Source organism: Cyrtonyx montezumae, unplaced genomic scaffold (genome assembly GCF_038088225.1).
Source record: "Cyrtonyx montezumae isolate F1298 unplaced genomic scaffold, pur_monq_1.0 scaffold_20, whole genome shotgun sequence".
NCBI lineage: Eukaryota > Metazoa > Chordata > Aves > Galliformes > Odontophoridae > Cyrtonyx > Cyrtonyx montezumae.
In genome coordinates, this window is record NW_027071937.1 from 5,297,406 (window position 1) to 5,564,759 (window position 267,354).

The 267,354-nt window shown below is 49.7% G+C and overlaps 10 protein-coding genes across 18 annotated transcripts; 1 reads left to right on the forward strand and 9 right to left on the reverse strand.

Annotated features, from left to right (window-relative positions):
* Positions 1 to 1,509: 1,509 nt before the first annotated feature.
* On the reverse strand, positions 1,510 to 5,492 carry AK1 (adenylate kinase 1). Of its 3 annotated transcripts, none has more exons than XM_065737578.1 (7): positions 5,445 to 5,492; positions 4,291 to 4,333; positions 2,966 to 3,001; positions 2,427 to 2,590; positions 2,203 to 2,319; positions 1,857 to 2,048; positions 1,510 to 1,736 (listed from the first exon to the last, which is right to left on the reverse strand). In XM_065737578.1, the coding sequence occupies exons 2-7, from the start codon at positions 4,298 to 4,300 to the stop codon at positions 1,671 to 1,673; spliced, it is 585 nt and encodes a 194-aa protein (XP_065593650.1). In that variant the 5' UTR covers positions 4,301 to 4,333; positions 5,445 to 5,492; the 3' UTR covers positions 1,510 to 1,670. The 3 variants fall into 3 exon arrangements, with proteins under 3 accessions (XP_065593650.1, XP_065593652.1, XP_065593651.1); XM_065737580.1 differs by lacking the exon at positions 5,445 to 5,492 and adding an exon at positions 4,612 to 4,644; XM_065737579.1 differs by lacking the exon at positions 5,445 to 5,492 and adding an exon at positions 4,617 to 4,634.
* Positions 5,493 to 7,173: 1,681 nt separating this feature from the next.
* On the reverse strand, positions 7,174 to 9,562 carry ST6GALNAC6 (ST6 N-acetylgalactosaminide alpha-2,6-sialyltransferase 6). The gene is made up of 6 exons (XM_065737592.1): positions 9,337 to 9,562; positions 8,717 to 8,781; positions 8,174 to 8,353; positions 7,635 to 8,032; positions 7,436 to 7,543; positions 7,174 to 7,363 (listed from the first exon to the last, which is right to left on the reverse strand). The coding sequence occupies exons 2-6, from the start codon at positions 8,729 to 8,731 to the stop codon at positions 7,174 to 7,176; spliced, it is 891 nt and encodes a 296-aa protein (XP_065593664.1). The 5' UTR covers positions 8,732 to 8,781; positions 9,337 to 9,562.
* A 1,037-nt stretch (positions 9,563 to 10,599) lies between these two features.
* Positions 10,600 to 12,672, reverse strand: ST6GALNAC4 (ST6 N-acetylgalactosaminide alpha-2,6-sialyltransferase 4). Of its 2 annotated transcripts, XM_065737594.1 has the most exons (6): positions 12,606 to 12,671; positions 11,990 to 12,061; positions 11,589 to 11,741; positions 11,103 to 11,515; positions 10,903 to 11,010; positions 10,600 to 10,833 (listed from the first exon to the last, which is right to left on the reverse strand). In XM_065737594.1, exons 2-6 carry the CDS (start codon positions 11,993 to 11,995, stop codon positions 10,644 to 10,646), a joined length of 870 nt encoding a protein of 289 aa, XP_065593666.1. In that variant the 5' UTR covers positions 11,996 to 12,061; positions 12,606 to 12,671; the 3' UTR covers positions 10,600 to 10,643. The 2 variants fall into 2 exon arrangements, with proteins under 2 accessions (XP_065593666.1, XP_065593667.1); XM_065737595.1 differs by lacking the exon at positions 10,903 to 11,010 and having other exon boundaries at positions 12,606 to 12,672.
* A 248-nt stretch (positions 12,673 to 12,920) lies between these two features.
* Positions 12,921 to 15,380, reverse strand: DPM2 (dolichyl-phosphate mannosyltransferase subunit 2, regulatory). The gene is made up of 4 exons (XM_065737596.1): positions 15,360 to 15,380; positions 15,129 to 15,218; positions 14,006 to 14,108; positions 12,921 to 13,733 (listed from the first exon to the last, which is right to left on the reverse strand). Exons 1-4 carry the CDS (start codon positions 15,360 to 15,362, stop codon positions 13,675 to 13,677), a joined length of 255 nt encoding a protein of 84 aa, XP_065593668.1. The 5' UTR covers positions 15,363 to 15,380; the 3' UTR covers positions 12,921 to 13,674.
* Positions 15,381 to 19,007: 3,627 nt separating this feature from the next.
* Positions 19,008 to 51,099, reverse strand: EEIG1 (estrogen-induced osteoclastogenesis regulator 1). 4 transcript variants are annotated; one of them, XM_065737599.1, is made up of 12 exons: positions 51,047 to 51,099; positions 49,328 to 49,962; positions 31,647 to 31,767; positions 31,301 to 31,330; positions 28,140 to 28,256; positions 27,608 to 27,654; positions 24,444 to 24,598; positions 23,241 to 23,348; positions 22,287 to 22,476; positions 21,985 to 22,106; positions 21,419 to 21,488; positions 19,008 to 20,591 (listed from the first exon to the last, which is right to left on the reverse strand). In XM_065737599.1, exons 2-12 carry the CDS (start codon positions 49,471 to 49,473, stop codon positions 20,546 to 20,548), a joined length of 1,152 nt encoding a protein of 383 aa, XP_065593671.1. In that variant the 5' UTR covers positions 49,474 to 49,962; positions 51,047 to 51,099; the 3' UTR covers positions 19,008 to 20,545. The 4 variants fall into 4 exon arrangements, with proteins under 4 accessions (XP_065593671.1, XP_065593672.1, XP_065593673.1 ...); XM_065737600.1 differs by lacking the exon at positions 51,047 to 51,099 and adding an exon at positions 50,904 to 50,916; XM_065737601.1 differs by lacking the exon at positions 51,047 to 51,099 and having other exon boundaries at positions 23,241 to 23,345; positions 49,328 to 50,437.
* Positions 51,100 to 56,845: 5,746 nt separating this feature from the next.
* On the reverse strand, positions 56,846 to 60,012 carry NAIF1 (nuclear apoptosis inducing factor 1). The gene is made up of 2 exons (XM_065737602.1): positions 59,217 to 60,012; positions 56,846 to 58,609 (listed from the first exon to the last, which is right to left on the reverse strand). The coding sequence occupies exons 1-2, from the start codon at positions 59,719 to 59,721 to the stop codon at positions 58,146 to 58,148; spliced, it is 969 nt and encodes a 322-aa protein (XP_065593674.1). The 5' UTR covers positions 59,722 to 60,012; the 3' UTR covers positions 56,846 to 58,145.
* A 676-nt stretch (positions 60,013 to 60,688) lies between these two features.
* On the forward strand, positions 60,689 to 82,034 carry SLC25A25 (solute carrier family 25 member 25). Of its 3 annotated transcripts, none has more exons than XM_065737603.1 (10): positions 60,689 to 60,970; positions 76,836 to 76,962; positions 77,047 to 77,134; positions 77,940 to 78,051; positions 78,811 to 78,969; positions 79,392 to 79,544; positions 79,663 to 79,770; positions 79,999 to 80,166; positions 80,580 to 80,730; positions 81,163 to 82,034. In XM_065737603.1, the coding sequence occupies exons 1-10, from the start codon at positions 60,689 to 60,691 to the stop codon at positions 81,345 to 81,347; spliced, it is 1,533 nt and encodes a 510-aa protein (XP_065593675.1). In that variant the 3' UTR covers positions 81,348 to 82,034. The 3 variants fall into 3 exon arrangements, with proteins under 3 accessions (XP_065593675.1, XP_065593677.1, XP_065593676.1); XM_065737605.1 differs by lacking the exon at positions 60,689 to 60,970 and adding an exon at positions 69,575 to 69,856; XM_065737604.1 differs by lacking the exon at positions 60,689 to 60,970 and adding an exon at positions 74,307 to 74,500.
* A 2,565-nt stretch (positions 82,035 to 84,599) lies between these two features.
* LOC136049117 (alpha-1-acid glycoprotein 1-like) lies at positions 84,600 to 86,632 on the reverse strand. Its single transcript, XM_065737160.1, has 6 exons — positions 86,440 to 86,632; positions 86,233 to 86,372; positions 86,076 to 86,149; positions 85,766 to 85,876; positions 85,202 to 85,305; positions 84,600 to 84,717 (listed from the first exon to the last, which is right to left on the reverse strand). Exons 1-6 carry the CDS (start codon positions 86,551 to 86,553, stop codon positions 84,601 to 84,603), a joined length of 660 nt encoding a protein of 219 aa, XP_065593232.1. The 5' UTR covers positions 86,554 to 86,632; the 3' UTR covers position 84,600.
* A 717-nt stretch (positions 86,633 to 87,349) lies between these two features.
* On the reverse strand, positions 87,350 to 88,769 carry LOC136049118 (alpha-1-acid glycoprotein 2-like). Its single transcript, XM_065737161.1, has 6 exons — positions 88,601 to 88,769; positions 88,361 to 88,503; positions 88,014 to 88,084; positions 87,830 to 87,931; positions 87,632 to 87,732; positions 87,350 to 87,555 (listed from the first exon to the last, which is right to left on the reverse strand). Exons 1-6 carry the CDS (start codon positions 88,721 to 88,723, stop codon positions 87,484 to 87,486), a joined length of 612 nt encoding a protein of 203 aa, XP_065593233.1. The 5' UTR covers positions 88,724 to 88,769; the 3' UTR covers positions 87,350 to 87,483.
* A 1,965-nt stretch (positions 88,770 to 90,734) lies between these two features.
* On the reverse strand, positions 90,735 to 214,434 carry COL27A1 (collagen type XXVII alpha 1 chain). The gene is made up of 62 exons (XM_065737606.1): positions 213,976 to 214,434; positions 207,407 to 207,477; positions 200,770 to 202,211; positions 193,653 to 193,706; positions 187,275 to 187,328; positions 183,589 to 183,642; positions 182,054 to 182,107; positions 177,740 to 177,784; positions 176,839 to 176,892; positions 174,945 to 174,989; positions 173,198 to 173,251; positions 171,956 to 172,000; positions 162,892 to 162,945; positions 159,073 to 159,117; positions 157,238 to 157,291; positions 156,785 to 156,829; positions 152,799 to 152,852; positions 152,423 to 152,476; positions 152,230 to 152,283; positions 150,520 to 150,573; positions 150,171 to 150,224; positions 148,274 to 148,318; positions 147,132 to 147,185; positions 145,698 to 145,742; positions 140,039 to 140,092; positions 137,381 to 137,434; positions 136,355 to 136,408; positions 134,290 to 134,343; positions 128,305 to 128,358; positions 127,905 to 127,949; positions 127,695 to 127,739; positions 127,426 to 127,479; positions 126,708 to 126,761; positions 124,966 to 125,019; positions 124,182 to 124,235; positions 123,783 to 123,836; positions 122,214 to 122,321; positions 110,371 to 110,424; positions 109,932 to 110,039; positions 108,636 to 108,689; positions 108,432 to 108,485; positions 104,001 to 104,057; positions 103,788 to 103,841; positions 103,059 to 103,112; positions 101,973 to 102,026; positions 100,391 to 100,444; positions 100,199 to 100,306; positions 99,724 to 99,831; positions 98,597 to 98,704; positions 96,985 to 97,038; positions 96,313 to 96,375; positions 95,839 to 95,892; positions 95,186 to 95,221; positions 95,004 to 95,021; positions 94,614 to 94,649; positions 94,252 to 94,278; positions 93,956 to 94,021; positions 93,508 to 93,676; positions 93,232 to 93,341; positions 92,347 to 92,565; positions 91,681 to 91,803; positions 90,735 to 91,593 (listed from the first exon to the last, which is right to left on the reverse strand). Exons 1-62 carry the CDS (start codon positions 214,029 to 214,031, stop codon positions 91,483 to 91,485), a joined length of 5,331 nt encoding a protein of 1,776 aa, XP_065593678.1. The 5' UTR covers positions 214,032 to 214,434; the 3' UTR covers positions 90,735 to 91,482.
* Positions 214,435 to 267,354: the final 52,920 nt, after the last annotated feature.

Here is a 267,354-nt window from a genome sequence, read left to right on the forward strand (position 1 = left end):
CTGGGGTGGCTCCATCCCATTCCGCAGCCGTGGGGAGGAAGCGGCGTGGGGACCTGCAGGGAAAGCGACAGGCCCGTCCCCCAGCAGCAGCACGTCCCCGAGGTGACCGTTGTCCCCCCAGCACGTCCCTGGGGCGAGCAGCAGCCATCTCCCACGACAGAGCACTGCCATCTCCTGGGGACCGCGGGGACGGGTGCAGGCAGCGGACCTGAGCCTGAGCATCCCCTGCCCCCCCGTCCCCACGGGAGCCAGCAGCGTGCCTTATCCCTGCTCACCACGCGTGGAAACCGAGGCAGGCTCACCCTACACCGCGACAGAGATGAGAGCACGAGGGATACGGGCTCACTCCATCCCCCACCGGCTTTAACCCGCGGCCCCCCACTCCTCCTGGCCCCCGCCCCCAGCGACACGCGCCCGGCGGTGCTGGCAGCTCCGCAGCCCCGGCCGGATGGCCGCATCCTTCCTGCCCGCCGCCTCCCCGCGGCTCCACCACTGCTCCGGGCTGCTTCACCCCCGGGCACCAGGCTGACGTCCGAGCCTGGTGTGCTTGGAATTGTTTTTATTTTTTTTTCCTTCAGGAATTTTTCTAGGGGAATTTGTCGTCGCCCCCCCCCCCAGCTCATTTCCTTCCTCTGCACCATCCTGGTGACCTGGCTTGCCCCCGAGCTGCTGCCCACCCCGTGTCTGATTTATGGCAGCCCCAAAGCCTGCAGCACCAGGAGGTCACGGCTCCGTCGCCTGCTGCCCTCACCCTGTCTAGGAACACCAAGGGGCTGTGACGTACACCACAGGCAGCTCTGGGGTTTGGGGCACCCCATTTCCATGTCCCTGATGCCAGCGCCCCGTGTGTCCAGCTCTGCAGCACATCCCTGAGATATCCAACCCCCCATGAGGACCCAGCTGCTCTCCCCACGAGGACACCAACCTGCTGGCTGTGCTAAGATGCACGTCCACATCGCACCCCTCCGCCACAGTGGGGACACTGAGATCCTCTGTGCTTGGAAGGAGGGTACCCAGCAGCACAGCCACGCACCCCCACGGGCAAAAGCAGTGAGGAGATGATGGAAATCCCCATCCCATGAGATGAGGAAGAAAGGCACAGGATGGGGGCACCCCAGAGCACCCCAATGGACAACAGCAGCAAGGAAACAGTGGAAGTGGTGGAAGTTGCCATCTGAAGGGATGGGGAGGAGGGATGGGGTGGGATGCTGCCCCAGGGACGCAGAAGCACGGCTCAGGAGTGGGATGGGGCTGGGGGGAGCGGGACGGGGCCAGGACACAGCCCCAGGGGCGAGCAGTCGGGATGCTCCCTCCCTTCCTCCAAGCATCCCCCGGCCCGCAGCATCGCAGCCGGGATAAACACCCGCTTCCTGCCCTTAATCAGCTTCAGAGAGGGGCTGGCTGAAGGGGGGGGGGGGGGGGGGGGGGGAGCAGGGGGGGCTAGGAACAAAAAATCTCTGGAAAGAAAAACTCATTTCCTGCGACAGAAGAAAAAGATAAAGTCCGGGCTCATTAAAGTGAACTTTACTGGGGAGAGACGGGAAAGAGCCAAACACAATGTCCTTGAAATTTCCTTCGCGCGGCTCTGTCCACGAAAACAGGATAAGGCCACTTCCGCTGTCTCTGCCCCACGCGTGCGGGGGGAGCGCAGGGTGGGGGGCACGGGGCCGTCACAGCTTGTCGAGGTAGGAGCAGACCTGCTGGAAAACCTCATCCACGGAGCCCTCGGCATTCAGCTGCGGGGATGGTGAGGGGGTGTTGGTGCCCTCAGCAATGCTGGGGGAGGCGGGGGGGTGGTTTGGCGGCTCGGCCAGCCCCACCCCCCATCATTCCCCCCCTCCCTGGACCCCGCTCACCTGGCGGACGATGCCCCTGCCCTTGTAGAAGGTGATGACGGGCTCGGTGGCCTTGTAGTATGTCTCCAGGCGCTTCTTGATGGTCTCCTCGTTGTCGTCCACCCGCCCGCTGGTCTCTCCCCGCTTCAGCAGCCGCTTCACCATCGTCTCCTTCCCCGCATCCACGTAGAGCAGCAGCGTGGGGGGGCCGATCTGCGGGGTCACAGCAGTCACTGCATGGGCCTGGGCGTCCCCACATCTCCTCCAGGTGGGGCTGGAGGTGTGACACCCAGCAGCAGGGACAGTCGCCCTCACCCCCGTCACCCTCTGCCAGCCCAGACAGCACTCACCAGGGGAGCTGCCTCACCTTCTTCTCGAACTCCTCCCCCTGCTTCACCTCGCGGGGATAACCATCAATGAGGAAACCCTTGGAGGTGTCTGCCTTGGCCAACATGGCGTCCCGCAGCATGTCCAGCACGGTGTCCTGGGGAGGGGGCAGACGGCAGTCAGGGTGACGTGGGACGGTGCCCCATTGCTGCTGCATCACCACGGTGTCCCCGCACTGCCCTGTGTTCACGGCCACAAACTCACCAGGGGCACCAGCTCGCCCTTCTCCATGATGGCCTGCAGCTTCTTGCCCCGCTCCGAGCCCGAGCTGACCTCTGCCCGGAGCAGGTCCCCAGTGGAGAGGTGAGTGTACCCATACTTGTGCACAATCTTCTCGCACTGTGTTCCCTTCCCCGAGCCAGGGCCACCTGCAAGTCACACCAGGGCCACCGTCATGCCCCATCTAGTGGGGGGTATGGGGAGAGGCAGCCCAGACACACCAGCTGGGTGAGGGAGGGGACAGGATCCCGAAGCACCAGATGGATGCAAAGAGCTGTCGGGGGACGCTGGTGCTGGGGGTGGCAGAGGCTGCTGGTGTGGCTGATTGGCAGCTGGGCATCACCACCCTGCTGGCACTGTGATCCCAGACATCCCCTTCCTACAGCACCATGGACATCACCACCCCACCAAGAGCCCACGAGGAGTCTGCCATCACATCACGTTGGATCCTGGCACGCCAAGCTCTGCTAGACCCTGCTGGTCCCAGCACACCCCACACCTCTGTCCCACCCACCCCCACTTACCCACCACGAAGATGATCTTGTGGTGCTTCAGTTTTTCTGGTGGAGAGAGGCAAAAAAAAAAAAAAAAAAAAAACCAATAAATCTAAAAGCCAGAAATTACACCAGGGAGCAAACTGTCCCCAGTGACAGGGCTGTGGTGGGGACCAACCCCAGCCCCAGGGCGGGCAGAGTAGGAAGCTCTCATCCCTGTCACCTGGACAGTCCAGGACAGCAAAGCTGGACGTGCTCGTGCACTGAGACCCCATGGTGCCTTGGCAGCTGGGGGGGCTGAGCTGTGGGGTCAGAACTGCACTGCATCCCAGAGGTGGTCATTGTCCTCAGCCCCACGGAGGGTGGGAACCACAGGGACGGCCGCATCCATCCCCGTGTCCAGCTCCTAGTCCTGCTTAGTGCAGCATGGGGGGGTCTGTCCCCAGAAATGGCATAGCCCCATCTACCTGGAGCATCCCAGCCCATGGGACAGGGGGCTTTCCCTGCAGGACCGCCCCCCCCCCGCAGGATCTGTCCCTGCTATGTGCTGGGGTGTGATAGCACAGAGGGAGGGAGCTAAAAATAATGTGAGCCACCCCGGGGCCACGCTGCCCATCTCCAGATCTCAGGCTTCTGAAATTTCAGCTCCTCCAGCAGCCGGGCTGGGAGGAGGCCAAGAGGTGGGGGAGGGGCAAGGAGACACGGGGGGGTACGTGGGGGCTGGAGGGATGAGAGTGTGAAATGGGACAGGGGCAGTGGTGGGACAGGGGGAGGATGTAAGAGGACACGGAATGGACACGAGGGGGAGACAGAGGGAATGAACACAACTGGAGAACATAAAGGATGGACACAAGGGGGCACATTGGGGGGGGATGAGAGATTCAGGACTTGGATACAAGGAAAACGGGATAGATGGAAAGAGAACGTGAGACAGACACAAAGAGGGACATTAGGATCAGCTACAAGAGGGACAGAGGTGACAGATGCAAAGAGAACACGGGAGACATAGGCACAAAGGGCTGAGAGGTCAGGTTTAACGGGGAGAAAAGGGATGGACGAGGAAAGGGACAAGTGACAGACACAACGGGACAACACAGGGACAGCCACAAGAGGAGAATGGGGACAGATGGAAGGGAACTAAGGGATTAGATGCAAGAGGAACAGAGAGAACAAAATGCTTTTGGAGGCAGGAGATGGGCACAGGGAGGAAAACATGAATATATACAATGAGACAGAAGGGATGGAGGCAACAGGGGGTTGGAGAGGATGGATGCCAAGGGGATCGGGTGCAAGGGGGGTGGATGTAAAGGGGACAGAGGGAAAGGATGCAAGAAGCACGGATGCAGAGCACTCACCTGTCGACATTCTGCCACTGTGTGGGTGGAGGAGCGCTTCAGGCTGCAAGGGAAGCAGAGCAGAGTGAGCAGCACGGCGGAGCCACAGGGGTCCCCAGGGCCGGAGCCTGGGGAGGATGTTGCCAGGACAACAGCTCTCCCTTTGCTTCCACGGTGGGATGGAGCAGATCTCAATCCGAGCTCTAGGGCCATGCTGGGGGACAGGGTTTCCACCCCGCTAGCAGTACTGTTCCTCCTTTTGGCCCTAAAATATATACAATTCCTAAAATACCCGAGGAAGGCACAGTGCTGCCTGAATTTCATGGCTCCAGGAGCTGGGACCTCACCTCCTGCGGCCATCCCCTGCCCAGCTGCCTTCAGCCCCGTGCCAGCACTGCTGGGTGACGCGGTGACACTGCCAACACCCTCCCCCGCCCTGCCCACATCCCCACAGCCGGAAACTGGTTTTGGGGTGACACACCTCACCGGGACACTGAGACATGGAGGCAGTGTCCTACATCCCTCCGAGCTCCCCGTGTGCTGGAGGGGATGCTGCTTCTGGGGTCAGCTCATCCTCGCTGCCCGAGGGGGGGGGGGGGGTTGCTGCACTGCCCCTCCAGTTCCTCGCCGTGGGTTTGGCCACGCTGCCTGCCCGCACCCAGCCCCACAGCACCCCACCTGCCCGGCCACACTGCGTCACCCCGCTGTCCCCAGACCGGCCGGACCGGGGCCGTGGTGGCCGTCAGGTCGTGTTACAGCCGGGAAAGGGCACAGGCTACGTATGGACGGGCTGAAATCTGCACCGGGTCACGTCCCACCTGCGCTGCGAGGCTGAGCCCCATGGGGAGGGTACAACATGGGGGATCCCCGGTGTGTGGGGGCTCCGAGCACACCCCGCAGCGGCCCCACTGCCCGTGGTGGGCTCACGGCCCCATCCAGCGCGTGCCCACTGTGACGCACCCCAGGGTGCTCCCGAGAACTCCATCCCAACGGGAGCTCGAACCCATCTCCCACGTGGGGGCTCCGACCCCAGGGCTGCTCCAGCACTGCTGCACGGCCCCCAGCACCCCGCGATACCCCGGCAATGCCCCCAGCACCCCCGTATCCCCCAACACCCCCCCCACCCAGTGCTCCCCACAGCCCCTCTCCCTTCAGTCCCCCCACGTCCCGCTCACCCGCAGCGATGCTCACCCCCCCACTCCCCCATCCCCAACGCTTACCGTACGGGGGGGGGGAGGGGATGGGGCGGACCGAGCGCTTCCCCGCCCCCGCTCGGAGGGGCCGGGTGGGGGGCAGCGGTTGGGGGGGGTCCCCGAGCGGCGGATGCCGGAACGCCCTCCCCAAGGTCACCCCGCGCGGCTGGGGACCCACGGGTGGGGATGGGGGGACGAACCGCGGTGCAAAGCAGCAGCAGCAGTTGGGGGGGAGGGGAGGAGTGGGAGCGCGGCACTGACCTGGGGGGGGCCGTGCGGGATTGGGAAGGGGGGGGCAGCTGCTGGCCGGCAGCTTCTGCCGTACCGCTAGATATATATAATGCTGGCGGCGCGGGGCATGCCGGGAGCGGGCAGCGGGGAGGGGGGGGCCGATGTGGGGTGGGGGGGGCAATGCTGCCCGCCCGCAGCCCCCCCCGATACCGCGCCCCCGCAACGGGAGGAGCCTGCGGGTGGGGGGAGGGGCTGGGAGGGTCCTGGACCCCCTCTCCCCCCAACAACCGCCGACCCCAGCCCCGTTGCGGTCTGAAGGGGGGGGTGGATCTGAAGGGGTCTCTTTCCCACCCCCCCGCACCCCAAAGATGCATCCCGCGGGCACGGTCCAAGGCAACAGACTGCAGCGAGGTTTATTCCTGTACAAATCGATACAAAACGCGGTGCTGAGCCCCCCCCCCCCCCCCCAACCGGGACGGCCCCCCCTCCTTCCCCCCTCAGTGCCACGGCCAAGGGGGAAACTGAGTCACGGGGCTGCCACCCCACCGGGGCTCAGCGTCCAAACACCAAATTGAGCGATTTTTCCCCAAACACACTTCTCTGCTGGGAAATAAATAACGACCCCCCCCCCCCCTCCCCCTCTGCCTGCTTCTGTACAGTTCACGAGGGGCAATGAGCATCACGCAACTCCGAGGAGGAAAACCCAAAACACAGGGACCAGGAGGGGGAAAATCCCCCACATCCCATGGCCATGTTACAAAAGGTTCTGGCAGTGCTGTGGTATTGCCCCCCCACGTCCCCCTCCTGGCACCACAGTGGCAGTGTCACCCCCTTGGTCCTCTCTGGGGTGGATCTGAGGGTCCCTGCTCTGGGGATGGTGATACTGAAAGTGTGGGGGGGAATAGCAAGGGGGGACAGGGCCCTAGAAAGCAATGTGACCCCCATGCCAGCCAAAGGGGACCATGCACCTGCAACCCCCTGTGTGCTCTCAGGGGGCAGGGGATGCAACACCCCAAAACCCACAACGTCACGGCTGTGCGGACCCCTGGGCACAGCGGTGGCACGTGGCCCTGATGGCTGCAGCAGCCCTGGGGTGCACAGTGCAGCCCAGACCCCAAACCAAGGGGAATCTGAAGCAGTGGGATCGCAAATCGAGGGGACCCCATCCCAAGGAGATCTTGAACCAAGGGGACCTCATCCCAAGGAGACCCCAGGCCGTGGAGTCCCCGAACTAAAAACTAAGGGGACTCCAAGCCAAGGGGACCCCAAACTGAGGGAACTTTGAACCATGGGGATCCCAAGCCAAGGGGACCCAAAGCCAAGTGGTCCTCCTCCCACAAAGATCCCACCCCCAGGGGACCCCATCCCAATGGGACCCTGTACCAAAGGGACCCCAAACCAAGGGGACCTCAAGCCAAGGGGATCTCATCCCAAGGTGACCCTGAATCAAAGGGACCCCAAATCAAAGGGGCTCCATCCCCTAGGGCCAGGCGGGGTGTGAGAAGGTGATGTTGTATGGGGCGGCCCAGCTGGCGAAGACGCGTTTCTCAGTGATGAAGCGGTGGTGGTTTCCGCGGTGGCTGCGCTCGTTGTGGATGTACGTGGTGCACTCGTCGGGGCCCTTGGGCTCGTAGTAGTGGTATGCCATGCGCCGGGGCTGCGGCCGCTGACTACAGGCAGAGCGTGGGCTCAGCCCAGCGCCGTGTCCTGGGGTCGGGATTCGGGGCTGGGGAGGCCCTTACCTGCAGTAGTTGGGGGGCACCATGCCGTAGACGTGGACAGTGTCGCACAGCTCCACCGCAATCCCCATGGTGAACCAACCCGTGCTCAACCACGAGCGCGACTTCTCTCTAGGGCACAGCGATGGGGTGACCCCCGTGGTCCACGACCCACCAGTGGGGACCCACGGGCCACAGGGAAGGGAGGAGGAGCTCCCTGTACCTGTCCTTCCCCGTTTCCCCCCGGAAGAGCTCATCGAACTGCTTCATGCGGTGCGGGGAGACGACGTAGGCCGTCATGTTGGGGAAGGACGCGCCGACGCGTTGGATGATCTTCAACAGCCCCTTCTGCATCTTGGCCGGAGGTCCCCAGAAGATGAGGACGGTCTCCGGGGTCTTGTTGACGAACTCTTGGGGCCGCTTGAGGACGCGGTAGACGCTGGAGTGGGCCACCACGCGGAAGGTGGTCTTGTTGCCCACGTCGGCCTCGTAGCCGGTGGTGGGAGCGTCGTTCATGCGGATGGTGCACTCGGTTTGGTCGATCTCGGCGCCCAGCCGGGTGCCCAGCAGGTGGCTGGAGCTGGTGACGATGGCACACTGGTGGCAGTGGGCAGTCAGGCTCTGAGGCGATGGACACAATGAGTCCAAACCGAGGGGATCCCGAGTCACGGGGACCCCAAACCAAGGGGAGCCCAAACCGATGGGCTGTCGGTGTCCCACCCATGGGGACGTCCCATCTCCATCCCCACATCCTGTGCCCACCTTGTTCCCGGAGACGGGCAGGTACCCGCTGCTCACCCCCCAGTGCCGCAGGTCAGGGGGCCGCCGGGCTCTGCCCCGCAGTGCACTGTAGGGGAACACCTCGGTCCCACTGCTGGAGCTGTAGATGATCAGCAGCATAAGCAGGGCGAAGAGCAGCACGAAGACGGCAGCACGCTGGCTCTGCGGGTGGGGGGACAGAGTCAGGGCCCCTCTCCAAAGGGATCGGGGCGGAGATCACCGGGATGCGGCAGCCCAACTCACTCTCCCCTTGCTGGTCACTGGGATCTGGGATAGGGATGGGGATGGGAAGGAACGGAGACGGGAACGGGGAGGGAGATGGGGACAATCCTGTCCTTCCCCACCCAGCTATGCACGCAGCTCCAGCTCTCCCAGTAGCAGCACTGCTTGCATGGCTGCAGGGCTTTAAGGAGAGAGGAGGAGGAAAATGTACTGCGTGAGCACTGCTCTGAGCTGCTGCCAGAGGATCCCTGGCGCTGGCACGGCCCTCCCCAGTGGCTTTAAGGGCACACAGGGTCTGCTCACCGTGCTGCCACTCATGTCTCCACACTGCCCTCAGTGCTGAGTGGTCACCAACGTCCTGCGAGCACCTGCAAGGCACACAGACACCCCAAAGCTGCAGGATCCCATCCCCAAAACCTCACCACATCCCGATCCCCACGCCGGTTGATCCCAGCACCCTAAGGAGATTGGGACCTTGCCGCAGCGGTGGTCGTGGTGCTCCCATGGGTGCTCACCCATCAAGGGGACCCACTTATCCTCACTTCTCCCCACCCCCACGAACATTCTGAAGTACTTCTCCATGAGTCATTGCCACTCTCGCTGGGTTGCAGTCAGAGCAATTAGAAATTAAAAACAAAATGAAATCTGATTGTCTTGGGAGGAGCCGAGATGGAAAATTACACAGCAGCCAGCCCTCCAAGGGGCCCCGAAAGGCTTTGGGGCTGGGAAGGTGCCAGCGTGCCTGGGGCATGGCCGGGATTTTCAGCGCCAGGAGAGCCAACAGAGAGAGGACAGCAGTGGGAGCAATGTCCCTGCACGGGGCTGAAGGGACAGAACTGTGCAGTAGGGACGCAGGAAGAGGGGGGGGGTGGCAGCTGCGGGACCCCCGCCGGTCACCCCGCTCCTGCCGTGCAGGTCCTTACCTGGGTGCAGGCACTCATCTGCAGCGGGTGCCGAGCGGTGCCGGGGGGGTCTCCTCCACCTCCTCCTCGCCGCGCTCCCCCCGGGCCGTGCGGCGCTGCCCGTCCAGCTGGCAGCGGGGCCATGGCGGCTCCCCGGGGTCACATCGCGCTGTGCTGGGGAAGCGCTGAGCGCTGCCTGCACCCCCGGCACAGCAAACCCAGCTGCACCTCCGCGGTACAGCCCCCACGTGCCGATCTACCTTCGCCGAGCACGCAGACCTCCCCCCTCAGCCTCCCCCCGTACTCCCACAGCGCAAATCCTCCCCCAACCCGGGATGCATCTGCTGTGCAGCTGGGGACGCAAACCCCCCAACTGCTCGGGACGCACCCCGCGATTCGACCCCACTACTCCTCAGGACGCAGCCCTCGGGATACCACCCCCTCCCCCATACCCTGCACGCAAGCCCCACGAACCCCACCTCCCCCCCCCCCGCTCCGCAAGGCCGTGTGAGGTCGGGCGCAGCCGCATCCCGCCGGGGCGGTGCCGCTCCGTTCCCCGCACAGTGCGCGCATCCCCACCCGCACCGACGGCCCGAGCACGGCCCGAGCTCCGCTCCTCTCCGCTCCGCTCCGCACTGCGCCGCCGCCGCCGCCGCTGCGCGCTCCCGGGGCCCGCGGGGCCGCGCTCTGCCGGGGACGCGCGCGGGAGGGGGGGATTCCTAACACCGCCCGCCCCGACGGGACGGGCCCGGATTGGGCTGCGCGGCGCGCGTGGGTGGGCGCGCGCGTGACACTGCCGGGATACGGCGCACGCCGTGGGCTGCGCTCATGGCACGGGGGGGGGGGGGGAGGGGGGGGAACGGGGCTCTCTACCCCGGAAACCAACGCGGGTCCTCCTCTGCCCCATAGGCATCGCCACACCCCGCCCCCTGGCACACCCGCAGCTCTCCCCATAACCCCATCCGCCGGATCTCAGCGCTCTGCCCCCGTCCATCAATCCCCGCCCTATTTATAACCCCACAAACCCGACTGCGGCCCCGGCCCCACACACCTCTGTGTCCTGGCACCGCAGCGGGCACGGCATGGAGTTAAAAATGCTTTTAATGGGCAAGTCGGCTTTGGTTTGAATCCAAGGGCACTTGTGGCAAGGCAGCTGGGGGCTGCGGGCAGGGGGCACACGGGGGCTGTAGGCCCCATAGTGAGTCCCAGAGTATTGGGCTCCATCCCGTGATGAATGCCATGTTGAACGTCCATCCAGCACGAGTCCAAGGCTGCAGACCCCCAAGCGTGGGTGCACTGAGGGGCTCCCAAATGTGCCACCACAACCTCTACAACCCTGCCCATGACGGGTGGGTGAAGACGATGTCCCTCCTCTTGGCCCAGCGGGAGAAGATGGCCTTCTCGGTGATGAAGCGGTGCCCGGCGCGGGGAGCCCGCTCGTGCACCAGGTACATCCTGCACTCGTCCAGCCGCCCCTTCTCGAAGTAGTGGTAAGGCACACTCGAGTGGTTCTTCTCCCTGTGGGCACCGTGGGGGCTGAGCAGAGCGCGGCCCCCGCAGCCCCCGCCGCCGCCCCCAGCCCCACACCTGCAGTAGCTGTCGCTGACCATGCCGAAGACGCAGATGCGCTCGCACAGCTCCATGGCCAGGATCATGGTGAACCACCCCGTGCTCAGGAAGGAGCCGGATTTCACCCTGCGGGGCACAGCGGTGCAGTGGGGACGTGCAGAGGGACACAAGCTGTGCTTCGTGTGTGGGGGGGGGGGCACCCAGTGGGGCCACGGCACCTGTTCTTCCCCGTCTCGTTCTGGAAGACGTCATCGCAGTATGCCATCTTCTCCTCGGTCAGCGTGTAGAGCTGCAGGCCGGGGTACGTCTCCAGCAGCCGGAGCAGCGCCCGGTAGGTCGGGCCGCCCTTCTCGCGGCTCATCTTCCTGCTGGGACCCCAGACGACGTAGGTGGTGTCGCGGGACTGCTGGAAGAAGTAGCGCTGGTTCCGGAGCAGCAGCGGGACGCTGGTGTGCGACACGACGCGCACGGTGCTCCGCGTGCCCACGTCCTCCTCGAAGCCGGCGGTGGGGGCATGGTTCATGCGCAGCACGCACTCCTGCCCGTCGATCTCCCGGCCCAGCTGTGATCCCAGCATCTGCCCCGAGCTGGACACGACGGCGCAGCGGCGGCACGGAGCTCTGCGCAGCGGCTGCGGGGACACGCACCGTCGGCCCCGGGGATGGGAAACAGGCGCGGGGGACGGGGCCGCCCCGTGTACCGACCTTCCCGTCGGGGACGCGGCTGTAGCCCCGCAGGATGAGCGCTGCGGCCGCGGTGTACGCGGGGCCGTCCCTCTGCCCCGCGGCCTCACGGTACAGCAGCACGTAGAGCACGGACAGCGCGGCCGCGCACACCAGGACGAGGAAGACGCGGATCTGGAAGCAGAGAGCCGGGGTTGCGGCGGGCTCGGCCCCGCGCCCACGTCGGGTGTTGGAGGCGGAGGAGCCGGGCAGCACAACTCCGCGAGGAGGGTGCATCAGCCCGAGCGAGATTCACTCCCCGCGCGCGGCCGGAGCCCACGCGCGCGGCCGTGATCCCCGTGGGTTCCGCTCTGTCCCCGCAGCGGGGCCCGGGGGTGCGCGCAGCCCCGCAGGCTCACCCCGCACATCCCCGCGGTACTCACCAGCATCTTTATCCCGCGGGGCCGGGGCGGCCGCAGGGCACCGGGGTCACGGGGAGGCTCGGGACGTGCACCCTGCACACAGAGCGGGGTCGGCGGGAGGGGGGAGGGGTCGGAGTCGAGGCCGTCATGGCTGGGGACCCCCACTACCGCCCCACTCCCACACGCAGGATGCGCGCCCCGCGCTCAGCGTCCCCCCGAATCATCCCACCGCACTCCTCCTCCCCCCCCCCCCCACCCCGCTCAATACTCCCCCGTGCACGGACACCCCACGCCCGGTTCCCGACGCCGTCCCGCCCCCAATCCCGCGCCCGGCCCGGCCCCACTCACGGCGCCGGGATCCCCCGCGGGGGCGGCGGTAACGGGACCCCTGCCCACCCCGCAGGGCCACCGCCGGGTCCCGCATCGCGGCCGGGCCGGGAGCGCCGCGCCGCGCTCCGCTGGAGGGGCCGCGCCGGGGGGGGCGGAGCGGAGCGGCACTGCCGGGACCGCCCCCGAGCAGCGCTCCGAGAGCGGCAGTACCGCCGGACCCAGCGCAGACCCCATCTCTCACACCACAGCCCTATTCCCCCCCCCCCCCCCCTGCACTCCGTGCCTCCCCCCGCTCCGCGATCCCCACCTCCACGCCCCGCCGACGCTGCTGAGCTCAGCGCTGAAGGCCCAGGGATCATTTGGGGAGCGGGATCGGGGCCCCCTGCCCTGCAGCGCTGCCCAACAGCCCCGTGTCACCTGCGGGACACGTCACGCAGTGTGGCCACACTCCCTCCCTCCCGCTGCCTTCAGGCGTTCCTGGGATTTTCCCAAGCCTGCAACAAGGAAATATTGAGAAAGATATGAGACAGTGCCTGCCACAGCACCCAGGGGTGCAGCACAGCAGGGGCCAGGGCTGATTAGGGAAGAAGGGTGGAGCCACACCTCTGCACTTGACATGGAGTAGAACAAAGACCTCAGAGTCCTTTATTGAAGGTAAATCCAGCTTGCTACAGCCTGTGGGAGCTGCTGGCAGCCCAGCTCGGGGCTGGCCCGGGGCAGGCAGGAGCCCAGCGTGCAGCTGACAGCTGTGGTGAGAACTGCATTCATTGGTGGCGGAGCCGAATGCTTCCTCTGCCACCCGGGGCACTCCCTGCCCTCAGCAGAGTGACTGTAGGAGGGGACGTGGGTGCAGCATGTGCTCTGTAAGCACAGCTCACAGGTCTCTCTATTCAGAAACATGAAAGCTCACAGCACCATCATGAGTTCTTCCAGTTTAAAAAAAAATCTCAGAAGGAATAAAATTACTGTATGAAAGAAGAGCAGAGGGGAAAGATTACCCAGAGGCCAAACACATGATGGGAGCCAGAACTGAACTCACACTTTGCAATTACAGCTGCTGCACCCTGACAGCTTCCAGCCCAGCATGGCTGCTGCACATGACCTCAGCTGGGGAGCAGATCCCTCCTAGCTGGAGCTCTGGTCCGTCTCCTGGTGAGTCCCATAGGTCGGTTTTGCTTCTCTTTGGTCAGTAAGTTGTAAACTATGCAAGCCTGCATCTTTCCAGGAAGGAATGTGGGAGAGAGAGCAGCCAGCTTGGTGCTGCTGCTGCTTCGAGAGTGCTCTGGAGGAGGCTGCTGCCTGGTGCTGCAGGGCTGGCTCCTCCTGGCCTGGGTGCTGCAGGGTGGGGGCCTTCTCTCCATCTCTCAGCTGGGCCTTCAGTCGGATTTCCGGGCAGGTTTTCTGTTCTTCCACATCACAACCATTATAAAAACACCTACCACGAGAAAGAAAGAACAGGCTCCATCAAAAAAAATTGAAATTAAGGGCACCTTTCAAAAACACAGTGAGTAATGGAACCTCAGCAGAGCACAAGAAGCAATTTCAATGCCCAGAGGAACAGCTGAAGTTACACGTGTGCACACACAAATATACACCACAGGGGCTCGAGCCAAATTAAGCCACTGCAGGAACCACAAGCAGCACATCACATGTGTCTCTTCTCCTAATTTAGAACCCTCTAATTAGAATAACCAAAATAATGCTTACCTATAAATAGCAGCAGAAGCAGCCCAGCCACCACGGGGATGATAACTGCATACTCCCTGGGCAAGAAGTACTGGTGGATGCTGTGGTCACTGTCAATGAAGGGCTGCAGAAACAGAGCAGGGCATCAGCAGGCAGCCACAGCACGAGAGCAAGTCACCAACACCTGCAGCCCTGGGGTTTCAAAAGCAGACTGGGAAACGTGGGGCTCAAGGGGACTGCTAATAAAAGAGTGTCTGAAACTGCACGTGGTGAAGGCTTGCACAGCAGCATCACAGCTGCAGAGAATAGCTAGAAATTGGAGGACTCCAGTGCTCAGCTGGGTGATGAGAGCACAGGAGCACAATCACAGCCCTGCAGCACTGCAGTGTAGGGTGGGCTCAGCTGTGTGGTGCTGGGCACACCAACCCCCGACCATTTGCCTTCCTGAAGGGAAAGGCTGATGCTTGGTCCGTCCCACACTGATCCTGCAATAGCTCCTTTGCTCAGAACAGTGGAACACTGCACACTAGAGTGCAGTGCAATGATTCCTGCACCGTATGAGCACCTATCCCACAGCTGTGTGCACACCGAAGAGGGGAATCCAAAGCCCTCAGAAAGGAAACTGCCAGGAGTTCAGATGCGAGTCCAAGGCTGAGCTAGTGCCTGGAAAGCTGACAAGGAGACATTTATACCCATGAAAACACCACTAATGACCCCAGCTGCTGTGCCCCGAGGAGCAGTCACACTGCCAGACTCACGCTTTCCCAGAGCTCAGTGTTACCCAAACCCTTCTATCCCTGCTGGGCTCCAACCTCAGTGAGTAACATTTCTCTCTGTGATCCCATCTGTCACCTCCACCAGCACCATAACTCTGGAGCTGTGCACCAGGCCCTGCCAGCACCCAAGGACCAGGTTCTGCTCCCACTGACAGCCCCCGCAGGTCTCGGGTGGTGCTGAAGAGCCGGGAGCGAAGCCGAGCTCGCTGATCCCGAGCCGGGCCGGCGCAGCCAGAGAGTGAACGCTGTGCCACCAATGCCTGGAGGCTCTGCACCTGCGTTTCCCAGCACAGCGTGCTCCTTCGGCACCTAAACAAGGCCGAGAGCGCGAAGCCTCCGGGACCTAAGAACGAGCGCGAGCCCCGTACCAGCACGATGATCCACAGCGTGTAGTACACGAAGAGAACGAGGCTGAAGGCCACCAGGCCGAACCCCACAGCCCGGTCCGTCGCCGTGGCCTGCAGAGGGAGAGAGCGTCAAGACTGCGCGGGAGCAGCGAGAGCGGCGCCGGATGAACCGGCCCGGCCTGGAAGGGAACCCGGGGAGGGGAGGGGAGGCCGTCCCGGTGCGGCCCGCGCCGCAGGCCCCGCCGCACTCACCATGGCGACGAGCACACCCGGTCCCTCCGCTCGCCCCGCCCTTCCGGGAGAGACCCGCCAATCAGCGCGCAGAGCGTCGGCCACGTGCTCTCCTAGACCGGAAGAGCTCCCCGCCGGAAGGGGCGGGCCGAGCAGCGCAAGGTATGGAGGGAGCTGTAGTGCGGCGGCGGGCCGAGCCCGGCAAGCATTCCTGAACTCGAAGTACATTCACAACAACAGCCCACAACACCGCCAGAAGAATCAGTGTGCAGTACCAAAAAAAAAACCTTTATTTTCCCCAAACCGTAACAACATTTGACATTATATCGATTTTTCCTCATATATTTGTTATTTCTCTACGTTAGGAACCAGATACAGAAAATACAAACACGATCTGTTGAATCAAAGACGCCACAGCATTCCGTTAGAAAATGAAACGAAAAAGAACGAGAGGAGCGAGATAAAAATGGTGAAAAATAGTCATTCCCGCCAGCCCGAACTGTCCAAGAATCAGCATCAAAATAGAGCAGTGGAAGTAGCTTCTCTTTCTAAACACACTTCTGCTTTAAGAAAAAAAGTTAGAGATTTATCTTTAGATTTCAAAGTAAAAAAATGTTAAACTATCTTTCAAGCAATTGTGGAAGTTTGCATAGAGCCGTTCCCTTTCCAAAAATATCAGCGATCTCTCTATAGAATCTGATATAAATCAAGTGCGCCTCATCCGAACATCACCGAGCTCGACTAACTCTCACGAAAATAAAACAGGATCTCCCCTTCCCCTCCCTCCCCCCACAAAAATACGGGCTCTACCACGAATCCTTGCGCTCGAGGCAAGTTGAAGAGGCTCAGCCACACCTCGAGCTCAGCGCTCACCCGCGTTATCTCCCAGGCTCTCAGCACGGTGGTGCGGTGGGCGGATGGATGACGCAGTGACTGGGGGGGACAGGGGGAATCTGCATGCACCCCCTTCACACACACACACACACACACACACACACACACACACACACACACACACACACCGTGAGGAAGTGGTTTTTTCAGTACAAACACTTGCTACCAGGCAGCGTTTGCTGTAACTTGCCCCTGGGGACCAGCCTTGTCCACAGGGCTAAGTCACCAGGGCATTAACTCGGCTAGGGCTCAGGAGGGGTGCAAGCAGGGCTGGGGGCGAGTCTGCACCCCCGGGTAAGGCAGCGAGGAGGGGAGCGAGGGGAGGGCCCCTCTCCAGGAGGGGGTTTCTTTCACCGAGGTGCTCTAGCGTACCTGGAGTGAGGTTTTCCCAGAGGTTCACAACAGCGTGTGCAGAGTCCAGCTGCACAGCCACCAGTTTTAAAAAGAAAACAACAACAACAAAATAAATTACATGGAAAAAAAAAAAGTCAACCTCTCCTTATCAAGATTCAAACGAAAGACGTTTCTTCGGGTCTCAGCCCAGTTCAGAACCCTCTAAAAATGGAAGCAAGCATTAAAAAAGGGCTTAAACTTTCTGCAGGGGGCAAAGCAATGTGGCAGTAAGGGGGGGGGGGGGAAGCAGATCACAAACTTGCTGCCCAGCACTTCAAGGACAGCACAAAGCCCTCCCCCGCCCCGTTTAAAGTGCCAACCATTCCACAAATGAACAAAAGAAACCCCAAAAACAGAGAGGAGCAACCCTTCTGCCCCTTTTTTCAATCACCATTTCCAAATGATGCTCATTTCCTTCACCAATTCACGACCAAGCCCATCCCTTTGGACATGTACTCAGTTCAAACCGGTTTGTAATAGTTTGTTTTAAAAAAAACAAAAACTGACACTGAATTTCCCAAGCCACTGCGAGAGGCTTCCACCAGAGCTCCGGGAGCCAAGAGCACAGCACACACGTTTTGCCTGGCCATCAGCCTGGAGCAGAGAGCCAGCTCTGCTCACCAGGGCCAGGGATACGGGGTGTTGCCAATAAGGTCCTTTTACTTGTCTCAAAGTCACCTCTGAATCCCCTGAGATGGGAAACAACGTGGGGAAGAAAGTCCTCTCTTGGCACCCCCAGGGATAAAATATCACTGAAACAATAATGCAATAAAAACCAAAACATAACCACACCAGCCTGCTGGGTTTATAAAAAAAAATAATGAACTTCAAGACAAAAGAAAAAAAAAATAACCTAAAGGAAACTAGCCAGCGTTTTGGGCCTGGAAACTGATTCACTTCTTCAATGCTCAAAGTCCAACAAGGAACAGACGGCAGCGATGCCAACGAGGAGAAAGTGCATGCAAGATGCAGCTCCCTAAGAGACAGCAGGACACCGCTTCCACAGCAGCACCTGCAGTGTCTGCTGCTGGCCAGGGCAGGGCGGCGGCCTCAGGTGGGCTCTGGAGACAGAAGCAGGCTGCTCCTTCCTCCTTTGCACGGCTCCACCCTGGGCACCCCAGCCCCGGCCATGCTGAGTTATGCTCAATGACAAGGGCTGCCTTCTTGCTCAGAATGAGGGGTGGGAGAGCTAAAAAGCCACGTACAGACCAGGACCTGTTCAGTCAATAACAACGTAGAACAAGAAAGAGATACCCCATGAGATACACTTATCCAAAATGCAAGCAGTGATGTGCCAAGCTGCTGGAAAAGAAGCCAGAGACACTCCCAAGTTGGCCACAATGACATGATGGAGCAGGTTACCACTCTGCCAGCCTGGGAAGCTTTCTGTATGGCTCAGCTGATGCTCTTCTTGCTTTGCTGGAAAGAGATCCCTCCTCTGCCCACAGCGGATTTCACAGCATGCCTAGCTGCTGCTGTCCCAGTGCAGCAGACTTTTGCCAATTGGAGCCCAGAAGTAAACCCTTGGTTCCCAACTGCTCTGACAGTAACTACCGTTGTTTTTCATGTGAATAGAAGCAAAGCAGGAGAACTGAGCTGGGTTTGGTCTCTTTCCTGACTGATTTTTGCCTTTTCAAGTCCTGGTTTTTGCTGTTGCAACACTGACAGTGCCCTGGACCTGATTTCCAGCAGGTGCTGTATTGTGAGCAGCTGGACAGCCAGCTCACACTGCTACCTGCAGGCTGGGCAACAACACACGGTGCTGCTTGCATACTTCTCCCCTTGCACTGACCTGAACAGAGAGTCAGGCGAGGCCCAGCTTTCTGGCAGAGCCCCAGGAAAGAAGAAAAGCAGTCAGCTCTCCCTTTCCTGCACACACGCAGAAGCCCTGGAACAGGGCACCTCTCACCCAGAGCAAGCAGGAAGCTCAGCAGCCTGCAAGCAAGTGCCAAACCAACCAGACTGAGCTAACAGTTTAACACCAGCAAGTGTGAAAGAGCTTTTGTTTCAGACAGAATCAAAAGACCCAATATCTTTTAAACCAAACCTAAGTGTTCTCTGTACGCCTCATAACCATAATCCAAATTTAATTGCCTTTGAAGGAAAAGGGGTGAAAAATACCTATATCTTATGCACAGTCTTCCTAAAATACAGAAAGAAACCTCTTGACTTGAGGAGAGAAACTATCGAAACACAGTAAGCAGCTGTACAGCTCTGCCACACAGCCTAGCACCGTCCCCATACAGCCATCCTTAGCTAGCAGGGCGAAAAATATCAAGGCCCTTTCATTCCTCATCTCCCACACTGCCAAATTCCCTTTTCCAATATCTCATCTGCATGCATTCTGGCCACAGATAATCCTTTTTTTTTTTTGTCCTTAACAATACCTAAGAATTTGAACAACAGTGTGATCAGTTACAAGTCTTCCCTTGCTGATTGAGACAAGCCTGTGCCTGTGAGTGAGTGCACACACACGTGTATCAGAGGAGGGCATGTCCTGATCGTGCCAGGAGCGTGCCCGTGCCATTACTCAAAATGCATGGCTGCTGAGTGCTACTACAGTACACTGGCAAAAGAGGAAAGGATACTACACAGAAATAGCTTACAGGCTGTGAGTCGCCATACAGGAAAGGCTGTAGGCACAGCCTGCTGACAGCCCACGGCTGGAGGCTGCATAGATCCTCATCTGCAATTCACCTGCCAGGAGAATCTATGAGGGAGAGCTGAAAGGGACTGACATCACTGCTGTTCACTGCAAGGAACACAGGCAGCTGAAGTGTCAAACAACTGCAGAAAAACCCAAAGAGCAATTGAAAGATCAACCAGAAAGGTCTGAACCTTGTTGGAAAAGTTCACCCGCCATGGAGCAGGTAAGAACAGCTGCTGCAGAGAGAACAGTGGAAAACATCCATTCCACCTTTGAAGGCAAAGGCAGCAGGTTTATCTTTCCCCACAAGCAGAATTTCTCTCCAGCCCCAGAAAGAACCAGCTCAGGCATAGATCCCTATGAGAATCTTTTCACAGTCCAAGAAGGGCAATTCCCTTCCTAAGCCAAAAAGGAGGCATTGTATTCCAAGATCCAACAGTGACTATTTGCTGAATCAGTCCAGCAAACACGGATTACCCTCCTGGAACAGCAGAAACAAGCCTCCTCCAGGTAAAATCTGGAACCTCTAAAGTGCTCCCGCTAATGCTAATAGATGAACACTGCCCTTCCATGCCCAGCAGTGGAAGGGTGTAATACAGTTAGTGGTATAACAAGCACTAGCATTTAACCATTCAATCAACTCCCATCTGGATTGTGGTAATTTTCTGAAATGCACTTTTGGGAGATATTTCCTATGAGAAAAAGATTTTTGGGGTTTAGGAAGGTGAAGTGTACACTGCTGCATACCTTGTTCAAGAAAATTGTTGCCTTGGAAAGTGATGCTCCCTTGCAGTCAGTGGAATAAAGCATCCTGCAAGTACCTATTTCACCGTATCATCAACAAGCAGCTCTTGGTTTGGTTAGAATGGTTCCCCCCCCCAAAGTGGTCTAAAGAGTTCACAGTGGCATAACCCAATGTTTTGGGGAGATAAGTTGAGAAATCCCTCGTTGGAAATGGATGGGTATAGTGAGGGATGGAGAACAACAACATCCTCTAGGACTAAGGATAAGTCCAGCAGACACTTCACGTCTGTTTGGAAACAGAGGGAGGGCAGGCACTGGAAGAATTGAGAAGTGAAGGAGAGTACTGCCAACACAGGGAAAGTGCATGATCTGGAGTGGTCTCAGAGTAGTTCTGCAGTGCAAACATATGGGAGGGGTATGGAGAAATCCCTTCTGGAATGCTGCATGAAGAGAGGTAAAGGTTGGCATCCATGTGGCAGCGGACTGGGTAGGGGGCCCATTTCCAGCAGCTCTACCCTGTTCTTCACATTTAGTGGGTTTCAATCACCACTGGCTCGTAAACTCCAGATGAGACCCTGAGGAAAAAGAGAAGACAAGAAAGCCAGGTTATTTTCCTGTTACTTAATGCAAACAAGTTTGTGTTCCAAGCTTTCCACTCGCGAATGCTACCTTTTAACCTCATTCAAAATACTGACAGGAACTAGTAGATCTGGAAAGAAGTCAACCCACGTGACAAAAACCAGACAGCTACACAGCAAGCTAACACTACAGCACTTGAAAGAGCTGGGATGAGCACAAATCCTTTTAGAGAGAAAGGGCTTGGGGGAGTATGCTGTGCAAAGAGCAAGCATTCCTGCCTCTGCTCCCAATTTTGCCACAACTTTGCGTTTGCTATTATTGTTTTTCTTACTACAAAAGGTGCTATAAAACTTAAGAAACACATCTAGTCAATATACTGTAGTGTTATTGTGGCAAGATAAGTTTTACCCTCCAGAAGTCTTTATCGAGAGCACAAGCCCACTATACAGATGGGCAGGGAAAAGGGACAGTTGCATTTCTGCTGCAGTCCAGCAGGAGGCAAAGCTCCCTGTGGGTGCAGAAGCAAACAGGAACCAACCTTTACCACTGTGTCCTTTTACTTCTCACTCACTTCTGTTCTTGGATCTAAAAACTAGGATCAAATTATCCCGCTGAGTTTCCGCTGAGAGCTGCATTCACACTCCAGTGCAGCTGTAGACTGTCACCAGAGAGATCCCAGGGGTGCGAATGTGGGAATAAAGCCACCATGTAGCACATGATGTTTAGAAATCTCTTCTGTTGCAAAGGTGAAAGCTTTCTGCACACCCAGAGCTAACTAATCTCTCTGGAGCCTGAGTGTCTGCAAGCACTTCAGGAAACCTACCTGTTTCCCAGCTGAATACCACTCAGTGTAGTTGTTCCATCTCTGCTCACAAACAACCGCAGGTTACTGTCTGCAGGGAGAAAAGGAAGGAGGACATCAAAGTTCAGAACTACTGGTGGTTGCCAGGCACTCCTCTCTCAGCTGCATTACAGAACGTTCAGCATAGGAACAAACACATTTCTACGAGTCCATATGCACACACTAAGATGTACCCATAGCAATAGGACCCCTAAGAGCTCTTCTTGATTTAAAAGGGAGCCTTGCATACAAATCAACCATAACAACAAGCTAAGAAAAAACAGTACATTTTCCCCTCTCACCCTTACATTTAAGCTACTGTTTTATCTCTGCTGTGGTCTGTAGAAGAACAGTAGCATGCACTGTTTGCAAACGGATACACAGCTCTCAAATCCTCAGTTTACAACCACAGAAACACCTAGCAAGCACTGGAAGAAAATTCCTGTCAAAAGAGGGGAGTATACACAGACCAAATTTGGCTCTGTACAATGTTGGCAGCTTTGCTAAGGAAACAGCCAAGACTTCCTCTCTGAGACACATCCTCTCACCTTCAGTATTGCTGACATCTGTGAAGTCCTGACTCTGCATTATCTTCTCTACTATATCATCTGCATCAATCCTGGTGTCATCCACTCGGGTTGGGTGACTCTCCACTGAATCCTTTTTCCTTCTGGGGAAAGAAAATCAAGGGGGAAAAAAATCAGCCTTTAATAATGGACTCTTCAATACTCTTGTTTCTATGAGGAACAGTCCTGCTCCCAGCAGCTAATTCCAACCTACTGCTGCCCAAAGCCCAAAAAGATTCCATCTCAGCTTCACAGAGAAGGGGCTCTGCACCACAGTAACCTACCGGGAGGGTCTGTCCAGCAGAAGAGCTGGTCTGGGGGGGCGAGGTGGCTTCTCTAGTTTGTGGTCCCGCTCGCCCTCAGGGCATTCCACCGTCATGCTCAGCCCTCCGGATGCGCTGCTGCTGGTGGAGGTATTCCGGCGATGGGTCAAGTCAGACATACTAGAGGAACGAGAGTGCTCCGTGCTGTAACCTGCAAATAAATACAGCATCATTACAAACCACATCTTCCCTGTTTCCTGGGAGCAGAGTTAACATGCAGGGTAGATTCTGCTCTCATATACTGAGGTCTATACATACATCTATGAACTCATAAGTTCATAGTTCATAAGTTCATAAGTTCATAAGGTTGGAAAGGACCTATAAGATCATCTAGTCCAACCATCCTCCTATCACTATCTCTACCCAACTACTAAATTAAATCCTTTAGCACCTCATCTAAACGCTTCTTGAACAGCGCTAGGGATGGTGCCTCAACCACCTCCCTAGGCAGGCCATTCCAGTGCCTGACCACTCTTTCAGAAAAGAAATGCTTCCTGAGGTCTAATCTAAATCTTCCCCGGCGCAACTTGTGGCCATTCCCTCTCGTCCTGTCGTTATTTATCAGGGAGAAGAGGCCCACCCCCTCCTCACCACAACCCCCCTTCAGGAAGTGGTAGAATGCAATAAGGTCTCCTCTGAGCCTCCTCTTCTCCAGACTAAACAATCCCAGCTCCCTCAGCCGCTCCTCATAAGACTTGTGCTCCAGACCCCTCACCAGTTTTGTTGCCCTTCTCTGAACACGCTCCAGGGCCTCAATGTTCTTCTTGTAGTACTCATCTGTAGAAACTAAACAGGAAGCTCTGATATTACAGAACTAGATAAGAGATAAGGCTGTAAGTGACTCTCACAAGAGCTTGCTGCAGCAAATAAAAGGATGGGGCCAGCGATGGCACAACCATGTGGATCAATAGTTACCAGAGATCTTGGACTGCTGGCTGGCATAGCTGGAGTTCCGTGAGTGCCCTGAGTGGAAGACTTCCTCTGGGCTGGACAGATTCTGATCCGGTTCCTCTGGAACACCTGCTGAGAAACGAGGCTCTCCAGTTACACCACATCAGTACTCTGCCTGCTGCCTTAGCCTAGATGCTGATCCTGGGACACTAGATTAAGGAAAGTGAAAGTCCACTGGTAGAAGCTTGTACAGACTAGCAAAGAGTTTACAAGCACCTTGGAACCTGGGATGACAACAACGATCTCCTCTGTCAAGTTAATAATTAATTCTAGCACCCAGTGCCTGAATTAACCTTGGCCTTGAAGAATCTGGAAGGACAGTGTTTGGAGGTTAATACTTATAACTACAGACAGCTAACAGGATGAAAGCATAAAATGGCCACCATCAATAAAGTATTACAATTTCTGCTTGGGTGCTGCTCCTGTTAAGGCTCTTTTATTGCTCCTGCTATTATTTGGGAGCCCACACATTTTAAATAATATCTGAGCTTGATACAGTAACTTCAGGATAGCTCTACTTCTCGGCCCTTGCCCCAGCTTGCCTCTCTTGCAACAAGTTTATCTGAAAGCCTGCAGATGTAACATGTTGGCAAGCTTTTTAAGAAGAGCCCTTGAACACTGTGCTGTCCCTGAGGTTATGTGACTGGAGCGCTATTTTGGTGCAGTGTCTGCCTGCACATTTAGAGTGCACCGGGAAGAAAAAGGGCAATGGGAAAACACAGTGTCCTTGAAAATGGGCTCATACAGAAGAACTCTGCATCAGCAGCTGGATCAAGGCCATCAGATCTCAAACCAACCTCTAAAACCTTCAAAGCCTTTCTAGAAGAATAGCTGAGTGGAGAACAATGGTTAAGTGTCATTGAACACAATGGAAGGCAGAGATGAACGCAATACATTAATTATTAAATCCTCAGGAAAAAGAACAAATTGCTTTATCTCCACTAACAGAGGGACGCATGTGGCAAAGATTCATGCTGCTTCTCTTCAGCCCCACTTACCCAGAATTCTGGTTTTTCTCAATTTTCTTAAATGAGTTGAGAGCATTGAAAATGGGTTTCAGAAATGATGAAACATTAAAGAGTTTCTCTGCTTGCAATTGCTGGGAAAAAGGAGAGAGAGCATCCATGCAGAAATAAGCACTGCATTCCTTCAGGATGGCATTCCTACCTGAGCTGAGAATGGTTGCTCTTGGCTTGGTCTGACGCAGAGAACCAATTGTGGCTGAACTGCTGTTGCTGCTTGTGGTTCCCTCACCCTTGCAGGTAAGCTGCAGGGTAGAGTCCTGCCCTGGTATGGTGATGGATTTGGCGGTGGAAGGTGGCCTGTAATCAGAAGAGAAGTGTTACAAACCATGAGGCAGGGACTGGGGATTGCCCCACCACTGGGAACTCTCAATTAGCCAAGAGGATCCCCCCCAGCCTGCCCCCACTCTCACAAGGAAGGAGGGAAGCTGGCAGCCTCTCTGACCAGCAGCACAGTAAAATGTTCGCCACTCCCTCCCCTCTCCTACACACCACCCCCTTGCTATATACAATATTTAGGTCTTCCCCACCTCAAAATGCATCTGGACTGCAGATGCAGCATTTTACAAACTGCTGATTACAAGGAAAAGCAAGTTTCTGATGTAAATTAAGGCAAAAAGGGAGCACTCAATCATTTATACAGGACAACCTCACTATCCTCCAGGAAACTATCCAGAGCTGCCCTTTTCCCCCAGCATGTGTTCCAGCAGCCAGTCAGCCTCACAAACAGGAACCAGTTTGCTTTTGTCCAGCCCTAAAATTCCAGCACCCTTCTGTTATATTTTTCTGGCTCAGGTCAGAAAGAAGTTCTCAATCCTCCCATCCCCCTACGAGAGCACTTTTACAATGCTTAAATAACCTTTCCATTTTTTATTTGATGATTAAATTTATTTTCAGTGAGACTAAAGTATTTTTACAGCTGTCAAAATTATTTTTCTGGTTATTCTGTGTGCTCCCAACATCCCTTTGTAAATGCTGGCTCCAGGATAGAACTGCAAGTGCCTGCAGCCCCCTCCCTTCCTCCAGAAGTGTTTCTGGGTAGAAGCCATGGCATGTGCAGCACGGCAAGGTTAATACTCCTGTTGGAGCCCTAACTTTCTTACAGCCTGAAGTCTGAACTGCAACTGATGGATTATATTATACTTTTGAAGTGAGGAGTGAGAAAGAAAAACTTTTTATTTGTCTCACTCGGAACTCTGAGGCCAGTGAGGGTAGATGCTACATGAAGGTATCTTTCCAATGTTTTGGGAGAAAATACCAAAGACATTATAGCCAGAGAGCTATAGAGGTTTCAGGAAAGCCACAGCATGCCTTCCCCATGGGAAAACAAACTAACAAAAAATACTAAAACAGAAAACAAACAATAACCACCAAAAAGCCTCCTCCCTAATTGCACTATCAGTGATTTACAAGCAGACAGGTACTTCAGGGACTCTGTTTCACAGGTTAACAAGGCCCTTACTGCCTTAATCAAGCAAGCTGTTCCTGCAGCAGCTGCCATGTCAGGCAGGCAGCCTGCCCGTGCTCCCCTCTGAACGACACCCAGGAGAAGCTGTCTTTGCTGCAGAAAGCAAGTGCTCAGTGAGCACATTCGGGAGTGATTTCCCAGCACAGTTTAATTCTTGCCTAATCCTCTAATGAGTGTCATTTCTCAAAAGCACTCCTGATCAAGTTCTATTCTACATGCAAAGCTTCCATTTTTAGGCATTTGCTCATCATCACCATATAAAGAAAAGAAATGGGATGACTGCAAAAATCCTTTAAGAAAATAAGGAGGTTTGACTTTGACTGACCCTGCTTCCATTAAATAGATATTTATATTCCATTCTGTATAATTTTCAGGCAAAGCAGCAGAGGTTTGCTTCCATGCTAAAAAAGCAGCAGGTATTTTGGTCAAATGTTATTGTCAGACATTATTTCAATTTATCACTGAAACTAATCCTGGTAACCTGGACTTAAAACATCTGTCACTATTAAAAAGGGTTTAAGATGCTCAAATTTTCCTCCCCAAACAATGTTTTTTGGTTTTTTTTTTCCCCAGAATCAGATGGTACTGCATTTATGGTTCAAAAGTGTCTCTGCTACACTGTGAAAAGGTATTCACAAAATAAAAATGACACCAAGAGGTACATGGCACCTCATAACAAAGCAAGCTAACGTACGCGCTTCAAGCTAGCTCCTAAAATTAGACCACACAGCCTATAATATTACTGCTACAAGAGATGACCTTAAGGTAAAGCCTTCATCTCTCACACTGCTGGAGTCAAAACAAAACAATCAAATCAGCACACAGCAGTCCTGTGTGTATGGCAACACACCTCACTACTGCAGGCTGGCCTGGACTGCAGAGCCTCGTAACCTTACAGTGCAATATGAAGGCACACATTACTGGTATATATTTGATAACTGATGCCCCAACAATTGTTAGAACAACTGAACTGCATCACAGCTCCGCTGTATTTATTCTTTCTCATGGCAATGGATTTAAAAACAAACAAACAAACAAGACATGGTGACAGCTTCTCTACTAATCAGTACAAATTACAAACTACTTCTTCCCCCCTGAAGAAGAACAGGGGATTAAGATGTTTCAGCTTTGCAGTATTTTTGTTGCTGTTTCTACCCAACATCTTTATCTTGCATGGAATGTGCTAAAATACATTCATTTCCAAGACTGTTTTCTTCACTGACCTTTCCCTTCTCATAGGTCACTGAAGCCACCCCCAGAGCTATGAGAAACTCTGTCCCTCATGCACGACACAAAGTTTGTTAAAACTCACTGGTTTCCAAAACTTAACCAGCATTAAGAAAATACTACATGCAACCAAGCCTGTATCTTTCCCTGGGAAAAAAATAACAACACAAAACAAGGTGATGTCCAGTGCAAGGAATCCAGAAATTCAGTTTGAGTTTAAAAGGGAAATTTAAAAAACTCTTTACCCTCACATCACCTCACAGAGCAGCAGTGAACCCCCCCCCCCCCAAGAAGCTTTTGCAGGTCACCCCATCTCCCACCACTCATAGATGTTATCACTGGCTTTGAAATCCAGGATTCCCCTATCCAATAGCAGATTCTTGCTTTTTATAGCTGGGAAAGCAGAGCAGAGAACCAATCAACCAAGAATACAGTCAGGTTGTGCTATTCTTGCTGATTCAGCAATCTAGATCACTGCCTTCAAGCTCTCCCCTGTATTTCCTAACTTCAAGGACACCTCGTTCCTCTCCCTAGCAATTTCAGTTTCCAACAGAAAACTAGAAAAGCATGTGGTGTTCTGGTCTCCCCAGAACCAGAGTAGTACTCAAACTCACGTTTTGAAGCAGGGGTCCCCTGAGAGCAGGGACATTCCAATCGTGACCTGGAGAGAGGGAACAAAGCACATCATCAGCCATACTGCTGACAGCTTCCTGCTTCAGGTGGAGCCCATGGGTTAGGTATAAATATTAGCAAGACCTACGTCCTCTCAAAAGGAGATCAGCTTCAGCATAATTTAGCAAGGTATTTCCTCCCTCCCCGAGGGCTGGCATCAATATCTCCAGGTTGCAGTGGCTCAGCAGGACAGCAGGCTGGCAACCTGGCAATGCATTTTCTCTTTTCCCCTCATTCATGCTTTCTTTGATGACAAAGAATGATATTGAGGCTTATCATTTGGCCAAACAGATGCCAGTGTATCAAAGAGTGACTCTGATAACGACAAGCTTCCTGAGTCAGACCACCAGCATAAAAGCAAAACCCAGTCCTCATACATAGCAGGATCTTCTTCCAGGCCCAGCACATTACCCTGGTGTGGTCTTTTGGAAATGAATAGCAGGATTTCCACTGTGGCAGCACCAGTTACCATACCTTTAGGATGGAGTTGTCCTGTCGTGTGTTCTTAGTATCGTATCCTTCCAGCAAGCAGCAACGAACAGTGGATCCAGAGCCTGCAAACTCCGCCAGATTTAGATCAGCAAAGCCCAGCTGCCATCAAGAAAACAATGGAGGGGAAGGAGAGAGAACAAAAAAATAAAAATAGTCAAATAACTCAATAGAAGAGATACATAAACTAAAGAACAACAGCACTTCTGTGCATTAGGGCAGAAACACAAGCCAGTGCACAAAGAGATGCAGCTGTAAAGACCCTCTACATCTGAGAATGGGAAGGGACACATTCTCCACACCCAGCCAGGTGACTCAGAGGGACATCAGCTCTGTGCAAGTAAGGAAACAGAGCAACCGTGGTGCTGGCCAGGACAGTGTTAACCAGCCTGTAGCTGTTGCATAACCAAGGACATGGATGGCATTAGGTCAACGATGTGGAAAAAACAGAATCACACATACACAAACACGATAAGGTACTCTTTGTATTGGGCCATCCCAGAATGCAGTGAAGCATGAGAACCAGGAGATGAAAGGATATTGTTACAGAAGAAAGCTGACACTGTCCTGAAATATGAAACAGAGCCTTGCAGCACAGCAAGCTGGAAGTCAAGAGCCATGCAGCGATGCATGAGTGTTACTGCTACAGATGTGGCTGAGGAATTCCTGCATCAAAGCTTCCTCAACACCTCTAAGATTTAACTAGCAAGTAGAACACTTGATAGGCAGAAAAGAGATTTAGCTGTGAGCTCTCTAAACTTTCTTTAACAAAAAGAAAACAAATAAGAAAGGTGACAGGAAGTTAAAGATTATAGGCAAATTCAAAGAGGGTACTGATGTCTCTAGAGTAAAAACACAACGATAAGCTTTACTTATCTGCTCTAACTTCTAGTGTAGCAATACAGTGCTTTCCCAAAAGAAGTTAGAGCCTTCTTCAAACTCAACAGAAGTCAGTTGAGCCCCATCTAACCTAACCAGAAGAGATGCTGTAACCCACATTTGGCCAAACAGTCTCAGCACAGAAAGTCCATGTCACTTCAGCATACAGATCAGCTGCCACAAGAACAAGGAGAGAAGGTGGAAAAGTAAAAGCTCAGATCTAGTTATTATTCTGTACATTAAGTACACTTCTCCTGTCCTGGTGTTGACAACCTGAATGACACAGCTGAACCATGAGCCTCAAACTGTAGCTCCATGCTAAGGAAATGTGGCACTCCCACCTGTGGACACTGATGGGAGTTTCAGCACAAACCACAGACACTATTGTGTGAACTCTGGCTCCCATTGTTCCCAATCAAAAGTTTAAGCCGCAGCCTACACATGCCTGCACAAGAAGTACGATTCGAGGGATGATAGCAACAAGATTAAGATACCCGCTTTGCTTCCTCCATCTCCCTCTGAAAAGGGAACAAGTGCTGACAGCAAAGGAAAAAAAGAAAAAGGGTGGGATAGAATAGGAACCTTTCTTCCCCAGAAGAAAGAAAAAACCCACTAACTCCACTCCCTTCTTAAGAATTCCCTTAACTCATGTGTTTCTCCAGTCCATGCTGTACATCTCTTCCTCCTTCTCTTCTTCTCAAGGGTTATGTTTCATGCTGAATATTCAGCAATAAACAAAAACAAAAAATGAAAAAAAAACCAAACCAGTGACTTTCTAATCTTTCAGAGATGGAGAGGAGAAAGCCACACACTGAGCTGCAGTGCATCACAACTGGAGGACGGAGGAGGTTCTTCTGGCGTGGCTGCATCATACAGCATGGCACAGAAGAGAAGTGGCCATGACCCTGATCCCTGTTCCTCCATCAAAGCATTACAGAGTGCCAAGATCCTCTCAGGGACAGACACCTAAGCAGCGTGGGAGAACTCTCCACCAACCCACACTGTGTGCCAAGGTCAGGCACTCCTCTCAGGAAGCAGACTCCCAGTATATAGAGGAAGGATCCCTTAGCAAGAGGATGTTTTCAGAAGTAACCTTTCCTAATAGCTTCCTCAGTTTCCCAGCCAGCTGATGGTGTTTCTTCCAGCTTGGGAAAGAGTTTCCACTTTTATCAGTCCTTCCTGTTCGCTTCCGCTCTATAACCCCTGACACTGAAGTGAGAACAACGTCAAAGCAAAAGGTGCACGAGTCTATGGAAACTCTGCCTCGAGCACAAATAGCTCCAGCACCCATAGCCCCTGCTGAAGTGGGAGCAGGTAAGGGTGGGCATATCTACTCTTTCAGCTCATCTGCACTCCCTGGACAGGCAGCTCCTCAGGACGGAGGAATAACCTCCCCTGTGTGAATGTAGTGGAAGAGAAGCTGACGGCCCCAGAGACATTGTCCTCATCAGCCACAAAAAAGGAACAGTATGGATAGCAACACTGTCCTCTGTGACACAGCACTATTAAGGTGCGAGTGCAGCCCTCCTCTCAAAGCCTGTTGCATCCATGGCCCCAGGAAGGACATAGATTGGAAGAAACTCTTACACAGTTGTGTGACCCAAACATCTGTTTATTAGAAACTAGCACCAGTGACTCATTTTCAAACAGACATGGATTCAGGCTCTGTGTGAACTCTGCTTTTAAGCCAACATTGTCTCTTGTTCCAGAACAAAGAGAAGGGGGTGGCATCCAGCCCATTGTTTCTCCCATAGCCTGAGCAAGAACATGAGGAGGATGGGAGTGTAACAGAACATAAAAATAATGCTTATTTCTTGTCTCAGTGTCTCCTGTGCCCTGGGAAGGCAGTGACTTCTGCTGCAGGTTTCTGCCTGGGCTCACAACGCAATGGAGTGCCCATTCCTGCTGTAGCTGGGGAGAACAGAACTTAATCTGTATTTCTTCATTAGCAAGACATTGCCAGAAGCCAGAGAGTTCAGATCTGACTCAGAACTTCCTTAAAGCTTGAGGACACACAGAACATCTCCCCAACCCCCCTCCCAAATCCACATCCAGTGCAATCTGGATCCTGTCCCTGCCAGTAAGTTTTTTTGGAAAATCACTTAACTCAGGCCTAAACTAAGAACCAACAATTGCTTCTCCAGACTGCTTCACACAGCAGCCATGCTACTTTGACTGTTCAGCCACTGCTTGACAATGGCTTTGCAGCTCTAAGAGCACACAAGACAGCCACCACTCTATTACATTTGCCCTTTCTTTGCTCTTACCTTGGAGTAGGTTTTTCCGCCCTTCAGCTCCTATAACGGGAGACAAAACAAACAGGAAGAGCAGCTATTACATGTGCTGGGGAAACAGGGGGAAAGTCATTACTCAACCCTGGAATTTGCTGTAAGGATCTCACAAACTTCTGTCTCTCAAGGGTATTAACACCCTGCTCTCTGTTAAGTACCCTGGCTGGGAAAGAGGCTCCATTCGGTTTGTCCTAACCCAAACAATCCTTCCTCCCCACCACAGTCCACCATCACTGTGCTTCTTGCTGCCAAAAAAAAAAAAAAAAAAAGCAGCTGGGAAGCACCACCAAAACACAAGCTGGAAACAGAAACTGGTGCTTACCTTACGGACTGATACTCTGCAGATGCAGGGGTCCAGGAGTCCTGTGGCTGGGTTGGCACTCATTTTACACACAAAGGTAAATTTCTTTTTCCAGCGGACACAGTTTTCCTGGACTTCTTCTCTATGAGAATGCAAAGAAAAATAAAACGTTTTTCAAATAAAAGTACAGAGCCAAATCAATCCCAGTTATTAAGAATCGTTGCTACTGAGTGGCAACACTGTCTGCAAAGATCCTCTACCAGGTAACTCAAACCATTCCATACAAAAGCGTTACCTCAGCACCAACCAATTTCACCAGCCAATGCAGATCAAATCCATCTAGGTTACAGGGCAGTCTAATCATCTCACCAACATTTGCCTTAAGCTCTCTTCCAAGCTCTTGCACGTTTCCTGCTTTGCTGGCTTAGCTCATTTATTGTCCAGCCCAGACAGAGTCAACCTCTGTAACTGAACTGGGCCGAAGGTTTGTAAGCTTCTCTTCCTGCATGTCTGCTTCGTGCAGCCTTCTGTGCAGTAAAAACCACACACTCTCCCGGATAGCTTTTCTTTCCCATCCTGCTTCATAAACCAGGACTAAGCCCATGAAAACATCTGGCCTGATGGAGAACAAAAACGCAGGTGGAAACAGTCTTGGGTGCACGCCAAGCAAATGCAGCATGCTTCACACAAAGGTTGTAGATGTCACTGAAATGAGAGCAGTTCCAGCCAGACAGAGCAATCCTCCCCACGCAGCTCTTGCTTTCCTGCTCCAGTCACCAGGTCGATTGGGAGGCTCTGAATCACGCACGCACCAGAGCTCCAGGAGGAAGAGGAAGATGAGGAGGAAGAAGAGGCTCTCTGAGCTAATGAAATGCTTCATGTACAGCTTGGGCTTCTGCAAAGCTCTCCAAGGAAGCTGAGAAGGAGGTGTGGGAAGCCTTCTGTGAGGCCCTGTCCAGTCCCCAGATACCCTGAAGGACTTCAACATGCTGGCTGGAGCCAAGAGCAGAGCCCAGAGAAGGGGCAGCTGATAAACTAAAATCTGTAATCCTCTGTAATGCAGAGAAGGGCTGATCACCTTTCATTAAAAGGTGGGAAAACAGAAGACAGCAGCTCCTTCAAGGCAGTGAACTTAAAACTCCTTTCTGGAGATGGAAATGTTAGATGTCTAAGTGCTGAAAATACCTTTGAGTTTGGGATTAATTCAAGATGAGATCTGGTTCTCATTGCTCCACTCAACTCATTCCAACTCAGGCAGGAGAAGCAGCACTTCCAGAAGGACAAAAAAGGCTTTGCCTATTCACCAAGCCAGCCACATTAGCTGAGTTAAATTTCGTATCTGAGGTGCCTTAAAGCTGACATAGCAGCAGGTATCTCAAATGATAAAAAGGAAAGAAAATTCAGGTACTGATAAAGAAAAAATAATTCAACAGAACAGAAAAATGTTTGCAAACACATGCTCTTCAGGGAAGCTGTATGGGATGCAGGAGATACCAATCATTCCAGCAGAACCAGCCTTCTCCCATCCTTAGAAAAGGAGCTGCTATTCTCTTGAGAGCAAGGCCAATGCTCTCTTTGCTAATGACACCGGCACTCTGAAGCTCAGAAGGCAGTTTCACACTCGATGGGTTCAGCAGTGCTGCTGCACGCCCAGCTCACCAGCGTGGGCAGGAGCTTCAGCTGCATGCACGAGCCTCACTCGTGATTCCCTCCTGTACTACAGTGCAGCTATGATGAACCATCTGCAGGACGCTGCTAAATCCAACTAACACTAATTATCACAAAACGTGGCAAAATGTACTGATCAGTAATAAAAGAGCGCCTTCATAGCCAGCTTGCAGTTAGCATAAAAAACATTTTGTTTCTTGTTAAGAATTGCTGGCCTTCCAAACCTGCTGTAGACAGTGCACAGCTCAAGCCATTGGCAGAGACACAGGGCAAGGAGCTGGGGGCACAGCACATGCAGCACTGCAGACAGCCCCCAGCCTGCAAACACTCAGCAATGACTTGCAACGCTTTTTCTTTTAAGACTGGCTTTTATGGGTGGGGGCCGCAGCTGTATCATTAGACAAGGGAGCAGCATTGTTTCAAGTCACACTGTAAGAAATTAGTTCCACATTTCCGAAAGACAGCGCACAGTGAAGCAATGGGCTTTGCCTATCCACCGCCCATCAAGTTAGTGTTAGGATGGTAATTAGGGAGCACCAAAATAGGAAGAAAGTGGACTCAGATGTGGAGCATTTTGAATTCAGCTCCAGAATATTCTCTGATGTACAATTAGGAACATCAAACAGAAACCAAAACAACGCCCAAAGCACCCGCAGAGGTGTTTCCTCTCAGCATAATCACATGGCACCTACAAGCAAGCCCTGAAACTAACAGCCCAAAACCAAAAGGGCTCAATTCAAAACGTTACTCTGTATTTGAAGCATCAGAAATAGATGAGAGCAGCTGGGTACCAGGCGTCAGTTCAATGGGCTTTCAGAGATCTTATTTAAAAACAGAAAACAAAAACCAACGACAACTGCCTGTCCCATTTTGCAGAAGAGCTCTCAGGAGGCTGACAACACCCTCCAGGCTCAGCTTTGCCCTCTTCTGCCTCAAGACTTATTCAAAGCTACGCAATTACTTTTCCAGACCTAAATATACCAGCAGAGAACAAACCAACGTGAGCCAGCAGCAGCTTCTGGGACAAGCATTGTTGCAAAGGTAACTCCATGGGGCCTTCATGCTCCTGTGCCCATAGCAGCCCATTGCCAAGCAGAGGGACAGCCCTCACGAGGCAGGGAGCAGGCCGTGGTGTTTCACCAAGGCTCAGATGTGCTAAATTCATGGCGGTGATGCACAGCTGTAACCCACTGCATTGCATGCTGTTCCATTCCAGTGTAGAATATACAGCTGGACCTGGTGAAAGCTACAACATCTCCCCCGGCCCAGACCTCGTGCAGTCGTACTGCAGCTCTGAGGCAGGCAGAAGAAAGCACTAGGAACAGATTTTATGGACGAGATGTTTACCAACTGTGATTTTAGTGCCACAGAGAGAGCAGCACTGCTACAGAAAGCCACAGCGAGTTAGCTAAAACAAGCACGCGAGGAAACGCTTCTGCAAAAGGCCACGTGTAAGACTCACACTACTTCAGGCTAGCATTGAGTCCTGTCCCACCAGACACCACAACAGAAATCAGAACTTCTATTTACAGACTCAAAGCTGAGCTGTGCCCCACTGGGAAGTGTCTCAAACACAGGGGAATTAATTTGCCTTGCTGAACTGTTAGAAAAGCAGATGCATCACTCTTACTGTACAGCAGAAGTAGTACATGAGACAGTCAGAAGTACAAAACACAATGAAAGGACTATAGGCTTTCTGGGAAGGTAAAGAGAACACAAAATAGTTTTTTAACATCAAACATTTCAGCAGAGCCATGTGTGTCTGATGTTTTATACATGGGAGCAGATGTGGGAAAACCTCAAGCTAAATAAGACAGTATGTAGATAAGCACATACAAAGAGCTTCTTATTCAGATCCCCTCCTCCTCATTTACACAAGGGCTAGGACAAGCTCTCCTCTTGCTGATGCCCAGCCCACACACCCCCAAGTCCTTGAGACGGTGGACCTGTGCCAGATCCTTCAGGCAAAACTAATCCCCCACACTGCTCCCAGCAGGAGGTGCCCTGCTCCCCTGGCTGGTTCACCACCTCGTGAAGCAGTGTGGCATCACTGATCTCACATCTCCATCTGATAAGGCACAGAAAGACAATGCCATTGTGAAGAGGCCACCAAGGCAAACCTCAGATTCATTTCAAGTGCAGCCAACTGAAAAGAAAACTTTGAAGGGGCCCCAATGCCCCAGCAGTGGTCTTTGGGGAAGAGGGTGGCGTGGGTAAAGACATTCCCACAGTCACCGAGGAAAGGAAAAAATAACTTATTCCAGCAGATTGCATCTCCTCCAGAACTTCTTTCCACACGTACCTTGGCTCTCCTCTCAGCTGCAGGGACATACGTTAGGGCTGCCTAATCATTCCCCAGCATTTTTGAACTGAATTAGAGCAGCATTGCTGACACTCCCTTAGTTCAGAAAGCCCAGAACAATCCTGCACTACACTCTGGGAAAGGCAGATATTATTTTAACCAGGTTATCTAGTGCAAAGCTGTAACGGAACAGACTCTTTTGGTAAGGGCTAGCAAAAACACTTGAAAAACCTGTTCTGTACCAGCATTCATAGTGCTGCACTCCCTGCACACCAGAATTTACACCATCCTACAAACATGGCATGCCCTGCTGCAAACAGTAGGCCTTATCAGTGCCCATAAAGCACAGATAACATAAAGGTAGGTGAAAATACATGTAATAGGAAGTGAGCCTTTATCTAGCCATTAGCTGGTTTGGACTTACAATCCAAAAGCTGCATGTCCCCAGATAACAAGTTTAGGACAAAGCACTTAACTGCAGCACAGATGCTATTAAAAAATCCTGCATCTCCAAGGCTTTGCCATCTAGATGCCTTGCAAGGAAAAGGAAAGAACCAAGAGCCAACAAGAAGCACCAGCAGCAGACAGAACACTGCTGCTGTGGGAACCTCCCGTACTCACAAGGACTGAGGGCTGCTGCCCTCCCCACCCACTGCACACTAATGTAGGCTGGAAGCAGAAGCAGCCTGCTGAGTGCGGGGGATTTCAGTTACAGTATCTCATGCAGGAGAGGCAATAGGCCGTATTCCTTGGGGGACACCACGCAGGCTTGTAGGAACAACAACAAAACAGTGGGAGATGCAATACAGCAAAGTCCAACAGTTTAACCTGGAAGTGTACAAGTGCTTTATGGAAATGTATTTACATGGAAGGATTTGGGGAGTTTTTGACCAAAACGAACAGAAAGAACAGCAAGCAGATCTCAACAATAAAGTGTCTCTGTTACGACTGGGCTTACATCACTGACCAGAACAACTGCCAACCCAAATAGCTGGATGCATCCCCCACTGCAAACAACCCCGTATTCTCCAGCTGACAAGTGCTGGTTGTTGCACAGCAGACATGAGCAGTTATGATGGAAAAATGGCTCAGAGACAGATGATGCAGACCATGTTACTAAGAGAACTAAGCAAGTCTTTGTCATGTGAAACAAGTCTCATTTGGATATTTCACTGCAAGTGTTCTAGACAAGGGTTCAGTAGTAAGGTCATCATATCCACCAAGTGCTCATAAAATTAACTTCTGAATCCCCAGCAAAGACAATTCAGTAGGGAAGGACCCTACCCACAGTCCCACAATCAATTTAGGTCTTCATTATACCAGAGGGAAGGTATGTACAGGCTCTCTAAATGCCAAACTTGAGTGCCAACACCTTTAGAATGAAGTATTCACATGTCCCAGGGACAAATGCAGGATAAAACAGAAAAAAAACCAAACAGCAATTGTACAGGAGAGAAAATATAATGGAAGAGACTTCAACCACAACTGAGAAACGAATAAGAGACTCCAAAGCTGTTTCACTGCAGGGAAGGACAGCTCCTTGTGAGGTGGGCAAGGGAAGAGGCAGAGCAAAACCAAGGTGAGGAGGTAAACGTGACAAGATTAACAAGAAATGACAACAGGATACAAAGTCCTCCATAAAAAAAAGCTGGCATCTAGTAGGCAAGTGATTGCCTTTTTATGGCTTTAACCCTATTCCCAGAAGAAGCCTATTTCTGAAGACACACTGCTTCTGAACTGCACATTACAGCTCTCTCGAAAGCAGTGATCAATCTCAATAAAGGTCCACCAGTATAAGGCAAGGAATGGTAACACCTCCTGGAGATAAGGGGAAGCAGTCAATCACAGGAGAAAATCCCCTAGGCATCAGCATTCCGGGATGCCTATTAACAGCTCTTTGGAAGGCAGCAGTTCAGTTATGCCCAGACTCCATGCACCCAGACCTCTCCTTCTAACACAGAGGATGGAAAAAAGACGCTAGCAGAAAAATAGAAGTTATTAAAGAATAGCACAACAAAATGCATTAACAAAATAAAAACTGAGCCAAATGGAGAAAAAAGTCACAGAACAACAAACCTATGAGACTTAAGCTCTAGAACAAGTCTGATGACTTTTGGAAGCGTTAAGTGAGGGTAGAGCACGGAGAAGGCAAGAAGGAATATTCTAACGGGCTCAGCTATAGAGCAGCAAAAGATGGTTTGAGGTCTTTGTATTTTTTCTGTCATCTTGATGCAGAGAAGCTGGGCATAAGGAAGCAAGGACAGGAAGGGCCTGTAACAGTAAATACCATGCAACACAGCCCTTCTGTTACAACCCGTGCTACTGACAGACCAACCTGGAGCAGGACATCCAAGGTCTTCTTGCCACATCTACACAACACAGGTTCTTTGGGCAGAGGTTGTGCACGAGGAGCAAACACATCACAAGTGAAGGACCAAGTATGAAGAAAGGAACAAATGGATGGATGACTCAGTTACTGAAATACGAGTCTGTAACAGTGTGCGTATCGAACACTGAAAGATGCTTTTGCTTTTTCTGAGCTCTGATCATGTACTGAGTCACCACCCCAACTCCTACTCCTATTGTTCTGACAGACTACGCTGGAGCTGGATTAGCCAAGGAAGCGTCACACGCCGGACTGCCAAGCTTTCTTCTGTAGGCAAATTCACAAGTATTTCAGTGACAGAACAAGCCAGAATGGGTCAGCACTGCAGGTTCCCCTGGGCCTGCCCAGCTTAGCCATGAGCTACCACTCACTGACAAAGCTCAGGTGATGCATGCTCTGGTCTGAAACGAGTGATCATTGCTGCTCCCAGAGCTGCTCTGTGCTGCAGCAGTCTGAGCTGCTTCATAGCTCACACCCAGCAAGCTCTGAAGACTGCCCAATTCTGAGCCCAAACATCTTTCAGATCTGATTCTTCCCAACTATGGCCACTGCACAACACAGTGTACTTTACGTAAGGCTGGCATGGGAACAGCCCAGTAAGGAACAGCTTCTGAGCTCTCATCTGCTCCTAACCAAGTCATGAGGTTACAGAGGCTGAGCAACCTCAGCTGGAAGCTCTATGGCACCAGGGGAACGTGGACAGAGGGAGCGTGCTCAGGATCACTAAGTGCACTGTGCAGTAAAAGCACCAAACTGAGATTAAAAGAAAAAGGAAAGCTTCCTGACTCTCCCAGCACCCATTTGCCCTTTGGACAAATTATAACCGTCACTTCCCTTGCAGTTCTAACAGAGAAAGGAACCAAAGCTTCAGAAAAACTCCTGGGTTTGCTCTGCACAGATGCTTATAAAGCTAAGGTTGATTAATTCACTGTGTCTCAGAGACAACACAAGATTAAGTAACACTGCAGCCCGGAAAGTCATTTTGCTTGTGGCAGACTGTAGATATGAAATGAAGATTCACTGATTATCTACTGCTGATATATTTATAAACTTTCTTCATCCCTTAAGTGTTAGTTGTCATTCTGAGGGACTCCAGACATGCCTTCTGCTGCCTAAATACCATCTCCTAGTGAAAAACGACAGCAATGTAGGACTCAGCAAGGAAAACTCTGATAATATCCTTTCTGCACAAGGTATAAGAGACAGCTACAACTCCATGCTCTACTTGCAAACATGATGCTCTTTTAAGAAAAGAAAGCTATCTTACAAAACAAACAAACAAGAAAATAACCCATACGCACACCAAGATGAAAATCAAGACGTGGCTCAACCCAATACTCCAGGGATCTGCTGGGACAGTAAGTCTGGCAAACGAAGATGCTGAACAGAATCAACACAAGACTAGGAGCAAGATTCCTGATGCAATGACATGTACTGAGATGAATCTTTTTGTCTCTAAGGCAGATTTGTGGCACACGAGGAAGCCTGAATAGTTAAGTGACATTTTTGGCTAATATCAGCCCTTTTTCAACCAAGAGAGTTTGCCAGGATAGTTGGACTAGGGAAGTCTTTATAGTGTAAATTAAAACCTGCATATGGGGCCAAGTTCATTTCTAGATTAATTTCATTAATACCGTGTGATGTAACATCACTGCAATTTGGCTCAAGTACGCTGGAGAGCTCTTCAGTAAATAAGCTGCCTGAAGTCAACCCCAGTGCTAAAAGTACCTTCACTTACCCAAGAGGTAACACCCTACTGTGCCCAGACATGTCCTTCCATGAGTCACTCCTATATGGTAGGCATTTAGTCAAAACCAATAGGAGAAATCCCTTTATGTGTTAACAGCAGCTTTTTCATCCCATCATGAATACAAATGTTTTATGATGGTTCGTTTATAAAGGCATTATTCAGCAGTACAAACCAGGTCACTGGTTTTAAGGACAAGGTGCAAACGCATTCTCACTGAACTCACACGCCCTCCCATCAGTATGAGCATTGCTGTTAATCTGCAAAAAGGCCACTCAGTAGAAGAGCTCTGCAAATTACAGAAGGCTGCAGCCCTGGCATCACCATCCCAGCAGCGACAGGCTGGGATTCTTGATATTAGCTTCTTCCTTCCCTCCTTTTCCTCTCGCCGGTCAGATCCAGCATTGCATTGTTCCAATACACAAAGCTGGCAGAGAATAACCACCTGCTTTTCAGTTAGATTTTCTGTAAGCTTAACACTGAAGTGATAAGATCAGAGGAGTAACAGATCCAGCATGAGGAGGGAGAAGCAGGGACACACGCAGCAGGCAGGTCAGCTATTGTTCCTCTTCAGTAACACAGCTCCAAATAAAGCAGTTCTCTCAGAGAGACCGACACCTCGTGATGTAAGGAGCACCTCACTGGCTGTGCCTTAATCAAAGAGAGGTAATTACGTAAATTACATCTTGGATGAGAGCGGAAGGTGGTAAAACGCTTTACTTTGTGACAGCAGTTTGTGCTGGATGGGCCACTGGGAAACTCAGAATAGGCTCCTGCTGCCCGGCTGCCAGGAGTGGGGCTCTGAGGATCAGAGCACATTTACCTCCCCTGTGGCTGTCACCACCAGCTGCGTTCAGATGCTATCTATGATCCTCCTCTAGTGAGAGCTGCCACTGGAGATGAGTATGAATCACTTCTGGAGGAAAGACAACATGCAGGTTTTGTTTTGAAAGAAGAGTCACGCTTGCACAGAACGCAGGAAAAGCCGTTGCTGTAAACCTACATCAAAAAACAACCTTAAAGAGAACAGTGGCCAAACAGTGTGATCAGCTACTCCTAGTACAGAGGCAGTAAGGTATTCAACAAAGCAGGAAGGCAGCAAACATAAAAAATAGGAAATACGCTGCTCCACAGCACAGCATTTCCCTCGTGGCAACGAGCTCTGAAGGCTACTTGAAGACATAAGATGAGGAACACTGTACTTCAAAGGAATTTAACATTTATGCAGATGCAATTGCCTGGTGTTACTGAAGTATGAAATAAAACATAAAAGGCCCCCGACAGACATCGGGAAAAGAGCTTTCCTGCAGATGGGTTACTGCATAATCACCCCTAACAGGGGCAGGCAGCCTGTCTCTGAAGCTGCACATGAACTAGGCTGTCCTGGTACAGCAAATCTATGACTAATGCTTTGTTCCAGTGCAAAGGAGCATTAAGAGACCCAAAAAGATTGCTCAATAATAAATATCCTAGATTACCCCCTTGCAGTCAGCAACGTGCCTGCACAGTAACACGAAGAATGGGAACTAGCAAGGGAAACAAAAAGTACAGTGAAAAAAACAGCCAAGTTGGAATCCTCTCCTCAGCCCACATGGGTGCAAACAAAAATCCACTGCAACCCCTGATAACACATCTGGTCTCACCTTTTCTGTCTTAAGTGTGGATAAAGCCTGAAAGAGTCTGATTTGAAGGGGGGGGGGGGGAAGTGAAGCAAACTCTGTTTTCCAGGAAAGCCTTTATTTTCTCCTCTCCTGGCTGTCAACCTTTTTATTTTGATGAGCAGTATCATCCCCCAGGGACTGGAAACACAAGTGACAGGCCAGAGAACAGCACAGTTAGACCCTTGGGCAGGGGTCATTCTGGCCTCCCTGGTTTCACTGCACTCACACACCACATTGCATTTCCTGAGGATGATGGCTCCAGCTGCAGTGCTGATGATGGTGGGCTTGTGCTGATCCGTCCTGCAAGCAGCAGCAGGCAGAGGCAGCGAGCCTCTGTTGATCATTAACCCAACAGCCATGAGTGAAACACCTGGCTGCAGTCATTTCATAAGAACTTTTATTCTGAAAGCAAAATGGAGGTAAGTATCCCAAACCGAAACCCTGAGGCCACATCCCATTTACAGACTTTCTCCTCTGGGTTCCTTGTTCTACTTTGCCATTGCAAAGCCAGACAGGGGCACAATGCTTGACTTCATCTCCTACATTTTGTACACTGCACGGCAAGAGAAGGGCTGTGCCTCGCTTTGGCAAACGTGCAGCTCCAGGAAGCAGTAATCTCCAAGAAGTCCAGTTTTAGCTTTGTGGTTTTAGGTCTTTTTTGCTTTATGTTATTTTAGAGAGCACATTTCAGAGTCGGTTACCAACCACATGCAGGGCGATGGTTTCCGTAGGTCTCTGAAGATGCATTGCTAATTAACACCGTGGCTTTCTAGTCCTTCCAGCACAGCAAATCCACATGCTGTCTTCCTTCCTCCCACGTAAGCAACCCCAACACTTTCAAGCTCAACAAACAGCATTCATTTCTTATTTAGAATACAGCACAGGGCACTAAAAGTATTTTTAACTCCAGCCCCATCTCTGACAACAGCATGAGACCTTCTACAACAAGGCCTCCCCTCATCACTGACATGATAAATTCAGCTCAAGGAAAGGCACAATCCTGCTCTCTTGCCAGCTGAGTTTCTTTTCATCTGTGTGGAAAGCATCCGTTGTACAGACCGTACACACTCTGGCTGATCTAGAATATCCTGTCTCTTCAACATTTGCCTCCTCCCAGTGCTCCAGTCTCCATGCACATCCTCTTCACATTTCTCCTTGCCCCCAAAACCCCATCCCATTTCCTTTATCTTTTCCTCATCTCAATTTTATCATTTGAATAGTGTGGGAGACTCCTACGAAGCACATGAAAATGACATCCATGAAAAGTAGCAAATTAAAATCCCACAGAACAATTCCCTTTCTTGCTCTTCACACTGAAAACACAGCAAACAAGGCTGCTTGGCCAGCAAACACAGGCCCAACTGTTTGGCCAGAGGGAAGTGCCTTTCAAATCCAGGCACTAAACTGAGATGCTGAGTCCCACTGTGTGGTACCAGAGATCATGACACAGAGTCAGGAGTGGTAGTGATGTGTACCATGTCGCCAGCAAGTGCACAAAGGCATCATGTGAACAACCTGCAAGAACAAAAGGCTTCCCATCCTGCAGGTTGAGCAGCCAGTACAGGGTGGGGTACCCCACTGCCACCTGAAAAAAACACAGATCACACAGCAGGGATTACTGATAGGAGGTCACAGGTTGTTACAAAGGAAAAGTAGATCAAAATACTCATCTGGGACACTCCTCAAGGCTGTTGCTTCATTATGTGAAGAGGAACAGCTAGAACAGAATTCCTGACCCATTTTGGAGACATCTGCACCCCCAGCTCTGAGCAGGCAGAGCTCTGAGCCTCGCAGAGGATGCAGAACACATCCTGTGTGAGAAAGGAGGCTCCACACAGAGCCTCATCCATCCGTGTTTGCAGAGTGAGACCTTACAGAGTCAGGTGTTGTAAGAGCTCACTGCACGGTTCCATTGTGCTGGCAAGTGAAAGAGGGAGAAGCTGGAAACCTCTCCTGAAACACCAGCAGATGCATCTTCCTGCAGTGACACTAAGAATAAATCCATACCTATCTCATTCATCTAGAAACTGGTACCAAAGCAACTTGCCATTGGCAACTTATGGCCTATTAAAGTATTACCAACTGTGCAGAGACCACAGGCTCCCAGAGGCATGCATGAATTCCTCAGAAATACAACTTCAAAGCTTGAGTTGGCACTGGTGGCAGATAAAGAGCACAAACAGCCTGGAAGCCATTTAGGCTTTCCCCTGTATTTCAAAAATGAATACATATCTTTAAAGGGAGTGGGGACATCCTCTCCTCCCTCTTTGTCCTCACCCAGGGCTAATAGCAGTGCTGTTCTGTAACCCAGGCAGGACACAGGGCCCCAGTCTCAAAGCAGAACACACTTTCCAATGAGTAATTTTTTAAGCTAAGCACTGTTTAGGTCACGCTAAAGGCTATAAGGCTGTTGCTAAGATTTAGCTGTCAAGGCACTGCCAGCTCAGAGTCAGCTCTGGGGGGGAAGTTCAAAAGCAGACTATGTGAGCGCTTAACAATGCTGTACACACAGCATAACACTTACAGAGCTTTATGTTTCAGTTGTTGGTCAATAAGCAGCCCCTGCCTAAGCAACAGCAGGTGAAATAGGAGTGCCAGCTCATCTAGAGCGACTGCTCTGACCCAGCAGGACACAGCCTCCAGGGCAGGCAAGGTTTAACAGAATTCTGGCCATCTCACACCAGACTCCAGCTGGTGATCTGCAGTGGGAAGGGGTAAGGTTGGAATGAGAGCCCTGTGCTGCAAGGCTCTGCTGCCTGGTCCTGCACGTGCAGCAGCCTACAAGAGGTCGTATCGGTGACCAGCCTTGCACTGCTTAATCATCCTGCACTTTTTCTAATACCCCTAAGCAGAGGTTAAACCTCAGCAGCTGTTGCTGCGCTCACAGCTCTCACCAACATTTTGCCATACTGCTATAAAGAAACCCCCTTTTCTCACCTCTGTGCAGTTTCTCTAGTTTTGTTTCAGAATGCAAGCAGGACAGGTACTGTGCCTTATTACAGTCTTGAATCAGGTTGTGTTCTGTTGCAGTGTTTTTAGAGGCTGTATCCAAACGCCTCTTCCATTAACACTCCCAGCTCATTCCCAACGCTGCAGCCAAAACAGCAAGAGCTTAGCAGGTGTAACACAAAAAAGCTGCTCTGCAGCATTAAAACTTGCTCTTTCAATCCATATATTTGGAATTTATTTATACATAGGGAAGGCTGGCATATATAGACATATGTAACAAGAATGCTGTTGAAGTGTTTTCGCACCACACGCCCTAGCAGAGGACAAAGCCAAACACATCGTACTAAATATGGAAGTGGGAGAGCCATTCAGAGCCACACAAGTTCCTCACTACACCATAGCAATCCAACTCGAGGGAAGAGGCAGAATGCAGACAAGAACCCTCTCTCACTGCAGCTAGATGTCTTCTTCCCCTCTTGGAGGCAATAGCTCTGGAATAGACAATTTCAGTATCTGTCCTTTGCTTTAAAGCAGACAGGAGTGAAGATTTAAGTCTCAGCTGGTCTGAATCCATCCTTTAGTCTCCAGTGAGCCAAAGTTAATGCTTTTCTGGTCAGGAGTCAGAGATAATGGCCACTTAAGCAAAGGCAGTGAAATAGCTGATTCCTGACTTGTACCACAGAGATGGTTGCATTTCTGAGGTGGTGAAACTTGCATCTCCCCTTAACAAAAGTGTAAGAATCACATGTCAGCTGTTAGCAGGGCAGTGCTTCTCCCCCCTCTTTTTACATCCTCCAGAAATGAACTAAGTTGCACCTCAGACTATGACATAATGATGCTTTGCATCCCCACCACGTGAGGGAAGCAAGCAGCCTTAGATCCGTGCCCACACCAGGGTGGCAGAGACACAGTCACACAGACCTTAAACCATGTTGAACTATGGGTGTGAGGAGCCTCCCCCAGTATCAGTATTTCCTTTGGCATTCTGCATGCAGCTTTCCACATGCACACAGCACAGGAAGTGCATTTCACTCTTAATTACAAACTGCGAGAGTAAGAACATTCCTGGTTCAGGCTACAGCACCAAAATACTTGGAGGCCAGACCACCCCAGCAAGGTCAGCTCTTCCCACACCACTGCTGCTCCACTTCAGCCTGCATACAAACAGCTGCTGGGCTGCAGAAAACAAACTCTAGTTGGTGCAGGAGTGCCAGGATCAGAAAACCAAGCTGAAACACTACATATGCTCAAGAAAGCATGCTCTCTGTGGAAATACAATTGGAGGGGAATGGAACCATGGGCTGGCTTGGTAGGTAGCACTTTCGGCCTTCAGAAGAAAATGAGGAAGGTGAGAAACGCCTGTAATGTTGTTAAGCTCTTGCAAAACAGTCTTCCCGTTAAGAGTAAGCCAGGGGTTTTCAGAGAACAATTCCTTCCTTCAAATCCAGAAATACCAGAGCAAAACTGCTGGCAAACTAACAAAACAATGTAGGATGAGGTGTTAGGAGTGCGTGGATAACACCTGGCTTTCCACTTCCCTTACATCACACACCAGCTTTACTCTCTGCCAACGTGCAGGAGTCATCAGCACTGAGGTAAAGAGCATCTGGCTGCCACTCAGCATTAACTGACATTGTAGGCGGGGGGTGGTGGAATGTGGGGGGGATTTAATCAAGTCTTCCCCAAGTAAAACCCAAAGATGCAAGTGCACAAGCTGCAGCTTTCTGCCCTGTTTGGGAGTCCCTGCTGCCAGCCGCACAGAAGCACTCCCCTGCCCAGCAGTGCTGGCGCCTGCACAGATCTGCAGACTCCAGATGAGGCTGTTATGTCATTTATCCAGGAATAAAGATGCACACACCCTCCTAAAGCTTCAAATTGGTGCAAAACGCAGCAGCCCATCTGCTCTACGAAAATGGTTGCCATGAATACATCCCTACCGCTCTCTGCCTGCTATTTTTAAAGCTATCTGGGAGGCAACTGAATTCACTGGTGGTTGTGCTATTTTAGAATCTGGATTAATAATATTCAAGGCATATACTGGTACTGCTCAGTGGGGAAATACAGGATCTGTCTGGCCCACATCTGGTTCAGATGTGCTTTCAGAAAACCAGCTTCTAAAGGAGAGCCATAAACACACAGATGACAGACGTTTGTTAAGCAGAGCCCTGTTACTGAAACTGCTCTTATCCTCAGAAGCCCTGCTATAGCATAAGGAGAAGATTTTCCAACCAGAGGAGAAAGGAAGGGTGAAAGGAAATTCTGGCTGCAGCTTCAGTCCCTAACGTACAGCTTAAAGTGAGGCATGTTAACAGCATGTATGGAAAAGGGACACCTGTCTGCAAGAAAACAAAACAAGACATAGATCCTCAAGTTGATGCGCTGACAGGACTTGGACCTTTTCCAGAGTGCCCTGAATTGCTCAGTGTGTTAATTCTTAGTGCACTTCAGGCAGGTTTCCCTCTCAACCAGGCTGCTTGGCCCCTGCCCCGTGACAGGAGGTGAAAGAGCTGCTCTCGTCTCAGGGCTCCTCCAGACTCATACTGTAAGGTGCAGTGTGAGTCTGTAATACATACCTACAACCCTGGCCTCAGTGGACTTGGGAAAGGCTCAGGCCAACACAGCCAACCACTTCTGCTCACAGGTCAGTTTAATCCAGTGCACTCAGCAACTCACTGGGAATACCACATCCCCACCCTTACTGGAGAACTTTTACCTTCTCAGTCAACACTGTTCCACATCATGTCACATAATTGAGGAAAAAAAGAAAATCCAATTTAGCATGACCTATACCTACTTCTCCCTGCTCCACTTACATGGTTACATGGGACACCTTGTCTAGATCAATTCTCTGAAAATACATGGACAGCAAGAGCTGCTTTGATCACAGCTGCATACTTTTTTTTATTGCCACAGACCAAAGAAAAGGTCCAAACCGACTGCAGAGCAAACACTGAAACTTCCCACGTAAGCTGATCATGCTAAGATGACCCAACAGACCTTTCAACTCCAAATCAATCATTTTTGGAAGCAGCTGATTTAAAAGCAATGATAACAGCCCTAAGTGCATAGGCTTTTCATACAACATAGACATAGCAGCTACTTCCCTGTCTTCCCCCAGGTCCCAGAATTTCAAAGAGATAATGGAAAATGACTAGAGGAGCATATAGAGCAGAGCCATGGCATGATCCTATGCAGTACCTCTTTTCCTCACTACTCCTGGAAACTCATGAAGTTTCTGTAACTGCAACAGGGGAAAATATTTGGAAAAGGTCAAATGACTCAATACCATTGAGACCCATAACTTTCCCAGCAGGAACAGGTTTCCATGTGCTTTCAGTTAAGACTACAGCCAGGTCAGGGGAAAGGCGGCAAGCCGAGCAGCCCGCTTCCCCTCCGCTCGTTTATAAGCCATCGAGCCAGCTGAGCACCATGGATGTGTTTGGTTTGAATTACAGATGAGTTCGTTGCTGGAACACATCCGCAATCTGCAACACACTGTGCACTGAGAGAACTGCTGAACCACGGCCAGCTCTGAAAACAACCAGACACGGCCTGGGCGGCTGGCAGTGTCAGCTGCCACCAGCAGCGCGCGCTCCTCGGAGCTGCTTTCAAGGACAAGGAGATGGACATTCCTGGTGCAGGCTTTTCCTAAGCCACCCTCCATTTAACTCAACTTATTAGGGTTCCAGGAAGCAGAGGGGTTAATTTCTTTCTAAGTTCACATACTGCTTGAATTCCTTAGATAAGCTGCTTCCACCAAACACAAGGATCTGGCCTCAAGGGAGTACACTGTAAGGAAAAGCTCTTTTGATAGATATTCTTCAAAAGAGAAATTAATTCACAGTCCATTTTTGGGTGTGCTCCATGCCTACAGTTTCTATACGCTTCAGATGATGTTGCATCACGGCTCTGGAAAAAGAAACAAGCTTTGAACACTGCCCTATCATTTATATTTCCAAGACTGAAATGTTTCACACTTGCCCAACAAAATTCTCTCCTGATACAAGAGAGCACAGTGCACTGCACCACAAAGAAGAAAATCAGACCAAACCAGGCTTTGGTTCTGGCATAAAACAGTCACCAGCCAGCATAAACACACTCTGCACCTTTAAAATTGAGTAGTTGCTCAGGAAAGTTAAAAACAAGTTTGAATGCCATGGAAGGCTTCCTTCACATACTGGGGCAGAAAGAAAGCAAGTCCGGGCTGCTGTGGAATTTGCATTTGCATACTGCTGGTGATAATCTATGTGCATAGCTGGAAACAATGCAAGTTTTTATTAGCAATTAGTAGCAGGAGTGGGGACAGGTCTGCCCGAAGGAGCCTGAGAAATGCCCACACATGACGACAGAACAACCTTATAAAATATGTAGCAGAATGATCCCAATACAATAAATCGTTAAAAAGAAAATACTGCAGCTATCAACTTGGGAGACGCAACGGTATTGGTTCAAGGAGATAAACTGTATCTTTAGCACTGACAACTTTGACTCCAGGCAGCAGTTTTCCCTTGCACAGCAATTTGCAATGCAAAGCAAGCTACTTCCACTCTTATCAAGAGCAGTAACTAGGAAACAAACAGAGCACAAAGCTGGGGAGAGCAGATTTGCTTTTACAGACACAGCTTTCTACAGAGTTAATTTTCAAGTGCTGCACAAAAGCAGTACAGCACAACATCTAGAACAGCACACAAAAACTAGTGCAAGGAGGGAAAAAAGAAATATACGTGGGCTTCATCTACAAAACCCAATCTCTTTCAGGCATGCGACCTCCTGCTCCCTCCCTCCCCATGTCTCTGAAAATCACAGTGCAGCTCTATCAGCCAACAACCTCCAGGCTTACAGTTCTCTGCCTATGTTCTTCCCTGTCTCTGGAAAACCGATATGGCACGTGGATAGGCAAGTGGTATCCATATGCCAGAGCACCTGAGTGAAGAATAACCAGGAAAAAAAAAGAATGGCCAGGAAGCAAATCTGCAAGCAGCTTCTTACCTGGTAGATAAGCTAGCAAAATCTCCTCCATCCAACAGCCTGATTTTGCAGAACAGAACCCCGTTCACAAAGGGGACAGCAGTCAGCTCTTCTAGAGTAAAACTCGTCTGAAATTTGAATTTCTTCTTCTTCATCAGGAAAGCCATGGGCAAATTCAGTGTGGAAAGCCCAGGAACTCCAAACAAGATGAGGGAGGAGTGGCTCAAAACACACACACGCAAGCAGAGGAACAGTGCTCGTTCCTGGAGCGTGAGCAGGGAGTGAATTCCAGTTCAGTTACAACGATGGCCCAGCCTCAAATGCACAATCCTCTTCTCTTTGGTGGTCGGATCTGGCTGCGGGATCATTGCCACAGCAGGCTTCAGGTGAGGAGGAAGAGGTCAGATTAAATCTCTGCAACATCTCCAAGGGAAAAGGAAGGGAGATAAGTAAGTCTCAGCTCCAGACCAGCAGGAGCTGTCCCACTTAGAGGCGGCAGTGCTCTTACTTCAGCAGAACCACTCCAGAAAGCTTCTCTTATGGGAAGTCATCATGAGTCTCTGAAGAAGCCTTAAGTGTGTGCACAGCACATACAGAATGCTTCGTTTCTCTCTCCTCCTCCTGTGCTACTCCTTGGTACAGGTCTTCAGGTCAGCCTTTGGGAGGGAAATGAGTAAATTAGTCCCAGGCAGACTTGGACTCCTCCTCCTTCTCAAAAACCTGTTTGGAAGGGTAATATTCAGCAGACTCATACCAGTCTTAAGAGGTATGGCCCCAATTAGCCTGGTCCCAACATCCTCTTCCCCCTGTTTGCCTAGGGCAAGCTTCGCTGCTGTCATGCCCCTCATCATTTCTGTTTTGCAAAGCAGCTAATAAAAATCTGTTCTATTTTCATCTGTCACCTTCTGAAGCAGTTTACAGCCCACATTGGTCTAAGCAGCATATGTAACACTCAGGAAATGCAAAGTCTGTTTCTTTTTTGGCTTTTTTTTTTTTTCTTTTTTTCCGATCAGCCCTAAGTGCTAGCACCTGTATCTCGTAAACAGGGAAACCGGCAGAGGAAAATAAAAATAAATAATAAAAAGCAGCCTGCTCCAGATTACACAGCCTAACAACCAAATCAGGTCACCCGATGTCAGCTCCGCACCACTAAGCGCCCCGCATGGCTCCGCTCGGGGGTGGTTTCCCACGCATTTATGCGACGGCCAAACCATCAAAGCTAAGGGCCCATGAGCATCAAAAAGAAACGAGGCTGCGAACACCGAGCAGCCAACAGTCCTCACCGATACCGAGAGCTGCAAATCGCGGCTCCCGTCGCCTGCAGGGACGTGCGGTTAAAGCCGCCTCGCGCTGCCGTGGGAGCGCAGCGCTGTGCCCCAGGTGCCGTCCTGCACCGAGCCGTGCCCGGCTCTCGGCCCGCTCCCACCTCCTCCCTGAGCTCCCCAGGCCTCCGGACCCGCACACTTGGCTGTCCCAAGCTCGCAGCCCGTTTCTAGCACCCCCGGGCCGGCTCTCAGCCCCGCTCCCGGCCCCTGCCCCCGCTCTCAGCCCTCCTCCCGGCTCCGTCCCCGACCCGCGGCCCGCTCCCTGCTCGCACCTCCTGCCCTCTCCTCGCACGGCCGCCGCTGCTCCCCGCCACAGCCGTCTCTGCTAACACTACGCCAACTGCGGCCGTTACGCCAACGCCGCAGGCAGCCCTACGGCGGAGCAAAACCACTACCGCGCTTCGAGAATACCGACCCGACACTACGTAACCCTCTTCCACCGCCTTCCTCCCGGGGGACGGGGGGAGGGGAGGACGAGAGCCGCGCCACCTGATTGGCCAAAGCAAAGAGGCGGGACGGGAAGAACAAGGCTTTGATTGGTCTTTCTGGTACGGGGCGGGGAAGAGAGGGCGGGGATTGGAGGAGGTGTCTATCGGTTTAGGCAAGACCCGCCCCCATGGCTGAGGGAGTGGGCGGGAAGCGGGGGCGCCGTGGTGGCCTCGGGGTCGCTTCACGGCAGGGCTGTGTCTGCGCCTGTCCCCGTCGGTTTGCCCCATGGTCGTTCCTCGGGCTAAACAGCTCTGAGGCGGCTCTTGGGGTACGTGAGGGTCGCTGATGGAACCTCTGCCTGTGGAGCTGGGTGCGAGTCTGTGCCACTCTGTGCTCCAGGTGAGGTGGTGGCAGCTGTGACAGGCCTCATCTCTGTCCTGTGAGCCAGCAGCCTGTCCTCCTCGCCCCGCTGTCCCTGCCCAAGCTGCTGTCCAAGGGAAGCGGGTGGCAGCCAGCTGAGTGTGTCCCTGGCAGCACGGTTCCCTCCTGTTATTACGCACTGCTGCCCCGTGCTCGGGGCAGGGAGCCCTGGTTGGGCAGGATTCCATTGTTTAAGGGCAAGCGGAACAAAATGTCTCTCCTTGTCCTGAAGGAGTCTGCTCTCATCGACGTGATTTGCCTATTTGTAAAGTCAGGGATGTGTCGCTCACACGGTAGGGACTTTTCCCAGTGCTGCTTTGCATGTCTGCAGAGCTTGGATGAGAGCCTGGGAGCCCTCACTTTGCCAGGCTTTGATGCCCGGATTCCTTCCCTTTAATCTTTGCCATCTATACAGACAATACCAGAGCTATCAAATAATTCTACCACAGTGTGAGTCTTTAAAAGGAAAATCAGCAAGCAAAAGCACACAGCAACATGTGTGGATAGAAGATAAAGGCTGGATTAGAGCAAACACTGTTAAGAGTTCTTGCTCACCAGGTTAAACAGACACAAACTTATGCCTGGGAAAGGATTTCTTGTATTGGCACAGTGAAACCATTGCGGGAGATGTCAGTGTTTCCATATTTGTTTGTTGAGGCTGCTTTTAAAGCTTGAATCCATCCCATCAGTTGACAGATAGTGTTTTCAGGGCCTCAAGGCACTGGTAGAAATGGGCTGGCTTTTTACTTTCTGTGTCTCAGCTTCTATATACCTAATGTTCTCCAAGATGGGATGCCTGAATGCTGGAAGCATCCGAAGAATCCAGGCCAGCCCCTCACACTTCTCATTCCCTAAGCATACCAGTGACAGACATGTCGATCTCGCTCTTCCATCACTAGGTAAAGGACAAATGATCTGTCTGTTTGCTGTGTGGGAGGAGGCCTTGTGTTATCTGATATGATTCACTCTGATAAATAACCTCCTCGGAGGACTGCTCTTGTTTATAGCAACAGCCTCAGATGCTAAAGTTTGCAGAGATTGTAATCCTTGCCATTCTCACGCATATTTACTCTGCAGTTTTATCAGAAATCTCTCTTGAAAACCTCAGTGTTTTTATAATTAATTGAATAATTTATCTGATGTTAAAAATAAACTGACTTGGAAAAATGCCCAGTGAGCTGCTGAGCGGTGTGTAACAGAGCAACCGTAGTTCAGCTCTCAGGGGTATGTATATTTTCCTAACAAAGGCAGTCTCATGACTTAGAGATTAAATCTTTATTAGTTCAAAATTCACCCTGTTGATTTTTCTGTGTTTATACAACATAATTGTTTCTGGACAGATCCACATTTTTTTAAAGGGACAGTACTTCTCTGAACATCTCTGAGGTTCCCTGCTGGAAGGGATGTTGGGGTCCCCAGAGCATCCTGAGCCCCACACACAGGAGCTGCCAGAGGGAACAGGGCACGCTGTGTCTCTGTCCATCCACCATCCCCCCCCACTGGCTTTATATTCTTTCCCAATCCAGGTCCAAACAATTTATTAAGGGTGTCCCTTGACAATAGATGTTAAATCTGCTTACCCCAGACTGAAATGCTCAGCTCTTCCTTTGCTGGTGCTTGCTGTGTCATGAATCTGGCCCCATGGTGCCTTCACCTCTGCTCTATGAACCTCAGCCACGTCCTTACCCTGTGCTCTGCCTGACCTAAGCCTTTCCTGGTTCCTCTCCCCAGTGCTGCCACCACTTCCTCAACTTTTGCTGTCTCAGGGCATTATCTTATCAACCTCGGATAATTTATCAGTTTGGGCTGTGCTTTGTTCTGGGCTTCACCTCTGCTGCCACTGGAGAGGGGCTGATTTCCGTGCTCTGCTTGCCTTGGGAGCAAGGTGCAAGCAGGAACAGAGATGGCTTTCCATGCTTCCTCCCTCCCAGCTTAGAGCACTGAGATAAATAAGCAGGCAGAAAATGAAGCAAAATGAATTCAGAAGGGACAGAACTGAGAGGGGCGAAGTGAGACAGACCCTGAAGAACATATGTGGTGAGCCATCAGATTCTCCTTCTTATCCCAGAGGAATTCCAGATACACAAGCAAATCATCAGAACCTGTAATCTACATCGTTAGCATCTTCTGCTGGAAAACATCATCACACTAATTCATTTGTCCTGCCAGCCAAATGATTAAAGTTTGAAAAACAAATTATACACCACTGCTGCAACAGTGTAAATACATAATTGGCTTTCCCCTATTAGATCTGTAACCTCTGTTTTAATAGCCGTAATGAGCTTTTAGTCTTGTCATCCCATCCTCCCCCCCAAAAAACAACAAAAAAAGCCTATCACGTAATGCTCCGTGCTACCTTCTTCACACAGAGATGGCCAAGTGCCTGCAAAGCTCTGCAGCCAGGAGCTGTGGGCTGTGCCTTGCCCAGCGCAGGGCAGGCTGTGCTGGCCCCTGGCAGGGCTGGGTGCTGGTATGAGCCCTGTGTGCTGCTGGAAACCCCAGCTCCCTGTCCTGTAGGATTTTCCTGTGGAATGGAGTTATTCTAAGCTTGCATCTTCCCAGTTTAATTTAATCCCAGGCTGCCAGTTTGACTTTCATCAGCTTGTGCTTTTCACTAGTTTCATATTTAACTGAACTTATCACCATAAACCCAGGAACGGTTTCACTTTCTGTGCCAGGCTTGGTTTCCTGTTCGCCTGCAAAGGACACACCTGTCTGGTGTGTTTCTGACCTGCCAGGACTGGGGATCCTGTTATCTGGAGACAAAGGGAGCATAGGAATCTGGAGTTGGTGGATTCCTTTCCCGGAGCATGTGGCCAGACCTGAAAGCCCAGCTGCTTGGCTCTTCTGTGTTTACTGGTTTCCATATCTGCTCCATGTTTTGTGGGAACGTGTGGCACAGCTCTCCGTTTCTTCCTGGGAGTCCTGGCAGTGGCACGGGAACAGCTTTGCCCTTCTGAAATCCTCAGCCAGGAGCCCGTGTTGCCTTGAGGCTCATGCTTGCGAGGCCTCATCCTGTGCCTGGATATCTGTGCAGAGACTCAAGGGCTCGTGAGCCCCGTGTGCAGGTGGCTGGGCTTCGGGCTGAATCCCAGGGCACAGCCTGGAAGCTGTGCTGGTGTCTGTGTGAAGCTTCTTGTCAGATGCTTTCAAGAAAGACAAAGAATATTGAATGCTTCCATTTTCATAAGTAAACAGACCACACTTCTGTTGACAGTACCTGTTGGCAACAACCTCAGATGTCAAAAAAACCAATATACCAACAAGAGAACGCCTGGCCAAAACAGGCTTGACAAACTAAAAACGTGTCGGGGGAGGCGAGGTAATTTAGGCACATATGCAGATGATATCATTCTGCCTCTGCTTCCAGAACCGTGATCACCTATTTCAGCACGCTGTACTTCTGGGATACTGTCACATTTATGGATGGCCTTGGAAAAAATCCTAAAACCTGCCCCAGTGCTTAGAGTGAAGGAGTTCATACGTAATGCCTGCCCAGGTGTCACAGTGAGCTGTGAGCCCAGCAGCACAGACCTGCTCTGGGAGCACTGCGTGAGCTCAGCTATCTGTGCTCCACATCCCTCCGCTCTCCCATTGGATTTCTTCCTCTCCAGGCTCCCAGTCCTGAGATGACCCAGCAGTGAGGAGCAAGCACAAAAGATCTGCAGGCCGCAGGTGACTTCTGGAACCATCCACCAGCACGCTATGCTCTGCTGCAGACCGTGGCTCAGGATCCCAGGGCCTTGCCCCGTTGCACAGTGCCATCTCCTGGATAGCTGTGCCTGGGTTGCACGCACAGCTTGCTGCCTGAGCTTCACAACCAGTTTTCTGCTCCTGAAGCACCCAGTGGTGCCACAAGCAGAAAGCCACAGCCTCGAGGTATCTTCTGACCCACCAGAAGTGCTCCATCAAACTCCTCTTCGTCCAGCAGCAAGAAGGATGAAGTACGCTCGCCCTGCCTGCTGAGAGGCCCTGTGACAGGACAGCCCCTTTGCTCTGGATGGCGAGTATAAATCTGGAGGTACAAAAAGCTTGGTAAAAGGAGCACAGACATCTGTGAGATGCCGTTCCTCAGTTTTTGTTTTGCTTTGGGCACAAGTTCCCTGCTCAATGAACCACCAGGCACATAAGTGCCCTGTTTACCTGATCTTCCTGGTTTTAAGTGACGTATTTCTCTCTTCCTCCCCATCCTCCCCAAGTTTGATGACCTCGTCATGAGCAACAACCAAGCCCCTAATCACGGGGCTCACCCTGCATTTAAAAGGTTGCTACATCTTTTTAATGAGACAAAAATGTGTGCGTGGAACTTGCTCCTGAGTGCTACTGGCTTGACTAAGCTGTGTATTTATCCTGAAAATACATGAAAAAATGGGCGGTTCTGAGGGCAGCTCCTTTACTCCTAAGAAACAGGAGCAGAGCTCAAGTGCTTAGTCACTGCAAAAATGAACACTGCAATTCAGATCCCAAGGCTGGTGTTTCACCCCTCATTTTGGGCTACCGAGGCGTGTTGTGAGCAGCTGGGAGATGAGTATGCTGTGCTAACCTGTCAGGTGCAATGAACCAACTAGTGGTCCGAGGCAAAGCTGCGGAAGATGTTAGAAAAAAAAGAGAAAAAATGACAGTGATGCAAATGTAAGGCCACAGATTTCATGACCAAGAAAAAAAATAAGATGTGGCTGCACCATTCTCTTGGCCTTTTCTGACTGAGTCCTCTGCGCTGCAAACTTGTTTTCACAAGCTCACTCTTTCCCCGGAACATGCTGATGAACTGAAACAGTCTGTTTACCAAAAACAGTACTTTTTTATTAAAAATCATATTTGTAAAGGAGAGAACATTACACAAATGAGGTAAAACAACATATACGACATTTTCTGCTTTAAAAATAATTTTCAATTGAGCAATTGATTTGACCCCACAAAGTCTGAGAGAAAGAGGCAGGAGAGTGTTACTCACGTGGCCGGATGCCCAACGAGGTGGGAAGGAGCAGCAGGTGCTGCCCTGCCTCAGCACCGAGATGTTTGTGTCAAAGGGTCAGAACCTTCCAGGGCCAAAGTTCTCAAGTTTTTCTTTTCTCCCCCATCAGCCCTGCAGAGGAGAGATTACTAAAGGCCGGAGGTAGGCAGCAGAATGTTCACCCACTGCTCTAACTGGGTGTCCTCCATCAGCATCCTGCCATAAAATATGTACAGGTTTCACGTGATTGTGCAAATTCAGACTCTGCCTACCACTTCTCAGCCCAGAAGGAAACTTTGACAGTGAGCAAATACCAACTCTGAAAAAGTTCGGTTTCAAAAGCAGCATCTGGCAAACAACAAGCCCAATAAATGTGAAAAATGTTGCAAGGTATGGGGAAAAGAGTTGCACTTTTCTTTTTAAGTTAGCTTCCATGTAGCTACAAATGGAGCTTGTCCTCTAAAAGTTTATGAAGCTACTGCAGGTTCACCATCCTGTGAAATGGAGCTCTCAGCAAGGACAGCCCAAACAAACTGAACATCTCAAGATCAGGGGCTGCAAACGCTCCTTAACCCTGTTTAACTGAGAAAATAGGAGAGGTGAAACTTCAGAGCTGTTGCTCAGAATCCCAGTCAAAGCCAGCTAGCAGACTAACAAAAGAACTGCTGTACTTGCTTCTGGCTCCTAAAAAATACATAAATGCCACCACGACCACCAGAACCAATCAGCGCTCCAAAACTCACTCACTCCAATCAGTAGCTGACAGATGTCTGCTGGGAGCTGCTGTGTAGCTGAAGCCCTCCAGACCAGGTCCACTAGGAGAGACTGAGCTATTACAGAGGTACCAAACTGTGCGTTATGAGACAATGTTTTGCCTGTAAACCCATCTGAATGAAATTTTTACGTGTCCTTGGGTATTAAACATACTGGGACAGATAATTGCTTCCAATACGTATCTCAGGATGAGATCTGGTGACCAAGGCATGAAATTTTCATCACATCTGCAAAGTTTAAAGTTGAATTTCATGACCGCACACAGATAGAACACGAGGTGAATACACTATTTATATCCCATTTATATCCTTGAGAGATAAGGGTGGGATGTGAACTGCATATATCAGGCTTAGTGCTAGTCTGTGCGGGTGAACTTCATGCTCTGAGAGCAGTACCCGCGAACTCTCAGTGCAGGGAAAGGCTGTACCACCTCTGATACCACGTTTCCAGTAAGCGCTTTCAGCAAGAGACAGAAATGCATTCACTACCAGACACTACAGCCTATGGTAACTGTACCTTGGCAGCTTCACTACGGTGACTTAATAGCAAGACTGTCCGTGTCTGAAGTCAGTTAAAGGCTACAGATCAAGGCAGAGGGAGAAATAAGTGTCATAACCAGAATTGCTTCTCAAACAGATTAAAAAAAAATAATTGTCTTTTTTCTCTCCCTCTTTTCTTTTAAAAACAAATCTGTTGTTTTGAGGAACTAAAGCAACCAATGTTAGGTTCCTTGTTTATTACACCTCCTGCTCCTGCTCTGTGCCATGGGTCTGAAAAGGCAGATTAGCATAAGATTAGCAGAGAAGAAAGCTGTTCAGGCTCAGGGAGACTCCAAGGCGAGCCGTTTCACTTTGACAAGGGCCAGCACCCCCTTCCTCTGTGTCCAGTGGCAGCAGGGGCAGTTTTCTCTAAGAAATAAGTCCCACTGCTGCTTCTTTCACTGGATAATGCCATCTTGCTGCCCAGTCTGGCTGGGGTCAGCAGTCACCGAAGGACTGGGTGTATTGCTCTGCAAAAATCGCCGGAAGTCCTTAATCATGGGGCGGAGGACCTGGATGAGGGCACTCAGTGCAGCCTGTGTTCCTTCCATGGCTTGAGCCTGGCGCTCCTGCGCACACGCCTGCACCTCCTGAGAGCGACGGATCATCTGAAGCAAGTCATTCTGCTGCTCCAGGTGCTGGGCAATCTCCTTCACATGTAAGTTGGTCACTCGCTGCTCCTGCAGGAGCTTGGCTGAGTTCAGAGCGATGCGGCTTTTCAACTCCTGGGGTTTTGCAGACACTTCGTGTTGATGTGCCATCATCTCCAAGGGTGCTTCAGCAGTAACTGTGGTGGGGGCTTCTGTTGTGCAGTACTCCACGACCCCGTCCTCCAGACTGTGGTAAGTTGTCTCTGCAGGAACTGGGAACAAAGGACAGAAAGGGGGTAAGGAGTAGCTGCAAAATGAGTGCTTTTATCTACAGGACTATTCAAGGAATGTAACAGGAATACTGCCTGTTCTGTGAGATAACATACAATAAACAGTGAACTCACAAAATAACTCAAGTCTACTCCACCCTCATCCAAGTTTCCTTCTCGGATGTACAGACTAAGGTCCAAAGGGTGCACCATATCTGTCTCGACAAAATCACTTCTCAGCCCCTAGTTTAGAGCACTGTTAACCAACTGACATAAGGGCAAAGAGAAGGCCTAGAATGGCACTTAGCAACAGGACGGCCCACGTGGGGCAGATCAGGAAATCAGTCTTGGAGATATTCCTCCCTTTTACTTTAGTGCCCAAGAGAAAGGGACCAGAAGCTCTTTGCTTCCTTTGTTTTAAGGCTGACCCCAGCCATCAAAGCTGACTTTCATCTCATAGATGCACCCCTACAGCACCAACGTGTTTTCATGACAGATGGGGGCTTTGCTTTGAACGGAGCTCCCTGCAGAGGGACGACAGGCGGGCACCAGGCCCCCCCAGAGGGCCATCACTGCAGAACACAGCATCCTCACTGTGCGCAGCACTCACTCTGGGTCAGCGTGACGGTGGTGGCGGAGGCGGTGATGGGGATCTCAGTCCCGTCAGCCGCCCCACAGTCCCCGCTGGGCAGGCTGATGATGGTGGCCTCTCCCAGCAGGTTGCAGATGCGCTGTTGCATGGGGGTGAGGATGACGGGGGCGGTGGTGGCACCGGTGGGGTCCTCGCCCTCCGTCCCGGCGCCGCCGCCGTTCTGGCTCTCGCTTCCCCCTTCCATGGCGGCGCGCACTTGGGCCACTTTGCGCCGCACCTCGGTCTTGAGGTCGGACCACTTCTTCTTCACTTCGGGCAGCTCGCGGTGGCAGGTGGCGACGGCGTTGACGCGCCGCAGGATGTCGTGCCAGGCGGCGGCCTTGGCGGCCAGCGGTACGCCCGCGTTGAAGTGGTTGATGAGGAGGTGCTTGCCGCGCTCCAGCTCCTCCACGATGATCTCCACCTCCCGCTCCGAGAAGTTCATCTTCCGCTTCTTGGCCGGGGGAGCCGGGGGCGACGCCATGGCCCTAAGGGGAAGCCGGGGAGCTGGTACTCGGAGTGCTCCTGACGGCCTGGGGGGCCCCGCTGCCCCTCGGCCCTGCCCAGCCTCCCGCAGGGCCCCCCGGGCCCGCTCACCCCGGGCCGGGGAGGAGCGGGGGGAGCCCGAGGCCCCTCGGGGCCCGGAGGTGTCGCTCCCTCCCCGCTCCCCCCCTTGGCACCGCCAACGGTACGCAAATTGCGTACCACAGCCACCCAGCAAGCCCCGCTCAACGGCCTCCACCCTGCGACACTGGCGTAATGGCTTCCAGAATCAGCTCCCTTTCTTTCCTCGCCTGATTGGGTCGTCCGCCTGCCTGTCAGGTGGAAGTTTCGCCCCCCGCGAGGAGCGCTGCGCCGTCATTGGTCAGTCGGGCTGTCTATCGAGAGAGGGGCTGGGGACGGTCCCGCCTCGCCGCTTGCCTTGAGCCACTGGGCCTGCGTGAGTCCGGCGAGAGGCTGGGCCCGCCCTCTATTTCCCCACTTTAATTTCATCGGATATTTTTGCCGTCCATCAACTAGAATGCCCCCGCCTCTGGACTCTATCGGATAAAAGCCGTGTCCATCAAGATCCGAATGAGGCTCTGTCTCCCGACCTGATTGGCGCAGTTGTCCCTTTGCCCCCGCTTTCCCCCCGGCGTTTAACCAATAGAATCCCGCTCTAGGATCTTGTACCGCCCTCTTCCGGCCCGGCGGTGCTGCGTTTCGATTGGTGGAAGGGTTTGCGTCCGTCTGACGTCACACCGCCCACTCTCGTGGTGCGTGCGTTGGCCGGGCTGTGGGCGGCGGCGCGTTGGCCGGGCGGGGGCCGCTCCCATTGGCCGGCGGGGCGCGTCACGTGGCGGCGGCGCCGTGTGGCGCGAAGGCGGAAGCGCTCTGCGTCTGTTCCTCGCGGCGCCGGTTGCGGAAGCGTCGCCATTTGCCGGCGGCGGGTGTGAGCAGCGGGCTGGACGATGCCGGGGGCGCGGCGCTCGTTGGCCTCCCCGGTGGTGAGCGGCGTGCTGTGCCCCTGCGGCTCCCCGCGGGCCGCCGCCGCCGCGCCCGGTCCCGGAGCTGAAGGGAGTGGCGGCGGCGGTCCCTGCGGAAGGGCCGTGTGCGAGGCCTCGGAACAGGACCGGCGGCTCCGCGCCCTCTTCCAGAAGTTGGACGTGAACCGCGACGGCGCGCTCTGCATCCACGACCTGGCCGTGGGGCTGGGCCGCCTCGGGCTGCACCGCACCGAGCTGGACCTGCTGGTGAGCACCGGGGCCGGACGCGGCGGGGACGTTTCCGTTGCTCCGGGTCTCGCGTGGGGGCTCCTGAGGGCGGACGGGCACCGGTGGTTCCGCGCTGCGTTTGTGCCACGCGGCGCTGAGCGCGGACGGCTCTGGGCGTTGGGGTGCGAGCTGAGCGAAGCCGTTGGAGCCGCGTGCGGCAGCGCTGAGCCTGCCGTCGCGCTCCGACCGCTGCTGGGTGGTTCTCGGGTGCGGGGCCGTGAAAAAGCCGAGCGATGAGGGACGGCACCGGGTCAGTACGCGAGGCTGCAGCCTGCGCACACTGCGGGAAGGAGGAGAGCACTTCTGAGTCCCTGATTCTTGGCCCGAGTGACAGTTATCGCTGCTCCCAGAGCCGGGCAGGGCATCCCGTTTCACTCCCTTTGTGTGTGTCCATCCGTCCCGGAGTCGCTGCTGCCTTTCTAACTTTCACTCCCAGGCATTGCTTTGTAGTAGTACTTTTCAGTTAGCATCTTCCTCGCTGCTACAAAATACAGGAACGCTTTGGCAATGCGAGCAATGTGTGTGGTTTAGTTGTGCTGCTTCTAAAAATAATGTCGGTGCCATGGTGATTTTCTCCAGTGTGCCCTTTGGTAACGAAACCTGACTGCGCCCCATCACTCACCTGTGCGTGCCCTATGAAATGCTGACCTGCTGCCACCCATGGGTGCCTGATCCCTCAGCTCTGGCAGCAGGCTCTCACCTGCTAGAACATTCTGTGCCGATGCCTGGCTATCTCAGCTGGCATCCCCTCTTCTTTCTGAGCCTGTTATCCAACACAGCCTGATGTTTTCCAGGCTGAGAGGATGCTCTGTGAAACAAAATGCTTTCTTACTTTCCAGCAGAGCTTCTCTGCTTGCCATGCTGCAGGAGCAGCAGAGAGGAAGCATTCTGCAGGGTCTGGAGCTGTTCTGTGTGGGGGGAGCACTGTGGATGATGTGGATGAAGTGCTGCTGCTGAGCCTTCAGCCATCGGGATTGTTCCTCAGCTCTTTGCTTTCTCTGCTCACTGTTCAGCTGTGCAGGAAGCAGCTGGTTGGATAAAGGGAGCAGGCAGGGTGCCGATGGTATTGCAGGGTCTCCTTCAGCAGTGTGACAATTAGCATCTGCTAAGAATGAGGATGCAGAGTTTGGAGCTCCAGTTCAATTTGTGAGAGCAGCCCTTGGAGAGCTGGCTGGAAAACCTCTGCCTTGTGTCATCTTTTAAGGAAGACTGAACAAACTTCCTGTTTCTCAGAGAGTTCTATTAATAAAAGCATTCTTTTTTCCCTCCACATCCTTTAGCCAATAATGACACTGAGACAAGTGGGCTAAGCAATGTGAAGTCACGTTCTAGAAAAGTGTTTAAGAGTCAGGGTAAAAAAAGCAGTGTTTGGAGGCCAAGTTAAGCATAAATCACTTGGATTGTGAATAGTAAATTACTCCGTGGCTCAGGTACTTTATATCTTTGTGTACAACAGTGCAGTGCACTGGATGTGGGTGCAGCCCTCCTGGCTTGTAATGCCGGCTTGTCCCCTGGCTTTGCAGTGAGCTGCTGATCTCTTGGTGCCAGTTGGCCTGAAGTCCTTATGGCAGCAGTGATTGTTCTGGCCTTCAGCTTGAAGGGAAAATGAGCAGTGTTTTGGCTCCTTCAGATCCTGAGAGTTCTTACTGAGATGAAGCCCTGTGCAGCACTCATAATGTCACAGCCTGCTGCTCTAGGGGCGGCCTTCACCTTGGGAGAACAGGCAGATGTGTTGCCCTGCTTTCTCAGGTGGAATTTGCTAATGTCATCGATGCATTTTTCTTTAAATTCCTGCTGTTATCTCAAAGCCATTTGACAAATACCGGATGCCAGAGCAGTGAGCCTTCCAGAGAAATGCTTGTCTGTGCTGGTCACACGGAGCAGTTCGCATACCTCACTTTGCTTGAACGGTAAAGTGGTAACCATGTGAAAAATGTTTTACAGGCTTCCTTGTCCTACTGCATCAAGGGGTGTTCTGCTGTGAAATTACGTCTGCCTCTGGAGAGCTGAGCTCCTTTTGCTACTTCTGAAGTTCTCGTGAAAATATTTGTGTAGATTTATATGACTGAAATATGTGCTCGATGGAAATAAGGGTCACTGAACCAGAACTGTTCTCTACTTTTTATCTGGAGATATGTATGTGGTGTAGCTGAAGGCTGTGTAATCATAGTATTTCTGCATGTGCTTATGTGATTGTTTCCCTGCTGACCCTGACCTGGAGCGCTGTCTGGAGCTTCTCTGCTGCTGGGGGCTGGGCAGCTCTGCCCTGGTGCAATTCATCCGTGCTGCATAGAGACAGAGTGCAATCCCTTTGTGGAGCTGAACCTCTTCCAGGGGACTAACTCCATGTTAAGAAACGGAGCAAACATAACCCTTGTTTCCTTGCAGCCATAACAGTCTGTGTACCTTTGCTGTAATTGGGATCAGCTCCTTGACCTTGAGGTGCTGTTCTCTCCTGGATCTGTGCAGGTCACTGCCCACTGCTGCCTGGCTGTCAGCTCCCAAATCTCGCTGCTGAAATCTTTGTGTTGGCTTTTATCACCGTGGTCTTTGCCCGCTGGCTCTGCTGCGTTCTCAAAGTTCTGTCCACTCAAAGTTTGCTTTCACCTGCAGGAGCATAACGGTGCTGCTGCAGGGCTCGCTTGGCTCTGGGCTCCTCTGAGCAGCTTTGTTTTTAGGGATGGCCTTGGGCTGTTCCAGCTGCTGGGAAGTGCGTCCTGATCTCTGCTCAGCCAGCTCTGTTGCAGGCAACTCTGACAGACAGGCTGAGAAGTACTCTTCAGGATTGAATTGCTACAATACCAAGATTCAATCTTATTTCTTCACTTAATTTTTCATTTACACTCCTTATTTCTGTGACTGTTTTACTCTCTGAACTTCTGACTGCCCTTTTATGTGCCATAATTCTGAGCAGCTGTAAGGGACTGGGAAAGCAGGGAGCCCTGTCTGTGTAGTGCTTTCACCTTGTCCCTATTGTCAGCCATCTGGAAATGGGTGACCTGAGTTCTTATTGTGTTACAACACCGTGCTTGTGATTAAAAATGAGCAAAAACTCTGTTCTGTAATCTAGATCAAACAATCTGTCTGAATACATTTAAATAAGCCACAAACCATAGAGATGTGCTGGATCCTGCTGGGGCAGCTGGAGGCTTGTAGCCAGGCCCTTGTAATTCTTAAGGGTTGAGCAATGTGAGTTCATAATCAAACAAATGGAGCAGTGTTACAGTCTGAACTTCCAGCTGATCGCCTTCCTGCTGCTGGCAGATATTTGCCAACAGCTCCCTGACCACCCGACTTGTCCTGGCTGATCCTGGGGGACTGAGCTGGACGTGCTGAGCAGTCTGAAGGCGTTCCTCCGTGCGTTAGACCACGTTAAATTTCTTCAGATGTCTGTGGGTAACATCCTTTCGAACAGGGAGCGAGGAAGATGTGACGTTGGTTCGCTGCTCCGCAGGGACCTGTTGTTCCTTGCATGTTATGAAATGTGTGGTTTGAGAGCCTTGCTGCTGGGAGATGTGCTGCGAGCACACAACTGCGGGTCAGTGATTTCACTGTAGATAAAGCCTTCAAATCCATGGCAGGCACAGGAGTTGGTGTGCATTGGCTGATTGAGATGTGCTCAAGGTGTGGATGCATGTGCTGTAGTCCCTGGCAGGTGCTGCAGGGCCTTGGGAGCAGTGTGGGGCTGCTGACCCATGCTGGAGGATGAGCTGTGTGTGATGGGTGTCCACTCACCGGGCACTGTGGTGCCTGGGGTACGAAACTGGCAGTGCACATCCACTGAGGGAGGCTGGAAGTGAGCTCTGGGTGTACACACATGCAAGGGGAAGTTGCTCGTGCTGTGCCATTGCCCATTTCTGTGCATGGAAACCTCAGCTATTGCTCTCTTGTTGTGTACCCATGGGTCAGAGGTGCAGCCCAGCAGTGTCCTTCCAGCACGGTGCTTTGCTTACCTGGCAGCTTGTGGATTTCTGTAGCTGGGACCTTTACCCCAGTTATGGCTGATAAGGGCTGCAGGATTGTGGCCAGGCTGCTGAGGTGTGGACCCAGCCTGGGCTCCAGCGCGCTGATGGTCAGCACTGGTGTGGTGAGCTGCATCCTGTGGGTGCTGTGTGCTCTCAGACCTGCAGGATCCCCTGACCCTCCCTGTGCAGCAGCTTTGGTCTTTCTGCATGTGTTCTGAGATTTAATTGCCAGGGCTGGATTCCTCGGGAAGTATAATATGAAATGTCTCCTTTGGATCTGGGCACTGACTGCGGGTGGGCTCAGGGAGGGGAAAAAATGAAATTGGTACTGGGAGATAAGAGCAGGTGGAAAAACCCTGAGCTGCAGAATGGTTGGTGGGAGTTGGTTAAGAAACAAAGACTGGTGATAATTCTGGCCCAGTGCTCAGCCAGATACTTGAGTGGTTGACATGTGTCGATGAAATCACATCAAACTGCTGTAGGGGCTGGGTGTCCTGCTCCTGAGCCCTGCAGCACAGGGAGCACTGCGCTGTGGAGTGGTGCTGGAGGAGGTGGGGGAGGGAGTGTTGCCACAAGTAGGTCTGAAGGAAAAATGGTAAATGAGTCTTTGTTCTCGTTCATGTCCTATGGCTATATTTGTCCCTCTGAATGTGGGACGTGAGCACACTTTAATGACGCCCCAGACTTCGTCTGGAGTGAAGAAGGCGGATGTGTCACCGCTGTAGGACGGCGATGCTGCCTTCGTTTGGTGCACTCTGGGCAGTGCGCTGAGGCTCCGTCAGCAGAACTCTGCTTTATGAGAAATTGCTCAAATTGTTGGATCGTGAGATGCTGGGAAGGCAAAGCTGTTTGGTATGTGAGGCCACATCGTGCGCAGAGCCCACGCTGGGGGGGTCATTTCCCAGCAGCCACTTTCCTATTACTTCGGTGCATGGCATGTGCTCGTTCCTTTCTGATTTTGGGGTATTACAGATGTCCTTTCTCTTGGTCAGCGCTTGGCCTTCACATGATGGAGCCCAGCAGTTGGTGTCTGTTTGGTGCTGGCCCCATCGCCCAGCACACGGGCTGGGGCAGCTGGTGGCTGTGCTGGGGTCCTGCAGAGAGGTGGCCAGGTTTTGCTGCAGCTCCGTTGTGTCACCTTGATAAATTAATGTGGCTGAATGTCACCAGACAGCTTAATTATTTAAGCAGCAGCGGCCAAGATGTTTGGCAGCGTGCTGTAAAAACCCTGCACGGCATTTCTGGATTTTATTTCAGCTCTCTTCAAAAGTGGAAAATCCTTACATTAAGTCTTGTCTTTCAGGAGTGACGTTTGGAAAGATGAGAAGTGGGTGTAGGTGGCCAACCTCAGGTGCCCCACGCGCCACAGGCCCTGCTCGGGTGTCCTGGCAGCTCCTCCTGCCTGAGTCACCACCGGGGTCACACCAGGATCCCAGGAGGTGACTGCTGTGGCAGCTTTCCTACACCAGGGGATGGGGATCACTGTTCTCTTCCCTCTGCCCCTTCCTCTTCACCCTCCCTCCTGCATTTTTTGAGTGTGAGCTCGTTGTCTGCTCGTTGTCTGCTCGGATTCTTGCTGGAAAACGTATGTCTGCTCAGAATTCTTCTAAGGGCCCTCTGAAAACAAGTATCCCGAGGCTGGGTTCTGCCTGGTGCCACCAGCCCCAGGGGCACGGTGCCTGCCCCAGTGCTGAGGTGTGGCTGCAGGATGGGGTTGAAAAGCACACAGAATACCTTGGTTTTGTTACCTGAAGAGACCTCCCTTAGCTAGCTTGCAGTACGAGGAAAATACTGTTTCAGTTAAGCACACACATTGTTCTCTTGCTCTTTCCTTTCTCCTTTGTCTCCATCTGGATGGATTGCATGGTTTCATTGCCAGCTTCTCCACTGGTTGCCCAAGGATGACCCACCTCAGTGGTGCTGGGCATGGAGCTGCTGCCCTGGGCACCTGCTGCCTGCAGCCACCCCCAGGTCGCTGCTGCTGCTTTTTCCTCTTAGTGATCTTGAGTTTGGATCATGGGAACAGCTGAAGAACCGAGGTGGGTAGGTTGGGCAAGGTGTTTAGGTATGACCTAGGCTCGTGATTTCTAGATTAAATGACTGTCTGTTCCTCTGAACTGGTTTGGGCTGGACCTGCACCCGCTGCGTTTGTTGCATCTTTTGTGTGTGAGTGGTTGGCTTCGTGGTGGCGTCAGTGGGGCAGCACTCATGTCCCAGCTCCCTGCAGGGGAGCAGCTGCCTTGCCTCCAGCTATCATCATCTCTCCATTACTTGCTTTATTGTTCTGACCTAATAGAATTCCTCACTTGGTGAAATAAATGCTTTTATTTTTTTCCTCCTCTTTTCTAAATATGATTAGGAAGGGCTGTGTTCTCAAGGAGCTGCGTGGATTAGCACAGTGGAAGAATTCCTCTGAGGTTTCCTTCAGCAAGGACAAAGGCTGAGGAAGTGTTGCTGTGTTTCTGTAATTGCACCCTGGGCATGTATTTTCTTGCACAAATCACTGTTCTACTGTGCAATCTCTGCACGAGAAAAGGAAGATGGGGTCTGTGCCATGTGCAAACCCCAAATATCTGCATATACAACGCAGAGAAACTCAGCAGTCGTGTCCCTTAGCGTTAGCTGCTCTCACAGGTCAGCAGCCCGAGTCCCACTCATCTGCTTTGCCTTCATGTCTTCAGATCAGCGCCTGCCATGGGTCCATGGGATGAGCTCCTGAGTGTCAGAGCAGCTTGCTGCTTCATGGCAGCCTGTAGCCCTAGGCTACTGAAAGCTGATTTTGATGAACTGTACCAGTTCAGGAAATCTGCTTTGTTCCTCCTTTTGGCTCAACGGCATTAGAAACTTAAAAATATCACCTTACAGGATCTGAACAGTGGTGTGTTAGAAAGCAGTGTGACTCTGGTGGGGGTGGGGGCATAGCACAGAGTGGGGCTGGAGACTTTTAGATTTAAACAGCATTTTTTTCCCATTAAGTAACACTGAAGCGTATTTGCGGAAGAATTCTTTTTTTTTTTATGTGAAGTCTTCTGTGTGCTTGTCTCTTTTTCCATTACTCAGGTTGGTGAAAGGAATTCAGCAGTAGTAAGCTCCTGTCAGCGTGATGCTGAGTGTTCTCCCTTTAAAAGCAGGCTGAAGCAGCCTTCCAGTTCCTGCATGTATTTCCATATCCAATAGCTGTAACACATAGGTTCCCTATGGCCTGCTGCTGCCAAAGGTTACAAACTGGCAGCAGTGGCCTGGTGGAGGCTGAGCAGCTCGCTGTGGGCAGGGAGATGGAGGTCTGCTCTGCACTGCTTTGTTGTGCTGGAGCCCAACTGGAGAGTGGCAGTGCTGTGTGAAGTGGGCTGTGCAGTGCCCTCCTCCTGCGGGCGTTGGGGTGGGTAAAGGCCTCGTGCTGCAAAGGAAACTTGCGTTGTAGAATGGCTTGGGTTGGAAGGGAGCTTAAACAATCATTCAGATCCAAGCCCTGCAGCACAGAGGGGCTGCCAGCTGCTAAATCAGGGACCTGCTCAGGTTGCACGGGGCCTCATCCAGCCTGGCCTGGGCACCTCGAGGGATGGGGCACCCATACGACCATAACTCCCTGCCCTCTGGCTGAAGAATTTCTCCCTAATATCTAATCTAAATTTCCACTCTTTTAGTTTAAAACCATCCCCCCTTGTCCTGTTACTTCCTGTCTGTATAAGAAGCTGATTTCTCTCCTATTTATCAGCTCCCTTCAAGTACTGGAAGGCTGCAGTGAGGTCTCCCCGGAGCCCTCTCTTTTCCAGGCCGAGCATCCCCAGCTCCCTCAGCCTGTTCTCGTAGGAGAGGAGCTGCAGCCGGGAGCTGCCGTGCTGTGTACCGATATATGTGCGTGCTGCTCCTGCTGTGTGCGGCTCTGCTCGTCCTGTGCCGCGTGCCTGGATGGAGGTGGTGCAGCACAGCTCTGGGCCGATGGGCGATAATTACCCACAGCCGATCGGCCCTTGTGCGGTTGAACGGCCGTAAACGCTGTGCAAGCGCGTCCCCGCGTCGCGCTGAAAGCCGAACGGCAGAAGCTTAACGCAACACCTATTGTAGTGCTTTATGAACTAGAACAGACCGCAGAGAGAGAGGGTGCAGCCCGAGCTTAATTCAGCCGCGGCCGGGAAAAGCGCTCATCCCCGCAGCGGACCATCTGCTGCCCGAACAAAGCGGAGCGCCCAGCCGTGCCCCGAGCATCCCCGTGGCCGCAGCCCTCCACCCTCGGGCGCGCTCCCCGCGGGTGCCGGCGCGCTCCCGGCTGCGCGCTGCTCTTCCCGGAGCCCCGCGGCGCCGGGAGCGGCGATTGGCTGCGCGCTGCTGCAGTGGGGCACAGCCCGGCGCCCGGCCCCGCGTGCTGCCGGGACCCGGAGCGCCCGCTTTGAGCTCCCGTGTTCGGCTGGCGTCCTCCGAAGCTCGGCTCCTTTGGAGTCGCGGAGGGCTGGCTGACGCTTTGTCTGTTGCCTTCGGAATTGTGACGTGCTTGCACAATGAGCTGCTTGTCAGGCCGGGCACGACTGCGGTAGCAGCGATTTCTAAAGGCAGGAAGCGTCCGCAGGAACCGCGGGGCCGGAGCTGCTGTGTGTGCGTGCTGTGCCTTCCCGTCCTGGTAGCGCAGCCCGGGCAGCGGGCGGCTCCCAACACGCCGGCTTTGCTCGCCGGAGCAGCGATGCTGCAGAGCCTTTGGCTTTTTTTATCTAGCTTCCTTCCCAGGGCCGCGTGCCAAGGTCTTGCTGATGGAAAAGACGATGAGGTCGGAAACACCACCCCACTGCCAGGCCCCGGGGAGAAAGGGCCAAAGATGATGGGGAAGCCACAGGACAGAGGGACTGACCCCACTGAGAGGAGACCAACTATCCTCCTGGTGGTTGGACCCGCAGAGCATTTTCCAAAGGTAATGGGGTATCCTGACGCCGGAGCGCATGGGTGTGTGTGCATGCTGGAAGTGGAGAGACTGAGGGAATGACTGCAAAGATGATGTGACCTTGCAGATACGGCGTTCTAAGGGGAAAAACTGTTTCTTGTGGTTAGGGGAGTCTGTGGATCTAGAAGGTGACTTGCAAGCAGCATAACTCAGGGCTGGGAGTGACAGTGAAGGTCCAATGGATCCTAAAAGTCTCGTGGTCGATCCATGGTCGTTCAGCACTCCCCATGACTTCATAAGGAATTAGTGTTTGAGGAGCGAGGCAGTTCCTGGTGCATTGCTGGAATGGCACAGCCCACAGATGGGAATGGTTTTCCCACAGGAGTGAGTGACATAAGGAAGAGACCTAATTCCGTGTGAGGATGGGAACTTCCCAGGGTGGGGACGTGGTAGGTGTGTGCAGTTGGCAGAGGATAAGCAGTGAGGCTTTGTCTAGGGGGGAGGCAAACAAAAGCTGCTCAGTTCTCTGCTGGCCGTGTAGTACCGTGCGGGCTGACGGCAGCTCCAGGTTGTTCTCGAGAGGGAGGAAACACCGTCTGTGTCTCCTGAGGATGATGCAGTCAGCTCTGACTTCATGTGGGTTGTGACCAAGGGTGTGAGCTGAGATGACTGGGGAGGGGCTGGGCAGTGCCCCCTGTGCTGCTGGGAGGGAGCGGGGTGGCTGCAGGATGCGGCTGCACGGGCACAGAGTCAGCACCGCTGCTGTGGGATCGCTCTCTGAAATAGGGAATGAATGGGTTCAGGTTGCAGAAGGGCTTAGTGTCCTTTGCTGATGTTTCGGAGGAAAGCAGCAGGGTGGCATCTCTGTTCTGCAGAGCAGAAGCCACTCCCTGCCTGCATCAGGCTGAAACATCTGCAGGGACCTCTGCCCTCAGTCCGTCGCTAGCAGTGGGCACTGTGTGTCTCCTCCAGAACCTGGAGCGTGTGCACCTGGAGAAGGAGGGGACTTCTGTGTGCAGAGGTTGAAGAAGGACAGAGGCTGAGGACTGAGGGAGGCTGTGACGAAGGAGCAGGGCTGCAGATCTCTGTTCCCTTCGGAGGGAACAATGCTCCTTCAGTCCGGGAGAGCCCATCTGTTCACACCTGCAAATGGAGATCTGTCTGACATGGGGAGGGAGTTGATAGCGATCTCTTGCCTGTATGACCCTGAGAAGTTTTGCTGTATAGGAACCCTAAAATTGGCTAATGCAGAAATAGCTGCGGGATAAGGATGTGATAAAATGGAGTTACTGCAGCTTAGGAAGTAACTGCCCATCTGCTGGGAGGTTGTGGCTGTGTAATTTTAGCCTGCCCTGATTGTGAAGTGAAACACTGAGTAAAGCTCTTCTGCTGAGGATTATGCAGATCTGGTTTACCTTGCACTGCAGACCAGCTAATGCTGATCCTGTCACTGTGGCTCAGCTGACAGCCGGTAACTTGTGAGCTTGATGATATATGTGTGCTCCCATTGCCTGTCTTAAGGAGAAGCACTGCAAAAAGTCCAGCACGGCAGGTGATAACTCACCCTGTGATGTGTAAAGAACCTGGGGGACACATGGCTTCTGTTGTGCCACGGCTTGATGGTGACCTTGGGATAAATCTCTTAGCTAGTGCCACGTTGTGTCGTCCAAGCTCCTGTAGGCACTGTCTGCTGAATCATCCTGAGCACTGCCTGACTCTGCAAGGGACGTATGTGTGACAGACCTGGCTGGGGAGGCTTCATCCCAGTCCCTCTGTCCCCATAGTGCTCAGAGTGACTCAGCCCCGCTCCTCCTGGAGGTAACGGGTCTGATATGCGATAGCTCCTGCAAATACAGAAGAAAATGCTGATAGTGAATGGTACGTCTTGGCTCTGGGTGTGTGTGTGCAGGAGGGGCACGGCCTGCCCCTGATGTCACCGCCTGGACTTGTAACTTTGGATCAGCGTGTTGTCACTGCACAGCTCACCTCTCCTGCTCACCTTTACAGCACGTACTGACGCTGTGGGTCTGTCCTTCCTGTCTGTACCCTTCCCCTTGCATGGGCTCAGCTGACCGCTGCTCTGTGCTCTGCTGGGGTCTCTTCAATGATTAACTCCCCTCCTTCCAACACAAAAGGTGTCTCTGTCATTTGTGAGGACCTTCTGTACTGGACAATTAATTATAAGCTAACCTCCAGAAATGACAAACACCACGTCAGCAGGACCTGCTGAAACTTCCAGCATAGGTGCACCTACCCAGAGAGCTGCTCTGCCTCCAGAGGATGTGAGCTATGTGACTGTGATGCGTGCTGGCGCAGGGTATTTTTAGAGACTTTTTTTTTTTTTTTAGCAAAGTAAATTCAAAATTAAACAGCATCCTTGTATGGCTGCATCCTTTCATCTTCGGGAGGTACCTTCTAGAGCTGATGCAGTTCAGCAGCCATGAAGCAGATGCCCAAAAGAGTAGAAATGACTAGGAAAGGCCGACGTTGGTGTTGCAACTTGTAACTCGTGCAACACTGAAACGAGTGCCAAATCCTATGAATAAAACGGGCAGTAAGTTTGCAGGTTTCCTGACAGCAAGAAGACTGAGCATCCCATAGAAGGCATGCATCTGGCACTCCCTGCAGCAGCAGCACTAGCGATGCTGTGTCCCATCCACCACCACCTGCAAGGGCTGTGCACGGGCTGGGACTAGGGCCCTGTCTGCCCCTGGGCACTTCCAGGTTTACCAGGATTATTTATTCTTATTATTTTTGACGAAACCTAAAAGCCTGCTAATGCTTTTTTAAATTCCCTTCATCATTATAGCCTGAATTGCTGGTGTAAACTTCACTCGTAATCCATCTCTCCTTCTTAGCTCCCTCTCCTGTAATTAATACCCTGAATAAATCAGCTTTCTTAACGTCGTTACCTCTCTCCTTTCCTCTGACGTAGGTAGTAGGCTTTCTTCCCCAAAATGTGCAGATTCTGCCTTTTGTTCTCGCTGCCAACTGGAGTTGGAGTTTATTAGGAAAATCTGCATCATGTTGGTATAGCAACTGAGCTGCCGAGCAGCTCAAACAGTGGTGCTTGGCAACTTGTGGGAAGGAGCATGGAGCATCCTGAGGCTCGGTGGGCAAATCTCAGTTATATCTGTTCCTTTGGCACCTGCATGTGGGGCAGGGGGCTGCTCTGGGTGCCCAAGGCATTGCTTTTGGCCGTTCCCATCCGTCGTGCTGGGGCAGTGGGTGCGTGCTGTGGGTTGGCGTGCAGTGAGCTGTTGCAGCTGATCCCTAAGAGGATCTGCAGCCTGAGAAGATCCCGTTGCCACGTGGGGACGTCAGCAGGAGCAGGTTAAGCCTGGTTAGGTAACGCAGTGGCAGGTAAGGTGCCAGAAGGGCATGGGAAGCCTTCATGGGTCACGGCTCCCGGCGGCACCCTGCTGCTGGCACCCCGTTTTAGAAAGCCTTAAAATAACCTTGAACATTCCCACTGAAGTCACTGGTGTGCAGCTCCACAAGCAGCTTGTTTCAGACCTCAGCTTTCTTTATGCTTAAAGGACAAAATACCCCAGCAGGGATACACTGGGCCTGGTGCAGCGAGGTCCAAGAAGAAGCACCCGCCAGGCTTTGTGCTGGTCAGCACTGTTAGAGCAGAGCAAACACAGGAAAACGTCGCAGCAGGAGGGAAAGCAGTGAGCAGGGGCAGGCTGAAACCAGACTGACAGATGTGCTGCTTTACCTCGAGCACAGATGGGGTGATAGCTTTGGGAAACCTGCTGATGGCTGTGTGCTCTCAGGTCTTCCCCGTGGGGTGGCTTCTCTGGCAAATACCAAAGCTTGAGCTTTGCTGTGTGGTTCATGTCTATAAGCATCATCACCAACTGCAACGCTTAATTGTTGTTGGGAGAGGAGGAGGAACAGGTGGGGGCTGCAGCTGCTGCGGAGGCTCAGCTGGGAGCTGCCGGGGCTGTGCTGGAGCCCTGGGCACGGCCTGTTCAGTGGTTTGCTGGGCAGCCCTTCCCTGTGCGCTCTGCCGGTGCCCAGTGTCAGTGTGTGAGGCTCTGTGCTCAGAGCTGGCTTTGGGCAGTCCCTCCAGCAACACCACTTAGCTCCAGCACGGCATGGTACCCTCTATAAATGTGGGATTCCAGAGCTTTTTCTTAAGCTGGACATTCCCGGGAGTGTTTAGGAAGAAGAAGGTAATCTGTTGCGTCTCACGGAGGGAGAGGCAGTGACCAAGGCCAGGCCCTGCAGGGCAGCAGGCAGAGCCAGCTCCAGGGGCACTGGGTGCACACGGGGAGCCCAGTGCCAGTGGTGGGAGGCCTCATGAGAGCTGCTGGCAGCCCTCTCCATTGGGGAGGGCCGTGGCTGCTACCGCTTCCCTTTTAAGTAGAAGGGCAGGGCTTGAGCAGCCAATCCCGCTGGAGCCGGCGAGCTCATAGGCATGTGTCATGAGACACGCCGGCATTTCCTTCCCAGCACGCACTGAAGGTTGCGTCCTTCCCGGTCTGTCCGAGCGCGGAGCACAGGAAGATGCTCTGTCTCTGTCTCTATGTGCCGGTGCTGGGGCAGTCGCAGGCAGAGTTTGAGTACTTTGAGTCAAAGGGACTGCCAGCCGAACTCAAGTCTATCTTCCGCCTCAGCCTCTTCATCCCCTCCCAGGAGTTCTCCACCTACCGCCAGTGGAAGCAGGTACGGCCGCGGGGGGATTGGGCTGAGCCCCGGGCTGTGGGGAGCAGGGCAGCTCCTTGGGGCCACGTTGTGTTTGGGGCTGTTGTATTTGGGGCCGTGTTGTGTTTGGGGCTGTGTTGTATTTGGGGCTGTGTGCCGGTGGTGAGGGACTGCTGTGGGAGCACGCTGCGTTTTGGATCTTTTGGTTCCAATCTGACAGAAGCTCACCGCTTAAACCGATGGACCTGACGCAGTTTAAATGGAGAAGGGGTTTTCCAAACCCTCTGCTCAAGCTGGAGGCTTCACATCCTCTTCCTTTTCCTCCCCCGCGCTGCCTGCCCTGTGACGCCATGAGCAGCGTCTGCAGCAGCCACGTGTTGCTGGCTCAGGCTGTGCAGGGCGTGCTGCCGGGAGCTTGTGCAAGAGCTTCTCCCTTCCCTCTTGCAGCAGCTGCATGGGCTGCCCCGTGCTCTGCCCTGTCCCTGCATGCCGTTTTCCCAAGGGCTCAGGAGCTGAGGCTGAGCTGGGTGGCCTTCTTATCCCTTTGTGCAGGTGCACAAATGGAGATGTGTGGGGCTTTTGGATGTGTGAAGTCCCGTGTGTGCTGCAGGGCGTGCATGGTGCGGGCATGTAGGAACACCAGCAGTGAGCACTGCTGCTGGCGAGCAGATTGCTATGCCGAGATGTCATCCCTGCTGTTAAATGCAGGTGGAGATCCGTTTGCCTCTCTTTGCATTCTTGTCCTTTACAGGTGTACAAGTGATTACACAGCCCTTGCAGCTCACTGCTCCACAGGGGCAGTGTATTTCCTGCCCACGGTGGCAGCGTGTGGTCTCCATTCGCTCACTGCACACTGGTGCTGCTAGGGACGCAGGGAGGTAGAGCAGAGTTGCACAGTCACATCTCTCCTGCAGTGAACGCCTCTGAATTATTTGTGACTGTCAGCTGCTGGGGGTTGCCAGCGGGAGGGAAGCCCTGATTCAGCTGTTGGAGGCCAACCCGCTGACATGTGAGAGGTGCTGCCCTATCTTTAGCCCACAAGGTGGATGTGGGGCTGTGCCTGATCTTTACAACTGTCATATGATAAATTGCAGATTAAGAATCCTGGGCACACCTCAAAGGTCAGTGCTGCTGGGACGGCACTTTCTTATTTAAGGCTCATAAGATGGTTAGAAGTAATCCTCATAGTGGTAGGACTAAAAGGGCAGGATGTGATGGGGCAGGAGGAAGAGAGATTTTTAATGGTGAAACATGTAGCACTGAAACCATTGAAAACAGCATTGAAATAAAGATGTAAGGCTAATGAAGGAAGGTGTCCATGGGCTGAAGAAGTGCCACCATAGGCTTCAGAGTAATAGATAAACCTGAGCGTAAATATTGAGCAGAATGCAGGTGATCAGAGGGTTAGCCTTGGTTCAGATCCCATCTGCTGCTCACCAAAATGGTACAAGGATTACAACCAAAACATTGGTGATGAAGGGCTCTGAGTCACTCCTGGTGTCCTGTCACTCCTTGACTCATGCTGAAAAAGACTTCTAGGCTGTCAAGGGCAAGTGACCAAACAAGAGTGGAAATGGGAACTCCCTGAGCTGCATTCTTGCAGCCTGGAGATCACCTCTGCTGTCAGCAAGTAGCCACGTGCCCTTAAGATAGCACAGTTCATCCGCCCTTGCCCTGTGCTGGACTGAGTGAATTTGTTGTTACCTTGTCCTCGCTGTCTGACACGAGCTAATCCTGCTGCTGGCTTTGTCCTACTGAGAACCTTCTCTTGTTCTCTATGTGTCTCATGGAAGCCTGTATAATTAAAGCACGTAGCTCCAGGGTGCCTAAACCAGTTCATAGGGGTTTTATCTTCACTGTGCCTACTAGGGCTGGACAGGCTTTTTCTGGTTGGAGTTGGTTCTTGCCAGGGGTAGCATACTTTTGTAGGGATTGGATAGGCATGGCATTCCTTCTCCTGTTCAGACTTATTTTTTTATTGCTTCAACTTTGGCAGTTAATTTTCTATGCAAACCTCATTGCCTCATGCTGTGTCCCTAAGGAGGCTCTCAAATTATATCATGTAAGGCGTTAATCAAGATGTGGGACTGGGATTAGATACCTGATAGTTGCAGAGTATCCCCAATAAAAGCACGAGGCATTTGCCTGACTTTGGAAGGCAGTTGCCTGGAATCAGGTGACCTTTCTGCTCTCCTGCTTTCCTCAAATTTATTGGAGGAATTGTAGTAATCGTCAGCTGCTTTGGGGGGGAGAGGAGAAAGCCAAAGCCATTTAGGAAGCAGTATTTAATTATGGTGGAAGAAGGGGCAGATCTTCTGGATGAACAAAGGAACTGATGGTTTTTGTTTTTTCACAGAAAATTGTGAAAGCTGGAGACAAGGACCTGGATGGACAGCTGGACTTTGAGGAGTTTGTTCACTATCTCCAGGATCATGAAAAGAAGCTAAGATTGGTCTTCAAGAGCTTGGATAAAAAGAATGATGGTAAGCACCTTTCTCTTGCTGGCAGATAGACTATTGCTCGCTTCAGCTTGCCAAATATTTGAGCTCTGTGCCTTCTCTTTGCAGGTCGTATTGATGCCCAGGAGATTGTACAGTCTCTTCGGGACCTGGGAGTTAAGATCTCTGAACAGCAGGCTGAAAAAATACTGAAGAGGTGAGTGTTCAGCTGGTTCCTGTGTCTTTCTGAAAAGATCTTCAAGTTGAGGGAAGGAAGCGTTGGGACGTGGAGCCTTTCTCCTCTTTTCTACCCTGTGTACACCTTCCGGAGACCTCAGCTCCTCCCTTTTGCCTGTTACTCTTCATTTTGATGTTGAATTTGTTTCAGTTAAATGACACTTCTAATGCTGTGATTTGTTATGGAGAGTTGCTGTTAGAATGTCTTGCCCTGCTGGCCTTCTGTGGGAAGGGCTTGCACCAGAGCCGATCGCTTTCGTTCCTGTCTGACTGTCCTGCTGCCCCGAGCTTGCTGCTTTGAAAAGGGAATGTGCAATTGTCCTTTGGAAACGCTGAGTGCATTTTGCATGTGGCACTAACATGTGAACTACCACTTATTTGTGCTGTTTTTTTCCTCTTTCTTTCCTCTGCAACCCTCCCTCTGTCTGTTTGCCTGTGTGTCAGAATAAGGACGGGACACTTCTGGGGTCCTGTCACCTAGTAAGTATTTTCTTCCCTTCAGTTGGGAAACTAGTTGGCCTAACTTTGATAGGAGGGGGTACAACAACTCCTCTGGTGTAGTTAAAGGGGAAATAAGGGAGAGAAAGAGGGAGACCATGTCTGTCTCTCTGCAGTATTTGGGGTAGAGAAGATTTCTTGGCTTTGTCTTGTGTCTCTTTGGAAGTCTTTCAGTAGTTGCTTTGCAGAGCTTTCTTTTTGATGTAGGCCTGAATAATCAAAGGGAAGGGGAGGAGAACTTTGTCATCCAGTGGGTGTCTGTGCTCAATCATGACAATTTTTTTTAGCATGGATAAAAATGGGACGATGACAATTGACTGGAACGAGTGGCGAGACTATCACCTGCTGCACCCAGTAGAGAACATCCCTGAAATCATCCTGTACTGGAAGCACTCCACGGTACGTTCCTCCACAGCTGCTTATGGTCTTTTCCTCAGGTTCTCAGTGAAAGCCATAACCCCAGGGAGCTGCTATCAGCAGTCTCTATCATTTTCTTCATGGCTCAATAGCTGCCTTATAGCCCTTGAAGCCCAATTGCTTCCTGTCCTGTCCCCTTATCTTGCCATCAAGCACTGGCACTGCTGAAGCCTGTGGCACAGGTGATAACAACTGTACATTCTGCATGAAGGCGTATGTTCGGTTGGCTCGTGTGTCTGAGAGCTTGGACCAGTGGCCAGATCCTGCCAGCTTAGAACCTGCTAGGACTGGAGATTGATTTGACAGGCAGCCGTCCTTCCTGGTGATATTTCAGTGTGTGCAAATAGCATGTAATGAGATAAAACTGGCTGCGGGCTTTGAAGGTTCCAGTGAGGCCCAGCTGTGTCCTTGTGCAGTTGCCTATGGTTGATCTTTTCTTTTTTTTTTTAATTTTATTGATACAATTGATCATTTTGTTCCTTATTGTGATCCACAGTATCTTTATGAAGGCAAATGTTTAGCAGTTCCCAGCTTCCCAAACAAATCTAAGCCTTTTTGAGGTGGTGCAGCACTGGCAGTCCCAGTGGCCAGACACCTGTAACCTTAATGGTTACACAAAAGCTGCAGTCATGAATTACTGGAGATGCTTATTCCAATACTTAGCACAGATGAAGTGTGGTAAAACTGTAGCAGTTTTGGCAACTGATGTGATGTTTCTCAACACCTTCTGTCTTTTTGCAGATCTTTGATGTAGGAGAGAATTTGACTGTCCCTGATGAGTTCACAGTGGAAGAGAGGCAGACAGGGATGTGGTGGAGACATCTGGTTGCAGGTGGAGGTGCAGGTGCTGTGTCCAGAACCTGTACAGCTCCTTTGGATCGCTTGAAAGTGCTCATGCAGGTATGATGGAACAGTTGCAGTTTGTTTGAACATCCTGAAGTCTGGTCCCCTTAATATTCTGCCAAAGTGATATCTAGGAGATGATTGTGTTTGTTATCTTGATTTAGCACTTTGGCTAGAATCGATCATATAGCTCCTCTATTGACAAAATATCTTCTTGGGTGATTTAAATGGTCAAAGTCATGTCAACAAATTGTCCTTCATTGACTAGGGAAGATAGAAGCTTTCGGGAGGTAGGCATGCACAAAAAGGAAGAGAGGTTTGCTTTTCTATTGTAGAAGTTATTGAGAAGGGATTAAAGCCTTGGCAAATCTCTGGGTAAATAAAAAAAAGTGCCCTTTTGTCCCTGGATTACAGAAGAACGTAACGCTGTCGTAATCAGGACTGGAACTGATCCAAACTCTCTCTCTCTCCCTCTCCAGGTTCATGCCTCCCGCAGTAACAACATGTGTATCATTGGTGGTTTTACTCAAATGATCCGAGAGGGTGGAACAAGGTCGCTGTGGAGGGGGAATGGCATCAACGTACTGAAGATTGCACCTGAATCTGCCATCAAGTTCATGGCCTACGAGCAGGTGAGCGAGGAGGATGGGAGGAATCTGACTGCAGTGGGGTCTGCGGGAGGACCAGCTGGAAAGAGTGGCTGAGATAAAACCAGTGACCCTCAGTGTCTGTCTGTCTTGGCTTCCACAGATCAAGAGGTTCATTGGTACTGACCAGGAGATGCTGAGGATTCACGAGCGGCTGCTGGCTGGCTCTCTGGCTGGCGCCATCGCACAGAGCAGCATCTACCCGATGGAGGTGAGGACACTGACAGCCCTGGAGGCTCCTGGCAGGGTGTCAGGACGAGAGCTGGTGGTCTGCCTGCATCTCTGAGAACTCTAATCCCAAGTAATGCTGCTCACGTGACACCTGCTGCAGTCCTGGCTGTCCCGCTGTAGTCCTGCTCTTAAGAGTTAACATTGTCTATATTTTTTTCTCCTATTGATTTTCCTCTAGGTCTCAATGGCATTAATTCTTGTCTTCTAGGTTCTGAAAACACGGATGGCTCTGAGAAAGACAGGACAGTATTCAGGCATGTTGGATTGTGCCAAAAACATCCTTTCGAAGGAAGGAATGGCTGCCTTCTACAAAGGCTACATCCCCAACATGCTAGGAATCATTCCATATGCTGGTATTGACCTGGCAGTCTATGAGGTATGGGGCTGTTAACACTTCTCTAGGGCTGTGCTGCTTGTGTAGCTTTATCAGTCAGACCAGTCAGTTACTACAAGAGTATAAATAACTTATCAAAGCTTTCCTGATCAGCCTTAAGGAGGGGCACAGATGGATTTATTTTTTTTTAGTCAAAATGGCCTAAAAGATAATCCAGTGTGATGATTTCCCTTTCATAATTGGCATTATGTGTGCTGCTGTGTTTCTTTTCTGAGAGAATTGCAGCAGAAAATTAAAGTTTTTTTTTTCTCCCAGTCCCCTCAAGTAGCAGTAACTCAGATACCTGAGAAGCCTGGCTGATACTGCATGCACATCCCTGGGCCTTCGTGCTAGGGCTCTTATATAACTTGTTATTCTTTTGATTGCATCTTCACTGCTGACATTGTTCCTTCCAGACTCTGAAGAACGCCTGGCTGCAGCGCTATGCTGTCAACAGTGCTGACCCCGGAGTCTTTGTCCTCTTGGCTTGTGGCACCATATCCAGTACCTGTGGGCAGCTCGCCAGTTACCCCCTGGCTCTCGTGAGGACACGTATGCAGGCCCAAGGTGAGAACTTGGGGAACTCTGTGTAGTGTGTGAACTCCTGCCATGGTCTGTGAGCTGGGTAAAGGTCCTCTGGTGTAAACATTGCGACAGCAGCCTTAACCAGCCCGTGCAGCTGAGCAGTAGTCTGCTTGCCACGCTGGACAGTGGACTTTGTGCTGTCCTCTGGAGTCAAATGCCTCTGGGACAGTGTAGTTCTGTTTCCCTCATATCAAGACTTGGGGCTAGTGGCATCTGCAGAGCAGTTCAGGAAAATGGCTGTGGTGTGCAGCACAGCCATGGCGTGCTGACAAGTTCGGTGCCCTCCTTAGAGCACTTTTGCTCTGTGGCCATCCGTGGGAAGCGTGTGATTCAGAGCTGCCCTTTGAGACACGTGTTGGCTTCGTGTTCTTGTGGCATAGGTCGTGCTATTTACTGTGGCTCTTTGCGTTGCAGCTTCTGTGGAGGGTGCTCCTGAGGTGACCATGAGGGGACTGTTCAAACACATTCTGAAGACAGAGGGAGCGTTTGGTCTTTACCGGGGCCTGGCCCCAAACTTCATGAAGGTGATCCCTGCTGTGAGCATCAGCTACGTGGTTTATGAGAACTTGAAGATGACGCTGGGTGTGCAGTCGCGGTGACCAGGAGGTGCCGAGGACTTGAGACTCTGAAATCTTGGGCTGTGATCCCAAGACATACAGTCATCTCTCATTCTGTGAATGTGTTGACACTAAGCTGACTAAAAAAAGCTGTGAAATCTCAGATAGTTTGTGAGTAGGGGAAGGGGGAGGGGAGGATCTGGTGTCCTTTGTCATCTTGCTACCCAGAGCTCCACAGGAGCTGTCACACGGTCCTTTTTGTTGGGCCTTTTGGGAGGGCAGGAGCTGAACTCCTGGCCCAGTCTTAAGGCATTGCTTTGTTTGAGGTCAGTTCCCAGCAGTATGGCAAAGTAGCAAAGATTTGGGGAACAGTCTGCTTTCAGCATATTCATGTACAGAGCTGTTTGCCTGCAGATGAGCACCTTCTGAATTGCTGGAAGAGCTTCTTTTTCCATTCAGTTGTTAACTTCCTACCTGTTGTTCAGATTTGTACAAACCTTGTGGAGGAGCTGCTGCCACACCAGGCTTGTCATTATGTTTACATATTTTCCTCTGGGTAGGAGATATTCATGTTCTGCTTCCAAGACTTGACATAAAAAGTGATTTTTTTTTTGAACTATACTCATTTGGAGGGCTGGTGAGCAGTGGTTTATATCCAGTCAGGCTGAATGTTACTTAGGCCAGCCTGATGAAGGATTAGGATTATTTATTTTTTATAGATTTAAGTGTGTCTCATAAATCCCACTAACAAGATGCACTTAACTAACAGAAGCAGCAGCCTAGAGCCTGCATGCCTGTATCCTCTGCATGCCGGATTGGCTTCTCTTATACTCAGCAGGAGCTTGGAAAGGGGAAGGCTGAGAGGCCTGGGTGGGCTGGCACCTCGATGCATGGCTTCAGTAAATCAACGACTATTCCACAGCTCCTGTGCAGCCGTGCTCCCAGCACGACACGAGAGCCCCTGTGCAGCCCTGCATGGACCTCTGAGTTCGTTCTGCCTGGTGCCCGGGGTGGCTGATGGACCTTTCCAAGCCCCGTGCCTACGCTGCTACCTATCTCTTTAGACCTCTTTGTAGTTTGATGTTCAGGTTTGCATTAGTGGGGTGGAGACTCCGAGCCAGGAGTGTGTCTGCCACAGGGAGGACTGTAAGGGAAGGGCTGGCTGTCACTGGGAGATGTGAGTTCAGTCCTGAAAACACACTTGCTTTCCTCTCAAAGGGTGCTTTTCATAGGGCTAAGGGAAAGAGATGGCTTTAACATTTCTCTGCATTATGGGCTACTTTAGTGGATAGGATCTGGCTCCTGAGGCCTGGGAGATCCTCATCCAGTCATTTTGGGCAAGATGGACCACCGTTGCATTCCACTGTTTTACTGCTGAAAGCATATTTATTTTGTATTTATTTGAACAGATTTATGCCAGACTATTTTTATAGACTTGTTTAAATATTGTTACTGTGCTTGTATTTCTCCCATTTCGAAAAGTTCTCTGTTTGTTCTCTCACATCACGCAGCCGAGTGGTGGGGAAGGCACTAAGGTCCCTTCCCCGGGGGCCCGAGCTGCCTTTCCCCAGCACGAGGTTGTTGCTGGAGGACCTCAGCCCAGAGAAATGCTGTAGCAGGAAGCCATGGGAGGGAAGGGAGCTGGTGAGGAAGTGGGGATGAGGGGAGAGGGCACGCTGCAGGGCTCGCCTTTTGGGGCCGGCTCCATGCGTGGCCGGGAGGGTTCTGGGGGAAGTCAGGACAGTAGGTCTGTGCATGTGGGGAGTCACAGTGGCTAAAGGAGAGCAATCCTGGGGAGTCTGTGAAGGAGGAGGAGGGAGGAAGACTCAGGGACTAAAGACAAGGTGAGTTTGCAAGAGTGCCGGGAGGGATCGCCCTCTGACACGAGGTGCTGCAGTTGTGTTTTGAGGCTGAACCAGCAGATCCTGCTGCTGAGCATCTGCTCCTCGGGTGCTGCCTGATGGACGCCTCGGGGGAGCGTGCCAGGAGCTGGAAGAGGGTTTGCTGGCACTCAGCAGCTGAGTTTGGTCCACAGAGAGCACTGCAGCTGAGGCTGTGCCCTGATGAGTCCAACCGACCCGCTTTGGTGATGAAGAGTTTTTTTTTTCCCACCTCCCTCTTTTTCTCTTATCCACGGTAAATTTTGCAGTGGCTTCTTCCTACCAGTGTGGCCTAATGAGAAAATGAATATCAGAACGCAAAAATCAATGCAAAATGACAACTGTCTTCGTAGCTGTAACCACAGATTGTTATAATGCAAATCTAACTCGGATTCTTCATGTAGGGAACAGTCTGCTAATAAAGGTCTGTCAAAGAGACCCCTTGTCTGTGTTTTGGTGTGTCAGTGCTGCCTGGGGGTGGGCTGCTCCTCCCTGGGATGGTCATCACTGAGGATGCTGATGCTGGGGGTGGTTTTGTTCTGTGCAGAGCCTTCAGCCTGTTTCTTTTGGCGAGAGCAGGTAGTGCAGGCGTGCTGTGTGGCCAGCAGCACACAGCTGGGGTTGTTGGTTCCCATGTCTCCGACTGTGATTCAAGGCTCATCTGGGAATCTGCTGATCAAGTGCTGGGCCTTGCAACCCGAGGAGTGCGTCCTGTGGTGTCACTGGTGTCACATAGGCTGTTCTGTGGCCGCTGGCAGCACCCCCTGCCCTGCCCTGCTGTGCCCTTTTGGTGCTGCCCTGCAGGGTGAGGGGCACAGCTGATGGAGGTGTGTTAGCACAGCGTTGGCAGTGCGCTGGGGCCAGGAATGGATCTGCTCATCTCACTGTAAATGGTTTCACTAAAATAAAAGGGGCTGAAGGCTCCGTAGAGACATGCAGCCTTACAGGGCAGGGACACTGCAGTATGACTGGGGGGGGGCAGGGCTCCATGCACTGCGTCCTTTCCTTCCTTTTTAAGGAGATATTTTCAGCCTCTAATTATGGGGTGAGAGCTGAGCCTCAATTAACCTTCCAGCCACAGAGCTCAGCCCTGGCCTTGTTTAACCTTCTACTCCCACAACCACAGAGCAACCATGCTGCCTGGGGGGCTGCACCCCGGCGCTGCCATACAACACACGGAGCCCTTTTCTCTCTGGAGAAGCAAAATCCCATCGGGATGGGTGAGACCCGTGGGCACAGCCTCACGAGCAGGCACTGATTGCCCTCTCCTGGTCAGCCCCCACCACTGCCCGGCGCAGGGTCAGCTCACGCTGTGCCCAGCAGTGCCCACCCTCACGCTGTGCTGGCAGTGCTGATCCCCAGTGCAGCTCTGCAGCCTCTCCCACTGAGCCGTGCCACGGTTCTGAGCAAAGTGTTTATTGCTGCAGGCTGCTCGTGCTCCCCCCCACGGCTGTGCTCAGTGGGGCCGTGCTTTGTGCTCCTCCATCCTTCGTATCTTCCGCTCTGTCCTTTTCTTCCAGTTGGCACAGCTCCTTCAGAACGACCACCGGCGAAGGGATAAATGAAACACCCAACCCTCTGCGTTGCTCTGCCCTGATTCCTGTGCCTGTGCTGATTCCCCCACCTGAGCCTCCTCCACGCGTTTCCCATCTTGCGCTGTGCTGACCCCCCTGTGCCCCATCCCATGTGATGGCTGAGAGCCGTGCTCCCCACACACCCTCCTGCTGTCCCACTGCCACCATTTGGCGTTGTCCATCTGTCTGCGTGCACCCCTGTGCCCTCAGCTCCTGGCAGGGCTTCTACTGGGAGAACTGGGGCAGCGGAGTGCTGCGGGAAGGTGAGGGAGGAGGAAGGTGCACGGGGTAATGCCGACGTCGGTGTTTGGTTATTGGATGGAAAAAGGAAGGGGAGGGCAGCAGGAGCGACGTGTGGGGCCTTCTCCTGATGTGCTGGCTCAGGGCTGGGCTCCTGGCCGCGAGGAGCCCCGGTTCAGAGCACCCCAAAGCACTGATGCACCTTCCTCCACGGCGCGTACACCACGTCCCCTTGGCTCAGCCCCAGGCTCTCTGCGTGCCGGACCAGCTCGTCCCGCCGCGCGCTGCTCGCCGTCCGGTTGCGGGCTGTGAGGGCAGAGGGTTTCTCACACATCCTCCCTGCCTGCCCCTCATCCCCTCGCTCCCACGGGTGCTGAGCACAGGCCGCTCATCGCAGCCCGCTACTTTTTTAACTCTCCATGCCTACAGCACTCATTTGCACAGTACTCACTGCTGCTGGTGGGCCCTGGGCAGGTGTTTGTTTCCCAAATGGGGCTTTGAACTTTCTAAAGCAATGACTCTGCAGCTCGGAAGGGCAGTGGGGGTCTCTACTGGGGAGCTGTATTGGAGACCTCTGTCGGGGCTTTGTTGTTAATTCACTCTTTCTGCTCTGCTCAGGGATTTAGATTGTAACGGGATGTTGGTGTATTCCCGTGGTCCTCGTGCAGAGGTCTCAGGACACCACAGCTTGCTGTTGGAGCTGCTGTGGGTTTACGTGGGCTCTGAGTGCACAGTGTTAGGTCACTCGGGGATGGGGTTTGCATACCATAGAGATACAGCGCCGAATACGTCCTCTCCCTCTGAACTTGGTGCTGGATGAGCAGAGCATCCTCAGAGCCGAGGTTTGTCACTGTCCCCAGGGTGTGCTGTGTTTTGGCTTCGAGAGAGCAGAGCCGGGGTGGGGAGTGAGGGCTGCGTTAGTGCTCTGATTCATTGCGAGCGTTCCTTCCCTTCCCAGAGGGGTTGTGAAATAATTCGGGAAGCGAGGCAGCCCCTTCCATCCCAGAATAAAGCTGGAACACGTTCATCCACGTCCTCCCAACAAATACACGTGGCCGTGACCCCCCAGTGCTCACCGTGCCTGAGCAGCGCCGTGCCGTTGGCGCCCAAGAGGATGGAGGTGGAGTTGTTGGAGAGGCATCGGTCGGCCCTGCAGAGAGTGGGGATGCTGGAGCGCCCGCAGAGGGGCCGGGCTGGGAAGGAGGGGTCGGGGATGGGGAGTGGGCATCTCACACGGCCACGTGCTGGGTGACGAGCAGCTCCCCTCCGCTGCCGGGCTCCACATGCAGGAGGCCGTGATCGATGAGCAGCAGCTCCAGGAGGTGCTGGGGCAGCTGGGCAGCCCCGGCCACGTACAGCCACAGCCCCTGCAGCTGTGGGAGACGTGTGGGGTGGGGGGGGGCTCCATTCCAGCCCTCCCCGTGCCCGGACCCTCCTTACCCATGGTGTTGTTACGTTGGCCGGGATGGGAGGTGGTGTGGGTCGATGCGGAGCGGCCGATGCAGGCAGCAGGGCGGTGAGGAGGAGGATGGTGGAGATGCCGTCCAGTGCCATGGCTGCTGGGGGGAGAGGAGTGAGCGAAGCTGCGGGGTGGATGGATAGATGGACACTGCTCCCTTGGCTGTTTGTTTTTGCAGCCCCGCTGCAGGCGGCTGCGCACTGCGGGGCTGTGCTGACGCAATGGCACTTTTCGGGGAAGAGGTGGTGGTGAGATCCAGCTGCCTGCCCCAGCTCAGCCCTTCCAGCAGGGCAAAGCACTTCCCGCAGTGAAAGCTGAAATCCGCCCTAAATTTCCCCGTTTCAGCTGCTGTTGTCACTCTGCAAATGAGGAAGCGCGTTGCTAATTGGGATATGGGGAGTAAGGAGCTGCCAGCTCTGGGCCTGAGCCAAAACGGGGCTGGGAGGGCAGTGAGGGCTGCCCCAAGCAGGGCTGGGGGGCTCGCCCTGTGCCTCGAGTCCTGGAGCTGTCAGCTGAGCCTTTCCTCGCAGGTTTTCCTTTGTATCTCATCTAAACCCAAAGGGTAACCCTATTTAGTCTGCTCTCAGTCGTGGCCATGGGGCTCAATAGCTCCTGTCCTGCTCATGTCCCCCCATTGTGCCCCACATCACCCTACACACCCACCAGCTTGAATGCATTCGTGCTTTGGGGCCGCTCATGGAAGTGAGCTGGGGGTTGGATCACCACCTCCCTCAGCCGTGGCTCATTTTGGTGAGCGTGAGCTTTACATCCTCAGGATTTTGTCTGATTCTGGGCAGGAGACACAGCCCGAAGCCAACGGCCGTGGTGCCCACCCACCCACCCCCCTCCCCATCCCATGTGTGGGCACAGTGAGGGTGAGCATGCAGCAGGTGTGTGTCACACACAGCTTTATTCCAGGTCGGCATGAGAACACACAAGCAGCAATTCCTTCTGGGAAGGGCATGGTGCAAGGCCTGGTTGGAAGATGTAAATCCTCATCGAGGCGTCCCCGGGTGGGCATGGGCTCAGCCCAGCTGCGGCTCTGCGGTGGCTGTGCCCCCTTCTGCCATCTCCTCGCTGGCCTCAGGGCAGGCATCCTGGGGAGGGGGCACAGGGCTCATTCCTGCCCAGGTGACCCCCACGGGGTGCCCTGGGTTGCCTGTGGGGCCGTACCTTTTGGGAGGTGATGAATGCCTCCTCCAGCTTGAAGCCGTGGCAGCGCAGCTGGGCTTTGAATTCCTCTAGCTGCTCCTTGGTCAAGTCGGGCGTCCGCGCTGTAGGAAGGGTCGTGTGAAAGCAGGAAAAGGGGAAAAGAAAAGGGTCTGCGTGTGCCTGGGGTGCTCCCCAGGGCAGCAAGGGCTGCGTGCTCACCCGAGAGGCTCAGGCCCACGTGGTTATCCTTGAAGTGCTTCAGGATGAACAGGTCCTTGTCGCTCTGGATCAGCTCGGCCATGGACGCCTCCTGCCCCTCCTCTGGAAGACATGGGGGCTGTGTTCCCGTAAGGCAGTGGGGTGGTGGGTGGGGGATGGGTGCTCGGAGGGGCTGCAGTTTTACCATGCACCAGCGTGGAGTTGTGCCGGAAGACGTGGATCTTGCTGGTGTTCCTCACCACGCATGTCTCATTCCTGGGGGGCAGAGAGGTGAAACAGGGCCCAAACCACCCCGAATTGTCCCAAATACACCTTAAGGGGGCATTCCTTTGCTGGCCAGAGCTTGAGGCAGGACAGCCTGCAACAGGCTGCAGAGCTTGGATAAATGTGGGTAACAGCTCTCCAGCTGCTGACATTAGAGGAGAGGGAGCAGGAAAGACATTGGATGACCACTGCCACCTTTTTGTCCCCTGCCCACAGCCCAGGGCTGGCACCGACCCACCGCCCTGGAGCATCCCAGCCCATCCTTACAGCCTCATGATTTCCGTCACGTTGAACTCATCCTCGTGTCTGCCGGGGTACAGGGTGAAGGTCGCGTACTTCAGCTCCTTCATCTCAGCCATGTGTGGGGGGTACTGGGAGGCCCCCATGATGTACACCCAGTGCCCCAGCAGCTGCCAGCAGAGCAGAGCAGGGAGTCAGGGCTTGCAGATGCATGGCAGACCCCGGTGGACATGAGGGATTCTGGGGATGAAAAGCAGCACAGCTTACCCTGTCCACCGTCGCGTTGTCCATGACGGCGGGGACAAGTGGAGTGCAGGTGGGGGACTCGATGGCATGGGCATGCAGCAGCCCCATGGCGAGGATGAGGACGGGGATGAGGAAGGCCAGCATTGCTCACTGGGGGGCTGTGGTGAGGCTGCAGTGTGGGTGGGACGTGGCCGTGCGCTGGCACTTATATATGTGGCCCTGCTGCAGCCCCGTGTGCTTATTTAACCGCGGGCCTGTTTGCTCAGGCATGAAGCAATAGCAGGTGATGGGAATTAAACTGGTGAAGGACTGCGTGCTTCCAGTAGAAAGGGTGAAAAAAAAAGCCATATTTCACCACCGTGGGCTTTTGTTCTCGGAAAGCATAACTCATGGGGTGGGTGTCGGGCTGAGTGCTGTGGGTTTGTTTGCTCGAGGTGCTGCGGGGCAGCGAGTGCCACCGGAGGCATCGGTGCGTGTCCTGCCCTGCCTGGGGCAAACACCCGCCCTGGCAGTGCTGGAGGCTGCGGTTTGTTCTGCCCAGAGAAGAGGAGGATGAGTCCTCACGGTGGCACACAGCTCCCGACAGTGATAGGGCTCGAGGGGATGGCATGGAGCTGTCAGGGGAGGGTCAGGTAGGGGCTGTGCCCCTGAGGGCGGTGGGCCCCGATGATGGAGCTCAGGGAGGGTTGGGATCCCCCTCTCAGCCATAAAGTTGGGTGCTACTATGGGTTGGACTTGGTGGTCCCTGGGGTTGTCGTTCAACTTGTGATGCGCCGTGATGCTATCCTATGAATCCTCCCGAGAGAGAATTCGGGTTTTAAAGTCAGCTTGGAGGCACTGAGGTGTGATTTGTGGTTCAGCACTGAAAAGCTTCATCTCTCCCTTTCTCCTTGCCTTTATTTCTCCTCACTTTCCCTTCTCCCTTCTCCTCTGTTCTCTTCTCCCTTCTCCCTTCCCTTCCCTCCACACCACGTCAGGATGAGGTAAAGGGACGCAGTGGTGACCATGGTAGGGGTTCACCACCAGTTGATCAGTGGTGGAGTGGAGGATTCTGGGCTCCTTCACCAGCACCCACACCCTCAGCCACTGCTCCTCACACCCAAGAAAAAGCAGAAAAAAAACCCCAAACCCAACAAACAAACAAACAAAAAAGTCCCATGTTGTTGCCTCAGTTTTAAATATTTATTTAAAGTCCAAATTAAAAAAAAAAAAAAAAAAGGAGGAGGAGAAGAAAAGGAAAAAAGCACTGATGAGAAGGAACGGCCGCGGCGGTGTCGGGCGAACACAAAACCATCGGTGGGGGCTGTGGGGCTGAGGTATCCGAGAGCGGGGCAGCGCGGGGGGTGAGGTATCTGAGACGGACCCTGCTGGCCCTGGTGGGTGGTTGTTGGCGGCCACCCACGGGCAGCAGTGGAGAGAATGCACAAAGAGAGGCGCACATCCATTTTCTTTTTTTCTTTTTTTTTTTTTTCTTCTTCTTTTTTTTCATCAAAAAAATAAAATCCGTAGTCCTTAAGAGATGTGAAAACCCCAAAGGGGCACTGAAGCGTTTCCGATACAGTACAGCTCCGATTACATCAATATTATTCCTTATATAGAATTAAAGATTACCATAATTATCCTCTTTTTTTAAAAAAAATAATAATAATAATAAAAAAAAAAAACCAAAAAATTCCTCCAAATTTACATACAGAGACTAGATTTCTACAGAACGCAACAAAACGCGGCCCCTCCAAGCCCGGCTGCGTTCTGGAAGCAGGCACTGTGCTTTCAGACCTGGCAGAGGGGCTCAGAGTGGAGGGGAGCAGGGCTGGGTTTTGCCTACGAGCTCACAGATCACTGCACGCGTGGCCGTGGTCGGTGCCGGCACGGCAAACGAGCTCTGCGGCTTCATCCTGGCAGCACTGCGGGGTGGGCCGCAGCCCCACTCCCCTCCCAGAGCGGTGTGAAGTGCTGAGTTAAAAAGGAAAAAAAACAAACCAACCAACAACAAAACCAGATTTGCTTCCAGAACCCCAGCCTGGGAGGTGCGCGTGGGACGCGCTTTGAGTCGGTGCGCGGGACCGACGCCCGCAGCAATGGAAAGACCCCTCTGAGCTGTTCCTCTGATTTAGATCGTGACCTCCTCTCGTCCTACAGAGGTGGTCCTATGGGCTTTCTTTTTTTTGGGTCTGTGGCAAGCCACTGTAGCACCTTCACAACCTTAAATAAAATCATACATATAAAATAACACACTTTTTTTAAGAGCACCAGAGATTTCACAGTGAGAGGTAGAAACAAATCAGACAAGCCCATCCTCTCTCTCTATTGTAGCACCAATCTCTTCCCCTCTCCTCCTTCCATTCCCCCCTTTCAGCTTTGGGACTCTCCCCACCCCAACACCGCACACATGAGAAGGGACGTTGGTCCGACTCACCCATGGAAGGAGCAACTTTAAGTTTTTTTCCTTTTTTTTTTCTTTTTCTTTTCTTCCTTTTTTTTTTTTTTTGCTTTAAATAATATTACTTTTAATATTTTTTTCTTCTAATATTGCACATCAAAATGCTTCCGGTGTGCAGAGCAGCCAACGTCAACTGGCAGCTCCTCCTGGGAGAGCCCGGTGCCGTCCTGGAGGTGCTGAGCTCTGCGAGGAAAGCCCTATCATCTTTTAATTATTCTCAATGGAAAGAACATTTGGTAACTCGGGAACCAGGTAAGGCAAAACTCGGGGGGGTGGGCGGGGGGGTGAGGGTGGGGAAACCACATGCTGCAAGTTGCTTGAGGTTTCTCTCAACGTTTTCTTCTTTGGTCGTGGGAAAAGCTTTGTGTGTGGAACTGCTTGCAACACCTATTCCCCTGATCCCTTTTCACTGACCGCGTCCCAGCCCATACCCGCTTCCCCTCCGTCCTTCGCATTCCTCCTTTCAACAAGCTGCTGAGTTCAGTAGATCACGGGTTCTTTGAGACCTTGAGCCAAAGGCTAGAGCAAGGGTTGACCCAAAAGACACAGCCCAGCTGTCCTTGCTGTAGAGACCCTGTGTAAAGACATAGGCCAGAAGTGGGGTCAAAGCCTTGGAGCCCGGGTTTGATGGCTTTGTTCAAAGGAAGCACACGGGGCCGACCTCGAGGTGATATTGCTTTCCTGGCTCGGATGGGGGAAGGTTGTAGATGTTGACAATTGGCAGCTGCTGGGTGTCCTGCGTCCGAAAGGAAAAGAGAGTCCGATGCCAGCGTCCGTCCTTAATCTGCGCAGTGGGGAGGGAAAGACAGACAAAGCTGCTCAGCTGTGGGACAGATCTTAGAATCATACCATCACTGAGCTTAGAGAAGACCTCCGAGATGTCCATCTGCCAACCCATGCCCACCTGCCATGCCTGCTGACACACGGCCACGTCTACACCGCTCCTGAACACCGCCAGGGGATGGTGACCCCACCCCTCCCTGGGCAGCTGTGCCAGTGCTCTTTCTGAGAAGAAATTTTTCCTAATATCGGATGTGAACCTCCCCTGGCACATCTTAGGGCCATTAACCTGGAGAGTGATGAGTTTCCCTGTGGTATATGATCAAAAAGCCCTGAGGCTGAGTTCAGAAAAGCATTCTGAAGAACACTTTATCCACGCTGAGTGGAAGGTAACTTCTCGAAATAGCACCACAGAATAGGAAACCTGGGCCCTTCTCCCTCATTTTGGGGGTGGTCACGGCATAAGAAGCATGGCACCATCTGAGTCTTGCTGTGTTTTGGGTGGGTTCAGCCTGGTGTTTCTCTCCTCTCTTTCAGCACAACGTACCTTGCAATCATCCGCTGCCACCTCTGGCTTTAGCTGCCCCTCTGCCTCAAACATTTGCCCGTTCCACGCCTTGAAGCGCACGGCTTTCTCTGAAGGTTTCTCAGCAGAGCCTTCCCTCCACACGGAGGTGTTCAGGCAGTGGATGGTGATGTGCTGCACCACCTCGGAGCTCAGCAGGCGCAGGAAGTTCATCTGGACTCTGCCGATGTCAAAATCCAGCTGTGAAGGTGACAGAGGTGTTAACGTGTACCCCCCAAAGTGGCTGGGAGGGAGAATGGCCCTTCAGTGCAAGGACAGAGGTGTGCCCTGTGCTCTGTGCAAGCCTGGAGCTGGCTGTCCAAGCCCAGAACTGGTTCTGGTGTCTGTGTGGGCAGGAGGGAAGATGATGAGTGTTCTGACTGTGCTGTGGGCACTGCAGATGGACCCGGGCATTGCTGTTGGTATTTTTTGGTACCGGTACTTCCCCGAAAAAAATCCCATGGCATTCACTTCAGTGGAAACTTGTGAATTTAAGCTGACCTCAATTTTTCAGGTGGCAGAAAACAAACGGCAAGAGTGACCTGAACATAAATTAACCCAACAAAGCACTTGGGAGCAGCATGTTTGCTAAATTACTGGACTCTATTAAGGTTGTGGGTTAATTAAACACTACTGGAAACGTACTGCTCTATCTTGAAAAGAGTCAACAACACCATTCTAGGTGCATTTTTTAACCTCATGAGAGCAGTGCTGAATGCTACAGCAGAGCTGCTCTCACTCTGCCACTGGGATAAGCCAAGCGCTGTTGCAGTGGTCACTGTCCTGTGCACTGGGAGAACACAGCCATGGGTAAACATTTCATATCGGGTGTATGGGAAATGCTGTGGCAGGTCAAGGCGTGTATACCTTGGAGACAGTGATGGGGCTGAGACACGTCTGCCCACCGTTGGTGAAGTTGCAGATGACTTGTATGGTGTCTGAGGAACAGCCAAGGTTTGGGTCAATCCAGTAGGTACCTGAAGAAATGGGAGGATGTGAGGGTTAACAAGAACACTCAATATTTTCTGTGCATAAGCAATGACAACCTTTGATTTCTGCATGGCTGGCCTCAGTGGTCCATTCTGGGCCATGTAAAATGGTCCTAGGGAGGGATACAGCCTTCGTGTACTCAAGGCTTCCTACCATCATTCATCTTCTGTTCACAGTTCATGAGGTCTCGGCAGATGCGTGCGGGGTTTTCCTTGGTGCCCAGGGGTCTCTTGATGCTCTGAATGAGGTTGCTGAGGTAGTGTAGAGTCTTAAAGATCTCCCCTCCATGGTCCAGCATGAGAAGGTCTGGATGTTGGTAACCCTGGAGAGAAAAGAAAGCACCCGGTACTGTAACCACTGGGGGTTTGCATGGGGAATTGCTGAAATGCTGACGAAGTCATGAGGTTTGGAGCTTCAGAAACAAGCAGCAGAACTGCATCTAAAGGACCAGCTCACGGCGTGCACGAGCCCTGGTACTCCACAAGAACAGCAGGCAAATTGAAGCTTTGCATACAGAAACTTCAAGCAGACAGAAGGAACAAGCATGGCCACGACCATCCCCAGCATGCGGAGAGCAGGCAGGTCGGCTGAACCCTCGTACCTCTGTCTTGAGAGCCGTGTTGGAGTCAATCAGTGTCCGGAACGCGGCCCCGAAGCCGTCCTGTTGCTAGTGTGGGGTGAAACACACAGGCTGTGAGAAGCAGAGCATGCCGAGGTGCAAGCAAATGTTCTTGAGCCTAGGGCTGTGATTCAAGCCTTGCTCTGCTAACACATCTCTTTCTGGACCTGAATGTGTGTTTTCAGGGTCCCAGTAGGACTGTCTTGTTGTCCCCTCAGTGCCTAGCTCTGCACGACTTATTATCATCTTTAACAAATGAGCAGAGAAAAGCAACTTACAAATGAAGCTGGAATTCCTGGCGGTCCCTAGAAATCAAAGCAAAAAAGTGGCATCAGCTGGAATCATGGGCAGCCACTGCTGCAAAGATATTCATTCATGCCCTTCTGAAACCCTCTTTCCCCTGGGGTCCCTCGATGCAGAAGAGCGAGACAGGCAACAATGCTGTCTCTATAAGATATTTGGAGATGGTTTGGACCAAAGCACAAGAAACACTGGTTCATTCACACACATGCATTTTTGCATATGAGGAACGGGGCTAAGCTGTAATTTTCAGTAAGTGAGCAGTCCCTCCAGAGGGTATCACTGCAGTAATTTTAGCTTGTTTCAATAACGTCTTTGAACTCTTTCCATGTGTACGTACCGGAGGGCCAGGGTGTCCTCGTGGGCCTGGAGGACCCTAAGGACAGAGTGGCATCAGTCAGTGAAATGCTTTCCATTTGTATTTCCACTTCTTGTGGCTGCCACCAGAACTGAGTCTGTTCCCTGACAAAATCCTCCCCACTTTTGGCATCTTACAACGTCCTCTCCCCAAACACTTCAGATCACTGCCCCGTTTCCTCCACTTCCCACCTCTGGGTGCATCGCTCTGCACCTGGTTCGGTCCTGCTGTAACCCATGTTCCCAGCCCTTGGTTCTTGGATCATCATAACATGATTGTATGATCAGTCACCTCCCCTCCAGCTTTATATTTGCTAGAAGCAACTTATTTAAATAAGAGATATTAATCAGAAATAGTGATTTCAAGACTCACCCTTGGGCCCCGAAGCCCCTGTAGGGAAAAACAAACGAACAAGGGAAGAAGAAGCTGTCAGAAGATGCTCAATACCCAAGGAGGATGAGCAATATGTATCCAGGGTAGATGTGTGCACCTCGCCCACGTAGGAACCCAACACCCAGGAAGAGAGGTCCCTCCCAGGCAAGGAGCTCACTTACCATGTCCCCACGACTGCCTTTGTCCCCCTTCGGCCCCTGTTAAAGCACATGAGATGGCTGTCAGTGGCTGCAAGCTGTGCTTTTGGATGCAGTGCTGCCCAGAAGCACCTTGCAAGGACCTGCTGGGGCTGGGCCCACCCCCCCAGGTTTCCTCTCTGCCAACAGCAGCCTCTTTGTGCTGAGCTCTACATGACTTCATGCTCATGTTCTCATGAAGCACTGATGTGAACTGTAGTCTGTGGCATTTGGAGGCAGCCAGAGATTTTCAGCACTTCCCAAATACCAACTGTGCCCAGTATAACACATTCATCAGATTATTATTCTTTTTATTATTCTTCCCCTGGGGGCTCCAATGCTGAGTGCTTTGGAAAATCCAGCAACTTGTTTTGAAAAGCTGAAACCACATTCTCATCTTCTAGTCTGATCCCATCTATCCATCCCAAAACTTGTACTTATAGAGTTGTTCCTCACTTTTAAGCTAATAATCCCAACTACATATGCAGCTAGAGAATAACCTTGAGCTTAAGTTGCTTGTCCTAAAAATTATTTTATTCCTGTCATTACAAAAGGACTTAGGCTGGCCTCAAGCATGCTGGATCTCAAACACTATGATCTTCTGAAATCTACAGGCAGAAGAAAAGACAGACACTCACCGGGCTTCCTGTGGGACCCTGAATGCCAAGAGGACCAATAATTCCTTCTTTTCCCTAGAAAAGAGAAGCCATGCATCAAACACCACTTGGGGATGGATGGACACTGCATCTCTTTGCTGCTTTTCAGCAGCATGATCACAGAGTTTGCTGTAGCAGAAATAAAATGCAGGTCCCTAGACACAAGCCCACACAGTGTGGTTGTCACAGCCCATGTGAGACCTCAGAAATTCCAGAATCAGAGGGATTTTGGTGCAGCTGGAGCGGTCTGCAGTGGTTGGTATAGAGGCAGAAGAGGCCCATGGATATGTGGTGGGTGCAGATGTGCTCTGGTGGCACTATGGTCACAGATTAATTTCAAGGCACTTGTCGAAGCAGCGTATCCTGCTCGTTACAGGAGTCGGCAGCCTCACAGAAACCGAGGATGGAGGAAGAGAGAATACCTTCCCAAACCAAACACACAGAAAAACCACTCACCATGAGGCCAGGTGGCCCACGTGGGCCCTGAATGCCTTTGAAACCAGGGTCTCCTGGGGGTCCCTGCATGTAAAAGTGAGATGTCAGAGCCCATTAGTAAATGTCCCCCACGTTGATGCTCTGGCTTACAGCTCTGCTGCCTCTGGTATATGGGAATTGGAAGGTCTGATTAGAAACATTCATTTCCCAATCCTGTTCTCCAACCTCTTTACTTTCTACAGAAAACAGACTGGTTCCCTTTCCCCATCACAATTATATTTTGGTAAAATGAGTCCATATTTCCAGTCAAATCTCTCAACTGATGATTAATGTTGGAGAAATGAACTTGTGCCACATGAACTTGTGATGTGGCTCAGTGGGCATGGTGGTGATGTGACGACGGTTGGACTTGGTCACCTTAGTGGTCTCTTCCAATTTATTGATGCAATGATTCTATGACGGAAAGATGTTCAGGTGGGGGGATCTACACAACAGCCCTTTTCCATCGACAATGTGCACACTTTATATGCTTGAGGATTATTTGAAGATACATAAACTTAAGAAAGTTGGAATCGCAATTTGATTGCAGAAGTTTCTGCAGAGCTCCTACCAAATGACTTTCAACAGGTATTGCATTGTCTGTCCCCAGCAAAGAGAGACTGGGAAGCCAACTGGTCACCAAGTACCTCTTACCTTTGGCCCAAAGATGCCCGCGATCCCTGGGAATCCTGCCTCCCCAAAGTCTCCCTGGAGATAACAGCCAAGACAAACACAAGAACAAAGAACAGCAGTAAGTTCACACTGGATCGGTCACTCGAAGACGTGCCAAGATTTCAGCAGCTTCAGAGAATGAGAAATCCATTAGCATTCTTCAGTCTAAGCAGGACTGATGAGAAAGAAGTATGAGAGAACTCTGCAGAAGGCATTACACAGACATCGGGGTGGAAGCAGCTCCAGAGCATCTCACAGGATAAACCTTCTTGCCCCCACGATGTGAGGCATGCCTGCAATACTTCTAGCAGATGCTTGGCATGCTTGGAGGGCTTGGAGCACAGACAGCAGAGGCAGGATGAAGAGCCTCTGCTCTGAGATTGATCCTGGATGTCCATGCTCCATCCCATTAAAATAAGCACTTCTTTTACTTCTAATTCTAATTGGACTGCCCAGTGAAGTATGATTTCAAGCAATGCTTATTGGCTGTGTCCAAAGTGTGTTCCTACATCACCTCCCATTCACAGCCACGAAAACCATACAAATCCCAACTCTTTTCCTACACAGCACTGCAGGATATATATACTTTTTCAGTTTCTTAAGGAAAAAAAATATTTGCAAGGCTATCAAGCTTGGATTAGCATATCTCCTGCACTCTGAGAACAAAGAAAAAACACAGGGTAGCATGTCCTTGCATAAACACCCTCATTTTACCATGTTTAAGATGCCCGTCCTGTGATATTTCTGGGTTTCTCAGATATCAAAATGCAAAGTGATTCAATGTTAAAAAAATGGGACAGAAACATACGCCAGATGATTCATTTTCAGTCACAGGAACACAAGAGATGGAAAAGGCTTCTTTGGCCTCTCAGCTGGACTTTGTGACCCACGCTGGATTGTACTTTATGGGATGTTTTACAATGTCTTGTTCAGCCCAGCTGTAAATGACTCAAGTGATGGGGTTTCCACCGCCTCTATTACAGGGCTATTCCAGAGTCAGTCTAGAGCCCTTACTGTTAGCAAGCTTTTTCTTGCCATGACAATGAGAAGCTGCTTGGCAAGAAAGGGCTTGGTTGGCCCTGGTGGAGTGTTAGAAACTTTCCAGGCACACAAAGTGATTTAACTGCCCATTCACGGATCCTGAAAAGGAAACATGCTACTAAGAGGAGGACTAAGATCTTTCCTGTGTTACGAGAACCAACCAGGCCCTCTTTCCAGAAGAATTCAGTGCAAAAATACGTGGGAAGTCAGACGGGTTTTAGGACAATCTAAATGCCACAGGGTCAAAGAAGCAGGTGCCAAGAAGCAAAAGAACATTGTTCATGGTCACCTCTCTTCAGCTGAAAGACTGCTGCCAAATGCTGGGCAATCCCACCAGCACAAGGCAAAAGCACGAAGAGTTTGGAGCCAGCCCAGGAAACAGGTATGCTTCTCCCGCAGAGTGCAATGGGTTTGCCATGGATGGGTCGCTTCTCATGGCAGGGACCATGCACACGTGGTGGCCATATCATAACAACAGGTGAGGGTGCTGGGAGCAGTCACTGAGTTTTGGGGAACGCAGGCTGCTTAGGGGACCCTGCCAGGTGCTACTCACCGGCTGCCCTTTGGGTCCCGGATCGCCAGGGCTCCCTGGGAGGCCCATTCCTCCTGGTGATCCTCGTTTCCCTGTTTGGCCAGTCTGTCCAGGCAATCCTCTTTCACCCTAAAAATAACAGGATTCAAGCAATTCCAAAGGACAGGAGCTATATATAACAACGTTCAGCTGAAATAGCCATAGATGGAAAGATGGGAAGTAGTGGCACATCATGACAAGGAACGCGGCTTCGTCGTGAGATGCCTCAGGTCTGCTGGGGCAGATGAGTGCAGGACGTGGCATGGCAGCAAAGGCAGTGGGTGCCCAGGGTGGTTGAGCAGGAGGACAAGGGGCAACCAACCTCCCCACAGCCAAAGGGGTGAGTGTGGCACAACTAACACAAGGGTCTCTGTGGACACTTCAGGAAGCAGCCTGTTATTCTACCCAAGGCAGCTGGAGGGCAGCAAGTGACAGTTTAAGAGCGATGTGCTACGGGAGGCATAGATTGAATCGGACCTGACAGCCTCTCCAAACCCAGCTGGAGTCTTCCTAATTACAGCCTCCTTTTGCAAATGGCTGAATTGCTGCTGGAATGGTTAAATCTTGTGGCCCACCTGGACCAGGGCAAGGACCAGTAAGAAACCCCACTGCCACTAAAGCAGCTTTTCCCTGCATCCACCTAAAAGCCATGCCCAAGCCACAGTGGTTCCAGCAATTCCTGCATGGTAAATACATGATAGAAACAAGCTGCACTGTTTTCCTGCACCACTCAGGCTTTGCAAGACAGTGGTTGGAGGACATCCATGCTCCAACGTCCATCATGGATCTCCTACAAGCAGGCTGCAGCTGTTCCATTGGAGCTTCTCTAAGGTCACATTTCTTTATCTAGGTTTCTAATGAAAGGAGCTAAGGTGTTCACAGTGTGGGTACAGATATTTGTAAGCTCCTGAGCTGAGAGAACTTTGACAGTGGAAGGAAGGCTGCTGGGACGCTCAGCTGATGTGGACTTAAGTGGGTGGATGGAAAGAGAAAGACCTGCTGAGCCTCCAGCTAAGTGAAAGATGGCAGACTTTGGTGAATCCAAGCTCTAGGGGCACCAGGCCCACAGACTGCATTGCTCAGAGCAGTATCTTGAGTCAGAAACTCACCTTGAATCCTGGTGGTCCCTGTGCCCCGGGCAGTCCTGGTACACCGGGGTTCCCCCTTTTGCCTGCCATCCCAGTTACTCCTTCTTCCCCATCATCTCCCTGCTCTCCCTGGAAAAGAAACCCAGGAGAGCTTATGAACCAAAGTGCTCTCTCCACGTCTGCAAGTCTTCTAGGGGCACGGAGGAGTGGCATGATCCTGCTCTCAGCCAGCAAGCATGCATCTAGGCGTGGGTGGACTGGCAGATTCGTGCATGCAAGGAGCTGTTTGTCAGAGCAGAGGCATTGGTTTGTTTACAGACTTCGCCATGCGAAGGCAAAATGAGATATGAGCAGCAGCATATGATCCACTCTGGGTATATGGAAATCGGGACATGTGTAGCTGGACTACATCTGTTTCTCCTACGTTACTTTTTGGTTTTGCAGCTCTTGAGTTGGACTTGCTGTTAATGCTATGAGGTCACAACTGCAAACTCACCAGCACCCCAGGCACGCCGTCCTTCCCAGGCACTCCATCCACCCCAGGGGCACCCTCTTGGCCCTGTCTTCCCACCACTCCTCGAGGACCAGGTAGCCCAAGGGTGCCCTAAAATCACAAAGATGGATTTTCAGTCACATGGAGCTCCTAGACAGCATTTTTTGGGCAGAAAATGGATTTTTTTTTACCTACCGGTGAGCCTCTGCTCCCTGTACTGCCCCGTGCTCCTTGCTTTCCTTTTTGACCCTGCAAAGAAAGAAAGAAAGAAAGACATCTAAAGTTGCAGCAGTTCCAGCACAGCTCCACTTGGGCGCCCAACTTCAGGGTGTGCTTTTGGATAATGGTTGGAAAGAGTTTTATAAAAAGGAGATTTATAAAGTCAGTTGCTCCAGCATTGGGGAATGAACTGCTATTTGGTTTTATTACAAGTGATTCTTCGTATGTCTTGAGAGTTCTAGGGCAGGAATGAATAGCTAGAAGGCAAGGACCTACATTTTTCCTAATACAGAGCAGATGAGGACAAATAAAGCAGGATGAACTCAAGGGAGGACTCAGTGCACTGGCAAACATTAGAACAAGATGCTCAAAACCTGTGTCCTCTGTCAGTTCATTGAAGCACAGCACAGACCCACGGCACTGGCAAGTGTTCTGCAGGGCACCCAGCGAGAGTGCTTCGTTCCTAAGTAGCTCCCTCTGTTAAGGAGAGTTAATGGAAATGAAAAGGGGATCTTGTGTCTAAAATTCGCAGTGCTGCTTTGTGAATAAAGACGTAGAAGAAATACTCCTGAGGGTCATTAGCTGTAAAATGGATTAATTTCTGTGGAATGAATGGAAAACTCAGCCTCACCACTTTCACTAGGACTCTCTTAAGTCAGGTAATGCATTAAAGCACTTTTAAATTGAAGCACTGCGTTTTCTGTGCACTGTTTCTCCATTTGTGGAGCAACATGAAATAAATGCTCCTGAGGGTACTTCCTCTGCTATCCATTACACCCAAAGGTAGCTCCAGATCATCCATCGCTGGGTAGAGTTCATTAATCTCATCAGCTGGTGCACTCCTTGCCAAGAACACCTACTACAGATGATCTGCCATTATCCCAGCGGGGTCAGATTAAAAATCCTGATATCTGCCATGAGGGAGCAGGAATTTGATGAATATTGAGGTCACATACTTACGTTTTAGCAAATAAAGGCCCTATCTGTGAGAACAATTAGCACACTGTCATTACAACCAGATGTGGAAGTCAGAGTAGGTACCACACTGAACCTCAAAGGAGCTGTGTGTTGTGTTTTCTTGCTCAGTAAGGGCAAGAAGTTACAGGGACTCTTCTAATAAAGAGAAGAACTACATGGACTCCAAATCTGGAAAGTTTCAAACCAGAAAAGTTTATGGTTCAAGCGAAGGAACTTGTCTGGCTCAGATCTCCATAGGGGTGGGCGAGCAAGCTGTAGCTGTGGCAGCACATGCATGGTAATGGGAAAGAGACACAGCTATGGCAGTGACTCAAGACTTGCCCCAGATTCACTTTTCACACTGAAGCTGCTATTGCCTTGGACCACTCCAGCTCCATAAAGCCAACCAGCCATTGGGGTTGGACACTTCCATACATATTTACAGCCCTCCCACTAGGTTCCCCACAACCTTTCAAGGTAGAGACCTTAGGCCAAGTCACACATACTAGGAAAAAAACAAACAAACAACACATTAGAGTTCTCTTAATCAGACATTTTCTTCAAACTTGGGATGCTACAGATCCACCCTGCTGAAACCTACCACATCACCTTTGGATCCCTTTGCTCCTGGCTGGCCTGGTGGTCCAGGATCCCCCTACAAAACATAAGCATGAAAAATCTGCTTGAAATTCTCTTCTGGCAATATCTTGCACGAAGCAGAAAGAACAGCATTTTTTTGTGCCCCAACAGCACTGACCGTATGGAAACAATTCACGGGAACAGCCTGTGCTCAGACAGGCCTCCTGGGGGAAAGAGAGCAAGGAATTGTCTCCAGAGAGCATTTAGCAGGGTATCAACTGGAGGAGAAGCAGCACTACCCCCTCACTTGGGTGGTGCTCGTGTTTGGGGAAACGGTTCGCTAAATTCCAGATCGCGCCTGGAAAACCATGCAGGGAAGTGAGGAGGATGGAGCCTGGTCTGGGAAAGGCCCCGCACGAGCTACGTGCAGAACGAGTGCTTCATACGGAGAGCACATCCCCATGTTGGTGCTACCTCTCCTCTGCATGCTGCAGCCCTTTCCTTGGTTTGGCCTGGATGTCAGACATCAGGGAACGACTGATGGAGAAGTGAAGCAATTCCCCACCACACAGGTCTCCGTCCCCCACCTCACATCCTTCCATCCCTACTTCCGTCCTTCCGGATTTCTGTGTGTGCATTTGTATTGGGCACTTTATGGATTAATGCCAAAGAAGTATTAGGGGAAAAGAATAATAAAAAAAAAAACACAAAAAACCCTTCCCTTAAATTAATTTACTCTTTCATAACGCATTGGTCTGAGAGGAAATGCCATGCAGGAAGAATGAGATAGTCCCACACTGGAGAAGCTCTCCCCAAACGCGCCATTCCCAAGCAGACCCTCCCAGCATCACACCGTTCATCTCCTAAGCTTTCATGTCCCTCCTGGACTGTTCACAATTACAGTTCCAGATGTAGGCCCCCTGTTCTATCAGCTATATTTTGGCCTCAACGCATGACTCAAACTGTTCCAGAGTCATGGGTTATGGAAGTGCACACGTGCATGTCACAGCTCAGCACACATTCCCTCCTGCAGCCCTTCTACCTTTCTGCACCTGCTTTTCACATGCATGTGACACTGGGTAGCTTACAATAAAGCAGCATTTCTTACAGGTAAGCCTTGCTGTCCAGGTTTTCCTCTTTCTCCATCGAGTCCTTCTTGACCCTTAAATAAAAAACAAGAGAGGGAACATTTCTTTGTCCTTAGTTGTTTCTGTGGCAATGATGAACAAACAGATGCAGCATGGTAAGATAAATATATCTGCATTCTGCTAATACACGAATGTTGAAGCTTAGGGGTAGTGTACATGCTACTGTGGATATGCATTGGAAAGAAGTAGCTCAGAGGAATTGCTGGTCACCATGTAAGCAGGAAGGAATACCTTCTAATACACACAGCATCAGTTTAAGTCAACAGTTGGACACTGCTGTCCTACCAAATATGGCAGCAACACCGCTGCTCTGATGGGTTTAAACTCTTCCGTGTGCTCCTGCAAAGGGTTGTTCTGACCAGTTAGAGCAACTGGGTTTTGAATGGAGGTGGAACAGCCCAGAGAGCCTTTTCAGACCAACACCAATTATGTCCAACAAAAAGGGAATCATTCACAGCTTTGGTTTTGCTTTTGAGAGAAATCCTGTCAAGGTTTTGGAAGCTTCAAAATATGGAAGATAATGGAGATCTTCCTGTGAAGCAGTCTGCAGCCATTGGGACATCAGCCTTGAGTTTTGTGCAACGTTACATGACCTATCTCGTACACATTTTCTCCAGGGTATTTCCATGATAACCACAAACCTCCCCAAGACAATCATTTGTGAACCACATACTGGGAACACGACTCACAGGATAACCAGGGTCTCCGGGCTCCCCTCGATCTCCCCTGTCACCAATGGGACCCTACAACAACACAACAAAGATGTAAGTTAAATGAGAAAAGTACTGCTACCTGCAGGATCCTGATGGCTTAAGTATATTGTACAAGTAAGGAAACAACTCAGCTCATCCCCTGGCAAAAGGCAGACCAGCATTGATTAGGGAAGGGATTGAACATCTTACTCTGTCTCCTGGTGGTCCCTGTGGGCCTTCCACCTTCCCGTCATCACCTTGTTCTCCCTGTGTGTAAAAACCCTGTAATTAATACAAACTGCATCTGATATGGCAGATGTTTCTGTCTAGACATGATCCAGTTTTCTCATCTCATGGGCTCCTAACTCAAAGTCTGTGTTGGTTTTACTAACAACATCATAATTTTCATCCACACAATGTCAAAATTGTTATTATTTTGTTTTACATCCTCTAGCACGATGACTGTTCACATTTCTTTCCTGATTTCTCTGGTGGTTGTTTCTGCCCGGTCTAACCATCCTCCCCAAGGAAACAGGTACAAAGACTTATATTCAACAATTCCTAAAACTAAGCAAGAAGCACATAATTAGGAAAACATGGGAAATAGTTCTCTGCCTCTGAATTTTATTGCCAGCAGTCAAACCAAACTCTTTAATCAAGCACTTCTCCACTCTCACTGAGTGCAGCCGGGGCTGCCATGGGAACAGGGGTGGTCTGGTTGGGCTCCTGGCTCAGTGGCCCCACTGTGGGATTTTATGATCTTCTCTGACCTTCACGGAGGTGAGAGGGTCCATCCCTGACACACTCAACACATCTCTGCTCATTGATGGGATGCTCCCCAGCAGGAGCCCAGAGCTCATGGTTGGCCTGGCAGATTACCATGCTCCCTTAAAAATATCCACTGAGAGATCCCTCAATGGTCTCCATGCAGACACTGTATTTCAAAATTCAATTGTGTAAGTCACTTGGGGTCATTGTGTTCTATTTTCTCTGGAGTTTAGCTCAGACATGGCTGTTTCTTTGCTCCCCATAGAAGACAGCTATGTTCCAGCTCCTCTGGTTCTTGGCTGCTCCCTATCACTGTGTCTCTGGCACTCGGGCTCCTTAGGACGAGCTTGTCTAGCAGCTCCTTTGATGTGCAGCTCCTGGAGAGAGGAGGGCTGGGGGATTCTGGCACTGTGGATCTGCTGTGTTTGCACTGTGCAGTGTGCTCCTGGCACCTTCAGTGCTCAAGTCTACATAGCTATGCAGAGCTGTGTTTTCTCTGGGCTTCTGCAATCCTCAGCAGATGGATCACCCTTTCTGGTGTATTTACGACTCCCTTTGATTTTCTCTCCACTGCTCTCCTCTTCTGCTGGCATTGGAGCTGCTGATGGTAAGGATACCTGTGAAATTTCTCAGTGGGAATTTCTCTGGGAGGTGCTTGGGTGCTTTGCTTATACATGAGGTTTGGTAGTAACACAAGTGGAGCAGTAAATAACCAGCAGGGAGAGAGCTCTTTGGTAGCGACACCAAAGCTCATTTTCTTTAGGAAATGGAACCAGGGCAATACCACTCCTGAGACATGCTGACCCACTCTGACTTCTCATGGAGCTAAGCACCAGACCTGAACTTTGCAGCTTGGTAGAATGAGACTCGAGGTTTGGCAAAATCTCTTGCAGTTAATCCCAACAGATAGCAAAGAGCTCAGTACATCTCTCTCAGTGATGTCAGGGACTCGTTCCAAATTTGTTGGATGAGTGCTGCCAGTAACTTGCAGGTTGCTGTCATGCATGGCCATAAGAGATCATGACGTGGGTGGTGAACTTGTCTTCTTGGAGGTATGTTGGTAAATGAAATATGTGGGGAGAAACCATGCCAGGATGGCTTGAAAATATAGCACTGAGCAATATGGATGGAGAGATTTGGGGGTAGAATAGAGAAAAAGAAAAACAATGCCTAAGGGGCTCTGCCAACAGTTTCCAGAGCTAATGAACTTGCTGGGGGAATTTGGCAGAAGATCTGGCAACCAGTTCACCTTCTAGCCACTATCAAAAGAGTGCAGGAGAGAGGGGAGACAAAGACACCATTTCTCAAGTCTCATTAAAAATAAACAAATCCCAGCAGACATGTTGCAGTACAGAAGTGTTGGCACCAGGAAGACGTGAACACCTTGCCACACAGAGCTGAGATGGGGCGTGATGAACTCAAGGAAGGCTCCCAGTTCTGGGGAGTCCAACTTGCAGACTGTCTCCCCAAATTCTGAGCAGCAGTTCTGTGTCCCCTTCAGTCAAATGGTCACTTTGTCCTTTGTCTTCAGAGAAAATCCTGCAGCAGTGGTCAGCTCGAGGGCTGCGAGACGGCGCTCCTCCAGGACTTCCTGATGCCTCAGCTGCTCAAGAGGGAGATGAAAGATCTGCACTAATTCTTTGGAAAGTCGCAGTGAAAAAAAGTTAGAGTAAAGGGCAGCAAAGTAAACATGTTGGGATACAAATGGAAAATGCATGGAGAAGAAGGGAAGGCTTGTTATTGTTGGCTCCTGTCCCAAAGTGAGATACGCCAGTTTGTAATTTTTAAAAGGATCCCATCTGGACTGCTTTAAGTAGCTGCCAAGTGCAGGCGTCTGCTCAGAGCAAGGCCTCTTTGAGGAGCTGTACATGTATTAAATGTGGCCTGGTAGCTGGCTGGGATGGCACAACGGAGCTGCATTCACAACAGTGTTTCTCTCCACCCCATTTTCTGCTCTGGAAAAGTGAAGACCTTCCCCACCATCCCATATCCTCCTTCTTCACCAAAGCTACATTTAAAGCATAGTTTAAAGCTCACAGAACAGCCACGGTCCTATTTTCATTTCTGCTCCTGTTCTTCGATTCAGGCTGCCATTATAACATTTGGATGCTTGTGCGAGCTAACAGATGTCCAGAGGGAAGGAATCTGTCCTTAGGCTGGGATCAGCCTCAGGAGATAAGAAGGGAGGATGGGTAAGAAAACTTACAGATGCAAGCTTTGTGGAGCAGCTGGGAGGTGCAGGAGATGGTGCTGAGCTGAGCAGGTGGCACCGGGCTCTCCTGGCTTGGCTGCAGCTGGCAGCCTGCAGCCACACCATCCTGCAGGGATGGGGTGAGATTTGGATAGCAGTGGCCACAAATAGCTCTGACTGCTCTCAGCAGGATGCATTGGATGCTTTGGAGTCCCTGCCAGGCTTCAGATTGGAAACTTACAATTAGAGTTTGTTTAATCATTCTTGGATAAGCTGTTACATGCTGTTGCTGAGCTCTGACAAGATCCATGATAACGATAATAATACAAATCCCATGTTTGGGATGATGGCTTTCAAGATGGCAAATTTAAATGTGGAGAGATCAAGAAAAGAAAGCAGTAGTCAAAAATTAAACAACAGAGACATGCATCTGCACATCTCTTACTCTTCCTGCTCTAAAGCCAATGGTGACTGTAATTTTGGTAGTCACAGCTCTTAACTTCTTCAGGATGCTCAAGCATCAGTGGTGGGGCTGTGAGAAGCCTCTGGCCAGTATGTCTGCTGGACAACGTGCTTGGCTGTGAGCCCTTACATCACCCTGTGCTGTAGTTGGCTACCATTCAGTGCTGGCCCACTGGGGAGAGCAGCATGAGAGGGGCTGGAGGTAGAAATCCAGCAAGGCAGTGACGGAGATGTGGATGAAGCAGCAGGAAACGAGAGAAAAAGAAGCATGTGCTTGTGCCTGAAGCAAAATTTCTGAGGCATGGGATATGTGTTAGTGGAGCACAACAGCTCGCCCTGCCACATCGCCTCCTGGACACCAGCAAGAGGAGTCTGCAGGCACAGCAGTGCGAGCAGGGTGTCCTGACACGGACACAGTGCACGCAGGGGCCCGGCAGAGATGTGCCCTTGGGATCTCTGAGTCTCACAGACTCCTTTTGCAAGCAGCAAAGCTGCTCCTCACACACGTCCATCTGCAATCGCACGCGAAAGCTCTCAGCTGTGGTGCTGGGGAGGTGGAAAATGAGCAAAATGAATTTGTACATCTTTCCATTTCCCTGGGACCCCGGCACTGACCGTTCCCAATCCCCACCACCTCCCTGCCTGCAATGGGGGAAGGAGCATTGCTGCTGCTACTGCAGCACGTGAGGGGCTCCAGAGGCACTGCGCGTGGCAACGCCAGCTGGGTTGGCCTGGGAGCACAGCATCCAGCCCCGCCGACAGGAAACCATTACGGGTGAGTCACTGCTCCAGCCTGAACTGGTTACTGCTGTGCTGACTCAGCAGAAGGGGGAAAAAAAGAGCAAGGGGAAAGCCGGTGTGGAGAGAGAGCTCTGAGTCAGCCCAGCACCCCTCGGTGAGCCCCTCGCTGCAGCTGGGCTGAGTCACAGCAGGGAGGAGGAACAAGGGGCAAGGGTGATGGAGAACAGCTCTGCTTTGATAACCTCCTCGGCTGGTGGTAGCACTGGTGGGCTAAGGATGGTGGTAACTCAAATGCATGCAAGCTTTGAGATACAGGAAATCTAGTGCTGAAGATGGCTAGGACAAGACCCTCTTTCAAGAACAACACTGGCACGTGTTTTTTTGCTGCAGGATGCCCTGGCCTTCCCCAGGCTGTGCAGGCCTCCAGGGGCTGAGTTTTGGTGCTGATGCTGCAGTGCGGAGCTGCTCTGCTGCCTTACCTTCTCACCCTTTGGCCCCGGTGGTCCAATTGGCCCTGGTGGTCCCATGTGTCCCTGCGGAGAGCAGACAATGAATGAGGAGACAGGAAGGAGCTGTCTGAGCCAAAGTCCTGCCTGGATTTCTGACATAGCCACATGCTGGAGCAGTACTTTTGTTACAGCTAAGAAATGCTAGGAGATAGAGGATGAAAATAAAGCCCTCACCTGGTAACCCTTCAAGCCAGGATCCCCCTGAGCACCCATCCTTCCTGGAGCACCCTGCAGAGGCAAGCACAGGAAGCACCATGAGAGCAGCCTGCAGGCATTACCCACACGGACAGGATGCACTCAGTGTGAATTCTTCATCTGCACTCTTGGATATCTTTATATCCAGATTAGCACTGTGCAAGGAAGTCCATCAGTGAGACCATTCCCACGCATAACCTAATCCTGAACTGCAGGGAAGAAACCTTTTGGTGCGGGTTCTGAGGGCAGGAAGGGAGTTTTCTGGGTTGTGATGAGGGCATTGCAACAGCTCTTTGTTGCATCTCTATCAATCTGCTCAAAAGGATTTCAGCCAGATCATCAGATTGAAATGAAGTGCAAACTTTCCAGATAAACCCATTTAGTGTGGAAGAAAACCCTTTCCTCAAGACAGGCAGCAGGACGTGCTCTGTCCAATGCATTGCTGCTCAGACATTGCTCTACTTGCTGTGAAATAATCCATGGAGACGTTGCCAGCGAGCACGAAGGGAGGACATATGGGGAGGCCATAATTTCTGATGCAGGAAAACACTATCAGCAGAACCCTTATTCCATCATTCATTGCTACTGTTCTGAAACATCACCGGCATTCCTCGTTCATAAATAACTCCTGATCTTTCACTAAGTTCAACACAACAAAGTGCAAAAAAGTTTCCTCAACAGCCAGCAATACGTGAGGTTCTAGTTACTTATGGCTGCATAATGAAGTAATTATTTGTCTCATGTAAATTAACTCTCTTCCCTCTCTGTCATACTACTGCTGCTGAAAACCTCACTTTCAGCCCCAACTCGAACCCTTTCCCATGCTGTATTTCCTCTTGTTGCAATTATTCTAGATAAGTAGATCAAGAGTGGGTGTAGAAACAAGGCAGAAATCCAAGGCTGAGTTCCTTCTAACAGCACAGTTTGACTTGGAAGAGGCTCTTACCGTGAGTGTGCGGTCTCAAAGGGAAAGATCCTAGCAAAAAATAGCTGTCAGATCACTCTGTTCACAGGAAAAAATCCCCAGTATTTCAGCCCGTCTGGGGAATTGTGCAGAACCACCATGATGCAGCATGAGTTGGGGTTATGGGGCACTGTTGCCATCACCACCTCTGCTGCTCAGTGCAAGAGTTATGCTCTTTTGGTCTATTTAACCATCTACAATCATTTCACTCCCTCTGATCTGTTGGGCTCTCAGCTCCACGCGGGCCCATGCCCAGCACAGCTAGCCACATTTCTGGTGTTGTGTTCAACCATTTGCAGAGCTCTTCTCACCATAGGTCCCAGGGTACCTCGGGATCCTTTAGGGCCTTGGTTCCCCTTCGGCCCCTCCTTCCCTGGAGCTCCTGTCTCGCCAAGCTGCCCCTGGTACCCTTTGCTGCCCTGCAGAATGAAAGCACAGAGGTTATCACAAGAAAAAACAGCTTCTACAAATACAAAAATGGGGAGGCACCACTGTGAGGGTGGTAAGACCCCGGCACATCCAGAGGAGTTGTGGATGCCCCATCTTTGGAGGTGCTCAAGGCCAGGCTGGATGGGGTCCTTGGCAACCTGATCTGGTGGTGGTTGGTCTTCTGTTCATGGCAGGGGGCTTGCAACTAAATGATCCTTAAGGTCCCTTCTAACCCACACCATTCTATGATTCTATGATCAAAGATGAGCAAAGAAAGTGGGATCCAGAGGAGGAACTGTTATCAGTGTCAGATGTTCTTACCTTCTGGCCAGGCTTGCCCTTTTCTCCCTGTTTTCCTGGTTTCCCTTCTGGTCCCTAGGAGAGCAAAACAAAACAAAACCAAAAAACCAAAACCAGCTGTTAGAATGAGGAAGCAAATAATTCCTATCCCAACCTGCACTCTGTTCACTTTGCTGCTGCACACAACTGTGACAGCATCCTCACCCATCCTGCCCTACTCCCAAGGGAGCCAACAGGGAGGGCAGGCAGCCATGCAGGCAAAGACACAATCCCCAGGTACTACAGCAGGAGTATGGCCAAGCTTGTTCTTGAGCTGATTCATCATGTGGATGAGAAAGAAACCTCATGGCTCAGAGGAGGAAAGATCTCTCTGCCCAGGGACTGAAAACATTGCTGAAAGGTGATGTTTTTCATCTTCTGGTCACGTGCCAAGGACCTGCAGGTGATGGAAACCCACCACCATACATCTGTCCTTGGAGATGCAAAAGAGGAATCTCAGTAGAGTTCCTTGAAGTTAGTACTCACTGAACTGAAAAATGGAACCTGCCCAGACACTGCTACAGGATGAGGGAAGGTGGGAAACACATTTCTTCTGACCCTACACAACTTTTCCTCTGATCCGTGAGCACAGTGGCCATCTGTGTGCCACTGCTCACAGGGCTGTGCTGCTCCCCATCAACCAATGCAGTGAACTGGATGTCAGTACTCTGGATATGGCTCTAGAATGATGGCAGTGAAAGTACTGCTTCAAAAGCAATTCTTTATCTTCCCTCTGCAAAAACAGACAGTGGTTTCATTGTCTATCTAGCTGTCAAACACAACTTTTTGATCACTATGGAAAAGTTCTGCTTCTATGCTATTATTATTGCAACAGACAGCACATAGAAATCACAATATCCTGATCTTGTCTAGGAATAGGCTGGGATGGAAAACTTCAAGTGGGAGCCACTGTGCTGAGAGATGCTGGCCTGCTCTGTGCACCTACACGGGTGCCTCCATGCAGCAGACCCTGCCAGATGAAATGAGCTGTGGCAAGCACTAAGTTTAGCACACTCTCCTCAGGGAGCCCAGGGAATTTATTTTTTCAGTGTTTGGCTCTGCTGGCTGCAAGGCAGACAACATATTTTGGATTTGACTGAATCAAGCAAAAAGCACCGCTGAAGAAAATAACTCCTATTTTTTGGCAATTGTGATGAACTTTTCAACAGCATCTACACACCAGTGCAGCATCTCTCCCTCTGCAGGGTCGGGTAAGAAGGTATCGTGTTCACTCTGTCACAGAGAGCTATTGGTCTCTCAGGTGAACAAAAGCAACTTATAAAGGGGGCCATGTCTGAGGGTTTCCACTCAGATCTGAAACATGGGCCTCCTAAGTGCCTGCTCTTAACACAAAGGAGCAATTCAGGCTTCTAATAGCCCTGAAGAACAGTGTCACTCCTTCACCTCCCCAGAGGGAATAGCTCCACTTTCTGAAAGTCAAACACTTCAAGTGCACACCTTGCCAACACCACCAGAGCTTCACAAAGGACGGGACCCTGTGAGGACCCCACAGGTCCTGTTCTCCTGTCTCTTTCATTTTGCTCGGGCCTTTGTTAGCTATTTCTGTGCTGCTGCTTTCCAAGAGGGCACTTTTGCAATCAGTTTCCCACAGGTGATGAATTGCAACTAACCCACGTGATGTACACTTGTGTCAGGAGCACAGACATCATCACCAATGGCAGCATCCAACTGGGCCACCCCTAGTCCACTCTACAGCCAACCTGACACGGGACACAGAACCAGGCACCCAACTTCCCCATGTATACCTCATTGGGTATGTCAGATATGTATTGGATATCACATATATTAGGTATGTATATGTCATTGCACAGCAGACCTGCTCTGCATCAGTACTACGATGCCTAATGAAAATTCGGAGGGTGAGTAGGTGCATCACTGACAAAACAAGACGTGAAGAACAACAATGCAATGGAGATTTCTCATTAGTCGCACCACATTTCTTTTTTTTTTTTCATCAATCTTCCTGGATTGTGCACTGAGATCTTTTGGAAGTACAGGCGGTGGATATTTCTTGTGAACTGGAGAGAGACCATTTTAAGCTAAATCTGTTCCTGCCAACCTTCTTCAGCAGAATAATTCTGCACACTGAGACATGTTCCTGAATCACTGCGCTGCAAAAGCTCTTGAATCGAAGACTTTTGTGTTACCTGTACTTGCCTCCCCAGGATTAGGGAGTGTTACATTTGAAAAAAAAATGCAAGCAGCCATGAGTGAATTAGATGCACCTCTTAAAAATGAGCAGGGCAGATGGACCCCTTCATTCCTGTAGGAAGTCATTGGGATCCCACAGCCACATTGGAGGGGTTGTATGTACAGCCTGGTCCCCACACCTGCATCTGTGGAAGCAGTGACTGAAATTTGCTTCTGCCCTGCACCTGGAATGTCTTTGCCTTTTGGGAAGGCAGGTTTGGGCCTTCACTCTTTCTTCTAAGAGACAATACATCCACATTGCTCCTAAAATCTGCATTCAACTTTGTGCTTGGATCATGAAGTGCAGATACAGGGAGAGAGGAAAAAACAGAATGAATCCCATCTTCAGCACCCAAAATCCTGTGTACAACAATAAACTAGATCCACAGAAGACTGCACAGTATTCAGACAGGGTCTTGCTGTCCCTGCTTCTTCCAGATCACCTTTCCATGTTGGCGGGGTCTCAGCACAGGTATGGGCTCTGATAAACTCCCTGTGCTGGCTTTCCCCTGATGCTACACTGATCTCACCGAGCAGGGACATTCACTGCCTCCAGAATGCTCTTCTGAGTCCTCCAGTTGGGGTGTGCTTCTTCTTTATGGCTGGGGATGAAATCTTGGCAGCACCTCTGCCTCTGGTCAGCAATAGCCATGAGCTCAGCTGTCACTTGTGGTCAACCAGAAATCATCCCCTGGGGCTTGCTCACCGAGTTAGCTCTTGTTAAAAGTGTTGCCGATATAAATAAATGTGTCCAACCACGCTGGCAACACTGGCAGCAGAAACGTGGCTTGGATCCTGTAGCATCAGTCACCTCCTCAAATGGAGCAAGCTCTATCAGCTAGGGATATTTCTGTGCTCCACCAGCACTGCTTTCTAGGACTCTGGCCAGAGGAGCTCTGCTGGTGAGTGGGAAGCCTACCATAGGGCTGATTTTCTTGGATGTGCTTTCTCCAACTGCGCAGGAATGTAGCCCAGACGAACGTAGAGACAGCTCAACGTTTGCCTGGGGTTCCCAGAGAGGTGGTATCTCTCCTTGTGTTGTTCCAGATGCGGTGGATGTTTGTTGCAGTCCTGGACAGGGCACACATGTTGTGGTTCACACAGCTCCAGGAAATCACCGTGCTGACACATGGCAGGGACACACAGGCAATGGCCAGCCCAGCAACCATTTGGTCTCCTTCAAAAAAGGTCACATTTCCCTTTTTCCCATTCTTCTGATTCATCTGTCCAGGAATGGAAAAACTGGGGCCAGAAGAGGGAAAAAAACCCAACACTGATAAATCAAATTCAGTAGGACAGGACTTGTTCAGAGCACGTTCCCCCATTTGCGCAGGGTCTCCATAGTCCCTCAGGGATCTGTCACCTTTGGGTGCCTATTTCACTGCACTGTGAAGCTTCCAGGCTTCCCACTGCCCTCAGCAGTGAGGGGTGGAAGATGCAGGGAAACCTATACATCAGAATGATTCATTCCAGGTTCTTGTTGCTAGATGCAGATCGGCTGGGTTAGTGTGCCAAGGCGCTAAACACTCGACACTTTTATTTTTGGGGTTTGTAGATATTTTGTTGTGCACACAAATCTTCCTTCCAGGCCTCTTCCATGAGCAAGTCTATTTTTAAATGTTGATTTTGTGTACTGCACTCCTCATTAGAGAAGCATGCGAATGCCTTCCGAAGATAATGGTATTAGTGTCCGGGGACAGCAGAAAGCAGCAGTTTGTACAAGTTCACAAGCCTTGAGGTGTGCTAAAATATCCCAGGGGAGCAAAATTCCATTGCCAGCTTGAGTGAGGACCCAGTTCTTTAAGATCTTGTAATACAGCATTAGAAGATTTCCAGTGGCTGAAGCAGAATGATTAAATTTTCACTGCAAATTGATGAGCTTTTAAGGAAAAAAATAAAGAGGCTTTGGGCTGCTGATGGCCTTGGCAGCGACGTCGGATCTCTCTCACAGTGCAATGTTAATGTGAGCAAACAGATGCACAGTCCAGCTTTAAATTCTCAAGGCGTCAACACTTGAAATCTATGTTACGACAACAGCATGGAGAAAAACAAAATAAGGAAGTTGAATGAACTGCAGAGAGATATACTCTGGACGGAGCCAAGCGGGGTTCTGCTGCAGACCCAACTTCCCCAATGCTTCGTGATGCTCTGCACATACACACCAGATCTCAGGAAGCCATCTTCATGACAGGACTCACCAGCCTGGTTGGACCCAAGGAGAACTGTGGCTCTTGGCTCTTCAGAGGGCAGCTTTCCATTTTTATTTTTGTAGACCACAACTGGAGGTGTGCACAGCACCTGGGGAGGCACCTTCCAAAATGCCATCTCGGACAGGTTCAGGACTACTTGATGCTGTTGTGCAGAATGTTTCCAGGTGTTTTGGGTGTCAGTAAGTGGAGGTGTGAGGTCACTCCTCCCTACTAAATGTGAGGCAGGAAGAAATAGAGGAACCAGAACACAGCCAGTGAGTAAAGAGGAGAAAGTGCCAATGGTGATGGGAAAAACAGTGATAATTGGAGGCACTAAAAGCAGGAAGGGCAGAAAAGCTAAAGCGATAAAGGTAGTAAGCATGAAACATAGGATGACCGTGCCCATATTGTTCAAGGCCCAGCCAGCCAGTTCATTTAAAGGGAAATGAAAAAGCCCCATATCATTTCCTACTGCTCAGCAATGTCTCCATATGAGAACCTCTACTTAATAAACTTTGATTGAGAGAAGCCTCCCCCGTATAGGACAGTTCACAAGCACTCAGGAAATTAGTGGGATTATTGAGGCCGGGCATTTGAAGACATAAATGTTTTGGATTTATAAGAAACACATTTCCTAATCTCTCTGCCTAGCTGTAGTTTGGAAGCAGAGGAATCACAGAAGCAGCTCCTGAATGGGTATGGGGAAAGAAGAGACTCAACTGTTCTTGAGAAGAAAGACCTGATTGTATTGTAAGGTTCAGAGGGCTTTGCTGGGAGCACTGGGAAGCCATGGGCCCTTGGTCTGCATGTGGAAATCTGAGTGGTGAGCACAAGTCAGCTGGCTGGTTGACTTCAAAGAGAAAGCGAGACAGGGAAACCCTACAAGAAGACCTCGGATGGATAAACTACTCCGAGCATCACCATGACCTTTTTTTTCAGCTGAGTTCCTCAACTTAGAATATGAAAAGCAAACAAGAGCCTTGTATCCCAACCTCCCTGCTTTAGAGCAAGTCCTCATCTGCATGCAGATGCTGTTCTGAAATATTCAACTTTTGGTTTTGCGGATGAGAACATCTCTTTGACTCACTCTTTTCCAAGCAGCCATAGCATAGGGCAGCAAAGAGGATTATGTGCAGAGCAGCACTCTAAGCTGCACTGGTTTAGGTTGATAGCTCTGAACTGGCTGTCATTTGTTGTCTCTGGAGAGAACCTTTTTTCCCCTTTTTTCCTCTATTTCCTCATCCCTAAGGCAGTGCACAAGATAAAGATGCTGCCAAAGGTGGCTTGATGGATGGGTGGGATGTGCAGGAGAAGTGCAAGCCCTCAACCACTGAGCTGGGAAGCTCTCAGAAAAGATGTCACCAAAACACCCAGAAGAATCGGCCACTTTTGGAAGCTGACAACTGGGAAGGAAGCAACAGGGAGAGCATTTGGGCAGTATAACTCCTATTTATGCCAATGAGCACTACTCGGGTCACTTTTTCCTTCCTCAAACAACAGGGGTTAACATCCTCCTCCTGAAGGACACAAACGCCCTGGGGTTGTGGAAGAGGAGGGGAATGAAATCCTCTCTCGCAATAAGGAGGGGAATCATGGAGTAACTGCACAAGAAGCGCGTCTCCTTCGTCTGAGTCAGGAAAGAAACCGAGCCAAGTCAATGGGATTTATTTCAAATTCTGGCTCATTTCAACTCCTATTAACTCTAAATGAGGACCAGCTGGGAGCAGCCTCCTTCCCAAGTGGCAGAGGCCATGCAGCGCCGACCAGCGCGCATCCAGCACTGATGGGATGCAGGATGGCCATGGCATGCTCTGGGGGGCTTGGGACATTTGGGTGGGCTCAGCCACAGCACTGGAATAGCAGACAAAGGTAATGAAGAAACAAGCTATACATCTCCCCAACAGCAAAATCCAGCATGTACCTCTCCATCGAATGGGACGTTCAGACTTCCAGAGAAGAAAATGAACTTGGGGCCCGTAGAGAAGCAGCTGTTACTAGAGCAAAGGAAGGACTGCAGATGAGGGCAGTGCTGCCCTGGGATTGCAGCACTGCTCCTGGAAGGAGAGGAGAACCTGGGGGCAGCTCTTCACTGACCCTTGCTCTTGCCCTGTTCAGGGCAAAGGGCTTAAGCACATCTGACTTCATTCCAAAGCAGCCTCTTTGATTTTTGATGCAAGATAAATACCTGCTTATGGCTTTGCTGGATGTTTGTCTACAGGAGTAATGACACTTGTGTGTCATTTAGCCCATGGGCAAACACAGCCTGCACTGTGCCCGGGGCATAGGGATGGGGCTGGAGACTCTGCTCTCCTGCCTCCTGCAAGACCATGAGCCATCTCCACTGCTTTGTGCCTCTGCTGCTAACACACTATTCAAGGGCTGTGTGAGGAATAACACTTGTTTCCTAGATGAATGGTGCAAGGAGCTTGCTGTTACCAGTGCTGGCACACCAAGATCTGTGTTTTCCATTCCTTTCAGCTTGGCCAAATACAACCCCATGTCCTCCAGTTTAAGGAGCTTCTTCCAGTAGGGGCTCCATGGACCAGTGCACAAACCTCAGCTTTTCCAGGAAACAACAGCTCAGCACATGATCAGAAAAACCCCACAGCTTCCTGCATGGACAACCAAGATTGAAGCCAGAAGTGACTCAAGGACTCAGCATTTTCAGAAAGCTGAGTGCCATGTCAGTGCCATGGTGCTGCCAGCTGTGGCTCAGCTCATGTTCACAGTGCATGGCTGCACTCTGTGACAGCAGAGCAAGGCGCTTTGTTGTAGAAAATCTTTGAATTGTGCTTTCGGTGGCAGGAAACAGAAAAGAACAAAGAGCACAAAACCACTCTGGGACAAATTCTGCTGCAAGTGGTGTTTGGACTGCTTTGTACTGGCACAGTGTGTTGGATGAGAAGTAACTTCTGCCCAGCTCAGAAACCAGTCCCATTTCAGCTGTGTCCGCAGGGCGGTGTTTCTGGAGTGAAAATGCGAGCTCAGGGCTGAAGGTCCATCCTGAACAGCACATCTTCCTTCCACTTCAGGATTTTAGGTTGTAGATGATGAAGGAACAAGAAGAACACGTGTAAGCAGATGGGACGGATGCTGTCCTCAGGGCACCACCCAGGACTGTGCATGAGGAGTGACATGGCAGAGGCCACAGGGCTGCAGCCAAGAGCCATGCACGTTCCCAGCACTCCTCAGCTGGAGGGTGGCTTTGCCCTTTCCAAAGCACTTTGAGTTGTCTCAAAAAGCCTTCTCAGATCTCCACCCTGGTCTAGCTCTGTCACTCAACCTTCTGGGGCAGCAAACAAAATAACTCTGACCGTGTCACACCCGAGCAAAGGGATTTACCAGCCCTTGGAGCTCCTCTGGTTTGCTGGTGCACATCTGCACCATGCAGCACACGCAGCCAGATCTGCTCTGATGTAATTGTTTATGGCCATTTTTACCACTGGAGCATTTGGCTCGAAGCTCTCTGCGTCCTGACATGGCTTGAATGACACTGCAGATAGAATTTCAGGTTAAAAAGGAAGTGGAAAAAGAAAAAAGCTCAGCTCCCAATTCTGCTGAACAATGAGGGATTTTCTTGTTTCAGAGCATGTTGCATTTCATTACCTACAGGCTCTCCAATTGCTTTCCTGGAACTGTAAAAACCTTGCTATCAGATGTCTGCCTTGTATGACAACCAGCACATTATGAAAACCACAGCACGCAGCCACGGAGCAGCTGGAAACCCACTGCCTGCCTCCTGCCAACTGGCCTGGGCCCTTCGTGCAGCCAGCGGTGGGGCGGTCTGCACTGCTGGCTGCAACCTCTGCTTCCTTTCATCCCTCATTGTTGAGCGTGAGATTGACAGGCAGTCAGATCCTTCAGAAATGCACATTATTCTCCGACAACATTCAACGTGCCCAACGTTGGTTGGGTATTTTGGACTGCGTGGCACTGTCCCTTTATACAGTGACCTGCTGTGATGAATTTGCTTTTTGTTTTGGTGAACTACACTGCGATGCTTGCGCTGCTGATGAACACCTTGCTGGAGCTCGAAGGGTTGCTCTGTGTTCTATATGTCCTTGTCCCACCTTGCTGACTCTGCAGGGAACAATGCCTGCTCCCTACACTGTTGACCCTGAACCTGCACCTCCAGTCTCCAATGAGGGATGCCCAATCTCGTGTTCTGCAAGGGAAGGAGATTACCACCTCCTTGTTGCTCTCACTTGGACAGCCAGAGGTCAGGTGGCCAAGTCTGGAAGAATCAAGACGGGGTGACAGCAATGAGTTGGCATTGGAGGAAGTGGGAAACCACTGGGAGGAGATATCAGGTGGACATCAGCTCAGAAGGGATGCACATTTCTGATGGAAATTCTGAAATCTCAGCTGGATCCTGCACTCAGCCTACGTTAGTGCTTCAGATGTTCTGACTCTACTCTCCCTACCAGAGGGACAACTGGCAGGAGCAGGACCCAGAGCTGAACGGAGCAGTGTGAACTTGGCCAGAGTGACCAAAAGACAGAAGATACTTGTGTGTCACTGCTCCAGCTGCCTCGAGCCCTGCCAGCCACAGCTGGGAGACTCATGGCTCATCTCCATTTGTTTGCTGAAATCCATTGGCTTTGAAACGTGCACAGACTATCCCTGGAGACTCAGCAGGGGCCTCCCTGCTGCTTTTGTTTGAGATTTAAAAACGGGTTTGCAGATATGTTAACACTGGGGATGACTGAGCCAAGCTAAAGCTAACAATCTTTGAAAAACATTTCTTTAATACCCAGGCAAGCTTGGGTGAGCTTGGTCCATAATGTACCAGCACTAGCATGGTTTCCTGGAAAACACACCCTTTTGCAAAGCCAGAGCTGTGGGACCAATTGCTGGGTGAAAGCTTCTTTCTGCATGACCCAGTGGGACTGCATGGCCCAAAGCAAGTGCTGCCTCTCCCCATCCCTATTGCTGCTCCATCGCCAAGTGGTGTGCGAGTTCCTATGAGCCCAGCCAAGTCCTACCTGCCCTAGGGCCACGTGGGGAGCTTCCAGCACCAGGCCTCTCCCCCAGGCCAGTATGTGCAAAGCAGGCTGAAAACGTACAGCAATACGGCCAGATCACTTCAGAGCACTCGGCTGCCTCATTTCCTACATGTGTCCAGAACATACAACGCTGAAGAGCCTTTTTCCTTTAGACATAAGCAGGATCAAGATGAAGACTAAACATGCCCTTGGTGTTAAGGAAAATTCTTCAGGAAGTGGTTTAGCTGCAGGGGTTTGCAGGGTGAGAGCCAAGCCAAGGTGCTGGAGAGGTTTGTCTTAAGCTGTGTATGAGCACCAACTTCCTTGAGCCAATATGAGCCTCTTCCAGCAGCAGAAGGTGAGCTGCACATCCCCAGGTTCAGGTCAGTTATTAGGCACAGAGAAACAACCTGATCCTGGTGTCCCTGCCACTAACAGCACTGAAGCATTAATATCTCCACCGTCACCTTTATAGACGAGCAGGGTATCTCAGCAATACTGGAGCAGCTCCTCGCAAATCCTGGTCAGGAACTGGACACCATGCAGCCTTGGCATTTGCCCTTGTGTGAACACCTTCAAGTTTTTCCCCTGGTTAGACTTCCCCTGCCATTTTCCATCAGCCTTGAGAACCTCTGTCCATTGCACACTTCTGCAGGCCATGCCTGGATGGTGGTTGTGCTGTGTCGTGGTTTGACTTTTCATTGCAGCTTCCATTCTTCACTTGGAAAGGAGCGAGCTGTAGCTATCACTAGTAGTTTGCACCTCTGATCCATGAACTTGGCAGAAATTTAAGGAAGATCCCACCAGCACTTCTACATTTGGTGGTGATGGATAAGCAGTTGGACTAGATGATCTTAGTGGTCTTTTCCAACCTTAACGAATCCCTGATTTTATGGCTTTCTCCATGGGAAGTTAGGATGAAAAACTCCAAGAAAAAAAAATAGGAGGAGAAAAATTATTTGTGCTTCTGTCAGAGGACTTCCATCTCTAGATTACCTCAGCGAGCATGGAACAGCAGCCTGTGCATTAGGTAATGGCCCGGCGCTTGGCAGCAGGCAGTGCTATCTGGAGCCCTGTGGTCTCTGAAAGTCTGCTCGAGTTCAGACTTACGGATATACAAAGGAACATATTAAAATAGTAGATGGAAATATAGCACTTTGCAGTTAAAAAAAAAAGGGAGTGATTACGAGTGGGAATCTTGGCTCTGTGGGCTTTTTTTTTTCTCCTTTTTAAATAAAACAGAACGGCATCGTGTTCCCAGGGACATGCTGGCAAACGGTCTGCAAGGATCTATATTTTATATGCTATAACTTAATGTGACTTTTGCGTGATTGTAGCGTTTTTATTGGTTCTTAACTGTGCACAACATAAACACGTGGAGCAGCCAGGAGCTGTACCCACCCTGCAAAGGGCTCCCTGCGGGCTGTGGATGTGTTTGGGGCAGGGTTACAGCCTCGTTCTGTGTATCGATGGAGTTTCCACCTTCTAGTCAAGTCAGTGCTCCAATCCCCAGCTCAGCCCCAAAACAACACAAGTTCAGCCCCTTTGCTGCCTCCATTCCTCATGCTCTTCCCCTTGCCTTCCTTTTATCACCAAAGGCACAAACAATGTGCTCCAGCATTGAGCAGTGTTGCCCCATACCTGGCATCACCAAGTGAGCCCCATGCAGGATCCGGCCCTACTCCTACAAACAGGAGTGAGGGGCAAATCAGAAATGAGTGAGTGATCCACCTCTCAGTGAGCAACCCTCCTCCCATTTGCAAATTTTGTCTTGCAAGCAAAAATAACTTACATTGTGCCAGCACTTGTGTGGAGTCACATCTTGGACAACATCCTGCCCTTAGCTGTGTCCTGGTTCACTGCCTGCATCTCCCACTCAGTCTGCCCCAACATGTTTTGCTACAAGATGGCATGTCCTGTCACAGAGTATTAATGTTGGTGCTAATGGCTATCCTTGTAAAATGATTTAAGAAAAGGCATGTTTTGTTCTTGCTAAGGTTTCAGTGTAATCCAGCTTCCCAGACACAACATCACAAGCTTCTGTTTGTGCCATGGTTGCAGCAGGCTCGCAGCCCTTTGGAGAAGATGGCTTGCCTTCTGCAACCCAGGGCTCACTGTGTGCCCCACATCTGAGCAGGGGAACACAAACGAGAGCCCATACTGCACATGTAGGCCACGCTCCAGTCATGAAGGTGAAAATCACCCTGCACACAACGTCTTGAGGTGAGAGCATTGCTGATCCCTTTGGGGGATCAACCCCAGCTAGTAATCACACAGATAGCCCTATGGAGAAGTGCAGGAGCTGTGCTGGGCTCATGCACTCTCCCTGCTACCTGTAATACACATGGGCTGACCGTGCAGCTGGGAGGAGAGCACCAGCTGCTGCAGGAACCCCATGGCCCAGCTGGCAGAGGCAAGCAGGATGCTTTCTCAGACTCACTCGGACACCTGTGATGCCGGGATATCCAGGAGGCCCTTCTTTTCCCTTCAGTCCTTCAGTGCCTTTTTCTCCTTTCTCTCCATCCAGGCCTTGCTCTCCTTTGTCTCCCTGTGGAAGAGAAGAGGTGGGAGTTTGCATACCCACACAACACATGGGTCACCGTACATGGTTCTTGCGAGGAAAAAAACACACTCCATAATTAATATTTCAGGAGTCTGGGAGGAAAAGAGCCTGCAAGCAAAAGGATGAATGAGGATGAGTCATAATACACTTGACATTTAACAAAATGAGCAAAACCATGTTTTTCAAAAAAATCTCTTGGCTGCAGGAGGAGGAACTCCCCCATTACACAGGGTAATGTGAACTTTGCTTCTCCTGCAGTAAAGCCTGAATCTCCCACATGAATGAGACAACGGACAACATCTGAAAGAGTCCCCTGCCTTGCTCAGGAGTCCTGCATTCTGGATGCTGGAAGACTGAATGGGTTTGATGGGTTTGTCTGAAGGATCACCTGTCTCTCGCAAGGGCTGGGGTCCAAGCTGTGGAGCTGTCACCTTGCCCTGAGGGATCTTGTGGCTGGAGCAGCGGATTATGGTAAATCTCTGCTCCTCTGCTTCTACAGCTGATGGCACATTTCACTGAGATGATCGAAAGGGCCAATTCTGCATTGACAGCAGCACTAGCCTTGATGCCAACACTGACAGCCAACTGGCCTTGGTGACTGTTACCCACTGTGCTAGAGCAGAGCCACATCTCTTCTGGCCACACCAATGTCTCCGTAGTGAGCAGTGGCTCTTATGCTGCCCAGAGACACAGCCAGGCTGGACTAAATGATCTCCAGAAGTCCTTCCTAATCCTTGTGGTTCTGTGAAATCTGGCATGGTTCAAGAGCTCCTGGGGATGGCAAGAGAAGTCAGAAGACTTGACTGTCTTTAAGGGTGAATCTTTTGGTCCAGTGTTCAGAGATAAGCAGAAATGAAGACACATGGCAAACAGCTTAACCAGAACGAAGCAATAAAGCACATTGTTGTGGGACCGGCTGCATTTTCTTTCCATGGAACAAAACTGTTGTCCTGTTTGGAAAGGCTGGCTGTGCAAGGACAGAAACGGAGTCCTGCTCCAAAGGCAAGGGAGCAACTCACAGCAGTTAGATAAAGGGAGCAATGCAAGCACTAAGCAAGCACCTGGGATGTCGCCAAGAGGAAGGGGATTTGATTTCTTTCCTTGTAAACAATGCTCTGGTCAGCAGTACAGGGGGCAGTGATGGACAATATTTGATTTCCCCTGCCAGGCCCAGGAACTCTTAATTAGCTGGAAATGTAATCTGTAAAAACTCAAATAAAACAGACAAATTGCTGGAAACTAGATTTTAAAGAAGTTGACCTTTCTGGAGATCTGATCATATGCCAAAAATGTGGGTAGAGGAGTGAAACACGAGGAGTCCATTATGTGTGTCTGCAGAAAAAAAATATCCTGACTTCTTACTTCTAAATAAATTAACCCATCCAAGAAGCAAGGGGGTGAGGGAACATTGCACCAGAATACGCCCCCATGCATCCCAAGTTTTACCTTGGCTCCATCCAGACCAGGTGGCCCACTGTCCCCTTCCAGCCCAATTTCTCCCTGCAAGACAGAAGCAAGCCACATAAAGCTGTGCCCGAACACACTTTTTCCCCCATGTTTTCATCAGGTGATTCTTGATCTCAGCCCTGAGAAGGGACAAGGGCCACAGCCAACTTCAGGCTTTGCATTCATCCCTACTCCCTCCCACAGAGCAGCCAGTGTCTCCCTGCTTGGTGGAGCATGAGTTGAGCTCAGCTCAAGCCAATGGGCTCTGTGGGGAAGGCAGAGAAGCAAACAGGGCTGGGAGGGTTATGGGATGCCTGGGAGAGGCTGTGGGTGAGCAGGGAGAAGAGCCTCTGGGGAGCTGATGTGATGGAGAAGTGCCACCAGAAGGTGGGTACTCACTCTTTGACCAATGAGGCCTTGTTCTCCAGGAACACCCAGCTGGCCAGGATCACCCTAGAAGGAAGGCATCACAGACAATGAGACAAGCTGCTTACTGATGGTGAGTATGGGGCCCTGAATGCCTCTTGGGACACTGTGGGGTGATGGTGGCTGCCTGCAAAGCCAGAGGAGAAAAGAGGTGCTCGTGCAAACCGTTGTGCCCTGTTCTACTGACGGTGTGGAGGGACAGCCAGGAGCACAGGATCAGAATGTCAAAGACAAAGATGAAGCCTTGGAGGATTTGTCAACAAAAAAGAGGTGTAGGATGGGGCTGGGTGTAGGAACAGAATAGAGGAAATAGCATGTAATCCCTACAGAGTCTGTTCACAAGCTCTCCATGCAGGAGCAAACCTTCGAACCAAGCACATGGGGGGGACAAAATAAAGTTAACCCCCCCTGGGAACTGCTCTGCACAGGGATCTTTGTCAAATAAAGAAAAGTTTTCTGTTTCCCTGTAGACAAGAAGGTGCATTCATGGCCCTGAAGCAGGGCACCCTCCCCCATAACCACTGGAGGAGCTCAGTCCCCGCAGAGCTGAGGCTTGGGAACTGGTGGGACCTTGTCTGAGGGTATTTTTACACTTGAGACCTCGGCTCTTCTTGTTCCCTGCTGGAAGCTGCCTCGACCTCTGAGTCTCGAGGACTCCCTTCTCCACTCAGACTTGAGATTTATGACAGAGCTGAAATTTATTGCCAAGCTCCTTCTCAAGCTCTGACAGGGAAATCGCACGAGTGGTTTTTCTCACCTTCATGCCAGGTTCACCTGCGAGGCCAGGTTGTCCCATTGGGCCAGGCGGTCCCTGGGAAAAAAAAATAAAAAAAGAGAAAGATAATGAAAAAAACCATTGTAACCAAGCAGAAAACAAGATCAAAGACATAATTCCTTTAGCAGAGACCTCCCGGGACAGCACAGTCCTGGTTGCAATACAATCACTGCCCTGGAGCTGGCTCAGGGTATGCAGCATCAAAGAGGCACAGCCTGGTTCCTGCGAGGGCTCGGTGCATCTCCCACGCCCCCGTTCTCCCCTGTAACTCCTTCCAGCCCTCTCCGTGCTAAGGCTGCTGATGCTGGCACCCCACAGGCAGCCAAAGACTATGGGAAGTCAGGCAGATAGAGGGAAGGTATCACAGCTTTGCAACAGTGGGGACACTCAGCACCTCTGGTACCAATGCCAATCTTTGTATATACCAATTTAATCTTGGTGTATTTTCTGCTACCCTGGGAAGAATGGCAATCCATAAGACAAGACGAAGCTTGTCTTCAAAGGATTCCAGGGGGTTATTTACTTAGGACATTTGCTTTCCAAACAGCACTCTCTCTTCTCTTTGCAGTTTGGAATAAAGTAAAAAAAGAACACATAGTCAAAGGGAGCACTTGGCTGCCCAGGGAAGAGAGCCAGTTCCTGGCTTGCTGCAATGAATTTGGGCAGAGGAGGGAGCAGGGCGAGAGTTGGGTTTATTAACAAATGGTCAAGTCACGCAATGAGAAAATTCAGGCTCCAATGAAAGCAAAAATCCTGCTTTGGTTTCTCCAGAGGTGCCAGTGCAGAGAAAGGCTCCTGGAAGAGACACAGATTTGAATAAAGCTCTGTACTTTCTTGGTTGGCAGCATCCAGAGTGGCTTGGTAGCAGCTTTCCAGCTCCCCAGTGTGGTTTACCACGCTGAGAGCCCGCTCCATTCAGTCTAGCAGCCATGAGAATGGAAACTTTCATGACTCATACACTTTGCAGTAGGCTGTATTAAAAGGTACCCTTGCTGCTGTTTTCACAACCAAGTGAAACATCACGGCTGCTTTACAGTTTGGACGTATGGAAAGGAGCTACCAAGGGGAACTGGTACTCTCAGACAAGATGCTGATATTTCATGGAGAGTCAAATAGAGCAGAGTTTGTAGATGAGCTAGGGGAAAGCCACAGGGGCACAAAGCAATCCATCAGGACAGTGTTTGGCAGCAGCTGCTGCTTCGGTTATGGTGTGTTTGTGCCATTGCTTCATGGCAACAATAACCCAAAAAGCACTGTCAGCAGCAAAGGCATTTCTCAGAGTTTTTCTTTGGCGGCAGTGACTTGAGAAGGGACTGCCTTGGCCATCCACAACTGTGCCTTGCCAGCCAGGGACCAGTGAGTGGGACAGAAAATACCACTTCTCAGTTGGAGGGCTACAGTTTGTTCCTGACTCTGCATTGTGGTGCAGTGTGGTGGTACAGCCACGCCTGGGATGTGTTTGTAAGAGCTTAGAAATGCTGCTCTTGTTGTGAAGATGGGGCGGCCCAAGTGCCAGCTGCATATCTATGGCCTGAGATGAGAATGATGCTTGAATTTCTGTCTCTTGTTGTTTGCTTTGGAAGATGAAATTCAGACTTGAGGGAAGTCCTTCCTGCTCATGCCCCTGGGTGCGGAAGGTTGCGCCTCTGCCATCTCTGTCAGAAGGTGCCTCCTGCCATTCTCAAGGTGAGGGAAAAAGAAATAAGAGCAAAGACCAGACCTACCTTATGGCCAATTTCTCCCAAAGGTCCAGGTGGTCCCTGTGGTCCTTGTGGACCCTGAAAAACAGAAACACAGGGCTCTTTTCATACAACTGTTTTATTTCACGTAAGTTAAAACATTGGTTCCCTCCTACATCATGCAGCTCAGAAGGCCCTTCATCATCTCACTCCGACCTGAAACAACTGTAGACAGTAACCTGGAAGAGTCTGGTATGCTCTCCTGTCTCTATCCTGGTCAGCCCCATAGACACAGATGGCAGGAGACAACCCTCATCCTGCTTCAAAGGGGAGGGCCAGTCCTGCTGGCCCTTCTCAGGTCTCTGTCTTCATCTGACATCTCCAAGTGCCTCTCCCAAGGGAAGACTGTGGGCTCACTTCTGGCACTGCCAGCATCTCTCTTAGTCCCCATCTAGCCCAACTCCTCCGATTACATCTCACCCTATCTCAGACCCAACCTTGTCCTTTCTTTCCTCCATTTCCTTCCAAAATCCAGCCCAGGATGTATTCTACACTGTCCTGGTCGATCCATGCCCCTCTCAGGCTTTTCAGGGGTCTGATCTCATTTTTCCTCATGCCTTGCACAGCTCTAGCCAAGTCTCTCACATCTCTGACCTCACTGCAACTGGCAGGGACAAAGAAATTGGGAGTGGGAAGGAGTAGGGACAGAGAAAGCAATGAGATGTCTGTGTGTGACAGATGAAAAGAGTCATGAGGCACTTGCCGGGTCGCCTGGTGCCCCTTTTGCTCCTGGAGGTCCAGAAGGCCCTTGGATACCCTAGGAAAAAGAAACACACCAAGGTCAGCTCCAACCCCATGGCAATGCTTCTTGCCTCCTGGCAGTAACACACATCTGAAAAACTCCAACAAAGAGTGAAGAAGTGGCCCTGTAAGCATGAGATATCTGAGTCCATCCCCCTGGACCAAGACCCAGAACTTGGTAACTTGAGTGAAAATATGTCTCTGAAAGGAAGCACCTTCATGGACACTTACTGGAAAGCCACGGGATCCTGTCTCCCCAGTCTCGCCCATCTTCCCCTGTGAACACACAGTGACAGATGTTAGCAGCTGGATCTGTGCTCAGATACCTGTGGTGCTTTGGCCAGGAGAAGCTGCAGGTCCCTGGGCACTGTGTGCATGTGGCCACCCCCAGAGGGGTTTGACACCTCACCACACTGGGCAGGTGCTGGCTGCAGGACGTACCTGCAGCCCATCTGGCCCCAGCTTGCCTGGCTCCCCTGGACGGCCCTGTGAAGCAAAAAGACAAACACATGTTGTCAGGAGCATGAACAGTACTGGTGATGCTCTCCTGCACCAGCTCACCTGCTCTTGCATTTTTCTGCACCTTCATCCCCTTCACTTCCCTGCAGCTCTAGCAAGGCCAAATGCCCATCACCCTGCCCTGAGGAGCACCCCAGCCAGCAAGGAGTTTGGGCAATGAGCAACATGACCCAAGACTTTTTGAGTAAACACTTCTTTGGAGGAAAGTTTTGCTCTGTCTGCATAGAGGACTCGTTCCTGCTCGCTGGTGCTCATGGAGCCGTTGTGACCTTGGTCTGTCCACAACACAGCCAAGAGCAGTCTCAGCCAAGCTAGAGCTCACCTTGGCACCTCGTGACCCTGGCTCGCCTACTGGTCCATCAGGCCCTCTGGCACCCTGGAAAAAGGTGAAAGAGAGGAAAAAATGAGGGTTTGGCTCACTGGGAATTACAGCAGTACCCTAGCTGTGGCACCTGGAAGGCCAAGAGAGCGGTTCTGGGGAAGCCAATCATGCATGGGGAGGCTGAGCAGGGCAGTCCAGGGCTCAGAAGATCTCTTCTGTATTCTGTTTCAATTCCGACCATTTGCCAGCACACAGCACCAGAACCTTTTTATTCCCTTTTAAACTTAATTACCAGCTGCAAACCAAAGCCAGGGGGAAAGGAGCGTGAGGAACAGTCTGACTTTCAGGCAACACTTACACAATGATGGCTTTGCAGAGCACACTCTCGCAGTTCTAGCCTTATTGATATCAGATCTCTTCCTTCCTATAAACACTGCTTTTCCAACTGCTCCTTGGCACATCACACTGCTTCATGGTCACAACCAGGACAGTAAAGCTACAAAATGGTGGAGTCACCATCCTTGGAGGTTTTCAAGAACTGTGGAGATGAGGCCCTGAGAGACATGGTCAATGGGCACAGTGGGTGTGGGTTGGTGTTGATGTTGGTGACCTTAGTGGTCTTTTCCAAGCTTAATGATTCCGTGATTCTATGATAAAACACACAGAAAGATGCACAAGCCCCCATCTGAATGCACAGCCCTCCACACTGCTCGAAGCCCAGAACCCCGTGTATCACACTGATGGAGAATAAACAGAGCCGTGGTCAGGGAAAACCAAACGGTATAAAAAGGGAATATTGAGAGACTGTATTAACATACGTCGTGTTCATAACCAGGCTGTGATCTCAGCTGGGACTTTCAGGCGCTACTGCGATATAAATAATAAATAATAACACAGAGTGGTGCTGGAATGCAATGGTAAGAGGAATTCTGAGAGTGGGCCAACACGGAAATAGAGAAAACAGGAGCCAATGTGCTTAATCGGGATGCGAGCCCAGTGCCAAAAGTAATAAGAGCATCAGGGAGCCAACGTGTTAGAAAAGCAACTCCAGAATGACAGGCACAGGGAGAGACTCACAAAGAACGGCAGTGTAACAGCAGAAGATGTGCAGGAAACTTGGCCAAATTGTTACAGCAGACAAATGCTGTCAATATAAAATAATGCAAAAACTTCTACTGTGCTTGGCAAAACCCTGTGCCGCCGAGCGTACCAGAGATGAACTAACCAAAAGCCGGCGTTGCATGCCCGCGAAACACAGCTCTGCCTGGGACAGAAGGACGGAGGGACCGTGCCCCCAGCCCAGTGCTGCAGCCAGCCCTGTTTGTGGTATCTGCGTTTCCTCCAGCAGAGCCCTGTCAGCAGCATGGCAGGACCTGCCAGGGCAATCTCCCTTCGCAGCAGTCACCTGGCTAATCCCATCACAACACATCTCATCAGCGCCTGACCCAAAGGAGGAGAAAGTGACCCCGTGTTCGGAAACGCATGTGGCAAGCTTCATCTTCCCCAAGCCTCCTGGGCTCCGACCCAGGATGAAGGCTTCCCCTAATTCGCCCTGACAGGGAAGGCTGCGTTCAGCCAATTAGCAAAATCTTCAAATCTCTCTTCTCCTGACAGTGCTGGTTAGAGAGGGGTGAGCGAGGTCCTGGCAGCTCTCCAGCTCATCCCGTGCCAACGCCGCGGTGCAGGGCACGCTGCCTTCCCTGGGCACACGAGGGCATGCAGGGCACGGACTCATCCTGAGAATGGGGTAAGAGACATGCTGAGACTGGTTTTCTTGCTGGTGTAAGCATGCGAGGGACACAGCTAGTGGGCAAGCTGGTGATAGGTTGATGGTTGGGCTTGATGATCTCAGTGGTCTTTTCCAACCTTAATAATTCTGTGATCTCCAGGAGCACAGGAACAGAGAAGGAAGCTATGCTTTGGACCATGTGAACATTTGTATGGCAGTGCACAGCTCAGGGCAGGTCCTTCTGGGCCACAGCTGCACACACACAGTGCGAGCTCTGGTCAGCTTTACAAACTAACCAGGAAAAAAAGCAAGGTTAGACGGAGACCTGTCTGCTCCTTTGGGCTGCACAGTGAGATGCAGGTTCACAGCTGAGGGAGATCTGAGAACCTGCTCAGTGTGGGTCAGTGGGTAGCTCAATGGCATTGCTATGTCCACCCCATAGAAGCATATCCAAAGTCACAGGGACGCGCTGAGGCAGTGCTGACAGAGCAGATGACACCTCTCATCCACCTTGACGTTTCACTACCACAGCCCAGCCAAATGAAAAGCAAGCAGATGCCTTGACTGATGCTTGGAGACATCACCTGCCACAGACCCATAGCTAACTCTCCCTCAAACATACTTAATGCTTTTTCAGCCAACTAGCAAGATCCCCGTGAGCAAACCAAAACCACCTCTGCCATTTCTCCATAGGCAACTTCTCAGCTTGGCCTGGGATAAGCAACTACTTCCAGGTTGCTTACATAACACCACAGATTCATCACGTTTATGAATTCCCACAGCCCGTGATGCAGCGGGGATGGCTGGCAGGGAGACAGCAGTCCTCCACCAGGTGCACAAGAGCTGTCTCCTCTCTGCAGACTGCAATAGCGACTGCAAAACTTGGTGGCACGGTAGAAAAGAGAAATGTGGTTTGGGGCCTAGGAAGCCAGCATCCCAACTGGCGAGAGGAGGAAACTCAGCAAACATCAACATCTTGGCCAGAAGAATGGGGCACGACCACTTTACAGAAGGTTAAGCAATGTCCAAATGGTCCACTGGAGAGGGATGAAGGGAAGGAAACCTGGACTTGCAGGTCCCAGTTTCTCAATCAAAGAGGAGATGCTGTGTCTGCAGAAGACTGCTCAGCATTGGTTGGATGTGCAAAGCACAGAGACGGGGAGGAACAATGCCTTGTCATGACTGGAAAGAAAGTCACAATTCTTTAAGGATATTCTTTTCAAATGCTGTACTTCTATCCTGACAACTCAAAAGCTATCACAACATAAATACAGATCCCGAAAAGGCTCCATTGTTCTTGACAATCAAAACCATATTTGCTATTTACGTTTTCTTCAAAAGTGAAATTGCTTTAATGAAGTCTCCACAAACAGAGCTCATGGAATCCACAAACATCTGGCGGAGGCGGCCTTCTTGTTTCCACTCTGAATTGAATTACATCCCTTCTGTAAACGGGGATAGACAGAGGGTAATGTCTGAAATTACAATTGGGGATCATTTCCCCGTCCTGAGAAAACCAAGAGCCGGAATAGCAGGACAAAGTAAGCAAACACGGAATACTATGTGCCTGGAATATCTTCTGAGACTATGAAGAGAAGGAAAATGTGAGAGACAGAGATACAAACCAGAAACCCTCCAGGCAGGAGATCTGCTGGTCCTTACAACACCAACTTTCCTGCATCGTATTCACTGAAATCTGTAGGATCCAAATTCCCTTTCTCTGCTGGGGTTCTTAGAAAGGATGCCTGTCTTGCAAATTCCATAGGGATTGTATTACTGTGGTTCTGGAGAGGAAACACAGCCCACAGCCGCCAAGCAGAACATCTCTGACATGTGGTACATCACTCTGGGGATGGACATCGCTGGCGGGAGTGGTGTGCTGCAGGATTGCTCCTGAGGGCTTGGCACCCCTTCTCTGGACCCAGCTACATCCAAACCCAGGTCCCTGCTGAGCCAGCTGACCTCTGTCTTGGGAACTGGATCCAGTTTGGCTCTTGCTTTTATGAGCGCGATAATAAATATCTCCTTCATCCCTCCTGCTGGTACAAGTGGAGCTGAAAATGGCCCGGTCAGGCATACCTCCCCCTGTGGCTCAAGGACTTCAGGCCAAGAGAGATGTAAGAAGCTGAAGAGGACTGGACTTGATGATCGTTACGGGCCACTGACAGCATGGGTTGTTCTACAATTGTGTGACATGAGTGAGCACGAGCCAGGAGCCCAACACCGCAGTGGTGCAGCTGCTGCCATGAGGACAGGCTCAGTGCTGGCAGCAGGGCACTTCTGTCCCAGCACACATCAGAGCTTCTGGCAGACATGTCCAATGTGCTCCCACCTCTCCGAGAGCCCGCACAGCCGGCAGCCTGGGATTCATTCAGAAGGCATTTCCCGTTCAGCTCCCTGCTGCACTTTTACCTTGAGATATTTTCCGCCGTCCACTCAACGCCTCCCGCAGCAGAATGCCTCCACTTTCTCATCTGTCACACTCATGGGGAGCCCGGACAGCTCAATTAATCGCTGTGTAGCACAGAGGCCCTCCGAGGGCAGAGACACAGGGACCTTCCTCTGATGGGAGCAGCAGTGAAGATGTTCTGCCCAGCCATGAGCTCAAAGCTGAGCCCCCATACACATCTGCTGGGTTTGGATGTCACTGGTGCCCTTCTAGCTGTGTTTCTAAACCATAGAGATGTTCCAGAGTACATAACTGTGGTTATAGTGCTTTCTAGCTGGTTATTCCATTTCCTTTTGCCAGTCACAGTATTCGAATGGAGTATTAGCTCTGGTTTACATATGCAGCCCTGGGATGTCCCAAACACCCCAGGCAGGAGTTGCAGTAGAAGCAGACTGGGGGTGGGTAAAATGTTTAGTTTGCTTCAGCCTACATCTTTGAAAGTGAAACATGGAAACATGTATCACAAGGTCCTTGGAGGGAGAAATGCAAAATACGTTGTCGCTGGGGCCTTCAGCAGAATACATGGTTGCTTGTTATTAACACTTTGTAAAGCAGCTGGGTAAGGGGGAAAAACCTACAGCAGAGATGCTCCTGCAATGAATGTCCCGTGGAGGAAGAAGAAAGGCTGAGGAGCTCAGTGGGACGTGGGCTGGAGGACACAGCCAGGAAAACAAGCAGCCTTGGCAGGTCTGGAGGTCATTCTGCTGTCGGCTGTCACCCAAATGGAGCAGGAAGAACCACAATGAGCTGACACTGAGTGTTTGTGAAATATTCACCCAGTGTAACACCCACTCACAGCACTGTCAGCAGTGCTCGCCTGTGCCGTGCCCCAGTGCCAGGCTGGGGGCCAGCTCTCCCCAGGCAGGGCAAGGGTTCACACGTGCTTCATGCTGGTGCTGTTAGATGCACACAGATAAAGTCAGAGCCCTGTGTTACAGGTTGGAAAAACACATAGAAAAACGCAGGCCATGTTTGTAAATGACAGTACCAAACACACCTTTCTGACAGCCCTGCAGAACACTGTTAGCAAAGGACCTTTCCCAGTCCTTTACACACACTCTCCCCAGCTGAGACCCATCCTCAGGTGACCGAATCTTCACCAGAAGCATCCACAAACCCTGCCTGACACTTCAGGAGGCTGGGACAGGCTGAACTCCTTCCACAACAGCACACTTGGACAACTTTCTGCTCACTGCCATCACTTGCAGTCCCATCCCTGTGAGACTTGCTTCACAGCATCTCAGAAATGCACCTGCAGAGGGGCTGCCCCCACCTCTGCCAAGATTCACACCCTAAAACCAATCTGCCAGATTCACAGAATTGCTACGGTTGAAAAGATGATGTTCAGCCCCACGGCCCCGTGCCCACTGCCAGGTCCCTCAGTGTCACATCTGGAACACCTCCAGGACAGTGACCCCACTGTTCCCTGGGCAGCTGTGCCAGTGCAGCACTGCTCTTTCTGAGAAGAATTATTCCCTAATACACAACCTAAGCCTCCTCAGCACAATGTGGGGCCGTCACCGCTCATCCTACTGATGTTCCCTGGGAGCAGAGGCTGACCCCACCTCACCACATCCTCCCTTCAAGGATTGTAGGGAGCAATGAGGTCCCCCCTGAGCTCCTCTGCTCCACACTGAGCCATCCCAGCTCCCTCAGCTGCTCCCAGTAGCTCTGTGCTCCGACCTTTCACAGCTCTGTTGCCCTTCTCTGGACACGCTCCAGTACCTCGATGTCTTTCTAGTCTCTCTTGATTCCCCTTCCAAAGGCCAGAAGAGGAGAGGCATTGCAGCCCTCAGGGAGCACTTACCCGGCGGCCCTTCGCCCCTCTGATCCCTGGTGCACCGCGGGTTCCTGCCGGACCCTGCAGGGAGAAGGAGCACAGTGAGGATGCAGGAGGTGGGCAGGTGACATCCCATGTCCCCCCATCAGCCACAGGGCTCCTACCAGCAAGTGGGCTCCTGAGCTCCTGCCAACTCTTTCTGAACTCACCGGTTGTCTCTCGGTGATCAACATTTAGGCCCAGCATTCTGGCTGAGCTCTGTATGCCTGAGTGTGTGCAGCCTGTTGTCTGTGTAAGTGGTACGGTCTGAGCATCCAGCTGAGCATCCAGAATTCCCTCCAGAACTATTGAAAGCAGCTGTTTTGCAGTGTCAGAGCAAAAAATAATAATAACCAGGACGTTTTCTTCACTTACTCCAACAGAAAATCAGACACCTCGTCTTAGGTACCCGAGTTTGCCTTCTTCAGACAAACTCTGATTTTATTTTTGAGCAATTGTTGCCCTGTGAATGCTGCACAAATATCCGTGCTGGCAGACAGATGCTGATTTCATTCAAACTACTGGTGTCTCTCTCACCCTCACAGAAAAGCTTTGGGTTTTCTTTGTTCTCACTTGATTCATTGAATTCATATGGGAAATGCTGAAGAAAATTAAAGAGCTTTCCTCCTTACAATGTGTATTGGGTTCAGCTCTTGAGGGATGTGTTCAACTAATAGGACTTATGTCTATATTACGACTTTAAAAACTCATATTTGAATTCGGTTCCTTTCTGCTGTCAGAAAAGAAAACCTGAGAATAGCACATTTTACTCTCTCAGAAATTCCACATCAAGTTTGCTATTTATACAGTAATAGCTTCTGCCAACCGTCAACCCTGTGAGCTCCACCAAGGACCAGAACAGAGCTGGGCTGTGATCTCCCTACTGCTTGTACCAATGCTGCTCATAAAGACCTTGTTTTTGGAGCTGAGTTATTCGGCATGGCATGTACATCCAGAACACAAACACTGAGCTGTTTGCACTCAAAATGGAAAGGTTGGTTTATGGCAACTCTACTTCTAATCACAGTAAATCTCCCTTTGGCTGGTGAGGTCAGTAGTGACTGGCACAGGCAAGAAGTAGATGTGTCAGATGCCTGTTTTATAGAGATTTTTATGATAAACACATACTGAAATGAAATTCATTGTTGGTGTTTGGAATATCCTACTGAGAGACTCAGGCTATCCCAGAAAGCTTGTTAAAAGGTTATTTGAGATGGCAAAATGTTGTGGACAGCAATTAGATACCATGCTGGGAATGTGAAGGAAGTATTATAGAAGATGTGCAGCCTTTAGCTACCTGTGTGTACGTACATCATCTTCAAAACCACAAACTACCCCAAAAAGTACACCATGATGGTGAGTGGGAAGAGGGAAAAGGAATCCAGAACCCTCAGTGAGCTGAAATCAAGGGCAGATTCTCCTACCACTGACTACACCTTTGCTTCTCACTCATGCTGTTGAATTAACCAGGCTCACTGGACAGCTTCCTCTCACGGAGCATAACAGCTGAGGACAAATAACAAAACATGCCACAGGTCTGGCTGCAGAGGCGAATAATGATGGGTTGTTTGGTGGAGAAACAGGAAGAAACAGCTGGAGTTAATAAGAGCAGGGATTTAATATTAGGGGATTATTTGATTTACTAGCTTTGCAGGGAAGTTTGACTTATTGAATTATGACTTTTTAAAATGCAGCCTTGGAAGAAACATTTTGCTTGGATGAACCTGTTGGTTGGCTGCCTGCAGGAGAACAGGGCACTGAAGGAAGCAGAAGGACCACTGACACTGGTGGCCACAGAGCATCACAGTGCTCCCGCACCAAGCAGAGCTTCCATGAGGCTGAAGGCCAAACCTTTGGCACTCTCCCACTCCACTCCCCATGATCTTCCTCCTGATTCACCACAATGTGGGAATTTCACAAAATCAGTTCATAAACTGTCTTTCAAATTGGAATCAGCTGGGACACAGTTGTGTGACTCAGCACATGAACACCCAGGATACAGGATGCTGACTGTTGGTGCACACTGTTACAAGGGATGATAAGCTTTACTTACTGTTGGTCCAGGGATTCCGGGAAAACCCACTGCTCCTGGTATCCCAGGGTGCCCCTGTGAGGGAAGGAACAACATCTATTGTGAGTTCTTCCTCCTCCAAGTGAGAAGACAGAGAATGAAGCACTGCTGCTGCTTGCAGGTCAGGCAGGGCTGTTATTCACTGGGGTAAAAGAGCTTGAGGGCAGACAGCCCAGGCCCAGCTTTGCTAGCAACTGAAGCAGCTAGGTTTTCTGAACCACCCAGAACAGCGGGCTGAATTACTGTGATTGTCTTTGAGTCCTGCACTATGGTACACTGGGGGAGCCTGTCAGAATGAGACAGGATCTCACTGAAGTCTCCTAAACAAGCATTCCCAGGGAGAAATGCAAATGGCAAAGTACAGCAGCATGGTGTCCAAGCAGCCCCATATCTCCTGCTATCTCTGTCAGCATGGCAGGTTATGAACAACAGGGGTTTGGAAATCCCTGCTCCCAAACCCATCTGTCCAGATGACAAGATGCTTGGAAAAGGGTCATCATAGAATCCTTAAGGCTGGAATAGATCTCTAGGATCAAGCCCAACCATCAATACACTCCACCCACAGATATGTCCTGCAGCACATCTTCATGGCTATGAAACACCTCCAGGGATGGTGACCCCACAAATCCCCAGCAGCCTGTGCCAGTGCATCACTGCTCTTTCTGAGAAGAAATCTTCTCTACTATCCCATCTGAATGTCCCCTGGCAAAACTTGAGGCCTGCAGGTAATCCTTCAGGTGCCACAGCTCATGGTTCCTAGTTGCCTCTATTTGACACAACAGGTCCTCAGTTGTGGAGCTGTAGAACACATGTAGAAACCCAGTGTTTCTCTGAAGGAGGGACTAAGCACAGGGGAGTGGAAAAACCACAATATCCACTCAATCAAATGGCATCCCACAGAGACAGGAAGGATTTCAGCTACTCTCATGCAAACCCAGAGACCTTCAACCTTCTCTAGGACAGAAAGAGAGGCAGCAGCGAGAGAGAGAATGCAGACTTACTCCTTACCATCGACCCCTTGACTCCGGGAGGACCTGGGGGCCCCACTGAGCCGCGGTCACCCTGGGAGAGACAAAGATTTGTGGGGAAAAAAGGTGAGGAATTGTGATCTACACATGATGATCTACAGCAATGAAATAACTGAAAGAACCTGAAATTGCAGTACGTTACCACATGGCACAGAATGCAACTCATCCTCTTTCAGGTATCCACCTCATCTCATCTAATGGACTACAGCAAACATGAGCTGACCTTCTGTATCCCAAAAGATGACAAGAATTGAGCAACCAAGCCCACCTTCGAGACCCTACAGTGCTGGGGCTGGATCCTACCCATGGCACTACACGTTCTGCACCACCACATTCTGATGTTTTCAGGGACGTGGACTGGAGAGCTGTGGACGTGAGGGCTGAGAGTCACAGTGGCAGAACACAGAGATACTGCCTGGAATGGGTGGCTGTGCTTTCAGGAGAGCAGAGGCATTTCTGGGGGACTCCTTGTGCTACAGCTCACACTGAGACCGCAATGCAAACAACAGCCATCTTCAGACACCAGTTTTTGGGGATATGGAGCCAGATGAAGATACCAGCTTTTTTAAAACAAGCTGATGTTTGGCATTAAAATAAATAACATACTCCACCCCCACCTACAGAACATGTCATTACTCCGAGCACACCCTTGGCCAAGGAAGGAGGAAGAGGCACAAGGTTCTGTGAGCATCACCATGACCACTGATGTGTGACCACCGGGCAGAGCTCCGGCCATGGGTTCTCAACTGCTTCACTTTTGGGGGCAGCAGCAGTTCCCACCACCGCTGCCCGTGCTCGCCCCCACAGCCCTGGCAGTGCACAGGGAATTAGGTGTGTAATGCTTGTGTGCTTGGGGGGATGAGGAAGGAGGAGTCAGCAGACACTGCCAAGCAGTTTACGCCCAAATTCTGACCTACCTTCCAGCAGTTATAGTGTAAGGGGAAATATTTTCTGGGCTCTAAGCATCTTATTAAAAACAAACCCCAGAGTGTGTGTTGTCACTAGTTGGCCCTTGTAAACCAAAGTAAGTGTTTTTTTTCTCCTGTGAATGTATGGATTTTATTAAGTATGTATTAACTGTATTGTTCTCTTTGATAATCTTTGGATTCTACTGGCTTCAGTCTTAAGTTTTGCAGCTCTCAGGGTAGAGATTGCTGACTCAGCTCTGTCTAACGAAAGCACATTTCCCACTTCATTTAGCTCGCAGCAACATAGTAAGCTGCGGGACGCTATGCCAACTGGAGGCCTGGTTGAGGTTTTGATTTGATGATAGCTATTTTTGTCATCCCTAAGTTTGTGTTGGTAGAGAAGGAGAAGTTTGATAGAAATCGCAGCTGTGCTGAGGATCTCCTAGGGCAGATTTTCAAAGGGTTTGCCTTGACACCAGTGTAACATGGCCATGTATAGAGTCAGTCTGTAGCTGGAGGATAGCTCACGTGGTCATTGGCATAGGAGTCAGTAGGGCCAGATGTGAATTTACTTCCCACATCTCCTGCATGGCAGACTCCTTATTCCTCACTTAATTCAGGGCAGCAGACACAGCTCTCTCAGTCACTGAGAGACAGCGACTCGGACACTCCACAGCTTTATTCCTGTTTTCCTTCTGTAAAACACAGCTCACACCACATCCTTCCCTTTGCTCCTTGTGTGCTTTGACAGTTCAGACTGAGCCTGCTTCTGCTACTGCCCTGACACTGCAGCAAGAGCACAGGGCTCCCAGGGCTGCTGCAGGCAGCAGTGAAATGCACCTACAGCAAGCACAGTGCGATGTCACAGAGGTGTCACATCATTACCCAGAGGACAGGGCTTGAAGTAATAACAGAGAGAGAGAGCTGAGGTGTGGAATGCATCATTTTCTCTCAAATGGAAAATGAATTAAAGGACATTAACTATTTTTTTTTTCTTTTTAAATGGAAAATAAAGTAGTTTTTCAGAATGGAAGAAGCAGGTATCAGTACTGCACAGCAGAGGGCACCAGCCCTTAGCAGTGTGCCCTACACAGCCACCGGGCAGGCAGACAGCATGGGCCTGGTTAAATGAAATGGGGGTGTGTTAGGAGAAGCTTTTGCTTGGGCATGTGTCTGCGCTCTTATTCTGTCTTTGAGAATTCGGTGAGCTCTCCTGCTGAGCAGAGGCTCAGCGCTGGTTCTGTGTGACCCTAATAACAAGCTTGCAATCTCTGCACACACCTGTAAGCTGGACTCCTTGGACTTGTCCCTTAAACAGGAACCAGGGCTGATGGTTCCTTTCATTCAGTTCCTTCCCCCCCAAAAAAACCAACCAACCAAACAAACAAAAAAAAACCCCAAACCAAACCAAAAAACAAACAAAAAAACACCAAAACCCCAGAACTGACTACCAGACAAGATTTCTAGCAGATTATGAATGAATGGAACTTAAAAGTATTGGTGCTTTCAGAGAATATTTGACAGCATCTCCTTGGAGTGTAAGTGCATGCTAATTCCTAAATACAAAGTGGATGACATTTGCCTGGCCCAAGACCAGCTCAGACACCCTGGACAAGCTGCACTCCCAGCTGGGTATTGCACAGACGATTAAACCTCTTCAATATTCCCCCGTCCTGGTCTCCTTCATCCTGCAAAACTTAGTGTAACTAATTCACTGCCAGCAATCTTACCTTTTCTCCCACTATTCCAGGCTCCCCTACTGGACCAATGAATCCCATCAGACCCTGAGGAATGAGAAAAGCACAATTAATTCTTGGTTCTTCTTGCTGGAAAGCAAACAATTTCCTCGGTTTGCCTTGCTGTTTGAAGCAGACCAGCATCCCCTGTGTGCTGCTCAGCAATTCCCACTGGCTACCAGAACAGACAGGGTGCTCCCAGACATAGGAGCATTGAACTCCACATCTGGTTCTGCTTTGGACCAGCTGGATCGACAGCACTGGGATCTGTGAGAGCCACAACACACTCTATAGGGGATGAGTTAAGCACATTTCATAGAGAGGCTGAGCTCGTAACATGGCTTTGTTTTGCAAGCATTTCCCTAAATGTCAGCACAGCTTCCCCAAGAGCATTGATAGCGGGAGCTCCTGGGTTGAACACACTGGGAGTCACCATTATTTTCACTGCTGCACTGGCTAGATTTCCTCTGGGTTAATTGGACCTTTGTGCAAACTCATTTTGCCTTGGATAGTGTCATGTTATTGGGATGTCTGCAGGAAATAAAGGTCTGCAGGGTCAGCAGGGCAGCAAGTCTGTCCCACTACTCACAAACTATCTTGGAAAAATAACCCCAAAAACAGTCTGACCAGGATTAGTCAGCATTTAATGGCATTTGGGATAATGAAGAAAACACAGACCTGCTGATAAATAGGAGGATAGAAACATGTCATTTCAAGCTAAGGCTCTGGAACATTGCTGTACAGCATCCCTCCTACCAACTTAGTGGGTTTCTGTCTCTGGAGATGCAAAAGTTCATCCTCTGCCACCATCAGCTCTCACTGTGCAGTCCTCATGACATTGTCCCCAGTCTCAGCAAGGGTCTCGTTGGGAGACAAATATCTCTAGGCAGTTAATCCAGTGAGTCTGTAATGGAAGGGATCCATCTCCTGCTGAAACACCTCACAACCTGCCCAGGGCTGGCAGGGCGGTGCCAGTTCAGCCATGTCCTGGCTTGTTCAGTTCTGGGCAGCAGCCTGAGTGCTGCTGGGAGGTGGCTGCTGAGCAAGGCACAGGAGGGATGGCTTCTTCATTAGCATCGCCTGGATGAGAACTCCAAATGCCAAGAGAAATCATGCATTAACGTTCTTCCCATGGTACAATTAAATGCCATCCTTTGAGAGTCACTGAAGATTGGAGCTCCTCACTGAGGCACTGATGGGCTGAGCAGAAGCAGCCACACATGTTTCCAGAGCTGCAGAGCCCTCATCATGCTCATGGAGCAATGTCCAGGTGAGGAGTGGACAGAAAAACTCAGGACAGCTCAGAGCCTGGAGTGAGATGCTAGTGCTAGAAATTCACCCAGGAGTGCTGTGCTAGGCACCTGCCATGCTACTCTGCCACCATGGAAATATCAGTTAACCATGAGAAGACAGCCACTACCAGGAGAACTTTGCCATCCCAGTGTCACCAACCCTTCCAGCATCAGCACAGGCTGCACTGACAGGACATGTGTGAGAACTCAGCAGCAGATTGCCCAGTGCAGGAACCACAGGGACAGCAGGCACACGAGAGGCTTCTGCATAAGCAAGGTTGCCACTGGGTAGCATTGCTGAAGGCTGCTGTAGCAATTACCCTTCCAATTATGCACAAGTGCAGATATGTAATATAATAACTGCTAATAACTGCTGCAGGTTACTGAAGTCTTCCAGCAGCCCAAGTTCATTCTGCTAAGGCAGAATGGCAAAGCAATGAGATGCAATAAGGAAGGTTATGCTAAACAAGGAGATGATGGGCAAAAAGAAGTAAGAAAGAGTCAAGCTGTTCCTTCATTTCCAGCTTCTCAATAACCTGCAGAATCCCTCTCCCTGAGAAGACGTCTCTGGGTTTCCCCAGAAACCTTCAGAAGAGCTTCAGGGAGTGGACTCCCTGCTCTTGCAGCAAGAGTTGTCACCATTCAGAACAGTGCTGAGCAGGGATCCTGCAATGCAGATGGGTTTCCAGCACAGGAGCTCTGCAGCACTTGCAGCCAATGCTGTCTGCTCTGGGCTACATCAACTGCTGTGCCTGCAGGAAGCCAGAACAGCAAATGGATACGTACTGGAAGTATCTGAAACAGCTTGGGGAGACTGGGTGAGGATGTTCTTCACCAGCTAAAAAGGTAGAGGCACAAAGGGAGCGCATGCAGCGGAATATTTAGATGTAAGAACCAGAAGAGTCACCGATGGCCAACATTAAACCAAAGCATACGTGAATGGTGGATGTTACATTAAGATGGCTGCAGCATAGTGTATTTTTCCAGGTTCCTGGGGCTGGAAAGCAGCCCTGCACCACACACAGCTCCAGGCAGCGCGTGTAACGGTGCACGTGAAGTCCCAGCAGCGGTGGCTGCGCAGCACACAGGCAAGAATGTAAAACATTTATATGAGATGGAGGGTTCAGCATATCGCTGTGATTCCGGCCCCAGCCAAGGGCATGGTGGAAAAGGGACCGAGATTGTTAAAACATTGCTTGGGGCTTTGGGGGATGGAAAAGGGGAAACTGGTGGGCTGCAATTCCTAACTCCCATCTGGTTTTCCCCATTTATTGTCCCGTGCTGTTGTAATTAAGCCCCCCCCTCCCCCCCCCCACAGACCCTTGGCTGCATCAACAGAGAGCAAGTCGGCACTGAAGCCTTGCATAAATCATTGCCCATTTGAGAGAAAGGACGGGACGGCAGTGCAGCGTGAGCGGGGTCTCCCGGGACGGCACGCCGGTCGCTCCCAGCAGGGTCTGATCACGGCCTTTCTGTTTTACTGGTTCGCCAGAACTCAAAACAAAACAAAGCAGGGACAAAGGGCGGGAGGGAGTAAATGTACAATCCTCCCATTCAGATGAAAGAAAGGGAAAGTAAAACAGTAAATATTGCATTTAAGGGAGGACGCTCTGACCCGCATAGGAAAGCCATGCGGTTTAACCCTGTGCGCACTGGAGTCAGCCCTAATGCAGGGCTGTGTCCTGCTCCACTCTGGGATGTGGGTGAAGGGAACTTGTGCCCTCAAGCATCCATGAATAGGGAGCCCCAAGAGGGCGGCAGCTTAGAAAGATGTCGGAGGGAAAGGAGAATGCATGGGGAAGGCACTGCTCTGAGAGGTGCAATTCTCTGCTCAGTGACCCATCCATCCCTCCATGTGTCAGATCCCCTCTGCAGAACTACTGCAACTGCACGACCCTCCTTTGTGAGAGCACTGCGACAAAAACGCATTGCAGAGAGAACTGATGGTGCTGTTCTCCTTTGACAAATTATTTCAGGGTAATACTGGCTCTCAGGACAATGTGCTTCTCCCTCTGAGGAAGAGATACCCCAGGGGACTGCAGCTGACTGCCCTTCTCAGTAGGGTGTGATGGGGACATGGTCATAATGTTGCCACGTGAGCTTCTGGTGTGGGAGGAAGGACTCCAAAAGCTGTTCTGCTATGACAAAACTTCATTCCCATGAAGGAGGTGGGTCATCCTTGGTTAGCATATATCTCCACTGATATTTTCAGCCTCTAGTGCAGTGCTGGTGAGTTCAATGGGCTGGTGGCACCCTTCCCCAGTTCGCTGTCTCAGGTGACGTCTTTCTGCTTGGTGTTCCAAGCTTTGGGAGGGCAGGATGGTGGCTCTTCATCATATTATTCTACCTCCATATGCTGGCAAGGAACAGTTAAATCACACATTTTCAGGGTGCAGAGGAGTTCAGCAGCTGGAGTCCCTCCAGCATCTGAATGCAACAAGCATCTTACGAATGCAGTTCCCAAGTCAGCGTCCTTGCAACGGAAAAGCAACGTACCAGAGACTGCCCTGTGGCTTAAATACTCATCTTCGTAGACAGAGCTTAGCAGTCACTGAAAACCTTGCAGAAATTCCTATGTTTGCCTAAACAGGTGTCCATGTGAAGAGAAAAGAGCTCCAGTGGGATGGATGGCAGAGCTTTCTGCACGTTGTCCTGCTGAGGGTTTCCAGACAGATGGGGCTGTGTGCAGCGAGTCTGGAACATCTGAGCACCAAGATGTCCAAAAAAAAAAAAGGGATAAGCTGAAGGTTTCAGCACCGAGCGACCTTGTTAGCTCGACCCTCAGAGCTCAGCAAAAACCAGCGCTGCCTCACCACCAAACACTGGAGCTCAGGTGGAGGGAGGAATGAGTAGGCAGCAGTCCAGCATTGTCCAGCAAAGGTGTGATGGGAAGGGAGGTTATTTCTCACTAATCTGGCATGACATTTTTGTTCTAATGACTTAACTGGTATGAAAATGGAAATTCTTTCTGGGTGATATTTCTAGACAGAGACTAATTGACTAAGAATAAAACAGGCAGCTTTCATACCACCATGCTGGTCTCAGTGTCAGCGGAGGCCAGCTGTGTTTTCTTTTCAGTGAACAGTGCCTACAGTTTTCATCCAAGGTCAGTCCTGAGGGACGTTAAAGCATAACAATCCCAACGATGGTTTGTCTTTCAACGTCTTGTTCAAGTTCTCAAAGCACTTTTAGACTTTGAGACCAGGAGGCATCATGGTAAGCACTGTCAGAGCAAGGTGTTTCTTGCCAGAAGTTCTCCTCTCACTGGGTCTTGGGCGTGACACAGCTCTGCATTATGTCTTCCACAGGAGAGGAAACTGAGGCATGGAGCAGAGGAAGGCACTGCCCAAGTCACGGTGCTAAAGTTGGGCCCCAACTTCAGGTGTGCGGAGCATCTTTGTTTTTCCAGTTGTTGCTCTTCATGGAGTAAATCATTAAACAGAATGTAGAAGTGGTGCTAATTTCCAGACAGAAACAACCATCCTTGACTCATACTGAGGCCCTGGTACTGAAAAGGATAGGATCCATCATGGTTTGTTGGACACGCTTGATCAGAGACCCATGGATAAATGCGTGGGATGTGTGGGAAGTAGACAAGTTAAACCCAACCAAAATCACTGCCCATAAGCAGGGAAAGTGCTGGGAGGACAGCTGTGCTGAGCAGAACCACCCTCCTTGGCAGGGCCAGCTACTGCCTCCAGCATGGTGTGGTCATGTAGGAGTGCAAAGAACACGCTGGTGGCTCCATGGCTGCAATTTCAAGGTTGGTGGTGGACGGGTTGGTTGGTTTCAATCACAGAGACATGGGGATGATTGTTTCTTTTTCCTTGATGCCTGTGGTTACCCCGAAGCCTACAGGGATGATGAATGTCCCCTGCTAACCCAGCAGAATGTTCTCTCTTGCAGTGCAATGAAATGCAGCTCAGTGCCTCTCTTACCCAGTGCTGCCTCCTCTGAAAGCAGCACAGCACCACAGGGCAGAAGTGCTTCAAACCTATACAAGTAAAGCTGAGAATTGTCCTTCTAGGATTAAGAAGAATAGACAGAAATCCGTAATCTCTTCCTTTTCCTTGGCTTCATCTCCTTTAGAAGCACAGCCACTCCTTTGCGCTGTACTGAACTGTGACTTTATCAGACTGCCTATGGAAAAAGGTCTAGTTCAACACAGACCCCATGGCCACTCTCTGTGCTGTTCACCAAGAGCTTCAGCCTCACTACATGATGTGTTTCCCACAGCACATCTGGAGCACCAGGACTGAGTTCAGGTAGCCAGAAACCCCTGGCCTCTGCCTGCACCCTTGTCATCCAGGAGATGCTGAACTCAAGAGATCACCAAATAGACATGAAAACAAGGGGTTTACCTGCTCACCAACTTTTCCTGGTCGTCCGTGGTTTCCTGGCTCGCCCTATGTCACAAGGGGAGAGGAGGGACATGGTTACTTAGTGCTCCCAGCCAGCCCCTCAATGCAATGTGATTCAGTGCACATCCACAGCAAGGAGCTACATCTTACAAACCCCCTTAGCTTTCAAGGATAACTCAAAGCAAGAAACACAGGTGACATGAACATGGAGCAAGCACTCACTATTGTGGAGTAAGATTCCCATAAAAGCAGCTGGTCCTGCTGTGACAAAATAACTGACACAGAGTCAAACTTAGACAATGAAATATAAGCTGTCTGCCTTCCTGTGGCACAGCTTAGTCCTGGGTGATCTATCCCCATGGTTAACAAGGTGTGAGTTCTCATTGGGGATCCTCTCCAAGCTGGGGTGTTTCTACCCATAGCATTTCTACCTGAACAACTGAGTAAAGCAACAGACATATCAGCCAGGGGAAGAGAGTAGGAAAGGATCACAATTAACCCAAGGATCTGAGGTGCATCTGGTGGAGGTGAGACTGTGGGAAAACATGGAGAGGAACAGCTCCTGAGTGACAGAAGGGATGTAGGAAATTCTCCTGCTAGCAGAAGGATCAAAAATAATAAAAAGTTACTTGAATATTCCCAGGCTGTGATGACCTTGCTCCTGCTCTTGCAAAATCTCAAACATAGGCACATTACTGTCACACGGAGCATGAAAACCACAGGAACGACCCACATGAGCTAAATCATAGTGTAGGATCAGAGAAATTCAGAGAATGAGAAAAATGAGGGGTGAAGAGGAAAACAGGAGGAAGGGGAGCATTTCAGATCTGCCAGGGATATAGGGGCAGTGCTGAAAGCCAGCACTGTGCCCTGAATGGGCCATCCAGAGGCCACTCACCACTAAGCACTATTGTCTCCGGGTGATGGCAGCTGTATTTTCTCAGTAGGCAGATACTCCAGATGTGCTGCCAGACCACATTTTTTGCTATTTACTGTTTGAAGAGGTTGTTTTTATTGGGTTTTCTCTTTCCTTTTGAGTGCGGGTTTGTGGAGCGGGCTGCTCTGGGATGACTCCTGCTGCTAATTAGGCAGCAGAGATAGGAATGATATGCATTGTTTTTGAACAAAAACATAGAGAAACAATAGGAAATAAGATGAAGTGTTGGGGGGGGGCATTTTAATATCAAAAGAGGAACACACTTGTTTATAATAAAGCACGTGGCTAAAAAATTCACCATCATTCTTTTTGCTGAAAATATCAAGCAAGAATTGAGACTCCAACATTCAGTGTAAAAGCAAAACCTCAGTTTCCCTTGTCCTCTCTGAAATGAATACCCTAGGCTTGGAGAACGGTGAGGCTGAGAACAGAGACATCTCTCTATCTTTTCTTTCTTCCACTCACTGTTTCTCTGATCATGAACAAATGTTGCTTACCTTGGGACCGTCAGGACCAGGTCTTCCTGGAAATCCCTTCCGGCCAGGGCGACCCTGAAATACACATAAGGGTGATAAATGTAAGTGGAATAATAACACTCCTGTAGCTTCCCTGGATTACAGCAGAGAGCCTGTAAACCCATATGACAACATGCAGCTTACAAGCAATGCTCCCAGCAAATCTTGGGTGCTAAAGATGTAGCAGTCCTCAGCGATGCCAAGGCAACACGAGCAGAAAACATTGGTTGGATCCATGGGGAACATATCCTGACTGCTACTCTGAGGTTTGGCCCAACTGTGGCCCTGAGGCTCAATTCTATCATTTAAGCATCACATCAGAAACATAATGCATGGACTATAATCAACCAAGCCAAGGGCCTTCATAGTGATCCTTCATATTGATCCTTCCTTCTAGCTAGGATAACACTTGTGTTCTTCCAGGCACTGGAAGGACTGCATTTGTTGTGTTGCACCAAGAAAGGAATAGAAGCATCTACTAGAAATGCAGGGGAAATAAAAGATAAAAAATTATTTCCTGATTTACCTAGAAGCTCTCAGCACAGCTTCAAATTTACAGAATATTTCACTACTGTGCAATGACAGCTATATACATAACCACTCTGAAACCCTGAGCTGGCAGGCTCAGAGATATGATAATACTCTTTTTGTTTCTCCTCTGTTTCTGCAATACATCACTGCGTTCTTTGTGATGTGGATGACAAAAAGGACTCTGCTTCAATACCTTGTCTTTTTCCTTGCTTTGCCTTTTACTGTCATTGAGAAATACTGTAAATCAAAGAACCGAAAATCAGGGTTACAGAGATGTAACATACTGCTTACAGAGATGGATCCCAGTGAAAGTGCTTTGTGCAGAGAATGAACAGTAGAGGATTTTTCAAGGTCTGAGACCTTAAACAAGTTATAAAATCAGAGTCTCACTCAACACCTTGTGAAAGACTCTTCCTTGACTTTCAGCCACTCTGGAACAAGGAACTGGACCAAGTTCAAGGACAATACAGTATTTTCTAGAAGTGCAGATGACTTCCCAAACCAGAAGGTCTGAAGCTTTATGTTATTTTAACTCCAGTTTAATTGTGAGGTGAATAGAGTTGACAGTAATTGAGTAAACCACTGAAACCTACCTCTGAACCAGGGACTCCTGATGGTCCTAAGGGTCCTTCATCTCCCTGTGATGAAAAGAAATTAAAATAATAAACAAATTATTGACAAAATCTGGACTCACCATACAGCAAGAGTGAAAGGTCCGTGAGATGAACTGTGGTTAAACAGACTGTGTGCTCAGCTGTCGCATTTTAACAATGGAGTCCCACTGAACCTTAGAGCAGGCAGCTCAACCTCTCTGAAGCTCATCTTTCCTCATCTCAGAAATAAAATCTGAAGTCAAGTCCTTCCAGTAAAGGCCACCCAAAATTTGACCGAAGTCAACATCAGTTGTGTGAGCTTCTCATGGCTGAATTTAGCCCATGGGATACACTGGTCATGCTCACAGAACTCTACTTCATCTGATTTGGCAGGGATATGGATGCTGCAGAGCCATCTACTCTTTATTTTCCACAAAAAGAGTGTTGCAAAATTTCCCACAGAACCACTTGGCAACAGTATGGAGGTTTCCCTTTTGCCTTCAAATAGGACTACACATGCTGCAGGACGGAGCTATCTCAAAATCTCACACAGCAATTGGACTCCGCTTTCTCCCTTGGCTCTGCACCAACTTCTAATGCGATAGAATCAGATCTACAGCTTCTAGGAGACCTTCAATTAAGCTTCACAAAAATTATCTCGAGTGTCTGAAACCAACTGCCAAGAGAGAAATTAAAAGCGCCCTTGGCAGCCGCAGTTCTCTCCGCTCTCATTTCGGTGGTCAGCGTGGTAATGAAGTGGCACGAGCTGGTGGGCTGAGATTGGGACTGGAAGTTGGGTGCCCAGCTCAGTGGGCTCAGACAAACACCCACACCATGGCACATTTCTAAAGGTGTAACTCACAGCCTTGGTCTGGGCTAACAGCGGCACTGAAGGCACCATGGTACTCCGGCGCACGTTCACACTCCTTCAGCACAGCTCATGTCAAAGTCCATGTCCATGTCTTCAGTTTTACGCATGCTAACTAGAGTAAATTGAAGGCAGCTTGGTCATGCCTGCCTGAACCTGGAATGCAGAGCTTTGATTCCCTTTGTAAATTGCCTAGAATATTTTTTTCTCCTATTTCAGTGCAAATAAATGAGCTAATTTGCATTAATTGCATTTAGAGGGCAAGCAAAAGAGTTCCCAAAAGAAGTGAGAATGGTTAGTGCTATTATATCGAGCTCCTGCCTGTGTGTGCATGGAGTGCTTTGCAAAATGTTTCACCACTCCAGACAAACACTGGTCTGACTGAGAAGAACCTACACTGAAGCCACTATGTTATAGCCATAGCTGCGATAAACTATTTGCAGCTCCAGGACAATTTAATCAATGGCAATTGTCCCTTTTTAATGACTGCAACTGGAAGGAAGCTTCAGGTTTTCCCAAGCAATGAGAGGTGAAAGCTGCTGGCTCAGAGGTGCTGGGGCAAACAAATCTTTGCGGTGCAGCAGTTTCAGCTGATGCACTCGTTTTACAAATCATATTGCTCCATTGAGAGAGCGGAGCCTGCAAGTCTCACAGCTGAAAGAAAACATACTTAAAAGGAGCAGAAAGCAAAAGTCAGGTCAGGGCATGCCCGTGCAAAGGGGCGTGCAGGGAAAGGGGCATTAACATCCGTTTGAAGTGTGTGTGGGTGTGGGGGAACACGGTGAAGAAGAAAAGCCAACGCAGCGTTTCGGGTCAACAGATGTCAGCAGGGACTGGAAGCAAAGGTCTCGGGGCTGCAGCCATTGGAAGCTCTTCTGTGTGGCTCTGACTGGAGAATGTAAACATTTGCATCCAGATTCAGAGGGAATGGAGGATTTCAGATCACAGGCATCACTTCAGTGTGCGTCAATCTTCAAAATGCAATGTTATTCTTTAAATCCCACATGCTTTCAGTCTCAGGATGCTCACCTCTTGTCCAGGCAGCCCTCTTGGCCCAGGTAAACCCCGCGCTCCCGGCTTCCCCTGAGAAAAGCCAAAGGAAAAGAGACTCAGAAAAATAGTAATATAAGCTCAGAAAGGCCATTGGAAGAAGAAATTCTGCTTGACAGCCACAGGACATCATCAAGTGTCAATTTTTAGAGGAAAAAGAAGCTTAAAATGAAAGAAAACCCCACTCTTGGAGGGACCTCAAGCCAAACAGCCCAAGCTGAAATGCTGGCCAGGGCATCCCGCAGGGACCTCCAGGGCTTTCTCCCTTCCCCCTTCCCACTCCTGGCTGCCTTCCACCCCACACAGAGCTCCGCTCAGCTCCACTCACCTTTGGGCCTTCGGGGCCGTTTTCTCCTGGCGGGCCGATGTCCCCTGGAAAGCCCTGAAGGAAACAAGAAACCATTGGGATGCACTGGAGGACGACGGCAAGCAGCGGCCTTTGTAAGGGCCTGAAGGAAACGCTGAGCACTGAAACAGGCCGCGCGTGGTGGGTCCGTGTGTGGGCCATCCCAAGAGAAGCCCAGAGCACAATGGAGCAGCTCTATCGGCACAGCAGCCCTCCCCGCTGCTCCCTCTAGGTCCATCCTCTCGGAAGATTTATTGCTACAAGGCCTTCCTGTCATCACGCAGCTAAAAACGGCAATTTGGGTTTTAATTAATCTTTACGAGTCAGCACATCATCTCGCTGCTCCGAGAAAGGAACTGCACGCCTCGGTGACAAAGGGCGGCAGGCGGGGAATTAGGAAAGGTGCTGACACGCTCATTAGCCGGTCGGCTCCTTCCCACCCGCTGCCCCTTGGCCGGGGACACAAAGGAATCCACGGTTATTTCCAATAGCAACACAGTGAAGATTGCTAAGTGGCAGCACTTGACCGAGCGCCCTTCCAGACCCAGCAGAATACCAGAGCACCGATGGAGGGAAAACAGAGCACCCATCCTGAGGGAAGAGGCTCTCCAGTGTTACGTAGATGTGATTTGGTTGCTTATGTGAGAGAACATGATACGCTGGGGGAAGTGCAACAGTTATTTTTGGTAAGAGCAGCAAGTGTGGTTTTTCTACTTGAAATGGAATTTTGTTGAAAAAAGCCACCAGGATATCCACGACAAATAGAGAGAAAGCAAAACCACATGAGATGCAGGATGGGTCATGAACCTATTTTGGTCCTCTCTGCCTCACAGCCACACATTTTCCATCATAGCCTGGAAGAGATGTGGAAAGCCCCAGGCTGAAAAGAATCACAGAATTGTGAAGGTTGGAAAAGACCCCCAAGATTCCCGAGCCCACTCCCACCCCACCATGCCCACTGACACATCCCTCAGTGCCACATCCCCACAGGTCTGGAACATCCTCAGGGATGTTGACTGCCCCACCACCCTGGGCAGCTGTGCCAGCACAGCACTACTCTCTCTGAGAAGAAATGTTTCCTAATGTCCAACTTGAAACGAAGAGTAGGTGGAAAGTGCGGTGCAAAATTCAAGAAATGAATATTCTGCCCCAGGAAGCAGCTGAAGAGCAAAAAAGGTCAAGAGAACACCATGGTGATTAGATAGAGCAGTGTCCATGAGGATGGACTGGGGACTGGGAGACACCTAGGGCTCTGTTCTAGCGCACCACTGGCTCTTCTCGCATGTTTTGGAATCTCCTTTTACTTGAATCTTCCTTCTGCAGAATGATGAGATGTTCTGCTTTGCAATGGGTATCTACCTGCCAAGGTGTTTGAAGTGAATGATGGGTAGAGGTGATAGGTTGTGGCCTGCTGTTTGCTGGGGGAGAGACAAACTTGGGGGATTGACATTTCTGAAGAGAAACTGAACAAGCTGTTGCATATGGGACTTGAAAGGAAGTTTTTCCTGTTCCTTGAATGGGAAAAAAAGGCTTGGAATAGTGACTGGAGAACAGGTGATCCAACAGTAGGGTACAAGAGAGCCAGTTTGCCCAATCTGAACAAAAGATGGGAGTTAGCATGTAGGCATGCTGAAGAAAGGGTGCGTCAGAAAGTAGCAAAGGAAAGGTGGAAGAGGAAGTGGTGGGACATACCTCAGGGCCAGGTGGTCCTGGAAACCCGATTGGACCCATGTCACCTACTTTTCCCTGCAGAAATCAGAAAAAACATGGAGAGAAGTGAACTCCTGGCTGCTGGCTTTTCTGCTCAGAGCACAGCCTTGTACCCAGATGGGCACTGGACTTCTGGAAAGGGACAGTGAGAAGCAGAGGACATTTGGTTACCTACCACAGGGCCTGGTTTTCCTCGTGCCCCAGGGACTCCAGGCAAACCGTGACTACCCTGAAATGGAGAGTATTTTTCAGAAAACAGAACGAAGCATCAAAACATACCGATTTTCCCACCTCCAGCCTCAGATTCTGCAGCTGGACCACACACAGTCACACCACTCCGATCCCGTCCCATCATTTTTACTATCGTTTATTTTTATTATATTGTTTTTTAATTATAAATAACAACAAAATTCATGAGTTGTATCACAGTACTCCAAATGAGAGCTGTCTGAAGAGGAGGACATTTTGTCTTGAGGAGCCAGAAAAGCTGATGGCCACACAAACTGCTCAGGCAGGGGAAAAAAACTGATGAAGAAAGGGAAAACAATTACCTTGTCTCCTTGGAAGCCAATATCTCCTGGAAGACCTGCTGCTCCCTGATCACCCTGGATACACACCACCAAAGAGAGTTAAAACAGACAACAGCAATGGCCAAAATACCCTTGATTTGATGCTAGACAGTGGTTGATGCTAGACAGTGCATCATACAGCAAAAGTCTCATCACTAGTTTCACTCAAAACTGGTGACAAAACGTAGATCGTATTCACTCTAACAATAATCCTAAATACTGTAGGCATTCCCAACTGCTTCTGAACTGGAAAATGAAACTGCAGGGAAAGAAAAACATGAATGTGCAAGCCTTGTGTTTCCACGGAAGCTGCAAGAAGAGTGGCACGTCCCTCTGACTAACAGCAACCATGAAGGTGGTGAAATATTAAGATTCAGCTGAGCAGAAGAATTAGTTAAGTTTTGAGAAATTGACCTTTGCTCTCTTAAGGTCCTGCTTTTGGCACCTAAGATCAGCCCTCTTCCAAGAGCAAATAAGAGTACTTGCAGTAATACTATACAACCACACCACTGCCAGTACGTAGGCTGAGATTTCCAGGATGGGTAGGCTGCTGCTCATTGGGATGGGGATCCCAACTTTGAGTTCAGCACCAGGCACTGTACCCTCCAACTGAGCTCTCTTTCCCCTCTTCAGAATTTTCCAATACATTCTGGCTCCCTAGGCAGAAATAAGTATCCTTACTCCTTAGGGAAGGATTTCTGAAGACAGTAGGTTATCTTGTGCTACCCCTTGGCCTTGCTCTGTGTATCAGATAACCTCCAGAGGTCCCTTCCAACCTCATTTATTCAGTGATTTACTTAAGTAAAGGGTAAGTCAAGGATGGGGCAGAGAAAGGAAAATTCTACAAGGGAATCGAGGGAGGAATAACAATAAAACGTGGTATGTTGATGCTACCCAACCAAAATAACTGCTGGAGGAACTCCGTTCCATGCACAGCACATGCTCTGAACTTGGCTCCCCGGCAAGGGAACAGGCCACGCAAGAGCACAGGGCTGTATGCTTAAGCATACTTCACATGGAAGACATATGGACTGTGCTACAGAGCCAAAGTCTACAGAGAGATGACAGAGGAAGTCAACTTCTACTCCAGCAAAAACCACCCACGTGTTATCAAAGACTTGAAATAATTATAACTACTGCGGTAACTCGCTGAGGATAATGACATTGTGAATGGTTTTGACTTGAATTGGGAAAGATTTTTTGGATGCAACTTATCCAGGAGGAAAATACTGAAGAAGTGTGCAGATTAAACAGCGGAAACGTTTCATGGCTTCATGCTAAATTAGATGTTTTGGTAAATGTTCTGAGAACATTTCACTGAACCATCTTCAAAACAAGTCCTTCATATATCAACATTGAAACGCTCTTCTTCAAAAATGTTAAATGAATTTTAATCGTTTTTCTTTTTTTTTTTTTGAGCCTGGAGTATTTTAATTTGAGTCAAACAACCAACATTCTGCTTCATCCAAGCTACTTTCCATCTCTTCCTGTTCTTTTGGCAAAGCATGCAGATGGAAAAAATCAGCTATTTACACAGCTCCTGTTCAGTTGAACTGCAAGTATCAGATGCAATAGAGATGGCCAAAAGAATACTTCACGATCCAGCTCATTTTACGGCCATCGCATGATTTCTCTCATCTTCTCTGAATTTTCCACTCATTTTATCTAGTCCATGGCTTAAAACACCAAAATCAGAGGGCAACCAATTCTACCACAAAACAGCAGGGAAAAGTGTTTTGGGTTTGTTTTTTTCTTTTTGTTTTGTTTTTTGAAAGTGAGAGGTTTGCTCCTCTCATCCTATTACCTGGGAGAAGAGGCCAACCCCCACCTTTCCAGCACTGCCTTTTATGTGAAGTTTAATTATGTGTACCAGCTTTCTGACACCATGAAGGAGCACAAGAGTTGCTGTGCAGTTGCTGGGCTGTTATCTCTGACTAGTTAGCTAAATCCAACCTAGTCCTTGCACCCTGGAAGTCTGATAGGGAGGGGAACTATTTATTTGGGAGATAACCAGGCTACAAATGAGGATCTCTGCAGAGGCAGATTTGCAAAGAGTCATTGTCTGGAAATGTTTCAAGAATGGCAGGAGGCAGACTTTCAGACTGACAGACAGAAGGGATAAATACACGATGCAGGCAGGTTGTTTACGTTTCTGGTCACAGCCGAAAGATAGTTTTGTCTAAAGATGATGATGGAGAGATATAATGAAGTCAAAATCTAAGAGGCAGAAATATAGTAGTAAGCGATCAGGGAAACCTGTTAAGATTTTGCAGCCTAAAAATAACAGCATCAGAAAACTATCAGTGACAGGTCTGTGCTTGGACCGTGAGCCCTAGAAAGCAGAGATTTTCCATTGCCACAGACTGAGCAACTGCAGCAAGAGCAGCTGTCATTTGCATTTCTCAGTGGTACTGCAGTGTAAGCAATTAAAGCACAAATGTAAACAAGCTGTAAGAGGGGATGAGTGTTTTTGCTCAGAAAGCCCAAATCAGCATGAGAAAAAATAAAATGGCTTAAAGGCACAATTCACTGAAGAATCATTGGAGTCAGTGAAAGCCAAGAAGGGAGTCTGTCCTGTCCAAAGGAAATGCAATGGGAGAGGCAGCTAAGGAGGGAGAGGAAAGCTTCCCATCACCCCAGCAGAGAACCTGCAAGGCAGTACAGGGCTGCTGGGGGGTGGTGGATAGTTCTGCTTTTGAGTCTGTTGTGAGGATAACCCGTGGGAGGGATGCAAATTGTTTGTGTAGCATTGTAAGAAGAACTGGAGAAATAGTGGGGACAAACACAGTGGTCTGTGTAAAGTGATGGAAACTGCAATGGCCATGAAGGTTGATTTTGCAGAACACTGACTTAAATGCTGTCCAGTTCTTATTACATTCAGCCATTTCTACCACGGAACAGACAGAAGAGTTTGTGGGCTCTGGGAACTGGTGTTGAGTCAAGAAACCAGCTTGGATGTCTTAAACTTGTCCTAGAGAAAAAGACTTTTCCTTGCCCTCTCCTTTCTTGCTACAGAAGTGAAAAGGAAGCACAGGGGAGAAATGGGAACCACAGACAGGAGCCCTGGCAAAGAGCTACTGTAATGTAAGGAGAGTGGAAATAACTGGCTTGACACTACTTCCTCCATGTGCAGTTCTGGGCTGCTAAATCATTCTCTAAAAGCAAACATCTAATAAGAGAAAAAATGTCACACAAAAGGAGGAGAATACAATTAATGGTCATTGTGCATTGCCCTCCTAGGCAATCAGAGTGATGACTGCACCTCCCACTCCTTTAGACTAAATAAATCCTGCAGCTGAATATCTGTAGGAGGATGGTTCTCATGACAATGAGACATTTACACACGCAGATTCATGCTGATTTAGCTCAAGCTGCGTGTTTTTGTGCCAGCAGCACTAAATCATTGCAATCAATGCCCCTCTCCTCTTCTCTTTTTCTGAAGTGATTTATATCAGTTTGGCATAAGGCAATTTCCTCTCTGCAGGAAATGGAGGTGAGCCTCTCGGAGCAGGAGCAGAGATACTGAACACACATCCTGGGGATCCAGTGAGCTGTGCTGCTCTGTCATGTCACGTTTCTCCCAGTGCATTAATGCAGACCCACTGTCAGTGCTGTTAAGGTTTCATCCTCTTCTCCATCCCATTACATAACCAATACAAAAACATAAAAGCCCACTAAAACACCAGATGATTGTATAGTTACTATCATTACCAAGTGGGAGAGAAGCTCCAAAGAGGAGCCGAGCATAACTGGTCTAATCTAGCTCTGTGAAAAAGAGGATGGGGCAGGTATCATAAAAGAAAGAGAAATCAAAGCTGCACTTTCAAGAAAGGGGTAGGATGGAAGGATGGGAGCAAAGAGAGCCAGAGTGGAGGCACTACCATGGTGCTGAATGAGAAACAGAAGCTGGAAAGGGGATTTCACATGCAAAATTAAAACACAGTGCAATAAGGGAGTATTCAGATCACCTTATCACCTTTCAGTCCATGTTCTCCAGGGTTTCCTATCAGCCCCTGAAACAAAAGAAAGCCCAGAGTGAGACTGAGCCACAGTAAAGACTTGCTCAGGTCTATGTCCCCAGTGGTGCTGGTGGCTCAGACCCTCAACACTGGCCCAGCACAGCCCAAAGGCCCCATGCCTGGCAGCTCCCTAAGCACACTCTTGTGGACCTTCTTGAAATACCCTCCTTGGGCTGGAGGCACGTGGGGACAATGCCCCTGGCATCCTCCAGTAGCTTACAGCTACTGCAGACCACCAGAGGGACGTTGGGTTCAGCAGTCCTGTGCCTGGGTGAGATGACAAACACTACTGCTGCCCATTCTGTCCCTCAGGATGGCCACTGCCACCCCAAAAAGCAACAAAATGATCTTCAGTGCTGCCATGGAGGGACAAGTGCTCACACATCACTGTTATTCTCTCACCTTTAAGCCCTTTGGTCCTGGATAACCAAGAGGTCCAACAGAGCCCATGTCACCCTGGTAAGAGAAAGAAAATGACCAAAGACATTAGGTTCAAAGTCAATGGGGTCAAATTCCTCTCTCATCCAGTGCCTCAGTATCTTAAAATTCTTCCTTATGTCTGAATTGATTTTCTTTTCCTCTTCTACTGTTTAAGAAATGAGTGTAATGGACAGGGCTGCCCCGGCTGCATGGCCATTCTGCTGCAGAAAGACAGCATGGCATCATGTATAGGGTCATGCAGGAGCAACTGCAGCCCTGAAGGACCCTGGAGTTCGCAGTGTGTACCTGCATGCACACGTATAAAGGAAAGCCTTCAGTGGCCAGCATTTAAACGGGCTTTGATTGCCCTCAGCCCATGAAGGGAGGCAGTGATACGCATGGCAATGTGTCAATAAACAGGGCCGGCTCTGCCGAGGGAGCACAGCTCTGGCTGGCCATCAGGGCCCCAACAGATGCCCTTTCATGCCTCCCAGCATAAAGGCTTCTTGTAGAAAGGCGTTTGCTTAAAGCTTTGCACAGCTAATTAGGAGAGCAAGAGGGTTTAGTTTTGCTTAATTCTGCTCTCCAGCCTCTTTTAAACAGGGAACCCAAACACCTGAAGTGTGTGGAGGGAATGGCAGGTCCCTGGGGGGCTGTGACAGGGAGGAAGGAAGGGACTGAGCGTGAGGCAGCCTGGAGCAAACACCCAACACCTCTGCATGCCCTGCAGCAAGCCCAGGGCAGGAGCTGGGGCTGTGCTATGGGGAGGAGAATGTGGGGTGGAAGGGCCCCATCTCCCAGCGGGATGGAGGAGGTCACCCTTAGATCACAGCTTCTGGAGCACCATAGCTGAGGGACGTGGTCAGTGGGCACAGGGGTGTTGGGTTGACAGTTGGACTTAGTGACTGTAGAGGTCTTTTCCAGCTTTGGTGATTCCACGATGCTAGGATTTTCTCTGCCTTTCCTGCACTGAGTCTAAAATTCCAGGGTTGGGTGCTCTGTGTCCACGTGAGATGCAGTGCAGCTGGGCCTTGCTCTCAGCCAGCACGCTCCTGTACCTCAACTTATGGAAAGGCAAAAGGAGGCTGTTTGTTTTTTTACCATTCATTGCAAGTGAGCTTTTCATGGATGATCACAGAAAAGGAGCAATTTTGAAAGCTGTACTGCTAACAGGACCTACTACTTCTTGTGCACAAAGGAAATACCTTGAAACAACTTCTAGGCACTAAAATTGAACCCTAATATGTTCAGCTGGGCACTCCCTAACCCCAGCCCAGCTGCCAGGGATGAGCTGCAACCCTTGCTTATAGACATTCATCTCCTCCAGGGAAAAGATGGAATGAAGGATAGAATTGGGCTGTGCCTGTGGTTACCTGGGTTAGTGATGGGATGGTGGGACTGCACTGTGCATAACATTCCTGTGCACCCAGAGAGCAGACAGTTCCTGCTTGCTGTCCCCCCAGTGAGCAAGAACTGTGCACCCTTAGGTTGCTGCTCACAGGGTCTTACTTTGTAAAAGACAGCAGATTCTGGTGTGGAATGAATACTGCATATTTGAAGAAATACCCTGATAAATGCTACTGAAAGGGTGAGTTATCTAGCAGTAAGTGCACCAACAGTAAATATTTACTCTGCTCCCTTTTGCTTAGAGAGTGTTTGTTCCCCTCCACCTCCCACTCTCCAGCCATCATGCCTCCCCCATACACAGCCATCCCCTGCACTGCCCAGCACGGGAAGGAGAAAATCTGCATGCAGTTATGCACCCTGAATGGGTTAAAGCCCTGAGAAGCCAGATCTCCATTTGTTTTTATACTTACAATGAGTCCAAGGACTCCAGGAGGACCCGGGGCTCCCAATTCTCCCTAAAAGGAAAGACAGACCGACATGGTTATGGACTCTTTGTAGACAAACAGAGACTGAAAGGCAGCTCAGTGTTTCAAGGGCTTGAGGGCAGGGAAAACACCATCCCTCCCCCTTCCGTTCCCACCCCATGCAACCCCTTCCCCTAGCCAAAGTGATGGAGAGCATCCACCGCGCGGGTGCTCGGCCTTTCCAGACACTGGGCTGCTTGTTGCTCTACAGCTATTTGCAGCTGCAGTCCCCTCCCAGCAGCGGGATGGATGAAAGCAGCATTTCACTCGTGGGCAGGCAGGGGAAAGGTGGAAGCTGCACCAGGCAAGGGGAAGGCTTGGGAAGAGAAGGGCCAGCAAGCTGAAGGTGGGATGGAGAGGCAAGCTGCTGCTCTGGAGTAGGAAAGGTGGGGGGTTGAGAGTGGTTAAAGAAACGTAAAGCTCATGATGAAAGGAGAACACAGTTGAAAATTAAACTAGGCAATTAGGGGAGAGGATATGCTGGCTTCTGTGCTGGCTGATGGGCCCTGGAAATGTGTTTGATGCATGGGGCAGTGTGAGCTGCTCCTCGCTGAGAGCACACAGGTGGGGTCGGGTGGGGGATCCAGCAGCCTCCTCTACTGCTGCTTCACCCAGCTGGGCTCAGGGCTCCCCATTTCGGGCACAGATTGCTCTGAATTCTTGGCTTTGCCCCAAACCTGTGCCAGCCTCCCACAACAGGCAGGTGCCCGGGGTGCCAGCAGGGGCTGATGGCATCCCAGGAGGAGTGCAGCAGAGAAAGTGCATCAGATCCACACCACACACCTGCCTCAGCACCCAGATACTTTGACAATCCCCATGGGATGCTCAGCCAGCCCCTGGTCTCCCTTGCCACAATTCCAGCACCCTGACAGCGGGTTGTTAGGGCAAGGCCCTGCCCTTGCACACCTCCATCTCCAGCAGTGCCTCTCAAACAAGCGCATTGGAAATCCTAAACTTCCTGTTGGCTCAGACAGCCCTACCCCTGCTCTGGATCATGCTGGCTACTCTGACAGAGCAGCTCAGTTTACGGTGCACATCTGGTGGAGTTCCCTTCAGTGCAATAAGGCTCCCCTTTTAAGGGAAGCTTTGCCTTGTGAAAGAATGAAAGAGAAGGGGACGCAACGTGACTGACCATGCTCAGCTTTCTTGGGCAAAGGGTTACGTGTGTTTATTTTATGGGAAGTGGAGTAAAGGACTGTTGGGCAAGCACACACAAAAAGCGTTTCATAATCTCAACCAGCCTAAAATTGCTTTTTTATGGCCGGTTCCTTTCCTGCATACTTGGGACATCTGTGGAACAATTGTTCCTCATGGGTGGGATTTCTCTGTCCTCAAAACTACTGTACTAAGGTCGGCTTTGAGCATTCAGTCATGGGCTGGCGCTGGCAGGAGAGGGAACATCCCCCAGAGATGGCACAGGAGCTGTTAAGTTCCCCAGGAAGCTCCGCATGCTCTGGAGATGGCTGGGATGAAGAGTGTGTGGATGCTCAGCTCTTGGTCCCAATAAGAACAGGTGGGACTGCCTCGATTTCTGAGTTATGTCACATGGGTATTCCTCAAGAGAAAGGGTAAATAAGTGGAAATGCATGGCCTCATATCTAATGCAAAAGGATTTCCTCTTGGAAGAGGAGGGGGTGGATTCCTGCGGGAACCCAGGCAGGACCAGCTGTCATCTGAGCCATTCCCTGGCCTGGGGAAGGGGGGATTTACAGGTGCTCCCTTCCCAGCAATCAGTCAGGACAGGCTGAGCCCTGACCTGTGCGAGGAATCATGCTCCATCTTCCTTTTTGCAACTCATGAGTTTGGCACAGAGACAAGAGACAAGGAGATGAATCAACAGTCCATGTCTAATCCTTGTGATTAAGAGACTAATTGGAGTGGCTAAAAGTGCTCCGGGAACTGGGATCTGGAATGCAATGGCTCAACAGTTCTCAGCAAGCTGGTAGGAGAGAGGGACGTCCCAGTGGTTGCCAGAGTCTTTGCTCTATCTGGAGGGGATGGAAAGAAGATGAGAGGCTGTCGGCTCTGCAGTGGGAGAAACAGTGGGAGCGTGCGTGGATCGAACAGGATGGAGCAGCTTGGGACCCGTGGCAGCCTGCCTGCCTATGATTTAGCTGCATACTCCACCTAGCAAACTCGGCATATTTGTCTGTTCCACAACAGACTCTCTGGCATTTTTCTGCGTCTGTGACTCCGCTTGTGACCCTGTGAACCTCCCTTTAAGTCAGCCGAAACGGTCTGTTTTCATTCTACGATCTCCAAGGCACATTAATATTTAAAAGCTGTTGATAAGATGAAAGAAGAGCGATCCTTTCGGATGAATTAACGGAAAGGACATTCGCTTCTCGACGATGCTCTGGGAACTGGCGTTCAGCTAACGTTGAGCCCATGTTCTGAATGGTCTTAAGACTACTTGCAAATTTAAATGAAAACAAAACAAGTTATTTGGAAAAAAAGGACTCTTTCTGACCTTCCTGCTCTTCCTGGTGGGCTGCTTGGACATAGTAATACAATCTAGAAGGTTTTCTGCTTTGGGACTACTGATTCCACTCTGACCCGTGGCTTATGCTGATTGAAGGATGGGAAAAGTCCTGCAGAAGTATTCCTTGGGAATCTAGTTCTTTCAGTTCACTGCAACTGTAACTCTTGTGCAGAATTCCCACAAAAGCTGTAGTGTAGCTGAGCTTGGCTTGCTGGTTAGGGCTGCTTGGGAAAATAACTTTTGTCTGCATTCACGATGAACTTAAAGACACATAAGGAGCAAGTTACTTCACACACTGAACACCACGAGTGATTATGTGTGAATAACCAAGACAGCATGAATTTAAAAGATGAATCAGAACTCCTCATCTGCCAATTGAGGGAGAACTGAAAAAGCCATTCAGAAAATCATTTCAGATAGTTAATACATGTGGGAACTTGTACAGTCCAGAAGAGCATGTTTTGTGAGCAGCAGAAAACACAGCACGCACCCAACTATTTGGTATTAAGTGCTAAAAGAGCAAACCAAAATAAATCTCATCAGCATCCAGCTGCTTAAATGGTCCTTGGGACCATCCTGACCCAGGTCCCAGGAGACACATCTCATTCTTAGAAAGTCAGTAGGGGTTACATAGAGACTAGAGGGAGGTCAAGGACTCAGGGGCCTGGAGATTTCTCCCAGCACCACGCTGGGGCCAGCTGAGGCACCAGGCAGGGCAGCAGGAGCCCAGAGCACTGGGTCCTCAGTACAGGTGATCTGACACTTCTTGCACTGATGGTTCACATCTGATAAGGGAAGGTACTGAGCTTGGGGCACTATGATAATGCATTCCTCTACCTGTGGGTACTGTCTTTCTGCTATGTCCATATAAAGCTCCATCCAGAGCATTCTGAAATCAACAAAAGGGTTTCTGTGACTTTATAATATGGGCAACACATTCCAGCCATGGATTGCACACCAGGAGCAATGCCCAAACCTTTTCTCATCTGATTTTTCTTCTAGTAAAAAATCATACAAAGCATCTACTGAGTCTGAGGTGCAGGGAGGGTGAGGGAACAAGGCAGAATTGGACAGAACACGACAAGCTGGCAGTTACAGGATGCTGGGCAGAACACATGAACAGGGAGCATGAGCAGGGCAGGGGTATACCTTTGTTTTTCATGATGGACAACAAAATACCAGCAAATGACACCACATTGAATACCTTTGTTCAGCTCTAAATAGCATCATGTGGCAAAGTGTGGTGCCTACCACAACGGGAAGAGAAAACGCTATCAACTTACTGGGATCCCGTCAATGCCTGGAGGTCCTCGTTCCCCAAAATCACCAGGAAAACCCTGAGGAGCAGAGGAAAATATTAGTGTTACTGGTGCCAGCTTAAAAACTTCTCCCCCTGCACTCAGTGCAGCACTTCAACAGCCAGCAGGTCAGAAAGAAGCCCAGGCCAACAGCCCACTGGGCATGGCATAGCCAACCCAACCCAACCCAACCCACCCCACCCACAGCACACTCGCTCAGTGAGCAGCTCTGCAAATCCATGAGCTGATTTCAACCCCTCTCCTGGGGCCAATGAAGGGCAACCCAAAGTACTGTTTACCAGGCTCAGCCATCAGCTGTGCATTAACCGATGGGAGCCTGGAGAGGAGAAGTCAACAAAGAAACAGGAAGGCTTTTTTCTTGGTCATGCTATCGAAGGCACCCATTGCTGAGGCTGCTGGATCTGATGTGTTCACATCAGCCACGCCTGCTCCTAACAGTGTCTGTCAGCCCTGGGTATGTTTCATACAGCAGGCAAGGCTTTGGCAGTGCCACGTACAGAGTCAATGTGAGCGTGCATAGGAGAGAAAGGTGGAAATCAGTGCATTTGTTCTGGTTCACCCAAGTCCCTCGCTACATCCCAACAAGGGATATGCAGCCCTGAAGGTGACACTGCATAGTTTACAAATGAAACGTTAATCACACGCTTGCAAGACCAAACCCTGCATCTAAAGATTAAGAAACGTTCTACTGATAAATACAATACCTCCTTTAAAGTGGATCCTAAATCATTTCTGTTCTGGAGGAGTTCATAAACCTTGCTGCAGTGACTTTCCTCCTCAAAAATGGTCTGTCAACCTGAATTATTTCCTCCTGGTGACAGCTGTTTTAACAATGACCCATTGTCATAGGACAGATAAATGTCTTAAGGCCTGTTGGGGCCCACAGTGCTTAATGGGGCTGATCAAAGATGCATGGAGTTCTCTCTTCTGCATCCACGACCTTGCACTTGCCAAAGGAACGAACGGTTCCAAGCTCATGATGGTCCACACTCTGGAGCCACAAAAGACCACATTTTCTATATGGAAAAATCACCTCTTACCAAAAGACACCATTCTAATTTATTACACCATCCTGACCGTGGACATCAGGATGGAAAACTAAGGACTATTGCTATTGCCAAAGCTAGACCTCCAATCAACTTTGGTGGCTCACAACTCCTGGCCAACACAACCAGTTAGGAGGACACCTGGTCACATCCCAGGTGAAGTATGGGGGACCTGTTCAAGACAACTAAAATTTTGTTACTGACTCCTCAGCCAGGATTTCACCTCCTCTATACCAGTTTCCTGTAGTAATCAGTACACTCTTAGGAGTGGATGCAAGCTATTGCATACTTGCTTGGATTCAGTAATTCTATTTTATGGGCATCACTGCAAATGGGAAAGTTGTCTGTCTTTTCAGCTGGGAACTACATCCCTTAAGCCTGTGCACAAGCCAAGAAGCTGTGGTGAGCAACCACTGGCAACAGCCTTCTGCCACCTAGAGACAAAGACGTCAAATATAACAAGGAGAGGGTTGAGAGGGGGGTAGAATCTACTTTAATAAATAATAGAGGAAAAATAACTCTGCTACATGCTGAATCAATCAGATCAGAGCAGATATATTTAAGGAAAACTCATTGCTCTAGCAAGACAAAAAAAAAAAAAAAAAAAAAAAAAGAGTGCCTTGAAATATTTTGCTGTTTACAGTCGTACAGCTGGACAAGGAAAAATACAGCAGGCACAGACTGATACTGTACTCATGGCTGCTGCAGATTGCAGTGCCAGCCTTCAGCAATCCCACATCCATCTTTCTGCAGGGGGCACAACTAGGTACAAAGGGACCCACTGATGCCACTGAGCCACCTGGCCCCAGGGCTGCTGAGGTGTCCTCTACGGAGCCAAGGCCTTGTCCAACTGGGAAGGCTTCGCTCATTTTAATAGTGGAATTGAACTGACGCAGCTACAGCTGCATATTATCATCTAGAGAAATGCTTGCTTCAGACGTAGAACGTTTGCTAAATTTGGGTTAAATCTCTTCCAAAGTGATATTAACATTGCATTCTTCTGCCAAAAGAAAAAAAAATCCAGATAAGAAAGCATTTAAATTCATGTTTCCCACTAATCTCTTTTTACATCTCAGTTTCCTGTACTAACCTCACTCAAAGACAAAGACACGAGAGATTTGAGGCTCTTACTAATAGAGTTAATACACCTCTAGCTTTTATATAGGCTTTCCAGTTGATCTCTAAGTATTTAAACAAGCAGATGATTCCTGTTTCAAAGGCAGTGAGCTGAGCACCCGGATGAGGCCGCTTGGCCAACACTACCCAGCAGAGGTTCAACAACCAAACCCCTTTACAGCGCACTGTGGTCCCCCTCATGGAGCTATGTTTTCTTCCCATCCTGGAGATGGAAAATGGTAAAACTGGTAGGAAATGGAGAACCTTTCTCATCCCGGGCCTGCAGGTCTCTGGGATGGTACTTGGTCCCCTGGTATTTTTTGGCTAACGTTTTAAAGTAGACCCAGAAGAGAAGACAATGGAAAGAGCGACTTTAAATCAATGGAGCCCTCCTATCCTCACCCAGGCTTGGAGCTTGGCAGCACAAAGATTAGCACTTTAGCACATTAAATGAGACCAAGGCTGGTGGCTGTGGCATGAAGGAGGATGTTTCAGCATCCCTACAGTCTCCAAAGGCTCAATCCGGGTTGTGAAAGCTATTATAGCACAAGCCTGTTCACAGCAGGAGGCAATCAATCTGTTAAGCACCTAATGAAAAGAAAGCTCTTTCTTTCCATGGGGTAAGCAGCAGCAGCTTAAACCACAATTACCGTTCCAGTGACCGCAGTGTCCTAAATTCTCTCTCTCTCTCTCACGTCTGTAAAAGCTATTTTTTTCCAACTCTCCTGCCTCAGCCTTGAGGACAGAGATGTTCCTCGGGAATAAAAGCTGTGCTATTCAACCGAAACAAGCAGCCTAAGAAGTACAAGAGGACTTTGTTATCCCCCTGGTTCCATCCCTGTGGTGCCTGAGAACAGCTCTGTGCCCCCTTAGCTGAGCTTTGCCCTAATAGCAAAGCCCAACCTGGAGGGGAACAGAGGGGTAGGTGGGCTGTCTGCTGCAGGAGACTTTTGGAAGGGAACACAGAGCCCACGCTCTCCTGACCTTCCCAAAGCTGAGTGCAGAGTGGTTTTTTTGTCCGTTGTTTTCTCAAAAATTGGGATAGCAAAGGATAACACCCTAGTGGAAAACATCCAGCTGTGCATCCTTCTTCCGTGCATCCTGCTCTCAGGGAGGGAGGGGATGCATGGAAAAAGTCAAGGACTGGGAAGGGACAGCAAAGGGCAGCAGAGCTGAAGGAAAATGCACGCCTAACAAGTTGTGCCGGCAGGGAGCCAGCTCCTCCACAGTGGCTGCAGTCAGGTATGACAAAACTTTTGGCTTCATCTCTCAGCTGGGAAATACAGAAGGTAAAAAAATAAGAGAAAAGCCCAGCTGAGTGGATTTCACATTGTCTGAAGGAGAAATGCAATGAAAGAAGCAAGGTGGTGCTTGAAGAGGGGTTGGAGAAAAGCCATACAAGCAGAAGCAAAACCCAATGAATCTGTTCTCCTCTGCCCCTCCCCATAAGCAGTGGCTGCAGTTTGTCCTCAGTACTCATTGCCGGAGAGGGAACTGAGACAAAGAGATGCAAGCTAGTTTATCCTAGATAAAACCAAGAAGTCCAAAGCTGAACCAGTAATAAAATCTGCACCTTTGAGGTCCCACAGCTGTGCCTCAACTCCTGTTCATCCACGCTCCCTACAAAGGGCATCCTCTCATACACCACAAGACAGACATTGGAATCGGCTCCTTGGCAGTAGGGGATAATAACCCTTTCTACCTCCCCTTCCTTTCTTCCTTTGCTTAAAACAAACAGAGCAGCCTGCCCTTGCTTGTCGTCCTCAGCCAAAGGGCTGCTCCAGGTCTGAACTCGTGCCACCAGCTCCCATCTCTGCAAACTACCATCCCCAGAGAAGCAGGGACAGGTGATGCTCTGAGTCCTTTGCTTCCCCAGGGCCCTCTCAGGTGTGCTCCTGCGTGTGGGTGTGTTGTATGTATACAACATCTGATTCAGTTTAGAGCACTTTTCCTGATGGAGTAAAGGAGGCAGTCTGGCAGCTGCTGCTCCAAGGAATCCTGGCAGGTCTGCACGCCAATAAAATCCTTCTCCAAAAATAGGATTTTATTTTCCTGTTGGCTCAAGGTAAAACTGCTCAAACCAACCAGCCCTCCTGTCTTGTCTGCAGAAGACTGCATTTGCCAGTTGGCTCCGTCCAGGTAAATCTCAGCCCAGGAATCTCCACAGGGATGGAGTGTGCAAGTCAAACAATTTAAACGACAACAACAAAAAGGTAACGGAGGGGAAGCAGGGCTGAGGGTGAGAGAAGGCATTCACTGGAAAAAGAAAAAAAGAGGGGAAGAAAATAAATAAATGGAGCTTATGTTGGCAGCATCCACCGCTGAGAGCGTTCATGGTGGAGCGTGCAGACGTGAGCCCCACACCAGCGGGCACGAGGGCTGGCAACCATTGCAACTCAGCAATGGTTCCTCGAGTACCCTGCAGGGATCCTGGCAAAGTCCCCGTGCCTGGCCCTGCTCTGCTCTCCTGCTTAATCCATGCAGCTACACAGCCTTTGCATTCTGCTCAGATCTGGGACTGCGGCAGCTTGCATCCCAGCAGAGAGGGGAGGCGCCATCCACAGATGGGGATGGGGGCTGCTGGCCTTGCCACTTCACATCTCCATGTCACATCCTCTTTGGATAAAGATTTCATGGCACTTTGAGCGTAGCTGCCCTTCGGAGCCTTCAGTTCCACTCAAACGAGAGCCAACATCCACTGAAGCCTCTTCAGCCAAGCACCACTGAGGTTAACTTACAGCCCTCCACCTTCTCAACCACCAGCTTTGCTCCTTCACACACGTATGTGCTCTCTTCCCTCTTCTGTCGGGCTCTGATAGAGTGCAGATGACACAGACTCAATTACCTAATGCTCAAGAGCACTGAATCTGCCAACACTCTTAATTATTTATGGCCAAGATTTCCAAGTCCAGCAGCCTCCTATTCAAGAAAGTCTAGATGAAAATGCTTCCAGAGTCGAATGTGATAGTTGCATTGGCTTATCTTATTTCTAATGAAAGACCCTTTTGGTCTTTGCTCTGATAAAATAAATGAACATTTCCCTAAAGGAAGAAGGATGCTTTTGTGCTTGGGAGATGCTGACTTAATTCTTCACAAGCTTTCTGAATGATGGTGGACAACTCTCCTAGAACATTCTTGGAAACAAACAGCTGAACCTGACCTGGGACACTGGTTTGAAGGAATCCTTTATGATCTGGAGAGCTCACCAAGTGCTCAGGTGTATCAGGCCTGGAAGAGTAGATATTTTCTGAGGGTATATACTGGTCATAGTGACAAAATACACACGGCTGGAGCATTAGCAGTGCATGTGAGCTGTAGGGAAGTGCTCTTAGGGTGTACTCTTAAGTTGTATTCTTACAAGAAAACGCACATGGGCATCCTTTCTATACCCCTGGGAGCCCACTCAAGTGAAGTACAGTCTGGCAGTTATTTGTTAAGTAAGAGGTACTTGGAAATGCTGTTATTAGTTTCTCAAATCTCAGCTTGTGTGCTCCAGGAGACTGTTGCTCAGTTGTCTTCAAATTCAGGGAAGGACCTCAGCTGCATCCAAAGCAAAGAAAAGACTGGAGCAAAAAGAGGAGAGGTTTAAAGCCTCAGTCCCTGCACAGGGGGACCAAATTAGTTTTCTCACTGATTTGGGTTATGCCAGTCTTTCCAGACACATGGCAAGACAGATCTCCCCCATTGTTTGCACGGACAACAGCTGTGGCTGTGTAACTTGGCAAAGCTGCATGCAGTTACATTCACCACTGAGTTATCTCAGCCATATATCAAGAGGTTGGAGGAGGCTGTAAAGTGAAACCTTCCCAAAGTCTGCCCTGCTTTTGCTATTTCAGATGATGCAACAGTCTTCTCATTTCAGCAGGGAGTGCACGAGTACTGCATGCCCTGCTAACAACTCATCAGATGGAGAAAAAACGAATATTTTGAGGCTCAGTGTTCAGTGGAGGAAGAAGTTAAGACATCAACGTCATAAGTCAAGATGGAAGAAGACAGCAGGCATGAAAAATAGCCTGGCAAGAAGGCTCTGCTGCATTACAAGCTGAGAGCTGGCAAGGGGGACCCCGGCCGTGGTCAGCTCATGAGATGTGAATGCCAGATTAGGCAGCTTGCCACCACTCTGATGCTCACAGCAAATCCCAAGGCCACGTCAGTGGCTACCAAATCACTGCTGGCTCTCACAACCTACTTGCTGTGGCCAACAGGCAGAGAAGGGAGTTCTGGCATCATTTGTGTGCTGATCCCTGACACTTAACACCCATGTGCCACTTCATAGATCCTCTTTGCATAGCACCTGCACAGTGGAACCTGAGCACACAGTGAGGCTTCACGTGGTTGACTGAGATCCAGGCATGGGACCAGCAACAGCAGCAACAAGTCCTCAGAAGATAGAGACCTCGGATGTCTTTGCTCAATCGTAAACAGGCTTCAGACAAATCCAAGTATTACAAAACTTCATTCCTTCCTATCTCTTTAAAAATATTACTGCTAAAAAAACACATTATAAGCTAAAAGCAGGGATGAGACAGGGTTGATAGACTATCTATGAGAGAAAAGAGCCAGAAGCATAAGCATCCATCCATAACAAAGGTAAACCAGAGAGATCAAGCCTCTTCTGTCACATTTCCTGAAAGCTCTCCTGTAAGTCTCTATATCAAGCAGGATTTGAGACCTTCTGAAATTATTATATTCTATTTGAAGCTTAATACAGTCTACACTGCAGCTACTTCTTGCCCAAGGGTCACTGGTGCCCAGCTGCTGTAGGTATATTTGCCTCCATCACTGCAGGGAGAGCTGGGTGGGAGCTGGAATCGCCTGCTTCCATGGCAGATCCACCACGTCCCTCGTAGCTCTGCAGAACTTAAATTCCCTGGAATGCTTTCAAAATCTGACTCATGTCCAGTTCGTCTATTTTAATCATTTGCTCTTACATCATTCCAGGAGGCCCACGGTGTCACATGCAAACTCCCCCAACCCCCTGCTCCTCTTAATCCACTGCTGCCTCATACCAAGCAAAACTTCGTAGGGAAATGTATTTGATAACAGCTCCCTCCCTACTCTCAGAGCATTAACCAGCCTCGGATGGTAGCTAATAAGGGCTCCCAACAGCTCTCCGTCGCAGTGACAGCACTGAAGCAGAACAGAGCCGTGCCCATGCCAGCAAACCTAGCAGAAAAATCACAGCTGGATCACTGACACCGCAGCCCGGCTGGGAGACAGCGAGGGCAGGAGATAAGTGCTGGAAAGGGAACCGCGTCAGCTGCTTCCTCCTTTCCATTCTCCAGTGATGTCCTGAATACCTCTGGATGCCACAGAATCTCTTAGCTCACGCTCGGAAGTACAAATCAACAGCGTCTCTCCATTCAGGATTTCTTATTAAACCTGATATCGTGAGACGGGGATGGAGCCAAAACCCTCTGAGCAGAACACGGGCGCTCACATGCAGCACTTTCATCCCTCCTCTAGATCCCAGCCCAAACGCCTCAGTGGGTGAGAGATTCCTCACCAGATCATCAGACTTGAGCTCTTCTTGCCTGGAAGACCACGAGTGGCAGCCCAACAACAGCTGGAAGGCTCTGAGCTTACGGTGTGTGCTGCACAGCCATGAGGCAGAGAGCAGAGTGCCTGCACCTAACGACAGTTGCTTTGTTTGTTGTGCTCTGGTCAGTGAGTCATCCTTACACTGCCTGGATCGCTGCAGTTATTCATTGCAGAGGTTTCTGGTGCAAGTCATGGATTCAAAGCTGGAAGATTTGGTACAGATTTCCACCACTGCTGTCCCCCCCCTCCAAAATATGCTCCATCTTCCCCTATCCCAGCAGGAGGAAGCAGCCAGCCTGGATGAGTGTGCCACTGTTGAGCTGAGGTTTCTGCACAGCTTTCACTGTGGGAACACCAAGCAGTGGGTGTGGGATGCTAGGAAGCACGTGCTGGCATGCAAGGGGGACAATTGGAAAGCTCTGGATTTTTCAGCATGTGGGTGAGAGGAAGTTTTGCAAGGAGCCTGTGAGCGTGATGATGTCTGGAGTCTGAGAGGCACTCAGGCCAACACGAGGAACAAGGTGCAAAGGCAACGAGAGACAGCAGAGCATGCACTTGTCTGCTCACTGCACTGACTCCTGGAGCAAATCTCTTGTTTGGCAAAGGAAGCGCACAGGAGAGTGAGGAAGAAGGCTGACATGGGGACAACTTTTCTTTCTGCCCTTTCCCTGTTTCCTTTGCTCATTTCTGTAACTTTTCCCACCTACTACAGGCAGCACAAAGCCCCTTCCATGCAGCTTTCAGCTTCACCTCATATTCAGCCCTACCTGTATCACCTCCCCATCCTGGCCAAGCTCTCAGAGACCACATCCTCATCTCTTCTGTCACTTCTTTAACTCTGCTCCACCACAAAGGGCAGAGAAGTCTCCGCACTAAATTACGCTGCCATTATGCAAACCAGGACAGCACAAAGGCTGAAGAGAATCACAATCAACAGAGGCAAGTACGATGAGGGTGGTGAGAGCACCAAAATTAAACGTGACAGAGCAAATACAGGGACCCGGGTGCCGCCATCACAGTGGGGAATTAAAAAGCAATTTAAGGAAGAGGAAGGTATTGCAGAGGAGAATCTGAGCAGTGCAGGATCCAGGGGAGCGTGGAGAGAGTGTAACAAAGAACAAAAGAGCAGAGCATGAAAGAAAGGAAGAGAACAGTACTCGTATCTTCAGTGTTCTTCCTGCTCGAGAAAAGAGACACGGAAAGATTTGTTTGATCTCCCCACTTAGCTCCCAGCAGAAGATATCAGGGGGCCCAGCCAAAAGCCAGATGTTCTGTTTTCGGTTTCATTCAACAAAGTCTGCATAATAGACGAGGAAAAACTTTACCGGCCTACCCATCTTGCCCCTCTTCCCAGGAACTCCAGGGATCCCCTGCAAGGAAAACACACAGAGAAAAAAAAATAATAGGTCTGGTTGAGAAAGCAAACAGCCAACCAACAATGCAAAACAAAAGAGAAGAGAAAGGGGAATGCAAAACAGGCTAATGACTGCAGCATTGTTCAGGAATCAAAACTTAGTCAGCTACTTGCAGTGAGAGCAGAAGACAATTAACCTTCACCCACTAACTACAGCCCTCCCTGGGGACTCACTCAGGCAGCATCCACACCCAGGGCTACAGACTGGAGCTTAATGACTGCTGGAGTAGTCATTAAGCTACTGGGCTGGAACCGACTGAAGGCCACCGCCAAGGCACTCGCTGGAGAACTTCTGTTTATGTTTCTTATTTAGTTATACAAGTATTCAATCAGTGACTCTTGAGCACAGGGCAGTCCCCTCCCAAGCAGGCACACTCACTCCCACATGCTCCTGGGGCCTCCCTGGTTTCTGGAGCTTGCATTTGAGGAAGAAAAAGTGAGAATGAAATGGTCTTCGTCTTACAGTGGCCTTCCTCAGGAACTCTTGCTGCAGGAAGAGGGAGTCCTTGGGTGGGTAGAGATGAGGCAGGTGGGGGTACTTGGGGAGAAGAGCAAAACAGCAAGGGAGGTTCTGCAAAGCTCTGAACAAGGGGATTTGGAGAAGATACAGGTGGAAGGGTAGGAGGAAGGGAGGACGCATCGGGACAGCAGCCACAGGTACTCTTCTATGGGCCCTAGGTTTGACTGCCCAACTTGATGCAACTGGAATGAAAGCCATCATCAGAAAATCCCAGCACTGCTCCTCCCAGGAGGCACAAACCTCCAACTGGATATCCGAAGTGCTGGGGTGTGGTGTTTGGGATGGTGCTCATGTGAGCACAGGGAATTCCCACTTAATGTTCTCCCCCTGCCCCATCCAATTAAGATGGACTTGGAAGGAGGAGAAGGGCAAGCCTGGAGTGAAGGACAATACAGAAAGACTCCTCCCAGTGCATCAGCACAGTCTGACAATCCTGCCTGAAGACTAGGTTTCCCTGAGCCAGCGTCATACACAGACAAAAGTCTTCATGCAAGGACAGACAGGCTGAAGAAAGCACGTTCAAACATGAGGTATGCTTGCCTCCTTTCTCAGAAACAAGGGATAGAGGTCACAACAGGCTCTGAAGAACTGTATTCATGCAACACACCAAGGTTATCTTCAGAAAATACTCACTCGTTCTCCATCAGCCCCTGGTAGTCCAAATAATCCTGGAAGACCAATATATCCCTAAAGAAAAGAAGAAACAAGTAGTGAGATACGTTTCTCCATTAGCAGCCTGTAAGTCTGTCATTCCTGAACAGCAGAGCATCCTCCAGCGTCGGTCAGTGGCAGCCGTGATGAAATAAACCTTGAGGCAAGTGTATATGCCCATGGACTGCATGGTGCTGGCTTCCACGATGTAGTCCAAGGGCACATACCCTCACACCAGGGATCAGGAGGATTCCAGGCAGGAAGAGGCCAGCAATAAGAGGTCTTACCTTGGCTGGCTATGAGTGTACCTGAGGGAAATGGAGCTTGGTTCAAAGTTAGCAAGAATGAGAGCAAAAGTAACCCATTCGTTTCATAGTCACCGGTGGTTGTTGCATTTTCAAGCATGCAATGTTTCTGTCCAGCTTTGGCATCCTGCTCAGACAGGACGCACTGCATAAAATGCCACATTTCCTTTTCCTTGCAACAATTGAAGCCTTGTGTTTAATCCTCTTTGCTCAGCAGTTAGCACAAAGTTACCTTGTGTGCTGGTCCTTTGCAAAGGACTATTTGTGCCAAACATGCAGAATCGAGAGGAAGTGAATTTCAGCAGGGAGCCCCCTCTGTGGCACCTCTCTGTTACAAGAGCCAAACACTAACAGTGACTTTCTCTCATCTTTCTCTCTCCATCATCACTAAATCTCTTACTGCCAATCCCACCAAATTCTTTCACCGGTCCATCACTCCCTTTGAGTCGCACTTCCTCTGGGGGATGATATCCCAAGGGGAAACATGGCCACATCAAAGGATGCTCGATTACCTTTGTCTTCTGAACCCCACCTAAGACAAACCATCCAACTCCTGTTGGATGACCACTGTAGTGGGTGCACCAGGAAAAATGGTACAGAAGTGAGGTGAGCAAGCTGTGCTCCCGCAGATCTTCCTCTCCCCAGCTCAGGAATACAGCTAACTAGAGGGGTCAGTGGATGTTTATGCCTTGCAGTTTTTCTGGTGATGAAATCCAGCTGGTTGAATTTATTGCCTATAGAGGAAGTACCACGTGTCAGGGAAGGAGGGGACTTTTTTGGGTCAGAAGCTCATCGTGAATTTATAATTGCGGGAAAAGAGCAAAATTTGATTCATGGAAGTCGTAATCGTTAAAGAAAGAGAACAAAACCTTTAGCAGCAAGGGAGAACTCCCAAAAATTCAATTTGACAAGCAAAATGGGCAGAACAGAAATACTAATATTTCTATTTGCACGTGGCTCAAAGATGCTGGCTTGCTCTTCAGCATAGTGATATAAATCAGTCCCAAACTCGGGACTATACCCAGGAGAGTCCATATTCAGCATGATCAAAGGCCACTGAACCACACTTATTGAAATTAAAGAGGCCTCGGGGAGCTGGGGCTTGAGGGAGCTTCAGGCTGATCTGCTCTAGGAATTTGGATTCCATTCCTCCCTCTGCTGCACCGTAAGGGGCAGTGACTTCACACTGTCAGTACTGGTGATCTTTGATCTTGGTGCATCCAGAGCTTCATTCCAATAATGTAACTGTGCCTCAATAAACAAGCAAGGTTGTTCATTGAGGGCCTCTAAAAATAAGGTGTGCAATCCAAATCCCCCGAATCCAACAACTTTGAAGAACTTGTCTCAGGATTGAAAATTTAAGCATAACAGTTCTTGAGAAGCCCTCAGTAAAAACAAGCAAACACAAATCAAAGGCTGCTTACCCGACTGCCTTTAGGACCAGCTTCCCCTATGGGGCCAGGTAAGCCCTAGAAGAGAAGGGAGAAAACAAAGATAAATGTGGACAGGCTTCCATTCTCCAAATGAGCACTGCCAAGTCCTCAGCACTATCCCTGCACGGCTCTGCTTCCGAGTCCAACGCTTATCAACAAAGGGGAAACTAGACATAATGACACCAAAACCACATCTCCTGCAGCTGGAGAGCTGTGGTTCTGCACACAGTGAGCCTTCCCTGGGGCTGAAGCAGCCCCAATGCAACGAGAATGTCCCTCTAATTTCTACAGCCAACAAAGCTGCTTAGCAGTGCAGGTGCTGCGCATCTCCAACCCGTCACAGCATCCACAGCTACGGAAAATATTAAAGATACATTCCCCATTCCCCCTTTCTGTTCCCTTAAAGCGCAGTGAAAAGGAAGCCTATAAAAATGCATAATGAATTTGCACGTTTATTGTCCTCCAGCAACTTTCCAGATCGATACTTTACCACTTCCAAATGCTGCTGGGGCTTTTTTTGGAAGGAGGAATAGTAACGATTAAAAAAAAGGCCAAGCCTGTATTTTCCTTAGCTGGCAGCACTGCAGGCTCAGCCTGGGATCTGAAAGTCATGTTGTGCTCTTTTCTGGCTCGTGCACTGTTGCCAGTGAGAGGTTTCAGCCATCGGGGCGAAGCGAACAGCTCTGCCAGTGATGCACAAATCAGAGCAGAGCCAAGCTCTTGCTCTCCCATCGCGCAGCAGAGCCAGCACAGCTGACAGCAGTAACAAGTAGTAAAATCTCATTAAAGTAAACAGCTCTGGTGCTGGATACACACAGCTTTCAGATATGCTGGAGGAAAAAAAAAAAGCTGCTTTTTCTTTCTTTCTGCTTTTATAAAATAAAAAAGCTGCTGTCTTCATCCAAACCTCATTTTAAGAAAGCGCTTTTGTCCTTCGTATGTCAAGAGCAAACATTTCCCCCTGCCTATCTGATGGGCAGCACGCAGCTGTGAATTGCTAAGCAGCATTCATTAGCCTTGTATGTCCATTAAAGCTTGGATCTCGCTGCATTAGCCATCTAATGAACATCCACACCTCACGTGCAAATCTCTGCAAGTCCTTTGGAATACGAACACAGCACACAGTCAGGTGCACAGAACTCCCACCCACTCCCACCACCTGTATGTGCCACCCACAGTCAGCATCAGCCTCATTTGGGATTGAGAACAGATCACACTGCTGTTAGCCTGAGGCAGGGGGAGGGCAGTTGTTCTGCATGTCTAACTCATGTTCAGTCCCGTGCATCAGGGTAAGAACTCACACAGTAACTCTTAATGTCAGTAAGAAAATTGAGGGTCTGACCACGACTTATTTCCCTTTGCCCTCCTCCATTTCTGAAGCTGTCTTAGAGCCTTTGTTCAATGGAAAATGAAAACTTGATTTTCTTTCATCTTTTTTTCTTGGCAGCTGCAAATGACTTATATATATTGATGGGCCGTGTGTAACTTCGTATAGATGGATATGTATACATATGCTACCAAATGTGAGGTTTCAATCAAACCTTTTCAATCAGCAGAAGCCTGCCACAGGTTTCTAACCTGCTTGCATTATATAGACAAGGATTTGCCTGAAAGTGATGGGGAGAGCAGCTTTCAAGCATGGTTCTCTGCTCTGTTATGCTTGCTTTCCGAACTTTTTTTCTCCTATTCCTATTCTAGGTGGATTTTGCTACAGAAATTCAAGTTGTATCCATCCCAGGCACAATATCCTTCCTAACAACACAAGTGGGGGGGTCATGTCATCGCTGCACTGATTATAGTGGGGCACGTATGTAGCAGGACACGCGCTTGCTGCCTGCACAACCACAGCCCTACTCTGTGCACAGCACGATGAGATTTACTGCACCTGCCTGCCAGGATAACCTTTGGCACCAGGGCTGCCAGCTGGTCCTCGTTCACCCTTAGGAAAGAGAAAAAAAAGAAACAAGGTAAGGGGACTGCCACACACCTGGGAAGCATTTCAACTGCTTTGAGCTGGGGTGGAATGGATTAGATCTGTGATTTAATCATAAAGCCGTGATGTAAATCTAGAGAGAAAAAAAATAGGAAAGGCAGAAGGTGGAAGAAATGGACGAGGGGTGAAAAGCAAGCAGAAGTAAGGCAGTATTATCCACGTGTTCAGCACACTGTGCCCTTCTCCCCTCCATCTGCAGCAAAAGCAGCAGATAGTCTGAAACAAGGAGGCTTAGAGAAGGTGTAAGGCTGCATCTATATCTGGCATATGGAACCGTTTTGCTGGTGGGGAAGAGCTGCCAAAATTCTTCAGAACTAAACGGATTCATGTATAATATCCTTTAACATCATTGCTAACAGGGCCTGCTATTCATTGCCCTTTTTTTTTTCCCCTTCTTTTTTTTCCCCTCAACTGCAAACATCAGGACCTAACCAAATAAAGGGGGGAAGGGGAGTGAGGAACAGGCTCTGGGAGGGAATTACATGCTAGTACTTAATTCGATGCAGCTAGTAAACTCCAGATGAAATTAATGCAAAAGAAGGAAGGGGGAGCAGGGTAAGCTGGTATTTTTTCCACCACACAGACCTAATGTGGTTGAGCAATAAAAATTAGAAATTAAATTTAGAAACCCTGAGGCAGCCTCCTCCCAGCAACACGCTGACTGATGCACTGTGCCTTCCCTGTGTGCGTGGAGCTCCCCAGTCCCACAGGTATTGTACAGCACCCAAAGCAGCATCAGTCTCAGCATCCATCCCTCTCTGTAGGTTCAGTGCTGGGAACTGGGAAGACTCACCGGCTCTCCAGGGTGACCTGGTGGTCCAGGGTAGCCTTTGTATCCCTGTTGAAATAAGGTAGAGAAGATGAATAAGGAAAAAAAAAGTTTGGTTTGGATTTCTCTTTGTAAGTAGGACTAAGAGGCAGATCTTTGGGTATGGAATAGCACCACACCACCACAAGCTCTTACCAAGCACTGCCCAAACCTGCTGGTGTTCCCAGGCTGTGCTGGAGGCTGCTCAGGAAGGACTTGCTCCATCCACAGCCGGAGCACTGCAGCTACGCTCACTCAGGCCATTTCTCAATCCTTAGGAAACCACAAGCTTGCAGGGCAGAGGGCTTGGGCAGGTGCAGAGATGTTTGCCTTCAGCTGTAGATCTGAAGGCCATCGGTGAAAGCAGTGATCATTTCTGTACCCTTTCATCCAGTGATCCTTGCTCCAAGCCCTACATGACACACGTCGCTTGCATTTCAGAGAATACTCTCACTTTTTCTTTAGAACTGGAAATGCCACAGGAACCACCAGCAAAACCACTTACTGTCACAGGAAGCTTCAGTTTGGTTTCCAGCTCAAACTTGTATCGCTTCCAGCTTTTCTAATCTAATTATTACGAGGTGTGACAAGATCCAGAGCCCCTTCCTTATGGAGCTACCTAAAATGGTGAGCAAGCTGCCTCTAAACTTGCTCTCTTCCAAATTAGAGCTCCTTAATGCAGCTTGCTAGCTGGCAGGTGTTGCAGCCTTCAAATCACTCTCACAGGTCTTTCATAAATCTGCTTCAGTTTTTCAGTATTTATCGTTTTTTTTAATGCAGAACAAAGGCAGCCTGTTCGGCTGCAGACTGATCAGTGTGTATTTTGAGTCCTCTTCCCCCAGGATTTACTAAGAATCTCCTTCCAAACACCAAGGGAATTCTGCATGGGGCAGCCACATTGTTTTTTTTTTTTTGCTCTTTCCCTTCATTATGTTGCTTCAGCTATTTAGAACTCATTTCCATCAGGTGGAGTCAGAGCAGATTAGAAGATTACAATAGGGGCAGTGAGGCAATGGGTTAAGGTTAGAGAGGTGGGGGATGCCCCATCTCTGGAGACACTCAAGGTCAGAGCTGGATGGGGCTCTGAGCACCTGGTGGAGCTGTGGGTGTCCCTGTTTGCTGCAGGGAGCTGGAACCATTCTGCTCCAAAAGGCCCCTCCCAATCCAAACCTACGATCTGATATATATAAACTATGATTATCTTCAGTTGCAGAGGTGATTGTTAGCTGGGCTACTTGAGAGATAGGGGCAGAAAGCAAAGGCAAGAACGCTGACCTTGAATCCGACAGAGAGAGAATATCAACAGGAAACAATCCTTGCACAAATACTACAGGAAAAAAACCCAACAACACTCAAATGCTTTCATGGTGGTTTACAACTGCTCTTTACAGCTCAGTCCCTGCTGCTCACGCCGTCCCAGCCCAGTGCTTCCCGCACACGTTGTGTCTGTGAAGCCCTCGGGAGCATCCCCAGTCTGGAAGCCACCACCAGGCTCTGGCTTGGCCAACTCTTGTCCTCCTTCTTCCCTCACCAGATGAACCCAGGCCTGTTTCTGCTCCCAGCTCCACACCTCTGCTTAACTGCTTTTTTATTCTTCCCCTGGGCTATTCTAGACCTGCAGCCTAAGCCTTCTCTGGCGGAGGTATGCAATGTTCTCAGCCATCCTGGCCACTACTCACTCCCCTTTGCATTCCTCCTCGCTTGTTATTTCAGACATTTTGGCCTGGAAAAACGTCGATTCCCTTTTCTCCCATTCTCCCCTGCTCGACCTCTTCATCTGATGGAGCTGCACTCCCCCAGGAAGGCAGTGGTTAACCTGAAGACCATTGGGCTACTGGCTGGCCCTTCTCTGGGCCTCCAAATGATCTTTTCTCCAAGTGCTGTTAACATGTCTTTGTCAGCAGCTCCTGGAGGAGGACCAACAGATGGGACCAGTAAGGTGGGATTGGCAAGGTGTGACCTCCTGGACACAGAAACCTGCCCCTTGAGATCCCACTTTGCTGATCTGCTCCCTAGCTCTGGTATTCCCTCACTCTGAGCATGCCCTGAGCTAATATCAGCACCAAGCACTGCATTGCTCTCTCTATAATGGTAAGTGAATTGCACTGAAGTTAAGTACGTACTTTACTGCTGTTGCATCATATTAAATACACTCCTTGCTATTTATAGTGCTTTGAATGCGTGTTTTTTTTCCCCCGCTGTAAACTGCAGTTATTTCTGTCTCTGGTTAATTATAACGAGAAAACAGAAAAGCTTGTATATGCTAAAGTTGGCTGGAATGTGAAAGCATTTACCTGTTAATCCTCTTCAAATAGCACTAAAATGACAGGGCAGAGGGTATGAAAACAAGGCATTTGCTCCTTTATCCAAACACTTCCTGATGATTACAGGGTGTTCGACACAAAGGGCTGTGATTTAGAAAGGAAATTGCACTCCACTGAAAGATCTGCTCATCTGCAACGATATTTATAATCCACGCTCTCCCAGCTATAAAGGGCCATCCTGCACTCCGATAGGAAATGTACGGAGTGAAGAGGGCAGGGAATGAGGTCTGCATGGCAGGATGTGTTGGCAGGCACTGAGCACCTCCCAGCTCTGCCTTTAGTCCCTGAGTGACTTCAGCAAAGTCTTCTTAGAATCACAGAATCCTTGCGGTCAGAAAAGACCCCTAGGACCACCGAGCCCAACCACCAACCCACCACCCATAACCCTCTCTCTCTGCTGCTGTCCCACACCATGTGGCACTCTGCTACAGCCACGGGCACTCTGCAGCACTTGTGGCACCGAGATGTGTCTGCGTGGCACATCAGACTCTCCAGCCCTACAAGGAGCAAAACATTTACATCCAGAGGGCCAGCTCCATGCTGGAAGTCACGCTGTCCAAAGCCATCCGCCTCTTGGTTGTGCCTCCAGCTCATCCTACTGAGACGTGTGTTTTATTCAGTGAGAAAAGTGTTTTCTTTCTTTCTTCTGCCTCTTTGAAAGTTTCTACAGAGTTTTCAGATCCAAGCCCTCAGAACTGTCCTTCCATGAGCGAGTGAGAGGGCTGTCCATTTCCAAGGCGTTCCTGCTTGCTGGTAGCCAAGCTGTGTTGCCTATTTTCAGCCAAACACCAGCATGTTTTCACTGGGGCAATGCCAGCAGGGAATCCAGATTAAAAAAAAAAAAAAAGATTTTTCCAAATATTTCTCCAACAGCTCTAAATTTTTTTCTTAATGCAGGATGCTAATAAAAGCCAGGTTACACCAAAAACACTGCCAGGCTAGTGCTACTGGGAGGTGTTTTTTTAAGCTGCACCAAAGGAAAAAATTCAGCATCCAACTTGCTCATTACAGAGAGAAACAGAAGCGTATCCCTGCCTTTGCCCTGTCCTGGGGGAGCCAAAATCAAATGTGAAGGCCATGTGCTAGACTCAGGAATGTTTGTTCAATCTCCTGTTCCGTCTCCACTTTTTCCCACCATGAGGCCTTGCTCTCCTGACATTGTTTTGCTGATTGTAACCACAAGGTTTTGTTTTATGAGCTGTTATATCAGGGAAATGATACTCCTTGTGCTGTGTTTGTTAAGAGTTCGTTTGTGACTGCAAAAGAACGTTAATTAATCCCCCTACTGCTCCCAGCTCTGTGCAGCACTCAAAGCATAAGAGAGAAGAAAACAAACAACCCCAGCTCCTACTTCTTCCAGTTATAAAGCACACAGCAAGCATGGAGAGGGAAGGTTTCTTTCAGCCTCCTACACATCTCCTTTCTCTCCCCAGAGTCTTAAGGCACACATGAGTAGGTGTTTGTGTGCAGCTAATTGGGCTTAGGAGCAGCAGCACATCTTGAACAGTGTATTTACTGATGGAGTACCCATTTACTGATGGAGTGCTTGAACCAAGATGCTAGTTTTAACCATTCAGATTTGCTATGTCAGTATTGGCTCCCTGGGGAGGGGGTCACACCTGGTGAGCCCAACTATCAAACAACAACCCGTAACAGCTTCTAAAAAAACAGCCCAACCTACCAACACAGCCTAGAACTGGAAGGTCAACTCAGGTGTCCTTGGTATGTAAGATAGATGCTCTCACACTCAGCATATGGGTCGCTGAGGTGCTTCTATGTGGACTTGAACACATTCACTGCTGCAACATTAAGGAAGGGATGGATCTCATGTTCCAGCCCTGTGAGTGCTTTTCTACGTGTAGGTGTGCTGCTGGTGATGCTGATTGTTGTTGAAACAACAATGTGGTGGAGTTACAGGAGGACATTTTGAATTGAACATCGTGATTTAGCTCACTAGGAAAGGACAAGTGCTTACCTTTCTACCAGGCGGCCCAGGGAACCCAGTCAAACCAGGTAAGCCCACATCTCCCTGCGGGAAACAAGAAAGTTGCATTAGTTTTCAACAACATTTTCCCCGTGCTAAGTGTACTGTTACTGAAGTTATTTTGCCTACAGAAGTACCCAGTTATTGATATTTCTGATTCTAATTGCAACTCTGCCCGGATAAAAAGTGTAGATCTAAACACCATCTCTATTAACTGGCTGATATAAATAATAACCCCAGTTAATCAATGGCAGCTGCTGCTGGAGTCCAGTTTTCACCAACAGAATGAATGCTTAAAAGAAAACCCAAAAGATCTCATTCATTCTCATGCTTCATTTGCCTTTAGATAGGTGCTTAAATGGCCACGGCAAGAAAAATGCAGCTTTAAAATAACAGAAACAACAGGTACCTCCTGCCAAGCCCTGTGGTTGTGCTTATGCTCTGCTACCACACTGGCCTGGTTCAGATGTCCCCAGTGGTGGAATTAACCCACACAACATGAGCCAGACCCTTGTGGGCTGCTGGTGGGGGAATTGGTCAGTGTCTTTCTCTTCTGGAAGGGGATTGCATTGCATCCCAGCTGGTGTACACAAACTGTCATAGAACTGAGAAGCTCTTTGGTGTGAGAGCTCTAACATCTGATCCATTAGTTCAAGCCCATTTCAGCCTCCTTTGATTAGGATGAAAAAATCCTTCCAGGTCTCTAGCACTGTGCTGTGCCTGCTCAGTGAAATTGCATTTGGAGTATCTAGCTTGAAAATTAGGCATCACTCCAAACTCCTGCTGGAAATTCCTTGTTTCTATTACTGCTAACAGGAACAAAGCCTTGTTAACATGAGCTAAAAGCAATCTGGATCTCCCCCCTTCTTACAATGAGCATGCTTTCAAGAAAACAGTTCCAGATTGTGTGGGTGGATGGTTTCCATGTGATGCCATTCTGATACAGTCCCAGACATTTCAAAGGCACCTCGTGCTGTTAAGTTAAAAGCATCGTTTCAGACTCAGCCATCTCAACGACTGTGAGCTGTCCTCCAACTCACAGCCCCATGGATCACTGAGGCATCTGGTTTCAAACAAGGGTCTAAGCTCTTCATGGCTGATGCTTCCTATTAATGGTGCATTTATAGCAAGGCTTATGATGAAAGGAAGAAAACCAGCCCTCTTGTCCTGGATGTGAATTATGAAGTATTGTGCAGCCACCACGGAAAGAACTAATTGAGGTAGATACTGTGAAGCCCTGGATGCCCTTCTATTCATTTCTAGGCCTCTCTGAGGTCTTGTGGCCTCTGTAAAATTCACTCAGCTGTGAAACGGCAAAAATGGGGCTCATAGCTCACTGAAAAGAATTAGCAAAGCACGTGGTCCTTAACTTAGATAACCTGCTTTAGTCCTGAATCCAGGGTCCAAGTCTTAAGTTTTAATCCCAAGTCTACACAAGCAGCTGTATTGCTTATGGCTGCAGTATGAACCCCCTCCAAGTGTAGGCACAGAGCCTGAAGCACAGTGTGAGCTCAGTGACATCTTACCTTTGGTCCTCTGCGAGCTTTTCCAGGTGACAGCCCAGGATCACCTTTCTGACCCTGAAATGAAAATCTTAAATTAATGACATCACCCAGGGACCCAACACCCAGGTGTGGTCTTGATTCCATGAAGCCCCCAACTTAGACCAACATTTTGTTTCATCTCTGTCTTCTTCCCATACCTCAAACGTATTAAAGCCCTTAGGTATAGCTCTGTTTTTCCAGGGCTGGTTCTGACGTGGTAATACTGCTGCAGAAGTGCTGAGTTTTAAATAGTATTTGACAGTATTAAATTGACTAAAAAAAAGGATATCTGGAAGAAGGCGATGTCAGGACTTTCGATGCTTATTAGATCAGACAGCTGTGATTTCTTCCTTGTCTACAACTACCATCGCAAAAATAATTACCAAGCCTGTTATTGTGGATAAACCATCCTTAACAACTTCCTAGCTGCTGTTGTTTTCTTTAACTGTGGGGAACAGATGAAACTGGAAAGTTACACTAATTAGGCACCGCAAGCAGCCAGAGCAATTGAGAGGCATTCAGGCTGGCAGAGGAAGAGGCACACTTTATCTTAAGTGGCAGTATGCATTATTTTCCTGTTTAACAGCCGTGACGAGAGAACGTACAACCAAAGCCAATCTTCTGATAGAATTCCTTCTCAACAACTAATTCCAGGAGATTTCTTGGAAAATCCCAGGTTAAAATCTTAAAAGGTGCAAGAGATAGAAGCAGGAAAAAGGGGGTGAGATTTGCAATATGCCAGATTCTTTTGGAGGAGATAAATATTGGTTGCCAAGGGAAGTGCTTGGAAGGACCTGAATGTTGGACCCTACAGAAGAAGAATATTACCTGCTAATTGGTGTTTCTTATTAACACGAAGGTCAAGCTATGGCCAGCAGCTTCTCCATGCAGCATCAGTGCAGTGACATCTGACACACCTTGCTGCCCTCTTTCTCCCCGCCCACCATCCACCACAAGCTGCAAGGCTCGGAGTGAGGCTGCTTGGCTTTGGACTGTAGGGAGCGCTGCCAACTCAAGGCAGATGCATCTGTAGAGTTTCTGAATGAAGGCTGCCTGGTTTCCAAGCTCTCAATGAAGTCACACAGACAATCTTGCTTTGCATGCAGCTGTTATCAGGCAAGTCTCCCACTCTTTGAGCTGACCATGGGTGTCTGAGATCACAGCTCCTCACTCTTGCAAAATAAATATAGTGCTGCAGGTAGACACCCACCACCTCCATGAGCCTTCCCAAGTGCTCAGTGAGATGACCCTCAGTCGTGCAGAGGGGTTCATGCCTCTCAAACTGCTCCCCCATAAGGTCCAGATCATGCTAGCTGTCTGTGCCTTGTGTTCTATGTTTGACAGTACTCTGATCCTCACACAGGCGGAGAGCTCAGGCACAGTGGGATCACACTTTCCTAAGATTAAATAACAAGAGTGCATCAGGGCCAGCGAGCACAGATGTCTGATGCTGAGGGCTGAGGCTGAGGAATGCCCAGCTCCTCCTGTGCAGCGGCCACACAGTGAGATCTACCCTAACCTCATCCTTCAGCCCCCTGCCTACAAGCCTCTTGTGTTCCCATCCCAATTGATAGAGCACACGACTTCCTCTTGGAAAGGAAGATGTTTCCTCCTGTTTTTTTTTCCCTACCTGGGAGAAGTCGACAGCTGTGAAATTTAAACACCTCAGCTTCACAATCCCACTAATAGTATTTCAAGAATCAGTGGCACTACAGCCAAACCCTTTGCTAAAAGGAAAATTCAGCTTTGCCTACCGCAGTAACAAGGAGGATTTCTCCAGAGCAGCTAAGTAAAACACACTGATGTCTGGGTCCAAAGGCTTCTGCATGAGAGATACAAACCTAGTTGCTGTCATGCCTTTGGCAAACACAGCCTGCTGACAGGTACCTCTCCTCCCAGAACCGAATGCTTCTGGGCATCCACAGTGCAGAATCACCTCCATGCACACAGGCACTGTCCAACCTCATGAGCACTCTGTTAATTCAGCTGATAAAAATTATACCCCGGGTTACTTCCTCAGTGACAATACTTGCTGTTAGTCATTGTTTCCAAGCTCTATCTATCTGAGAAAGTTCAGCTTCCTTTTTGAGCTGTTCATTTTTTCCACATGGTTAAAGGCTGCTGAGGGCAGATGGAGCCCAGCAGCAGTTCTGCCTGGGCTGCCCTGCCTACAGCACAGGCCAGAGCTCCGGGCATGGGCTGGGTATGCTAAGAGAATAGCAGGTGGAACCTGGATTTAAAATGTAAAGGGATGAAATACCTTGATTTTCTGTGAAATCCAGCTTCTGGGACTGGTATAGCACTAAGAAATGAAGGGAAGGAGGGAAACCAAAGCTCTGGGAACCTTACAAAAAGTGCTTCGTACGCAGAGGTCTTGCAATGACATCTTAGAAGGCTCTCATTGATAGAGCTGGAGTTACAGCGGGTCCTGTTACATCTGAGCTGCAGCTCTCAGCTTCCTTTGCAAGCCCAGAGCTTCTTGTGCCACAGCATCATGGAGAACAGCCTAATCCTGCAAGCAGTGTCTGGGCAAAATTGGACAACGTAGTGCATACTGGTGGCCCCAAATCTCTGCTGAAGGCTGTGGCAGCAATCCATCCGCCAAAGGCTTTAAGCAGACAGCCAGGATGGGAGAAAAACGCTTATAGAAATGCTTTATTTCTGATAAGAAGCCAGCTGAATACAGCTTTGTGGCTATGTGATGATTTCTGACATTGGACTGATGTTAAAACAAATAAAAACCCCACAGCACAGAAAAGCATTTTGGCTGCACAGATTGGATCGGGCTGAATTTGCACGACAAGAAGTTAGATGAAAAGGACTTTGGTTTGACTTGTAAAACTCAACAAGTGTGATCGGAAGTCATTGGTGGAGAATAAATGCAGAGCACTGAGATACAGAACTTTTACAGCCTCACTTTTCAGGCCGTATAGCTACACTGCAGAATTTAAAACAGCTGCTGTTCACCAGCATGTCTCCAGTGCCTAATTTTTAATCGCGTAACGGCAGCGTGCCAAGTTTCCACAATCTTTTTCCCAGAGCATCAAGAGTGCTCTTAATATCCCTGCCTACTGATGAGATCATAAAGAGAAAGGGCTCTCGCTTGCACCTCCAGCCTCCTTGCTAGAGCTAACCTCTGCTAAGCACTGCCCTTCAAATCTCAACTACTTCTTGGCCCCAGTGGAGACCTCATGGGATAGATGAGGACATAGAGGAGGCAGCAGTGGGATGTGATTGGGAAGAGTTCCAGCTGACCAGAAACTCTGTAGAGAGAGAAGGGGAGGTGAGGAAGAAGGAAGCAAGAGAAGTGGGTGCTGCTAACCCTCACTGCTGATGAATGCTGTGAAATCCATGAGAAACAGAGTCAAGAAATCAGGATGTGGTGGGATGTTATGAGTGATTCCATTGCCCATGCCCCAGCACAGCAGATTGCTCCCTGCAACAGGCATAGCTCAGACAGGATCCTAATTAGGAAGAGTTTGCAATTAGGAAGAGGTGAGAATCAAGGAGCACAGTGGGGTCTCCTGAACAGGAAAAGGCTTTGGCTGTGTCCAAGCAGACAGGAGGGGATAAATGTCTCCAGCTACTCCTTGTTCTGTGGAGAGCTCCACTGGGACACATCAGAAACATGAAGGGAAATCTCCTCATGCCCATCAGTGCACACTTACTTTCAGGCCAGGTGGGCCAGGTGAGCCAGGGTTTCCGTGGGGACCTGGAGGACCCTAAAAAACACAACAAACACAAAATGAAGTCAAGAGGTGTCAGTAATATTCATTAGCACCAGCTCCCACCCACCCTTTGTGAAGGCGACACGTGTTTGTCACCATAAGATCCACTATGACCATGAGAAGGTTCAATGACAGCAAATATCCCCCATTCAGACTCATAAATACCTTGGGATCAGGGGAGGGGAAACTCTGCCCCAGAAAGGGCTGGAGGTGGGCAAAGGGCATTGCAAGTGCATGGGGGTGGGAACACTTTGTTAGGCCAAAGTGGAAGAGGATGGAAGCTGTTACTAAAAGGGCTTTTAAAATTGCTCATTATTTATTTAAGAAGAACTCTTTTCCCCTACAAGGGAAAGAGATTTTTGCATTTAGGGGGAGAAAAATGGAAGGCAGGGCAGTAAAACAGGCGGAGTGGAGGCAAGACTCAATTTAAAAACAAATACCATTTAGATTGGTGTTTCTGCATAGCTCTTACAAGCCAGCGACACCGTTCGAGCATCTACCTTAGATCACAAACACCACCATCTCCTTTTACATCACATTTTGAAAGCACTTTACATACTTTCCGAAGGCTATTTAAGGAGTTATCTGGAATAAACAGCTAAGAATAGTTTATCCCAGGATTGTATATAGCACAAAAGTTCTGTTAACCTTTCAGGCAGAAGTAGTAATAATTCTAAGCCCTCTTGAACACGTTCCTGAGAGATGAAACAACCTGAAGACTTAATTCCAAGGGCTTCTGTTCTGTCAAGACTGTGTGCAAGCTTAATGCCACTGTCAGGAGCACCATAGTGTACCCTCCAGTTAGGAGGAGTATGGGCTGGGGGATAAAAAGCCACTCACACGCTTTCTCAGTAAGCTAAACCTTTTCCAATGAACACTTCAGAGTACATGGGGCCAATGTCTTCAGGGCTGAATGTCCAAGGTTGATCACTGCTGTTAAATATGTGACTGCCACCCGAGTGCAGTGCCCTTGCCCTCTTTTGGAAGAGTATCAGTGAGCTGAAGTTTATTGAGTTTTATTTTTACCACACTGTAATAGGAAATAATGGTGTTTATTTTTTTTTTTGTCTAGGTATTGTATCTTATGGCATAAGCTGCTGATGAGTGCTCAGTGCATTTTACAACCCATGCAGCTCTGCTCTCAACAAGCTGTTCCATCAAAAGGCTGAGGCTCAACTTTCCAGATTACATCTTTTACCCAAATATTTTCAATGCCCCATTCTTAATTTCCTCCCATCTTTTCAGCCTGAAATTCCCTGATACCTTTAAGCCTGACTATGAATATGCAGCAAAACCGAAGCAACTTTAATTGATATTAAGGACTATCAAATGGTAATTTGAAAACCCGTATAGCTGCTGTAATTCAGTAGTCTTAAATAAATTCATTTTCCCATTAAAGTATGGGATCATCTGTCTCGTTGGGTGGGATGGAGACTTCATGTACAAGCCTGCAGTAGCAAAAGCACTTGAACTCATGTCTTCCAGGTCCTAAATAAGGATGAAAATCAATACAAGTGGCAGAAACCAGAGGAGTAAAGTCTCCATAAAAGATGGGTTCCATAAAGCACTTATGCATAAGCAATAATCTAGGTAGCCCTGAGCAGAGTTCATAAATTCTGACTGCTGTTAGATTTGAGGAGGGAATTCAGCTGTTATTTAAATTTGGAGCCGGGCAGCTTGGCTCAGAGCCCAAGAGAAGTTAGCTGAAATCTGTGCTCTGCCATCGCCTGGGGCAGGTTTAAAGGAGTTAGGCTGGAGGGAAGGCACGGTTTGGTGACTCCTAGCTGACAGGGAGAGCTTCCAGGAGGAAAGCTGGAACATAGGAAGCTGGGCTGCCCACCAAGAGCTCCTGGTTAGGAGACTCGCTGCGCCTCCAGCCAAGTTTGGTACAGCCTCTTCCAGAGCTAAACCAAAGCACAACACAACCATAAAGCCTTAACCAAAAGTGGGATTGTAAAGGAGGGAAGAATGGAGAAAGAATCTGGTCCCGTTATCCAGTGCTAAAACATGCGATTATGAGAAAACACAGGCTCTTGACGTACAAGACAGAGGATTTACCACTGAATTCAGTGAGACTCATAGCGTGTAATCTGAGCAAAGGAAGAGCAGAAACCCGTCCTACTCCCAGAGACCAATGTGGTCTCATGCTGGTGAAAATCAGCCGCATCCTGCTGATGAAGTGACAGTGGGAAGTCCAGTCTGGCACACCAGTGGCTGCTGTAACCACGTCTGGGGATTGTGCTAGACATTTTAAACTGCTCTCGTAACTGTGGAGAGAAAAGGGCGTAGTCTGGCAGTAGTCCTAAAAATGGTAAAAATAACCCATCTTGATGTGTTCCAACACGGTTAGTCCTGAATCTACGATTCCACCCACATTCCTGGCAGACAAGGAAGATGTGGTGTGGTACAGTTAGCTGGGCTGAGTAACAGAAGGTGCAGGACAGCACCGCCTTGGGAGCTGTTAGCAGTACAACGTCCAGCAGGTACGCCTCACACATTGATCCACTTGCCTATCTGCAAACCCCAAGAAGTCATCATGCCCCCAGGCTACACACATTTGTTCTATCAAGCCCAGTCCAATCTTTGATGCACTTCTATAGTGCCCAGCAGAGCTGCCCATCTCCACTTGGTGCTCCCTTTCTCCGTGGAGAAACAATTCAAGAGTTAATTGTTTCATAGTTCTACAGTTAACTGTGGTATTTTACTCATCCTGGATTTAGTTCATGTTCTCACTCATATCTAGAAATCGTGATTCTCCTAAGAATGTTTATCATCATTTACAGTCATCCTTGGAGATACCCAGGCTGGATGGAGCTCTGAGCACTGAAGGAGCTGTTCTTTGCAGAGTTGGACCAGATGAGCTTTACAGGTCCCTTCCAGCTCAAACCATTTCATAATTCTATGGTCACTACATCAGTCTTATTTCTCACTTCTACACTCGGATGATGTTGAGACCACTTAATCAAAAAGTCCCATAGCACTTATTATTATTTGCAATTGTGCCTCTCTACGTGCTCCTTTTGGCTTTCTCACAGTGACAGAAACAATCCAGTCCAGCGACGAGCTAACTTGCATCTGAAATGGTCCAAACCAGCACCAGAAATGCCACGGGAAATGTAATCACAGAGAGCAGCAGCCCAGTGCTCAGCAGCAGAGCGACCAGAACAATCCCTGAATGTGTTCCCCAAGAGAGGAGGGCTTCCCAAAGGTGACAATTTGTCATCTCCCTGGCATGCAGTGTATGGTTATGACGGCCTCTTGGGAGCAGTGCTGCGCAGCTCTGGGTGACGCGATGGAGATGGGACCCTGAGCACAGAAGTGCTTTTATGTGTGCTGGGTCACAGCCCCCCGAAATTAACAATAGTGTAACTGTGCACAGCTGTCTCGGCATTCACGAGGGGGGAGATATCCTCGGAACTCCTGCTTAAATCAGAGAAAGTCAGAGGAACGACCGCTCCTTCAGAACCCATTACGCCTTGGGCTTTCCCTTTTCTGCCTCTGACCTTTGGCTTGCTGAAATATTTGAGGTGAAACCAAACAAACCGTTTCTTTAAACACTTCTTTTCAGAAATGGGAAAACCTTCCTCGTGGAATGAGGATATGGGGGAGCCCGAACAGCTGGCGAACTCCTGGCTTGTTTCAAGGGGAAGCACTGCATTTGGAAGGAAAGGGAGACTTTCTGCAACCACAGCCCAAATGTGGCAGGGATGTGTCGCACCGCGACCTCGCAATCTTTCAAGGTTCACAGGAGCGTGGTAAGAGCATCCTGAAGCATATGTGAGTGCTTTTCTCCTGCAGTGGTCTGAGAGATCAAACAAGAGCAATTGCAGTGTGTCAGGCTTCAAAGCTTCGCTCCAAATTCTGCCTCTGGCCTGTTGGGTGGCCAGGGGTAAAACATACCCCTTGGGGAAAATATGCCCCTGGCACATGCGTTTGCTCACCTGTTTAATGGGGAAATTGATTTCAAGCAGACTGGGGGGTACAGGGTGGATTTTAGGAAGGAAGGGGTCCTTTATGTGACAGTGAGAAACACGCAACTTATGTTTAGTAAATCTCTCTGCCCTCATGGCTGCAGTATGTTCTGCATATTGCAGTATATTCATGGCTGCATGCGTGTTTTCTCTCTTCACGGATCTCTGATGCTGAGTGCTTGGGTGTACAGTTCATTTCTTCCTCTTAGGATAGGGGTAAACTTAAAAATCAAGGAAATGTCATTTTCAAGAAGACTTTAGAATCCACTTGGCTTCTGTGCTGTTTTGCACTTGAGCACTGTGCCCCAAACCCTTTTTCAAACCTTTACAGACTGGTATTTGTTACTGCAAATCGGGGGCATTTGCTTACATGGAAGAGCAACTTTCTGGCTGTAAGGCGAAGCTGGAGATATTTATCTGCTGGAAACAAGGAGACAGACTCATGGGAGCAGCCAGCTTTCCCTACGAACAGCCTATGACCACAGTCTCACCCCTCAAAGCAGAAGCTAATCTGAGCTTTCATTTAACTCTGACCAATACGGGGGGAGAAAGGGAAATAAAACAGAGGCAATACAGAATTCAAAGGAGTGGAAATACTGTGCTACATCAGCAAGACAGTCATGTTATGGGCTTCACAGCTTCACAGCTACAGAAGGTCATAAGTCAAATGCTGCAGCTAGACCTTCAAATAAACCAAGTTATTGTATAAGCATTATAATACAGAAATCATGCAAGCTACAACATGGACAATCATTTCAGCCATAAACTGCATTGGCAACAAGAGGAAACCCTTCATTTCCTCCAGTATCCAGCACTGCAAAGCTGCACGCAGCACTCAGCTCCCCTCAGCAGGTCCATGCTTGGGGGACACCTCATGGGATACCTTAAGGGATGCTCCATGGGAACACGTCATGAGACACCTCATGGGACACTCCATGGGTTACCCACAGGCTGGTACAGGAACTGGCTGCTTTATTTCAGGATCAAGTGAAGCAGAGGTAGAACACACCCCCAGCCATGCTGAACATTTATTTTGAAATGACTCATGCACAACAAAAGCAAAAGATGCAAGAATTCCCCTAAGCCTGTCTTAGTTTCTGGCAGGTCCCCTTCCTTGCATTTAAGTCCTTAAACCCTGAAGAACCACAAGAAAAAAAATAAGAAGAACACTTTGCAAAGTCAAAACAACTCACGCACAGAGCAGTACTGTCTTCAGTGCTCCGGGCCAGACATTTACAGGGTGACCCTTTTGCCCCCTCCCAAAATTAGCACAGACTTTGCAGCAGCCCGAGCCAAGCCAGGCTCAGCTGCGTGAGCACTTCCTAACTGGGAACTCTTCCCTGGGCTGATTCTCAGCACCTCTGGCAGGGGCTGAACTCAGAGATCCTCTATTGTATTGCAGGGGATTGTCTTAAATATAGGATGAGGAATAATGCCAAGTTGTGACATGGTTTTCCACAACGCTTTTTTTTTTTTTTTTTTCTCCTAGAAAAAACTGCAGTTTTGGCAGATAGTGGAATTCAGAGGTAGAGGTGAAAGTTGGTCATCCTCACAGCTGGGCCTCCAGACATAAAGCCTGGTTTGCACACCACAGGACTGCAAGAAGTAGCACCAAACAGCTGCATGGTGTTGGGTTTGGGGTAAGAGCAAACCTGCAGTCTTAATGGGGACATGCTGATAAAGCCAAAGTCCAGGCAATTTGCTGATGTGGTCCCTGCTTAGATATTTGTAACAAATATAAAACAAATAACAAATCCAACAAATCTCCCCAGGGAATGCACAGCCTTCTCACTCCTCGCCTCATGGCTGGTCCTTAAACACCTTACATAAGGTTGAGTTTTAGCCAAATAGGTGTGAGCAGATCTCTCTCTGCAGCCAGGCCAGGATGCTGCCTGGATCACAGATCCATGCATTCCTGGAATGCACCCTCATGCATGTGTATCTGTTGATTCCCAGCCCACATCAACTCAGGGCTGAGGACCAGACCTTGTGGGACAGCACCTTGCTACCACGAGAATGGTGCCAGTGGTTAACAGTACGGGTAGGGCATGCTGCCCACTGGAAACAAAATGAGAGAAGGAAAGCTCATCCTTCTGAGAGCCATTTTAAAATGTTCATCCCCAGCCTTTGTTGCTGTCAAATCTTAGCTTGGAGAGGCTGCAGATCACCAAAAAGTGCCGTCCTGAAATCTTTAACAGGGAAGGAGAGAAAGGAGGAGAACCAGACCTCAGCTGTGGTCTTGAAGCAATCACTGCTCAGCCTCAGGACCACACAACAGCCCTTGGAGCAGCAGGACAGGTGGCAATAGGTACAGATGGAGAGAAATAGAAGTTCTCAAAGTACTTACTCGGGAGCCTCTCTTGCCTGGTGGTCCCGGTAAGCCCGGCAGACCTGGTGGACCCTAGGAAAATAGAAATAAACATTACAGACTGTTCTACAGCAGGGTGATTCTCCTGAGTGTTTCAAGGAGACCTGTTTGGATGAGACCAGGCAGCATGGCCAAATTATAACAAGGCCAGAATTCCCCTTCAATTTCTGCTACTGCTATAAAGGCCTCCAAGCTGTGTACAACATCTGCAGAAGCAAGTATTTCCAGTGAGCAGAATGCCAACACCTTTCCACCATGAACTGCATTCCCATGAGCACAGCTGTGGTTCACACTCTGTTTGTTACCCAGACCTGTGCTGCACCATGGGGGTAACACAACTGCCTCCAATTCAGTTTCCTGCTACCTGCCACTGCACACCAGCAGCCATGTGTTAGCACATTGACGAGGAGGGCACGCTCTGGGTTGTAATATATACCAAAGAAAACATGCCTGAACTAAGTAATTCTGATAAAGAAACACTCTGCTCACGATACCAGCCCTCCTGTGCAGCAGGTAAGCAATGAATTATTTGGTATCAGAGGAATCATTTAAAAGACATCCATCCAAACCTTGTTCCTGTAGGAAAAAGCCAGGGGGGAGAGTAAGCAAAGCCCAGGGCAAGTCTCTCTGTGCTACTATTTTGATGGGACATCAAATGAACCAGAACATTTCTTTCTTAAGTTATTTCTATCAGCAGTACAGGAAACAAAGAAATGATTGTCTCTCTTCTCCCTCTCCCTCTCCAAGATAACTATCAAAACATGCATCCAATGCAACCAATGCAGCTGGAGTTTTAATGGAGATTAATTCAAGATTAATTAAGATTAAAATAATAAAAGATTAATTCAAGTCCCTAACCTCTTCTCCAGCAGAAGCCATTCCTCTTTACCCCTAAAAGGAAATGTAAAAGAGAAGATGCAACTGCCTGAGAACCACGTTCCCCAAGTACCAGACAGGAGGTGACCTCCTCCACCTTCCTGCTAACAGCAGCTGCAATTGCACTTGGCCACATGAGCAAAAACGTTCTCCAAAAATATTCACTGTTCAGAATAAACTGAAGCTGACAAAAACAAAGGACAGAGTGAATACCTGCACTGGAGTGGAGGTACGGAGTTAGGGAAAGGGATACAGAAAACAGTACATAATTCAGGGCTTCCTAACACTTTGTTTGGTTTAATTTCCTTCAACCTATCTTTTCTTTCATGAAAATAAAAGGGATAAAGTGACTGTAGGATAGGTATCACAGAATTATAGGATCACAGAATGGCTCAGGTTGGAAGGGGCCTTAAAGATCATCCAGTTCCAGCCCCATTCCCTACCATGAGCTGGTTTCCAGCCAGCACATCAGGCTGCCCAGGGCTCCAGCCACATAGCTAAAAGGTGACACAATATGGTGGTCAATATGCATAGGGCAAGGGCACGTTCAGAGATAAATAAGTAAAGCGTGGTGGAGATGACAGAGGTGGCTGGATAAACATGTGTAGTTGCTGTGAAACATGACACGAGGCCACGCTCCTGCTTCTCACATGGTTCCTTGGGAGCTGGATTGGATGGGACATGCATCGTGCCTTCCCAGTGACTCATCTCTCCTCTGCCTCGTGCCCCATGCACAAGGCTCTGTGTCATCCAGCTCCGGCTTTCAGACAAGAGGCCCACGTCAGACAACTGGAGAGAGCAGTGCTGAAATACACATGGAGAAAAATGCACATCCGCAGAGGCAGCCAGAGAAGAATAAGGTTGGACCAGGGCCCAGCTACTTACAGACGATGGATGCTGTCCCACTTAAAACGTAAAGCTCTGAGACGTGAGAAGCAAGAGACATCTATCAACACAGCACGCCTCTACAGCCTGCCTGCAGGTTGGGTGTTAGGAGGAGTTTCTTCTCAGAAAGAGCACACGGGCACAGGCTGCCCAGGGAGAGGTGGAGGTACCATCCCTGGGGGTCTCTGAGGAAGGGGAAGGTGTGATACTCTGGAACACAGCTTATGGGCAATAGTGGTGGTAAGGTGGATGGTTGGACCGGATGATCTGAGAGCTCTTTTTGAACCTTAATGATTCTATGATTGTAATACCCACTCAGTCCCTACGCTCATCAGAGCATCTTCCCCCTCAGCCCGCATGCAGGGATGGAGGGAAGAGTTAAACAAATCACACAGAGCCTGGGTGGACCGTTCCATCGTAACCCCTTCGAGCATCCCTGGGGAAAGCCATTGTAAGCAGTGGGAAGTGCTCCGAGGGGCAGGAGGGAAACCTTTTCCTGGCAGCTGGAGGAAGATACCACCTCTGCCCTCCCCTACATGGATGCCCTGTGGGACCAGCAGAGCTGTCAGCCTCCTCCAGCACTTTGCTTCTTGTCTCTGGCTTCTCGCCTACTCCTCACTGCAATCTGACGGCGGAGAACACACACACACCCTGTTATCACACAAAGCGAATTCAGAGATCAAGGAGAAACGTGGCAAAAGCAGATCCTCTCTCTTCTCAAGCCAAACAGCAGAACTGTGAACCAGCCCGAACAGCTCTGTGATCAGCTCATGGCAGCCACATGAAAGTTTAACCCTTCTCGGTTTCCCACGGTAGCGTTAGCGATGATGACTGATCCCACCAAATGATTATGGGATTTATTCTAAGCTGCTGCTGGGAAACTTTCTGGCGCAAAAAGGATGCTTTTCGTAGCTTCAAATTGCACATGGAAATTTAAGCTAGGTTGTCTGAAAGTGAAATACGTCGGACCCGGAGGACAAGAGAAATCTCACCGCTTCCTCCTGCTGCTGAGATCAGCCAGCTCATCCCTCTGCCTTTCCCACATCGCAGCCCTCCCCACGGCTTCCCCTGCCCACAGCAACACCCCTGGGAGCCGAGCTGCCTTCAGATCTCAGAACCTGAGCAAGGCTGAACCTGTTCAGGAAAGGCTTCAAGCGGAGCGTAATCGGTACAGGAATCGGTGCCGGTGATGTGGGAAATGACTCTCTTCCTTTTGAATGATTTCGGATTCATATCACTCAGGTTGCAAACTATTTCTGTAATTGCTCCCCCAGGGGCAGGGACTCAGCCTAGCAGCAAATAGCTGATGGATGCCCAGGACACGATTCAGTCACATTCCAGCGCTCACTGACAGATGGACACGTTGGTATTGGAGGGTCTCTCCACTGCACTTGTGCCCCCCAAGCTCTGTCCCCCCACACATCCCGTAACTGTCTGCACATCAGAGCAGGGCGTGCTGCTGTGTGCAAACAGGGGAGGGAAAGCCGAACATTATTCCTTCTCAGATGCTAAGACACGTGGTAAAAGCCACCTTAAAAGTGACTTCAGAAGATGCATCCAAAGCTTCTCCCCATGCTAGCACCATAAGCAGGGATGTTTTTCACCCCTGCAGATGGAGAACCTGCCCTGCTTTCCTCCTGGACGTTTCTTCCGTCAGCTCTCTGCCATAAGTCCAGCATTCAGTATTGCACACCCAGAGCATGGAGGGACTGAACAACCGCAGGGGCAGCACCAGCATTAGATTTTCCCTGCTCAGGAGAATGGAAGGTGAGAAGAACTCATCCCAGAGGACACACCAGCCCCTCCACATCTCTCTGCCCTTGCCAGCACTGTGCAGGGGAGGAGAGAAAACCTGAACCCACGGATTTCTGGCAGAAACAAAAATGTTGGCGGAAAGCCACTCCTCTAACACCATTTCTGGAAGGGAGACAGATGTGTACTCCGGGTCTGTACAACAACTATTGCAGAGAAGTCTTGTCCACAGCTGGATTCCAAATTGTGTGGCAGCACTATACAGCAAAATATTAGTACTGCAGTTGATGAAAACAGCTTTTCTGCAGACATAGAGGGAACAGTCTCTGCATGAGAAAGGCAGTCTCAAGCAAACCCAGATCCTGGAAGGAAGTCTAAAGGGGTATGAAGAAATAAAGGGATCCCACACTCTATCACTCACTTTCTGCTCCTAGAGGGTTTATGAAATACCTATATATGCATTTATAGGACACATCTTCCTGTGCTGCACATCTGTCTCGATTGCACTCTCAATCACTCCTCTTCAAAGTGAACTTCGTCTTATGCAAATAGAGCTCTCTGATGCTTAGTCATTTGCCTACAAGATTTTTTCCCTTTGAGGATAATTCTGGTTAAATTAGCAAAAAAAAATACGATCCAAGGGCACAAGTGAAGCTGAAACTTTTCCCATGTATTATACAAAGCATGCTATTTCTTCCTTTCAAGAGAAAACATGACTCATTCATTAAGAGACATTCAAACGCATTGTGTGTTCCTAATTTATCATAGACTGTCAGCTCAAGCAGCTTTTCCTGGTACAAGGAGGATTGGAAATAGGCCCTTCATATCTTATCAGTGTTCCCAATCACCTCTCTCTCCCCTGAACGGTGATTGTATTGGCAAGGATCGCTTCTCTGTGAAGGGAGCTGCTCTCCAAAACAAACCACTCGTGTGGAAGATGGCAGCTGGAGCAGTCTAGACTTGGGATGGGCTCAGAAACATCTGCCTTTGCAATGATGCTGCCTGCCAGAGCCTTACCACACCTCTGTCTGGGCTGCTGCCACCAGCATTCAGACCCAGCGACCCAGACAGAAACTGGATGAGAAGGGTGCTTGCTTGGGTACTCCACAACCCAGCTGTGCCATGGCAAGACTTTGCTGCAGCTCTTCGACATGCACAGAGCACACATCCCTGATGATGGAAAGGTGGAGGGCTGCAGCACCCTACGCCGTGCAGCAAAGCTGCTGCATGCACAACCCCCTCCCCAGCAAGAAAACACTTTCCCACCCACTGAAGGACTCCAAACACCTATTCTTGTGAGGGCTTGAGATGCTGGCCCTCAAACCCAACATTAAGCATTATTATCCTGTTGTGGCTGCCCTAGCTGTTTGCAGCCATGTGCTGGGGTAGTGCAGGATGCTGGCCAGCCCCACGTAGTGCCCAAGTCCTGACCTAGCACAGTGCTTGGGGGCTCTTTTTGCAACATCTCCCTCCTATCCAGAAGAAATTCACAGCAGAGATCCCAAATGCTTGCGGTTATTAATGGTTCCCAAGCAATTTTTTTCTTTTGTAAGAGCATATTATCCTCCCTCCCAGTAAAACCCAACATTCCTGAAGCATTAATGCTCTGCATGTGAGACAGTGTCAGCGCTTCCTGTTGTGCAGCACCGTGGTGGTCTTCTAGGACAGACAAACCCGCAGGCAGTGCTGCCTTTTGCTTCGAGGTAAATGCATCCCTTCAGCCTCCTGATTGCACTCCTCTAACCACGCAGACACTTCCCTCAGCTGCAGGGAAGGGGCCCCTCTGCATGGCTGAGGTTACACCACAGTTATTTTGGTACTGCTCACAAAAAGCACAGAGACCACAGCGCCTGAGTCATCAGTGCCTCATCCCCGGCTGTCATTCACATCCTAATTCTGGGATGATCAGGATGAAGGACGCTCCTTTCTCCTCTCTTGGTAAGAAGATGGAGAGCCCGACCCAGCCTGTCGTGTGTAGCACCATGGCCAGCCTGGAGACCTGCCCTGACCTCACCAGAGCATCTGTCTGAGTGCCAGGATGCTCCCAGGCAATTACTCAAGCACAGAGCATTTATCCGAGCTCGCTCTGAGCACACTTGTCTGATCATCAGAGTGCTGCATTTCTCAGTGTGTCAGCCCCATTCTGGTCTTTTCTCCTTTTTCTGTTCCCACGTCAGAGATATTCAAGGAACCATTGTACAGAGATCCCCGATGAGTCACAGGAGCCAGCTCCAGCCGTAACCTTTCCTCCCTAAGTGCTGACTTTGTTTCCAGCAGTTGGAGAGGACAAAGCCAGGCAGAGCCTCAAGATGTTCTCCTTTTCCTCAATTCAGAACTCCAGTTCTCAGACCAGATGGAAAAATGCTGCCATCTCTTCCCTCAGTCCTCACAGCCTGAATCAGTTTCTTTGCTATGATTCACAAGTCGAGAGGGATTTTCCACTCCAGTTCAATAATTCACTCTTTAAATTGCAGGGGGAAGTGGGGACTTGGAGCCTGGTCACCCTCAGCACAGCACAGGGTAAGAAGTCCAAGACTTCTCCGGGCTCAGTGTGGGCCACACAGATGTACCCATTACAGGTAAGGAGTGTTTTAAGAGAAGTTCACGATCGCTGAACTTCTGTTCTTGGAATTATGCCTGAAACGCTTCTCCGTGAAACACTGCCCACAGATAAATCTGCAGGAGCTCATTCTGCCTACTCAGGGATTTTGTGAAACGTCTCCAAGCACAATGACTACAGCAGGGATGTGCCTGTGAAGTCAGGCATCCTTCACCTCTCCCACAGCTGGAAACCTCTGGAAGAAGCACACCCCTCAGTAACTCCCCCCAAAAAACTACCAGAGAGAACCAACACGCTGCTTTGAAAAGCGAGAGGCAGGACATGCCAGTCTTGAAGATTAGCAAGCGTCATGGGCTCAGCAAAACACATCCCTTGCATTTTAGGGGTTCCAACAATGAGTGGGGCACATCTGCAGACACAAGGGCTGTTGACTGTGCTCCTTGAGCTTGCCTCAAATTTTCCATTGTGTACCCTTCTTTCACTATTTTAAGAAGTCAGCTGTAAAAATTTGCTCTAGGCTGGAACTTGGCAACCGAAGTCTCCGTCTGGGAGAAACTTATACATGTACAACCCCTCTCTCACATATATATATTACAGCAAAAGGCTTGGGTTGGAACACCAAATCCTCCTGAACGTTGGCCAGATTAAAGATTCTGTTTGCATTCTTACATTAAAAAAAAAACATGTTAGCAGATAATTAGTGTGGCCTGACTGCTTTTAGCATTACAAACTGTGTGTATGCTTGCGATGGCCAAAACACACACACCCTGAGAGTGCTTACTGCACGTGGGATGCTGCAGTTACATTTATAGAGGAAACTCTTTGTGTGTTTTGAGAAATAAATGAAAATAACAAAACAAACAAACAAACAGAAAACATTATACAATATAAATAGAGAAAGGGTGTTTTTTTGTTTGTTTTTGTGTTGAGGGGTTTTTTTTTTTGGTATTTGCATTTGCTTTTCTGGAAACACCAATCCAGCTGAGCTGAGACTATGAAGAGTTATGAAGTGCTCAAGCTTACCTGAGGTCCTCTATCTCCTTTCACTCCTGGGTATCCCAGTAAAAATGGAAATGGAGTGGGCCCGAAGGGGTCAAAGATCTGATAGCCATCGGTTGCAGCTGGGGTGGTGAGGTTGAAAGCCTGTGCCTGGGCTCTGGAGACAGGACGGGCAGCCCCCAGGGGTGGTTTGGTGTACACCAGAGGGACACTGCCAGGATCCCCTTTCCTGGTGGGAGGTGGCACATGCTTCTTTGGAATGGTCCCAGTGGTTGGAGTCTGTGGGGTTTGCTTCAGGGTGACAAAGTGGACGCTGCTGGTTGTGTTGTCAATCCTCCTCCTTGTGGGCTTTACAGTACTGGGTGCTTCAGAGGACCTGGTGGTTGGTTTTTGGTTGATTTTCTTTTTGGTCTCTTGCTTGGTCTCTTTCCTGCTGCCTGTGACAGGGCTCGGGCTTGTTGGCAGGGCCTTTTTGGCACTGGGTAAGGGAGTTTTCTCAGTGTGCACGCTGGAAGTGGGCCGAGACACCCTGAGGGTTGTCACTGTCCCATGAGGCAGTGAACGGGTGGGTGGCTGTGTCACAGTACTCAACGGAACAGGAGATGGGGCCACTGTAACCTTTGTGGCTTTGGTTGTCTGTCTTGGCAGTGGCGGCTGGGATGAGACCAAGGCAACAGTTGTAGCACCCGAACCCCGAGTCTTGAGGGGTGCAGTGACCCTGCCAAACGCCAAGGATGGGGTGGCAGTGGTCAAGTTCTTCAGACCCTGAAGTGAGGGCTCCATATGCTGTGGAGTACTTGGGGAGGCACTGGGATCCCTGGGCAGGATGGGGATGAGCGGGGGCAGGTTCGGCCGGTAGGTGTCTGCTTGCCTGCACTGTTTTTTTAGGTATTTACAGTAATGATGAGCTGCCTTGGCGGAAGGATAAATATCAAACTGGCAGATGGCTCCTTCGAACTGCACGGAGTGATGGTTCATCTTCCCAAAGAGGAAAGATCCATGTGGATCCAATGCCTCGTCCTTTTTAAAATGCAAATCCGCATGTACTCTGCGCTTCCCACAAGAAGTAAATAAAGTGACTGTCTGGCCACGGATATTGATGGCCATATTGTGCCACTGGCCATCGTGAACATTGTAATCAAAATATACAGAGCGTTTGTGGCCCACGTACACTATTATCTTCCCAGGCACAAACTGAACCCCCAGCTGCAGTTTTTTCTTTTTGCTCTTGACAGCAAAGAGGAAAGCATTGTTGATGCGGTGGGAGCACAGGCTCAGCACTAGGAGCAGGTCAGTGCTGGAGCCTGCAGGGAAGATGGTGCTGACCGGTGCTTCGAGGCGTGCTCGCTGAGTAAAGATAACCCCTGATTTGAGAGGAATGACCCCTTGAGGAATGGCGCGGGATGAGGACAATCCACTCGATGGCCTTCTCCCTCCCAGCCCCAGTCTCTGAAGAACATCCACATCTGAAAGGGAAACGATAAGAAAATGTGAGTTGGTGAGGGACGTGGCTGGACCCATGTAAGGTGGCTATCAGGTCGAGCCAGTCCGTGCAAAAGTGCAATAGGTGAGAAGAAACCTCAACCCTCCTCTGACAAAGAGACATTCATGTGATCAAAACTGAGCATGCATAGCTCTTTCTCCTGCACACAGTGTGAAAAGCAAGTGCACACTCAGCTCAGTCATCAGCAATTGCCAAAACTCATCAGCTCCATGGTGCATCTGGCTAGCTGTCCTGTCCCATCAGAGACCAGCTCCAGATGTTCTGGAGGGAGCTGAGCTCACGGCAAGGCAATTTCTCACTGAGCACCAACACTCCACTTCTCTGAGATGTAGTTCTGAGTACTGACTGCACATCTGGAAAGGAATTTGAACAACAGACTGAGCAGAAATTGCAAAATATTATACCCCCAGAAGGCAAGAAACAGAGCCTTCAAAGAGAGCAAAAGCCTTCTATCTGTCCCTTTCCAGACTGGTAAGCAGCAGCTTCTGCTCTTAGAGCCTCTGGAGAGTTTTGGTAAGCAAAGGTGCTTCCCAACATGAAAAAATTACATCTAGATTTCTCTGAACTTCTTCAGGTTCTCAACAGCAGTGCTTATTTTTTTTTTCTCAGCGGATCATCTTTCAGCTTTATATTATTTCAGTAAGTTGGAGGAACTGGGCTTGAATTGTGAAAAGCTGAAAAACTAGTTGTGACTGCTATTGAGCAGGTGGAATTTACCAGGTGCATTGCTCAAGAGAAAACAGGTTGCTTGCAGTCCACAGCACCCATATCTGTCCACTGATGCTGGCAGAAGCCTGCAGGGGACATACAAGCAGAGTCCTCTGGTTTCTGGCCCCAAAGTCTAACAGAAGTCACACAGCCTAGAGTCCAAAGCAGATTAGCAGGCAACAGCAATACAGCCTGGAGCCAGCTGGCTGCAACTTCAGCTTAACTACTTCACTGGGGAAGATGCTCAGGTCTACGTGAGAAGAACTGCAAAGGTAAATGTGCCCAGACCTGAAGAAAGGTCTCCATGTGCCTAAAACTCCGTTCTCATATCCCAGATCCAACTTTTAGTCTAACAAGGGATGTTAACCATGTGGTAAATACACACAAACACAAGGTTAGAGTGATGAACAGGATGGTACCACTATTGAAAATAAGCTAGGACAACTGTATTTCCTTCCCTCTTCCCTGCCCAAATGCAACCCTCATTACTCAATGACCATTTTACTCTGTATTTAAGTGGGGAAACAAGCCTGGGCAGGTTGCATGCCTGGGCTGCCTAATCCAAATCCTGAGCTCTCAAGGTAAGAATTGAATAATCAGAAATGCAGCAGTGCCAATTGTGGCTGCACATCAGTAACACCATGGGATTGCAGATTTCCCACAGGAAAAGAAAAGGCAAATCAAAGGTTGTCCAAAGAAAAGAGCCAGCTGATTTTCTAGAGGGGCCTTGGAATTTGGACGCCTTTGCCCTCAACTGTTAAATATTCATCACAGTTCTCAATATCTGGAGAACCAGCACTAGAAAGAGATCCTCAGTTTTGGCCAGAGGGGATGTAATCTCAAGCCAGTCTGAGGCCTGTAATGTCTCTGGCCAGGAAGGGAGGAGAATAGCGAGAAAACCTCCATTCGGTGACTTTGGCAAAAACAGTGGCTATTTCTGTACGTAAGAACTAGTCAATCAATATTTATTTTGTCTGAGAATGGCTTTATTCCCACCTCATTTTTACAAGGCAGCTGAACTCATTTTCTAGCAGAGGCTATCCTGGAGAAGACGTGTCAGATGTGCAAGAGGATGGAAATTTCCCCACTCTGTGCGGAGGGGATAATTTAGTGCACAGCTTGTTCAGGCGTTAATAACGGTCCTTTTCCCATCCTGGGGAGAAATCCTTGGTCCTCCACTGTTCTTCTGCAGTATTGCTCTACAGGGTTTGTTCCTCAGTGCAGCAAAGGTAGAGCCTGTGCACTGAAGGGAGGAATCACGGCTATGTCTTCAAGCTGGATCATTTCCAGAGCCCATGTAAAGGCCAAAGCCTGGCTCTTGCAAACTCAAGTGGGACCCCTGCCACAGACTTCAAAGACACCAGGACTTAGACCTGAGGAAGTCAGTTTACTGCTGAAACTGGGAGCTAGACACCAGCTTCCAACTTCTGCATGTACTTTTAGGTTCTGTCCCAGAGACAGGCTGCAGTGTGTCTCCACTGAGCAGAAATGCTTTACACTCTGGGCTTTATTTGTTTGGTAGCTGCTCTGTGAGGACACAAGGATGTTTCCTGCTCAGAGCATGCTACTGTTTACAACACTGACCCAACCACCTTGTTAGCAACTGCACCAAACAGCGCTGATGAAAAAGGAAAAAAGAAGCACGACCCAACCTCTCCTCTCCCTAAAAACCCACAAAGGTAGAGCCAAATTCTCTATGTTTACGCAGAAGAATCTGAATAAAACAGACCTCATGCAGGACACGGGTGTGGATTTTCCAGCCCCAGGTCCAGGCACGCAGCTCCAGACTCCTGCACACCCAGCCCGTCTGCCTCTGCCCCCCATGACTGCCCTGGGCAGGTGGGGCACATCCCCAGGGATGGTGGGATGCCATCAGCTAATGCAAAAGGCAAGGTAATTTTCGCTTCTTTAAATGGCTCCAAGCTGAGCAAAGCATTTTTTCCTCCTTCTTTTTTTTTTTTTTGTTATTTTTTTTCCCCTTCTGTAGATTTTTTCCATCAAAACACATTATTTAAAAAATCCATTTGCTGAGAGCTGCCTGCTCCCAGGTGCCTTGAACCTAGTGGCTGCATTCCTCCAGCAACACTTGAGCAGCAGGGAAAATCCTTTCTAAGTGAGCTGCACAGAGATTCCTGCACAAGCACACGACTGTGTCCAAAAGAGGGGATAAAGGTTTTCATTGCTGTCCTGCTCTTCTTTCTCTCCCTCCCCCTTTCCCTACATAAAAATCTTCATCAGGAAGGCAGGATAGAAATAACTTGGAGCTTCCCAGGTTCCAGCAGCTGAGATCAGATGCCCACGGCTGAAATTGGGTAGGATAAACACTACATTTCCAAAAGTTACTGCCCAGACCCTTAGTCAGTGCACATCAGATGAACTCACTAACCTCATGATCTTTCAGATTTGTAATGCTTAGGGGAAAAACACTCTCTGTGCTCCCTGATTTTCCACTGTGCGGGTGGATCACTACACCTTACAGTAACAACTGTGGTCTTGTCAATAGCCCACAGCACTGGCTTAATTTCATCCTCATGCAGATCCATGAATGAGCTCTAATTTTTTCTTTTAAATCTCATAGTCGAAAATCCTGAGTGATAACACAGTCTCAAATGGCCAAAGTTTCCATGTAAAGCCTTTGCTTCCTTGGAAGACTTTGCCTTCTGGTTCCCAGAAGGAGGGCCTGACTCCGACTGTTGGGAAATAGAGCAGAATTTTTTCATTCCTATATCACAAGGGAACCATCGTACTGACACAGTCTGCCCAGGGAGTGGTGGAGTTACTGTCACTGGAGGGGTTCAAGGAGAGGGTAGGAGTGGTTCTGAGGGATACGGTTTAGTGGGCAGTAGTGGTGGTCGGTGGATGGATGGATGGATGACCTCAGGGGTCCTTTCCAACCTCATTGATTCTACGATGTCAAAAGGCATCTACCACACTAAGGTAACACAGTGAACACAGTGAAAGACCTGGCGTTGAATTGATGACAACAATAAAAAAGACGGCACCATCCCATAATTATCATGAAACTAAGATGATGGATAAAGATGGATCCAAGCAGCATATTAAAATCTACTCGAAAGAGAGACGCCAAGAGACAGTATTTGTTCTGCCTCTTTATGAGCTGACATAAAACTTGCTCTGAAAACTGCTTGACTAAGTAATTCAGCCAGATGTTCACCTCTTTTGCATTGAAGGAGAATTTGGAAAATATTACATTTTTCAAAATTGCTGATGGCAGGGATGTTATTTTACTTTTTTTTTCTGCTAGAAGTGCTCCGTGGGCTGGCTTACAGCTAAGCATTGACCAAATTTCTATTTTCCCTTCGTGCTTTGGAGACTGAGAGCCCTGGAGCCTGCTAGTCCACTTATTGTTGTCTCCTGGTCTCAGGAAGCTGCTCAGTTCCAGTATTCGCCCGCGTAAAACATCCGCATGGAAGAGGTGTTGCTATTTTAGGAGCTGGCTCCCCGACAAACAGATGTTGCAGAGATGCTCAGTTACCACTATCAGATGTAAAATGTGATTTATTTATTTTTTTTTGTAATTTTTGTTGATTCTGTAGCTAAGTTGTCATGTGGGGGTTATTGCAGCCCAAGCTTTTGTCCTGTCTCCAACGGCACCAGGAAGGGATGCCTAGAGAGGATGGGTAAAGGTATATGGTCACTCCCTATGGAAGACTCTCCCTGCAGCACAGGGGCTGAGTCAGACACAGTAATTCTCCTAGAAACCACCACCCCTATGGGAGACTTCTTCCTGAAATTTGCTTTTCACAGAATCATAGAATCATTAAGATTGGAAAGGACCTCTGAGATCATCCAGTCCATCCATCCACCGACCACCACTACTGCCCACACACCATGTCCCTCAGAACCACACCTCCCCTGTCCTTGCACACCTCCAGGAATGGTGCCTTCACCACCCCCTGGGCAACTTGTGCCACTGCCCCACTATTCCTTTCTGAGAAGTTCTTCCTAATGGCCAATCTTCTGCTTTCAGAACTCCCATAATTTTTGCACGCACAACATCCGGTGTATGTGCACAGGCACAGCTGGGTTGCATCCAAGTCAAGGAAAAAATCCTTTGCCAGAGACTCTTAATTCCTTAATGACCTGGCCTCAATGGGCACCTCCTAACAGCAGTCAAGTGTGAACAAATGCAGGTAGATGCCAGTGATGTTTTAGGTACACCAAAGCGCTTCATTCCCAGCTGCTCCACCAGGCAGAAAGGCACTTCTGCAAGTCCTGTGGGGCATGTAATCACCTGTAGAAGCCCAGTTCCTCTGCCAGCTGTTAACTGCATCATGTACATCATCAGAACTGCAACGATCAGCAATAAATGCACTTTATTCTCCACACTGGGCTCTAGAATTATGAAATGTTTGGCCCTAAAATTATATAAAAGTCCTTGGCTTTTACTTTGATTAAAAAAGGAAGAGGGGAAAAACTGTCATTTACCTTCAGAGTTTCCCTGTGTGAATCCCAGGAACCAGCTAAAACATAACACAGTCCAGACAAAGCAGAATCCCCTAGAGTTGGAAGAGAAGAAAAAATCATGAGTTTCTACAACATTAACAACAAACCCAGCCCTGCTAAAAGCCTTCTCCTGAATCATAATCTGGTGGCATTGTCCACACGGCCTCAAGGACAACAGGTGCTCAGTAGAAGGGATTGGGCAAAGCTTTCTGTTTTAGCTTTAAGCATCAGAGTGCCACTGAAACAGCAGAAGAGGAGAAAAGTTTTAACAGAAAGATATCTGAGCACCCCCTTCCCCGCCAGCCTCCCTGATCTGCAGCCAAACAACGAACATAGGAAACTCCTCGGTTAAGCTCACTTAAAACTGTCAGTGGAAAGTTTGGAGATTGAATTCCCTCGTCTTTGAGAGACGAGATTCAGCAGCTTGATCAGCGAGGGCATTAGGCAGCTGGAGGGAAGGAGACAAAAATGTAAACTACAGACAGTCCTCAGCCAAAGGCAGTGTGGGACATCCACTGGTTGCTCTTCATCTCGGCCAAGCCAGCGCGAGCACTGGGATACGCAGAGCAATGGCAAAGTGTGGCTCACTCCTCTCTTAGATCTGGCAGAGAGGAATCGTTTATCAATGGGGATTAGAGACCACTCTTTTCCTGCCATCACGTCTCAGCTTTAGCACAGGAAAATATCCTCTGAGATGAGGCATTACACTGGGCCAGATCCTCACCTCGTGCAGGAGACCCCTTCCCACCGCTCCAATGAAGACACAGTGATTTACACATCAGTGGGGAAACCTGGCCTTGAACGTAAAGCTCCATGCAGGAATCCAGCCACTGGCTAATATTTTAAGGCTTGAAGGGACAAAATACTGGAGCAGCCCCACATCGGCTGGGAAACAAATGAGATGAACCACATCACTCTTGTACTGTTTCCATTACCCTGACACCGGGCTGCACATCTCAGGAGCTCCGGGACTGCTGTAGTTCATGCGTGAAGGAATGGTGGCTTGGAATAGCCAGACCTTTCACCAAGTCCTGTGGCCAACTATATGCTAACCAGGAAAGCTTCCCTGCATTCCAGAGATCTCCAGTGGGGAGATGGGGCTGTTTTCTGCCCTCTGCAGCCCATGGGATGCAGCCCTTGGGGCTGAAGACCTGGGAGGTAGGAAGGCAAGGGGAATACAATGACTCCTCCACCTTTTTACAACTTAAATGAGGCCAAAAATGTACACCATAGGAAGACTTGCACTTCTGTGCTTGCCTCCAAAGGATCAACGGAGTGTTGGGATGCAGACACCGTTCCCATGTGTGCGCAGAGCAAAGGTTTCATTGGGTGCCACCAACTGGGCTAAACTGGTGGGAAGGCGAGGGGGAGGGGTGACCAACACAAGGTTGGCAGGAGGAATCCCAGGCACTAAGAACACTTTTGCTCTGGTGAGGATCTAATTTGCGCTGCTCTGTGCAAACCCGTGGGCACACAACACACAGGTTGTGGAGGGGTGCAGGAGCACCTTCACAACCCAAATCTGCCTCCAAAATCACTGTTGACCAACATGGTGAGGGGAAAAAGCCTCAGGGAAAATCTAGCACATAATTCCATTCTGGTGACAGCGACGGGGCCTTAAAGGAGACAAATGCATGGGATCCAGCTGGCCTCAACCCCACTCCTGGACCCCTCTCACTGTACGAGCTGAGAGCAGGGCTGAGTGCCAAAGTAAAACACTTTGGCAAAATTTACCAACTTAATGGAAAAAGCACAAGCAGCTTCCAAATGGCAGACCTGTGACTGATGGGGCTGTTAATTATTGCAGGATTTTATAAAGCAGACTCTTTTTCCGTTACAACTCCGCAGCGACAGGATTGCATAAGCAGCCTGAGTAGTAATAGTGAAGGCTTTTCTCCTTATATAGAGCTATCAAACCCACCTTGCCTTCATCTCTGCCTCTTGCCACCACCAGTGATTTCCAGAGACTCCAGCAAGAGGCACCCACTAAAGGCATTAATTTCTTTTATAGTACAGGGCCTCTGAATACCCAAATGAGGATCCCACCACTGTAGTTACCAGGTGAAGAAATGCCCCTATGCACCAACGATGTAAGTTCACACAAGATCTAAAGGTTTTCCAGTGGAGATACTGACTACGTTACTTTTTCCAGATACCAATGATGAATCCATGAGAACAATGCAGTGTTGAAAGTGCAAGGCAAGAGACAGCAGAGAAGGACCAAATACAAAGGCCAACAGTGACACTTGGCCAACAGTGACTTGGTGCTGGGATGGGCTGCCCAGGGAGGTGGTGGAGTCACCGACACTAGAGGTATTTAAGGAGCATTTAGACACTGTGTTGAGAAACATGGTTAAGAGGGAACTATTGGTGACAGGTGGATGTTTGGACTGGATGACTGTGTAGGTCTTTCCCAGCCTTGGTGGTTCTGTGATCTCTCAGACTTCTATGATCTCCCACTTCTCAGCCTATCTGTGACTTCAGCATTCCCCAGTGAGGGGTGAACATGCAGGTAGCAGCAAAACAAGCACCCTGAGGAGGTGTAGGACTATTTGCAGCTGGGCTTCAGGATGTGCTTAAATGATGGGTCAAAGCTGAAACTAAATACATCACAAAGGGCCAAAGCAGCGTTTTTGTTTTCTTAACTTTTTGCACTCGTTTACAGCGCAAAATGCTTTGGAAATTGCAAACATTCTTGCAGAGTTGAAAAACAATTCCTCCCCACTCTCTCCTATTCAGGTGTATTTTTTTCCTGTTGGATAGATCAGAAAGCCAGCTGGGCGCTGAAAATGGCTTTTCAAGAGAGGCAAATCTCCGTTTCCAACTGTAGATCAAATGATAATTCTTAGAAAGAGATATAGTATGTGTCGCTTAAGATCCGATCTCGTGAGCGTAGGTGACTTTTTATAAGACCTCCAGGCAGTTCTGCAGCCAACAGGAAACAGAAAGCACAGCCTACATATGGAGGCTCCAGCCTGCTCCATGGAGTCAGGCCCACTCCCAGCTGCTGGAGGTAGAAATCTCATTTGGTGCAAGTATCACCTTTTGCACAAACTTCTGCTGCCTTTCCAGGACTTCTGGAAAAGATACCGTCACTTTGGGAGGGAGAGATGGGAACCTATCCTTACGTGGGTGCCCCTGTTTTGACCCTGCATAGGTCTGTGTTATTTATTTATTTATTTTTGTAATGTTCACCTGCTATGTGTATATATATGTGTGTAACCAGGTCCCCAAAATATCATCCAGCACCAAGTTCACAAAACAGTTACCCAATCCACTGCTCCTGGGTACACGCCTGTATAACCTCAGCTACAACTACAAATCCATTGCATGTGTAGGCACAAAGAGGAAGGATGGAGAAGAGGGATACAGGCAGGTGATGTCAAGTATTTCAAACAGTCTTTGCTCTCCTAAAAGCCACTTTATCAGCCGGGCACAAGGAAGGTCTGGTTGCCACAGAAGTGTTTGCTCCCCCAACACCTACATCTCCACATAGGATTTCTCCAGGAGGTTAATGCAGATCTGCAGCACGCAGAACAAGATGCAGCACTGGTGCGGCCAACCCCACTCCTTCAGCACCTCACCTTGCTCCTGCAAGGGTTTATGCTGATACCTGCAGAGGAAGGTGATGGGATTCAAGCTGCCTGTCCCTGTGCTCCTTACTTGGGAACCAGAGCATGTGTATTCACTGCACAGCCCAGGCCCAGAGCTTCTCTGAGCTCCTGCTGCTGACAGCCTGCTTCCTCACTGTGTGGATGGAAGGACAGGCTGATGAGGCTGTGATGACTCAAACACCCTTCCAGATGCCCCCCAGCAACTTCCCACAATAGGACATCTCACTGACAGCACACTCCTTGGTCTCCTCTTTGCTTACCAGCACCGCTTGGGTTATTGGCTTTGCTGTTGAGTGATGTGACAACACTGACTGTGGCCCTTCCCTTTGTGTCCTGAGCTAGTAACTGGAGCCGTCAACAAACAGAAGTGCTAAGCGTGATCTGTCATCTAACTCCTTTCTTTTGTCCTTCCAACAAACACCTTTGCACTCCTTCATTTTGTGAATGGGGTTTGGCAGAGCCATATAGAATTCCCCATTATTGCCATTTGCACTTCACTAAGCATCCATCATTGCCCTCATGCCCCCAGCAAAGAGGCAGAAGAACAGAGAGCAATAACCTCAATTCTCTCACCGTTTAAAGATTTCATCCAACCCCTTTCTGCAAGACCTGAGAGTGCTCTGGTCTTTAATGTAACCTCGAGGAGTGCAGGTTTGAGGCAGGACAGTTTAACCCTGCATGATACTGCAGATGGGACGAAGCTGGGAGCTGTATCAGATGCTCAGTGGCAGCAGAGGGGTGACCCTGCTCCAGGACCTCAGCCAATGCTTCACCATGACACTGTGACCCTAACCCCACACATTCAGCTCCCAGCCATCAGCCCCGAGATGGGGATGTCAGGGGAGTGCTGGGATATGCGGAGCCCCAAGGACACGTGGGGACCCACAACTCTGTGGGAAGGCAGCAGAGGGTTCCCTTTGAGGCTCTGGGGCACCAGCGTGGCCTGGAAGAGGCTTTGGGCTCCCAGGATCGTTGCTGTGACCGAAGGCCTCGACAGGAAGAGCAGGCAGGAGAATGGCAGGATGCCCAGCACCACTGCACCAAGCAAGTTGAATCCCAGCACCGAAAAGCCCATCGGGAGATAATGTAAGAGCAGCAAGCGACCTCTGCCGAGGAAGGAACAGATCAGCAGCACGCTAGCAAGGTATGCAACCCAGAGCAGACCCTGGGAACAAAAGGCGCTGATATCTAGGGTTACCACGAGCCTGTGGAGCACGCTTCCCTTGGCACTGCTCAGCGGGCGGTGCTGGGGCAGACCCAGCCCTCCCACACACGCAGCCCCACCGGTGCCATCCCCTGACCCAGCATCAGCGTGGTGCTGGGTCCCGAGTGGGATCTCCCTGCCAACATCTGCAGCGTGACCACGGGTAACCCCTCCATCATGCTCACAAAGCAGTGAGAAGCACCACCACGGATCCCCCCAGCAGCGGGGCCCTCTGAACACCCCACTGCATAGCAGCACTACTCTTGGTCCTCTGCAGCAGTCCTAAGCCCCAGCTCCCCTTCGGCCTTCTCCATTTTTGACAGACAGCCACTCTCGCACTGTCCCAGCTGCACTCAGACCGTGTGACAATGTTTAAAAGGTGCAACTGGGAGGTGGTACAGCATCTCCAGCTGTGCCACAGCCACGGCTGGGCAAAAAAAACAAACCAAAAACCCACCCTGAAGCACTAAAACTCAGTATTAAACACACGCACACACCTCTCCAGGGTGCAGGCTGTGGGAGAGGCTGGGATCGCACACAGAACCCTACACGCTCAGACACATGCACGCAGGCAGAGCGTGAGCCCAGCCTACAAAGGGAGCTGCACACTCGTCCCCATCCCGGCTCAGGCACCGCGCGTGGAGGAGAGGGGGGACCCTTGGGGTGCCCCCCCAGCTCACCCCCCCGCCCATCCTTTCCCCCCATCTCGCACCCGTCCGGCTCTGGCAGAAGCACAGGGATCCTGTACACAACTTTTTCAAACTGCCAGGCAGAAGAATCCCAGTCCTTCCAAGGGAGTGTCGGTAAATCATCATTGCATCCGACAACGCAACCAGAGGGGATTAACCCTTTGCTCGGCCCCAGGGAAACAACAACAACAACAACAACAACAGCACGTTCAGCGATGAAAATGACACGAGCTGTCCCCGGCTCCGTGTGAAGGAGGGCAGGCAGGGCGCGGGGCTGGGGTGTTTTAAGCTAGGTGTGGATGCAGACAGAGATCTTTGTACGCGCGCGTGTGTGTGCGCGGCGAGCACATGAAGAAGATGCCACCACGCACCCGCGTGCCTCTCGGAGCGTGTCTCAGCCCTCCCCACGGCTTTCCCACTTTTCGGAGGACCGCGGTGCTGCTCTCCAGGTACCGGTGTCCCCCCCCCGTCCCGCGGTGCGGGGCTGAGAGCGCCGGCGCTCCCGTTCTGCTCCTGCCCCACGCAGGACCCTCCCCGTGCCCACCCGGGGCGGAGGTGCTGTGGGCACCGCGGGGAGGTGTGGAATCACCCTCACCGGCATCTAGATGTGGGTGTGATTCCCGTGCCCTCCCCTCGGACCAGTTCCCGGACCCATAGCTCCCTTCCCTCGTGCTGGGAATTTTGGGGGCGGGGGGGTCCCCCTGCCATGCCCAGCGCTGTACCCCCCACCCCCCACCCCGCTCCTCTCCCCACCGCCGTGCTCTCCCCCCCGGTCTCACACCGCAGCCCCATTCCCACCCTCCTGCTCCAGCTCCAGCGTGGCCTCCCTGCTTCCCAGCCCATTCTCCTCTCCAGCTCAGGAGTTTTCACATCATCCCCTGGCAGAAGGAATGTCTTCCCCCACCCCAACCCCAGCCGCCCCAGCGTGCGGGGCTCCCTCCGGGCACGCTCTCCCCTCCGGAACCCTCCCGACACCCCCGGGACCCCGTCCCCAACCCGGGATGCCCTTCCCCAGCGCCGGGAGAAGCAGCACTTTGTACTCACCCCCTGCCTGCTGCTGTAGCTCTGAGTCTGGAGACCGGCTCTGATTCCGGCTCCATCACGTTTAGTGCATTGTCTCTTTCGGGCAATTTTTGCGGCAATCCATCAGAAAAAGGGGAACAGGCCGGTTTGTGGGTACATCCTTCCCGGGAGCTCAGCTCTCTGCCTCTCTAAGGGGCTCAGCTGTGTCAAAGACACCCCCTGGCCCGGACGGCTCACTCCTTCCTCCTTCTCTTCTGGGTCCTTTTGCTTACACAGATCTTTTAATCCCATTTAACTCCCTCTCGGCAGACTGCAATTACCTTGGGAAAAAGGAGAGAGAACAGTAAGTACATGCTAGGAAGCCACGCTGGCCCATGGTCTCTGGATTTCTTGCCTCTCTCTCTTTTTTTTCCCTCCTCTTTATTAATAGCACAATTTCTGTCACTCCCGGTTTCCGAAGTCCTTGATTAGTGTTATTTTTTTCTTAGCTGTAACTTTTTTGGTTGGTTTCGTTTGTTTGGTTTTCTTTTTTTTTTTGGTTGGGTTGGTGGTTGCGATCGTTATTTTTATTTGCAGTGCAGATGTGCCTCCCACCCCCATCACCCCCCACCCCCCCTCCCAAGGATCTCTCCTCTGGACTTAGAGAGAAGAGGAAAAGGCAGATTTCGAGAAATGAAAATGATTTAAGGATGTCCCCGCTGCCTCTCTCTGCTGCCCTCCTCTGTAATCCCGAAGCACTTGCAGAAAAAAAAATAATAATACAAAGTACATAAATAATAAAGAGAAACTCTTCGTCCAGAAGAGCTGCAGAGGAGGAACCGGGGATCCTTTCCGGGCTGTGCAGAGCGACAGAGGAAGACTCCGTGGAGAAAGGTCCCGGTGTGGGGAAGGCTGCTGATGGAGATCGCTGCAGGGCTGCAAACCCTGAGCCCCAAAGCGGCTCGGGACCACGGCACCGGGCCGGCAGGGCCCCACGATACAAGGTACCCGACGTGGATTCTGTCCTGGGTGTGAAGTTCGGGGCGGGGGGGGGAGGCTGGGAGCACACGGAGGGACTCGGACACGCAGGACCCCCTCCCCCGCGACCTTCCTTGCATTGCGCTGCAGCCGTGGGAGGGAGGGACGGGGACCCCTGCACCCCTCTTCTCCCAGCACCACATGACAGGAGCTCAGAAGGCACAGGGAGGTGGGGGATGAGTCCATCAGAGCAAATCAGATCCCAAGTCACACAGCCAGCGCTCCCCACGAGAGGGGATATCGTGCTGGCCAGCGTGGGTAAAACCCTCATCCCTTCACCCCCTCCTTTCCCATCAAGCCGGGCCAGCACCCCGAGCCCTGGCCGCTGCGGAGAGGACACCAGGACGGAGCAAACCCTCAGCTCCGTGGGGGCGGCCCCCTCCCCCCCCCCCCAGCACCCCGGCTCCCCCAGCTCTGCCTCTCTCACAGCGGCTCTGCCTTGGGCACTTACTTTGCAGCGAGGCGAGAGGCTGTGCAACGTCTCCTTGCAGCCCCAGCTTCATTGGCATTCATTTGTCCCAGCAGCTTACAACAACGTCTACTTCTTAAAATAATAATAATAGAAAAAAAAGGCGAAAAAAAACGAAACCAAACCGAAACTCCCCAGCCCCTTCCTGCCTCCTTCCCCTTCAGCCTCAAGGTTTCTCCTGTGCTGGGAGCCAATGGGTGCCTGCCAGGCTCGGGGGTCCCCGCAAAGCCTGGGGTCCCCCCGAGTTCAGCAGGTAATCCTTTCCCGACGCGCGCACGAGCAGGTTCCCCTCGGGTCGCTCCGCTCGTGGCTCATTGATGCTGCGGGGATCCAGGAGAGGAGATGGGTTGGGAGCGGGCGCTGGGAGGGACATGGATGTGAAAGAGGTGGAAATGGTAACGCTGCCCTCGTCCTTTTAAATAGCTGCAGCCAGGGGACTCCGCTCGCTGGCTGGGGTGCCCCAGGTATCCGGTTTCAGCAAACATCAGCTAATGAGCACAGATCCAGCCTCCGAGGGGCAGGTTCAGCGCTGCCGTGCTGCACGGGAGGATGGGGGCACCGGGGCTCCCCCGGCGGGGACGGGGCGGGGGCTGCCGGGAGCGGGTACGTCGCAGCTGAGCCACTCCGGTGCTCGTCCCAGGTCCCCTACAGGCACTGAAGGAGCGGCAGGACCCAAAACCCCACTGTCTGACTGGGAACCAACATCGGGTCCCCCCGAAATAAACCGAGCCACTGAACCACGTCCCTGAACCTGGAGGGGGAGGGGAACGCTCTCATGGCCGGGGCAGACAACTCACGGACCCACTGGCCTGACTCAGCAGAGTGGGTTTCACTCAAAAACTCAGAGTGCAGCCAGAAGCTATGGTTTCCACCATACATCAGACCTCCTGCATACATGACGTCTTCTGTTACCGTGTGTGCTGAGGACTTCTCTTTAGTACATGCATTTGGCTGAGCAGTGCTTGCACGCAGGGGCTGTGGTTTTGCATCTCTCAATTTCTATAGGCACGAGATTTTATTCATACCTTTACTCTGAAACATCTGCGTTGCACTTTGTTGCTATAATAGATGAAGCTTTAAGCAACAACAACAGAGCACCAAGGAATCTGAAATAAACCATATTATGTGTGGGGTAAATAAGAACCATCCTCACAGCCTGCTTTCCTCCAGGGAACCTGCTCAGAGGCGAGGAGCCAAGTCACACATCCACAGAGCTGTAGGGAGCTCCTGCACAGCCAACCCTGAGAGCTCACCCAGCCCACCCAGAGCAGCTCTGAGTGCTGTGACTTTGGGGACACCAGGCAGTCACACGCTTGTCAGAAACCACATCGAATTTCTATTTTCTCAGCTATTTTTTCCCCAGCTGTTTCTCGCATGTTTCTCAGTCATGCATTCTTCGCTCAGAAATGCATTCTAGCCAAGTCCAAGTGTTTAAGTGAATGCTTTAAGTGAGAAGAAAGCCTATAACTTTGTGAAGAAATGTGTAGAGTCAAGAGAGAAATGTGTGCTGCTGGCTACACCTCGCAGCCTCCAATTCTTTCCCACCCTTTCCAAAACCAATGAGTATTTAATCATCTCTCTCACCCCTAAACGAGCCAGGCTATCCAGAGGAGATCGAGGCCCAGAGATCAAGGCCTGTCTTCCTGGAGCAAGGGACAGAGAGGAAAGCAGGAGGGATGCTACAGCTCCTTGCAAAGATGAGAACAAAAGCAATGCCACTATTGATGGACACACTTTGCTCACATGAGCAGTCTCAATCCAGACAGACACGGATGAGCTCTGCTCGCACGCAGACACCAACATAGTGCAGCACTTGGGAGAAGGGAATGAGTTTAAAACAAAAGGAAAGCCGGTGTTGCTGAAGCCAAGAGCAGTGCCAAAGTGGATTCAGGTTCAAAAATTAGACCTCATTCTTCAAAAAGAGAAAAGCCACAACATATGATCTGAATAGAAACATATTTAGCAGGTTTATTTTTCTTCCTTTCCATATTTAAATAGAAGCTGTTTTAAAATACTGAGTAAACTGAAGCAAATTGGCACAGCAATGCATTAAAAAAAAAGGGGAGGGGGGGCCTGTTTTAGTTTAATTAGCCAAACTAAGGAAAGTACATGGGAGGAGGAGATGCCACCGGAACCACACAGCTCTGGGAACAGAGCACTTGCTTTGGGCACTGGATATATTTAGCTAAATGCTTCGTTCAGAGGTAAGGCTGTGGCATGGCCACAGAAGGCACGGGCAGTGTGAATCCAGGCACAGGAAGAGCTTGTGGGAGGGATCAAACAAACTGGGAGTGGGGATAAAGGGCCTTTCACAGCCCTCTGGGCTGCATTTAACCTGGAGCTGGTTGGGAGCGCTGGGGCAGAGGTGCCAACATCTGCTGTTTTCTATTTTGTGATGCAAAGCCGTTGCATGCTACATTTCTTGTTCCTTGAATGGAGAACATCAGTCGTGCAGGAGAGGTACAGAGAGCTCAAAAATGGTCTGTGCAACCCATGCACTGCCCTGTGCTATCCTCCCCCTCCCCATCCCAGCCCAGCGGTGACATGTTTGAACTTCTGCAGCCGTTTGATGTAAAATGTTTTAAATTCTTTTGAGGAACACTAAAGGCTTTTGTCTCTTGACCAGTGCTGTGGGGATGCCACGTCTGGCAAGGACTGCTCTCGGAGTGCTTTTCAGCCGTACCGTATCACATCGGGCTGCCCGAGAGGTGGGAGCTGCTGTTAATCATTACACGGAGCCTTTCTCCATTGGAACGAAGGGAAACACAATGCAGCAATGCAGGCCTGTGCCCACCCTCCCTAAGGAAAAGCTGGGCTGCTGGTCACAATTCTGCTGTACATTTGTCTTGAGATAGCCAAAAATTGCAGCTTTATGGATGGCTGCAAAGCTGGGGGCTCTGCTGCTACAGACAACAGGTGTCGGACTGACCACAACTAAAGCACAGCAGAGCAGCTCACCGTGTGCTTTAGGCATGAAGGTGTTACATCTCCCAGACCCTGACCACTGACATTTAAGATGCCAGGCCAAGGTTGTCTGGTTTTGGTAACATCTCTTTCTATCTCCCTCATTTGTCCATCTGCTCCTATGCTGAAATTGAGCACTGTTTTAGGTGTGCTTCGGTCACTGGTACTGCTGGAATTCAGCAGCACACAGCAGCTGAGAGCAGCATCCTCAGCTCCAAGCACCAGCCCAGGCTGTCCTGCTGCTTTGGGAACCAGATGATGATCCAGTGCTACACAACAGATAACCAAGGCCAGTTTCTCTCTTTCACTGCAGAAAAAGAACCAAAAACCCAACCCACCATCCAGATCAGAGCTGGGCTGGTGCACATGGGGGCAGTAATTCTTCCACAGTCGGGAGGTTTGCAGGTTAAGAGGTTTGCAGGTTAAGCACTGCAATGCATCAGCAAGCACTGATGTTTTCCCCAGTGCTGCACCAGAGGACCCTCCCGGGGCGGTGGGGGTGGGCACGTGCTGAACTGGGCAGGTCGAGTAATGTGATCACTCTCTAAAGGAACAGAACATCTTTTCTTCTTGAAACAGAACTGCCCTGAGAGCGCCTTCTCCTGCAGCAAGGACGGCCCAGAGCTTGAAAGAACCGGCTGACCTGCATCGCCTCCTGCTCCCGAAGGATGGTTGTGGCTACAGCAGCGTTAATGCTGTGACAGGGATTGTAAACTGCTGAAAACTTCAGCTGGATTCTCGGTAATTTCAAAAGGGAGGGGAAAGGAATAAGGGCTTACAAAAAGCCAAACCAACTTTCTTGTATGACGTGGTGTTTAAGAGCAGTAATATTTAAAACAAAATGATTTGGTTTGTTTTTTAAGTTGAACATGATGCTTTTTTTGGGGAGTTGATCTGATGGTGGAAGTGGAAAAATGTCACTTCCGGCTGCCTTATGAAGGATAACACCCGTGTCCAGGTGCTGGGAGGACTGGTGAGAGGGAAATTCTGCCCTCATCTGTGTCTGGAAGAAATTAAAGCGGAAATGATAATACTGGGTATAATGAAGGAACGGTAAAAACAGGCAGAGCTAGGGTGAGCAGTTCTTGGACTCCAACCTGCACAGTGCTCACCAAAGACACCAATCTCACCTTGGATATTAAGAGGAACTTCTCAGAAAGAGTGGTCAGGCAGCGGCACGGGAGGCACAGTCCCTGGAGGTGTGCAAGGAAAGGGTAGGTGTGGTTCCCAGGGATGTGGTTTATGGGCAGTAGTGGTGGTAGGTGGATGGATGGACTGGATGATCTCAGAGGTCTTTTCCTACCTTGAATGATTGTCTGAAAGAAACCTCTTTAGGTGGAACAAGGAGGGGACACTTCCTGACACGTACACACACGGTACATTAAGGAGATCTTGTACTCCATCAAATTCTGAAGTATCAGCGCCAAAACAACAGCAACTTGATTTGTGTACAGAGTAACTTCGTGACACAAATCAACCAGAACAAGGAATTGCTCAACTTCATCTTGACAGGAAAAGGGGAAATAGTTTCAAGCTAGAAGTGGGAAGGCTTGCACTGTAAAAAGCTTTGTCCTTCTATCCCGTAAAGGCAGTGAGGTGGTAGCACAGGTTGCTCAGACAGATGGTGGTTGTCCCACCTCCACAGACTCCCAAGGTCAGGATGGATGGGGCTCTGAGCGGGGTGGAGCTGTGGCTGTCCCTGCCCACTGCAGGAAGCTGGACCAGGTGGCCTTCAAGGGCCCTTTCCAACCCTAACAGTTCCATGATTCTATGACCTGTGCAAAAACACGCTGCAATGACATTGCTTCCCTCACTGCACTCAGCTGCCTCTGCACCCAGTTACTCACTGCAGTGTTCTGCTGCTCCCAATGCAGGGTGCTGCATGTTGCTGGGGAGGAGTGAGCATCTCACTCCCTGGCAGCTGCATGGGCCCAGGGTTTGCAGCCTGAATGCAGCCATGGCCAACACAGGGCTGCTAAGCCAGATCCCAGCAGGGCTCAGGTTCGGTTTCCATGATCCTGGTGATCTGCAAGCTGACCTGAAGCAACGTATGCCATTGCTTTCGTGCCATTACTTTCTTGTCTCTAGAGTGGAGCTTGTGGTATAGATCATTTTATGTGCGACGATGTTTAAGACCTTTGGACATGAAGCACTGCCAGTAAACTGTTATTACTGTACTGTGCAGTTGGCAGCAGGCTCTCCTGCAGGAAGGAGTATAAATCTATTTCCTGACCAGCTTTTACATCCACCACAACCTGCCACCAGCCAGACTCACAGCTCATTAGAGACGGTTTAGCTTCATCTGGCTGGAAAGGGCCACGTGAAAAAACCTGCCGATTAAACGTGCCACTCAAATACATCTTCTGGAGCACAGCAGACAATTCCTAGTGCTTTATCTGAAATGCAGTCTGTGCCACCTAGAGCAGAACAATACTCAACTCCTTCATACTCCTCTTGAATTGTTAACACACAAAGCAGAAACACAGCCCATTTTCACAGAGACATTATCTTCTGACATACTATAATAACTGAGTGTGTACAGACCTGCTTCAAAGCTAATAGGCTCCTTTTCTGCCAGCAAACACACTTCTTCACATCTGCACACCCCTGCTCTCTCCCCACTTCAATAATGATAGTGTATGGTAAAGCTCTCCAAATGGAGCCATTGCAGAAAGACTCTATTTACTTACGTTTGAGTCAGAACTAATAAGAGACCTGGTTGTGTCTCAGCTCCTCCAACTCCAAAAGAAAAAAAGGAAAAAAGAAAAAAATCGAGTCAATATTTATACACCCGCTGGTGAAATAAATCCCCTCCTCCCTGGAGGAAAGGAAAATAAAATACAGTGATTGAAATGGCTTTCATGGAAGGGCATTTTTGCTTGTTTGCTTGTTGGTTCTCGGAGCTTGGGAGATTTCTTCCCCTCCCCATTGTGATTTGAATGGAATAGGAGTGTGTGGAAGGCATCATAGCAGCTTCACAGTGGGAAGAAAATACGTGTCACGGAGGAGTGAATGTCAGTAAAGTCACCTGGACCTCACACTACAATAGCACATCATGGAGACAAACACAAGGAGTTTTTGGTAAATTGTCTCCATCCAAACAGGGAAACTTCTGCCACTTCCTAGAGGCAAACAGATGGGGGTTGCATGGGCAGCTTCAGACCCAGCACAGCATTTCCTCTGCTCACAGATGATACAGCAGCAACACACTTCAGCTGCAATCTATGTTTGCACGGAGGCACAGAGAATTTGACTCTTCAATATTTGAGAAGCACAGCCAAGGGGGCAGGTCCTCATTCACAGTGCCCAGCAGCATCACATAGAGGGGCTGTTGTACAGACCCAGCTGAGGCATTTTTAAACCTGTTTCCCATTTCCCCAAAGTCTCTGGCACTGAAGGAGTCTTGTCACTGACCCGGGTTAGATGGGGGTCAAGGTTTACGCTCCAAAAACCAAGAAAGAAACACTGTTTACTCTCCAGTTCCTCAGAAAACAGTCAAATCCCTCTTCATATGGAACATCTCATTCGTGTGTCATCAGCAAACATTTCCACTGGCAAACTCACTGCGCTTCAACATTTTCTTCACACACAGACCAGCTCTATGCTTTATCAGTACCATCTCAATTCACAGCTAGCCTGACACCTGCCTTTCTCCTCCCACGTTGCTTTTCTCTGCTATTTCTTTATTATGAGCTCACATTAAACTGCTGTTAATAGCAGAGGTGAATGCCCCCTCCCTGGAAGCATTCAAGGCCAGGCTGGATGGGGCTGTGAACAACCTGGTCTGGTGGGAGGTGTCCCTGCCTATAGCAGGGGGGCTGGAACTACATGATCTTAAAGATCCCTTCCAGCCCAAACCTGTTCTATGATTTCTTGTTTGGATTTAAAAGGGCAACTTCTAATCTCAGTGTATCTTGAGATGCTCTTCTCCAAACGGCTCTGATTAGGGCTCTTTTCCCACCAAATCCCACATTTAGCTCATGAGCCAGACCAAAAAGACTTGTCATCAATCAGCAGAATGGAATACGAGAGACAACTTGGGCATTTTGCACCTCCAAAGCCCTGAATAAGCACCAAGGCTTGGTAAGTGACATCAGGCAGGGAGAGACACGGAGCTCTGCAGGGCTGGCACACACACGATGGCCCCACTGCTGTGGGGTGAGCGCAGCCCCGGGCACCCACTGATGTGGGCAGCATGGTTCTCACCTCACAACAACAAGCACAGGGCACTGAGCCATCCCATCCCATCCAATGTGCGATGAATAGGGCAGAAGTGCAAAAAAACTTTGAAGTGCCCGGCATGCCTTTCATCGTCGCATCCTAAAAGCACTTGGTGATTATTAACGTGAGCCCTAACTCATCACCACCCACACGGCCTTGCCTCATTCTCCAGGTGGATGTACAGAAAGCCCCACATACCTAAAGGAGCAATTCTAAAAGAGGAGATGAACACAGGGCTCCTGCTCCACTAAGCCACGAGCACACGGAGTTTCCCCTCATCACCCTGCGTTCAGCAGCCCTGCAAACGGCACTGCTGTCCTACACGTGGTCAGCAAGGGGAACTCGTGGAGAAAATGAAGTTTCTCTCTTCATCCTGAGCCACTTTTAATGCTTTTTTTTTTTTTTTCATGACGTGCTGTGATTAGACAACAGGAACAAACTAGTTTCTGTGTGAAACCTTCCCTGAAGTATTTGGAAGATAGAGAGAAATGGCAAGCTTTCCATTTTCCTTCTTTAAAGGAGAAGTAACACTGAATTAATATACTTACAAACAGCACTGATCAGCATTTTACTTTCTAACTATGAGTTCTTTTAATTTTTTATTTTGTTTTTTTAGTCCTACAAAGACCACCCTCTCCCCATAGCAATGCTAGGAGGGGACTGTGCTGAAAATTATAGTTTCCAGAGTTTGCAAGAGAACCACAAATGCTTAATTATAGTTATTGACGTAGCAAACACCCACTGCAAGCTTAATCTTCTCTTGGCCAGAAATAACCACACCAAATGAAGGTAGCAAACCAACACCAGCCCCAGCCAAGGACAGCTCAGTGGTGCACCAGCACAAAGACGTGCCTTGCTCCTGCACAACACAAGGGAGCCAACCCACCAGCAGCATTGACCTGGCGTGTTTGGGTTGGGCTTGGTCTGAGCTGGTTTGCACATTAGCTATTTCATGTGCTTTTCTCCCAGTAAAGTCTTGAAGAGCTCTTCTATGTGCTGAGAGCAGCAGCTCTGCTCTGCACTGTTGATGCTCAGCACATCCTTGCTGCGAGCATCCCATTCTCCCTGAGTTCTGGTGACAGCGGTCTGGGAGGGAAGCAGCTTCCAGCTTGGCAGTTGGAGGTGTGACACTGGGAATAGGCAGAAGTCACCACTGCTCAGCCTCAGCCCTGTTTCCTCACTGGCTGTGCTGGCAAGACCCTGAAGGAGCAGCACTTGTGGGCATCTTGCTGTGCTCTGGGCAGACTGCACGCCGCCAACAGTTGCAGTCACATCAAAGCCCGTGTGTCTAAGGCAATGCTAAAAGGGTTAGAGAAGGTGAAGCATCAGCTGGTTTTTCCCAGGGACACTCAGGAGGCTGCTGAGTGTTGCCAGAGCATCGCCACGTGGCACTGGCTAGGATGCAGCTAACATAAATCCCCATAGACCAAGAACACAGCCTCAGAAATGCAGGGAGGGAGCATGGGTAAGATGGGAGATGAGGTGCAAGCCTTGCAAGGGTCTGACCATTGTCACAAATTGCTGGGGGAATAAAGCACTGAGCTACCAAAAATGAGCCATGCACGGAGCATCAACGTGGGAAGTCCCCATCTTTCTCCCCACAAACCATGAGATGTTTCTGGGGGATGGAGAAGGCACGGCAAAGCAGCCCAGGTGGCATAGAGGCACTGCAAACCCATCACTGTGGTCGTGTAGCCATGTTCATGCAGCACTGCCCATTCCAAACAACAACAGGCTGCACCACAAAGCCCTCATTTAGCCTGGAGTGGGAGCAGTCATGTAAGAACACACAAAAAAAGTTGCAGCACAACCTTCAGAACCCGTGGGAATAAAGAGCTGATGGTGGGAGCGTGCTTCACACCCATGTTTCACACCTGCCCAGGGCACGCGTGGCACCAGCCCTGCGTGCGTGGCTGCAGCTGAGCGTGGTGCTCTCTGTTACAGGAGGGATCACAGAAATCTCCTTCAGTCTGGAGGAGAGAGAGAAAACGGGGTAAAAACTAAATCTGAAAGGGCTGGTTATTGAAAACAGAAGTACTATACTTATTTGTTTCTCATCTCCTATGCACCAGCTTTAGTCCACTGAATAGCTACAGAATTCATTGGCATTATTCCTAATTTTACAATGATTTGGTAGAGAGGGGACAAAGGCAAGCAAACAAAGCTAATTGCCTTCAGAGTTCTGTTTATCTGGTTTTTGTTCAGCCAAACAAAGAGGACGTTCAGGTCCAAGCTGACTGTGGAGCCCACAGTTTGCAGTTTTGGCATACAACATCTTCAGCATCCACCCCTAGCAAGAACTTCTTTACCTCTATCTGGTCACTGTGGAGACTCTTGTGACTTCACTGCTATTACTACAGACCAATCAACGCTGCAAAGTCCCCCCAAAATGCAGCAAGTCCTCCAAAAGCCAACCCTTTTTGTCATAAAAATAACAAAGCCAGGACTAGATTAATCACTGGATGTTATTTCCAATACAAAAGTCCAAGCAGAAGAAGTTCCAGTTCTAATAACAAAGCTATGCATTCTCACCCATCCATACCAGCATGCTTTTGTTCTTTGTGCCAGAGAAGAACACTCTGAGCAGAAATGTAAATAATATGGCATACTCTGCAGGGAGAGCACGCTGCTGGAAGTAAGCAGCAGACTGTGGGCTGTATGAACCACAAACAACCAGTTTTGCATGGCTCTGCATCAGCCAGTATCTATGATTTCCCAGCATGGCCTGAGTGAGGCTGCAGGACTCCCTGGCAGCACAGAGCTGGGGCAGAGGAGCAATGTGAAGAAGAGGACAAGACCTCAAGTTGCTGGGATTTTTTGTGCTGAGGGTGGTAAGAACTGAGGTCGTCTCTATCTGCAAGACATCATCCCAGAGGTGTTCCAGAACCATGGGGATGTAGCACTGAGGGACAGGGTCAGTGTGCATGGTGGGGTGTGGATCTGGAGATTCCAGCCTTAGTGATTGTGTGATCACAGCTTGGTTTTGTCCTAGTGTCTTCTCCTATGGGAAGTGGTGGCTGCAGGGCAGGGGTTAAGGATCAGCAGCTTTCTACTGCTGTCACAGAAGAATGCAGTAACAGAGGACTTGTAAGGCCCTGGGATGGTGAGCATCCTTTTCTCATTCAAAGAAGAAACAAACAATGCACGGGTAGCAATTTGTATGTCTAGAAAGAAAGAAGAAAAAAAAAACCAAGACACTTAAGACAACTACTTGAAGATCGAAGCCAGAAGGCAAAGAAAGGAGCCTCAAATCTATCAGCTTCATTAGGACATTGTGATCATAACACTGAGCAGGTGGCACTGCCAAGCATCGCCCTGTGGACACCAGCACAGGCAGCAGGAGCAGCTCAGCTGGCATTGCTCAGACAGCATCCCACACCCCAATGCCATGGGATATCCCATGCTGGGACACTGAAAAAATCAGCCTTGGATTCAGCAACTAGCTGGAGTTGTAACACACTTTCCCACCCGCTGCTCTGCTTGCCAGCTTGAACACCTTGCTCAAAAGAGATCTTAATGTTTAAAGTTACAAAGCTTAGAAGTTTGGGGATAATTCCTGCTGGCTGCTTTTATCTTCCTTGAACACAACAGGCTGTCCTGGGGTTCTGGGCAGAGGGTGGAGATGTGTGAGCCTCTCAGCATCCAGTGTGAAGACCGAGGGAGCAGAACCAGCTCAGGGCTTGCTATTCAAGTAACCAGAGCTGTTACAGCTCTGAGAGAATGTATCATTCATCCCTCCATCTCAGCTATAACAGAAAGATTTGCTCATTTAGAGTATATCATTGTTTTCTATCTGTACAGACCTTTTTCAGAGCAGACCCACAAGGAGCAATGGAAGGCAGGGAACGAGAAGCCAATGCAGATAGCTGCTCTAGGATTGGCTCTTTGAAAATCAGGAGTTTTAAAGGTTTCTCTTTCGAGCATCCTTCGCTCTCCTTGTGTCAGGGAACCAGCTCATAGGAGCCAAGAGACATTCAAGCAAACATCAGCTGAAGCCCCTGAGGTTAGTCATGATCCTGTTCCAAAGGGGAAAGTTTCTGCTAAGCTTGACTGAAATACAAGTAATGTGGGCTTCTGATATACCCAAGGGAGGGTACATACTAATGTTCAGACCCATTGGCTTTTACAGTGTCAAGGATAATGAGGAAGAAAAGTTGGATGCAGAGCATCACCTAAAACATCATTTTACATTGGGATGAAAACCAGGAGAGGGGAAAAGAAAGCAGCAACTCACTCCAGCATCAAGCTGGAGGCAGATCTGCTTTATGACGAGGAGATATTTGGGTCCTTTGTTATTTGTAAAGCTCTTAAAATCATTAATGGAATGGAAGGAAAGCCATTCATCTCACTTTGTCAACACAGAAGGAAACTGTGTGTTAAAGCCTGAGGTTTTGAAAGTGATCAGATCAAAGTGCTTCCACTTCTGTAACCCCCATAGTCACCCCAGAACAAAAAACCATTGTTTCAACAGTTTGATTTGCCAAAAAAACTCCACATTTACACCCTCAAGAACCTAGCCATTTTCCCTATGCATAGGAAAGAGTTTCCTACATCCAAAAATATATATTTGATACCCTAACACTTTCCCTATCTTCTCCCATATTTCTTTCCACCTAACTGTAAGACCAATTGGAAAACACTGAGAATCATTTTCACAGTCTTCTATCCCTTCTCCTACGGTGTGAGATTCCTCATTTCCAGCGACACCGACATGCAATCAGCAGGAAACTCAACGTCCCAATACCACAAAGCAATCTGGCTCAGACTTGTGGTTTTCCAAAAGGAAGTGACAAAGTGGGGCCACCACCTCCAAGCTTACGGCTGAGGGCTGCTCTCGTTCCTCCTTGGGAACTGTTCTCCAAACAAGTGGGTGCTCCCATGGGTGTGTGAAGGTGATGGCTGCTCTGCTAAATGCCTCAGCTGGCTTTGGAGGATCCCTGCTGCCTCCCAGCTCCCTGCCCTGGGAAATTAAAGTGTGCTCTGCAGCATCTATCCACCAGTTCAAACCAGACTGAGGGCTTTGCTTTGGAACATCCGACCTCCCTGCCTCGCACGTGGGGTGCATTCAGACACAACCCAGGTGTTTCCTCAATACAGCACTTGGCAGTTGCAGCATCTGCAAGTTTCTTCCTGGCTAGCACATCCCAGAGCAAGCACCGACATGGATTTATGGGAGTGCAGAGATCATACTGGATGGCGAGAGAGATTCATGGTGGATTTGGAGACTCAGTATAGAACTGACACCTTCTTTCTGTACTCGCAGTAACTAGCATTGCTTTACACACCTGCTTTTTTTCTATTACATTCATCGTTTTTTGGTTTTTTTTGCACATCCTTTGAACTGCAATAGATTTTCTTCACTTCCTCTTACACCACACACATCAACAGAGATTATTAGTGTCCTTCAGAGATGTGTGTGCATACAACAAAACATACCCCCTCTATCCTGTACCAGAAGAAGGCTGGTCACATCCAGCCTTATTTCATTACTCAGCACCTTATAAAAACTCCGTGCACAGCAACGAAAAGGAAAGGCACCAAAATGCAAACCTACAATTGGTTCCACTGTTGCAGAAAAATAAAGGTGGTGTGGGCTTGGGAGGCAGACACCATGATGCTGGGGGGAACAAGATTCCCACAGAGCTGCAGACATTGGCTGCACCTTACCCCAGCCCATGGTGGGCTTTTGGCTTCGCTGCAGGTTCATTTGCTGTGGGGATGAGAGTGGAGTTCATCCGTGCTTCCTTGCTCATTATGCATTCCTCCCTCCCTGTTCCAAATTAATGAGAGTTTCTGCTCACTCAGCAGAAATTAGATGGATCTGCTTTTAAAAAAGGGCAATTAGCTCAGCAGAAGCAGTGGTTCCTCCTTGTGTGGCAGGTGAGAATAGCAAGCAAGCAGAGCTACAGCTACGGGCTACAGGAATCTCCAGGCACCTGGCTTCTACAGCAAGCAAATTTCTTGCTGGGAAGTGCCAGAGTTTCTTCCCCACATAACATTTTCTTCAGGCTCATTTACCTCATTGTGCACAAGTGTGAGCCCAGCCTGTGGATGTGTGGCTGGGAGCAGGAGGAGGCTCCCTGCACACAAACCCTGCTGCATGCCTCCTATCCCTGACCCCTGGGGACGCCTAAAGCTTGCCTATTTGCTCAGGCTTTTCCTGATCAAAGTGGGGAAGGCTCTTTCCACTCTTGGAGCTGTGAAGGAAAGAACTACTAGCGCTGTCGGTGTTGCTTGCCAACACAATTCATCTTTTGAGGCTCTAAAGCTGTGGTTATAAGGATGCAGAGGGACGTGTCATGTCGCTGGAATGAGATGCTCATACAGATGTGGAGTCGGTACGGTCCAAAGAGCAGAAAGGGGAGAGGGTGGGGAAAGGCAGCCAAGATCTCCATTCAACTTTCCATTTTAGAAATGCAGAACACCACATTTCCTACTAAAGGGCACAGGGGAATGAAGATGTTCAGCACATCGGGGAATTAATCAGCAATTTCAAAATAAACAGAAATTAAGACAATAACAACTCAATGTGCAGCTTATTCATGGGTATCTTCAAATCCTCACTTGACTGCTGAAGCCCTGTAATCTTCTGCATTGCTACGTAAACACCCTATGTAGAAGATCACTAGAAAGCTTCATTCTTATTCCAGATTTCTAATTCCATCCTTGAACAGCAAAAACACGAACCTGTCTTTAATTATAAATGACTGTCTCTTGTTAGCGTAACAGCCAGTACTGAATTTATCATGAACTAAGAAGGATTAAGTATTGGCTGGAGGGGAAAAAAACTGGAACCAAAATGCCTAAAAGGATTGTTGCAATGGTCCTACCTTATTATTTCATGAGTTTAGCAGACTTCAGTTAAACCTCTGGACCAAGGGAAGCACTTAGGGATTTCTTCCCTATTCCCTACAGAAAGGAACTGGAACTACTCTCACCTTGCCAAGACTTGACTTCAGAGTCTTCTGCCTCTCCTCCAGTGGCAGTCAGCCCCAAAGGGAGCAAACACAACCCCTTCTTGGAGGCTAGAAGAAATCCTATGGACACGAATGCTCACAGCTCCTTACGGATAATGAAAGCTTTAGCCATGGGTGCCCCCTTGTGACTTGGTGAGTAATTAAGCACAACCGTTGGAGTCTAAAGCACATCACAACTGATAGGAGCACGTTTGAAACACTTAGATAATGCACTGGTGCTTCATGGAGAGCAAATCTCAAGTTCCAGGGAAGCCAAACCTGAGCACCTGTTGCTCTACAGCAAGATTTGGAGGACCAGTAGTCAACACGTCCCCAGGAACAAACCTCTGCTCCTGAGGTCCCTGATGCCATCAGACATTTTTTCAGCTCTAAACAAGAGCATAGCATGTACTCTCCTGTGGGTACCTGTGCTAAATCTCAGCATCTCTTCCTAAACTCTCCTACTGTGTGGTCACCCGTAGGCTCTCTCTGTCCAGAAGGAAAGTCCAGCATCCAGCACATAATTTACCAAACATGTCAGGATGAAAGCAAGCCATGCCCACTGTCAGCATCTTGCAGATCAACACAAATGCCATGCAGGATGCTCATCTTCGCAGCAATATCTTTCAAGGTCTCCAGCATTTGGGCACAATTAAAGATGAACTTTTCCTTTTCTATATACTCGTTAGCTCATTGTCTGGGACTCTTTGGCTCTGTTCTGATATTTCTGCTGTGGGAGGGCTAATACTAACACTCCTAATTTGCTCCACTTAGATTATCTCAGCAGAGAGAGGCAAAGTTGCACCATTTCTCTAAATCAAACAACAGCTACTTCAGTTCTGAGCCCCAATCAAGACTTATATGGGCTTAATTTTCCTATTTTTGATCAAAAAGTCTTTAGAATAACACATCTTCAGATATTGCTCCTGGCCTTTTAGAATAAGCACAAAGAGCAAGACAGAACTTTTGCTCCCTACAATCCACAGCTCCATCTTTATCACAGAAAACATAAATGGGTATTTTGTCTCTAAAAATCCTGCACAGTGTGCAAATTCAAAGTGTGACATTTGAAGTCCAAGCTGAATTTAGCTGTGACCAATTGCACAAGTCAAGTTGTCTCTCTTTGGTACTCCAATGAAGGCAAGTCTTTAAATGATGGCAGCTTGGGAAAATACACCAAAAATATAAAACCACCCATAAAATAAATTAGGAATTCCACTGCTATTTGAATCACTCAGTACATACAAATTAGAGAAACAGGGTTAGAACATGTAAGACTGCTTTTATAATTCCTTCACTACCAACCAGACAGACTGTGCTTCAGATGATTGCTGGAAGTATTAGGAACGTTGAAGGAATAGCATATGAAGATAAGTTTAACACAGTTCTGTGCCTGTTATCACCAAAGGCACTGTGCATGTAATGGCTTTAGCTGCTATAGGACTTGGCAGAACTTCACCATGTTTCATTGCTTTGTTGCCAAAGGTGTAATAAGACGTTTTGGAAACTGATTTCAAGGCCACATTAATGAGTGCTGCCATCATGGAGGATATTTGCTTCAATTTGTTGAAGCAAGGCTTTCTTGGTTGCATCAAATCCACACAAAGGTGAAAAAAACCATTTGCTTCACAAGTGTGGAAATACCAGTGGAAAAACTTTATGAGGGTCATGATCCTGTGGCAGACCTGCTGCTCTCACTGGCAATGCTGGCACTTGGAGTAGATGATCTCTGCTGGTCCCTTCCAACCCAAAACACGGTTTCAGAGTGATAGAACTTTTTGATCACTTTCAAAGTGCATTTCAGGAAAAAAAGAAAGCATTAATTTTGAAAAGGAAACAGCAACATTTCAACATGCAAATACAGGAGAAAACTTCCTGGGTTTGCTTCAATTGTTCCTCATCCAGTTGAAAATTACACTGAATTGGGCAAAATTCACCAACTGTGGTTGACTCGATGTGAATAACTCTTAGCATTATTCGTCTTTGCTCAGATCCAAACATACACGTCTTCCACACTGTTTTGCAATGCAGGGGGATCTGCAGCTAAAAAGAAATACCTGTATGGCATTTTCCATCAGTTACACACGAGGCTCCAGACCTGCGTTAGCAGGAGATCCTTTCCCTGTTGCTTTGGCCTCAGTGTAGGGTCTGTTGTAGAGACTGAGCTGATGCCTGAAGCCCAGCAATGCTGCTGGGCTGAAACCAGGCTTGTTTGCATCTCTCTCCCAATTTTGGGGGGCACCAAACCCACTCTGAGGTTCCCACCACAGGGTCACCATTTCACCACTCATGTGAGCATCATCTCAGGAGACTGTGGCATCAAAAAGGGGGAGGGTTTGTTCACAGATAAACAGTATAAGTCACTTCTTGAGATGTGCACCCAAATGTTCTGTTCCTCATTAAAATTAATGAAAGGTTTGGATTGGAATCCCTACGCTTCCTCAGAAACCTCAGTCATTATGGTTCAGAAGTTGTCTCTCTCCTACAAACCCTCCCAGGATGATTTACGAAGTGATATATAGGTTATTTATTTTTAATGTCACAATTATTATTTAAAGCTAAGTTGCATCTCGGGTTACAAAACAAACAAACAAACAAAAGTTTCAGGATGCACGGATGGAACAGATGCAATAAAAGGGACCACAGCCTTTTAGGGGCGGAAGCATCAATGACACATGGGCGTAAAAAGCACTGAGAGCTGAAGCAGCTGTGCTGAGCATTGGGGCAGGCAGACAGCAGGGACTCCTCCTCAGATCTGAGCATGCAGATTTTGTTTCAGTGTTCACAATACCAACAGAGAAATGAAAGAACAGCAGCAGGAGGAGAGCGGTGGATCCTTCCTGTGCTCAGGGACAGCAAGCACATCTCCAAAAGTTTCCATCAAGCTTATATTTTTAACATAAACCATCCCCTCCCCCCCGAGATTCTCATGTTTTCACAGTAACCATTTCTCTGGCTCATTTTCCAAGAGCTTCTCCCTTGCACCAAGCTTCTGCTCTCAGAGCCACAGCGGAGAGGAACATGAATGACGTGAATGCTGAGCAGAGTCAGGCTCCAGGGGTTGCCATTACCTAATGCTGTGCCATTACACAAATGCTGTTGTTAGGAATATTCCAAGGCTTTGGGAAGAGGCTTACAAGAGCTCACAGTGTTCCCCGCTGCCCACCACGAACACTGCCTTTATCCACGGCAGAACCACACTTGAGCTCCTGCATGGAAAAGCCAGGGAATGACAGAGAAGCTCAGAAATGTTGAGGAGAGGTTCCCTCAACCTCTGAGAAGACTGGTTCAGTGTGTTATTACAGTTCCCTGGAAATTGCTACGTAGACATCACTAGAGCATAACATTTCATCCGAAGCCTCCGAAATATCCCTGTGTATACATTCCGGGGGAGGGCTAAAAAGACCTCATAGGCACAGAAGATCACAGAAAACCTACTATCTATCTGCAGCACCCAAGAGTCGACCTGTCAGCACGGAGCCTTTTGGAGAGCACTGCAACCACCCACTAAATGGGTTTTTGATTAGCCACGGTATTTAAAACAACCACAGACAAACGCAGGGCTGCCAGGCAAAGGGTCAGCCCCAAGACTCAGCCCAGCTCTGCTGCATTCTTCCACCGCTTCTGGGCTGAAGTTCAAGCGAACTTCTTGATGAGGAGATGGGTTTAAGTTTAAAATTGGCAACCCTGACTGATTTTATCACAAGTCTCATGACGCTCGGCACGTTGCTTAAAACCCCAGCTCTTGGAAACTGGCACCATGAATTCAAGCTCTGCCTACAAACCCCCAAACTTCAACTCCATGCAAGCGTTCTGCAGATGTGAGACATGAATCCTACGCACACACGGGACCCAGAAGGAAAGGACTACACATGACGTTTATTTTGTCTCTTTTTTGGGGGGGAAATGTACTTACAACTTTTTAAACATCTGGTATTAATAGCTTGTTTCTGGAATAATAACATGAAAATTTTCTTTCAGAATTGACTAACTTGTTTGCCTTGAAAGTTTGGATATATTCACTAAAAAAAAAAAATAACAGAAGAAGAGAAAGGGAAACGAAACAGCAAAGGACACTGAGATGTCTTTCAAGCAACAGTGAACTACTTTCTCCATAAAACAAGAGACTGCACTTTATTCTGCAGTATTTTTTGCTGATCAAAAAGACCACGAGTTAGTCAAGGTATTCCCAGCTGCATCTAGACCATGGTAGGTCAGGCAGGGCGTGGGACAGGACAACATAAACCCATCTCCAACTCCTACTCAATGATCTGCTTTAAAACAGCCTGCACTCTGACCCCAAGTAATCCCACAGAATCTGCAGCAGCAGCTGTACCTGAAGGCAATTTAGGAACAGTGACTACAATTTAGGCCCTAACAGAGCTGTACCTGTGATCTCCTTCTGGCACCTCTACCACCACTTGCTTTCCAGCACTGGTATTATCTTTCCCTTTTCATCCTTTGCTTCTCCCCCTCCCTCGTTCCTCACACAGTAGCTCTTTCAGCTGCTCTCAGTAGGTGCTGCTTTACCTAATTAATTGACGACTCAACAAGTGCACTTTCTAATTAAAGTAAATAAGCCCATGCTTGGAACAGTGGCTCACAGTGTTACCCAGCACTCATTCCTCAGGAACAGGATATTATGGGCTCCACATCCTCTGTGCCAAATTAATGCATTAAACTAATAGAGCAGAAGCAAAAAAAACCAAAAACCCAAAAAACCTTCCTAGAGCATCACTTAAGAGCATTATTCTGAAACAAAGTGATTCCCAGTCTTGAATTGCTGAAACCAATGGGATCTTCTATGCTAGCTGGACTTCATGAAGAGAGGAAAAAGGAATAGCTCTGGATTTCAAACCCTAAGTCCCATTTGGTGCTTCCAGTGCTGTTGTAGATGACTTGGGTTGGGAAGAAGAGCTGAGGGAACAGAATCTCAGGAGGTTCATTCTGTTACCTCTTATGGTATCTGAATGACTCAGTCTGTCCCATAATAACATCCCATATAGGTTCATAGGTTCATTAGGTTGGAAAGGACCTACAAGATCATCTAGTCCAACCATCCTCCTATCACCATCCCTACCCAACTACTAAATCAAATCCCTTAGCACCTCATCTAAACGCTTCTTGAACAGCGCTAGGGATGGTGCCTCACCCACCTCCCTAGGCAGGCCATTCCAGTGCCTGACCACTCTTTCAGAGAAAAAAATGTTTCCTCAGGTCTAATCTAAATCTTCCCCGGCGCAACTTGTGGCCATTCCCTCTCGTCCTGTCGTTATTAATCAGGGAGAAGAGGCCCACCCCCTCCTCACCACAACCCCCCTTCAGGAAGTGGTAGAGTGCAATAAGGTCTCCTCTGAGCCTCCTCTTCTCCAGACTAAACAATCCCAGCTCCCTCAGCCGCTCCTCATAAGACTTGTGCTCCAGACCCCTCACCAGTTTTGTTGCCCTTCTCTGAACACGCTCCAGGGCCTATATATATATAAAGTCTGCCCTCCTCTTCTGTGCTACACATTCAAGATGGGAATTCTCCAGACACCCACACTAAATCTTCATCTGTTTTCATCATTCCTGTGTACCTGAAACTATGAGAGTCTCTTCCCACTGTTAAACTGATGATCCTTAATGTACGCAATTTAGCATGCACTTAAACCCAACCAACGATGAAGTTACACCTCTTCCTCCTGCTGGGTGAGGCTGGCAGGGAACAGTCCTGTCCCAGCACAGGAGCCCATCACGTTTTGGCTGCTGAGGGAACATCAGAGGCGTTCCCCCCCTGGGAGAAGTCTGCATTCGTGATGTCCTATTTGTCGGAAACATCAGGACAGGCTCAGTACACAGAACAGCGAGGCCAAACGTGTCAATGTTCTCACAAGGAGACAAAATAAAAACCCCTTCCCCCCCCAGTGCAACTAGTTAAATGAAGCAGCAGGGGTGCTGGGGAGGTGGTTGGTTGGCATCCGGCTCAAAGCACACAGAGGGAGCAGCGCATCAGCTGTGCCATCTGCACGTCCTGTGAGAACCCCAGCAAAAGGTACATTCCCAAAACAAATCAAGCCAACCATCGTCTTCCTCTATTGTTGAAGAATTCCTTTTTTTTTTTTTTTTTGGCAGCATTAATGGCAAAAAACAAACAAACAAACAAACCAAACACCAAAATTCAGAGGATTTCAGAGTATTATGAGTATGGTCAAAAATGCTTCCAAAGCAGCATTTGAATTTGTGTCTGAACTTGTTTCCACAGATGGGCTGGGAGCAGGACCGTGTTAATTTAGGCCTTACGTACTTAGAGTTCATTAAGTCAAAAGGATGCTTTGTGCCTTTTAGTAGTTTTTGGATGAGCTTACAGGTTTCAATAGCCTGGACAGTGCTACGGGGAAGGACTAAGATGAAAGAAGGAACAGAAGTGCATTGAGAAATGAGGAGTGTGAAAACGGGGTGACAGAGCTGCATTTTGCATCAAATCACTCTCAGCTTGTTGCAAGCTCCTGGCTTCAAGCAATTAGCTCAGAAATAAAGATTTGTTTGTGTTTTCACAGTCTCTCACTGTTGTGGAAACCAGACAGAAAGCCAAAAAAAATGGTGCTCTTCCCACTGCATTTCCTTCAGCAATAAACACCTTCTTCATTTCTATATATTAGGAAAAAATAAAAAGAATTGGAGCTGAAATCTCATTTACTTACACACAAAAATCACACCAAAACCACCCTTGACCAGAACAAACATCTGAATTCTTAAAATATTATTTCCAAGAGATCCAAAATGACTTCTCAGTCGCAAGCTGCTGTTGCAACTACCCTCAGTTTTCAGGAGGAAAGCTGCTCTTTTTCAGCAGGTCGGAAGCCTTAAGTTACCCCTACAAATATGTATCCACTTGCCTTTTTTTCTGGCTAGAATTACAGCCAGAAGAGAAACAACAGCTCTGCTCCTCAGCCTCTGACATCCTGTGCTGTAAGAGGAAGAGGTGAAGTGGCTGAGAGCACAGTCACACTCAGACCCATGCCCAGCAGCTCCACCAATTCACTGCCCTTTATTATTGGGTTAGTCACTGGAAGCTTCACACAAAAAGCAACATTTTAGTGGCATTATGCTATTAATTTGGCTAAAAGCCACTGCCCTTTCCAGATTGTCTTAAAACAACCATTTCCTACTGAAATCGCTTCCTTTCTCCCCAGCCAAATAACAGAAATAGTTGGGTTTGGGGATGCGGGGGAGAAAAGGGCCCCAGGTTGCTTCCAGTTTCTAAGCCCATGGAAACTTAGCAGAACATAGAGCAAAGAAAATGATGAAAATCCAAAGGGGCAGACAAGTTCAGTGCTTATTTTTGTCCCATCCCTCCCAAGGCAGCAGCAGCTGCCTGTTCGTTCCTTGTTGCCTGGCTGCTGGTAGAGAAGCCTCGAGTCATGGTACCACCACAGGGCGTTGGCATCTGGACACCACTCCACTGTCCTGAGCTGATCCTTTTATTCCATGGCCTTCACCTCAGATGTATTTCAGCTGGCTTGGTGGCCTTGCCATTCAAGTAAAAACCTGGATGAATCACCACCAGTTTATACACAGAGGGAGTCACAAGTTTGCTGCTCCTGTTTGCCCAGCGTGCCAACACACCCACCCGATTTTGGGTGTTTCAGCCACTAGAGTCACCAAAAAGAAAAAAAAAAAGCCCTCCTCCAACAGGGTGGACATTTTCACAAAGTTTACTTTATCCTTTGAAATAAAAATCCGGACCTCCCCCTGCGGATTCACTCGAAAGAGCTGCCTGCTCACTAGTTTTATTATCCAAGTCTTTTTTTTTTTTTTTGGAAATCCTTTCCATTCATTCAACGCTGAAGCAAAAAAAAAAAAAAAAAAAAAAAGAAGGAAGATATATATATACATATATATATATATCCTTGGATTATTTTGGTCCTATAAATACTGATATTTGCTCTTACATTGATGTGAAGTGTATGGATTTGCTCTTCAGCGAGCAGAAAGTCAGGAGATGATCTCAGCTCAGGACATACTTCAGGATGGGCTGTGTGATGTCTCCTTACCAAACCCAGAAGTGAGGAGCTTCCTTTTGTCAAAGCCAGACAATTATTTTGAGCCAGTTTGATCCTGTTTTCTAGGTAGTTATTCCTTCTGCCATTGAAACATGCTCTTGTGATCCTATGGAAATATCATCATCACCTAAAACAGAGCCAGAATTTTCCTCTAAATCCCCCCGTAGTGGAAACAGAGATTTGTTCTGCTAACAGTGAGACTTGTAGAAGAAAAGAGGATTATCACTAACACCTCAACAAAGCCACTGCACTGAAGAGCGACACCTGGACAGGACCCAGCAAAGGTGAAAGTGCAGCAGCCAATGTAGAATAGAGATAGCATGTGAAAGAAGCACTGTAAATTCAATGCAGCCAATGTTTGTAGGACTCGTCCTAGGATAGCAAACAGCTATTGATGGACACAAAGCGTCACATCCAGTGTACAGACTAACAAGCTTGATCACATCAGTACAGGTCTGCAGGGCAGGCATAGCTCTGGTGAGGTGAAAACAGCCCCGGAGTAAAGCACAGCATGTATCTGGGCAGCAAAAGGTTTTGTTGAGGGACATGACAAGGAACAACTGGAAAAGTTAGTTGGCAGGTGCTAAATCCTCACTGGGTGAGGAAGACCCTAGAGTGAAGTGACTGGAAAAAAAAAAAACGCACATAGGGGAAAAGTTGTAGCTGTATGTGGGTCATTATCCTCTTCCAGGCTGCTTTTGCTGGGGATGGGAACACGAAGCACAGCAGAGCTGTACTCCACCCTCCCACCTGACTCTGCCTGAAGTCACACCACTCTGCCTGCACCACGAGTGCAAAGCGTGGGGCATCACACAAACAAGGGACTCACTGCCATGTGAGAGCAGAACCATCACAAACAGTGCACTTGTACGTCATCTGGCAGAGCTCTTCTGGCAGGGCACCTTCCTGCTGGCATGTCTGACACCTTGCATGTGAGGGTTGCATGTCTAGCCATAGTACACTGGTTTTCCTGATACTATAAGCAACCAAGATGGAAAGCAACCTTGCACAGCCTTCCATTCATAGATTAGGAAACCAACTACTGCTCCCAGGAAAAACAAAGGCCCCTTGAGCTGCAGTCCTCACAGAACACTAGACCTCCCAGTTTAGGTCAGCTCTGTGCCCTTGTCAGGGAGCCTTCTCGGATTGATCCACCACACCCCAGAGTAACGATGTAGGTACATCAGGGGCTTTAGAGACCCAAAAGGCCTTAAGAAATGCCAAGCTGCTTCCTCTGGTTGCTTCCTGCCAGAACACCTCCTCCCATCATTGTGCTGATCCTGAGCAGCTCACTTGACTAACACACTTCGCACAAGTGATGCACACAGTCCCAGAATGAGCGGCCTTGGGACCCTCAGTAAAGCAAAGTCCATAAGCCAATACTATTTAGCTGCATTTTTCAGGCAGCAAGTGAGCCAACACAGCCATCTTCCACGTGAGAAAAAGAAAGGAGTCTAAACTTGAGGTCTTGCAAGAGCACATGGCCATCACCTGAAGGGAGGACTTTTGGATATCCTCCAGCACTTTGGCGTGGCACAACAGCTGGAGCTGGCAATGGGATTTGCACCAGCTGTCCCCCCTTCCTACCACCCTGAGGCCAATCAAAAAAATTACTTGCCTGGTGGCTGTGCACCCTGCTGCAGAGCTCAGCCCCCAAGAACCCATCTCCTCTTCTAGCACTAACTTCCTGTGTACCCTTCCCATGCTGCTCTGTCTTCTAATCTCCTACCTCTCAGAGACCTTTAAATACGTATATTTTAAATTCCAACCAGATTCTTGGACTTGGCAGACAAACTGTGCGTCCCATAAGAGTCATATTTTCTTTGAAAGCCTTGAATGAAGCCTTTATAAAAACCTTCATTAATATTGCTACCTATATGCCTGCTCCCCACTTCCTGTTCAAATCCAAACAGATTCTCCACACAGAAAGACTTTTGAAATTTGCGTATTTACTTCCCCCAAACAGCAAGAGTGTTACTGAGGAGTTTGTGGCAGAGTCAGTCCACATGTGCGTTGTCCTGCTGGAGTTTATAAAAGATGAAGCCTTCTATTCATTGGAGATGAAAAAAAAAAAATAGATGCAAGAGGGAAGCACATAAAGCCAGGGAGATTAGGGCTTAGGAGTTCTGTGCTCTGGCTTTGTGCCACTGACAGAATTTGGTCCATTTCTGCAATTAGATTACATGACAGTAAAGAGTCATTACAGCTAATACAGCACCACATCTGCAAGGGGTTATAGGGCTCTTCTTGACAGCCGTAGTCCAAATTAGTAAAGGAGCTGTTTAAAAACTATCAGAGGTTGCATTCCCCCCTCTATACACACACCATTCTGCTGCATTCAGAAGGCACAGCAGATGCTCATGCCCAGCTTTCAACACAAGTCAGCCTCAAGTGGTACCCCCAGAAACCTACAGCCACGGGGTGAGCTCTCCTTGCTGGGAAATGGGTTGGGACTGAGCTGGGATGCAGAGAAAGGAGCACATACCAGAGGGAAACAGAAATCCAACCTCTCATAACATCGCCATCTTTATAGTTAGCTCCTTTCAAGGTCACCACGTTATCACAGTTTGAACAACAACTATCAACTACAGACAGAAAAGGGCAACGTGCAGGCACCAGGCTGGATAAGGGAGAGACAGCCGGACAGTGGGAGCAGCCATCTGGGATGCAGTCCCAGCTCTGTCAGTTACCATGCTCTCTATTTCCCTTATTCAGTGCAAGGCCAAAAGATACGTAACTCTTCGTGAAGAGCTCTGCAAGCTACAGCCTACATGCCATGCCATGTAAGTAATCCCTCTGAAGACTACTTAAATGTTTAAAATTATTCATGCTTTAAATATAACATGGGGAAAATGGTTAGTACAAGAGGAAGCTAGCTAAATCTTCCAGGCTCTTACATACACCACGTAAAATGGTCTGCAGGTTGAGCAGCCAGGTGCACACATCTGCAGGACAAGCACAATTTAAGACCTCCATTTCCATATTGTTAGAGCCAGCACAACCCAAGGATGAGACCCAAGAATAACACATCCCACACCTGGAGCGATCATCTCCTTTGACCAGGAACAATTCATGGATGGCTTTAGAAATTCTCCTTTGATCAACACAGTCCAAATTATTGAAGTATACTGCAAGCTCATGTATTTGGGCAGGTGCCTGAAAATGGACACAAACTTGATCTTTATTTTGAAAGGATTAAAGATGGAGGACATTTTCAACACACCAACAAGACTTTGTAAGGGAGCAGCTAGTTTTAAACTGGGCTGCTTTAATTAAAAGGTGGCAAGCAAAGGAAAACAAAATAGGGAGGAAAATCCATGTCAGTTTTCCAGTAGATAATTAGATTTCACATTACAAGTCGTGTGATCTCTCCTTCCAAAGAAACACCAAAACATTTCTGAACAAAGCCCAAAGCATGATTACAGCTTCCCATGAGAAATGTCTGTTAGTTGAGGTCTCTCTGCTCCTCACCAGGCAGCGTTCCCAGGCACAACACATCCCTCACACCACTGCTGCAGGGACACATTGGGGAGCACTCAGTTCAAGTGAGATGTCCTGTTGATGAGCAGCAAGAGCACAATGCAAAGCAGTACAGAAGAACTGGAACTTTCTGGATTTGAGATATGACTCCAAAAAAAAAAAAAATCCCATTGGGAAGGAGGACATCTTCCAACCAGTTCTTGTTTTTGGTTTATTTGTCAAGGATAGTTGCAGCCCACTCCAATTTATTTTGCGAACATAATCAGAATTGCATCAGATTTTGGCTGCAGTGAAGAGATGCAGAGTAGCTGTTTCAACACCAGGCAGGGAGAGCTGTCTCTCACCTTCTTATCCCAGTGCTTCAACCAGCTCACAACATGGCTTGAGCAATCTTCGTCTTTGTACCATTCAGCTGGGGCAGAGCTCCCAGGGAGGGCTGCAGGCCCACGATGCACAGCTATCATCTGCCCTCAGCTCTGCAGGGAGGGCCACTTCCAGTCCCAGGACTTCTGGATTGTTAGTGATGCCTCTACATCACAATGCTAAGGAGGAAGTCTGTTCCTTGGGAGCTGGAAAGCAACCCAACCTTCTTCCTCAGGAATCACAGAATGGCATGGGTTGGAAAGGACCTTGAAGACCATCTAGTTTCAGATCCTGCCGTGGGCTGACTGCCCCCAGCCCCATCTGTGGTGCTGGGCACCTCCAAAGACTGGAGCACCGGAGCACCCACGGCTCTGGGCAGCAGTGCTGGGGCCTTGCCACCCTCTGAGTGAAATACCTCCTCCTAATATCTGATCTAAGCTTCCCCTCTTTTAGTTTAAAACCATTCCTTCTTGTCCTGAAACTCCCTATGTGAAAAGCTGCTCTCCTTCCTGTTTATGAGCACCTTTCTTTTAGGGACTCAAAGACCACAGTATTGTCTCCCGAGAGCCCTGTCTTCTCCAGCCTGAACACCCCTAACACTCAGCTGTCTCCATAGCAGAGGTGCTGTGACCCTCTGAGCATCCCTGTGGACTCCTCTGGACCCACTCACAGCCCCACATCTCTCCATGCTGGGTAGAGCAGTGCAGGTGGGGCCTCATGAGGGCAGAGCAGAGGGGGACACACCCCTCCCTGTCCTCTGTCCCCACTCTGTGGATGCAGCCCAGGATACAGTTGGTCTTCTGGGCTGCAAGCACACACTGCCAGCTCAAGTTAAGCTTTCCATTCCCCTGAACCCAGAAGACGAAGCCCCACAGAATAACAGAAGGAAAACAGATGGAAATCACCCTGAAATTCCTCTTTCTTCTACCATATTCCCAATATTAGAGATTACATTGGAAGATGCTCTTCAATTTGATCAGAAAGTCTCTTTGGAGCACAGGTTTCAACATGTAGCACTCCCATACCAGAGTACCACAATGCCTACCCATGGCACACGCTCTGCCCCAGCATTTGGGGTGGGAAATCACACAGCAGATTCAAACTGCTACCATTTGGGATAAGCATTCAGTTTTCAATGGGAACCCACTGTGATGAGAGAGAAAACTCCAGCACCAGTCAATGCTTTGAAAATATCCAAAGAGCACTGACATCTCAGCAGAGAGCATGAGAAGGGTAAATACCCACGTGCAGCATGGCCAAGGATCATTGTTTAAAAGCACTGAACAGAACAAATAAAATGCTCAAAGCTTAAGAAGTTTGTGAGTTTTTTTTCTTCTTTTTTTCTGGGGGGAAAGGAAGAAACATCTGTGGGAAGTATTTATGAGACATATAATGCACCTCACATAGCACCCTCAGGGCCATCTTCAGAGTGGAAAATAAAGCTTCCATACTAGGAGTTTGTTAACATTGTGGCAGGAATCACACGCAAACACAAAAGCTCACTTGTTCTGTAATGACTTGCCAAGATAAGTGTCCCTTATCAGCAATACTGTTTTCTTTTGGAAAGGAAGGGACTCTGTGTGTACAAGCAGGGGATGGAAGTCAATGAAAACAGAAGGCTGGAGAGGTCTGAATGGGTATTTTGTACTGTAATTCTAGCTTGGGGCTGCTTTTTTGGGTGTGGAAATATCAAACCCTGACCTCCCACTGACGGTCCTTGGCAGTGGGATAAGTCACTCATTTATTTTTGCTCAGCCACAAAGCTGCTGTGTAACATGGCAAGGTCCTCGCAATGCTACACTGGCCTGATACATCTCCCAGGCAAACAACACCCAGCCCTCACATGCCCCTGCCCAAAATATCACTGAGTCTGTGTCCACAACCAGGTGAGCCCCACAGCACTCATCAGGCAGCTCTTTCAGACTGGGAAGAAAAGAGGATCTGTGCAGAAGAAGTTTGGGGTGGGAGAGGTAAAGGATACCTTAGACATCCTCTATTATAGCCAACAAAGCCCTCGCTAGCAGGGACCTTTGGTGGTGTGGCTCTCCTGCTCGTAAAATAAAACCCAAAATAGCTCAGGTTGAAGTCAGTTGGAAGCATCACACACACAGGAGAAGCAAGGTGTGCTGGAGCGTTCCTTTATACAATATATGTTCAAAACATTCTTCTAAATGAGGAGGAAAGAAGGGTTTGCAGAGGGGTGGTGACCATCTCTGATCTCAGACTTGCTCAAAAGGAAGGCAGCTGTGGGCTCTTCCAGGGCTTGGCTCAGGCCTGCTGGCATCCACAAGGAGTTCTGGCTTGGTCTCAGGCTGCTTTCACACCACAGAATGCTCTGCTATGGGCTGATGATATATTAATAAAGCAAGAACCTACATGGAGGAGCTCAGCTTTTCTCTTGAGCAATACAAACCTCAGAAATTGACATATGGCATCAAGATTCAGAATAAGTGAGGCAAAAGCATGACCACAGGGAGTCCTAGTCAAGTCCCATCACTACAGAAATAGTCTCAGCATCGTTCTGCTCACAGGACAATGCTTCAGACCTCCCTGCTGCATCTCGGGGTGAGGACAGAGGCCCTAACAGCTCTCTGAGTCATCACAGTGTTGGATGCATGGAAGGCTGCAGACCCTGACACAGACACCTCTGGTTTAAATAAAAGGAAAAGAGTTTTGATCACCATCAACCTATCAGTTAACACCTCATCTCCCCACTGGCTTCACATACACAGAGTACAAGAGTAAATTTCCAGCATTGCCCTGTCAAGTGACAGAAGCCAGCTTGCTGAACACAAGGCTGTGCCACCAGCTCCTGCAGACAGGTCAGTGTGGATAATTGGCCAAGGCACCACAGACAAAATTTCCCTTCATCTGCAAGGCTGCCCAGCTCAGCCTCACTCTGCCTCCAGAGCAACCTGAGCTGGAGCATCCTTTGAGACATCCATCATGAAAGCCATCAGAGGACATGGCTTTCTTTGACCCTTGCCAAGTACAACTGAGAACATTTTTGCTCCTCCATTGCTAATTCAGCCACTAATACCTGCACAGACTCTGTTCCATAAACAAGTCTGAAGCTAGGCAGGGGGATCAAGGGATTTTGTGGAGTTCATATGCTTCAGCCAAGGAACGCTCCACCACCACTAACCATAGACAAGAAATGACAGTCCCCAAGAAGGCACTCATGTGCAAAGGAATGGTTGGAGCTTGATGCAATTGGCACCTTTAGACACATCATCTCGTGACATGGATTCTGCAATACCCAATCTAGAAGTCATAGAAAGGCAATCATGAAATAAATGGGTGTTAAATGAATAAAGGCAAGTTCCCTGAGACGGAGGTGCTCCTAACCAAGCCTGAATGTCTCAGTCAGAAAATCAGCAAGCAGGGAAGGAGAACAAACAAGGCGTCTCCAAGTGACCCCACATCCATCAGCCAGCTGGATGCCTACAGGGAGCAGATGCTGGCTGGAGCAGGACAGGGGATGGGATGCTGAGCATCTGCATCCTGAGCACTGACCAGTGCACGATGGTGCTAAACATTAGAAGTCCATATACTTCTGGGCACCTTGTTTAATTGAGTTTTATGGGCACGTTTATGGAATTTGTTGGATAAACTCTGCAGGTAGGCTGACAGGAGGCTTTCTGTTGGCTGGCTGGCATGCAACAAGATGGCTTGTTGAGGCCTTCTGGCTACAAACCAGGAGCAACAAGAAACACAAGCTTTCTGGTGCAAACTTCCTCTCTTCAGTGTGACTTTGATGGTGAAAAAATAAGGCTCCACAGTGCAGAGGTGACAGAGTGTGCTTATGTACTTTGAGACAGGTGGTGGAGGAGCTGAAGGATGATGTGCAGGCATGCTAAATACACAGGCAGGAGAACACATTGCTATCTTGGCTGGAAGCCTGCCAGGGCATCTCTGACCATGCGATCAAGGTAGTAGAATTCAGAGCTCAGGACACAAGAAGAATGTCAAAATAAGCAAGCTTCTCTGTCTCCACGTAGCTGCCATCTGGAGAGCTACCAGAGGCTGAAAAAGTTCATTTAGGTTAACTTATCAACTCCTTACACTTATCTATCTTGCCCCAGCTCTGTAAAGCAGGACTTCATGGGAACTTTGAGAAGTTCACTTAGTGTCTGACATTGCAAAGATGCATTTCAGCAGATGCAGACAGCACTAGCTTTCACACAAAGTATTTTACTCAGCAAAAGATTTACTTTTTGCAGGCAGTTCTTGAGTGAAAGCCATTCTGCCCCACAGTAGGCTAGCATGCTTGGCACAGGACCCCAGGAGCCCTGAAGGATACTCAGGCATGGCTGAAAACTCAAACTGTGCCCTTAGAAAAGAGCAAGAATAGAGCCACTTTGTCACAAGCTGTAAGGACCTGGAGAAGGTCTCAAACAACAGGTGAAGGGAGTTGCACCCTAGGCACTGCTGGCAGTCTGCTAGATGAAAAGTAGCTGAAGACACCACTGCCACAGCACTGGCCACCACTGTGGTGAGCAGCAGCAGGAGGAGCCCTGGTTGACAGATCACTGCTTCTTCCCATCCCAGCATTCCCACCAAGCAACAGCACAAGAACAGAAAAATCCCAGACCTGCTCGGCTTGGTGTCTTGCATCAATTCTTTTCAAGCATGGTACCCTCACCTTGCCTCTCCTCCCATTTATTGACAGTTTCTGGGGCCCTCCTGGCAAAGCCAACAACTCTGATTCATCTCCTTATCACAAACTGAGGACTGACCCTGCCTGCCCTACTTTCCCTCCAGCACAAAGATGGGTCAGTCACTCATGGAGGCCATGCCCAAGCATTGGAGCAGAAGGAGGTTCCAGTTCTTTGGTGGGTGGGTGTCCCAGCACGCTACTTAACCTGTCCCTTCCCCTTTTCACAGGGGGACAACACCTTTGACTCATACTCAGTTTGTGATTCAGAATGATGTTGGATTATTTTCTGCAAAATCAAAGCCCAGCAAGTATCCCCTTCTGCAATCCCTCAATGGACTGCTCCCAAATATACACACAGATGCACTCATCCATGATTTTAGAGAATCACTCAGGATTTGGTTTTCATTTAGGAGGGATTATTTCAAGAGCAAACTGAAAACCATCCTCCTGCATTCTTGAAACCCTTCCACTCTTCTGTTACTTGCAATGTTTATAAGACTACGTCCCACTCTATCATTCAATTCATTAATGAAGATATGAAATGGTCCTCAAACCAGAACAAAACTTCACCAAACCATCTTTTTTTACTGCCTGAGAACTTGGGAGGTTTGAAGACTTGGTGACAGTCTCCAAAAATAATAATTTGGAAAAATGAACTACTTAATGCATACCATGCCACACTGCAAGCACACGTTTTTCTAGCTCACTCACAAGAGTACCACGATACAAAAAAAAAAATCAGAAACCTTATCTACAAGGTCATCTGCTGCTTCTTTTCCCATATTCCTGAAGCAAACCTCCTATTTTTAGTGGGGTATGTTTCTGACCAGGCCTTGTTATCTGGAGGGGCAGGCACAAGCCATTCCTTTAGTCCAGATTACAGAGGTAAGCTGTAGTTCCTACTTCCCCCTCCACTTTCAAGCCCAAGTACAGGGTTTACCTTACAGTTTTGTGCAGCTTCACTCATCCCCAGGAGCCCTTGAAAGGAGCCAGGAACAAACTGGTGCTCAGAAACCTCTTCGGCACTGTTCTGAGTGCTTCAGGATGAATTTTACGCCAGGCAGTTATCTAAATACTTCTAGTGTGAGCCCACTCCATCAGTGCCTGTAGAACATTGACTGGAATAGCAGACTGCAGTCACACGGGTTAAGATGGACACACTGGAGCTGTGTTCTGACACCCTTCACCATTAGCTTCCCTTTGCAGGGGGTGGGATTGCTGTCTGCTTGGTCACATTCACTGTGATTTTGTGCTTCCATAAAATGGTAGCATGACATCTACTCATGTGAGCCAGTTTCTACATTTTGTGACTCGAGGCACAGTGCAGCTCCCAGTTAACTGGGATTATATTCCCAGTGTTTCCTTTGCATTTACATCCTTTATAAGTCAGCCTTAAAAAAAAAAAGTAGTAATCAGCTGACCTGAGACAAATGACAAAATCCACTGTGTTCTGGGAGGTATGCAAAGATGCTGGAGGCTGTATGTTGCATCTCCAAACGGTACATGATTTATGTTTTCCATCAAAAGCTGCTGCTCTGGAAGTTGCTTTTACCCAGCTTAAACCTAAGCAGTCTCAAAATCTCTGCTCCCAGCTAAAGCAGGAGGCCAGCATCTCCTGGCTGGGAGAAGGGTGTGACCTGTGGTCAGGGAGGGGCAGCCAGGACATGACATACACACAGCCCACAGATCCCATTTAGACCTCAGCCATTCATACAGAAGCAGCCTCACAGTGCTCTGCCTCCTCCTACAGGATGGGGCACACAGCTCCTCTGGAGTGCTGGAGAAACACCACAGAGCCACGCTACGACCATGACATCTCCCCTTGCCTCTACATTTATACTTCATCCTCCAGCTGTGATTTGAAGAGCTCAGTGCCTGCTGTCCATGGGCTCCTGCTGCACTGCTCTTCTTTCAGTGCCAAGTGATGGATGCAGGCAGTCCAACAAGGTCGGGCGTTTCCAGCCCGGTTTGCAAGCACCTGGGCACAGGCCAGCAGTACTCCCACACTTTCCTCCAGTTCCTCATCCCTCTCTTGCAGTGAGGCTCAGTCCAAACCTCTGATGAACAGAAGGGCAGTTCAAGACCACCTCCCCCAGTGTTTAATCCTCAGCATCTCCTTGCCTTGTGGAACACATCAAGCCATCTTAGGCTGCTTCACTGCCATCATTCTCCCACCTGTGTCCTGCAGCACATACACAGCTCTCCACAGTCACCATTCTCCATCTCCCTCCCTCCTGCCTCCATCACACCTCCAGCTGTTGTGTTGCAAGCCAGCACCCTGCCCACAGCCACAGCTTACCACCCTGCTCCCACACCAGACCTAAGTAGAAGAACAGGGCTCGCTTCTCTGAGAAATGGGCCCCCTGCATTCCCCCACCCTACTGAAACCCCAAGTGAGACCTGCATGCTCACAGCCTGGTTCCTGCAGCAGCCCGTCCTCTGACTTGGCACACAGCCTCACCTCAGCACGGATCTGCCCGGAATGGTGCCATTGAGATTTTGTTTAATCTGTTTGCTTTTCCAAAGTGATACCTCCTTCTGCATTTATCTTTCGGTTTTCTTTTCTGCATCAAAGCAAAGCCACTTCTGTGCGCTCTCAAGGACCCATCAGACCGCCCAACCACAAACAGCAGTGAACTATATACCCCTTCCCACCCTCAAAGCTCACGCAGCTCTTTCCTGGGATATCTCAAAAGCCCTGAGAGCAGTCGGGCTGTCTGTGCCCCAAGGCCACCATGTCTCCTGCAGCTTGCTGCCCTGCTTGCCCACACCTTATCACAGCCCATAGTGCTGACAGGCTCAGGGACAAACCATCACTTTGGTCACCCAGTTCCCCTCTACACGGCAGTGACACAGCTAATAAGCTATAGCTTAGGAAGACTCGTGCATCCCAACAACTCCAAATTTCTTCCATCTTCCTCGCAAAGGAAAAACACAATTTCTTTTTACGAGGCCAGCTTTTACAGACCCTCCAGCTCTCGTTATGGAAAATAAGTGGAAACTCCTGGCAGGGGATTATAATTTGTTGGGTTTTTTTTCATTCCCCCCCCCCCCCCAATATATGAGCAAAAGCGTATATTATATTCTGCCTACATAGGCTTTGCCAAAATAATTTGCTGATGCTTGCAGAACTATGGGACAGTTGTCCAAACGCCTGCCACTTGCTAGTCATAGACAGTCATGAATTGTCCTTCTTGCTGACAAGTTAATGTTGCATCATAAACTGCCCATATGAATTTTTGTTTCTCTAACACATGACTGAATTCAATATGTCAAAAAAATGATTAATTGCCCCTGAGATTTGGATCTTAAAAAAAAAGCAGAAATTCAAAAGCCTGATGTTCTTTATTCTGAGGCTGGTAGGATTTACATCACGGTTAATAAATAACAGGCTTCCTTCAGAAATTAGGTCATTAGATTATTCTATTTGCAAACAAAACGCGATCAGATGGAACCAGTAATGTCTAGGATGTACAGACTAGACACCAGTGACATCTCAAATGCTCACTGGGATTATTTCAAGGAAATCTAGTCTGACTTTCAAGTATCTGCAACTATAGGTGCGTCGGCATTCAGGGCAACATGGAAGAAACAGAAAGGTCCTCTGAAAGGACTCAGAACTCGTAGATATGGGATATCCCCAAATGTTGCAAACCTCAGAACAGAAATCCTTGTGCTCGCTGAGGTGACATAGCTCACATGGACTGCACAGATCAGCACCACCTACCTGACCAAGTCACCTCTGTCAGGTAATTCACCCCCATGAGCTGCTCACTGGCAGCAAAACAGATCTATACACTGAACATTTGGAATCAGAACAGCAAGAGGCTCTTCCAGTCCGTCCGTAGTACGTGTATTGTTACTAGAAACGTGCTCTGATCTCACCTATTCCCCACGTTTTGCTGTTTTTTCTTTAGCAGTGATGCATGGAGATCTCATGTACCAAAGGAGGTATCCGGAGATGGGTTAACTGCCAGGCTCATACTCCAAATGCTTTGCTGAAGTGTGCTTACTTCAAGGATTCATCACCTGCTCCTTTCTGTATGACCATCCATCACCAGCCCACCCTCTTCTGCCCCTCAGCCAGCATGACCATACAGCACCATAAAACCCAATATCTCTCTGAAACTGAGCCATCCTAACAATGAGACAGAAGATTTTCCCACCTCAAAGACCATATAATTCCCCATTGCACCCAATGTTACATGGCCACCACTCCAATGGAGCTCACCAGCAAATGGGATGCTCATGATGGGTTGCCAGGACAAAGCTGGAGATGGACAGAAGGGAACAATCGCCCCTTCCTGGGTCATTTCCATCTGCTTGCACACACCTCTGTGCACAGAGCAGTCATCCTACACCATGGGAAGTGCTGCTGTTGCCAGGAGGTGCAGATAAAAAGTAAAAGCTAATTATAAGCAACGGCTCATCTGACAGCAAGGACTTCAAACACACTCAGTTACCAAAACACTGAGTCAAACGCTGTTCTCATCAGCCCTCTGTGCACTGCAGACTGTCCAGCAAACTCACCTGAGCTGCAGCAACCCTTAATCCAGCAGAGCTCATCCTCAGGTCCCCCTCCCTCAGCAGGGATCAGTGTGCAGAGGCTGCAGGGAATGGATGCAAATGAAGTAACAGATATCACCAATTGACCAAAGAGGTATGTTCTGTCCCAGCTACATTTTTTCAAGATCCCTAGCAAGACAAATCAATAGTTCCTAGGGCCTGAGGATGCTTTGGCCTCTCAGAAGAGAACAGCCTGCTTTGCCAGGAACACACTTCCTCCTGAGAGCAACGGGGAGATTTGGCACGTGAATGCAATTGACCAAGTGGCTTCGTCATAATGCAGACCCACGTGTGGGCAACAACTTAAAATAAGAGACACATAGGGCCAATGTGAGACCTCATCCCCAACAGAGGATGGTGCACATGGGGGGCCCCCCATCACTGCTGCCCCAAACACAGGGCTTTTTCCTCATTTTATCTTCAAAATGTCTCTCTTGATTCCCTACGAGCAGAGGAAGGTTGGTAAACAGAACCTGTGCTAGCACTGGAACACAAACCCAGCCTGTGCAGGGTTGTTTTCTTATAAAGTGCTCTCCACTGAGGCCTTTCTGTTCCCTCCAGTCTCCAGACCAGGACCCCAAGCTTTGGCTGAGCCTCTGCTCCTAACACTTCTAAATTTTCTTAAATGGACTGAGAAGTCCTTTCATAAAGTTCACGTGGGGAAAGCACTTTTGTCCCGGGCTCCAGGCAGGTTTTCAGCGCAGCGTTTGCTCACACCACTATCTCGTGACAATGCCTAGGCCCCAGGAAGCAAAGACGTGCACACAACTCCTTTCTGTGAGGCTCCCTGTCTGTACAGGGCTGCAGGACACAAGTGTTATATGCTCCCCAGCACAGACACAGTCTTAAGAAGATAAAAAGAATTTAAGACTTTCCCTCCCCCACACTATTTCCAGGTTTGGGAACCTAAACGGGAATGTAAATACCTGGCTTTGTGAGCACTCCAAGGCTTCTCAGCCTCTGTTGAAATTGTTGCATAAAAACAAACAGATGTAAGTACTCCTGTATCAGCAATGCTTCAAGCTTGGGTTATCCCATGCTGTAACTATCCTCATATCATTTCACGGAGTCATTGAGGTTGGAAAAGGCCTCTTTAAGTATGACCATCCACCATTGATACCCATACACCACGTCCCTCAGTAGCACATCTGCCCTTCCCTTAAGTACCTCCATGAATGGCGACTCCACCACTCCTTGGGCAGCCTGTGCCACTGCCTGACTGCTCTTCCTGAGAAGAAATTCCTCCTGATATGAACCTTTTTCCATATATGATATGACCTTAAAGCATCATGGTGTTAGGGACACCGCACACCCCAGCTCTGTGAGGTGAGCATCATTCATCTACAGCAGTAACTGGAAGGGGAAAAAAAGACAAGCAGAAGGAGAAAACTGGAATAAGAACTCAGAACTCCTCTGAAGGTCTCCTCCAGGTCTGGTTGTGTCTCCCTCTGACAGGGTTTGGTCTTTTCGCAGACAAGAAAATGTATGGTGAGGAAACAAAGCAATCCTCCCCGTTAAAAGCTTCACTGACAAGCAAGACTTCATCTTGGGCCTAGTTGAATGTAGAAGCAGAAATGCCACCAAAAACCACAATGTTCACGTCCCACTGTTTTCCCAACACAGCAGCTAACACAATTAAGACATTTTAGACTATGTTCAGGGATGTGAGCAAGGAAACACTCAAACACCTGAAAGACGAGCCATTTAAAATAAAGAATTGGTAAAATAACAATTAAGCCCAGTAAAAAATCAGATTTTCCCGCCTGGTAGTTCAGTCATAGACACCTCCCAGGACTCAGGAAACTCCTGTACAGTGGAGAGGGATCTCCCAGAAACCCACGTCAGGAGGGATGTGCCCAGGTGGGAGCTGCTATGTGTAGGGCTCCAGAAAGCATCCTTACAGCAATCCCATGGGGGCTTTGTTGCTGCGTGTGACCATTACCAGTGCAGGGGAGGATTCAGTAATTTGGGGTTCCTCCTCAGTACAGAGGAATCACAGGAACCAGGAGCAGAGCCTGACGCAGAGGAGGAGCCTGTCTGAAAACTGGCACCACGCTTCGCTGGGCTGAAGGATGTTGGTTTTCACATGCTCCATTTTTCCAACCCAAAACGATGAAATTTTCCACAGGAGCAGATGCTTTTCTTGAAAGATTTCTTTGAGTAGAAATGCCAAATTCTCCATCAGGAAACAGTTCTGAGGGAAGCATTTTCAACAAGCCCCGTTCGAGATCTATTTCAGGACTGGCCTTCCCTGGCCTGAGTCAATTCTTTTAACTCATCACGGCTTGTAATTCCTGCCGTTACGTACTTCTGCGTGGAGAGTGCCTCTGTTTTCACTGCACTTCTGCCACCATTTAAACAAGTCCTTGTTCCAAACCAGGGCTGCTCAGCCTGGCATGGCCCAGGGCTGGGGGCAGACATCCTCAGGAAGGCCTTTCCCCATGCGACGTGCCATTTTCCAGCCCCCTCCTCCCTTAGCAACCCAGCCATTTTTAACCAGTCTGAAGGTCCATTCTGCTCACCCCACCCATTACCAGAGCAATGCTTTCTGTGTCAGAAGGGTTTAAAACCACTGGCTGCTTCCACAGGGTTATTTTCACTCACAGCACTGGTGGTAAGCTGAGAAATAGTCCTTTATTTTCATTTCCAGCCTGACTTGCTGCCGCAGTCATGCTACATCACTGTCCTTCAAGGACAGGAGGAAGAGGATGCAGAGCACGACTTTCAGCTTTGAATGGCCTTGAGAAATCTGGGAAGCTCCACCAATTCCACATTTCTGAGCCCAGAGTTTGGCCACTGTTCTCAGAGAAGGCTTTTACCAAATATCTAATTGCAATTCTCTTGGGTGCAATGAGATCCAGGCCACGGCCCCACGTCATTGCTTTCTGCTCTTCACACATGGTTTGGAGCCATCGTGTCTTCTCTACATGGAGCTCACATCACTTGGACTGCACAAAAACCTCAGGCTTGTTGCTGCTCCAAGATGTGTAGCAATGTCACCCTAACCACGTTTCATTCCTTTAATCTCAACTTCTTTTTGGTGTTAGCAGACATCAATTAAAAGGGCAGAGCCCCTGTACAAAATGTAAACCCTGGGCTGGCAGCAGCAATCCCTGCATTGATCCATATAGCAGAAGAAGCCTCCAGCACAGATGGAGCCAGTGCCAACAAAATGCTTCCTATAGAGCATCAGCATGGTTGTAAACACCTCCAACACACACTGCCACCAACCCTGCTCCGTGCAGGGAGGCAGTGGCTACATTTTCCAACCCGTCATCCTTCCCCAGAGCTCCTAAAGCACCTCCTGGACTCGAGCAGAGGATTTGCAGCCTCAGGTTGCCCTCTCGTGGTGCATCTCAGGTGAGGTACTGCAGCAAGATGCAGCAACATTCAACTATTCCTGTAGTCCCCCCAAGAAGATGCAGCTCTTTGCATCGTGCATTTGGACCTATTGACACGAGCCCGTTTTCAGTTACCTCCCTGCTCCACTTCAGGCTGGCAGCTGGAGTCTGCTGTGCTGAGACCAACACAAAAACATTCTTCCACTCAATGCTGGTTTTCATAGAAACAATTAAAAAATTGGTGTGTAAGGGGATTGGATTTCCAATAAAATCTCAAGCCAAAAAGCTATTTAAAGTTTGCTTTAAAAAAAAAATATCAAAGCAGACTATGCTTTAGCCAAGAACTGAACCAAGCAGTTATTCTTGTCCCTCCACAAGCAAGCCCTGGGAAACACTAGACTCCTTTGGAGCAAAAATGAAAGTTGCACCACAAAGAAAGATTACTTGTTTTCACTTTGATCCTTTCCAGTCACAAAGACACTTCATCTTTTATTGGGCTGGCTCTTGTTTAAAACTAAGGTTTGTTTTTAAAATGAGAGCATTGTTCTTTTCACTCAGCAGTATATAAATACTGCAGGGGAGTCTGACAGTGCCAGCAGTTGTGGGGACCCCTGGAGCAGCTTTTGGGTTTAGGTCACAGCCCAACACATCCCTACACAGGGTGACAGACATCAACCTGCCTAGCATGTAGCTGCTGTTGGACCAAGACTTCAGTTGGATGCCAGGAGGAAATTATTTACCCAAAGGGCAGCGAGTTCCTGGCTCTGCTGCCCAGAGCTGTGGGTGCCCCAACCCTGGAGGTGCCCAGGCCAGGCTGGGTGAGGCCCCATGCAACCTGAGCTGGTTCCTGCTTTAATGGCTGGCAGCCCTTCTGTGCTGCAGGGGGTTGGAACTGGATAATCTTTAAGCTCCCTTCCAACCCAAGCCATTCTATGACTCTATGACCTCAGCACCATCTCAAAAGCTGTCACATGCAATCAGACCAAAGACATCTTTATCTGCTGCTGGAGATACTGCATGAACAGTCCCAGAACAGGCACAGTTGCAAACGTTCTTCCTTTGGCACAACCCCATGATGTTCTGCTACTTAAATACCTGCATTTCACATGAGGAAGAGCAGTCCAACTGCCCCAGCTCTGCAGACCACATGGAGACAGTCCCATTGCAAGGATTGCACAGGGCAGGCCTATCTTTGCAGTTCTTCATCTCTCTTTAAAGCTGTAATCACTCTGGAAACCTAATGACCCAAACAGGTGAAGGAGGACACATCAGTGTCCATTTGGCTGGACATCCTTTAAGGCATCCCACACACCTGATCTTTGCTGGTATCATTGTGCAAACAAAAAATTTCCATGCAAACACCTCCTGTGAGTTCCCACCAAGCCAGGCAAGAAGCACAAGGCAAAAAACAAACCACAAAACCCCACACAACAACAGCTGCAACAAAGCTGTGCACCTCAGTGTCACAATTGAGCAGAAGATCTTGGTGAACAAACAGAACGTAAAGGGAAATAGTCGGGTAGCTGAACTACTTCCTCCAAGTGATACAGCCTCCAGGTAAAAGAAGAGAAACCTGTTTCAATCAAATACAGCACAGATCCCAGAGCTGCACAGTCTGGGTTGTGCAGGAGCTAAACCCAAAAGATTTAGGAGCTGCCTCTGGCCTTGAGATCTGCTAACAGCCTTGGGATTTCAAAAAGGCAGCTGTCCCAGGGGCACCATTGGAAATGCAGTTGGATGGATGACTCGGACTTAAAAGCCAATCCATCTTTCGACCAGCACATCACAAACACAACGAGCTCTTCAGAAAGCATCAGCGCTGCGGATCGCTCCCCATCTCCCAGTGAGTAACAGTGCATTTTGCAGCCTGAAACGCGCAGGAGCCAGAGTGCACTGCTGCCATCTGCAGAGCACATGGTAATAGCACATGCAGAAAACCCCTGCGCACCTCGCCTGCTGGCAGATGCCGTGTGTGTGCTGCGAGCGAGAGAAACACATCGGCATTTACTACCGAGGGTCAGTTTGCGTGCTGTTTCCTTGCAGGGATCTCCCTAGGCAGCTCCTCCTGTCACTGCTGGGGGCGACATCACCCAGCTCTCCCCGGCAGCCGCAGCACTGAGCTCCCAGCAGGGCACAGGTGGCCTTTTTTTCTGGGCTTCATCCATCAATCAACCAAATGAGGCACCACAATGAGTCACGTGCGTGTTCAGACCACAGCTCCGTTCCCGGCCCCCACTGAGTGCATTAACAGGCTTCAGTGTGCCTGGAGCATCACCCAGGCTCAGCACTTCCCTTCGTCTGGACGGGCAGGAAGCAACGCACAGCACTGCTTCACTCCCCCAGTTAATATCCATCAAGACACCAATCAGAACCAGGAACAAAACTAAAAAAAAAAGCCAACACCACAAACCAAAACAACAACAAATCTACAACAATATCTGGCTCTATGGATTCACTGCAAGGATTTGGCAGCTTCCAGAGGCCACTGACACCCCAAGGCTGACTGCCTGCTGTAGGGATGTGTCCCTCCTGGCTCCCTAGTCCTTATGTGTTCACCTTCGAGGTCTGCACTCACTGCAGCCAAGGAGCTGTGATGGATGACAATTCTACAAGGCAGACACACCCCACGAAGCCCACTCCTCACTCACACTGGGGAGGAGACATGGCTGCACCACTGGTACGTGCGAGGGCAGCCTTAGTCCTGTGAACTCAAATCTCTGCCTTTCCTTCTGGCCCTGAGAGCAGGCTCAAGCCAAGTTCTCATTACAGCAGATGGTTAGCTGGATGGGAAGGAGGCCTTCCCTTATCGCTTCCCCATACTGACACTTAAAGAAGTCACACCACATTGCTCTGGACAGAAAGACTACCCAATTTGGGTTGTGGTGAGCAGCATTTCAAAGAGCATTAACACTCTCTGCAACATCTTTTACCCTTAGTTCTTCAAAAATCAATATTGTAGAACCATTTGAGCCGGAAGGAGCCCTTAAAGGCCATCTAATCCAACTCCCCACAATGAATAGGGACACCTACAGCTCCATCTGTGTTCAGGACCCCATCCACCCTGAGCTTGGGTGTCTGCAGGGATGGGCACTGCCCTTACTATAAAATCATTTTTCTTCTATCCAGTCTAAATCTCTATTAGTTTGAAATCACTTCCCCTTGTCCTGACATAACAGACCCTGCTAAAGGTTCTGTCTTCTTCTCTCTTACAGCTCCTTTAGATACTGTCAGGCCACTCTCAGCTCTCCCTGGATCCTTCTCTTGCCCAGGCTGCACAGCCCCAGCTCTCAGCCTGCCCTCATGGAGGGTGTTCCACCCCTGGGATCATTCTCTCAGCCCTCCTCTGGATGCACTCCAGCAGGTCCATGTCTCTGACACCGAACACCAGTTGCCTTTCCAGGCTGTGAGGACACATCGCAAGCTCACATCCAGTTTGCCATCCACCCATATCCTCAAGCCCTTTTTGGCAGGGCCACACTCCGTCTTTTTCTTCCCCAGCTTAAAACCCAAGCAACTGCTACACTCAGAAGGCAGCCAAGTTGCTAGATAGTCTGGAGCTGAAATGTTTCACTAGCAGATGAACTCAAGAGCAATGCAGTCAAGCCATAAGCAGAAGCCCATATGGAAGGTCACTTCTGCTGAACAAGAGCCACCATACAGCCCACCAGGGCTGACCATCCTTTCTACCCTCTCCAAACACCACTCAGGCCAAGGGCCACAAGGATCTGAAGCAACTCACTGGAAAGCATTGCTCAGTCCACATCACAAGCCCCCACCAGTACAGCTGAGGGGCCAACAGGGAGAAAGGAGCTTAGAAGCACCCCAGATTTGTATCTTTGTTATCAATTCAGCATCATCTTAGTGCCTACCAGCTCATTCAGTGTCAATGATTTTTGGATGTAAAACAAACTGGGAAGCCTTTCATGTTAATGAAATACAGGAAAGAGAGCAGCAATGGAGGCAGAGAAGCCTTCACTAACCTGAGTGGCCCTGATCCCCATTGAGTGCCACCCAACCCCAGAACCTGGGATAGTTGTTCCTCCAGGACAGGACAATGCTGTGACCCCCAGCCCCTCCTGGCAGGGCTGTACCCACCCCAATATCAGCACTCACTGCCCCATCTCACCTTGTCTTCCTGTAGCAATTTCCACAGCACCCACATGCCTTCTCTCCAGCAAGCCTGCTCCTACTGCCCAACAGCGAAACTGGAAGAGCCAAGCTCCTCACAACACCTCAGAGAGCACATCTCACCCTGTGTGTGCTCAAGAACAAGTGCTAACCCAGCTGGTAGCAATTCAGCCCTCATCACAGCTCTGTGATCCAGGGCACCTGTGTCACCCCCAGCACCATCTGCTCTCCCTCCTGGCTACCAGAAACACCGGTTGTTGGTTTTTTTTTTCCTTCTCCCAGGTGTTTCCCATTGTTGTACCTTCTGCTGCACAGGGTGTGCCAAGGAGGTCAGCAGTGCCCTGAACCTGAAACCCTGTAGGCAGCAGAGAGCGCTCTGTTTGCAGTGCTGCGCTCCCTTGGCCCTCGATAACAATAAAACAGTTTGCAGCAGGGAAGGAGCTTCTGTAAGTGATCGGAGCTCAAGCAGGGAGCCACGGGGCTTCACCCGATGCTGGTGTTCCTACATGGCTATTTGGAAGGACAAGAGTTCACCGGAGGAGATCTTGAAGAGGACCTCTCCATCCACAGCATAGAGGGAGCGTGGCATGGGAGATACCATCACTGCTTCCTGCCCCATCAGAAAGCAGGTCCCAACGTACCTGCCAGTCCCCCTTCTTCCAAGCTTTCCTGTGTCTCTATGGGCAGGACTGATGCACGAGCCATCATCTGAAGCCCCTGTCCCCAGATTTCCCTTTTTCTCCAGTTTCTGGCCTCAGCCCACCTTGCCCACATCAAGCAGACGGTGCCCAGAGCCTCGTGTGGGGAGTGCTGTTGGCCCAAATGAAGCGTAATGTGCCGGGTTGTCCCTAACAATGGGGTCCTCTGTTTGGCTTTCCCATGAGGGTTATTATAGCCGGCGTTTATCTTGGACTGGGGCCAAAACATGCATTAGTGCTCCTCATCCCGTGGGTTTCTGCACACAGCTCAAGCGAGCGGAGGGGCTTACAGACACGGAGCTGAGACAGGAGAGAGGTTCTCGAGGGTTTGCAGTCTTCCTCCTGTAGGTGCTCAGTGAAATGGAGAAGGTGTGGGCTGGCCCCACTCGTGCCCATCCATGCCCCACTGGCTGCGGGATGGAGGTTACAATGTGAGGCCCATGGCTGTGCCATGGGGGGGACTCCCAGACAAAGCAGCAGGTTCCTGCTGTCCTGGGAGGAGGGATGTGCCATGGTGCTGTAGAAGTGTGTCTCCATGCCAGGCAGTGTGTGTGCCAGCTCCTTGCAGAGACCCAGCACAGCTCAGGTAAAGCTGACACCCCATAATCTTCTCTTTTCCTGCCTCCAGATATGCTGCCTGTGGAAGCTACTACTGCCCCTACCAGCGACCAGGCTTGGGAGAAGACCTCAAATTGCTTTTCACAGCCTCACAAGGATGCTGGGCAGCAGCAAGCACAGCTCATGTGGACCACATCCCCAACGGGGTGCCTGAATGCCATCTGCCCCACACCGAGCCACCACTGCTGCATCCCCCATGTCACCACAGCTCCAGTGGTCCTCCAGGCACACAAGGAAGCCACCGGGCACCCTGGAGCACACAAATGAGCCTGAAGTGTACCCTCATGTGCCTGGCAGAGCAGCATGTCCCCGGCTGAGCTCTGAACGGCACACAGCGTGCATCTGCTCCCTCTGCCGGGCTGTAATTAGGAAACAATATTATTAAAACCCATTCCCATCTCCGCTTCCCTTTCATCTCCCCTCCTTCTTGTTGTCCCTCTATTCTCCTCACTCCACAGGCTGTGGTCTTTGGACTGCATGCTGATGAGCTCTTGTTTGGTCTAATCGGCAGTGCTTGTTAACAGGGCTGTTAGTGCTCTTTCCAACCACCTGCTCTGCATTTGCTTCCCCCAAGCCCTGACCTCGAAGCCGGCTCAGCTCCTCTGTCCCAGAGCCCCTTTCTGCAGTGTCCCAGGGGTTATTGCTGCTTTCCAGCCAAGATGCATGCCCACGGCACTGAGCCAAAGGCTGGGGAGGGGGGAATGGAAACGGAGGACCTTTGAGGGATGGTTTTGGGGTTGGTGGAGCTTCTCTGGTGCCCCTCTGAAGGGGAATGTCAGAGCCACCAAAACTGCATGCTGTGGTGAGAAGATAACTCCTAGCATCAGCAGCATGATCTCTGGCAAATCACTGCATGTAGGTTTCCAGCTGTAGGCTTGTACCTGTCTGTGTATCTCTCCTCACCACTCCTTGTTGCCATCAGGAGCACAGCCAGAGTTGGCAGCAAAACCCATGATTCCTCCTGGGTCATCTGCTCCGACCCTCTGGCACCGCTGGGCGCTCGGCATAAGGTTTCACACAGCCAGGAGTTCAGCTTTGGTTGTACAGGGCTCTCCCAAGGGGCGAGCAGTGCTCCTCTCTGCAGCAGATGATTTGGGCTGGGTTTTGGAGGGCTCTCTCATTCTGGTTCCTCATTTTGGTGACAGGGCGCTTGGAGATGGGGGTTTGCCAGGAGGTGTGGAATGCAATTTGCCAAGCACAGCGGTGGCTTTGAACCTGGCAACCTGCAGACAATGGTCATCTTTTACATGCTAATAGGTTCTTCAAACATCTGATATTTATAGCAATATGATATCTCCATCGATGGGCACTCCAGTGAGGAGCATGACTTCCCACTGCGCGCACTGAGGAAGCAGAGGGACGGAACAGGAATTAATATATGAGATTTGTGACTGAATTTCACCCGAGGTTTCCTCCAATCGCTGACGTTTCCTTCCTGTATTTCATAACTGATGAGCACCCTGAAAGGCAATTCACAAAAAAGAAAAACCAGGGTAAATATAGCAGCAAACGGAGATGAGGCTGTAAATCAGCAGCATCCACCTGGAGGCTTTGCTGGCTGCTCTCCAAAGGAAAAATCAGGGGCAGGCCTCAGCAGCCCTGCTTAATGTCAGGGAGAGACAGCAGGCTGGAATGGCTGCTTGGAGAAGATGTTTGCTTGAACTGGATGAATTATGAATAAACTTATTGGTATTTATTATTGTTCTTAAGCAGTCCGTCTCACTCCACATGTTAAGACGGATCTCGGCTCTTCCTTATTATGTCTAACAAGGGCTTGTGTCCTGATGTGAAATGAGGAGATCTTTCCCCAGGGGATGGCAGCTAAATCATGGTGTGACCAGCACTGTGCTCTCCCTCTGTGTCCCCTGTCCTGGGCATGGGGCCCGTTCCCAAATCCACACTCCCCTGGGGCAGCCCATGCTGGCCCTGCTTGCTATGGTTGTTGGGCTGCAGTAAGATAGGTACTGACCTACGTGAATCAAAAGCTTTATACGTCTGGAGTGTGCTTTGTATTACAGTAAATGAGCCCTCAACCAAGGGCAGCAGGACCACACTGTTCTGTCCTAATGGCCTTTGGTTTCCTAAACTTACAAAGGCAGTGAGGGGTGAGGTTAGTGGGGGTGGGTTCAGGGTTGGACTTAATGTTTTTTCCAACCTTAATGATTGTTTGAGTCTAAGTCCCTGCCCCGAGGTGGTCTTGGCTGAGCTGATTGGGGTGCAGTGGTGCCTGGGGCAGAGAGATGGGGATCAGAATCCCTTGCCCATCTGCCCACCGAACCACTTGTTTGCACAGATCCAGCACCCCACAGGCTGCATGCCAAGCCCTACCAGCTGCATGACCCACTGGGAGGAGATGTGGATCAGTTCTTGAAAGGACGGTCACAAGGTGAGGTGCAGGTGGAGGAGGAGGTGGCACCTGACCCCAAAGGCTGATTGAATCCTTCTAGGTCACTTTTGGGTCCTTCGGGGACACAGCTGCTGCATTCCCAAAGGACAGGATAACAGGGGAGCAGCAAGCCTTACATTCCTAGCACGAGCTCTTGGCTGAGAAAGGAGCACAAATGTTGCCGTGATGTCTACTGAATAAATATGTGCTACTGTTGCCCACATTCGCCTTTACAGTTTTGGAGGAGATGCAGATGGCCCTTTAAATACTTGCAAGGCCTGCAACTTTTCCAGAGTGTTTTTTTTCCCCCTTTTTCAAGCTCCTTGACTCCCTGCTGTAATTAATATCATCCAATGGGGGGAAAGCAAAGCAAAGCTTTCATATTTGAGATGTGTAGAGACGGACGTGGCACTGTGATGTAGGAATGGATGTGGTCTCTCAAGTGTTTCCATTTCAACACGCTCACATTGGCTCACAGAACAAGGGCCCCATTTCTTTGCTTTCCCAAGTGCTGATTTAAATGAGAGCTGAGCTTCTGCTCTTTGCAGGCAGCACAGATGAGATGCCGTGGGCACATCACCATGGATATTCCTCACCCAGGCACAGCTTTGCTGATGGAGGAACTGCACATTGCGGGGTGCCCGCTGCATATAACTTTTCCTGGCTCGGGGAATTCTTCCCAAGGTTATGTTGGAGTCACTGAGAAAAGCTCTGTGCAGCAATGTCCATGTTACCCGTGATGCACACGGGATGAGAGGTGACGCAGTGTGCAGGAAATACGCAGGGAATTTGGGCTCTCTGCCCCACAGACCCAGTGCTGCCATTCAGCTCTTGTTTTGTCGGTTTGCATGACGGCTTGTTTTCCTTTCTTGGGGATAAGGAAAGGGGAGCACTGCTGATCTGGAGGATGGTTTCTCCTTCACAGCCTCCTGAGCACGTCAGGCAGTGTGAAACACCTGCACAGCCCTCCTGGCTGAACGCAGCGCTCAGGAATGCAGCCAACCAATGTTCAGCCTTTGAATTCAACACCTTCCCTCACCTCCGAGTCAACAAAGGCTTTGTTTGGCTGTGGTCAGCCCAATTTCCACTCCATAAATCCTCTTACCCTTGCCAGTACTGATATTCCACTAGACCAAAGCAAAACTGCTGCCTTTTGGCTCCCTTTTCACAATACCGTGGTGCTGAGCCTGCAGCTGGGGAGCTAGGGGGCTTCCAGGGTTCCCTTTCCTTCCCCCCACTGATATGTGTTTTATTGAGGTGATGGACACAATGAAGAAACACGTTGCCAAGGCAATGGGAGGAAAAAGCAAGCCTCATATTACAGATTTCTTCTTCAGCACGGCCTGGAGAGGATGGGGGGAGCAAACAACACGAGTTGCCATTATGTTGGAAAGCTCTGAGCATCCGTGCTGTTAACCCTGGGAACTATTATCCACAACGGGGTGATTTTTATCTCCCTTCTGCATTTTTAGAGGGTTCCTTTGTGCAGTTGATCCTTTATCCCTGCAACGGTGCTGAGCCAGACCCCATGGTGGGGTTTAGAGGATGCTTTGCTGCATGTGGGACTCAGGAGGGTGCGATGTGCCTGCACTGGGCAGGCAGATGTTGCACAGCTGTGTGCTGGATGGAGCACTTCTGTAGTGCTGCAGCTGCCAGCCCCCTGCCCTCCTCCCCCCTTTGTTTCACATCACCTACAGAGAATTCAGCCATTTCCCAGCAGTAAACATCCCAGCTGGGAGCTTGCCTCCCATAAAAGCAATATTTTCTGTAAGGGAATCACCTGGGTTATAAAGCAAGGAGGTGGGCCAATGGAGGTAATTTAGGATGGTTTTATTCTCTGTGAAGCCCCAGTGGGGCTGAAGCAGGAGCGGCATCTCTGCAGGATCTTCCTGGTGATGGGTGGAGCTTCAGCCAAAAGATTGAATTTGATTCTTGGATGTGTGAGAAGGGAAATGGCGTGTGGGAGCTGAGAGAGAACTTTGTATTTTATAGGCCTGGGGAGACTGATTTGGGAATTCTGCAACCAGTTCAGGTGCCTGTGTTTAAGAGGGGGTCCTGGAGAGCGTTGAAAAGAGCTGCAGAAATGATGGAAGGGCTGGAGCAGCAGCCACGGATGGGGAGAACTTCCAGAGCTCCATCTGTTTGTGTGATTAAAAAGAAAAGAGGTTGAGAGGTGACTCGATGACAGCATATAAATAGCTGCGTGGAGGAGCGGGCTGGGTGCTGCAGGGCCTGTGGTATTCTGGAGGGGAAACGCAAACGGGTGGCGGGAAGCAAGGGCCAGACAGAGTCAAACTGGAAATAAATCACCTTCACTGTTAAAAAGAGAACAAAACCAGGTCTAATGTTTCAGAACAAACCCTAAGGGAAAGCAGTGGGGTGGTTTTTCTTTTGGTTTTGGTGTCTTGAAACAAAACCTGGGGGTCTTTCTGGACGATGTACACTAGTGAAGGCAGACAACTGGCATGCAGTGAGATGTTCCATGTGGATTCTGCTAGGTTAAGGGCTGCAGGGAATCTCGGCCTCGCAGTGCCATTGGGAAGGTGTGGTGCTGCAATTCCCTGTGGCCAGAACAAGTCCCGGCATCCATGCAGGCTCACAGGGTCCTGTTACTACAGGCACACGTGGAAAAACAGTCAGACACAGACAGTGCTTTGTTTCGCTCAGGCGGCCCCAGCGAAGCCTGTGCTGCGTGCCGGGCACTAATGCGCTTTCAGCATTGAATGACAAACCCCAGCCTTGGACTGAAAGGTAAAATGCATGTCTGTGGCAGAAAGCTGCAGAGATAGAGAGTGTTACCAGTGCTTCAGGGTGGGTAAGAGCAGGAGATTTGCTGCAGGGATCTTGAAGAAAAACCCTTTTTCAAAGGAGCTGCGTAATCCCCGGGAGCTCAGTGTCTCTCGTTCGAGGACTTGCCTGTATGACGTGCCATCCAACAAGAGGAGGATTTGCTGCTCTCTTCTGTGGATGTGCAGTAGGGGAACTCTCCCACACCGCTTTCCTAAATCTCACTGCCTGTGATGCTCTGTGCCAAGGCTGCTCCTGCTCTGTGAATCAGGGCACATGGAGTTGGTGCTCCTGAGGACCAGGAGGGCACATCCCTGAGCTGTGGTGGGAAGAGCTGGAGGTGAGGGGTAACATCTGCGTGTGAGATAGGTGTGTGCGTGGGAGCACACAGCCCTTCCCCACCATGGACAAGCACAGTCACCTCCAACTGGAGCTCGGAAAATTTCTCTTCTCTGGGAGATTTTGGGTGGATCTGGGGGTGAAAGCATGACACAAAGAGCCACAAGTTGCCCATGGAACAGGAATTCCAGATTCTGGGCCATCAGAGTCAGCAGGGCAGAGCTGTTCCAACCCAACCTCCTAGGGAGCAGCGAGAAGTATACGCAACGCTCAAATTCATTCAGCCCTCCTCCATGTGTGAGACCATCTCTGATGTGTAAAGGAGCTTAGCTTCCCGTCTGTGTGACCTTGATGTATCTAAAGTTAAAGCGCTGTTTAAATGCATGCAGGGCTGGGACCCGCAGGCACCGCTGCCACATCCTAACCCCTGCCACCAGCACCCCCTGCCTGCTCGCTGCGTTTATTTCACATGGCCTCAGAGCTGAGCTGGCTCTGCTGGTGCTCAGGTTGGGACTTCGCAGCCCTGTTGGGCTGGGAAGTAGCAGGACAGGCACCAGCTGTGGGATGCAGCAGTGCAGGTGTTTGCTTTTTGGAGCACACGGAGAGATAAAGCTATGCTCTGTGCTGTTCTCTCATTGCTAACATTAGGCTCGGTCATGAGAACAGAAATATATATGTATTTTTAGAATGATTTTCTTCCCAGCACCTGTGCTGCTACGTGCTGCCCTGCGCTGGCTCCAGCGCTGACAGTAAAGCTGCCACTTTTGCTTATGTTTTCAGCTGGATCCTGCTTAGGATCAGCATCCGAACTGCTGTGACGTGCTCCTTCCAAAGGGAATCTCCCATCCCATCCATTGTCACTCTTCAGATTGTTGGATGACTTTAAAAAACAGGCAGCCAGCATGCGTGCAGGGTGATGATTCCCAGGAAGGGCAGCCCAGGGGACGTGCTGCTGTCCCTAAGGTCCACGTGGGGCTCTGCTGGCAGGATGGGTCCTGCTGGGCCCCGCAGTGGCTGTGTGCATTTTGGGGAGCAGCACTCGGTGCTAATGGGAGCTGTGCAGGACAGTGCTGCTTTGGAAATGGAGTCAGTGACGAAGTCTCATTACTCTTGCATTGCAATTAGTGACGATTTAAATTTAAAGGGGGAAAAAGAAGTTTTTGTGTCATGAGTTCTAGTGGGTTTCGGGATTAACATCTCATTGAATTATCAAAGCTTTCTAACGGTGGGGAGAGGCTTGGGGCTTGCAAATAGGTCAGAGAAAGCGGGTTGTTAAATAGCTCCTGGAGAGTTTCCACTGGGGAGGGTAATCTTGCTGATGTGATGGAATAGGAACAACTCCAGGGAGGTGCTGACACCCTCCCAACCTGAGCTCGGAGCCGAGGACCCAACCCACTCGGGTGCACGGTTCTCACTTTCTGCTTACAAAGCGAACCCCTGGAGATCTGTGCCTCTCCGGGACGCACCGCTGGGCGTCGGGGCGCTCCGTTTCGGGCTGCTTCGGCCTCGGGGCTCTGCTCAGCGCTTGCAACCCTCACTGACAGCACCAGGGGGAGCGGCGAGTGCTGCTGCCCGGCCCGGCCCAGCCCGCGGGGACCGCCTGGGGCAGAGCAGCGCTGGTGGATGGCAGCGGGCGGTGGGGGCAGCGCTGGGGCGTTTCCTTTTCTTCTTGCAGCCTTTCACGGCGTTCCCCGTCAGTCTGAGAAGGTTTTGGAGAGCAGATGAGCAGCGCTGCGCTGGGAGGTGGGTGCTGCAGGGGTTGCGGTGCTCGGAGGATGCCCTCGGTCTTCGGGAGAAGACGGCGATCGCACAAAGCCGATCCCCAACGGTTTGCCCCGAGGGAAACGGCACGGCTTAGCTGCTGGGGGGTAATAATTATACAGTCGGGCCTGAATAAAGCCCCATTCATTTCTGAGATGGGAATAGATATGGGGGCAGAGCGGTGAATTGCCGAGCAGCCATTAGCTCCCAGCAGCCGTGTTGCCCTTGCAGACAAACCCGAAATACGGTGTGGGAGAAGGGCTCGCAGCCTGGATCAGCAGTGTAGGTGGGGCTGCCTGATCCCCGAGGAACGTTTGTCAGCTCCTGTATGAACCAGATGCAAAGCACCAAAGTCCATTTGCACCACGTGAGGTGCTCCATCCCTGCAAGTGCCCACAGACGAGGGGTTGGAACTGCGTGATCTCTGTTCCTTCCAACCAACGCCGTTCTGCCACTCCGATGCTAAGGATGCCGGGGGATGCAGAGCAGTGGCTGCTCTCAGGTCCTGTCCGGCCCCGCAAGCTGCCACAGCACCATCAGCAGCCACGTGCCATAGCGCTGATGACCACAGCCCTTCTCCCGTCACACAGCTCCAATGGATCCG

Bases quoted from the DNA above. Each gene is read 5' to 3' on its own strand.
- AK1 (XM_065737580.1), bottom strand. The intron at 3,002-4,290 runs GTGAGTGCTCTG...TCTCTCCACCAG, and splicing joins CAGTGGCAGAATGTCGACAG to AAAAACTGAAGCACCACAAG. The intron at 2,049-2,202 runs GTGAGGCAGCTC...GTGACCCCGCAG, and splicing joins GGGAGGAGTTCGAGAAGAAG to ATCGGCCCCCCCACGCTGCT.
- ST6GALNAC6 (XM_065737592.1), bottom strand. The intron at 8,033-8,173 runs GTGGGCACAGGA...CCATCGCCTCAG, and splicing joins TGCCCGTCTCCGGGAACAAG to AGCCTGACTGCCCACTGCCA. The intron at 7,364-7,435 runs GTAAGGGCCTCC...CTCTGCCTGTAG, and splicing joins GTGCCCCCCAACTACTGCAG to TCAGCGGCCGCAGCCCCGGC.
- ST6GALNAC4 (XM_065737594.1), bottom strand. The intron at 11,516-11,588 runs GTCGGTACACGG...GTGTCCCCGCAG, and splicing joins GCCGCGTCCCCGACGGGAAG to CCGCTGCGCAGAGCTCCGTG. The intron at 10,834-10,902 runs GTGTGGGGCTGG...CGGTGCCCACAG, and splicing joins GTCAGCGACAGCTACTGCAG to GGAGAAGAACCACTCGAGTG.
- DPM2 (XM_065737596.1), bottom strand. The intron at 14,109-15,128 runs GTACGGGGCTCG...CTGTTTCTGCAG, and splicing joins CGCTGTGGATCATCGTGCTG to CCCTTCATTGACAGTGACCA. The intron at 13,734-14,005 runs GTAAGCATTATT...TTCTCGTGGTAG, and splicing joins GCTTCTGCTGCTATTTATAG to GTGTTTTTATAATGGTTGTG.
- EEIG1 (XM_065737599.1), bottom strand. From the start codon at position 49,473: ATGGCTTTCCTGATGAAGAAGAAGAAATTCAAATTTCAGACGAGTTTT. The intron at 28,257-31,300 runs GTAAGAGCAAAG...TCTTGATGGCAG, and splicing joins GCGGAAAAACCTACTCCAAG to CTGGGCTTTGCTGATCTAAA. The intron at 27,655-28,139 runs GTATGGTAACTG...CCCTCTCTCCAG, and splicing joins AGGACAACTCCATCCTAAAG to GTCACGATTGGAATGTCCCT.
- NAIF1 (XM_065737602.1), bottom strand. From the start codon at position 59,721: ATGGCGTCGCCCCCGGCTCCCCCGGCCAAGAAGCGGAAGATGAACTTC. The intron at 58,610-59,216 runs GTGAGTGCTGCG...CTTTGTTCCCAG, and splicing joins CACCGTCACGCTGACCCAGA to TTCCTGCAGAGACAACTTAC.
- SLC25A25 (XM_065737603.1), top strand. From the start codon at position 60,689: ATGCCGGGGGCGCGGCGCTCGTTGGCCTCCCCGGTGGTGAGCGGCGTG. The intron at 60,971-76,835 runs GTGAGCACCGGG...GTTTTTTCACAG, and splicing joins GCACCGAGCTGGACCTGCTG to AAAATTGTGAAAGCTGGAGA. The intron at 79,771-79,998 runs GTGAGGACACTG...CTTGTCTTCTAG, and splicing joins GCAGCATCTACCCGATGGAG to GTTCTGAAAACACGGATGGC.
- LOC136049117 (XM_065737160.1), bottom strand. From the start codon at position 86,553: ATGGCACTGGACGGCATCTCCACCATCCTCCTCCTCACCGCCCTGCTG. The intron at 86,373-86,439 runs GTAAGGAGGGTC...CGTCTCCCACAG, and splicing joins CCAACGTAACAACACCATGG to CTGCAGGGGCTGTGGCTGTA. The intron at 84,718-85,201 runs GTGCATCAGTGC...GTCGTTCTGAAG, and splicing joins TGTACGCGCCGTGGAGGAAG to GAGCTGTGCCAACTGGAAGA.
- LOC136049118 (XM_065737161.1), bottom strand. From the start codon at position 88,723: ATGCTGGCCTTCCTCATCCCCGTCCTCATCCTCGCCATGGGGCTGCTG. The intron at 88,085-88,360 runs GTAAGGATGGGC...TCTGCCCCCCAG, and splicing joins GTGACGGAAATCATGAGGCT to GAATGAGACATGCGTGGTGA. The intron at 87,932-88,013 runs GTAAAACTGCAG...CATGTCTTCCAG, and splicing joins CAACTCCACGCTGGTGCATG to AGGAGGGGCAGGAGGCGTCC.
- COL27A1 (XM_065737606.1), bottom strand. From the start codon at position 214,031: ATGGAGCCGGAATCAGAGCCGGTCTCCAGACTCAGAGCTACAGCAGCA. The intron at 182,108-183,588 runs GTAAGATGTCAC...TGTTTCCCGCAG, and splicing joins AAGCTCGCAGAGGACCAAAG to GGAGATGTGGGCTTACCTGG. The intron at 97,039-98,596 runs GTGAGTAGCACC...TGTTATCTCCAG, and splicing joins CGGGACCCAAAGGGCAGCCG to GGAGACTTTGGGGAGGCAGG.